Below are 232,999 nucleotides of genomic sequence, written 5' to 3'. Positions count from 1 at the left end.
GTAAAGATATTTTTTTGGGTTTTAATTCTTATGTTTTTAAAATTATATCTTTTTGTCCATAAGATAACGTGGTTAACTTAAAATCTTGTTTTATGTTTTGTGTTACTTTTTTTTTAAGTAGAGAGAAACTAAAATTAAAATTATAAAAATTATTTAGACTAGAAGCAAAAAACAATTTTATGAAAACTGAAATCTAAATTTTTGAGAGATAAAAAAACATATTAACACTTATTTATTTTATTAGATTTTTGAAAACAAGGTAATAAACAAAAATATGTGATATTTATAAGCATCAAATGAACCAATTTGTAACCAAAAAAGTTTGAGTCACTCATTTAAGAAAAACAAAGATTAAAAGCTTGATTAATCTTGGAAGCATGATTTCATAAAATGTTTAACTTGTAGATATTGTGTGAATTATTAAATTGAAACCATGGCATAACAAACTTATAATTTAATTTTTACAAGTTATAGCCATACCTAAAGCAGTGAGGGGCAAACATTGCTGGTAACAAGGTCCGGGGAGCAAACAAGGATGGTTCCATGCATCGCTGTTCCAAATCCCACTTCTTTTTGTCTCTGATTAACTCTTCTTTTTTCTTTTCCTGCACTGAACTTCGTGTGCTCAGTGCACTTGTGCCTACCTTTTCGTTCTCTCCCTCACACACCCACATTTTCTATAATTTAATATCACCTTCTTCTCCATGAAACGTATTTTTCTCAATCACAAATATACATTATCTTAAATATTTTCATAAATCACTCAAAATTTTAATAATATATTTTGTTTTTATTTTTGCTTCTCTTGAAAATATACAACGTGGTAATTTTAATATATGTCCATGAGATATTAAACTTACTGTGATTAATATGTGGCACAGAGAGGCTCGTAATGGTGTTGGGTGCACAAAACTCTATACACAAAATGTCTTCGTGGGTTATAGGAAAGAAATAGTGATTCATGATAGTACTAGCAACACATTTTTATAACATATTTTTATTATTAATTAAAATTTATTTTAAAAAATCATAAAAACTACGTGATTTTTGCTCGTTTCTCTTTATTCTATTTTTTTTTAACAAAATTTACTTAATAATAAATAACGTGTTAAAAAATGTATTGCTAACATTTCTTTAATAATTACTAAATATTTATCTTTTGTTTTCATCGAATTAAATATATATCTCATCTAAGGTCATGCCTCATTTTCGTATTGAACGTTATATTATGAGCTTCTAACGTGTTTTAGAAAACATGTTTGACTTTGTTCATATGAAAAACACTGGTTGGGGAATGGCCAAACATATAAGAGTGTGTATTTAAAAACTCACTAAATTTACATGAAAATATATTTTAATATAAAATTTATAATTTCCAAATAAATTCATATTGAAATAAATTTAACAATTATTATCCAAACAAATCATGAATATGAATGTGGTTGGTATGCCAGTGGTGAAGAAGCAAAGAAACGTCGCTTTCACATGCTTTTCGTGGCCACGTGAGATGAATTATACTGAGTGGCATGAAAAAAATATGCATACAAGACGTATCCCCGTGCATATGCTGTATTTGTAAGGCAAACGGGGAACAATTTAGGCAAAACAAAAAGGCAAATTAGTGAGTGTAGGCAAAATTTTGATTTAAGTAAATTTAGGATTTCTTTAATTTTCACACTTTTATTTTAATTAAATAAATTATAATTTAAATTATTTTCATATTTTTATTATTAATTTTGTAATACAAACTATATTATAAAAATTCTATTGATAATCTCTTAAGTAAGTCTCACTTTTATTGATTGGGTTTTTTAATCCACAAAGTAACGTCAACCTTACAAATAAAATCTAATATAAATATTAGCTAATCAAATCTTTTAAATATGTAAACAGTGATTAACTTTTTATTGTATATATCAAAAAATATTTTTAGGATAAATAAAACTTATTTCGATGACTTTGAAGTAAAAAAGATTCAGCTTTTGATCGAGACATAATAACAGTGTATATTTAAATTAAATTTCTTTATACTGTATCGTCGATTTATTTTTTCACAGTGATAATTAAAATTAAAATTTAATTGTTGTATAAGATCACTACAATGTATCATGTAGATTTACCAAAAGAATTTGTATGTATCATGTGGTTTATATATATATATATATATATATATATATATATATATATATATATATATATATATATATATAATTTAGAGTTTAATATGTCAAGGCTATTTATATACAACACATAAAGCTTCAAGATTGGGAAATGTGTATTGCTCAGGACGAACAAAACACGGTCTAATTCACCTCGAACCAAGACAAAAACAAGGAATAGTTTATTATATAATTTTCAATAATTATTTTATAAATTAAATATTAAGAATTTTACTACATATCTTTGTAACAGTCTTTCTATAATTTAATATGATCAAATTTAAAGAATACACATATTTATTATCATTTAAATATAAAAAATATATTGAATATATTTTCATTTAATAATTTAATAGATTTATAAAATATAAAATAAAAATAGTATTAATAAAAAATATAAATCATTAAATGCAAATTATTATGATCAAATTTCTTTCCAAATTAACGGAGGAAGTATATGCTATTTACAATTAAAAGGTATTTTTAAAACTTAAAAAATTCAAAATTTAATGCAACCTCATAACTCGACAAGGTCCAACCTGAAATTAATTGAGCCAAGTTAAAAAAAAAAACTGTTAACATTAATTTAAGAGCATTGTTATATTGTTTTATAGCTTCATTGTTAATGAATAAAAACAAGGGGGTAAAAAAAAAATATGCATACATTATTTATTTATTTAACATGAAATATTTTAACAATTAGAATAAATTATAGATAAAAATAAAATTATTTGTAGGGTTGTTTACAAAATTTATTAATTATAAAAAATATAAAAAGAGTGTTATTCTTAACGAAAGTAATAATAATGAAATTAATTCACATAAATTAATTGTTAAATTTTTTTAATTTAATTTATAATTTTAATATTTACTATATATAAATTGAACATTGAAAACTAAGAACTAAGGAAAAAAAAGAATGGAGAGGGTATTAAAGTAATTTGGGGGTATTAGGTGGGAAAGTACATTTTTGGCAACTTTGGGTTGGATAGGAAAGTAGAGAATGAGGAAAACACCCCACAGACTTCCTCTCTGAGTCTCTTCTCTTCTTCTTTTTCTTCTTCTACCCTTCCCGCATCTCTCACAAACACTAACACTACATAAGAAGGAAGCAAAGGAAAAGAAAAACGATTCATCAATGGGTGAAACAGGTATCATTCTCCGTTTCCCCTTAGACCCAACAGCGCAAGAGTTCACACCAACAAACCTATGTTACCCCTATCACTATCCCTATGCTCCCCCACCCATTCCTCTTCCTCTTCCTCTACCCCTTCCCTACCCTCCTCCGTTCCCTCCACCGCACCTTTCCACGGCACCAACTCGCTCCCTTCTACTCACTCCTCTCCCCGTCATCACCGAGTTAGCACTCAAAACCCAACTCCAACACTTCGGCGACGTAAGAGCCCTCCAAATGGATTCTCTCCGTCACGGTTTCGTCACCGTTCACTTCTACGACCTCCGCCATGCAGAAACTGCCTTCGCCGCTATCCGCATGCACCACTCCCCTCAATTCCACCCCGCACCGCCGCCCCATGGACTCGTCGCCGGCCGCCCCGTCTGGGCCCACTATGTCCTCTCCGACGCTCAGAACCAAGGCACCCTCGTCGTTTTCAACTTGGACCCCGACGTCTCCGCCGAGAATCTCCGGCGAGTTTTCGAGCCCTTCGGTACTTGTCGTTTCCATCTTTTTGGGTGTCGTTTCACGCAGCGAGATCTAGAACTGGACTAGCTTTATGTTTATTTTGCGAATGTGAATGCTATTTTATTTGTGTTCACACATGTCGGAGGGATAATAATAATAACAACAACGATAATAATAATAATAATAATAAGCTTGAGATGTCTCTATCTGGTCCCTTTTGTGTCTCTCTTTTTTTGATGTTTTTGTTTGGTTAATTTGATAGGTCCCATAAAGGAATTGAGAGACACCCCATGGAAAAGGAATCAAAGATTCGTGGAGTTCTTCGACACAAGAGATGCTTCCAAGGCTTTGAAACATATGAATGGAAAGGAAATTCATGGCAAAACCGTTGTCATTGAGTTCAGTAGACCAGGTGGTCACACTAGAAAGTTCTTCCATTCTTCTTCTCCACCTTCTAATAAAAAGCCTTTCAATTTCAATATTAATATTCCACCTCTTCAATCTCCTTCCCCACGACGTCGTTTTGCTTCCTCTCGCTTCCACTCCTCTCACCCACAACTCTCTCACAAGAAAACCCCCCACAAGGTTCCCAATCATGCCACCATTGATGCTGCCATGCGGTCTATGAATTTGAGCGAGGATGTTGGAAATGAAAACGAAAATGAAAACGGGGTTGAAGAGCACCATTCACATGCCCCTCCGAGGAGGAATTTTAGCAGAAAGCAAGGTTGTGAGACCACAGTTGGTAGCACTAAGCAGCAGCAGCAACAACAACAACAACAACTACCTAGGAGTAGTAGGCATTGGAAAGGAAAACAAGCAAAGAAACACGAAACGCGGTTTCTTATCAAAGAGGATGCCATTGTAGAGTCTAGTTCAAGAGATACTAGAACTACTGTGATGATCAAGAACATTCCCAATAAGTACAGGTTTGTCTTTCATTTTTGTATATTATTAATTTTTTTCTCTCCAATTTCTACTTAGTTACTCCCATGATCAATTGAGCTTATCCTTTATTTTAAGAGAGAGAAGGGCTATAAAAATGTGCAAGGGTATTTAAGTTTTGAAGGAAATAAAGTATAATTATAATGTATATATTTTTATTTAATTCAGAAACTTTTGCTGAATTAAATTATATTATTTTTTGCAGTCAGAAGCTACTATTAAACATGCTGGACAACCACTGTATACACTGCAACGAGCAGATAGGAGACGGCGATGAGCAGCCTCTATCCTCCTACGACTTCGTGTACCTTCCCATTGATTTCAAGTAATTTTCCGTTTCCTTTGTGTCTCCCATGCACTCTACAACCCGTGCAAAACAACGTTATCTTTTGAACTAATTACTCTGTCAATTGCGTGTTGAAACAGCAACAAGTGCAACGTGGGATATGGGTTTGTTAACATGACATCTCCGGAGGCAACTCTGAGGCTGTACAAGGCCTTCCATCTTCAACACTGGGAGGTTTTCAATTCCAGAAAAATTTGTGAAGTCACCTACGCTAGAGTTCAGGTATTTTCCTCTTTCACTCCCATTATTAACATAAAAACAATATATTATAGTTAAAAATTAGTTATACTAACTGATTGATTTGTAATGAATGGAAAATGGAAAAAAGGGATTGGAAGCGTTGAAAGAGCATTTTAAGAACTCAAAGTTCCCATGCGAGATGGAGCATTACCTGCCAGTGGTGTTTGAACCGCCTCGAGATGGGAGGGAACTGACGGAGCCACTTCCATTGGTGGGGAACAAGCAACCACTCATTCCAATTCCGATTGATGAGATGGAGAATGGTGTTTCTGCTTCTGCTTCTGCTTCTGCTTCTGACTATGACGTGCTTAGCAGCAAAAGCGGCGGCGTGGGTGATGATGACACAATTCAAGTGTAGCATTGCTACTGTGAATGCGAATCATCAGCATTTAAAAGTTAGGTCGTTGAGCAACGAGCCACATATGCGTTCTCTCACACCTACGTTCTCCTCTCTGAACCTGTTGCTGCTCAGTGCTCACCTTCCCTCTCCAATTTCTTTATTTTTTTTTTCTTGCTTTTTTCCACTCAGAATATATTTTGTACCCTCTTTTTTACCTTTTTCAATATCTTTTCTTGCCTTTGTAGCTTCTGCCATATGTATTTACTTCGCCTTTCAATTTAAAATCGCAAGAATTTCGATCAAGAATAACGTAGAACTGTGGAAGCTTAACTATTTCTTGAATTACGTTTGTTTATGCTGCACAATGGCTCGGCAAAATATTCAAAATATAATGTAGTAGTTAATCACAATATAATATCGAACGTTATCTTTAAACAGGGATTTAAATGAATTTTATAGTTATCTTTTAGAGATTTTAAGAATTTATATAGGTCAAGTTTTGGTGTATTAAAGCATTTTAAAAATAATATTCTTATGAAGGCTACTCAAAACAATACGCAAATGTACGGTCTAGCAAAAAATAGTGTAAAAAGATAATTGAAAATGGTTGTTTTTAACTGGGTATTAGAACTTTCTATACTCCCTAGGTAGACATATTTGTTAATGAGCTAGAAAATTGTTCGTTTCACTAGTCTTGTGAGTAAAACTAAAAGCTTGAGCTAGAAAAACAACCTAATGTTCAATATGTTTGTACTAATAAAGCAAAATATTTGTTAATAAGTTAAATATGTGAATAAAAGTTAATATGTTTCTATTAAAGTAAAGAATTACCGAGTGTGAATTTGTTAATGGAGAAGTGTTTAAACTTAATTAGGAATTTGGATTTAAAACTGAGACATAAATATATTTAAAAATTTAGAGAGAATATTATTGGGTATAAGGTATATGGATTGGAACCGATGTTCCAGTATGATGTCTAATATGATATACATGTGTCGGTCTTCGTAAAGAAAAAGCAGGGAATTATGTGGCAAAAGTGTCGAGTGAATGCATGTACAGTATCTGAATTCTCAGAGATGCATTCATGGAGACACAAAGTCACAACCCTTACTGCTGATTGCCGGATATGATATTCATTGCTTTTTTAAAATATATATATATATTTTTATTCATATACTTTGATTAAAATTATTATTTTATTTTTACAATTTTATAATAAAAAATTACAGGTAAAGTTAATATAAGTTATTAAAGCAAAATTATAATGTTACAAAAAAGTCTACTTAGATCATTTTTGTAAAAGTTTGATAGAAACAATTCATGAAAGCTATAAAAAATCAATAAAGATGATTTTGGCACGTTTGTAATTGTTATAAAATATAAAATACTTGTGGATGTATTTTTATTTAATTTAGCATAGTGAAAGTAGTCATTAATTTGTGTTTGAATATATATTTGAATTATAGATTTAAGGTGTGTTTAAAAGAGAAGTAAATGGAAGAGAGTTGTCCTTGTTTGGAAGAAGATGGAGCCTATGGCAGCATTGGGGTGTGTGTGAAGGAAGTGTTGTCGTTACTCGCATTGTACCATTGTGAGCTTTTGGGCGTTTGCACCATATAAAGTTATAGCGTTTGGGTATGGCTTTCTTTGCTGTGGACCATATAAAGTTTATGCATTTAATGTTCTGCATTTCGTTCTGTAGCTTTCAGCTCTGAGAACAACACCACCCACCACCACCCCCTTCACATCTCTGTCAGATTTTCACCTGTTCTTTTCTTGATGTTCTGGGGTTTTGACACGTGGACCACCTGATTATTCCCACGTCATCACCCCTCCCAACTCAAACCTCGTATTGTTCATGTCAATACTCTATTTGCTGACTCTTCCTCTCAACTTTGACCATTCTCTTCCAACACCAACAAATAAATTATATTATTTACATCAATTTTTTTTATTATTATGTACGTCTACAAGACTACAACATTTCCACAAACAAAAGTAAAATATTTTTTGTTTTATTTTGAAAATGAAAGAAATATCATAAATCCTTTTTTTTTTTTAATTCCTGCAAAAAGGAAAAAGAGTGAGGACAGAAGAAGGTGATGAGTTCTTCAGTTTTTCTCATTTCTTCAACCGTATACTTACAAAAGTTATCCGTTGACAATAGACTATTTACTCACTTTTAAAAAAAAAACACTCTTAATTAAAAATTATTAAAATTTAAAATATAAAAAATAATAATTTAAGAATAAACAATATGAGACTTGCATATTTTTGTAATTTTTAACTAATAAAAAAATAACATTACTCTTAACCATATTATTAATCTCTTCTAAGTTCTAACTAAAGAACATAATTGCTTTTTTAATAAAAAAAAATCCTCTCACACATGTGTTTAATATTACGTTTTTTTAAATGTGTTTATAAGAAACTGTGTATAATAGTTTTTTATTAAATTTTATACAATATAATTATTTTTAATAAAAAATTCATAAAAATAATGTTAATATCCCATTTTTGTTTGAAATTAAACGTAAGAATTTATCGATCCCCTCGGTAATATTAATTTCTATTCTCGCAAACATTCATATAAGACCTTCAAACACTGACATTTACACGTGTGAAATTGCCAAAAAAATTAAAATACTTAGAAGCTTATAAAATTAAAATTTTTTTAATATAAACTTTTAAGATGGAAGATAAGTAACTTATAATATTAAAATTTTATTAAAATGTTTTTATTATATTTTTATAATTTTAATATAATAATTATATATTTTTTATAATTTTTTATTTTTAAATATTTAAACTTAATTTTAAAAACTGAGATTAATAAATTTTATAAAAAAACATTTTCAAAATATTACAAATTATTTTAAAAAATACTGTAAACTCTTAAAACAGTGTTGTAATAATTTTTATTTAAAAATGAGTTGGCTAAGAATGGTTAAATGTATGATTAAAGATTTGTAGATATATATGACACTTTAGTCTGAAGTTGTACTATTTTCCTAACTCTCTTTTTTAATAGGCATGTTCCTACATTCTTATCCGTTCACTAAACTATTAAAAAGTTATTTTTATTTATTTATTGAAAATTTAACATTCCAGAAATATTCTTATTATGCTTATACATCACTTAATAATTCCAAATAATAAAAAAATATTACTCTATAGTTAACAATTTTTTATAAATAATTTGACTATTAAACTAGTAAAGACACCTGTTTATAGTTTAGTAACTCAAACGTATTTAAAGTGAAAATAAAATGGTATCAATAAAATATATAATTTAATATTTTATAGTATGTTAAATAATAAAATTATTGAAAAATATTAAGTTAAGAACAAAAATTTAAAGAGTATAGAAAGATATTTTATAAGATGAAGACATTATAATAACTACTTAAATAATAGCATGAAGTTTTGTTTGTTTATCTGCAAAATGTATTGAAATAAGAAAATTATTTCAAATTTGGTACTAACTTAAAATAAAAAAACATTTTTTAAAAAAAAATTATATATTTCAAATATTTTTAAAATATATTTTAAAAAATAAAATAAAATGTATGTTAATAAATAGATTTAATTTTATTTTATTTAAAAAAACAGAGAACTAATAATTTCTAACTTTTTTACTACAAAATTTTCATGAATTAAAGCGAATAAGATTGAAATTTAACATCATAAGTTGAGTTAAAATAATTTTCATATTTCAATACACTTTTTACAATGTTAAAAAAAAAAAATTTAGTTAAAAATATAAGGTTATTTATTGTATTTTTAGGGGACATCAGTAACGAGTAAAAATGATATATAATGGGAAGTAGAGAGTATGGAACATGGTCCGTGGAAACTGTGGCAGAGGCATGCGTGGGTTCACTTTTGACGCAATCAAGGCCACACGGTTGGCCACTTGGACCCATCCCTTAAATAATTTACCTTCCGTTTTAGAATCCCATCAAAATGGCAAGTTTATTTAAAGCTTCAACACTGAACCACTTTGGAATTTGGAAACACCATTTGTACGGACACCATCTCTGTTCTGGGCCCTGTTCCATCATCATTAAGTATCCCTATTTTTTTTATAATTTCGATTCAATGCATGTGGAACAAAATTAACCCCCAAAATCACATAAAACACAAATTTGTTTTATGGTTTTACTATACTGTTTTTCCTCTCTGAAACCTTTTTTTTTTTTTATAATGTCTCTGAATACTTTTTAAATGGTACAACGCTATTATTAACTGCTCAGCAATATGGTTTGTTAGTTATTTTGGTTATTTAATTCATAAAAGTACTTTTTATACAAATTAAATAAAATATAGTGTACATTAAACACAAAAGCAACTTTTATATTTATTCATCAAATATGATGGCAGTGAGGACAAACAAGGAATTAGCGGAAGATGGAGAACTTGTATTCTTATTAAAATTTCAGGATAATACAATGAAAGGGTGCGTATAAAACTTAAGAGCCAACACGTCACTGACTAAGATTTGATTAGATTAATCATTAATGTAACATCTAGTTTAGTACTAGTAGTATCAAATTTGTGTAGAATACTATGACTCAATATCTTACCAATCACAATGATCCATTAATCCTAGTTTTCAATAACACTTCGATAGGCTCAATGATAATGATTAGGGGTGATTCGTCCTCTACCTAAACTTTTTCGTCGTTGATTTGTGGACATTATAGGTGTTGGTTGTGATCAAAACTACAAGTAAAACCAAATGAACATAAGCAAGAACAGTGCATTGTTCATACTATAATGTCTCATAATGTGACAAGAATTAAGGATTTCATCATTAGCCAACAAATGCCGGCCAAAGTTAATTTAATGTATATAACTCAATCACAATATATAAAATTGATACACTAAACGAGCAAAACTACCATTATAACAAGGTATTGAGTAACATTAAGAGCATAGATATCCCACTTAATTGTGATGCTGTTGGCATGAGAAACAAAGGTGGATTTTTTCGTTATGCAGATGGCATTGACAAGTTGCTATTGTTTTTTGGGATTTTGGGTTGCGTTGGGGGTGGCCTACAAACTCCTATCACAATGCTTGTTCTTGGAAGTTTGATAGATGATTATGAAGGTGGATCTGAAAATTCCGTGTCTAACCATATTGTAGACAAGGTGATTAATTAGTACCTGAGTATATCAGTAATGTTTCTCATTCAATGCTAACATCAAAATAATCACTGAAGTAATTCTAGTCTGTAGTAAAATGATGTGTAAAATTGCCATGATACCATCCCTTTTCTGTTGTATGATTGTGATTCCTGAAAAAGCTAGAAGTCATGATTTTAGTTAATTTTCTTGCTAGTAGTAGGTATGATGACATTCAATATAGTTTTTATTATATTCCCAAATTTCATTTGTTTAATCTGACAAAGTTCTGTCATCATTCTTTCAGTACGCTCTAAGGCTGCTGGGTGTTGCTATTGGGGTTGCTTTATCTTCTTTTATTGGTAAGTAATTCTGATATTTGCATTTTGCTGGGTCCAAATATATGAGAAAAATCCTGTTCCGAAAAAGCTATTATATTTCCTTTTTATTTTTTGGGTACATTGACAAATTGATATCATGACCTGACTCTATGGACTGACAATTGCCTAAATTCATGTCCCATCTTAAACCAATTGAGTTATGCTTCGTTGACAAAATAAATATTTTCTCATATAGTAAGAACTAACAGATTGGAAAAGAAGACAAAATCCGAGTTGTACAGCAAGTTTGAAGCAACTTTCTATTAAATTGTTGATCTTTTTATCGTACCTGAAGCAACGCTGCTTGAAAACCATGTAACAAATATACCTGGATATATTATTGTGCACCTAAATTGTCATAACTTATAAGCATCAATATTGATTCCAAGAGAATGCACGAAACCTTGCAGAAGGGGTATGTTGGACAAGAACTGCTGAAAGACAAACTTCACGCATGAGAACTGAATATCTTAAATCAGTTCTAAGGCAAGAAGTTGGTTTCTTTGACAAGCAAACTGACTCTTCCACAACCTTCCAAGTTATTGCCACCATAACTTCTGATGCTCAAACAATCCAAGACACAATGGCTGATAAGGTACATTTATAGAACCTTTCTTCTTCTTTTGAATCCTGTGAGGTAAAATAATTTCTTTTTGTTTGTTGCAGTTGCCCAATTGTTTGGTTCACCTCTCAGCATTTTTCTCTAGCTTTATAGTGGCACTCTTCCTCTCTTGGAGACTTGCAGTAGCTGCTTTTCCTTTTTCAATCATCATGATCATGCCAGCAATCATATTTGGGAAGGATATGAAAGAGCTGGGAAAGAAAATGAAGGATGCATATGGAGTTGCTGGCAGCATAGCAGAACAAGCAATCTCATCTATTCGCATTGTTTATTCATATGTAGGTGAGAAGCAAACACTAAGAGAGTTCAGCTCTGCTCTTGAAAAAACCATGCAGCTTGGCATAAAGCAAGGTCAAACAAAGGGAGTGCTTATTGGGAGCTTTGGGTTACTATATGCTACTTGGGCATTCCAATCATGGGTTGGGAGTGTTCTGGTCAGGACAAAAGGAGAAAGTGGTGGTCCTGTGTTTTGTGCTGAAATATGTATCATTTGGGGTGGACTGTGAGTATCTTCAGAATTTTTTCCCTCTTCTTTCCAATTATTTTTCTAAGTGTTAAATATTTGTATGTTTTTAAGGGTGCTGAAATATGTATCATTTGGAGAAAAAAATGTACTTCTCTTCCTTTAAGTGTTAACTTAGATATAAACTATATAGGTCTCTGATGAGTGCACTACCAAATTTCGGCTTCATCTTAGAGGCAACGATAGCTGCTACTCGGATTTTTGAGATGATTGACCGAGTGCCAACCATAAGTTCTCACAAAGAAAAAGGAAAGATCTTAACCCATGCCAGAGGAGAGATCACGTTTAAAGAAGTTGACTTTAGTTACCCATCAAGACCAGATGCACTGATTCTCCAAGGACTCAATTTGAAAGTGCAGGCGGGTAAAAAAGTAGGCCTAGTTGGAGGGAGTGGTTCTGGGAAATCTACTATGATCTCTTTGCTTGAAAGATTTTATGATCCTTTATATGGTGAGATATTGCTTGATGGATATGATATACAGACACTCCACCTTAAGTGGTTAAGGTCCCAGATGGGACTGGTAAATCAAGAGCCAATTCTCTTTGCAACATCCATAAGGGAGAACATTCAATTTGGAAAGGAAGGAGCTTCAATGGAAGCTGTTATAAATGCAGCAAAGGCAGCAAATGCACATGATTTCATTGTTAAACTTCCTAATGGATATGAAACTCAAGTAAGTCATGAGTCCTTCCCCATTTCATATTTCTCTCCCCCTTTTGATTTTGATTAGCAACAAGTTTATATTGCTTAATTTGATTACTTAGAAAATTGTAATTTGTTGTTTAGGTAGGACAGCTTGGAACTCAGTTGTCAGGAGGGCAAAAGCAAAGGATTGCCATTGCAAGGGCTTTAGTACGAGAACCTAAAATTCTACTACTTGATGAAGCCACAAGTGCTTTGGATTCACAATCTGAAAGAATGGTGCAAGATGCACTTGATAAGGCTTCTAGAGGTAGAACAACAATCATCGTAGCACATCGCCTATCCACAATTCGTAAGGCTGATTCAATAGTAGTTCTTCAATCAGGAAGAGTGGTTGAGTGTGGTTCCCATGATGAATTACTCCAACTGAACAATGGACAAGGAGGGATTTACAGCAAAATGCTACAACTGCAACAAGCAACAAGTCAAAATGAAAATGCGTTGCATCAGATAAATAGGAGCCCCTTATCTATGGTAAATCTAACAAGTCCAAATTCAAGCTGGCAAAGAAGCCCAACTCATCAAGCATTTAGCTTAGCACAGCCTTTTAGCCCCATATATTCAATCAGTGTTATAGGGTCTAGCTATGATGACTACAACAATGAAAACTTAGAGAAATCTTCCCATGAAAACTTCCCCCAATGGCGTTTACTAAGAATGAATGCCCCTGAGTGGAAGCATGCTTTGCTTGGGTGTTTAGGGGCCATTGGCTCAGGAATATGTCAGCCAATTTATTCCTATTGCTTGGGAATAGTTGCATCCGTTTACTTTATAAAAGATAACTCTCTTATCAAATCAAAAATCAGGTTATACTCAGCCATCTTTTGCTGCATAGCCATTGTCAACTTCATTTCAGGCCTCCTTCAACATTACAATTTTACCATCATGGGAGAGCGCTTGCTAAAAAGGGTGAGAGAAGTTTTGCTAAAGAAGGTGCTGACCTTTGAGATAGGATGGTTTGACCAAGAAGAGAACAGCAGTGCAGCAATTTGCGCACGTTTGGCAACTGAAGCTAACTTGGTTCGATCCCTTGTAGCAGAAAGAATGTCATTGGTAGTTCAGGTTTTTGTAATGGCTTTCTTGGCTTTTGTACTTAGTTTGATTGTCACATGGAGGGTGGCCAGTGTCATGATCGCAATGCAGCCTTTGATCATTGCATGTTTCTATTCAAAAAGCATTCTCATGAAAAGTATGGCAGCCAAAGCGCGGAAGGCTCAAAGAGAGGGTAGTCAATTAGCAATGGAAGCCACAGTCAACCACAGGACTATTGCTGCATTCTCATCTGAGAAAAAGATACTCAATTTGTTCAAAACTGCTATGGAAGGCCCCAAGAAGGAAAGCATCAGGCAATCATGGATTTCAGGTTCCACATTGTCAGCGTCATATTTTGTAACAACAGCATCTATAACTTTGACCTTTTGGTATGGAGGCCGATTGCTTAATCAAGGGTTACTAGAATCAAAACATCTTTTGCAAGTTTTCCTCATTTTGATGGGCACTGGTAGACAAATTGCTGAGACAGGAAGCACAACTTCTGACATAGCTAAAAGTGGAAGGGCCATTAGTTCAATATTTGCAATACTAGATAGGAAAAGTCAGATTGAACCTGAAGATCCTAGACTTAGAAAGTTCAAAAGCACCAGGAAGGGACATATAAAACTGAAAGATGTCTTTTTCTCATACCCAGCAAGGCCAGATCAAATGATTCTCAAGGGCCTCAATCTTGACATTGAAGCTGGCAAAACAGTTGCATTAGTGGGACAAAGTGGGTCAGGAAAATCCACCATCATTGGCTTAATTGAAAGATTTTATGACCCCATGAAGGGTTCCATATCCATAGACAACTGTGACATTAGAGAATTTAACTTAAGAAGTTTAAGATCATATATTGCCCTGGTGAGTCAAGAGCCCACCCTCTTTGCAGGAACTATACGTGACAACATTGTGTATGGGAAGAAGGATGCATCAGAAGATGAAATAAGAATGGCTGCAGGTCTTGCCAATGCGCATGAATTTGTAAGGTACAGTGTCTATTTTTTTCTTTCTTTATCTTGCTATAGGAACATAGAAAAGTTAGTTGATTTCAGTAACATAATTTGTTTGAAACAGTTCAATGAAAGATGGGTATGATACTTATTGTGGAGAAAGAGGAGTGCAGCTTTCAGGAGGGCAGAAGCAAAGGATAGCAATTGCTAGAGCAATACTTTTGAACCCATTAATCCTTCTCTTAGATGAAGCAACAAGTGCTCTGGATAGTGTGTCAGAAAATCTAGTGCAGAAGGCATTGGATAAAATGGTGGTTGGAAGAACATGTGTAATTATAGCTCATCGTTTGTCAACAATACAAAATGTTGACTCCATAGCTGTGATTGAAAATGGGAAGGTGGTGGAACAAGGATCACACTCAGAGTTATTGAGCTTTGGATCAAATGGGGCTTATTACTCCTTGATTAGGCTACAACGTGGCCACTCAAGTTGGGGTGATATGTACAAATAATGCTCGAGATTTGTAGGATTGCAATTTTCTGTACTATTATATAGCTAAAGTACGCAATTAATATCAAATCGTTGCTTAAGGATGAACCTGTGTTTCGTGTTTCCCCAATGAAAAAACAAAATCAAGCACAATAGTAATAGGAAAAATGTGAAATTGCAATTTTATCTGTCATTAGGAGAGGATGACATTCGTACGCCTCCAAAATTAGTGTACTCAATTAAATAGAGAAAAAATCGATTAAATTAAAAATAAAACTGAATTTGGTTTTGCTCCTGATTAGAAATTTCAATATTATGGCGGATCTAAATGCTTGACACTCTAAAAAATAGGAGACAAATTTGGTGGTAACAGACAAAGCTCAATTCAACTATTGTATCTGTTCCATTCATGGCTGGTACACTACAAACTTCTTCATGGGACGCTTGCACACTTGACAAATCACAGTTCCTTGACTTGGTCTTTCATTTTCTCTTGATGGAACCAAGTAAGAGTGAGTGCAACTCCCTGCTAGAAAAGTAGGATCTAGGAAGTTTCTTTGTGCACCCGACAATTCTCCCCACTCAGAACAGTTCCTTAAGAATTCCATCACTTGCACCCCTTGAAGCCTAAAAACATCATTTGAACTTCCACTTCCAATTACTGCCCAATTTTCTTCTCTATCAGTCATGTCAAGCAAAACTGACAACTCTTCTAGTATTTGATCAGAACTTGGTGTCCTTCCTAATCTCAGTTTAGATCTTCTCATACTCTCCAACCGAAGCCAAAATAATTGTACATTTGTGAAGGAAAGTGGATCACTGAGATTTATTTCACCGCTACCTGCCATTATATTTTTAACAATTTTAACATCTTCACCTAACTGACTGAGACTATTACCAACGTATATTGTTTCCAGCTGCAGACCTGCTAGTTTGAGCTCAGTTATCTTATCATTGAATTGTTGGATCCAAACCATGTTTACACTCCCATAAAGGCAAATATTTTTGCCTTGTTCAACCTGACACACAGTACAATGTAAATTCTAGGCATGTTACATATGATAAAACTGCTAAAATCTGTATCAAAATATGCTATGAATGAGGCTCCTACCCAGTATGCAAGGAGAGGATTGACACCATCCAGCAAAAGTTGCATTGTCAAATTCTGGTCTTGCCAGAGTTCTACCTCTTTTGAAGCCGAAAAGGGATAAGATAAACCTCCCCAAATCTTGATCATATCAAGAGCATTGTAATTTGTGACCTTCCCATTTGAATCCAGAGCTACCATGATGGGTTCATCCTTATAGTTCCATTGTTCCCTTATGTACCGCACCACTGCTGAGCTAAGTTCCCCTGGTCTTCTAACAGCATACCAAGGCAAGAAATCTGACAGAAAATTAAAACTATTCTCTTCAGCATCAGTCCATGTATCAGAAGATGGAAGGGGAACCCACACAATCTTATAACTTTCCCTCAACCTCTCATTTAGAGGATGATCACTTGTTTGCTGAACCATTAAGAATATTTCTTCCATGGTGTGTAGATGTGGCTTTGAAATAAAGAATAGCACTTCCTTATTTTTCAATTCAGACAGACCAAGCTGTAGATTACAGAGAATGAAAATTAGAAGATTCACAAGGCTTGCTTTTTAGAAAGTACGTTAAAATAACAAGTTACACCTTTGGGAACATTTTAACAAATCCAAAATTATATCTTGTTAACAAGTATATTAGAAACCCTTGTGAGTGTGTGTGATTTGTTAAAATACTCCAAAAGATTCCTTCTTAAAAAATTGTTTAATTTGCTAGCATATTCATTCTTAAAAATAAATGAAATAATAAAAAAGAAATATATATTATACACGCACCTATTGATCTAACTCTTCCGAATATAAAGGCAAAATCTTTCTTAGCACAACCACAACATAATACCTTTACTTGTCTTGAGCAATCCTTCAATGGCAAGTAATTCTTGGAGGGAAAAAATAAAGTGAGAACCTTCTGATTATCAATGTGATCCTCGCAATCAAGATTCAACAGCCTGTCATACAAGTTTCTTTCTGAAACATTATTATAAATCACTGATATTAGTGCTTAACTCACAATTGTTTAATAAACCTACCATTATAAGCACTACTATGAAGCCAAAAAGTAACCTATTTCCTCTTGACACAGATCCACCTGTCCTCTCAGAATGCTGCATATGTCACTTAACTTATACGCCAAACTTGAGAGCTCCCAGGCAGCAATTATTGATGAATCTGAATACCTGAAATATTTGAATGCATCAAAACAGCATCCCAAGTCAATTTTTTACATGCATTTTAAGCTGCAAATAATTTTTGAGTCACTATGTCAAATTAATAAAAAGAATTAGGTTTAAAATAAATTTTTTTGGTTCCCATAATTGACCTCTATTTTGATTTTGTTAAATATTTGGTCCATGTAGTTCTATTCTGTTTTGATTTAATTCCATCCAAATATCAGACATTGGTCCAAATGGTTGTACTTCATAGGCTAAATGTTTTAGCATATTGTTGGTAATAACTAACAAGGACCAAAACTATAATTTTTAAGACTAGAACTTTGTATTAGAACCAAAATCAAATTGAAGTAAAATATAGGAATAAAAAATGTATTTAAACCCAAGATTTATATATGTTTGACATTATTGATTTGAGCTTCAAGAGAAGAAACATGCACTTGATCATATTTCTTGGTTGTGAAATCCATGACTTGAGAAAAACATGCCAAACAGCTTCTAGTGATCCAGTATACAGCTTCGTATATTAGAGACTTTGTGACATGGAATATGTCATTCCCCTGCCCAACATGTTGAAAGGGGAGGGATTCAAACTTAATGATACACATTGCCACATCCATCATAGTCTTAACCAACAAGCTCAATGCCTTGATTTGTAGCTGCAGAGGCCTTAAGTTGCAGGGCATCAACTTAACTCTTGAAATTAAAACCGCCAAAGTATTACCAGGATATAGCTCCATAAGTTGCCAAAATTCACCATATTTTGCAGCAAAAGCAGCAAGTACTAAAACTACTTTTGCATCCCAGCTATACTTCCCTATCAAATCAAACAAACTCATGATCTTTGGGTTGGTATCACCTTCTCGACAGCATTTGCAGAGTATCTGCCAATAAAAAAGCCATTTTAATCATATCTGTAAGTGCATGTACATGCACTAACATAGTCAACAAAAGGAATGTGAAGTACCTTGCGTATTTTTGTAATGATGTATCCAATTGGTTCACAAGAACCAAGCGTTTCAATTTCACTTATATCATTCTTCTGAAAGCAAGCAGAATACAAATTAGAAGCCACCTGAAACAAGTCAATTGAAATCATAGATTCATAATCTGAAAACTCCAATGCAGGTAATGTATTAATGTATTTTTGTGCCACCTTCAGTTTAACGAATTCCTAGTATTAATGGCTGTATTTATTTGAGTCCTCCTAGTACTCTAATTAATATGTATTCACAAAAAATTAATGAATTCCTAGTTACTGAGATGAAAAAAAAATGATTAAAATATATATTTAATCTTTATAGTTAACACTTATTTATGAATTAATACTTATAACTCATAGAAGGACTAAAAAAACTCTAAATTCTAAAATAGACTCATTTTCAAAAATTAACTCAAAAAAATACAACTACTTAAGTCTTGTAAAAAATATTTTGACTATATTCTTATCAATGTAAGACATCTCAAAATTTACTATATAAGTATTTTGTTATATTTTAGTTGTTAACATTATTCATAAAAATTAATTTTAATATTTAATATTTCTATTAATGTTATTTTAAAATATAATAAAACACTTATAGAAGTTAAAGTGTATTTCTTTTAAAATATAAAAATTATTGTAGCTAAGGTTAATTATAGAAACTAAATGTATATTCTAATGAAAAAAAAATGGTGAAGAGTATGAAGGGCGTAAAATTTACCACTATTGTGGAAGCATGAAACATAATGTTGCCGACAGCATGGAGCATTGTCTCAGAATCCAGCCTGCGACCATCTGGATCGTGTGTTAGGAGGAGCTGCTTTATAAGAATATCATCTAGCATGTTTGAAATTCAGAACAAGGAAATGGAGTGTTTCTATGGAAATTCAAAGCTGAAAAAACGTGAAATAGCATGACATGCATGCTACAAAAATAAGTATTTACGAGGTTGTACTTCTGTTACTATACTTATAGTATTTTGATCCGCGTAAGCAGACACATAAAGTTACTTGTTTGGTTCTTAAATGGGGACCCTCAATCTGCCAATGAAGTATTCTTAATGCTTATGCTAAATATGGTCTGAAAAAAGGAAATATCTTGTCAACTTTTCTTTTTCTCTTTCTCTTTTTCTTTTCTTTTTATTATTTAATATCTTGGACTTGGGAAGTAATTAGTGTTATCTGGCAAATGAAAGAGTGTTTGAGTCAGATAGATGGCATTGCATGTCGAATTGGGGCCACAGTTTCTTCAATTTGAATGTGAGAATACAAAATTTGGATTATCTAATCAAAAGATACACCATTATCAAATGGCAATAACTACTTTTAAATATGGTTAAACTAGCAAGTATGAATATTTTTAAATTTAAGTAAAATTTATTAAAAAAACTAAATTAAAGATGATTATAACTATTTTTATTGTTAATAATATTTTTTTATCATACTAAATAACCATGAATTAAAGAGTTAAAATTCTTAAACTTAAGTAAGAAAATATGAAAAAAAAGCTATTAAAATCAAGAAACCTCATTTTTATTGATATGATATATCAAATTTTTTAATTTAAAAGTTAAATTCAAATTAAGATTTGTCTTATAATTCAATTTATTAAAAAAGGAAGATATTTTTAATTTAATATAGTGTATTAAGATTTAAAATATAAATATAAATTAATTTAAGAAATGGTATTTGAAAGAAATAAAAATTATAAATAAAAAATAAATTAAATGTTTAGTGTAAGAAAAACCACATGACTTAATAACTATTGAAGTAACTTCTAATTATTATTTTTCTTCCGATTCTCATTACACCTATCTCTCTCTTTGCGTGAAAAAAAAAAGAGAGATTATCCTAAAGTTTTAAAGTATATGTTTATTTGTTTTTCTTAGATTTGCTTATTATAAAATTCCCTAAATTATGTTCCACGCCAGGCAAGACACTGCTGGTTTCTGTCACACAAGTTATCTTATGCTTTTCTCTTATCATAAGGCAAGTAAAAGTGCTTTATCTTCTTTTTTGAAAGATTGATTCTGTAGTATTCATCAAAAGTCGTCGGTGCAGGTAAATGATCTTAGGCCATTAATTACAAAAAATCACTGTTCTTCAGTTGTCAATCACGAACCATTTCCTGATCATGATAATGAATAAAGATTTCTTTAGTACCCTACCCCTTCATGGGATATGAAATCAGTGTGAAGAAAAAAAGTTGAAAAAAAAATTGTAAAATGTGAAAAATGGTATAATAAAAAAAGTGAGCATAAATAAAAAAGTTTAGATATGTATAAATATCAGTATGATCTTTTTGTATACATATATTATAAGGAATAGATATGTTTTAATTCTAATAAAAACTTCTTGGCCAAAATATTCTGATTAAAAGTTTTTTTTACAACACAGTAAATCAGTCTAAAGTTCCATTTATTTTTACTAGGATATATATTTTATTTTTCATGAGAAAGGATTTCACAACAAGTTCATCACATGCTAATTAGGATTGTTATAGTGTCTTAAACTCAACACCTAGTGCTTAGATAATGTTAAGGTTGTTGACTTCCTTGTGGTGTCGACAAGTTTGAACCATTGGCTTGAAGGGTCACACTTGTTATCATTGCTGAGGCAATTGCAAGTATTGGTAACAATGGCATTGTTGGTGTCTACATCAAGGCACACATAAAAACTGTTGTTGACTTTAGTTGAGAGGTGCATCTTAGAATCAGATATCATTTCCCATTTTGCATTTTGAGACAAACATGTGTTTCCAAGTTTTGCTTCCTTTCCTTCTCCCTCTGCTTGTAAACACGAAGATGTACCCTTTATTGATAGAAATTGCTGGTTTGTGTAATCCCATGCCTCAGAATTAGAACAGTGTCCCAACCTCAATGGGTCACTCACTGAATTTCTCAAGATGCAGAGACCTGTCAAGGGATGAAAAATCACTTTGTAAACAGCTTCTGGTAAGCCTGGCCCTGCAATATATCAAGAGGAATTCAATCACATACCATGTAAAGTTCTTTACCATGTAATTTTTTATAATTTATCCTTATCCTAGTGTAATTCAATTTCATATATATATATATATATGAATTTAATTTTGATACATTGTTAAAAATTACCATAAACATAATTTTTAATTTTATAACAATTCATAATTATGTTACAATATAAAAATTCTTTATACTATTAGATTCTACATAGTTGTATGAGACATGAAATAATATATATTATAATTTAGTCCTTGTATAATAATAACTTAAATTGATGAAACTTAAATAAGAATGGGATAAATTAATCATTATTTAAAAATGCTTAAATATATATTTTGGTCAGTGTATTTTTGTAAAAATTTAGCTTTTTTTCTATTCTTGTACTCATAAAAAATGTTATTTGATATTTTTGTTGGTGTGACTCAAAAAAAAAAAAAGCACTCTTAAGTTAGTTGTGTTTCTATTTAACAGTCACTAAAACATATAAAAATATATAATTTGAAACAAAAAAGAAGCTAAAATTAAAAAGTCATAAAAATATAAATATCATAATATATTAAGCCCTTGAGGAATGTGAAATATGAACATTATTATTAGTTATTATTAGTTGTTATACCTTGAAAAGGAAGTTGAATAGAGGAGATCCTTTGCAAGAAACCTGTGTTCCTAACCTGATTCCAATTGGGATTGAGAATACCATAATACTCAATGGTTCCAGCAACCCTGATATAATAACTCCCAACCAAAGTCCACAAGGCCCAATCCAAGTCAAGTTGGGCTGCCAATGCCATGAAGCAGTTAAGGTACCTATTGTCATTAATGTTTTGGGCTCTCATATCGATCCCAAACTCACTCACAAATAGTGGCCATCCTAGGCCCAACAAAAAGCCCGCATTTCTCATGACTTTCCCTGTGACAAGCCCACACACTTGGTTTGAATTCCCTGACATCCATGCTTGACCATCGCTGAAGCCATACCAATGCAACTCAAACACTAGTTTTCCATTGAAGCTAAGAATCACTGATTTGTTTCCAATGAATGATAGGTCTGTGTCAAAATTTAGGCCCGATAGAATGACAAGAACATCTGGATTTGCACCATGCACTGCTTCTGCTCCTTTTGGCATGTACCTTTACTTCCATAACAATCTTTTTACTATTTTATCATTAATTTAATTCATACACTAATCATATAATTTGTTTTTTATATAATATAATTGTAGATTGTTATTAATTAAAATATTCTTATTTTTTAGTATTTTTAAAATTATTTTATTTTTTAGAGTACAAATATTTTTCATTGAAGACAATTATCTACTCTTGTAACTTGATCAACGCGCTCAGTATTTTTTAAAATTATATTTAAGATAATTTTAAATTAATTAATAATGTATTTAATGTAGTAAAATAAAAAAAAAATATGTCCACATAAATAACGTTTGAATTTTCTCTATAATGAAAAGAGATTAAATACAAGAGAACAAACTGTAATTATATTTATTTTTTTATTAACATTTGGATGGTTTAAGATAAGATAAAAAATTAAACTTGATAAGCTTTATTTATTTCAGTTTTCTATTTTTATTTCACTCAAATAATTAAGATATAAAATTGAAATAATTTATTATTAATTAGTTTACTTCTCAAAGGATAAAATAATTTTTTATTCTATTATAAGTAGTAAATAATAATATGATGATTTTATTGCACCTAAAATTCAACATAGCCTAAATGTGACTTTGCTGGAAGAGAAATCATTACTATATCATTAATAGCAAAAATATTAACATTATTTTTAATAAATAAAAATAAAAATAATGTTAACAAGATACTATCTAAAACATTATTTACAACACACTATCAACATTATTAATAGTTGACTAACCTTTATTGAAAATTATAAAAAATATATGAATTTCTTTCTCATTTTTAAATTAATATTTCTTTTTTTATATTTTACAAGTTTTTAACAAATTGCTGACCTTTATCTTAAAATAATATATTTTTATTGACATTTATTAAATAACTTTAAAAAATAATCTTTTTAGATATTTAATCTAAATCATAAGCCAAAGAAAGTACCTGTACCAATCATAGACATTTTGTTTAGGACCTCTTAGCTCATTTCTCAAGCTCATGGCAACCACATTAGTGACCCCCTTGAAAGTGGTGGCCATCTTGGTAAGCCCCTTAATCCAAAGGTCAGGATCGAAAAACTGGTCCCCGAAGAAACCATTGCCGTCCGATTCACCGCAGCACCACCCTGGCTTCGTCACGTGGTTGTCCAAAATGGCCATTACATCGTTGTCTCCTAAGCTTTTAACCACTGCCTGAGCTCAGTATTATTTATTGCCTCAGTTATAACTTATAGAAACCTGTGTTGGCTGCATGGCACTTGGGATTCTGCTTCTTCTAACTACTAAATACAGTATTCAATTTTATGCTTATTGATGCCAACTTGGCCACATAGTTATTAATTTCAGAGCTAATTAGGTGGTCAAATAATCAATCATCATTAATGCAAATGAGATTTTTATCTCTTAATCAAAGTACCACGTATGTATACTTTCATTGTAAAATTTTTTTCATCTACTTAACCAAAATAATTAGCAATTAGGCTTGCTCACATTATATTAATAATATTCTATCATATTAAAAATATAATAGAATTGTTTCCAATAAAAAACACTTGTAGTCTAAATAAAAAAATTAAGTTTTTATTAATAAAAATAAACCTAAATACTAATATATGTTTTTTTTTGTTGATATGTACATTTTTTTCTTAAGTGATGAATTAATAAGTATCCACTGAATTACTCTCAAACTTGGTTTGTATTATATCATATTAAAAAGGATTTTTGTTAATAGAAAATAAATGATTAATAATAATAAGAAATTAATAAAAAATAAATATTTATTATACTTTTATAATTTGTATACAATAAATGAGTATTTTTTTAATAAAAAAAATTAATTATGAATATTTAAACTTAATTTTAAGCACAGAAGTTAACAAAATCCTATTAAAAATAATATTTTATGTTAGTATTTTTCTGGTCTGAAATAATTATTGTTTTAAATTTAAGAAAGTAATTAATATCGTGATTCTTCCAAATTAATTAAAAATTACTAGCACAAAATCATTCAAAACTTTAATTAAAGGATGATATGTGATAATTTCAAATGTTTAGTCTGCATCACATTACATAATCTCATGATCATTAAAGCTAATCAAGTATACTAACAACAATCAATTAGGTGAGACTGAAAGTAAATGATTTTGGTAAAGAATAAATGCACCTGGTAAGCTTTGATAAGGGGAAGATCAATGATGGAGGGGTTATTGGTTTGGAAACCAGGGATGTATTGAAGCAAGCCAAGGTTTTTGAAAGAATTTCTCACAGTAAGAGAAGAAAGAGAGTCATTGGTGAGCAAAAAAATTGGCCATGTGAGTCTAACACAGTTGAATCCCATGGTTTTGATTCTCTTAGAAATCACATTCAAAGGTTGTTGGCTTAAGCCTTCAGCTACCATAGTATCCAAATGGGAAACCCAATTCACACATGCTAACTTCACCCTCTTCCCACCTTCATCCACAATCCACCGATTAGTCGTGTGTAGTGGAGAAGATGTTACAATTTGGAGTGTGACCCCAAATACAAGTGCTATTGTTGTTACCATCAAGAGAGGGATCAATGGTAACGAGATTGAACAACTACCCATGTTGTGTTTCTTAGACATGATCATGTTCATGAGAGAGTTATGAGTATGATCTTCCACACTCATCACACTACCCTTTTCCCTGTGCAAATGTGGACATACAGACTACAGAGGATATAAAGATGTCTCGTGACTCACTTACGTGTTGCGGGCAAATCCATTTATAAACTCTGCTTAATTGCTTATTTTATTGTTTTCCATTGTTATTTATTCCATATAATTTTAAATAGAAAATTTGAAAAAAAGAGTTATATATATTTTTTGGCTTAATTAAATGTTTTGTTTTTTGTAAAAATTATATAATTTAAATTTAATCTCTTTAATTTTTTTTTTATGATGTAGTTTCTATTTTTTCACGTGTTATTAATTTTAGTTTCTCACGTAGATAATTAACGCAATTAAATAATTAAAATAATAATTTGAAAAAAAGTAATAACTACGTGATAAAATGTTTTGTTGTAGGAATCGCGTATTTAATTAAGTTATTTTTACTTATTATTTATTTAAAAACATTACTAGATATATAATGTTATAAAAAATAAGTGAATCTTAATGCAAGAAAATAATTTATCCTTGTCTTAACGAATAACTTCTCTAAGTCAATGATGGAAAAAAATATTAACAATTAAGAAAAAAGTATTTCAATATTAATAACAGCACAAAGTAATATCTACTTGAATTAATTGATAATTTAATTAAATAAATTAAAATTTTCAAATACAAAAGTAATGTAAAAAAACAATTAGCTTAATTGTATTTTTTTGTTTTTCAGTTTTAATGCCCTTCCCTCTATTTTTAAAATTACCTATATTTAATTATTTATTTATTTTCTTTAACTTAAAAATTGTAAAAAGATTTACAAATTTAATTAATTAAACTATCATTTATTCAAAATTAACTAATCAAATTTCACCTAAAAAATCTTTAAATCCTAATTTTAAATCTTATAAAATTATTTAAATTTTATTAATTATTCATTAAATTTGTAACTTAATTTGTTAAATTTATTTAACTTTAGTTAATTAAATTAAGTGAGTCAACACTGTCAAACACAAAGATTAAGTGTTATTTCAGCTTAAATTTAACATTAAGATATAAGTATTATTAAATACCAATAAGTTATCTTTCGTGATATGTTAGATTTTTTTTTAAAAAAAAAAAGAAAAAATGTTTACTAAAAATTAACGTAAAAATAAAAAGTTATAAACATTGATAAAAATTTATAAAAAATATTAACTAATAAATAAATATTTTATTTTTAAAAATAGATTAACACTCAACTTATTATGAATTAAAATCGGAAGGACTATACGGCTGACGGTTACAAATCTTTTGGTCTAAATTAAGGGTTTAGGGTTTAGTACCGTCTTTCCTGACATCTTTATTAAAAGTTAATTTTGATGTATATTAACAATAATAAAAATAAAAATAATAATTTTTCTTAATTTATTTTAATACCTTTTTGTATGATTTTTTGTTATAATAAAATTTATAATTTAATTTATGACAAATTATTATATAAAAATCATTAATAAAACTTAATTAAGTTGACGTTTTCTTATTAATATTTAAATTGAGATTTATTTCGAAGTTGCGCCACGAGCACGCAAACGACGTCGTTAAGTTGCCCTACCCGACGAGACACGCGTCCGTTATTTCCGTCCCGTCGCCGGTGTCGCTCTGTTTACCGGTGACAATTGCGCCATCACTCTAACCGTGTCGTCTTTAAACGCGAAACCTCCAACTCTTGAAGCGTCGTCGTTTCAAGCATCGAACAATGTGAGTTCTTTTTTCTTTTTCCGATTTAGTTATTTCTGATGAACGCGCTTCAATTCAATGGTTTTGATTCGAATATAGAGAGATGGATTTCAATTTACTATGGTATTCGTAGGGGAGCTTTGAAATTGAACCTTCATTGTGGTTCGCAAAGAGTGGATGGCATTGCCGCTGATCCCGAACCTGATTGGAGCTTCGATGCTCTCGTTTCAGAGCTCAACGCTTTGGAGACGAAGCTCGCTTCTACCTCTTCTGTTGAACCTTCACATTTCGCTAAAACGATGTCTCGGTACTTCAACTTCTCTTTCTTTCATTTTTTCGCCGTTGCTGTTAACTTGAATTGTGTTAAAATTTGAGGCTTGTTTAATAGGAATGAAGTTGAGAGAAGTAGAGGTTTCATATTGCGTGCGCATGAGTATGAGATGGAGGACACTGAGAGCGATGATGATGATGACGACGACGATAAAGCTTTAGTGGTAGATAGCTATGGCAAACGGTTTACTTGTGATGAACTTTATCTGAGGTGCTTACTTGTTGAACCCTAGTTTTGTTCACATATTTTGAATAATGAAAATGTCAGTTTGAACCTCTTTAGTTTTTATAAAAACTAATCTTATCTTCATATTGAAGGAGTAATGTTTACACTTTCTTCGGTGTTTCAGTGACAGTGATGATTCTGACATTGTCTCTGGTTTTGAAGTGCAACCCTACTTGATGGATGAGGCAGGAGAATTAGAAGGTGCCTTGTTTGAGTTGACTCAAGAACATCATCTTAGGGTTAAGGTGAGCGATGGTGTTGTTATCATTTATCCGTTACAAATTGAATAACTTGTTAGTTATGCTTGATCTCTGTATAACTTGTAGTAAATTGCAAAACCAACTCATGGTTTGTTTTACTCTCTATAGCAGATTTGTTTCTAATATTCTGGATTGACAGGATGAAATTAGGAATAAGATCTCAGCTTTGGAAACAGCTCTGATGAATGAAAGCCAGAACTCTACTTCTTCCCTTCTTCTAGTTGAGAAATATAAAGAAACAAGGCAGGAATTGGATAAAAAGTTTGACACTCAATATCAGCGTCGAATGTAAGATTACATTGTGTCTCCTCCACTGACTTTTCTTATTAGGCACTGTGATTCTTTCCTTTTCCGACATAAGTGTCTTGTCTGACTTTAATGTAAGCAACAACCATGAATTGAGGCTACTGTACTATAGTATTGTGTTCACATTTTTATCGTGCTTTGTCAGAGCTTTAAACATAAATTATTTGCATGACACTGATTCTTATATTGGATCATTCCATTTTTACAGATCCATTGTATTAACATTATTTTTTTGAGTTTTGGACAAGAGCATAGTATATTTCACATTTCTCTTTAAAAAGTACTGGCAAAAGGATATATAAGATTAATTGGTTTGTCGGAGGAATGTAAACCCTCATGAAGCACATAAATTAAAACTTAAAAGCTTGGGAATCTTATTTTATTTTATGAATTTATTTTTATGGACATTGAATTTGATTGTGCTTTGATATTGGTGCTATTTATTCTTTTAATAACTAAAATTTGACATGGATAGCATGCTTTCTACTTGTTCTATCCCACCACCACTCCCAAATGTTTTTCTCTTGCTTTTTATTCTTCTTTTAGATAATTTCTTGGTTTGAACTATTTGGAATTGAAGAAACTGATGTTTTACATTTTTCTATTTTTTGTAGTGCAGAAGCACTTGATAATCACTTGACAGCTGTTCAACAGGACCGTGAACTCAGATCACAAATAGAAGAGAGGAAAATTAGAAGTGATGCAGCCTATGAAGAAGCCAAGAGAAAGGTTGCTTTTGAAAAACAGCAGCAAGAAAAGGCTAAAGCTGAAGCTGAGGTGCCATACCTTTATATTTTAGTTGATTATATTATTTGTCAAAGCATTCTATGATTTCAAATTTCATTTGAATTTAAAGATGCAAAAAACTTTAGCTTGAAATGCCTATCCATTCATTATTTTCAATTTTGTGGGTGCAGGCCAAACTTAGAGCTGAGGAAGCAAAGCGAGTGGCATTAGAAGCTGAGAGAAAAGCAGAAATGGAAGTCAAAAGAAAAGCAGCAATGGAAGCTGAAAAAAGAGCGGCAGCAGAAGCTGAAAGAAGAGCAGAAAAGGAAGCAGTAGAAAGGGATGTTCCTGAAACTTCCAAAAGGGTTACTGCTGGAGCAACCCAACAAGGAGCTGCTGGGCATCCAACAGATACAGCATCTAGCCTAGCAAATGCCAACACCAAGGAATCTGGTATTGTTTTTTCCCCACCTTTCATTCTTATAATATATCTTTCCAATATCACTGCCTGTCTTGAGTTTACACTTTTCAAATTATTAATTTTTATTTATTTATATATTTAAAATGATGGAGTTTCTCAAACATTGAATGGTCATGAATACTCGATAATTTTGGTTATGTTAAATTAGAATGAACTTAAAATAAAAGGAGTGAAGACTAAAGTGAAGTTTATACATGATCTCATGATAAATATTATATAGGTATACATGCAATTTAATGACTCTACATTCTTTACTTTTTGGGGTAAATCTAAAAATTTTTCATCTAATTATTGTTCATGTTGTTACTGCATCAAAAGTTAGGGGTTGAATAAAATTACTGAAGCTAAATGAGTCAAACAAAATTTTTCATATACTTTTAATTAAATGTGGGATCAATTTGGTGGGTGGGGCGTGGGGAAGAGACTAGGGCTCCAACTTGCCACCCACTTGATCCTTCCCTGTTTGAATATCTACATTTATGTTCTTTTATTTAGTTTCTATGCTTTATCATCTGAGAATTCGACTGTCCTACACAATCTTTAGGTAATGTATATCGAGCAGCAGGAAATGCTTTAAATCTAGAGCATGAAAGACTGCAGAAACTGAAAGAGCTATACGAGAGAAACAAGGCAACAAGATCAAGTTATAATAAGGTATTGTTGAAATTAGATTTTGGAGATGTTTATCTTAAGATTATTAATTTAGTATCCTACATGCAATATCAATATTTTGTTGATTTTTTATCATATTAGTTATCAAATTTTTTAATTGAATATTATTGATTTATTTTATATAATATAATGTATATTTTTCATGATTTTTATGTGCACCTTCATATCTGAGGCATGAAATTTCTGCAGTACTATATCATATCACAAGAAATTTGCTCGTGTCCATCTCACTTTGAAGACTAACTTTTCCATTATACTCTGATTTTGACGATGTGACTTGTTTCGATGTCAACATCTATTCAGGATTATACTCGCCATGAGGGTCATATTTCCCGTAATATAAGGCAAATCAGGGGCATCAGAGACAATGTTAGGTGAAGTGAATATTTTAATTTTGCTAATGCATTATGCTGTTTATCAATTTATCATTACTTCTCGTACTTCTGGATTCTTTTAAGGGACAAAATTTTATGTTATTATGTCTGTTTCTGTTACAACATTGTTTAAAAAATGTTATAACCTGCCCAAAAACTCACAATAATATCTGTATTTAAATGATTCTGTCCAAGGATTTTATTTCAAATAAAGGCAATCCCAATTCTTAAACTGGATATGAGTAATGCATATCTATTTACTCTTTTGAACATTCTGTAGGTCAAAAGCAACTGAACTCATTAAACTTTTGAATGATCCTCATTGTCCTCAATCAATCAGCGTTGAGATATTTGCTAAAAAGGTAATGTGATATTGTTGGTTATTCCGTTGTTGTAGCTTCTTTCTGTTATATTCGACTTGAACAAAGAGCATAATGGAAAGAAAAAACTAATATTAAAACAGGGTTCGGTTATTTGTCGTAGATGTTATCTTTGCATCAGTTAGTAGTATAAGGGCAAAATATACAACTATTAAAATATTACCGGTCTAAGTTATGAATTATGATTAACCTGTATAAAACCTGTGTGTTTTAAATCCTCAGAAATAATTTTATTTTTAAATGCATTTTCTTTTTTATATCATTTTCAGTATTGATCAAAGTTGAGAATGCTTATGGAACATTAAACGAGTTAATGAATATTTATTAAGTGTGAAGTTTGTTGCTGTTGCATTTTCTAAAATTTCAAATTGAGCAAAATGGTATGTTTGCAAATATTTGTGATCAAATAACGTGGCTGAAATCCATGTCTATGGTTGTTAGTAAGTGGTAAAATTTGGTTGCCTGTCTATGGTTGTTAGTAAATGAAGTAGGTTTGCAACTGACACATACTTTACAGGTTGTTTCATACTGTGAAAACCCTGGTAATGCCCCCTTTGCAAGTGCCTATGTCATTGTTCTCGTTACATCTCAGGTACAACTTGTTTAATCTCTAGCCTTCAAGGAAGCATAAAATGAATATAGATATTTTCTTTTTCTTTTTCCAATGGTTATTTATTTGCTTTTTGGGCTCAATTTATCATTTGCAAAGCAGTTCCCGTACGCAATGGATATTTTGCTAGCCGAGCTTCACATGGCCTGCCTATATACTGTTCCAAAGCACTTGGTTTACAAGAAGGTAACTTGATAGAACTTGAAAACATTACTGAGCCATTTATTCTTCTTGTGTAGTTTACTGCCCTGATGTGATAAAGATTGTGGTATAGTTGTGTTTAGCCAGTGAATTTTGTATATTTGAACTGTCTTGAAAATCAATTTGTACGGAAAAATTCCTCTTTTACGTAAAATTCGTTTATAAGTCCTTTATATCTCACATTTTTCCTAAATAACTGGCTTGGGCCCAATTTTTCTATGAGAGAAGTAATATGGTTATGCTTTTCACTGCTACAAATGTTTAACATTAGCTATCCAACTTTTCAGACGTAACAATGACATTTCTATTGAGAATGATTAATTACTGCAGAAAGGATAATTTTGCAATGTTTCATGATAGATGTATTAAAGAAAATTTCCGTACTCTTCACTGTCTCCAATATTTGGACCCAATTTTTTTTAACATGAATCGTAGCGGGAGGATAATTATTTATCCTGATAATATGCTCACACGTGTTCTTCAAATATGATTTTATAAACCTGAGGTTGAATCTGGATTGTTAATTTTGCCCTTGTCAGTCCACCTTTCCATCTAAAGAAGCATACTTCAGAAGTATTGGTTATCGAGAAGATGAAAAGATGGAAAGTACAGAAGATTATTTAAAGCGGTTAGAATCATACATGAAGGTGTATGGTGCACTGGTTCAGGTCTGTCATGAATCTCAAATTTTGAGTAATTTACATTGACCAATTGATTTCCCTGATTAGCAATTTTGCCAACCACTGCTTTCGCCGAACATTTGACTATGCTTGTTTAAACAGACTGAAATTCCAAACGTTCAAAATTTGCATGGCTTGCAAGAAGGTTGGGCATGGCTTGCAAGGTTCTTGAACACGCTCCCAGCTAATCAATATACTGCTGTTTCGCTCAACGCTTTCTTGCAAGTGAGTATTGTGGAATGTTAAGAGTGCATTTTATATATAGATCTGCTAAAGTTAACATATTCTACTTTGTCAGATGGCTGGATTTGGTCTCTTTAAAAGATATAAATCTCAATTCTTAAAGATGTTGAACATCGTCTCTGAGAACTTTTTGGTTGACCTGAAATCACGGAATATACCAGAATTGACAAGGACTGTTACAGAGATACAGACTTACATAGAAGATAAGAAGTACCTTCAAGAGCCAGAAGGAAGGAGCCTGCAGTCTAATTTGTTATCAAGTGTATATGTTAATTATTGAAGGTTGAAAAGATTATTTTTTTGCAGAAGAAAGCTTAGGGAGACATGCGATTGTTTTTATTTTAAGGCCAGGCATTTCACAAGCCTCACCAAAGTGTTACACTCACCAGTTTAGCAAACTTTCATGTATTTTACCAATACAAGAAAATAACATGAAACAAATCCCTTTTCCCCCAAAGGAGTATTGAAATAAAAATTAGGTATATTAGTTTTCTAAATTCGCAGAACACGAGCTCTAAACAATTATACAGAACATGAACTCATAATACGCGGTGAATGCTCCTTATCCAACGAATCTGAAGACAATGATGCACATAAAACTTTGCGATATCCAGGATATAGTTTTTGTAGAGAAAGCTAAGACGTACTCACCCTTAATTTAATTTACAGTATATTATAATTTAACTCGCTAAAAACTATGAGTAAATATAACTTCACTTGCCTACGCTCTTCTAAAGATTGCAATCAAGTATACAGATTCATACTTAAAAGACAAGCTAGAAGCAATCCAAAACATCACTTTTGAACAATGCAAGGAATTTTGATACAAGGCAGTTTATTAAATAACATGATGCCTTAACAGCACACGAATTACGTATATACAATGTGGTAAGGCCAATTATAAACAACTCTACATTACTGGGCATGTAAGTTTCGCCTCAAAATTGCGAACGCGCAGAACTTTATGGACAAGAAACCATCTATGAAATGATCCAGACAAACTCTCACATCCTTTGCACTCCTGCCTACGAATCACGTTAATATATGACATACTGCATCAATAGAACATTCAGTTTCACGTCCTTACGTTATCAAAATTTTATGACTAACCTTATTGTGGCAATGAACGAATTTCCGTTGAAATCAGGTCTGCAGCAATGCTAACTAGTAAAGCCTTATTCGTGTATGGATTGTACTACGGCAAATGGGACAGAATTGGAGGTCGTCTCCACATTCACAACAAGTCTGCCACGAGCAAATGCATGGGAGGGGGGATATTATATTATATCTTTAGCCTTTGCAGACAACCTTAAATTCAAGAATCAAGACTTATAATTAACAGGAAGTAACTTAATTGGTTACCTGATGCCCACAACCAAAGGCCATGTCCTTCCCATTCGTAAGACAAATCGGGCAAACCTGCAGTCAACCATGTCATGTACTCATATGTAAGCCACTATTCAAAGCAACACAAATGGTCACACAATTGTTATGATAACATTAGGCAGAATAGTTAAACTATGCCCTAGTTTAGTTTGCTTGCCATAGCCTTTAGACACTTTTCAATCGTAAAATCTTACTATTAATACCTTTTTTATGATAAGAATGTTAAATGAAAGAGTTTTTGAAGTAAGAATTTTGCTTCATTTTTTACCTGCTTAATTCATTTTATAAGTGTTTGTTGAGAAGTTAATTCAAACTGGCTCCATGTTTCAGTTTAATAAAAAGGATGTTTCTTACATGGGAAAGCATAATCTTAATACCTTATTATCGTGTAACGAACTTGTTGATGATTCCATGTGAACACCACTATCATAGCTAGAATATGTAGGTGGCCTCTGCTGAAAACTGTTTGACCTTGAAGATTTTGTGCTGAGGTTGGAAGATGTCCTATTATAAAGAGGCGGAGGTAGCGGAACCCTGTCTGGTGAATGTCCCTTCCGTGCACTTATATCCATCAAGACATTAGATTTTCAAGTTCAGTTATTGGTTATTACACCAGAAAAACCCTACATAATAGGCTATAAATACCATATTTTAATGTAATGAAATGATATTAAGTTATTACCCCAATAATCCAAGCTCTATGGTTGCCTTATATTGAGAAGGTATCTCCATCAATGCTGCAAGGGCAAATTCTGTCTCTTTTCTGGCTGAATCTATATGCTTCGTCATTATTTCAGTAAAATTCACGAACTAAATCCAGCCAAATAAGAATACCAGATTTCAGCATAACAGGATGATTTAAATATGGCAAGTAAAAAAGGCTAAGTGAATTACACCAAACCTGAAAATTGTCAAATGCCCGAGAAGGGATGTTATCATCAAATTCCCTCATCATGTCCCATGGTCCATCTCCAACTCCAACCAAAACTATTGACAATGGATACTCACTGCAATTTAAAAAGAATATAAGAATGCAGAATGGTACTCCACCCAAGAGAAAACCAAAAAGTAAAAAACTAACCTGGCTTTCACAATAGCATCTATTGTCTTCTGTTCCTGTGGACTTAAGTGGCCATGCTGTGTGTCAATGCTTCTGGTTACCTGTGACAACATGCTATCAGTTTCTGAAGCACTGGGCATAAACCATGAATATTTACCAGCAGATTAATATATCTATCCAAGTATTGACAGAATTGTGCACATTTAGTTTTCTTCTGCAATTGTTAAGATATCAATGTCGGATATTATGAGCTACAGTAGATAATAGCGCATCCAAAGCAAAACAAATGAAGCTATGCTAGCATGTTACAGTTCCTTCATTCAACAGTGTGAAGTATGAAACTATGAATTATAGAATTACCTGTCCATCCGCAATTATTAGCAAGACATGATATTGGCCACCACTTTGCTCAACAATAGTCACAGCCATTTCAATAATAGGGGCAAACGAAGTGGGTCCTGTCACATGAATGCTGTGAGTTATAATGAGCCTGGTTGAAAATTTCTAAGATTATAGGTAAAGGTAACACCTGCGAGTTTGAGGTAAGGAATTATTTCTCTGTATCGTGTCAAAACTTCCTCAAACCCGTTGCAGAACCTTTCTTCAGAATAGAAACTAAATACATCTTGATCATGTGTAGATGCTGATACAGAATGGACAAAAGAGAAACACAAATCATCCTTGCAATCTGGAAACTAGAACAAACTTCATTTCAAAAGCAATTAGTTTCACATCTGGTATTACCATCTCCAAATCCAAAACAAGGAATAATGTTATCTTCATCGAACACAGATAAAGTTTTTCCAATAATAGAGATTGCTTGTTCATAAGGGTTATGACCACTTCCAATGTCATGTAAACTTTTTCGATTGAATGACCTCTTCCCTGATTTTCAAAGTAAGGTATATATTTAGCATCACAACTCATTACAAAAGATTCAAGCATCAAAATGTGAATAAGAAATAACACCTGTCCACTCATTGCTCTTCGTAAAATCAATGCCAACGATGAGATTAGAAGATTCCAGTCCAGCATTAGCAAGAGCAGCAGTAACCTGTGTTCATTAACATGTTGTAGAAAGATTAATTGTTAGTTGAAACAATTACTAAATTATCATTATAAAACCAAAACATGTTTACCACTAACATCCATCAACTTTAAGAGTAGCAATTCCTATATATCTATAATTCTGTATAAGGTTACTTGTACAATCTGTTGTGAATATTACAGAAATATTGAAACATGAAAAACTAAAAAAGCAAAAAGAATTTAAGCAGTTGGCTTCATCCATAATCTCAAGCCAACTTCACTGTACATTGGATCAATTTAGTCACAGGTCACAGCAACATACATAGTTTCTTTTTTCTCTCTCTTCCTTGTTGATGTACACTGACTCTTTTTTTTTTTGACAGCCAAAGCATAGATGTATAACGAGGAAGCGAGAAACAGATGGGGCATTAGTCTCATTGATGACCCACATAAAAGCCTCTCTTAAGCCCCGTCTTTCAGCTGAACTTGTGGTTGGTTGTTGACCAACAGAAAGGATGCATGGGACTAGCGGGCATTGAACCCAACTGAGTGACTTTCAAATCTCTCCGAGAAAGTTTATGTTATTTATATGGCTTGAATCTAAGGCCCATGCCAGGTGGTAGGATTTGCCGAAATAAATGCCCTTTTATCATGGAAAAAGGGAAATCTTAGATATAAGAAAAAGAGAGGCAATTCTCATATGTATTATTATGCTAAACCCTTATTATTATTTACCAAAAATAATTAAATATTTCAATTCTTATCTTAAAAGAGACAGAAAATTGAACTCTAATTTCAGGCAGAGAGATTCAGAACATATCATTTACCCAATTAGTGGATTAAATCGGTTTCTTTTATCTTAATTTCTATTTGCCCTTGTGAGCCAAGACTTAAACTTTATCTAGGCACCATTCACATTAGCCCAGCAAGGAGTAAACTTGTTTAAGTCAATGATAAAAACAACCCCTTTGTCCCCGTTGTAACCCCCAACACACACAGAGTCAATGATAATGACAACATGCAAAATCAAAGAAGATCAAATAATTGCTGATACATAAAAAAATCACAAAAACACTATTAACATGCAATGATCTAATTATAATTACCTCATCCAGTGAACGGTAATTATCAGCTATCCTGGAATACCTCTTATCCAACTTCCTTTTTGGTTGTGCATAATCATAAAATGGAGCTGATGCTGATGCATGCTGATGCTGAGGAGTTTGATATGAAGGGTATGGTGACTGTGGTGGGTATCCACCATAGCTATCCCATGAAGATGAAGCAGCAGCAGATTCATACCTCCTTCCAGAACCTTTTGAACTCTTCCCTCCCATGAGAGAATCCTTCAGAATAAAGCCCAAGAAGCACAGAATAGCAATCAAAACTGTCCAAGTTTCTAACTGCAATTCCAAAACACAAACATCATGTTTATTTAACTTGGTTAAGAAATCAAACTAGAATAACCAAGAGAGACAAAAGCTCACAACTTCGACTAGCCACACAACTGAGCAATTGACAAAAATTCTGAGAAACTATAAAACTTGAGGGGCATGCAAAATTCAACCCAAAATTGGAGAACGAAATTTCGAGGTCAGAAACACCAACGGCAGACCAAAAAAAAACAGTGAGACTTTTTCATATACCTCAAAGTGCATTGCTTCAACAGAAATTGCAAGTGAATTATGACAGAAGAAGGGTTCTATTGGAAGGAATCCAGCAAGGTCAAGTCAACTGTTTCCACCCCTTTCTTCCACTTCAAACTAATTTTTTAAAATTAGTCTACTTTATAATCTATATTCTATATTCCATAATACATATATATAACAAAAAATTATAATTTTCAGCTACAAGAGATGGTAAGTATGATTAATAATATAATAATCATAAATTTAATATACAATTTGGAGTGTAAAAAACAATCACCTTCGGTGTATCTCTAGTTTACATGGGCATTTCACATGTAAATGTTTGCATCACGTTGACAAGTAACTAATGATTGTATTTATTAGTACTTTTCAATCATTTCACAAAGCTGACACGAAATCTTCTTTATTTATTTATTCATTTAAAAATTTGAAAAAATCAATATATATCCATCGATCCTTCCTTGTAAATACAGGTGTAATGTTGTAAACGCCCACTGTTGACAAGTACCACGGACCACAACCCGAAACTCCCAGGAATAAGAGCATGTTTGACAAAAATTGTTCTTGTCTTTTTTTTTTTTTTTTTAAGGAAATAACAAAAGAGAGAGAGAGACATCAATCTTCATGTGTTTTTTAATTATGGTAGAGATGAATTGCATAAGCATGTGCGTATACTCAATGGATAATGATCATATATACATCCATACTCTTTTCTTGTTTCTTTTTCTTTTTTGTCTTCTTCCTACAAGTTAGGTTTCGAATTTGGTAAAGATTGGTGTGGATGTAGTAGTGGTTTAACAAAAAACCATTGAATAACATTAAAAGTAAAACACTGAATTTGCTTACAAGTTTAAAAGGTTACCACTTTTGAGGATAATTATAAATAGTGTATTTATCTTCATGAGCTGTTCATATAATTGAATCACAGTAAATGTTTCTACCTAGTAAAAGAAAAAGAACATACCTGTAAAATCATGTAAAAGGTATTATGATACTGAAGTGATGCTAAATTTAGTGTGCTAATAATTAATTAAACTAAAAGACAATAACTTTGCACTCCTAAACCAATTGGGTTGTTAGGATGTTACTTAGTCAATAGTATCAATAAAAGATAATTGAATCACAACTTATTGCGTTTTGAATTTATGATAACTCTTTATTAAGATTAGGGCTTTTTCTCTCCTAAAACATGGGGTTGTTAGGATGTTACCTAATAAAACTTTTAGTATTTAGACATGTGTTCACCTTTTCCTTATTTTTTTCAATGCTTTTGATCGTTCTTTATCTATTCTAGTCGATCTGGTTTTTTTCATAAAATTCTTAATTAAATCACAAATTTAAAAAAATATTAAAAATAATTAATGATTAATTTTATAATTTTAATCATAATATTCTAAATTTATGTCAAACTTTATTATTAAATTAATTGTTAAGAAGTTAAAAAAAAGTTTAATAATAACATGTAAATATGTGAAAAAATAGTAAATTTTTTTATATTAAAGACTTACAAAAACTTTTAATAAATTATTAGAAAAGTGTTCGAAGGTAATACCTTCTAATTTTATATATTACATGTGAATAATTATTCTTAAATAAAAGTTCTAAAAGTTATTTAAAAAAATTAGTTTAAAGAATTTTTATCTTCTTCGTTACACCATTCGACTTATCCTACTTTGAGCATTTTTAATTTTAATTTTAATCTTTTGTATCATTTGTTTTTAATTTTAAAAAGACTGCATGTTTAATCTATTCCTATTTAATACAAACAACATAAACAAATATTTATTATTAATCATTCAAAGTTGTTTTCCTTTGTTATAGCTTATACAAAAGATCATACCAAAAAAGTGTACAAATATAATTTCTTTTTTTTTTCAATAAATATATTTTCTATTTAAAAAATCAAGGTGGATGCAACATAGGTGTTGTTTGCTCTTATTGGGCCCTTTAACTGCTTTGGAATTGGGCTGCAATTAAAGAACAAAAATGAGGACTAATCAAGAGATATTACTTCTTTCTCTACCGCATTTTTTCTTGTAATAGAATTGTTGGAACGTGTTGTTATATATCTTCATCAACAGAGCATCAATGTGTAATATTATACAGATTGTTCATTGTCTTTAACCTAACTTCCACCTGTTGTTGTTGATTCTATTCTAATTTGCATTAAAGGGAAAAAAACAAAAAATTGGTCACTCTCTTAAAGATCATTTGCAGAAAAAAAAATGTTTTGGTTTTTAGATTTTCTTTTAGTTTTAATTTTGATGTAAAGTTTGCTAAATTGTACATAAAATTGAGCATTCATATTTAGTTATCTTCTGTTTACATTGTATGCATTTTTGTAATTTAGCACCATTCAATTTATAAGTATTGTTAGGTTCTTAATAAATAATCATTTGACAGAAAAAAGAAGAAAGATTGTAATTAGAGGGTGTTTGTAAATACAAGCTTGTGAATTGTTTAAAAAACCATTAATACATCACTTTTAAGAAAATATAAATTTGTTTGACCATATTACTGTCTCGTATTAGATTATTTTTTTTCCATTTCGCTTAATTAAAATACCAAAAGACAATGATAAAATCAGAAAAAATATATATATACTGGTTTATAAAAATAACAACTAATTTGATGCGAACTAAAAGTTTTTAAATGATAATTAATTTTGAAACCAATATGGATTAGAATTAAATATATCATAAATAGAAAGATCCATCGTTATCCTTCCTTTTTCTCTAGGGTTGGAGTCTTTATCATATAGACATATACATATGATCGACAAGCTTCTTTGCAATGCCTTCACCAATGTCTAACAAGGCTTATCCAGAAAGCCTGGTCCAAATGAATCTTCGTAAGGTTCCTCTTTTCACTTGGGCCTATTTTTCATATGCTGCTTTAAATGCCAAATTGTCAACTACCAAATTCTTTTTAAAAAATGAAGAAGAGGAAAATAAATTAATATATTTTTCAATGACACCAAACAAGTTTTATTTGGCTGAGGAAAAAATATAACTCTAAATATTTTTCATTTTAATTTTTAGTTCATTCCCAATACACTATATTTAAATTTCAATATGAAACTTGACGATTAAAAATGTGTGAATGCTCATTCACTTCTAAAACAATTTTCTATTATTGATTGCGAGTAATTTAAAGTTTATACTTATTTATCATTTCTAATATTCAAACAACATCTTATAACAACATTTATCCTCTTAAATGATCTTATATTCAAAATTAATTTTATTTAATTATGCTTAAATTACCCGATGCTTAAAATTAACTTTATGAATGTGGATTATACTTTTTTCTCTCCACTTCTATTTGCATCTAAGCTGAGAAGCGTTTTAAAAAAATTCTTAAATGATCTAAGATCATGTGATTCGGGTCATTCATATCATGCCATGTGTTAAACTTTTATAACTTATAAATAAAATAAAAATACATGAGTGATTAAGAGTATATAATCACTTTTTTTTTTAAATGTGTTTTAAACTTGTGCCTTCATAGAGACTAAATTTGAGAGGGGACAAACCTGGGGTGGTTGGATACTGTAAGGATATAATTAGAGTAATGAGATCATGTAATGACGTGTTTACAATGATAATTCTAAGGCGGCTAGTTTGGACCACCAATTAAGTTAAACAATTGGCTTCTTGTTGCATCGCCACCCTTTTTTGACCCTTTTCTATTTTAATTTCTTTTCATACAGTACTATTTTGTAATATACTTAGAAATTTCCTATTCTGTAATATTATTCTTTCGTTTAACAACCAAAAAAAGGTTCTTAGTCACAACCCACATCTTCCTTTCTTTGACCATAACATACATGACCTTATTGAAGATTAATTATATTAATGTATAATGTGCATGATATTAAGACACAATAAGCTATTTACTTTGAACCAAAAACAACAAAATTACCAACCAAGTACTACTAGTATTAGGTTATGTTTAGTACATTGAATTTTGAGGTGCTTTTAAGTATTTGCATATATTACAATAATGTCACACAACGTGAGTGTAGTAAAGTAGAGGGAATCAAGGTAGAGTTGCAACTTGGTAGAGACTTTTAACTTTCATTTGACTAAAATGGGTAGATGTAGAAACTAGAGAGGCTATAGAGACGGTGGATGGAAGTATAAGGTACTATTTTTTTTTTCTACACTACTTTTTTTTTTTTTTTTGTATTACTAATTCCCTCAGTGCCATGCCATTGTTATTGTGACCCCCCAACAATTATCAAACAACCACACAACTATCCTAGCAACCATGCTATTGCCTCCACCACCCAAAAGCGATTCAAATCTCCGTTGGAAGGAACATCTAATATAATATCTGGTCATGCAGAAAATCTGCAAGAAAATAAGAATCAAAGCTTCAATATATAGATTTAAATTAACTTTGTTATAATCACGTAGATGTCATATAAGGTATCTCTATTATGTTATACGACAAAGGTGATAAGTGAGAAAAATGTCAGGACAAAAAAATAAATGAAAAATGGTTATAAAATTAAAGTAAATTAAAATCAATAAACAAAGTTACTTTTTCCATCTCATTTTATTTGTTCACTTCCATAAATAAAAAGAAAAAAATACATCTTACTATATAATATACGCCGAGGTTAAACAGTGATTAATGGAAGTGAATAGTGAAATATAATCTTAAACGAATTTTATCCAGAGTTAAAGAACTAAATCCAAAAAATTAATTTCATAATCTCAAATCATATGTTAATGGAACGACAACTTTGCCACTGCTGATGCTAATCAAATAGTCAGGACAAATTTTTTTTTAAAAAAAAGTGTTCATCATGACGTGGCACTTTGACTCATTCCCACGTGGTCCAAGTGTAAGACCATGACTATGATAGTGAAGAATTCTTAGGTGGCAAGCTACTTGGTCTGTCACAAAGGTTTCGAGGGGTCCAACGAACAAAACAACAACTATTGAAGCAAATACAAACATGTCATGTCATATCATGTTCTAAAGGACAGGGTTGTGTGGAAGGTGGGATTACATTGGAACATGATCCTAAATCTATTCTTCTTTCGTTGCAACTGCAAGATCGGCCATTTTGTTTCTGTGACCCGCTTGTGCTGTGTTGTCCACTGGCATATTATTCTTTGAATTTTCCTACTACCTTCACTTTATCAATATGCACAATTATGCAGCGAAGAAAGAGTCAGAGAAAGAGACAGGGTCAAGTGGTTTAGGTGGGAATATGGAACACAGGGTAGACAGACTCAAAACTGCAAATATCTCCCCTTTACCACGGTTTTGAATCCCATTCATTGCATTTGTTTTTTCTATTTTTAACCGTAGTTTTATTATTTTCCTTCTGTGCTCAAGAGTGAGTAACAATGCTTTAATGGGTGTGGATCAATTTTGTGTCTTTTTCATCACATAGCATACCCTTTTGGCGACATGTTAGGGGAAGAGGAGAAGGAGAAGGCCACCACAGGTAACGGTGTTGGAAGGAAAACCTATTCTCGTTCAGTTTCATGGAGTGATAGGTCCCCTAATAGCCGTAGTAAACCACCAACAAATAGCAAACCACGATCACTGTTGCCACCCCTTCAACCTCTTTCAATCAACAAGCGTAACGTGGAGGAATGGCCTAGTGCGGGTTCTGATGATCTTGGAGTTTGGCCACTTCCACAAACTCCAAGAGGCTCCATCAGACCCTATGATTCAAGTCAACCCACCAAGGATTTTCTGTTCAAGAGGGACAAATTGGCTTTCTTTGATAAGGAGTGTTCAAGAATTGCCGAGCATATATACTTGGGGAGTGACACAGTGGCCAAGAACCATGAACTCCTTAGGCAAAATGGAATAACACATGTGCTCAACTGTGTTGGGTTCGTTTGTCCTGAGTATTTCAAAAGTGACTTTGTGTACAAGACACTTTGGTTGCAAGATAGCCCCACTGAGGACATCACAAGTATTCTCTATGATGTGTTTGATTACTTTGAAGATGTTCGCGAGCAAGGTGGGCGTGTCCTTGTCCATTGCTGTCAAGGGGTTTCTCGATCAACGGCTTTGGTTATTGCTTATCTCATGTGGAGGGAGGGTCAGAGCTTTGAAGATGCTTTTCAGTTTGTGAAGACTGCAAGAGCAGTGACCAACCCAAATATGGGTTTTGCTTGTCAACTTTTGCAGTGTCAGAAAAGGGTTCATGCTATGCCTGCAAGTCCAAATTCTATTCTCAGGATGTACCGGATGGCTCCTCATTCCCCCTATGACCCTCTTCATTTGGTCCCCAAAATGGTAAACCAGCCTAGTGCACAAGCACTTGATTCTCGTGGGGCGTTCATTATTCATATTCCTTCTGCTATTTATGTTTGGAATGGAAAATATTGTAACTCGGTGATGTCATGCAATGCAAGGAGTGCAGCCTTTCAGGTCATACGTTATGAGGGGGCAAAGGGTCCAATTCTGAGAATCCATGAAGATGAAGAGCCACCTGAGTTTTGGATTGCTTTTTCTAATGAGCTAGACTTATCAGATAATTCTGACAAAGATGGGGTGGTGGAACCGGTTTTGCCTTCTGAAGGCATGGAGAGTGGTCCGAGAAAAGTTGATGGATATGATTTGGACTATGAGATTTTCCACAAGGCACTTGATGGTGGGGTTGTTCCACCTTTTTGTGTGTCTAATGCAGGATCAGAAACTTGCCTTCCTGCTAGAGAACACGGTTGGGCAAGACTGAGGAGGAAGTTTGCTAGTGGTGTCATGAAAGGGTTGCTCACATCCCCAAAATGGAACTGTGATGCTGATAAATGTGAAACCCCATGCAATGATCAATCCATTGTAATTGTGGAAGAAGAAAACCAACATTCTGTTGCTGATCCTTTGTCACCATCATCAAATCATCCTTGTAGTTCACCAGATTCCCTTGAATGTTATCTAAATACCAGCTTAGGCAGGGAAAAGAATAGTCCTGAAGCCATGGAATTGTCTGTTTCCGGTGCTGCTTCATCACTGCCACTGTCTCCTTCCACATCAAATCCTTTTCCTATTTTTCTAAGCAACAGCCCCAAATTCAATTCCAAGTCACCAACACTTTCACCTTCAAGTTCTGATTACGCAAGTTCATTTACTTTTTCACCATCCTCTACCAACTGGTCTGACTTATCATTTGTGTCTTCTCGGCAACCATCGCCGTCTGGCCTTGAATCAGCTGAACCCATTTATGTTAAAGATGCATCTTTCTCAGAAAGTTCCTCTTTACTTCACAAAGAAGTTGACTCTTCACCCTCGGAGGCATTTTCAGCTAAACACAACTTGGGAGAGGGAAACTTCTGTTTTCCATTGAAAGGATTTTCCCTCTCCATTGCAGAGCGCAGAGGGAGTAATCCACCACCTCGGATGTTGCTATCCTCGGCCAATGAATCCTCTCACGTACACAAGAACCTGGTAAGAACACAGTCTTTCTCTTTGCCTGACTTAGATAATAATGTGGTGAAGGATGATAGTTGCAAACAATCTGATCATGAAAGCAAAGGAAAATGGCTAATATCAGATGATGATATCTTTAGTTCAGGTGTTGAATCGCAGAGTGAGATTAATGAAAAAGAGGATCATGGTGAAGTGTTATCTAATATGATGGCTGGCTTGAAGTAGAGGAGAAAGTTAATGAGATGAGTTGAGCCTGAATTGTGTAAATTTTGTGTGTATATTTGCACTCACGTTCAGACTATTCTGTGTGTGCCAAATACATACTACATGACTATTCTGTGTGTGCCAAATACATACTACATGCACGCCGTGCACTAATTGCAACTGAAGTACATAACATCTATTAAACTTGAGAGAATAATAATCTGAAGTATACTTTTCTTTATTTTTATGGTTTCAGCCACTTTTCCCGTTCTTGTTTATTTGGACTAGCGCAGTATGAAGGTCTTGCCCTTTCGGATGAAAAGTGAGGCGAAGGCAAGCCATCAACTCACTAAGAACTAATATCAAAATTGATGTGTACAAGTTACCTTTGCAGGAAATGGCATAGCAGAAATAACTAGTGTTGTAGAATGATATATCTTCCCTCATTAGTTACTGCTTCCATTAATAAGCGAAGTGAAGTTTCAAAACCAATATTTTTGTGGAATGCTGATTTCTTTCAGCCTGCCTGGTATGAGTCATAATCAACTATTACTTTGTCTAAACTAAAATACGCGTTGCAGGGGGGCTTACATACAATAATACGGTTTACCAACAATATAGAATTTAACAACAGTACATTGTGTTAAAGGTGGCGTTTTTATCTATAATCATGATTTTCTTGTGTGGCATTTGGGATGGTAAGCAATCGTGTCCCGTATTTTGTCTAGCAGTTGATTCAATTTCTGCTTGGTTTTCAGGAGGACTGCACCAGATAACATCGGAATTATAAGAATAAACTTTCAAATATTTTGCCCGTTAACATACTGAAATCAGGACACGCACATTGCAGATGGTAAAGTCAGTATTTGTTCACATATACCAAAATACTGCAGAAAGGGGACACCCAAATGATATGGCCCAAATGTACGTTTGTTTCTTAGAGTCCATTATTGGACCTTAAAAGTGCCATTGTCGGACCCAGCGCACTGCATCTCAAGGCTCTGTTGGACCATGACCGTGTGCTCGAGCTCTCCCCTTTACTCCACCCATCCTCCTGCGACAGCTTGGCCTTCTTTGCTTTTAGTGCCTCGTTAATTTCATCCCACACGTTTACTTGCCCATTTTCTGTAGAGAACCCAAACGTATGTTTACATGTTTCTACACACTGTCCACTCCAAGAATCGTAAACTGTACATTACATTACCTTTAGCAGGGATATGACCGCATTCTGACTTGCAACTTTCCGCGGCAGTTTGACCTCCCGCAAGTTTTTTATCAGTGCTACCATTGGTTGCTTTTGCCGCAAAATTTTCACCATTGCTACCGTTAGTTGATTTTGTTGGATTGACCAAAGCATCACTAGAAACAATTTCAGTTTCCAAATCAGAATGGCCACGCTTAACCATTCGAACATCAGCAAGCAATGCATGATCTATCTGGTGAAGGAAAACACTTGGTCATTTTCACGCAAAAAAGCAGCAGCAGCATTTTGGTTTTGTTAGAAAGAAAGGTTTCTTAGACATTCAATTTCAATTAAGGTTTTTACGCTACGTCAGGATAGAGTGTAAGATAAAATCAAATACATATATATGCACGGGCACTAAAAGTTCGTCCCCAGTGAGCGCAAAATCTAGGGAGATTAGTTTCATGTTTTGTTTATAAAATTCAACGATTCATTGGATTAACATAAACCAGGCATAAAACTTTCCTCTTATATAAGCTACAGCACAGAAATAAAATAAACGATGAACAAATTACAATGGAATAACTTTACCTCTAAAGAACCATCTTCCCGATAAGGGAATGGATCAAACTGTCCAGAATATGCATCGTCGTCTTTTTTTTTCCCAAAATCAAATGGATATTCTAGCACTGGTTCCAGCCAAATCCTGTTTGATTTAGCATCATATTGAGATATTTTCCCAACCTACAAGGACAAGAACAAAATACAGTATTAAACTTCTGGTGTAAAGATTTTTGTATAATGTAGTTCAAAAGCAGACTTGTTATGTACTCTGAAGGAGGAAAGCTCAGGAGTCCAAGATGTTGATAACTCAATCAATCGATACGCAATTACATCACCTTCCTGCAGTGTACGAATAAGTTACTAAAAAGCACCAAAAGAGTACCCCGCAACAGAATTTAAAGGCTCAGCACAGAAGACGGATAAAATTTGGAATGGTATAACCAAAAATAGCTGAAAAGACTGCTAACACATTGTCACTGGTTAATTAACTTCTGGAGTACTTGCAAGAATGAGAAATGCCATAAGGAGGCAGTTGGGAGAAGGAAAGTCAAACACCTTAGGCAAGCTGGTATAAGGTTTAAGCTTATCAAAATCTGCTGCATTGAATGCGTGCTCCATTTTAGCATTCTGAACCATAGGACACTCATGACTGGAATGTCCATAGTCATCCTGTTTGCGGGATGACATTTTCTCTTTACCCCATTTCTGGCCCTTTTTCTTGCTGGTAATACCATTCCACTGAAATGTTTCCTGAAACATCCAGATAAAACTTTTACAAATCAATTGAAATATTGTGGCAAAAATAGTAGCATATCTTCTGATGCTCAACCACCAAGAAGATGAATCCTTGCCTTCTGCAAGGTTTTGACCATTTATAAAACAAACATGGAATTGCTATTGCACACCAAACTTCTTGAGTAAGTAATAACATAGTAAGTTATACTACTTTGAACTATTCTTAGCCCTCCAGTGAGAATCAAGATATGGATTACATGAGCTAATCAACTGCTACAAAATTAATATTAAGCAACATTGTTTCCTCTCAAAGTATCTCCCAAGAACAATCCTAAAGAATTTTGTTAGCTCTCTCCCACCTCTCTCCATTACCTATCACACACCTAAGAAAGGAACTTAGAGAGAGGAAAAGGCTGCTCTGGAAATTTTGTACTTTCTAATCACAAGTCACTTCTGACTGGAGCATTCTTTATCCTCCATCAAGCCCTATAGTCTGGAAACCCAAATAAAACATAACAAAAGAATTTTACATGGAAAAATATATATGGTGCGATTTTCTGCAAAATTAACATCAGATATTGAATGTCTACTGTTTATGATGCAAAGTAAAACACATCCAAAATTATGAATCTTATTATTGAGGAAAATCAAACAAACCACTGGAAACTGATTCTGTGGCACCGCCTGATCTGCATCAAATAGACCATGAATATATATCAGATCATGAAAGCAATTAATTCTAAAACCCAAAAACAGAACTGCTACCATATGAATCTTTAGAGCTGAGAAGTGGCATTCAAACCTTTTCTAAGGGGCTCAAACCGAATGTGCCCTGGCCTAATTTCCACAGGAACAGTGTCATCCTCTTCTTCACTTTCTTCATCAGGTTGTTGATGTACATCAGAAACGACACAATTATTATCTTTGATAGGTAATTCTTCTCCATCTTTTTCAGGAACCATACTCTTCATCAGCTGACAATTTGAAGAAAATAACATTTCCTTTCAAAAATAATGATTAAATATATTCTACAAATATTAAGCTTAGAGAAGTAGACTCCAAGAAAACTGATGAATGATTTCAACTCTTGCAATATTAAGACCCATGCATCTTACTAACCAGACAATAAGTTTATAACTCACAATACTGTATACAATAGTCCATGTTAAAGGTAAATAAATCGGGAGTAACATTACAAATCTGGACTACCTTCTCCTTCTCCTTCGCTAATTTTAGTTCCCTCAGCCATCTTCTTTTAGCTTTCTTCCGGCGAGCACTTCTGCTAGGCAACTGACAAAATAAAATAAAACCATAAAATTGAATTGTAAATACTTGAAGCCCGTCTACTGTGAGGAGATGGACTAGTAAAATATTGACTAGATGACCAAGTGATATGGTATCAAGCAAGATGATCCATAAAATTAGAAATTCCTAAATCACTGGGCACCAACTAATCTCCAAGTGCTGCAACTACAGTATACTATCTTGAACTAAATAAGAATGAGATGCTGCTTTTATTATCTCAAGACAGGAGTATTTTATTGACCAAGTACTTAAATTGGTCCTCTATATACATGGGAAAGCTAGTTGGTTCTTCAAAGATTTTTAGAAATCAATTTGGTCCATCATTGTTTAACATGGACATCAATTTAAAATCCCTCAATATGTCTGATGTATATGTTAACATAAATTTAATCCCCAACTCGAAGCTTATTTTACACTATGAAGGACCAAATTAATGTCCAATATTTTTGGAGGACTAACATTAAGTCCTATATATCTTTGGAAGCTCAATTTGAGTATATACTCTATTTTATTTCAGCCCTTTTAATTAGGAAATAGCAATTGAATCTTCCGCTGCATCAAGTCCTAATAAAATTGCTTGATGGAAATTAAACACTTGAAGATATATCCTGTCACAAATTCATTTTACCCTTTTAGGGAAGGAAGTAGGACACAAGAAAACAACAGCTATTCGAATCTACTACTAGCAGTACTTTCTAATTTGACTTGAAGAAATTATATACTTTTTACTCACTAAATTATCATATGTCTGGGTAGATGAGGAAAAGAATCAAGCTTAAACAGGAAACACTATATGTTTACAAATGAGCTTTGGCAATTTTATAATAGAAGTCAAAATGCAGAGGGTCATCATGGCAACATGGAACTTTGTTGTGTTTAGTTCGGTACAAACAAGTACAATTATTTAAAATGGTGCGCATAAAGCATTACCTTTTTAGTTTCACCTTCATCTTGAGGCTGATCAAACCTATACAACATATCAGAAAAAAAAATATAAGGAAAAAGATGCTTTCTATTTCTGATATTCTGAAACCAACATCCTCATCGTTCAGGAGCTTGACATTGGATGAAAAAAAAAGGGAGAGGAGGAATTCAGGAATCAAACATTCTATACATGACAACCAAAGGCATATTGTTTTATACTCCATCAAAGCACACCTCTCAATCAATAAACATAGACAAAAAAACAAAAAATAACCAAGATAAGAGATGATCAAATATGCACACAAAAATTGTCCATGAAATTTTATCAGTGCAATGCACAAATTTGATGAAAATGCACCTTTGTTCATCACTTGTAGCCCCACTTTTGTCATTCTTCTGTTTATTTAAATTAAGGCTGCTCAACTTATTTGGCTGACTAGAATCACTAGATAGATTGTCTGACATAAGAATAAACCGATTATGAATTCGGCCTTGAGAGCTACCATTTCCCTCTTCATGGACCTCAGGAGTGATGCCCAAACTTTTAGGAGTAGACAACTTAATCTTCTTCTGACTGGATGTAAAGAATAACAGAATTAAGTTACAACCCAAACAATGTTTACATATGCCAATAACTGCTTCTGATGTTCCAAACAAGGAAAAGAAAAAAAAAGTTTTTGAACAAAAAAGGGAGACCCCTTTATGCACTCGAAAACAAAACAAAGTTAAAATAAGAGCAGAAAGAGTAATGCATTCCTTGCACTGACAATTTTAAATTTGAGGAAAAGAAAAACAAACCTCGGGCTCTTGAGCTTCTTTGATGCTTTTCTTTTCTTCGAGATTGCTCTCTCATCTGATTTAGATTCCACACAAACTGCATCTTCAGATTGGTCACTGTTACCCTCTTGGGGCACAGTTTCACCTCCTCCATTCTCCTCTTGAATCCCCTCAATTGCCAGAAGTTTCGGAAGCTCTATAGATTGACGGCCACATGTTGCAGGTGGCAGCATTGCAGGTCTATTATCAGCTGATAAGCTTCCTTTTCGTTTCACACTACATATATACACATTCATAACAACACAGTCAGCAGAAACTATAGCGAAAGCAACACAAAATGTGGAAGAGACAATCAACTTAAACTCACCACACAATGTCTTTATCCTTCAAAATGCAAGTGGACTCAAAAGACGGTAAAACAAAACCATCCATCTGCATTAAAATTCAACCAAAAACAAAAAAAACGGAATCACAGCTATCCAAATCCTCAATCGTCAACAAGATACACTAAACAAGTAAACCAATGGAATCATCAAATCATGATTATCGAAATGGATGCATTTCTTTCAATTGAAATAGCTTGAGTCAGAGGTAAAAGAGGAAAAGAACATGCATACCGATAGGATGATGCCATGAGGACAAGTGCGGTGAAGATGGAAAGTGTTTTGGAGCTGAGAAGTTACATCGGAAATGGTGTTGTGTTGGGGTTTTAGCAGAAACCAGCAACGCTTCAGTCCTTCCTTCTTCTTTGACTTGCTCAACATGCGACGATCTTCGAACACGAGCCGAAGTCTGACTGTCTCCGCCATCGTCGTCGATGCAGCGTTCACCGTCACGGCTTTTCCGGCAACCGCTGTTCTCTCTTAAACCCTTGTAAAACGGGGAGTCAGAGTCACTAGTGTGTTGTACTTAAGGGGCCAGCTTTGAAATGACAAATTTAACCCGCGAATTTTATTTTATTTTTTAATTGAGTGAAATCCAAATTTTGTCATTGAGAAATGAGAAGGGAATGTGCGCTCTATAAAATCTAATATTAAATTAAAAATAAGAAAGAATAAAATTACGTAATTTTTTATTATATTGTAAATTAATAAATATCTTTAGTATATTTTTTTAATGAAAACACAAGTAGAACTATCATCAGTAAAAATACTGCATATATAATTACTATTATAAATATTGTGTTTTTATTATTAAAGTATTTAGAAATAACAAAGCATTGTCTTTTTTTTAATTTCAAATAGTAAGAAAAAACAGGAGAGTAAAAGATTGGGCAAATTTATTATAATATTGTAAATTAAAAAATAATTTATTATTTTATAACAAATCTGAAACAAATTCTTAATCTGGAGTTTTTTTGTCACGTGGATCAATTTTTCGCCCTAGTGGCTGGCAAAAGTAATTAATTTTTGAATATCTATTTCGCCACAAAAAGTACGAAATATGACTTCTTAGAGCGGTTACTTTAAAACCGCTCTCATAACTCTATTTTAGAGAGCGGTTTCTTATGAATCGCTCTCAGTAGTAATTTTAGAAAGTGTTTCTTATGAACTGCTCTGAAATTTTAATATTAGAGAGCGGTTCCATTTAAACTGTTCTCAAAAATTATGTTAGTGAACGGTTCCATATGAACCACTCTCAAAAGTATATATTAGAGAGCGATCCTGCCAGAACCGTTCTCTTAGATTTAGAATTTAAAATGTCACATTCTCCAATTTTATTTTTTAAAATTTGTTTTTACAAATCTTGAAATAAACGCCACCTAATAACTTTGTTAAGATAAACTAATGAAATGGTTCAAATTTAATTGAGAATTACGAGTCATCATTGATCACCTTCTCGGACACTTCAACTAGTCACAGTCAAGCATAGCCCCACCTACAATTGTCCATGATCCCCACACTTAGGATTTAAACTTTGAGACAATTTTAGAGTTAATGTGTTGCTAACCCATTAATTTATATCTTAACATTGTCTTTCAAGTCTAACATATTCAACTTCAAGACAAATTTAGAGTTTATGTGTTGTTCTTAACCCATTAACTCATAGCTTAACATGCTCTTTAAGTCCGACGAGTTTGTTGAATTGGAGTAAAGTAGTATAATCCTAATAGAAATTGCTCATCGTTATTTTCAAGGTTGTTTACCACTACATTACTTGTGTTTGCCTTTGTATCCCTAATGATTGCATGGGATGTCAACGAATCATTTTCCATGTTGCATTGACCTATCGAAAACAATTCCTTCATCCATTAATCTCCAAAAAACCCCTCAGTAAATCCTATTGAAGCTTGAAAGGAAAAAACATGAATGGAATACCCTAAGACCTATAATTCTTTGTAACGTCTAAAGAACAGTCATGAAACTCTTGAGATAAAACTCCATGGTACTTTAAAAAGTCAAACCATGTAAAAGATAAAGAATAATGTGTGAAACCATAATCTTTAAATTAAAACTTTTTATTGGCAAAAAATGCAATAAGATACTTACTCGAGTTCGTGTACAACAAATTATGAAATAATTAAAAATTAATTTGGTGTAATTAACTATTTCACTTTTATCTTTTGATGAGTTATGTTTGTTTTAATTGAAATAGAAAAAAAAATCGTCTTTGAATTGGATATATTAAAATAGATATTTTTAGTTAAATTAGACCGAATCCATCCAATAAAGTATAAGATTTGAATTCTAAGTTTTAAACTCAAATTATATTTAAATTCTTTTAGTTTAATTTAAATAAGTTAGATGTGAGTTAAGTTTGCAATAATTACAAAAAATAAATTAAATCTTATCAAATTTAAGCAATATATTATTAGTCTAAATTAAAATTAATTTTATTTTCAAGAATAAAATTCATAATCTACAATGGTCGAACTCAAATAAACCAAATAGACTAATTATAATTTAAATAAATAAAATATGCAAAATAAAAAATATCATATAAAAATTACATTAAAATAAATAATTATAAACTTAAAATAGGCGTGAAACATAGGAGGAAGGTCAGAGTTATATATAATTTAAATTAAAAAATTTTAATTTTTTAATTAATATAAATACCATTTATTTATTCATTCACTCTTTTATTTCTTTAAATAAGTGAAAATATATTTTTTATTAACAGTGCATTAATTTTACTTTATTTAGAAATGTGTTCGGACATGTAAACTATTCCATCTCAATTTTTCAGTTAAATAAATAAATAAATTTAAATTTAATAATTATTTAAATATATTAGATTTGAAATCCATAAATTTTGCCTAGTTTTAATTTTTAAAATTATATATTAAATAAATAACCATTAACTTTCATAAAAAATTAATCTCTTAAAACTGTTACTTAATTTGAATAAATTTATCAAAGTAAAAAAAAAGGGTAATATAAAAAAATTCTTAAATAAATTATAATCAATTTATACTTTATTATTTTTTAAAAATTATTTTTATTTAATTTATCTAAAATTTATTAAAATAAATAATTTTAATTTATATTATTTTTCTTATATTACGACAAGAGTTTGTAACTTGGAAACTCAAAACCAAATACATCATAAGTTGTTTGAAAGACACTTTTCTTACGGCTTAATTATAAAAGATAATCCAATGTCTTATAAGATTTGCAATAATCAATTAATTAAATTATAAACGGAGGTTTCATCCACCAGCAGTGCAGGTGCAGGGAAGAGGAAAGAGTGAGTGTGTGAATGACGATGATGCCCTTGAACATAAACGGAATTACTACGTTACAAAAGAGAGGACGTAATAACATAATTACGATTTGATAGAAGGATACAGAACGGTTGCTCCTTGTGGAAATGAATATAAAGAACAGCGAAAACAAGTGGATCTGAATTCACATGGGACTCACCACAACCAGAAAACGTTGCTTTCTTCTGTGGTAAGCATAACAGTTGTTGATACTGCTGCATAGTCAAGTCATAGAGAGAGAAATACATTTAGAGAGAGAGAGAGAGAGAGAGAGAGAGGGAGAGAGCAAATCGGAGCATGGCGGAGCTCCGTCACTCCTCCTCACTCGGCAGCCGAGCGTCGTCTTCTCCGATGAAGAGAGACGGCGTCGGCGATTCCTCGCCTCTCATTTCTGACAATCACCACGCCGACGACGAGCACGATCGCCACTCTTCTAAGGAACGCGACCGTCATCTATGCTCCTTCTTCACCGACGACCCTAGGGCTTCTCCTCACAACTCCAGGATCTCTCTCGTTTTCACCTTGCTTCTTCTCCTCGTTGGTTTATTTTCCGTATTCACAATCCTCCATAAACTCGTGAGTGCTCTCTGCATCTTAAGATTTCATTCTTTGCCTTTCGCTGTGCAGCTTTGTTTATCTGAAATTGAATGGTCGGGGAACATGTATGTGCAATAAATTGTTTGCTATTTTGATTCGGTAACATTCTGCATTTCCTGGCTTTAGTAATGAGTAGCTGCACAGGTAATGCGTGGATTTTTTGTCGCGCAGAAAGAAACAATTCAGCTGATGCAGTTAAATGTCTTACTCCTTTCTTTAAATAAGTTATAGTAGTTGATTTCGTCTTCAATTTATTGTAGAATGCGCCTTACTTGTGTAAAAAAGACGGGATTGTTCTTCATTGCCCACACGTAAGTTATCAAAGCCATTTCCTCCTCCTATATTGTTCAACGGTGTTCTTTTCCCACTGACAAGGCCTGTGCGGTGTTATTTTTAGGTTAAAGAATCACCATCTCTTTGGGAAAATCCTTTCTCATCCACGACATCTTGGAAGCCCTGTGCTGAGCGCCGGGATGGTGTAATATCAGGTTTCCTTGGGGTTTTCTGTCCCTTAATATAATATATTTGTCATCTCATCAGCATTGCGAGCCATGCCGAAATGGGCTATTGTCAATTAACAAATAAGCTAATAAAGTCATCTTCATCCGGAAGTTATGACAGTTTAACAAATTTTGCATTTGTATGTAGCATCAACAAACTATAGTTATAATTATCTTAAGATGTAATCATTTCTAGTTATTGCTGCAATGTAATTCTCGTTAATGGAGTGAATGGACCCTTCAACCTTTTTATCACTTTCTCCATTTTTTATATAACCTGTGCAAAATCCTTAAGTTTGAAACAAGGAAGTTCCGTGTTACTAATCTATAAAGTGATATTTCATTTTTAATTTTTTTTTTCACGTAATGTAATTAGCCTATTCATCTCTTATATGTTACTATGAATTATGTTAATATTAGTGCTGTGCATGCTGTTTATAATGCTGTTGCTATTACTGATAGTACTTTCATACCTCATGTAGAACTTCCTCCTGAAAATGAAACAAATGGCTATATATTCATCCATGCTGAAGGTGGTCTAAATCAGCAAAGAATTGCGGTATGAGTATGTTCTTTCAGTTGTGATATTTCTAGTTTAGACTTAATTTATTTTCTGAAGTTCACCTTGAATTTTGCACTTACTATTTGCTTGTTTTCTTTTGCACTGCCATCATTCTCTTGGTACACTGCATACAATTTAGTTGGAGAACTTTTATTCCTATTGTCATATATGTGACAGTATTTATTTACATATTTATTCAATTTGATTGTGTGCAAAGACCCTCCGCTGAAGTGATGTTACTATTTTCAATTTGATGCGCTAGTGATACCCCTAGAATTACAATTTAAAATTGGTTTTGATGCTAGCTCAATGTTGCAAATACTAATTTCCTGTCTTGTGTTGTGCATTGTAATGATCTTAAGATTTGACACCGCAGAAAGTTTTATAGAATTGTATGTAATATTTATCTGTCATTGATTTACTTTGGCCCATTTTGCTAAATGCAGATATGCAATGCAGTGGCTGTGGCAAAAATAATGAATGCCACTCTTATTTTGCCTGTATTGAAGCAGGATCAGATTTGGAAAGATCAAACGTGAGATCTCGTCCAAAAATTTTCTCATATTGTTCTTATAAGTTTGATTATTACCACCATCTTGCTAAGCACATATATGACAGTAACATATCACATTGCCAATATCATATTGTTTTGCCCAATAAAGTCAATAATTTTTAATTTCTAATCACGCAGGTCAATTCTTTTATTACTCTGATACCTATAGTTTCCTCTTTTCTCCAGTCAGTTTTTGTCTTATCTGGTAGATTTCAATGGCAATCCTCCTTGCTGACCATGATGATGCATTTCATGATTGCAGGAAATTTGAAGATATTTTTGATGTGGATCACTTCATTGACTACCTGAAGTATGATGTTCGTATTGTGCGTGATATCCCAGAATGGTTTACTGATAAAACAGAGCTATTTTCTAGTATAAGGTTTGATAGATTGATGTGATCTATTTATTTTTCTGTTGAAAACTTAAATCTCAAGTTGCCATAAGAGATTGATAAATATGTCCTTTTTTCCCCTTACATTTTAGAGATGAATTCATATGTCCTGATCCAATATATTTTTTTATTTTCTGTTTTATCCATGGATTGATTGACATGAGGTTTGGTTGAAGTGCTGCAGTTTGTGGACCAAATAGCATGATAAATATGAATTTAAAATTTGATTCCTGTGCTTCTGATTTGAGTCTTTTGCATACTTGGAGCCAGTTTTATATTGGTTTTCTTTTTCATATATGGATTTATTAAGGTTTTGGTTGAAGTTCTAGGTCTTTTGACCAAATATCATAATAATTAATTATGTTTTCTTATTTAAATTACTAGTTCACTAAACATGTCCAATGTGGTGATGATTTTTTGGTTGGTAAGGGGGGACTGTGTATGGACTGAAAAGACACAAACTGAAGGTCCTGTCTACATTTCTATCTTTCAAATTTTATCTATTTTACATGTTTCTCTTAGCTTTAGGATATTGTTACCAACTGTGTCTACCAGGATATTTCTGATAATTAGTGTTTGATAAATGCCTTCCTGGTTGGTTACAATTGGCTTGACTAACAAAGATAAATATATTGTCTTTCAGACGGACTGTAAAAAACATTCCAAAATATGCACCTGCACAATTTTACATCGACAACGTTCTGCCCAGAATCAAGGAGAAGAAAATTATGGCTCTGAAACCTTTTGTTGATAGGCTGGGGTAGGCCAAGCGTAATATATATGCTAGATGCCACTTTTTTATATGCAATTAATGTTGTCATGATGTCTTTGATCTTCTTTCAGATATGATAATGTTCCTCCGGAAATCAACAAATTGAGGTGTAGAGTTAATTATCATGCTCTGAAATTTCTTCCTGATATAGAGCAGATGGCTGATCTGCTAGCTTCAAGGATGAGAAACCGAACAGGCAGTTCAAATCCTTATATGTATGTGATATTTTTTATCAAGATCTTGCTGCTGTAGCTGAGTTTTGATGCATTTTCCAGTGTCATTATGATTTAAAATTTTCATTGTAAGCAGGGCTCTGCATCTTAGATTCGAGAAAGGAATGGTGGGCCTATCATTCTGTGATTTTGTGGGGACTAGAGATGAGAAAGCTAAAATGGCAGAGTACAGAAAAAAGGAATGGCCTCGACGGTACAAGGTGCCATACTACTATCTTTTATTTGAAATCAACATTACCAGTTGGAACTTTTTAATGGATCATTTGATCCATTATCTTTGTTGAAAATGCAGAATGGCTCCCACCTGTGGCAGTTGGCTCTGCAGAAGCGTAAGGAAGGACGATGTCCTCTGGAACCTGGAGAAGTGGCAGTAATTCTTCGGGCTATGGGCTATCCAAAGGAAACACAAATTTATGTAGCTTCTGGACAAGTGTATGGTGGACAGAACAGGATGGCTCCACTGAGAAATATGTTCCCTAATCTGGTAAGACTTCTCAACTACTACGTGACTTATAAAAAATGAGCATGGTGCTGCTACCTTGATGTTCTGAAAAGATTTTGAAGCTTCTGTTTTTCTGTTTTCTTTTTATGAAAGTCACCCATTCATTATGTAAGGAATTTAGTGATCTCATGACTCGGGATTCTAATGTCAGTTGAGGCTATGAAGCTATGTTTATTTATCCATACAAATATTCCCTTGATTCTTTTACTTTTGCTATATGATTAATCTTTCCCTTTTTGGTAACAGGTTACGAAGGAGGAGTTGGCAACTAAAGAGGAGTTAGATGGTTTCAGAAAGCATGTGACGAGCCTAGCAGCTCTTGATTTCTTGGTGTGCTTGAAGTCAGATGTATTCGTGATGACCCATGGAGGCAACTTTGCTAAGCTAATCATTGGGGCCCGTAGATACATGGGTCACCGTCTAAAATCAATTAAACCTGACAAAGGACTGATGTCCAAGTCTTTTGGTGACCCATACATGGGTTGGGCTACTTTTGTAGAAGATGTTGTTGTCACTCACCAGACACGGACGGGATTGCCAGAAGAGACTTTCCCTAACTACGATCTCTGGGAGAACCCTCTTACTCCTTGTATGTGTAGAGCCTGATTAGATTACAGCAATTTCATTGGTGACAATGCGACATTACTCAAGATACATTTCCAAGAAACATGAATTCTATCTATCCCAGGGTGGAAAAATCTTGGTCTGCGGTTGAGGTATGAGGACGGTAAATAGAAATTTGGAATAGAGATAATGGCTTGCAGGAAGTGATACTCGTCTGTTGATTATCATTTTAATGAACAGATTTCCTATTTTGAGTATTCTCTTTGCCGAGACACCAGGTGGAAGTTTTGTTTTTCATCTAACATGTAGGGATTCCTCGCTCACTTTTCTTCCTCCTGGAAAGAAATTGATATTTTTTGTACTGAGATAAATGTGCAAATCATTAATGGATTACGTGTTAACTTTGTTCTTTCGTTTGGAACTTCTGTTGATAGTGAATTTTTTAAGCTCTGTGAAAACTCCGTTGTGAACTTGTGATGTCTTGGAAATCCCACAAAGTCGGTTTCAAATCTGTACACAAACAGGTGTTGCTGGGTTTCATTGTGACATTTATGATGAATAATGAGCGAACGAGCCCTTGGCTGCGAAAGATTAGTTCGATTAGCTTTTTTTCTGTCGGGTCATGTTTGACTAGGCTTTCAAGATCTGGAGAAGTGTTTTGTTACAAGTGTAAATGGTTAATCATATCCGATTCTGAAGAAAAAATCTGTGCTGTTTTAACAAGGGCCCAAAAACTATATGGGCAAGCCTGATGATATTTTAATGAGAGGCCCATGGGAGTGCGACGTCTGTAGCTATATTCCTCTGTTATTAAATTAAATCTAAGGAATATGATTCTTGTGTTGGTATTGAATTAATATTTAAGGTATTAGATCAAAAACGAAGAAAAGAAAAGGACAATATGTATATATAAAAAGTTCACGAGAAAGGAAATTGCATACCTAACGCTGGAATAAACAAACGGATGAGATAAATAAACCAATCATTGCTTCAATTAAGGAACATATTTAATTACTTCAAAAGAATTACGTACATTTTGTTGATGGACTTGATTAGTCAAAGCCGAGCCGAGCCAAAATGAAATGGGAGTTTCTGTACGTTGGGAGATAAATCTGCGGGCACGCGCCTGCCCCTTCATTTCTCTTCACGTTTACCTACGAAGATGTCGAGCTCCTTAAACGAGGTTGCGGATGAAACAAAACCACACGTGTGAAACCGACCTCATTCAACCCTTGCAGAGTATAATTGTCACTGTGTAAGTAATCAAAATCATCCTTTAAGTAGGCTGCAACTTAAGAATTGCAGGTAACTATTAAATTAATGAATACGCTTGACCACCTATGTCATTTTTTTTAATTTAAACATTAACTACAGAATAATTAACCTTTAATGAATGACATTTTTAGATAAAAAATTTAATATAATATTTATAGTATATTTTAATTAAAATCAATTTCTATTTTGCTACTTCTCTCTGAATTCTTTCATTCTTTATTGATTATTTTAAAAAATTTACATATTTTTACTTACTATATCCAGTTCTTTTTATTAAATTAAATACTTCCTATTTTTTAAGAGTATGTTAAACCCACTTGATAACATTATCCCTGTTAATAAATTAAAATAATGAATATTTATTAGTATATATAATTGCTTGAACTCGGCGATAGAACAGCGGCACCAGCAAAAGCAATAATGAAGTGTTTCTCCTTATCCTTGCTCTCTCTTTGTGTTCTCCTTTGTCTCTGTTTTAAGAGGTATGTTGGCGTTGCCTCTTTTTTTTCTTTTTCTCTTGCCATCATTTAGTTAATTGCGTGTTTTACTTGCATGTTTCCTTAACATACACTCTCCACATTGGAAGATAAATTCGATCAGTAATTGGATGGCTTAGATCATAGTTTCTGGTTAATTGCACAATTTAATCCAAAACGCATTAAGTTTTATGCTGTTTTTTAAAAGGTTGATCTTATGAGTTGCTTTAAAGTTCAAATATAGTATTTGATCACTGCATGGCAAAACCTCCTCCGAATGCGGTTTATGGCTATCGTACCTATGATAACTTTTAAAATCAGTATCTAAATTTCATTTTGGCTATAAGACACTTTTCTGGCATGAAGTCAACTCCAGGATTCTGATTGACTTTGATTTATTTGATGGGTTTTGAGGTAGAAACTCACTATTCAGTACAGATTCCAGCATTTATGTTGATTGTCACAAATATTTTTTTGGATTGTTATAAACAAGCTTCAATTCGGAACTGGGTGTGTGTGAAATAAATTTGAAATCTCATAAGCAAGCTTCAATTTTGTCCTAACTAATTGAATCCTTATTTGTTTGTTCAACCATATCCTAATGCAGCCTAAGGGTGTCTTAATCTTTGAGGCCTTGTTCTGTCATTACTTGTGAGATATTAGAGAAATAAGTAGAGATAACTCTAAAATATATCTGATTGTGTCATTTCAGTGTGTCATCTAAAAATGTATCTGAGAGTGACCTACAGCAAGCTAGCATCCCACCAAGAGGTTGGAACTCTTATGATTCCTTTTCCTGGATAATTTCTGAAGAAGAATTCCTACAGAATGCTGAAATAGTTTCTCAGCGTCTCCATGATCATGGATATGAGGTATAGGTTGTCCAAGAACCCATAGCTTATGGATGAGTTTGAATATGTTAGTAGTACTTCTGTTAGATATAGACATGATATTTTTCCTTTAAACCTTTGTAGTTTGTTGTGGTGGATTACCTCTGGTATAGAAGGAAAGTTGAGGGTGCTTATCATGATTCTCTTGGATTTGATGTGATTGATGAATGGGGGAGGATGCTTCCTGATCCAGGAAGGTGGCCTTCTTCAAAAAATGGGAAAGGGTTTACCGAAGTAGCTAATCAAGTACATAGCATGGGTTTAAAGTTTGGGATTCATGTTATGAGAGGCATAAGCACACAGGCTGTCATTGCAAACACCCCTATCCTAGATACAACAACGGTATTGCTTTGTATTTCTGCTATAACTTGATTATGCTAATTTCTTTCTTGCTTTTTTTTAGGACAAAAGATATGTTGTAATGGATGCTCCATTTAATACATTTTATCCAAAATATAACATTATAGGCAAGATATGTGGATGTTGTTTTACCTTAATCCAAAGTTTCTCATTGACCATTGATTTCCTTCTCTTTCGATTTGTTAGGGAGGTGCTTATCAAGAATCTGGTCAGGTGTGGCATGCAAAAGACATAGCAATCCCAGAAAGGGCCTGTGCATGGATGCCTCATGGTTTTATGAGTGTAAATACAAAGTTGGGAGCTGGGAAGGCTTTTTTGAGGTCCCTTTATGAGCAGTATGCTGCATGGGGTGTTGACTTGGGTACTTGGAGTCTTGGACTACTATTTATATTCTGTTTATAATGCTCTATCACAATATATTCATGTCATTGATGGAAACCATTATGATTTCAAACAATTTGCATCAGCTTCACTAAGTTTGGATTGGTGAAGCATTTATACTTAATTTTGATACATTAATGGTCTCATAAGCCCAAGCCTGCTTAAGGAAAGTCAAAAGGGAAGCAGATCGGTTTCGAGTGAATGACTATTCTGAGATAGAACAAGAAAAATTAAATTTAATTAATTTACTTCAATTAGTGGTATCAAGTCATATCACTGGAGATTCTATTTCCGGTGAACATAAAATCCACATAGCCCACTTCTACGGGCCACACTCATATATTTAGTCAACTGCTAATATATTTTCATCCATTCTAGCCGTCTAGAAATGAGTAAATATCAAAGTATTGATTGATTATTTGTTCTGCTTTAATTTAGACACTGAATTAAAAATGCAATAGACAGTACTCAATGAACTTTAAACTGTAGTAAGCAGTTCTACCTTTCTTTGGCAGTTATTTTTAACAGCTTTTCTACTTTCCTTCCAGTGAAACATGATTGTGTATTTGGAGATGACTTGGATTTAAATGAGATAAGCTATGTGTCAGAGGTATTCTGCACTTCTCCCTCCCTCTCATTCTTATACGGACACTGAGATTGGTAATATTAAGGAAGATCCATATGAAACTTACCATATCACATGGCATTCCAGGTTCTCAAGGAGCTTGACCGCTCCATTGTATATTCTTTGTCTCCTGGAACCAGTGTGACACCAGCCATGGCCAAGGATGTCAGTGGACTGGTCAATATGTATCGTATAACAGGCGATGACTGGGATTCATGGTGGGATGTTAAAGCTCATTTTGATGTAACCAGGTGGTTAAATTGTTGTGTTTTAGTTCAAAAATGTGTATCAGTCTTCAGCATACCTTACAATTATGTTGCTTCTCAATCTGTGATATAAAATTCGATCACCATATTATATAAATTTAGTTCATTCAATTCTGAATCAGGGATTTTTCAACTGCTAATATGATAGGAGCAGAAGGTTTAAACGGGAACTCCTGGCCTGATTTGGACATGTTACCATTTGGATGGCTAACTGATGCTGGTAATAAGGCTGGGCTGCCACGTTTTCTCTTCCCTGTATGAATGTCATGAACCTCGTCTATTTAATTAGTTAGTGATCAGCAACGTACTTATAGACTCGATTACTTCACTTTTTCATTATTTCTTTCTCCTCTTTCCTCTATGTCTGTCCATTTTTATTATTTTATATAATTTTTTTCATTTGAAACCAGAATCTTCTGGCATTCTGAAGCTTTGTCTGCAGATATACTCATTCTATTAGCATGAGGACTTTTCTGGTGCACTGAAACTTTTTGATTAGAAAGGCTCAATTTACAATCTCATACCATAAAAAATTGCTATAAGCTATTTGAATTTATTCTCAAAAAAGAATATGGATCATGACACTGCATTTCACCTCTTGTTTTTTCCAAGGTTCAAATGAAGGGCCACATAGGTATAGTCATCTCAATCTAGACGAGAAGAAGACACAGGTAAATATTTATAAGAGCACAAGAAGTTGCTTTCCCATATATTCATGTGTTAATTTTAGTGTGCATTCTACTGTACATGCATTATTATCAATATACACTCAGTGAAAGTATTATTATCCCACAGATGACTCTCTGGTCTATGGCAAAGTCTCCCCTTATGTATGGGGGAGATGTTCGGAAGCTTGATTCTACCATATATGATATTATCACAAATCCTACCCTTCTGGAGATTAACTCTTTTAGCTCAAATAATATGGAGGCATGTGAGCCATCTAACTGTTTTTTTATTTTATTTTTGGGGGTGGGTGGGTGGAGGGGATACTGTGTTTGTTGAATTAATATATTTTTTTTGCTGAATTGGCAGTTTCCTTATATCACAAGTCTGAATAGCAAAGATCAGGATCTTGAAGGACAAATGAGAAGAAGCAGCAAGGAAATGAAACCAATGTATACAAATTCGTTAGGCCTCACTAGCTGCTCTGAGTCAAAGGCAAGTGGTTGGACTAGTAAAACTCCCAATCAAGATCTTGAAAGAATATGTTGGAAAAGGAGTTTAGGAAAGAAGTATCTTGCCCCTTTCTGTGTTCACAAGAGAGAACTTCACTTCACATTGTAATCATGCTTTGTCTTTCTATGTTCCATTTTCCTAATTTTGAGTTGAATATTAATGTTGTTAACAACAGAAATTGTTATTTTGATGCCGATACAGAGATGAAGAGAATATGTATCAAGAGTATCATCAGGAGAAGTATCATTTAGTAGCAACCAACAGAATTAAATTTTGCCTGGATGCTTCTCCGAAACGCAGGCTTACATCTAAAGAGTTCAAGAGGGGTACATTTTCTCCTTGCAGGTGGGACTCAAATCAGGTATGTTGTAGTCCATGTTTAAGCTGTGCAAGAGTGACATGTACCCAGCATGTAATTTTTGCAGTTCCTCTCTGGGGTGGATGAAAATTCCAGGATAATCTTGTTTTTACATCATATGCCTTGGCCAAATATTTTACTTGAAATAACCATAGGATTTGCATTTATTTTTATTTTCATGTATTCTATTGGAAGTTGATCTTTGGGGACTTTAACAGATGTGGCAGCTGCATCCTAATTGGACGCTGGTGAACAGTTATTCTGGCTTGTGTGCAACAATAGAGTCTATCAAAGGTGAAATTTTGTAAATATATACCACTTTCTAGAATGATAGTGATTCATGCAATTTGTTGAGTTTTTTTTCTTTAATTTATATTCATAATGCAAGTGGTTCATTTATGCAGATGCCAGCAGTTCTGGTGGTTTTCGGTCTTGGATTGCAACGGGAAGAAAAGGTTTGTTACCAACAAAAATTAGAGATGAATGAATCTTGAGTTTTCCAAACATCAAAACAGAAAATTGACTGATCAGAGGCTAGGCAATTAAGTACTTGGATAAAAAAAAAACAGTATATGTCCAATCTTTCAGAAAACACAAATAGAGGACATATCCTTCCTAATAACCCAACTTGCATGATTGCATGCTGCGTTTGTGTATATTTGCAGGACATTGATGGCGAACTAGCAAGCCACAACAAATAATTATTTGTAGTTATTCTCTTCTAACTCGTAGAGTTGTATCTCTATGCAGGAGAAGTCTATGTTGCTTTCTTCAATCTAAGCGAACAGAAGACGGTGATATCTGCGCAGATGTCAGACCTGGCTAAGGTTCTTCCAGGCAGAGACTTCAGTTCTTGTGAGGGCAGTGAATTATGGAGTGAAGATGACACTGAAATAATACAAGGAACATTGTCAGCGTCAGTGGAAATGCATGGAAGTGCACTATTTGTTCTGAATTGCAACTAGCCCTCCCTACAAACCAAAGAATAAGAAAGAAGAAAAAAAAAGTAAAGCAAATAGCATCTCACAGTCACAGGCTAGTGAGCCTTAATTTTTGTTCTATTCTATCCATCTTCCTATGTTTAAGGTGGGCAAAATTTGCATGTAAAATGAGTTTCCACATATAACTATTGGACCACATCTTGTGAGACAAATTAAGTAGGTCATGATAGTTGTTCTAGTGGCTAATGGCTGCTTGATAGAGATGGCCTCATGGTGGTTGTGAAAAGATCACATTCTCTTTGTCAAATTAAAATAAGTGACCTAATAGACAAGCACTAAGTGGTCACTCGCAGTACCAATTAGCTTTTTACACAACTGTAAATTTGATTGCACTAGCAGGTTATGTTGCAACCTTTGATGCATCATAGTGATTCAGTTCAAAACAATGCATGATGACTTAAAAGGGCAAGAGGTACACTAGTATGAGTATCTAATCTGCCCACAAGCATGAAGGTTGGGACGGAAAACTTAAGCTTGTGTTTTCTATGAAGAATCAACATTTAAACAATAATATTAGTTCAGCGACGTGAAGCTTACCATTTAGTACTCATTTGGATTATTATTAACAAACTTAATCCTTTTTTTATAATAAAAATATATACTTCAATAAGAAAAAATATAATGATTGAGATCAATTTTAACATATTTCTTAATTACATTCACTAGTTTAAAATTAATTTTAAAATAAATGAGTCCTCAATCTTTAGAAAACAAAAACAAAAGATAAATTAATGATTATCTAATGTTAAAGGTGCCAAAGTATTGAACTTAACCCTCGTTAGATTGGGCTGGTTTAGGCTTTCATTGAGTAGCGGTAAAAAGTTTGTTTTTTTATTCAAGCTTTAAATGTGCGTTTATATATATACACTGTATTCTTGTGTAAAAATTGTTCAGCATATTTTTTTTTTGTTATCAATAAAATAATTTTGAAATTTCTTACATTTATATTTATTCAATTTTTTCATGTATTTACATGTATATGTGCAATATATGAGATAATTATGTAATTTTTAGTATTTTAAAAATAAAATATTAATTTGATTCTTAAAATTAATTTATTGGTAAATTTTGTTCATAACATTATGAGGAAGGAAGTTTAATTCATGGTTTTAGCAATTGTCAGCCAACATTACTCTGTTTTGGTCAAATTGGTCTACCCTTTTTTCATTGTTAAGTACTAAATTGATTAATGGTTGATAATAAAAAATGATTTATATTTTGTAAGGTATTTATAATTTATAATATAATCTTTTAAAGAAATTACCCAACATAATAAAAGTCTATTTTTTCCAAAAAAAAATGTATTTTCGTGAAAAAAAAAATGAAACAAGTAGGCTCTGATAAATTAACGTACATTTATCAAAACTAGGAACAAAAATTAATTTTCATTTAGTGGAGCCATTTTTTCCAAATTGTGATACACTGTGACACTGGGTTTAGGTAGGACAAAATGGACTTTTCACCTTTATAAGAGCATAAGCGTTAGGGTTGCTACGCACATAAACTGAAGCAAACGAATCGTCCAAAATCAAAATTTCGAAAGGGTTTTCGGTTTGAGCAGAGAGAAAACGATGGGAGTGTTCACATTCGTGCTACGCAAATCCGGCGCCGAATGGACGGCGAAGCAACATTCCTGCGACATCGAGGAGTCATCGGAGTCCACTTTCGACATCCAAAGAAAGCTCGTCAATGCCGCTCGCGCCGTTGATTCCTCCGGCGCTGTTCAGTCCTCTTTCTCTTTCGTTTCACCTTCCTCCGCCGTTTTCCAGGTACTACTCATCATTTATATCTATGCTTCTACGTTTTCCATTACCGTTTTCTTCCTTCTGGATTTGTCTATCTATTTATTTGGATTCCATTGCTTGTAGTTATTTAGATTCTATAGCATTCTTTTGCAATGCGGTTTTAGAATTTTTACTTACTTAGGTTTTGTTCCATTTGTGTTTCTGTCTGTCGTTCAGATGATTGGAGGTTTGCTTCGGTTTTGAGAATTTGTGTGATGAGGAGAGAAAATGAGAGCGGAATTGGAATTTTTATTCCCCTGTTCTGTTTGGTGTGGATTTGATTCGCTTTAATAGGATTTATCTGTTCCTGTGTTTGTTATGTTAGAATTGGATTTAAAAAGTAGGATGGAAAATTAACCACAAGTTTCCTCATGTACGATGAAATGCTTATATTCCTACAATTTAATGAATGTCGATTTTCTTAGGGATGCATGCTTGAGTTTTCTATAACTTAAGCATTCTTGATACTTTGATGTATAATGAATGCAGTGGTAGATATATTTATTACTAAAATTTACGAATACTAATTAACCTTCCTTTTCTCATCTTGAAGTAGGAGCTGAGTTATTTTGCCACCATGGGGAGTCAGACCCTGTTTCTGGTGTGTCAAAACAGGGGTATTGTGTAATTGTGTTGGTTTTGAATGCTTGGATTTAACTATTTGAGGGTTTTGCTGAATAACTATATTGAAGCTTGGTGTTACTGTATGTTGTCTGTGCATGGTATGGAGATCTGAAGGAAGGAGACACTTGTATTTGAGATAGGATAGTGGGGTAAGAACTTGGTGGCTATAGCTTATAGGCACTTTTGTGTGCATGATAAGCATGACGCTACACATGCTTGTCGAATACTTATGTTAGGATGTTAATCTTCTTCAACCGCATGATTGATCAATGATCAGCTAATATTGGCCTTGGTTAATTGTTTGCTCAGGTGATTGTGGGTGGTGCAGTATTTGTTGGTGGTGGTGTAACTGCAGCTGCTGCTCCTGCAGGAGGTGCTGCCCCCGCTGGTGATGCTGCCCCGGCTGCAGAGAAGAAAGAAGAAAAAGTTGAGGAAGAGGAGGAGGATGATGATTTGGGATTGTCACTCTTTGATTAGAGTTTTCTAGTTTCTTTATTTTTTTTTCTGGTAACTTCTTTAGTTTTATGGGTAGAAATTATGTATTGGTTTTTTGCACCAGATTAATAGTACTTTTGGTTCCCAATAATATTTAATGTCTTTTTCACCATTTCATTTTTTGATATGTGCCTCATCTCCCAAAATGTTTAAATTAATATTTTTTGATATTTAGTTTTCTAAAATGAAATATTAATAAAAATACATTATTAAAGAGAATTAGCACGTAAAGATACAATTGCACAAGTTGCAATCATTTATTATTAGAATTATTTCAGTAACTATTATTTTAGTTTTATTATATCCTTGTTATATGTGTTTAGATTTGTATTATAAAATTAATAAATGTAGATTCAATTCAGAAGTTACAACTAATAAGAATGTTAGTAACATACTCTTAATACATCTTTTATTACGAACTAAAATTTATTAAAAAAATTTAAAAAAAGTATAAAAGAAAAATAATTTAAAAATAAAAAAATAAAATTTATGTATTTTTAAATTTTAATTAATAATAAAAGGTATATTTCTAATCTTACGCGATAATAATATTAGAATGAATTGAAATCATGAACAGTAAACGTAAAACCAACATACAATTAGAGTAGTTGAAGACTAGTAGATGAGTAGCCTGAGGATTTAATTAAGCAGTAAAATTTATCTTTCTAAAAACCAATATCACGCTGTAAGTGGGGCTGTGGCTAACTTTCTAAAAGGACCACAATTTGGAGAAGTGGTACTTATAAAGATGGCGTTAGCAGCAAATAATTTTTGCAGGTGATAGCATTTTGTTCATAGTGCCCCATCATCTACATCTACACGATAATTTAAAATAATTGTATAAATTTGAAACTTGAAAGTGATGTTACAATATAACAACTCTTCAATAATAAATATCCAAACACGCTTCCTCCAAAACATAATGAAAGTTTTAGATTCAAAACTATAGTAATTGATCTCCTCTTTTACTTTACAGGTGGTAGCTCACTTCTTAATGATCATTTAAAACTCGAATCAATAAAACTTAAAATTAGGGTTTGAATATTTATCTAGTTATCAAGTTTTAATTAAATAGGAAACATGCTACTAGACAGTGTAACATGATAAACCACAAAATTAATCTTTATAAAAGAATATCGTAAGTTGAATATTACAGTAAAAATACTAGTTAAGTTAAATTAATAATGTATAATTTTTTATTAATTATTTATAATACTAACATCCTTCTTAAGAACAGTACTCTCGTTTAATAAAAAAAAAGTGACAAACAAATAAGTCTTAATTATTTATGTTCTTATTTTTATTCATTTTAAAAATATAAGTAACATTAATTTTGATATACATAAACAATTTTAAATAATTTTATATTAATATAAATTTTTATAAATATAATTTATATAATCAAATGATTAATTTAAAATAAAATATATTAATAAAAAATATAAAATAATAAAATTATTAGTATAATTTACAGTAAAATGATTTGATTCATCTTTTTATATAAGTTGGCTGGTCAAGGTTTGGCTAATCTAAACGAATTTGAATCTTTTAAGTTGGAACTATACTTTACCGCAAAAAGCAACCGTGAATTGAAAATTAATAGCTGAATTTATAAATAAATATGTTGAAGTCCTACATCATGATTAAATAAATTTTATTAAAATTAAAATTATTTTAATTTTATGAATTAAATTTTAACATGAAATTAGGTCGAAATCAAACTTTAAAATAATATTAGAGCTTATTATAAATTTGTTATAGAATCACGTTTGATTACAAATATTTTAAAAAAAATTACAAACTGACTTTTGAAGCTAGATTAAGTTAAATTTCAAATTTATAAAAATATATATTATACAATGAATATATCATTATTTTTTGTTTATTAACTATTCAAAATTCGTGTCGATGCATGAAGACAATAATTTACTGACAAAAATAATATCTTCCTAATATTTATTTTTAATTAGAAATCTTAAATGCTTTTAGGATTTTCGAAGATTAAAATTTTTATTTTCTACTTGTAAATTTGGGAGAGTACCTTGCAATACTTCATCCATTTCAAAAATAATAATTTCATCACTTTTACTTTTATTTTTAAAAAGTAAGAAGCAATTATTTCTTTTAATTCTACCATTTTACATTAAAACATTTACTAATAAATGGAATGAGAAAATATACTAATGGAGTGAAGTGGAAATTTAATTAAATGTAATTATATTTTCTCTAAAATTAAGGAGATGTAATGACTTTCTCAACTAATCTGTGTATAAAAATTTAAAATGACATACTTTTCAATATAATAATTACTAGTTAACTATTTAAAACAATTACATTTTCTAATCATAAATTCGTATTAAACGAAATTTTATCCAAATCAGAAAATGATTATATATTTAACACAATTTATGTTAATGAAAATTAAATTTATAACAGCTGATTCACGTGACCAATAATATTAAAAATAATTATAATTTAAAGATTTTAAAAAATAATTATAGAAATGATATTTGTATAATTTAATTAGTGCTAACATTGGAGGGGCTATGGCGGCGGCCATGTCGATAGAAAACAGTGAAATCTCCATTTTATATGTTTCATCTTTGAATCCATTCCTCTCTCTCTCTCTCTAATCTCCAATAAAAATCGTTTTATTCAAATTAAAAATCAACAATGGCGTCTTCAACTGCAATGGCGTGTGCAACCTTGTTCACCCCTTCCATGGCAAAACCCAGCAACGTTAAAACTGCGAAACTCACCATTTCAAACACCACAACCAAACTCCGATCAAAATCAACCGTGACCGACAAGCTGAACGGTCTCGCTTCCGAATTCACCTCTCTCTCGCACCCCATTGATCGGGTCAAGAGACTTCTTCACTACGCCTCTCTCTTGCCCCCTCTCCACGACTCCGACCGGGTACCGGCGAACCGTGTCGCCGGCTGCACGACGCAGGTGTGGCTGGTGGCAGAGATGGACGAGAGTGGAAGGATGAGGTTCAGAGCGGACAGCGACTCCGAGATTTCGAAAGGGTTCTGTTGGTGTTTGGTTTGGATGTTCGATGGCGCGGAACCCGAGGAGGTTCTCATGGTTCAGAAGGACCACTTGGCCGGAGTCAACGTTGGCCTCCATGTCAAGGCCCAATCAAGAGTCAACACGTGGCACAACGTCCTCTTTCGCATGCAGAAAGCTACTCAGGATTTGCTCTTTCTCTCCCCACAAAATGCAATTGCAACACCCAATCCAACCCCTCTTCCCAAGATGTAACCACACTTCTTCTCCCCATTTGATTTTGTTTATCAATTGAATTTTCTTTTTGCTATTAACAACTTTTAGGGTAAATTTTAAACATTTAAAAAAATCAATTTTTATAATATACATCTAGAGACATGTGCTAAAATGTTAAAACAAACATTAATTATTTTATTATTATTATTATTATAAAATATTATTTTTTATATTTTTTAAATATATTTTTATAATTATAAAATATATAGTTTTGTATTAGTTTTTTATTTGGGATAGAACCTAGTGAACAAAAACTCACCTCTAATTAACAAATGCAAATTCCATTGTATTGGTACCGAGCTAAAGGCATATTCCCTGTTTGCCTTACTTTTAGAATCTCGTTTTTAGTTTATCTTTGTTTTTTATTATAATGCTAATGATCAATGTGGAGTTAATTAATTAATTATGTTCCCTTAAATGGAAGGGTGCGGTCCAGTGATTTTGTAAGTGTTCAATGTAATAATAAGGACACCAAATAATAATAATAATAATAAAAAGACCAAATCTTCTATTTTTCTGATTTTGCCTTACCCATGTGTGGTTTTATGATTAAGACTTCGTCAATCACAATTTTTTTTTATGTAAATGCTCATGTGATAACAAAAATTATAAAGTTTCAAATATCATTAACGGTGATTAGAAAATATAAAAATAATTAAAATAGTTTTTAATTAAAAATTAGCACTGTTAATTATTTTAAAATTAACATATTTTTATAAATTTTCTCAAAATATCATATCTTAATAAATTTTTTATTTTTTTCTCATATAAAAAAAAAAATCCAAGTTCTAACCCATATTATTGCAACTTAGATATGTCCAGAGACTCTACTCTATTAACAAACTTTTGTGTGTCTCCAATGTTTTTTTTTTTTAATTTGCCTCAAGACAAAATTTAAGTGTAAAATTATGATTAAAGTTGTTATTATTTTCTAATCAAGTTGGAGTTTTATCTTGATTAGGTACATTGTTTTTAACGTTAGAATGTTGACTTTAACTTTTAATGCCGATTTATTATATAAATTATTAAAACAAAGCTCCAAATTTAATTAGATAATAGTAGTAATAATATTTATGATATTATATTTGTTTTTCATTTGCCTTAAAATTAATAAATGATAATTATTTGTTAATAATCATAGTAAATTTCCATTCTTTTAAAGGCAACAATTAGTTAATTTCTACAAATGAAAATGCGTTGAGCAGGTTATCGGATTAAACTGTAAGAGATAACCAACAGACCAGAGTTCATTATCTGTGAGATTATAATATACTTTTCTTTTTACATTAAGTATAAATTTAATAAAAATATCACAACCCCCTCAAAAAATAAACTAATTATTTAGTACTTAAAATATTCATTTGGTAGAAATTTAATAATAAAAAACAAAATTTCCCTAAAAAACATTATTATATATGTGGTAATGAACCTTGAGTTGTTGAATGGCCAAACTTTTGCTATAGAAGTGAAAGATGACTTTTGGCAACTCCCAAATTAGCTTTTACTTCAATTTTGTTTCTTAATCGATAAATGCTCTGAAAGGTTATTGTTTCATCTTTAAACATTTTAAATTTGGTAGATCATAAGACTATTTATTGGCTAATTCCTTGAAGAAGGACCCCCAAAACGACTCCACTGGGGATCGAACCCAGAATCTCTGGTTCCGTAGACCAGCGCCTTATCCATTGGGCCATGGAGTCAACATGACATTTTGAGTATGCATTAAAATACTAATTGCTTCCATAAAATAAAATAGTTTTCATTTCATTGTTTAAGATACATACAAAGTGATAATTAATTGATAAATGTAAAGGGCTATAATTTCTTCAACAAAATTATCATAAGTAATGTAATCTTTTATTAATGATCTTATTTAGTTATCTGGATTAGTAAGTTACATAATTACAGTTGAATAATATTATTTACGAATTATGAAATAAAAGTTATTGATTTTGTACTGTTTTTAAATGATCAAATTAATGATATTTTGAAGGATTGAGGGGTTAGAACAATACATGTTTTTTCTTAATACTCAATGCCTAATGTTACTTTTCAAATTCATGATTGGAAAAGTAGATTAGTGTAAAAAAAAAGAAGACAAGACTAATGACACATAATAAGTCATATATGATGTGTAATGACCCAGAGAAAGGTATGAAATTGAATAGCAAGCAAGACTTGTCATGGGTCTTGAGGCTGCGAAGACCGATTAGGTCAACTGCATTGGACATTTCATTGGGAAATTTCTTAGATTATTGTTAATTCATTTGGCTAATTAGATTGATTTATGATGCATCGCACACTCTCTTAGACTTGTCAATATCTAAGTCACCCAATAGATTGAATTATTCTCCTTCAATTTTTGGGGCTATTAATTGTTGTTATTGGGTTTTTTTTTTTTCAAAATTTTCATAAATTAAAAAACTTAATAACACTTACCATCAAAGAATATTAAATATAAATACAATAAATACACAATACAAAATTAAGACACAACAAGACGTTTAATCCTTGGACTCTCATTGGGCCTTTTTCTTCCGTGCAAAATAGGCAAGTGATTAGACAAATAAACGAAAAACAGTGAATGTTACTCTTTTTAAAAACAAAAGTCAAGAAAAAGGTTTATGAAGAAAAGAGAAATAATTTATTTACAATGAATGTATCTTTTTATTTTTAGTATAAATATATTATTTTAAAAGGTCTGAATTTAAAATAAAATAATATATTTAATTTACTATTTTAATATATATTAACAGTAAAAAAAGGTTATATTAAAAGCTAATATAATTTTAAAATATTGGTCATAAAAGAAGAAAATGCAACAAGTAATTAAAATTGCAGCCTCATCTCTGATTTGTTACAAAAGGAATTCGCGATTCGCGTCACGAAGAGTCACAGTTTCTTTGAAACTGATAAGTCTTCAATTTAACAAAATCCCCACCCCACCCATCATGTATTTTATTATTTCTTCAATATACTTAAATATTAATATTATAAATTTTAATAAAAAATTATTAACATTAGATGAAAATAAGAAATTAATAATAATAAAATTTGATTATTTATCATACTTAAACTCGACTTTAAGAAGGGTTGTTAACAAAATCTTATACTAATTTCTTATCATATATTTTTATACACAGATTAAAAGAATGATTATTTTAATGATACCACCCCATCTTATCTTTTATGCGAAGAACCTCTGAAAAGCACTACTATCTGTTATCATGAATCCTAATGGCATTTGAATTCAAGTGTTTTAATCACTAATCACTGTGTTTATATTAATTCTCATTAAGAAAAGGCAGAGGAAGAAGGGAACTCAAAAACCAAAAAAAGGTCCAAATAAGAACAGAAACCTCTACAAGAAAGGACCATGAACCTGGTTTAATTCGACTCCTAAGGTCTTGTTTGGTAGTGCTATAAACCCAACCAGAGAGGGAACAATATTCCATTGCTCATTTATTTCTTCATACGTGTCTGTTACCGGAAAATTCATCCTTTTTTCGCTCATAACTTCCACGTTTGTCTTCGATCACTATCATCTAACTCATCCTCCCAACTGGGTTGTTGCTTTTCACCAAAAAAGCTTCCATTTTTGCTCAGATCTTCATCTTCCTACCTTGTTTCTGGTACGTTTTTTAGTTTCCATTGTTAATTGTCTCTGCAGTTTCAGAATCCATAAACCAAAGTGGGAACTTCAAATACTAGGATTGAATTCCCCCAAAACATTGCAATTCTTCACTGTAGCTCAACCCCATCTAAAGTTTTTTTCTTTTTTCTCTCTATTTTTTTTTCTGGAAGTAAGAAAAAAAACAGGGTGAAAATTTATGGTCATTGGTCACAGCGTAATATAGAGCTTCAGGCTAAGATAAAGGTGCTGCAAGATGATTTATGAATTCGGTTTGTGTTAAGAGATACAATCATTGCGTCTTCCCCACGCTGGAAATTGTGCCTATTGGATTTGGCTTATTTTGCTTGAAAAAAAAAGAAAAAAAGAGCTTATCATAAATTTCCTCAAGAAAGAGATTTTGATTGTGGAGCTTTTTCTTAATAATAATAATAAAATAATTCAGATATGGTAAGTTTCATATACTCTCTTTCCTTTTATTTGAAGCTTTTGATGGTGGTTCCTATATTTGCAAATGGTTTGGCAATTGTGGAGCTACTAAGTTGGGGTTCATTATCCTATTTGTTGCTTTTTGTAATCGGTGACATCTTTTGTCAAAGAGATCACAAGAGTTGCCTAACCTGTCTGAGTTATTTTCGGAGGTTATTGAGGAAACAGCACATGCTTTTCTTGCTTATGATTCCTTTCATTTCAAGTCTTTCATCAAGGCTTGTTAGCCAAAATTGGTTCCTTTCTATCGCTTCTTGGCAACTTCTCGTGCACTCACCAACCATGTCTTCTTGAGGTGCTCTTACTTCCATAATTGTCATTTGATATGTTCGAAAAGTTCAACGGAGTGGCACAATGATAAATTGCCATGCCACATGGGTTATGGAACACCTTCATAAATTGAAGTAAATTAATCTAACTTGTGTGTGTTACTGTTATATTGAGGATTTGAGGTGATATTAGGGCATATTGTATAATTTGTGTTTCAAACAATATAATCTTTTCTCTCATAAAGCAATTACCCCTTTATGTTTATTTAGATTAGAATCATTATCTGGTTCTGTTTATTAATGTTTCTTGTTCTCTCTCCTTTGTTCATTTGGCAGGGTTTTTATTAGTTTAAAGCATATCTCTTTCTTGTACAAAGGATACTTGCCAATTGATAAATACTGAAGAACAGCTTGTGTATATAGTTTTATGAACGTACAGTTACAGGAATTCCAGCGTAAATGGGGATCATTACTCGCAGGTATAATAATTGGTTATAGCTTTGTTTTATTATGAGAAATTTTATATTTGTTAGTTAACGTCATCAACTCCCTTCAAGTGACACTGGACATATTTTCATTTCATTTGCTGCAGTTCTACAAGTAGAAAACCAAGTGAAATCATGAGACTTATAGTGACAACTTTTGTTGGAGTAGTTTTTGGCTTTTTTATAGGAGTGTCATTTCCAACATTGTCAATAACAAAGGTGCAGACCGGGTATCTTTGTACCTTGTGCAGAAGTAAACTTTTGTCAATGGTTTCTTGATAATGGTATGCTAATAGTGCTCAACAATTTGCAGTTGAATCTCCCATCCGGCCTGCTTCCCTCCATTGATCTCTCATACATTGAAGACAAATATACAGCTCGCAGTGCTTGGTCTTTTATGAAGAACAGTAACAAAAGTTCATCAATACACCAATTATCAAATGATACATCAAAGGTACACACTGTAACCTGTCATCATAATTAAGGCATTTTAAGTCACTGTTACAGGGATTCAAGGTAGTCAATGATTCCTTTCCTTTTATGAGTGTGAGGGAAAAAGATGGTAGGGCTTCTGTTACTATAAGTTCCCATTATAGTGACATATTTATATATGCTTGTTCATTAATACACTATTGATTAAGGGCTCCCAAGAATGATTTTGTTTTATATAATGTTGGGATTTGGGAAAATGGTTTCTTATTGTTTTTATATTGATCAATCCCTTGCTCCTTATTTTCTCATTTCTCTTCAGATTTGGGTTCCATCAAATCCAAGAGGCGCAGAAAGATTACCTCCCGGCATTGTTGAAGCCGAGACAGACTTTTATTTGCGTAGATTGTGGGGTAAGCCCAGTGAGGTGTGTATTCTAAAAGTTTATAGGCTCATTCCTGCCATAACAACCTCCAACACAATAGAACACCTTTTTGTTTTTCTTCCATTTTTTTTTAGGTGGGGAGGGAAAGTGGAGCATAGAGAGCTTGACCTTTTGCATGCATAGAAATAATGTAGCTAAATACAGGTTAAGGCCCTATTAAGTGTTACATGATAGTAAATAAGACTTACAAAATAAGTTTTTCATATATTTGGCTAGATTATTTGCTTGCTTATATGAAGGAAATGCAAATTCTAGTGAACAGAGTATTTAATTTAATTTAATTAAGTTGACATTTGCAGGATTTAACGTCCAAGCCGAAGTACCTTGTAACCTTCACTGTTGGCTATGATCAGAAAAATAATATTGATGCTGCTGTGAAAAAGGTCTTGCTTTGTCTGTCCTCTCTCAGTTTGCATATGTTTGTTTGTCTCTTTTAACTAAAAATTTGCTTGAGCAGTTTTCGGGGAACTTCACAATCCTCCTTTTTCATTATGATGGTCGAACAACTGAATGGGATGAGTTTGAATGGTCCAAGCGGGCTATTCATGTGAGTGCTCGCAAACAAACCAAATGGTAGGGAGCTAAGTTGTTCATTATCATTGTGGTGTTTGCAATACTTACCTTATACCAATTTTGTTATCATATTGACCATTTCATTTCTTCCTCTTAAGGTGGTATGCCAAGCGTTTTCTGCATCCTGACATTGTGGCACCATATGACTATATATTCATATGGGATGAAGACCTGGGTGTTGAGCATTTTAATGCAGAAGAGTGAGTATTTGATATGAGAGGGATATTTATTAAAAGGTTTGCATTTTTTTTTTTTATCAAAGTTTCACATGCCCTTCTTATTTCAAGCGCAGGTACATAAAACTGGTGAGGAAGCATGGCTTGGAGATTTCACAACCAGGCTTGGAACCTAATAAAGGCTTAACATGGCAAATGACAAAAAGAAGAGGCGATCGCGAGGTTCACAAGTAAGAATGATTGAATTCTTGCTCCAGTTTTCTGGTGGTTCATATTATTTTAAAGAATGTACATTAACTCTTTATTTTCTTGTATTTCTATTAGAGTGACAGAGGAGAAACCAGGATGGTGTTCTGACCCTCATTTACCACCTTGTGCAGCGTAAGAAACTGCCAATGTATTATTATACATTATCAACTCTACCAAACTGTATCTAATCGTGTTATTACTGTTACATGAATGCAGATTCGTTGAGATTATGGCGCCAGTGTTCTCGCGAGATGCATGGCGCTGTGTGTGGCATATGATTCAGGTTGAATGGTTAATCCTAATTCTTAAATTGTTTTAAATGATGCTCATTGATTAGTTGTTTAACGTTTCTTTAATCACTTAGTTAAATTATAATTGTGCTGCTCTTGATATTGCAGAATGACTTAGTCCATGGGTGGGGTCTTGATTTTGCTCTTAGAAAATGTGTTGAGGTGAGTCCATTCTTACATTTCCTCAAATCATCTAAACCTTTTGACCATTTAATGTAATGGTGTAGTCTTAGCAGAGGCACAAGAGAGAAAAAGAAAAAATAAAAACATACAATCATGTATACATGCCATGGAGACCTAAACTATTTTCTCTTTTCTGACATAGCCTGCCCATGAGAAGATTGGAGTTGTAGATTCTCAGTGGATTGTTCACCAAGGTGTTCCCTCACTAGGGAATCAGGTATTTTGTTTTCCATTTACTATGATTATTTTTAGACTTAATAATTTTACATGTTTATTAATTGTTATGTTCTTTTCAGGGTGAATCACAAACAGGGAAAGCACCATGGCAAGGGGTATGTTTTGCATGCTCAGTATCCTTCAGCTTTATTAAATTGTATACTATTTGTTTGATTACTTTTCTCATAACTTCATGAAATGAACTTTAGCTTCTTTTTCTCACATTAAAAGTATATTGAAAAAGGGGTGTTAATTTTGACAATGAAATTTGTTGATGTTCACATTGTGGTGGCAGGTAAGGGAGAGGTGTAGAAAGGAGTGGACCATGTTCCAGAGTCGGTTAGCAAATGCAGAAAACGCGTATTACAAGTCCATGACAATTAATTTGTCTAATTCCACTGCTAATTGAAGGGTCGACGACCAAAGTTGACTTGTACACAGCTACAGTTACCCCATTATGTGATTTTCCTTTTTTCTCATAAAATGAAATCTTATGTAACATTAGGTACATGCAATCACTGTCTAGAGTCCTAGCTAGGGGCCAAACACCACTTCAATGTAGAATTGATGTGCTGAAAGTGAGTAAAACAAATGAAGAAAGGTAATATTGCGGTGTAATTGAGTTTGAAACATGATACCAATGCTTGTAGGAAATGAAAACAAAGAAGCTCGTTAGGGTATATTTATTCCAATGAGTAATCCTATTTTCACGTAACATTTTTCCAACACATTTTACAATAATGAAATGGAAGAGAAGTTCGAGATACAGTAAGTAATGTAACCGAGATAAAGAGAGAAAATAGATGAAGAGTGTCATGTGAAAATAACGTATGCAATCTTCTTTACATGTAACTAAATTACTTTGGACAACTTTCAATTATCTTTACATAAATTTTTTGAAATTGAAAAAATAATGAGATATATAAATATTATAATAATAAAATTATAATTTTTATTGTGATATGATACTTCTCATCATAATAATGAATTTATCGTAAGATATTTAAATTATATATTTTTATATTTATTTCATCTAATCTTACTTTATCTTTTATAAAATATCTTATCTTATATTAGTCATTTCAGCCATTGTGTAAAGACGAGTCATTTTCAAAATCGGGTGTGGGGCGTAAATCGGATATGGGGGGTTCCAAGATTTCTATGTGAAGTATCGTTGTGTTGAAGTTATCAAATGTTTGAACTTTCTAGATTAGTATCCGAATGGTTGCTGTGGACACCGTTTTTTTGGTGATTACCAACGTTTTAATAAAATCAAATTGTTGAATGTCAAATCAAACACTTGAACAACTCTGTGTACGATGATGACAACTCAACTAGATTCTTCAAAATCCCAACGCCAAGTGTATGTTTTCAGAAAGAAGAAAACACCCAAAAACTTTTAGAATTGGTTTCGTGTTGTGGGTCACCAGGGAAACTGGGTTAGGCCACTGGAATTTATCTTATCACTTTCCATAATTATAATTGCACTAATAAATGTAGTTCAATTCAGTCTTTAGAGTTAGGCATGTTTCATCTTTTGCAGATGACTACACCAATATATAGTTGTATCTAACTAAGTGTGGTGAACCATAATTTATATTAATTATCATAAAAAATAGTTAATTCTATAGTTATTCGATCAAAAATTTTCAACTCCGTTAATATTCTGTGGTCACAATTTTTTTTTTCCTTTTAATATTATAACCATTCAATTTGTGTTTTATCTATAAATTTTTTTAATTTTTTTAGCATTTTATAATATTGATCTCACATGTTTAAACTCTAAAACTTGAACTATAACATTGTCAAATTTTATTTCTAAATTATTTCTATTTTTTATTAAAATTCTAATACACACACACACACATATATTTTCTCTTAATTCCTCAGTTAAAATTGTATTATCTATGAATAACATGTATTTAAAAATTATCTTTTGTATGTTACTAATAAAGTATTAAAAATAAATTTAGTAAGTATATACTTAAACCATAAAATAAACCAATTCTCATAAAATAGTCCACGGTCTTGCCTCCAAAGAATTTGCAAAACAGAACCAAATTGCAACACCAAACCAAACCAAACCAAACCAGCACTATATTAATAATTCATGTCATCAGTTACCTCCCAACGGATGGGTTGTTTGGTCTTGAATGGGGAAATGGTGACATGTTTATAGAACGTGAACGTGGCCTCCACTTGTGTTTAATTGTATAATTTTATTATAGTTTAGAAAAATAAGAAGAAAAAAGAGTGAAAAGAAGAGTAATATGATGAAAAGAAATAAAATAAATTGTTGTATAAAAAGTTATTGTGAAAATTTTATTACCCATTTGTATACGTTTGTTTCCCATTGTAACTGTATAATGTTGTTTGATTTAAGAAATTATTATTTTTTATTCTTTGATTGTATTGTAGTAAAGGAAAATATCTTCTACCCAATTAAAGCAGAATTACAGTAACCTGTAAAATAAACAAGCTGTTATATACATCACAGACACATTTCTCTTTGATTTTTACTTTCTTTCTTTTTTGATTGGTTCTTTATTATGATGGTGTTCTCATATTCATCGCAAACATTTTAGTTAAAAACAAATGCTATTTATAGGTCCTGTTAAAGATTTCTCTAATTAGAGACCAACCAAATAAAGAACATTTGATATATTTTATCAAATATTTAAAAAACAAATTAACATGAAATAATCATTATGTTTTTAATAAGAAAATGCTTTTAAATTTAATATTTTATTTATATATTGTTAACTAATATTTTAAAGATAATTAATTAGCACTAACAAAAATTGATCTGAATAAAAAATAGTGTAGTATTGCTTAAATAAAGTCTTAGTCACTCTCACTACATTTAATTTCACGACCGAGTTATATCTAAATTAAACCAGATAAAAAAAAACAATCAATTAACATTTCTCTTTGTCTATTAACTTGGATGTTACGGTAAGAGAACGTTAAACTTCTTTTAATATTTTTTTATCTCACGGCTCCAAAAATGTTCTCTGCAACATGTTTTAAACAATGTTTAGTCACTTTTTTACTAAAAATTATATAAAATCTATGTGTTGCTACAGCGTTCCTATGCAAATGATTGATTGGGGCATTAAGTTACCGAGTGAAGATCTTAAGCGGAAGTCTAGAAACCTCGGAGGGGTGGCAGCTGAAAGGCATGCCACCAGTCACAACCCTTGTGGCCACCGCGGACACGTGGCATCCTTAAACTTACCCTTTTTGTGATGGTGAAGGCGCCATTTTTGGCTTCTGGGCTAAAACTATGTACTTACAAAGTCCTACACGTGTCGCCACGTGTAAATCCTGGTTACCCAATACAACCATGGTTAGTGTTTTGGTAGTTAGGATATGTGAAAATGAATGTGGCAATTGACCATAAATATGACTATAAAGTCTCTTATGTATTTATCCATCAACCTGTCCAAGTGGGTTCATGTTTTCTGATGCATTTTAAATTGTCCTGTGTTGGCTCAGCCTCTTCTTCTCCTCTTTATTGTTGATTGAGTCACTTTGAGGACCAACACATTATGGGTCTCTCAAATTTTCCAAGCGCATCTGAAGGGGTGCTACCAGTGCTTGTGATGAACACAGTTCTCTCAGTGGCTTTGTTAAAGAACATATTTAGATCCTTGCTTCAAGTAGTTGTTGGTAGTGGCAATAATACTCCAAGCACTTCCTCTTACTCTTCAAGTATTGGACAAGAGTCCTATGAAGATGATGAGGGTTCAAGGGAAAGAAGGGTGTCAATAACTCAATACAAGTCATTGTGCCACAACAAGTCCAACATAGGCACAAGTATTGCTATGGCGGAGTGCTGCGTTTGTTTGTGTGGTTTTGAGGCCAATCATGAGGTGAGCCAATTGCCTTGCAAGCATTTCTTCCACAGAGGCTGCTTAGACAAATGGTTTGATAACAAACACACCACATGTCCTTTATGTCGTTCCATCGACTAAACTAAACATAGATTTTTAGTTTTAGTTAGAGCTAGTTAGTTTCTTGGTGTTGGTTACAGTGTCAAAGGAATCAATGTCTCTTTTTGTTTGTCACTTACTTGGTCAACCCCTTTCAACCCACTCTATTTATCTATGTTTAGTTTTATGGAACAAAATCATAGATGAATTTGCCTTTTGGTTTTATTTTGGTGTGCATGTATTTCAGAAGCCCTTTCAAGCACTGCATGATTCTGCTTCATTTCAATTTGACGTCTATAAGGAACGGATTATAGATATGCATATGCAAATTTTTTTTTATATCTCATTTTTCTAAGCTGTTGTTGTTTATCTTTTTTAATTGAATGGAGGAAATAGAGGAGGAGGTAGTATCCTCTTGGACCCATTATTTATTTATTTTAAAAAGTGGGAATCTTAATTTTACATGTCTTTTTTGTAATGGAGATTATAATAAATGAATAGTAACAGTGTTTTAAATTTAATTAGTTTAGTAAAAAATTATATAAATTATATTTGGATAAGCATATTTTCAATCTAAATCAATTTTTTTCAGAAGGTAAAATTATGCTTTTCATTTTAATTATTCTTTATTTTTTTTTTTAAATTCAGTCAATCGACTTATCTCTTAGTTACCCCATTTCTCTTACTAGCAAATTGGTAACTGTGTCGTGACATGGAAGTCTTTGTCTGCACTCACTTAAAATCCGTAAAAAGGAGAGTGAGAATCGGATTTTTATTTTATTTTTCCATAAAAGGAAAAGGAATATTTAACTATATGGGAGGGACTCATCGATTACTTTAAGATGTCAATGAGGAGAAGATTATGGACATTATTAAATTAAAAAACAAACTATAAGCTTCACAAGTGGACTATTTTTTCATAAACGCAATTGAGTCCCATATTTTCATATTCTAAAATTTCATATTTCAGTGTATAATATTTTCAAATCTCACATATTTTACAATTTTATGTCAGTATTGCTAGCCGACAGATCCTTCTCTGTTTTATTTGCATAATTTTGTCTCCTTATTTTCCCAAGAAAAATAATTTAGAGTTTTTTTTCTCAAAATTTGAGTTTGATTTTATTCTTTTTCCTATTTGAGGAAACGAGCGTTAATATACATGTTTGTGATCCTTTTTTCTTTTCTAACTATGTTTGTGATCCTTCTAAACTAGGATAAGAATTGTGATGCATGTCAACTAATAAAACTCAATTCCAAAATTAAGTGTTGGTGCAATTAGTTTTAAAAGTTATGAATTTGCGTTATTAATTATAACTTTTGCCTGATTTTAAATCATATATTAATATTAAACGCAGTTCTAATCTTTAGTTTAACCTCTTTTCTCCTACCTTAACCGAGCGAATTCAATACTGATCCAGCTAGAAATGGAGTCATACAGCACCCAACTATTATTTATTCATTTAAAATAATATGCATCATCATTGATAAAGCATGTTTTCCCTGCGATCAATAACACACAGTGTGTTTGATTTTGAACGTAAATTTAATTTAACACTACAAATTAAACTTTAAAAATTTGGTTTAAGGCACACAGGAGATTGAGGTTTCTGTCTCACTCTGTGTTCTCTGCGAGTTTTCCGAATCATAATAATAATAATACCATAGCTTTTGGGAACTTTGCATGTTATACACGTAATATAAAGCACCAATTTCCCCGGCACCATGCTTATGCAAAATTCCGCATTGAAACAGGACACTGCAATTGTGTGCAAATTGCAAAACTTACGGCAACGATGGATTATTATATACACCCAAAGGAAAGGAAAGGAGGAACCAAATACCATGAAAACTAAGAGTTAAATTATAAATAAAAAGTACACTACTGGCACACATGAAATAAGAAAATTCTTACACTAAAATAACAGAAATTATTAAAAGCATACCATATATATATATATATATATGAGTGAGGGCTCAATGCATTTATTTAGGTAAAAATGAAATACATGCTCCAAAGAGTAGATCAATAATTCCACATACAGTACCCAAGGTTGAGATTATTGTACATTGGTATGTATATATGATAACCCTTCACATGTTATAGGTTAGCTATATTTATGAGGGTCTCAACTCTCAACTCTCAACTATCAAGTCTCAAGCAGCCCCTAAAGACTTGAGCCTGGCAAGTTCAATCCTCCTATGCTGTTGCTTAATAAACGTGTCAGCTTTTTGGTCCACACTCTCATAAGCATTTGCATGGTTTGTAGTAGGGGTCTCGGTCTCAGTCTTAGCCGCAGGCTCAGGTTCAGGAGAAGGAATTGTTTCTACTACGTTTATGGCTTCCTCTATGTTGTATTTGAATGCAACGTGACCCTTCTTATGCCGTGAAGTAGGACGATCAAAGCGCTTGCGTAGTGCAGGTTCCATTACTTCGTGGACTTGGTAATCGTTGGAGGGACACCACCCACGATACCTCTGGTTTTGATTTGCCATTTCCTCTCGATGCTGTCCCGTTGAAGCTTGTGTGTTACAGACTTATAGCTACAATTTCATCAATTATTTATTCATTTTTCTTGGATAGTGACCTAAAAGCCCCCACTGATAAATTAGTAACAGATTAGAAGGTATATATATATATAAGCAAGAGGGTTATAAGCATAAGTCCAAAACACTGAGGTTAGCGAATATGTAGTCTTTTTCATTTTATTGGTGGATACATCATATCATATATGCTATATGCTGTTGTTTTTACTTATTCTATGATGATAAGGCTGAATCTAATGCTCCTCCTTTTCAGCAGAAACTTTAACCAAAAAGAAGAAAATTATATCTTCAGAACCTAAATCTTAAAACAAGTTGGAAAGGGATCGAAAATGATTGGCAGTTGCATTGCCACTATACCATTCAATTTGATTCGTTTTACATTTACGACTGCAGGTTGGCGATGGTCCAAGGAAATCAATTCTGCTTTCATTGTAACTTCCGGGGATTATAAAATCGTGCCATATTGTGAGAGATATTTTGACTGAAAGTACTTTGAGAAACCATTCCCGGAAACTTATACAAGATTGTAGGCTTATAATTATATTTGTGCATTACTACACCTAAGAGATACATTGGTTTGAATACTTAAAGCTTTCACGAGAAGATACATTGGTTTCACTGTCGTGTAGCATCCTTAAATAAATTAAGCATATTGAGCTACAAATTAAAAATTGGACAAAGCAAACAATCTTAGTCATCATTATCAAAGACAATTATATTATAACTTCAATGCATAAGTAAATATTACATGTAACATTAAGCGTTACAAAGGTCCAAATCCAATCGGGGGAATCTTATTCCAACAAGAAAACACCAAAAAGCACACCTTTTATTACTGTTGTATTAATAGCAACAAGCAAGTGCAGAAGAAGTAGGTGGCACAAGTTGGACCTATATTAGACACCCTTCATTGTCCACTCAACTTTGTGGCCGCCATAAGGTTTCCTAAGCCTGTTCCTGTCATGACTCAAAAAGTAACCATCTCCACCCCAATTTTGACGCTCGTATCTCATTTCATCAACATGCTCCTCAACAGAAGCCTCAATCTCATAGTCGGTTTCCTTCAAGAAAAACTCATTGTGGCCACCTGAATTGAACTTGGCACCACCGTTTGCAAACTGATGAGATGTGTTAGTTCCACCAAAAGGGTACTTTTTGTTACCCCCATGAGCATAACCAAAGCCATATCGGCCACCATGCATGCCTTCCTCAAACATGGCGTTGTAGCCTCCTCCTAACTTGCCATGCGGTTTTGAAATTGAGAGCTCGGACTCCATGACCATAGCAAAAGCACCAGGCTTTTTCATGGGCATGTTTGGGAATTGCTTGTGGTAGTTGTTATCAGAGCTCCAAGATTCTTGGTGGAGGAAGGCATAGCCCTCTTCCTGAGACTCAGTCTCCTTCCACATGCCATCATCAGCATAGCATTGCTTCTCAAACCCAAAGCTTCTAGCCATGCTGTGTTTTTTTGGAAACTAGACGACTTTAATTTTCTGCTTAAGAGATTAATTGGGGTGTTGGGTTTTTAGTACCTTGTTGGAGACCCTTATATAGCCAGATAATAACAATATTATATATTATATACATGCCTAGAAACGGTATAAGATAAGATAAAAATGCATCTGTGTCCGAATTTAATTTTGCCAATTTCAATGGAGTACATGGTTGGACTTGATAGTGCGGTAGTAAATCATTATTAGTATAACATTATTCTAAAAGCTGAGTTTTCTTCCCATGCATTTTTATTTTGTTCCCCCTGATATATTTCATACTTGTCTGTTTTTATGCATACCATTTATTCCCTTTTGGCTATAAATAATTGCATTCCTGGTGTTATGTAGAAACAATGTACTAGTGAATTTCAGGATAGGACATTTACAATCAAGTTAGAAATTCGCCTTAACCCTTTTAGCCATAGTGTAAATAGGGGCAGTTATCTGGGACCAATTGTAACATGGAAGAGCCCATAAGTAAAAAGTTAGCTGAGGCAATGGAACTAAGGTTCAATAGGAAAATCCCATCCATTTGTCAGAAAACATGGTTGTAGTAATGCCCCTGATTTCATATGGATAGAGGTAACTCCTCCTTTGTTGATTAATGAAATTCTCAAATTCCACATAATAATAATAAACCAATGCTTGGGGAGAAGGAATAACACAGATTCTTAATTTGTGTTGTGGACAGAAAAGCATCACATTCGTTATGATTGGTCAACCACGAGGGATTCACATGGGACCGTATTCTCCACTGCAAATAATTTTGGTTCCATCTATTTTACATAAGTCTGTATCCGAATATATGCAATGTCATCAAACAGGTACGTCGGTTTAAAGATAATGATTTTTAAACAAGTAACAATTGGATGTAAAATTCTGCAAGAGAAGAGTAGAAAAGGAGAGAAAATATGATTTGAAAAAATGTGAGAACATAATAATCTTTTATTTAAAATTTTTGAGTAAAACATCAATACGATTCTTGAATTTTATGATATGGGTGCATTTGAAAATTGATATTTTGAAAATTACAAATTTAATTCTTGAAATTAATCGATCAATTCAATTTTTAAGTAATTTTAAAAATAAATCTTATTATTGTTTTAGCAATTATCAGATAATTGGAACGCCAATGTTGAAATGTGTTAGTCAAATTAATTTCTAATATTAGTGATAATTGTCAAAATTAACAATTAAATTTAAAATTTCATATTATTAAGGATTAAATTGTCTAAATGAGAAATTAAAAGACTAAAATTGTTTAAAATTCATTTAAATTAGAGAATATATATATTTCATTTCATAATATGAAGAACTAAATTGATTGTTAGTGATGATTTTACAAATAAATTAATGTTTTACATTTGGGAATTGAATTATTTTTAACAAAAAAGAGATGAAGTTAGAACAAAAGAGTTCTAATATTTATCATTCACAAAGAAATTCACATTATTTTCAGACTTTTGGGGGGGAAAGAAAAGTAAATAGACAGTCCCTTGCACAACTTATTTCTCATATTAAACAAAGTCCTTTGATATTTATTTTCCTTGGTTCATTATTATTCGTGTACAGGTCCACAAGTCCACTCTAAAATCCCTCTCCCTATCAACGAAAATTGATTTGGAAGACGGCATCCTTGTGGAAACACCCACTTTTTTTTGTTTATCCATACTCAATTTCATTTATATACTTAAGAATTTATATCACAATATCATTTAAATTTCTTAAATTATCACATGACAGCGTTTTAATCCTTTCAAGATATCTAAATTAATTGACTCGTAACTTGAGAGATTAATATAATTTAATATATCACTCTACCATGAGTCAGCATCCTTAACATATAAAGAACGAAATGAGGGGAGACGTAGCATGAACGAAGAATATAAAGAAGAAAAGAAGAGAAATTTCATCTGCAAAACAAAAATTCCCACAAGGGAAAAAGGCTGGGAACTTTAAACTACTCTTAATGTATCTGGGGGATCAGCAACACTAATCCAAAATAAACACAACAAGCATTTACTCTAAAGCTCACCAGAATAGAATAGATACTGTTCCCTTTGAATAAAGTCCTCAAGTCTAAATTATGTACAGAATTCCCCCCAGGATCAAAGAATTTCTTCTAACACAATGAAATTCTGAAAGAATATCTCACTGGACATTGAAACACCAGTACAAGTCACAACAGTCATCAATCAAAACCCCTGTTAAAATCTCCATGAGGAATAGCTCAAGCTGCACAATAAAACTGTATCATAATTCATAAATGACTTTTCTAGGATCATCTGGTCTCTCTCAAGCAATTTCCAGGCAATAGAAATTTATATTTGTGTGCATTTTCCAGTAGATAAGCAGGAAGGTGAACTGCAGAATAGGAATGGGGTATTGGTCCCATTTTACCAATGATTTCCTTGAAGGTGTATTCCTCTGGTAGCATATCAAATAAATCAGCCCCTTTGCAGATAACATCTTGAATTCTCTTGGGATTTAAATAATGAGAGAATCTAACTCTGTCATTATGGCTGTAGGCTTTCATCTTAAAGACAAAATCACTGATATGGCGAAAGCAAAAGCTACAATGCCAACCAGCATCTGCCAACAACTCATCAGACTGGCGGTAATGCGCATACCTTGTCTTACCACTCTGATACCTGTGAATGGAAGCTCTCCAGCTGTTATCATCCACGAGAAACTCGAAAGAATAAAGATAGTTCTTCAGCTGAAGATGAAGGATCGAAGGTATGTCATCACACCACCTCAATAGGTTAATTGTGTGAGCACTTGGAATCTCATCAACATCAGACATAATCAACAAGTCATCATCTGTAATACCAGCTATCTTCAGGAGTTGGTCCAATGCCACTCTTTGATACGCCTCTTCAATAAATGGGTTTTCTCCTTTCTTAAATCTCCCACCAATGGTTCCATATGTTAACCGGGACTCCACAAATCTGAACTGCTCCCGGTTGCCCTTGAAAACCAGAGGTTTAGGCCTACCAGTGAATGTGGAATTTGACTCGAGGAGCACAAACTGTGTTATGTAGGGATACAATTCTCTCCAGCGCAAGTTAAGTATTTCCAATTCATTACTGAACAGCACAGCATCATATACACGTCTCGGGTATTCACGGATTCCCCAGCCATGAAGTCTGCAGATATTCTCCATCGAAACATTTTCGTTATAGTAATGTGGGATGACATGGAACGGCTTGGGTGGTTTTTCCCATAGCGGCCGGAGGAAGTAGGAGATTTTCTGTCCATGTAAGTAGATTCCAAAGATGCACATTGGGACAACAGCAAAGAGAAATATACAAGTTTTTACATCCAACCCACGTAACATGCAGCGTACTCTTGACATGCCCGATGCTTGACTCGACTCCTGCATCAGTAAAGAACAAAGACCTAAGTAAACATTCATCCAGAAAGAAAAAACAATATTAACTTGACAATGCAACTTCATTCAATCCTGCAAATAAATTAAACCATCACCAAAATGCCAGTTTTTTCATCTCCATTGATGGTTTTCTTTTTAACAGTAATCATTGAACATATATCAGAAATTTCTCAATCACCATGCAAGGTAGCACACCAAGGGGCAATTCTAATCAATAATCACAGCCTAAAGCTACATCATGAACAGATCAGAGACATGCAAAAAATCCCAAAATACAATTTGTTAATCGAGCAGCCGTTCCAATCCCATTATGGCAGCATTCAAACCCTTCTCCCCTTCAAAACAAAAAGAAAAGGAACAAGAAGGAAATGGTGGGGGGGGAACAGGTGTCTTTGCCTGTGCCACAAATCATAGTACGAAATAGTCCAGCTTAGCTGCTAAAAAAAGCTTTGAAAAAAAACCTTTCTCTGATGCCCAAATTTAGATCACGAAAATCACGCACACAGAAAAACAGTCAACTCTCGTACAGAATGGCCGTGACAAACAACTCTGAGACATTACACTACTTCATTTGCAACTAAATCAAAATCAAACCCTCGAAACGCACAAATGCCATGCTTATTTTTCCCCCAAGACCAAAAACACCCAGAATGACCAAAGCAAAATTAATCGAAGCCACAACCAAAAAATCAAACTTTGATTAGGAAAACACACAAAATTGAAGCAGCATTAGAAAAAAATGCAATATTTATCATAGAATATAAAAAATACCTGGCCACAAACATCACCGCACAAATCATCGGTCTTCTTAGGACAGTAATGGCCACCGGAATCACCCATCATACACCACATTTTTTCCGTTGGCACAGATCGATGGCTACTCCGATCCAAATCCTCTTGAGGTGATGTTCTTAGTGGAGAAGTAAAAAGGGCTCGTGTTGTTTCGCAGAAATGAAAAAGGAAAAGGCGTAGGGTTTTGTGGTAATGGGTGGCAGACAGAACACTGGAAGCCAAACGAGGAAGTTCCGTTGAAGGATTCCTCTTTGGCAGTTTCTATTCTATTGTGTTGATGTTGTTGTTCTCAACGCCACTTTTTGCTCTCTTGTTTCAATCACTACCTCTTCCTTCCAAATTTATTTATATAACCCAAAACTCATAAAACGCCTCTTCTACGGAAACGCCACGCGCATTCTATTCGTCCTTCGGTTTGATTTGAAGATATCATATATGCTTACTTAGTCACCGATCATTTCTACTACTTTTCTAAGTCCTACTATTACATGTAATCCTCTCTATTTAATTTTATCTTCTTAATATCTTTCTAATTAAACCCTTTGTCTGGTATTTAATTTTTATGATTAATTTTACTTTTTAATTTTTTTAGTTATTCTTTATTTTTTAAAATTATTTTTTTCAAGAGTCAGTCAAGAATTATAACGTGTTAATTAATGTGATACAAATGAATTAGCAGTAAACCAAGTCGTGGGTAAATTAAATAGGCAACATCGTTGTTGAGTTGTTCTCTTTTTTGGGATTTTTCCAAAAAATTGGAAGGGGAACCTTGACACGTGGCGGCCATGCTTTATGATTGGGGGAAACGTAGAACCCAAGACGACGTCGTTGATTCCTATGCGACAAGGGTGAGTTTGGGAATTTCGGGTTGAATTGGAGTAACGCTGGCACGATGTTGAGATTTGGTGGGGAAGGGTTAGCATCGACGACACGCGCAACACAACACTCTGCATCGAATTGGGCGTGGGGCCCAAACCAACTGGGCTTTTGTTTTGTGGGCCCCTACCACGAGGTTCTACCCTCCTTCTTCTTCGTTTGATTCCTGTGCCAATTAAAAATAATAATAACTATTATTATTAATTATTATCTTTAAGATAACCACGAGGTTCTATTCTTCGGATTTTTTTTAAACTTAATTTTTTTGTTTAATTGATGCGCTTGATTACAAATTTATTGTTTATCAATTTTTTTATAACAATATATTATCATTAAAAATAAAAATAAAAATATTTAAAATAGAAGACTACAATTAAATTATCATAAAACTATAAAAATAACAATATAATAATAACGTGGGACAAGCCCTAGTTCTGCTGCGGGCTCGATGGGTAGGCTCTATTAGTTACCGTTTGACGTTTCCCAAACGGCCCTAAAAGCTGATTCGTGTTATTGTATAATAATTTTCATAAATTTTAAAATAAATTTTTACTGGCTTAATCTTTGCATTAATAAAATAAATTAATGGAAATAATAACGCCTTTAATGCTAGTTTCGTTCATAACGTTGGTAGATAAATTATTCCTATAATATCAAGGTTACAGATTTTTCAGATATTCTATATATTTTGAGATTTATATTTTAATTCACTTTATAACTAATGTTGCGTTTGGTAAATATAAAAATAAAAAAATTATAATTCTTATAGTTATTAATATTTTTATTGTTTATTTTTATTTAAGACAATGTCTAGTTAAAAGAAATAAAACTTTATGTAAGTACGTTAATTTTTTATTTCACTTTTACAATAATTATGTTCATTTTTTTATCTGTTTCACTGTCTTTTTTTATCATTCTTTTTAATCCAAATGTATTTTATATTAAATATATATATAGTTTATAATATTTCATGTTTAAATATATATAAAAATTTATTTTTAAAATAATTATTTAACTAATTTATTATAAATAAATAAAATAAATATTTTGTTTTTAATATTATGTTAATATGATATTATGAGTTATTTTAATTTATTTAATATAAATTAATTAGTTTACTAAATAATTTTAATTCTAATTAAATTATCTATACAAATATAAGCTTTCAATTACGAATTCACAGCTCCTTCAGCCAGCTTCTTCACACTTATAAATTACAAACTCGTAATTTTTAATTTATTTTATCAAACATAACCTTAATTATAAATTACATTCATCCGTCAATTATTAGTCATAATAAAAGTAAACTGAAATTTCAAACTATCTCATTCATACACAGTGATAAGAGTTTAAATTTTGTAATTGAAAATCTCACTTAATCATTCTTTTCGGAAAAAAAAATGACTAAACCAACAAAATACCAAAATAAAAAAGAAAAAAATATCTATCATTTTCTATGCAAGACTAAGAAAATTTAGTTGTGAAAGCTATGTAATTGTGTTTTATGAATATAAATTATAAAAAGGAAATTGTATCTGCAATTCTATTAGATAGGTACTACTGGTGGCATATTGGAGAAAACTAGCATAAACTTAACGCAAAGGACTATTACGTTGACTTAAATTATAAGTAGTTTTATCAATTATAATTACTCAACGAGTGAATTTTTTTATATTTATTTTTTCCCTCGATTGCTATCAAAATATAAAAAATAATAATTTTCAACTGTAATTAAATAAATACTAACTCGCATTGACTAAAATATTGAGCTAGATAAAGTATGTAATTAGTGATGCGGTAGCACTAAAAACATGTTTAGCAACACAGCAATTTAATGTATTGTGTTAATTATTATCATTATTTTCAACTTATGAGAAGAAAAAAAGTGTAGAGATTCCATCTTGCAAGTGAAGGGTCATCATAACTGGCACAACTTAGTCAAAACCCATCCAACTATAATTTGAATGATTGGGGGTGTCACAAAAAAATGCTATACTATGCTACATAATCAAGTAATGGGAAAGTTGTTAACGTTATGGTGCAGGTAGCTACTATTGTAATTGTGGGGTTACTTGAAATTCTACATAGAAGAGACGAGGAAACATCGTATATAGGGAGGAGACTGAGTCTGCTACAAATGGACATCCATGTCAAACGCGAACACCACGGAATTGAGTTTACTCGTTTTTTTGTTTGTGTTTTTAGGTCAACACTCGTATTTGTTCTTTTCTTTTGGGTCATTACTCATTCTTGTTCATAAATAGGTACAATTACTATGAAATTTCAAAAGTGGGCTTTCATAGTGGTCCACACCACTCTTGTCTATTTTATTTTATTTTTTAGCATGACTTTTTTTTTTTTACAATCCTTATATCTCTTACATAATTTCTTATGAAATATTATATACACATATGATGCAGCTTATTCTTGTTAGGAAAACACAAATATTTTGATCTCTTTCTAAGTAGGATGATGTCCTTTCGTATATTACTGACATGTGAGTAAGATGACATCTTTTAGTACATTGTTGATATGGAGAAGGTACCTACAAAAGACACTCAGATGTTGAAGTTAGATTTCAGTTCTCAGCAACAAATATTATTTTAATAATTAAAAGTCAACTATATTTCTTACTTTTTTTTTATAAATATTGTTATGGGCTTGTTAAATCAGTCTTAGTTTTAACCTTTTAGTTAAAGTAAATAATATTTTAATTATTATCCTCAATTGAGTTAATTACTTCATAATCTGATAAGGGATGTTTGGTTATATTAGGTCGAAAGTTATTCGGTTACCTTTTTTTACGAGTAAAACTGAGTAAGGTCTTGTCCAGTATACAGCTAATTTACTAGTTGTTATTTTTCTTTTATTTATAAAAAATATGAATCATTCTATTAAAATATTTTAGTTTTAATATTTAATTTACATATATATACCCAACTTTCTGTTCACGTGTTCACACGACGAAGAAACTGTTATTGCATGAAATTATATATTAAACGTTTGGGTTTTCTGATCAACTTATGCGTTGCTACTTGTTGCCCAATCAGAGATAGCACAATGCCTTGAATATCCGTCATTTTGAGCTTATATATGATTGGGCTTTATTTGGGCTAGGTTTACTTCAACAAATATGGGCCTCCTACTGTTTTAGTTCTGGCCCGCTAATTACAGGCCCTATCGAGGCTCTTCGTATATGTTGAATGATAATCAAAACTACAAACCAGGTCTGTTTTGTTTCCCTGATAAATTTAGTTCATTTTTATGATGTCTTTGAAGACTAAGAGGTTATTTTTTATATACATAAAATATTATATTCATTAATTTTATATTAAATATATATAATTAACAGTGAGTTGGTAGTCTATTTTAAAAAAGAAATAGATATTATTTAATTTTTAAAATATTAAAATAATTATAACTATTAATTTAAGAAAAGTATAATGTTTTTTTTTAAGTTTATGGGTATAATAACAGATACTAATATTTTATTCGTTTACTCTGTTTTATTTTTCATCTCGAGAATCTAAATATATGAAAGAATACGTTTAAGAAAGCTAGAGATAAAATGAAGCCAAAGTCTGCTCAAATATTCAAATAGTTTCAACACTCGGATCACCAAAAATTAAATACCAATAATTTTACAATAAAAAATATTTTCTCAAAACAAATAACTCCTTATTTTTCAACTCTTTTAAAATTAAGGAAAAATAATTTTTCATCTATTTTCTTATTCCAAGTAATAAAAGATGCATAAAGTTTTTTTTTTTTTACTTTTTGGACAATTTCCATTGTAATAAACAAATTATAAAATATTTTTCTCAATACTACTCAATAAGATACTATACACAGTGCCTTATTGAATAATTTAATAAGTGAACCAACATTTTAATCAAAGTAGTTGTTAAACAACTACTATTTATTAAATACATACAAAAAGTCAAAAACCCTACCTTAAGCTTACTCTTCGACAAAACAACTAGCATTTTCATTTTCTATACTTCTAACGTGTAATGGTGTTTTACAGAGTTTTCATTAAAGTCTTTTATATATACTCTTTAACATATGATTTATTATTGGCTAAAATAATGTGAATCTTACTATTTATTATTCTTAAATTAATAATAAAACATATATCAGAAAGTGTATATAAAAAGTATAATGTTAACGTTACTATTATTAGCCGACTCCATGGCATTCAAAACAAATAACTCCTTAAAATTGAGTTTTAACAATTAAATTATGGTGCTAATTTATTCTAGCAATGCCACCAAAATAACATTTATAAATAGAATCATCCACAAATGGTGGTTGATGCAACGTGAAAGAGTCTTAAATGGAACGATGTGCTTTCACATTTAGTGAAGCTTTAAAGTTATCTTGTCGTGTAGTTCTTACATTTTCACTTTTATTTATAAATATAATTTCATTATTACATACCAGACAGTAAAGAACCTGTCTAATTTCAACACTCAAATTTTATCATTTATTTTCCCCCTTTTCCACCAAACTTAGAATAGGTCAAACTAAAAGCAATGTTACAAATGAGTAAAAAGAAACCAATCTCATTTCCTACAAATATTAACAATTATCATCATATGCACGAGTAGCAATTTGACCATGTAATATACCCATACAGTAAAAAAGCATGTCAAACCGCATCATCATTTGCCTTTGTTTCTGGGCACAAAGCTTGGAACAGGTCAAACCAGATTCAATCTCATTATGGTCAAAAGTAAAAACAGGCTATTTCAATTTTCCTATCATCATCTACAGTACCATATAATGCTACGAGATCAAGTCTATTAAAAATCAAAATTTTAAAATTATCATTAATTGCAACTTATTCTAAAATTTTCTTTCCTCTCCCTCTACCTTTTTAGGGGAACTAATTTAAATTACAACATCCCAACCAAAAAAAAAAAAGTTTCAAAAAATTTTATTTACAAATCATCACTTTCAAACCAGAACCTTGTAGAACGAAACTGGACCAAATCAACAGAACTAAGAACCGCAACAGCAAAACGATCTGACACGTGTCTTGTGACCTTTCTTCTGTAAAGTTTCCCTTCTTCCATGTTCTCAACCTTCTCCTTCAATTCTCTCACTGAATCCCACATTCTCATTTTCTCTGCAACCTCAACCATCACCTTCATCATCGCAATCTTCTCCTTACACCCTTCCAATCTCTTCATCGCGTAAACCAATTCCACAACTTCCCCAAAACAGAGGCACCCCAATCTCTCCCTGAACTCGTTCACTCTCACACACACCTCACTCAACGCCGCAACCCCATCTTCTTCCACCAAACCCACAATCTCACCCACCAATTTGTTCTCCTCAACGGAACCAGATTCGGGTATTTCCCCAACTCCTTCAATCAACACCAACAACGCTTCCGTCTCTCTCAATAAATCACCGTTGGTAAGACCCGAAGCTCTCTCTTCTCGCGTTTCCGGAGCATCGTTTGTTTCTCCGCTGAGGAAAAATCCGAGGATTCTGCTCGTGCAGAGAAGCTGTTCCACGTGTTTAGCGTAACATCGTACCCAGGAAGAGAGTTCCCACGAGATTGGAGTGCTTTTGTCGCGGAAATTGGAGAGGTTAAGGTAGTTTCTGCCACCACTGGAGGGGAACACGGAAAGTTGGTCCTTTAGGATGAAGGTACCATGCTTTATGATGTGGTGGACGGCGATGAGACACTTGAGGGCCACGGCAGAATTCTGGGTGGTCTGAAGCCGGTTCATGAGAAGCTCCACGGCGGCGGAAGCAGTGGCGCGTGAACCGTCACCAAAGGAAAGGAGCGTGGAGATGTGTTTATGGGTTGGAGGGGTGAAAGAGTCGTGGCTGGTGGCACGAAGGAGATAGAGTGTTATTCGTTTAGAAAGAATCGCAGCTTTGCCTTGTGAAGCTTTGTCCTTCATTATCCCTATTAGCTCTTTCAGTTTCGTCATAGACTCTCTCTCCCTCTTTGATACACTTCCAAGCTAAGAGATAAAGCTAACGAGTAAAAGCTACATTATGTTGGAGATATTTATATAAATTTATCATTTTTGTACTGTATTATCGTTGAAATTTTAAGTCATGTTATAATTAAGTATTGTATTTTGATTGAGGAGAAAACTAAACATTTGAACTGGCACTTTCATTTGAACTGTCACCGATTAATGTTATCTATTTAGACTCGGTTCTTTGTCCTTGTTCATGTGCCCATTAACCAAAAGAGAAAGCTAGCATGACTGGGGTCAACTCTGACAAAAATTTCTAACATGTAATATGTTATGCATAAAATATCAGTCACTAGTCATAATCTAGTGAAGAGAACTACGTAATCACTCACGATTGCAGAATGAAAGCAAGGACTAGCTAGGTTTACAAGCGAGTAGTTTTAAATATATAAAAATTATTAATATCAAGTAATGATAAAATTGACTCTTTAACAATCATATACTCTAAAATCATTAAATTAGTTTAATGTCTTTTGGTTTTTCTTAAAATTTTAGCTTTTCAAGTACTTTTAACCTAACCTATACCAAAATTAAAAAACAAGTGAAGGTGCATATAACATGTTTAATTTGTATGAATACAATTGTTTTGAAATCAATAAAAATAAATAAAAATAACTTTAGAATATTGTCTTACATTGGTATACACGTGGTACGAATCTCTGTTGTGAACGTGGCAGTATTTTATTGAGCAGAACTGTCATCATGTACAAACTTTTTCTTTAAAAAAAAGTACAAGCTCTTCGGTACTGATATTTATGAAATAAAAGCCAATATTTTGAAATTTTTTGTGAATTTACGTTTTAAGGAAATATATCTCACCAAATGGTTCCTATTTATTTATAAACACATTATATAATTGGTTCTCTGCTTTATTTATTTATTAAACATGTTTTAAATGAACTATATATATTGTTAAAATCATTAAAATTTATCAATGTTTTTTTATTTTTATGCTAAACATGATTCAATAATGGTTTCATTTTCTTCTTCAATCAAGAAGAATAAGTAAAAAAAGTGAATAGGATTTAATAAAAAAGGAGAAAAACATTAATACATTTTAACATATTTAGTAAAATATAAATTATTTAAAATATGTTTGAAAGCCAAAGGATTAAAGCTAAATTTTTAAAAATTAATTAATATAAATACAAAAATTAAAAGTATATATATATTTTTATAACATGATTTAGGTTAAAAAAAATAATATCATAGATGTTAACTATAGGCGTATCTGGGAGAAAGCTAACGAGTCATTTATAGATTCTAAGCTATTTTTAATTTATATTGATAACTTTTACTATTAAATTTAAATATAATTTTTTTAAAAATATTAGATAAATATTTAAATAAATAATTATCTAAATACACTGTAAGTTAATAACAATTTAATGACAAAATAATAAAAAAGACTAACAACAACAAAGTACAGCAAGTATAAAGATGATGAGTGTTATTTGTATAATAGATTTTACTATAGAATGTATTGAAATAATTTTAAAAAAAATATTTTAATAAATTACATTAAGAAACTTAATAAAATAATAAAATTATAAACAATTAGTTAGTAAAATTGAATGAAGATTTATAGTTAGTTTAACTATAATTATTTGATACAATTAATTATATAAAAAGATGTGAGAGAAACATTTGTGTGAGGTTTATAATTATTATAATAGTGCAAATTATTTAAATTTAAATTTTGAAAGGTAAAGAGTTATTTGGGAAAGGGAGTTTTAAAGGAGAGGATAAAATGTATATTTTAAATAAATATATTTAAAATTAATATCTTTTAAAAATAAAATATATAAATTAATATATTAACAAAAACTTAATGTATTAATAATATATTTTTCATTATAAATAATATATATTTGTTTTTAATTTAAAATTAAAAATAATATCCGCCTTTCTTTCTCTTTTGAAAATTTCTTTCCAAAATACCTAAATGTTTTAAAAAGATAAATTATTTTTATTTATTATATAATATTTATTTTGTTAATTAAGTTAATAAATTATAAAATTTACCATAAATTTATAATTTTTTATGTACTCTTTTAAATATTTTGTAAAATTAAAATTTTTTAAGTTATATATATATATATATATATATATTATTCTGGATTTATATCTCATTTCGTTTATTTTATTTTATTTAAAAAATAATTAAGTGTAAAAAATAATATTATAAGAGATTATAATTTTTTTAAACAGTGGAATATTATATAAGATAAGAAGTTATATATGATAAAATTTGATAAAATATATTATTTAATATTATTAATATATTGAATTTTATAAATTTAATAAAAAATTTATATATATAAATTTTTTATTGTGTACGATGAAAATTATAATTTTGGTTAGATAAATGTTAAATTAAAAAAAATAATTGACGGAGATCATCTGCAACATTTCTAAACTAGAAAACATCTCATTTATTTATCTTATAATGTGACTTTGCACCATCTTTCAACTTTCTCTCTTCCCTTCTTGATTATAATTTAATGCATATCACCGCTTTCACTTTTTAACATAAATCTTCAAGAAAAGAGAGCGCATCATCACACAATTACTCTGTTAAACCCATTGATGACGAACAAGTAAGAATACATACAACATAAAAGCGAAATTACTTTTAATTTTTACAGAAAAATTCTCCAGATACTGGGAATTAAATGGTGGCACATTTCAATTGCGCAGAGAGAAGAGACAAAATGAACAATCAAACGGGAGGAATATTCCGAGTTCCCTGGGCCCTGTTAAACGACATTCTAAGTGGAGTCCAGCAAGTCCTTAAACCTGAATCGACAACACCATTAGAAACCAACGGCGGAGTCATCGACATCGACAACGACCACCGCTCCTCGTGACTCTTCGAACACCACACGCCTTCAAAAACCACCCTCTCACTCCCCGCAAGCTGCTTCCTCACGTGTTCCGGCAACCTCAGAGAGTACCTGTCCACGTCCTCCTCAGGCCCCACAAAAGAATGACCCGTTGAATGCGACCTCGGCAACAACATTCTCGATTCAGGTGACGGAATAACAACCCTCTGTGCCACAACCATTTCCGTTTCATTTTCTGTTTCAACGGTAACGGCCGTGCTGCTGCTCTGTCTCAATTCTTGTTGCGGTGGGATGACAGGGATGGCAACGTCGTCGACACTATCATGGGTGAGCTTAGCGCGACAAACAGGACAATTCATGTGAGAGAGTAACCATCCATCGATGCAATCAAGGTGGAAAACATGATGACACTTTGGCAGTAACCGTATCTTGTCGCACTCTTCAAACTCGCTTAAACACACTGCGCATTCCAACGCTCCTTTCCCCATTTTCAGCTCCTTCACCGTCGAGTACACCAAAATGGGGCACCTGTTGATCACTTCCCGGTTGAATCCGCGGCGGCAGATGTCGACGGCAGCGGTGATGGGGTTGCTTCTGCCACCAAAACTGCGGGAGCAATGGCGGAGGTAGAGCGAGAAGAAGCCAGTGAAAATGAACGCGGATAAGAACGCCAACAGCATGACGCTCATGGTTGCCTTGAAGTTCTCGCGTAAGGTCATTCCCAAGGGAGGGTTTGTTATAGTGCCTGTCTGTGCAACCGCGCGTGAATGGAAGAGAGACAGTACTAGGACCACGACGAACATGTCGTGGGCCCCTTCCATTTGTCAACCGTCCTAACAGAAATCGAATCCTCAAAACTCTAGAAAATAGACTGCGGCACTGAACATGTGATGTGAGTGAGTGAGCGAGTGAGTATATATGATAAGGCTTAAAAAAAATGAAATGATAGCAATGTAAATTGTAAACTATAATCATGTATTTGTAATTGAAGTTTCAAGCGTTAGTGGTTACTTATGCTTATGCGAGAACCAAGCCAAGTAAATGAGAAGAAAGAGGAAGAGGGTTAGGTCACTTAGGTGTTGGGTTGAGTAGGTTCTTGTGGTGGCAGTGTAATGAGACGACACGAGGCAAAGGAGCTATATGTGGCGGCTCAATTTGCTCCTACAAACACGTTAAATTGCGTTTTAGGTGTGCTTTGTTGGTATATGGAAGGTTTGGCTCTGCTTTTTTTCCTGCATTGGTGAAAGTGGCATCTATTTATGATCTTTGCATGCAAACAAACAAGCTCTCCCACTCCCGTAGACTAAGAAAAACTAATTTACTGAACGCTTTTTTAAAGACCAAAATATCTAAACTTAGTTAACAATGCTGCTTTCGATTCTGAACTGCAAAATTAGTGTGTTTTTTATTTTTTGTTACTTATGGCTTTGGACAAGTTATAAAAACTGAAATTTAAATTAAAGTAAATCTTTTTACACATAATAATAATTTTTTATGTATTGATATTATTAAATACTATAATTTCGGTGTCATTAAAAAAAGAGAGAACACAAACATTTTTTAATAAATTAGTAATCCATAAACTTTATTCAATTTTCGTTAAGCCATGGAGGTTTTGCATTTGTCACCTTATAACAATGTTTTTTGTACTAGACAATGAATCTTTGTTGGTATGTATTTTCAAAGATGTGTGATCATCTTGTACGTTAATTCAATGTACACATTAAATATTACTCAAAAATGTTAATACGTTAAACCGGACGGTAAACATCTTCACCGAATAAAACATGGCGACAAAGTAGCACAAATTTGGGCTTATTGAGAAACAGTAGCGGAAATTTGGACCCATGATTTTATTGAAATTGGTTAAAAATCCAAAACGCCTTCTTAATTAAGGGTCTAGAAATTAGTGTATGCTCAAATATTAAAATTTTGTTAACTTGTGTACTTAGAATATTGATTAAAAATTTAATAAATAATATATATTTTTTAATTTCAAGTGATTTTTTATTTTTTATAATGTTACAGTTCTAATTCTTGCACTTCTATTTTTTTCATTTAAATTCTGAATGTTTAATTTAAATACTAATTTTAGAGTTAAAATCGTGTTAGTGATGTGTTGACTTATATTTTAATAATTATTTTTGAATGATTAACATGAATATCTCAATATTACTTGGGCGAAAAATAAGTAATTATTGTGAATTGACATTTGAATTCAATTAAAGAAGAGGCCACTTGTAAATGATGTAACTGAATAGTCCAAATTGAAAAGAAGAGGGTGAAGTCAGCAAACTCAAGACCAGAGTTGTAGTGAAGGTCAAAGGGGAATGTATGGCGGCGTCACACGGAATCTCCGCCGCTTCATTCTTCATTCTTCATTCTCATTAATGTACTTGGATTCCAGCATTTTTATTATTTTTTAAAAACTATTTTGTAAATAAAATTTTTTATCCCATAATATAGTGTTTTGTTAGAAAAACATTGATAAAACACAGGTAAATTTGTTTTGACTAAATGAATAAAATTAGCCTCAACAAGTATATTCATCATTCTAAATATATAATAATAATTTTATTTATTTTCTTAATGAACCAAATAAAATATTTCTATCTTCTACTGATTTTTCCCTCCACTCCTTTAAACCAATGGAAACATTGTAAGATTAACAATGCATGATATGTAAGAAATATAAAAGATTTTATTTTGGCATTACAACAAAATTCCATTCAAGCATTTATTTAATATTCTTTTAAATTAATAACATAATCATAAATTGGGCTAAGAAGGCACGAATTGGGCTATGGGCCCAGATAAGACCAGGCCTGCATCTGGTTTATGTGGGTTGATGTCTTGATGAATCATCACATAATGGTTTACAAACCAATCCACATAGTTTCTTCACAATCAATTTGGAAGAATACAATAAATTATAGATTGACAACTCAATAATACTAATAAAACTGAAATATTGTGTGGATATTGAGTACAGCTCGCAATCACAAAAGGATTAGGAAAACACCAAAGAAGATCAAAGTAACACACTGGGCACTAACACCTCTTTGAGACACTTCTTATCATTCACACTTTTGTCTGATCTTCTAGTCTGTGCTGCCTCATGTCGTTTATGATTAAGACTTTATGCGTTACTGTAATTGTCCTCATAGAATTGAGAAAGTGGACATAAAGGAAAATAATTTTATGGTGAAATATATGTCACATTTTTATCTCCTAAGTTTCCAATTAGAAAGAACACAAGCGCACCATGAACGGCAGCATAGACACTAGAGAAACAACCAATGAATCGGCACACTTTGTTTTGTCTCGTACACGTGCTAAATAAACTATAAAAAGTTCAAATTTCAAGTCATGAAGTTGGTAATTTGCATAAAGTGCCAAATTTTGGTGTCTATAGCTACATACTACGCAAGCAAAAGCGTGGAACATGTAAGGTCCACACAAATTTATGATAATTGCAAAAGGATAGCAATTTGAACTCTTTCTCTCTCTCGTTCACACACACGTAAAATCATTTAAAATAAATCATCACTAAAGTGAACAAATAAGATTTTGTTTGGTTATGAGCAAACACCTTTTGGTGTTTCAAAGAATTCGAATTAAACGACATCCTTTAATGATGTTTGGTTAAATTTTTTACTTTACAAAATTAAATATGCAGCAAGTAAAATTGATCTTGAGAGAAGTGAAGTGTTCATTTTTTTTTTATTGACAAAAATTGTTTCACAAAATATAAATACATTTATATTTCAAAAACAACTCTACTTTATCATTCAAAGAATATTAATTCTCTTAAACTCACGTTTAATACTATATCCTAATGATCATACATGTTATGCATATAATTGAAACAATAAGTATTAACATTATAAAAACTATTTAATACTTTCTCCTTTAAATTAGTAAATATCACTTTGATTCCATAATACTTGCAAAATCTTTATTGAAACTATATAGTTCTATTTAATAAAAAAATAATTAAAAATGGCATTTGACAACTTAAATAAGAGAATGTTCAATTTGTTTTGTACAACAGGTAATAAATATATACTAAAAAACTTATCCCATGTTAAATATCTGAGCACTAAATAAACTATAAATTAAATGAATATCTTCAAACTATATATAACTTTTAATTTTGCAGTCAGAGAGATGAAGAATTTAATTGGGGAACATATACAAATACAATGGGACCTTTGCTTCTAAAATAAGGGAAAAAAGAATGAAAGGACAATTTATTCTTAGTGTCATTTTTAAGTAACGGGGACACATGAGAAGGAAAAGGGGGACAAGAGTGGAGTAAACAGGCTAAAAAGCTAAAACAAATAAAATTCATTTTGGCTTTCACATACCACGCTTGGCCCCCAAAGTTCCTCCCACATGGTATTATGAAAACAGGACAGAGATATAAGATATAGTGCTGGTTTGTGGTGGGTCTATACTAATTTCTATCCCACATAAAAAAATTTCTCTTTTTGGACAAGTAGGCCCTTATAATTGATAAAAAGCTATACATATACCGCTATGTGTTTATTGTGCAAGATGTGTATTAAGGAGTCATTGAACAGTTGTATCTTTGAAGTTTTCTAGTCCAAAATCCAATAGACCAATGATTAGATGATGGCAGATATTGTGGTATGGTACGGAAAACTTCATCCTAATTTTTCTTCTCAATCACAAAAACAAGTTTATCTATCCACCATAAATAAAAAAAGCACACTCCAATTATTCTCATGTGTATGATCTTCAATCTTCAGCAATAGTTGCCTCATCGTGCTTCAGTAGTTATTAAGTACTGAAGGCCACGAAGATATAATAGAAAGGATTAAAGCAAAAGGGAAAGGAAAATAGAAAAGAAATCCACATAATCAAAGAAAGTAGGGCAAAAGGAGACATTATTGCATTGGTTGTGTCAGAATCCACATAAATGGGTTTCATTATATTAAACATTTTAGTTGGTGACCGAAAAAACACTGCATCACTGCAAACTAATCAACGTTAGATTCCTGTAGAACAAGTGTGTGGATGAGGACCATAAGGTCAACCATAGAATATATAAAAGAAAAAGAAAAATATTAGAATTATCATCTAGACACATGACATGTATATTACACTATATATATATATATTAGCCCGGAACCATACACATGAGGTACAAGTTCAACCCAGAAAGAAACCACTTAATACTAATTAGGCACCAAAAATATGTCGTACATAGCCACTGTTGGTGGCAGAAGCATGAGTAGTGGCGTCACCACAGTGGATTGCCAAAAACAAGTTAGATCATGGAGATTGCTACGTTCTCTCATGGAATTACTAATCCCAAGTTGCAATTGCACCTTCTTAGAAGAAGACCAAGATGATACCAAATCAGAAAAGTTTCTCCAAAAGTATCCACCATCACTCATGACTTCTACCACCATCACTGGCACTATATTTGGATACCGTAGGGGCAAGGTAAGTTTTTGCATCCAAGCTAACGCAAACTCAAGCAACCCAATTCTTCTCCTAGAGTTAGCAGTACCCACAAGCGTTTTAGCCAAGGAAATGAGAGGGGGAACACTGAGAATCGTGCTAGAGAGTGTCACCACAGGATCATGCAGCACTAACTTGTTTTCCACGCCTTTGTGGACTATGTATTGTAATGGGAGGAAAGTGGGATATGCTGTTAAGCGTAGACCTTCAAGTGGTGATTTTGAAGCTCTAAGTTTGATGCGTTGTGTTGACGTGGGTACTGGTGTTATAAATGGAAAGGAGTTGCATCAAGAAGATGAGCTTATGTACCTAAGAGCCAACTTTCAAAGGGTTCGCGGCTCTTCCAATTGTGAATCTTTCCATTTGATTGATCCAGAAGGAAGCATTGGTCAAGAGCTTAGTATCTTCTTTTTTCGGTCAAGGTGACCTTTGTTTATATTTAAAGCAGTTTCAGCTTTCAAATTACCCTTTTTTTGAGCTGTGCCTATTATGTGGTCAACCAGAGCTACCTTAACATGCATGGCATAGCTTTATCCATCCTAAGCTCTATAAGTTTATTGTTTTTACCAAAAATTGTACTTTATTTTTGGGGGTGTTAGACTGGACAATTTGGAAGGGAGAATGTTAAGCCTATTAGGTCATAGCCTTTTTTTCCCCTCTCTTTTAACACAAAGTAATAACTGTCTTCTACTTAGTAATACTTTTTATTTTTCTGTTTGGCAGTGTTTGGTCTGAATTTTACCTTTTGGCAATACTAATATAAATATCGTCACCAATTAACAAACTTCCTCGAGCTCTAGTTTTCTCACATATTCCCAAAATAAATCCATTGTAATTCGTCTTGGTTCTCCCTTTTATAGATATTGATTATCTGAGAAAGTATGTGGTTAAGCTAATGATGTGTATGAAAGAACTTATAAATGAGTATGCTTTTTTAACTTATTTTAATTAAAAAAATTATATATGATTTATTCAAATAATTTTTATAAACATTATGATATAAACTCGTTCTGCAATAAGAAAAAACATTTGATAAAACGATTTCCTAAATATTCCTTTTAAAAAAGTTACCCTTTTCATTGTCTATATACGTAAGTTATCACATTATTTGAATTATTAAAAATAATTTTGTATATAATTAGTTCATTTCTTACATATTTTTTTTAATCTTTTTTATTTACACTCATCTTAAAATATATCACAAAACACACAAAAAGACTCCTTCTAGTGTCCCTCTTTAGTATACAGAAAAACATTTCCCCATTCTCTTATGATACATTGGAAAGTTATTACTGCCTTTTTCATTATTAAGATATGATTAAGGTCTAAAGTCAGATTTGCCTTTTAACGTCCGCAAGTGTTTAACAGATAAGTTAAATAAAAAAATATAAAAACTAGAATATTAATGAAAAATTGATAAGCTAAATGATTGAGTTGAGATTTTAATAAAATTAACTACTAAATTAACTGACAAACATAAATTGACATAGAAGAAATTATAAGAGAGAATAAAAAAAGTTAAGAACTTATAAGCTAAAAGATCACATAAAATAATACTTCAAAAAACATTATATGTCACTAAAATAAATTATTTATTGAATAAATCTAATTTAATTAAATAATTTAAAACTAGTTAAATAAGTTAAAATCTAACCTAAAATTCTTGCCAAATACTCTCCATGGCTGCTGGTAACTTAGCTTAAAAGCTCTATAATTAACATAAAAGTTATAGCTGGCAGGGCATTTTATGATGAAGAAATCAACACAACAAATACCATATCATAAATATAATTAGCGAGGACCTAACAACATGTTAATAATTTTTGCACATAATTGACAGCTCATAATATTCTCCTTGTTAGTTATTACGATTAAGCAAACTTGGAGAAATTGCACTCAAGCATACAGCTTTAGAAATTCATATTTAAATCAGATGCCAAAAGTAATCGAGTAGAGAATCAAATTTTAGAGCACAATGATTAATTTATATAATTCTCCATCCTCATTAATATTTGAAAGATGTTGATTTTATTTGGAAGGTGATATTAATAGCCAATGGTGAGTGGAAGATATTTTTTAAAGAAGCCGCAGTGGGGCATTCTTCAAATGAGAATCTAATTGCATGCATGAGTTGTTTCAGATTCCTCATGTCGTTTGCTTATATTAGACAACATGGAACAATATCTATAAGGCAAGTGGAACAGGGCCATTTTATGGGCCACTTTGGGCTATCTTTTCCGGCACAGCCCGGCTATGGGCCAACGACAGAACACATACACCATATGGAACGGATGGGCCAGCCCATCCTGTTTGACAATACAACCTCTGTAATTATTTGCATGAAATGCTGTTACAAAAATTATGGAATAGGCATCATGCAGAAATCTTGTATATTCCATATTATTGCATTTTTCAATTTGCAACAAATTGAACAGGATGGCAAAAGAAAAGGGGGCAAAAACAAAGAAGAAACTTTTGCATAAAATATGCTTTCAGTCCTGGTAAAAGCTGTGTCACAAAAATGGAAGCAAAAACCAGGTGCATGCCAATCCTAACAATTCTAGAATGTTAAAGTTCCATTTGCTGGGTGATTTACCTGCAAAAAATACATGGGTGCATTAAAATTTTACAAATATCACAAGTGTACATAACAATAGTGGCAGAGCCACCAAATTTACCTAATAGAAGATAGTTGTTCCTAATGTTCCATTCAAAATCCCAGTGCTCCCTATCATTTTTCAGAGTCCAATAAGACCATCCAAAGGAAGCTGCATTATAGACATCTAACTGTGCTCTTCCAAAGTCCTGATAATCTTTTTGGGATCCACTTGTCACATTCCACTCATTCACCCACTCTCCTGAAATCACCTTAAAGAAGATAAAAACGAGAGTTGCAGCAAAAAGAGAGTTTTTCAAATTCAGACAAAGTTTGTTTATGCATTCAAGGATTTCAAAGTTGAGGTTTGTTATTGTGAAACATTTAATGCACTGTCATACAAACAGTCAGAAGAGCTGTGAGTCTTACCAATAAAAACAAGTGGGCCATTTGAATTGTTCAAGGCCTGCAGTTGACCTTCGCGGCTTTTGTATATGTATTGAATGTTATCACCGACGCTCATATTAACAAAAAATGTGTCAAAGAGATTGTAGAAATGCAAATCCAAAACTAAGTTGTGAGATCCTATGTTGGCTTGATAAAGTTCCAAAGGATCTGCCATGCCAATTCTCTGGCAGATTATCACATAAGCTGACGACGAGTATTTTCGAACAATTTGGTAGCCCTGCTTGTAATATGGAATTAAAACATCTAATGGAACTGTGGAAGCTGATGGTTCATTCAAAAGCTCAATTCCCAGCAAGGCAGAAGATCTTGCATATCTGCAAATGACAATGTTTGTTTAGTAAGGTAAAACACAGACTCACAAAACATTTGTTTTAACCATAAAGATGGAATCCCATAAAAAATAGCATTGCCTCTTCCTAAAAGAGATTGTATGTTTTTTATAATGAATTTCATAACAGTACTAAAAAGAGATTAATTCAATATATTTATTTATCCCAACGAAGAAATTTTATCATCCAAACCAATATTCAATGGTATGTAAGTTGGTTATTCAATAACATGAGCAATATGTCAGAATATATTTGCACACTGAAAACATACCTAGAAACTAAAAATTCAATAACATTTAATGACTCTGAAATGTAATCTGGAGAAGTCGACCAGCCCGTAAATCCATCTCTGCTTGAACTATGTTCCATCCCATTTTGAGAACCAGGAGCAGCATGAAGGTCAATTATGCATTTTATATCATAGTCTCTGCAACATGATAATTAGGCATAATGTCAGAAGGAAAAGCAAAGTTCCAATTGTGCTAAAAAACTTAATGATAACACAGCAAAATCAAAACCTACTGTGCCCAAGTAAATGCATTATCTAGAGCTTCAAGACTTCCTCCAATAAATGGACTCGGAGGATCAGGATCAAAAGCAATCCACCACCCAACTGGTATCCTCACAGTATTTATTCCATGTTTATATAGAAATTTGAAATCCTCTATGGTGATAAAGCTATTTCTATGCCTCTGCAGTTACAGAAAGCTGAACAATCAAAGAGGGAAGACAATTTGCTATTTTATTTTTGTAAGTATTACGTATGTGATGGCTTTCACTGATAGAAAGAATTTGTGTAAATAAAATAAAGATAAGTTGGATGAAGCGAAGATACAGAAAAAAAAAAGTGAAAGCTTATTCTGATCCCTCAGTGCAACAACAAAAGAATAACCCCCCTCTCCTCAAAAGAAAAAAAAAAACTACTGTGATTGCTAGAATGTACAACACATTTGGTCCTTGCAAATTTACACACGTCATAAAATATATTCTGTGAAAAAAATTCATGTTCAAGCAAATCATCATTGTGCCACTATACAAAAAATATTTGTAACATGATTTTACCCTAAAAACGTCTTTTGCCTGACTATGCCCATATCCATTTGCTAGCTGGTAATCTCCATGCAAGTTATTTGATACAATCGTCATTTCAAATGTGCCAGAATTATCGTCCCATCCTGGTGCACCTGGGTAGTCTGCTGTAAGCTGACCATCTGTTGTAGCCTACGTAATATAGTGGAATATTCAATCATGTGAATCTGTTAAAAGTTTGATGTTAATGTGACCGTAAAGAGTAAAATAATTCTATATGCCATCTTATAGATGCTTAAATATAGTATTGGTTTTTGAAGCAGAACCCATTATAAAATGTTGAAATTGATTTATACAAGGCATGACATGGTGAAGTTATGGATAAAACATATTACATTCTGTTCAATATGCAGTTATTATATGTTTTTTTGGTTTTATTCTTTGCTCAACATGATGACAAAAGTGTCTTGCGAAAACAGAATTATATTTTACATGCAACCAAAATGACTTGTTTTAGTAGAAAGAAGGATGAAAACCTGAAGGTACACCCCATCCTTTATCTTGATGTGAATCCTATTTTTCTCATTCCGCTCAATTTCATAGGTCTCTGATGTTGAAGCTGATTTTGCTGTTGCAGAGACAGAGCTGCCTTCACCATCACAAGTAAGAAATTGGCCTTGGGAGGTACGGAATTGAAATTCTGATGCAGATACTCTCCATAGCTACAATAGAAATAAGGGGAAATCATTTAATAAAACTTCCAGTTTTCCATACATCACTCTTAACAATTTCTAATCTTACAATTCCATCATTATGTTTAAAGTCCTCCTAAACTACTAGTGGCTACCATATTTGTTTAATTATACATAAAAAAGAAGTAACCTCACCCTTCAAGATATAATAGCATGTGGGAAGTAAGAGAAGAAGAGATGCCAACCAAGAATATCGGCCACTAGCATACAGATGTACTGTATTAGAACTTATCAAGACTAAAGAACCTGAAACAAACTCTTCAGTCAATCTAGAATAAAGTATGTAATTCCAATTTCTTCCAAAGTAACTATCATCATAGAGAGCCTGGGAACATTTCTTTTACCAGCATTGCATTCTAAAAGTAACTAAAAACTAAAGTCAGACTGGAATTTCATCCTTGTGGACTACTCTGATGCACTCAAACTATAAACCATTAGTAGGCATGAATTAGGTAAGAAAAGATAATACAGTATTTCAAATGATCGAGTCAACTTTATCCTCTACAACAAGGATTTTTTAGTTGTTTTGAATCAGATTGTTTGGTTACTCATTATGGTAATGAGCAATATTTATGATGCATTGTTCCCAAGAATTTCACTGGCACATAGCTCACTGCTGATCATATGAAAAATGAAGCTCTATTTTCACTTTCTATCTTCTGAACTTTTTTCCCTTTGTGGATATTATCCACTGTCCAGCTTAACACAAGCATAACTTATTCAACTAACATCAACTTGGATGGTTCCAAAATTGTTAGTATGCCACAAAATACTTCCAATTTGAAAGATACTCAAGTCCACATACTAAAAAAAAAAAAGATGTATTATAAAATCGAAAAGCTACAGATGGATAAATAAACTTAGATAAGAAATGGATAAATTCAGTAACTGGATTAGGATTAACCATTTGACATATTATTATCATGCCACAAAAAGAGATGCATATCAATAATATATATAACACTGAATAGAAAATTAAAACAAGAAAACACACACTTGCCATCTTACCCTGAAGGTTTCCCATGAAGATGAGACATCCCTGTTAACTGTCACATTCATTCCTCCGCCATTCTCTGCTGATACATACTTCTGCAATGTCACGGACTTAAACTGCACCTCTGTCCCATCCTACATTTTCAATATCAACACACATATCAACCAGATAATCTACTAAAACGCCAAAACAATCATGCATTCCAAAGTAAAATGAGTATACAAAACATGAAGTAGCTCACAAGCATGTCTCCATTGTCAATGCCATCAAACAGTGCAGGCTTGATCCAACCTTCAATAACGAGCCACCCTCCTAAGTTCAATCCTCTCACTTTAGAATCTCCATGTAACCCCTCCACTTGAACGAGGCAAGGCCATTCAACACAAATAGACAAGTAAGATACTAGGTTCCATACATTGCCTTGGAAGGATATACAATGGATAAGGCATGAAACTTCTCAGGTAACAGAATTTACCTTACCTGAATATACCCCAGAAGTGTTTAGACAACAAAATAAGAAGAATGCACATGCCCATTTGGTAAAAACAAGTCCCATCAAGAATGCGGGCATCAAAAGCACCCAGAAAGCAAAAATGCAGAATCCATCATGGGAAAAAGCTTAGCCTCAATTATGTACAAGAAAAAATCAAAGCCAAAGCACCTTGAAGTGCAACTTGGAGGGTGAATCTATGCAAAATAAATCCCTTCCTTATCACTCAGTTAATACCAAATTCAACTTTGTGAACAAACATAAGAAGGTGATTTGGGTTTTGGGATTGCTTCTTTCAATTTCTTGGTTAATGCATGAAAGGGAAAATAATAAATAAAAAACTATCCAATTATATTGAAAACCGAAGCCAATGGAATAATAAGGATAAGAGAAAAGAAAGGAACAACCTTGTAGAGTGGGAAAGGGAAAGCAAAAAGCGTTCACATACAGATTGTAAACTGAAAAGGGAAACTTTGCTTGTGGGGTTCTTCCACTGTTCATTTTAATTAAATAATTAACTGAATAATTAGTATCTCGGCTTTGATTATCTTAGGTTGGAGTAGAAGGAGTGCTGAAAAGGACAGGTTTGTTTCCTTTGCTTTATTTACTAAATCTTCAATGGAGGATTCACTGAGACCTTGAAACAGTTAATGCTAACGCACGAAGCTGAAGAAGATAAAAAAGTTATGTTCTTTTGAAGTCTCTTCTCTTGCTCTTCCGAGCCGAATGATATAGGCTTCAACTTTGTGCAGAAAATTTCAGTTCATCTTTTTGGGTTGTGTTGTGTTGTCTGAAATTAGATTCTCATTCAATAAAAAAGTTGAGCTTTATGGTAACGTTTGTCGTCATGTTATGTTTAGAGGATGATCATCGCGTTTTACTTTTTATTTTTTAATGGGTCATTTTCTGATCTATTTTTAAATAAATATTTGTTATCTTTATTATTATTCATATTCTTAAAATTACACAACGATAAATATAAAAAATAGTACAGAAAACGAGGTTAAACAATTATTTCCTTATCAGGCTTGTTCAATTCCAATAAATTAACATAAACCAAAATCACCACCCCTAACATTTTCTCAAGTTGCGCCGCTGATGAAGATCAAATTGGCAGCAAAGTTACATTCGAATTCGAAATCACAGGCTAACTAATGTTTGTCAATTAATTTATGTGTTGGGTAATAAATTAAAGTTATTTTAATTCAAACTAAAGATAAGTGCATCAATAATATCTTATTTTGTATTTTCTTTTTACCTTAAAGAATTAGATCATAAACATAAATAATTTAAATAGGATACGGTAAATTTTGCCACAGTTCTACTTATTCAAAAAAGTCTTGTTTATTTCCAAAATCACCTGAAAAGCTCAAATGAAAGGTCGTAATATAAGAGAGAAAATAATAAGAACGGATTATTCGGTCACGGGTTACGCGTTCAACTTTGCTTTTTGGTCAAGTTGATCAATTGGTGAATATGCCCATTGCTCCTGCACAAACGTTACTCACACAATTTTTTAATGCATTTTTTTATAATATTTTTAATTAAAAATTATGAGTATCATTCTTTTTAATGTAGTATTTCTTTTATTTTTAATAATTTTTAATTAAAAAAGTATATCAATGAGTACTCTTCGTGCATGTAGAGAAAAATACCAGTACCATGGGTGAGTCACTTGTAGCCAATAATATAGAATTACCATATTGAAATAATGTTGAAAGTTTTTTTTAATACTATTAGCCTATGGTGATCATGTTTACAAGTATTTGCATGATCGAACCATTGGATGCATCACAGAATAACTGGTGGAGAATTGAAAACATTAAGCATATTTTGTTTCTGGTCATTAAACATATTGAAACACAAGCATTTGTAAAGGAAAAAGGGGAAGACAAATATAGAGCACAAGTTTGTAAAAATAATTATTTATCTACCTTGAAATTTGCTTCCTTGACTTTGCCAGAAATAGTTTACAGGGGAAGAGTTGAACTATGGCTTCTGCTATGTCTGGAAAATATGAATTTTCTGTTATGTGAAAAAGATCTTCTCAGCGAAAAATGCTTCTCATTGTTTGTTGAACTCTCACTGCCATGCTTACTTGAAATTGAAACATTCTTTTTAACCAAGTTGATGTCTGAGTCTGAACTTTCTATATCAGAATTTAAATCCAAGGCATCACAAAATACTATTGAAGCAGAAGATGAATCCATCGAGACAGAACTAAATTCATGTGCAGTAACAGCAGAAGCAGAATCAATTGGAACTGAAGAGTGGCAACTAATCTTGCTACAATGATCTTCACTGGGATCTTCAGCTGCAACAGCAACCCTCACTCCACTTTCTTCTATATATTCATTCAGATCAGAAAAACTTGGATCAGGCTCTATGGTTCTCACTAGTTCAATGCCACTAGCTTCATGAACAATAGGGGCACGGCACAAGGGACAATTTTTATGTGATCTCAACCATGTATCAATGCAAGGTACATGAAAAGCGTGGCTGCACTTTGGCAAAAGTTTGAGACTTTCTTCTTGTTGAAACTCACTGAGGCAAACAAGGCACTCAGTTCCTTCTATCAATCCTTCATCTTTTCTGTATTTGCAAACTGTGATGGAGTCTATGATGGATTCTTGGAGACCCTCTGTGGAGATGAACCATATGGGGTGTGCAATGGCTCGTTCCTCATCATTAGAAAAGGAAAAATCTCCACGAATGTCAAATAGTATTGGTGGGTTTCTTCTGCTAACATAGTATCTCCTTGATTTATAGTACCTTAGGATTTTGGACATGGTGACGAGTAACATGACTACACCACCAGTGCTAGCTATGACAACCATAATGATAAGTACATAGTTTTGAGTCATGTGGTCTTCATCATGGATGGGAGGGAACCACGGAAATGACAGTGAGACTGGTGAGTGAAGAGGTGAAGGTGTTGGGCTATGGTTGGTTCTCCATGCTGTGATAGTATCACTTGAACCAAGGTACGGATGGAACAGCGTTCTAGGATGTAAACTCATCTTGGAAACATAGCAAGAAAGAGAAAAGATGTTCGAAGTTTTTAGTACTTGGGAATGGAAAATTTAGAACATTTAGACAAGAGGAAAAGGCACACAATGATAGAGAGAACATGGAAGATTTTAGGTCCTCCTTAGAGTTTACCAGCGATGAGATTGTTTAGGTAGAATTTTTGGCATTTTTGTAGCCATGTTTTGATGCTTTGATGGGGCAATTTCACTTTCCTTGGTAGACCTACGCAATTACTCAGTGACTGACTGATTTTTCTTTGTTTCGATCTAAGTCAATGGACTTTTGTTGGGTCGTTTCCACGTTATCTTCCGTGGAGGGATGTTAAGGGAAGATAAAATCTTTGTCAATATGCAATCGTGTCTCTGTGTTCACATGTGTCCTGTTGCCAAGCTATAAATACTTTCAAATAGATAGTATTAAGCTAAAGGTTTTGAGCATTCAAACACGCTGAACTTGTGCTTTAAAAACTAAACTAGATGTAAGCTTACATATACTTTCTAGTTTTCACATTAGGGTGTTAATTACTCAAAAGGGTGTTCAGTTGGGAACATGAGAAGAGAAATGAGAGGATCAGATGGAGGATTTTGGGAGTACAAACCATTCAGCACTTAAAATAGCTATTTCATATTTTTTTTTTATAATTCTTGGAATATAATAACATAAATCTTGTGAACATAGTTCAATGCTTTCAACAATTTTTTTTCTTTTAAATGTTTCTAAAAAAAATTTGAGGGAGAACCAAGATGTCATATTTGGTACCACACGAGCAAATTTTATTAGATATTAAACACCTTCGAAAGTAGCATCCCACACTTAGTGCAAATATTCTTGCAGCCTTTTTTTTTTTGTCTTTGATTCTTTCAAACCTGTTTACCTTTGATTGATTTTATCTTCACAAATCTTAATTTGTAATGTAAATTATTATTTAATATTTTGATTTTCTGCTAATTTTTAATATAAATCTATCTTAAATTTATTAGAAAACTAGCAAGGACAAAATTTATATGAATATCTTGACTTCCCTTCCCCTTCCCTTCAGGAAAAATATAACCTTTATTTTTCTCTCTCTTCAAACTTTGTCTTTATCATTTTTTTCTAGCACTATTAATAAATATATCAGGAAATGTATAATTAATCTAAATTAGTGCATTTAAAATTTATATAAATATATTCGAAATAAATGGTCAAGAGTTTTTTTTTAGAATATTCGTTACTTGTGCTATGATCCAGAAAGTCTTTTTTTATGACAGGATACTTAAGTAGTTTAGACATTGCACTATGTAATTATATATATTTAGCTACTAATTAATTCATTACAATTCATTATAACGACGGCGTAGTTTAGACTTTAGAAGATGTAATATATGTATTCAACCACTAATTAGTATATATCAATTATTTATGACGGCTGGGTCGCATTGTGTGCGGCAGCATCAATGAAACTTCAAGATAACTTTTTCGAGTTCATTTTGCTGACATATTTCCTTCGAAAGTATGCTGATTTAAATCTCGCAATGCATTTTCTTCTCTTGTCTCTTCTCCAAAATCCATCTTAATATTGAATCAACACTTTCTTAAAAAATATAATATACACTTAAATATTATTAATCTTTTAAATAGTTTACTTTTTCCTCAGTCAGACAAGAAAAGCAGAACGTTTCCTAGGTTTGGACTTTGAGGAAGCCATGCTGCTTGTCCTGTTCTCAAATTGAGTTCATTAATTCTTCAACCTTCATCAGCATAATTATACAAGATTTTATTAAAAGTTAAAAATAAACAACTAATAATAATAAAAATTTATTAAAAAATATTTATTATATTTTATTATAATCGTATACTTTTCCATAAAAAAAAATTAGATTCTTAAAGGATTTAGATTAACGATACTCAGTTATATATTAGTAGTAAAAGCAGGAGAATCAAAACAAAATGGGTTCCTCACAGAAGGTGGGTTGGTCAGTTGACATATTTTGGTTATATTTTCTAACCTTTAAAATTGAATACCATATTTGGACAAAAAGATTCATAATTTTTATGGATTTAAAAGGGAGGATTGGAGGAAAGAAAGGAAATAATGTGTGGTAGTGGCAATAGTTTAATTAGATGGGAATCAAAATCTTGCTGAATGGTGGTGTGGCAAGTGGTAATTTAATCTAATTGGACGAAACGCCCAAGCAACGAATTTCCTAAGCCATCACATCAGAGGCAAACTTACACAACAATCAAATTCCTAATCACGAAAATTACTGCCTTTATCATAACGCTTTTTTTCCCTTAAATTCAATGCTCTCACTCCACCACCAACTTCACAAACCAACCACCTTTGCCTTCCACGCCTCAAACTGCATCATACTTCAAATTCTCCAGTTTAGAAATTAACCTATAAATCTACCTTCAAGTACCAACTTGTAATCACAAAAAGATTGGAATTTTAATGGGAGGCCAACAAAAGAAGGTTACTCAAAGATCAAGAAATGAGATTATGGGTTTCACAGTTTCTCATAAGCCTGCAGGGTTTGACCTCATGCAGAACTGTGATCTTCCTCCACCTTCCAAGGTTTTCATGGGTTCAGATAAGAGTGTCATATTCTCCATGAATAGGGTCTATGACATTGCAGGTAAAGATGAAGAGCTAGACAGCAAACACTCTGGTGCTTACAGAATTGAAAATGGTGATGATGAAAGGGATAAAATGGAACTTCTTAAGGCGCTGCAAGCATCTCAGACACGTGCCAGAGAGGCAGAAAAGAAGGCTGCAACTCTGAGAAAAGAAAGTGATGATCTTTCTATGGTTTTGTTGGAGGAGGCGATGCACTTGTTTGGGTATCGCCAACAGGTGAGATTGCTTGAGCTTCAAGTTTTGCACTTGCAACAATCCCTGTGGCTGCAGCAACAAAGCGGTGCTGGAGGATCATCCAATGGAGATGGCCATGAAGAAGAATCGTCAAGTGTCACCTGGGTTCTGGCTTTGGTTCTTTCCTTAGGAATTGGAGTCACCACTGCCCTTGCTTGCAGATACTATCTGTAAATAGCCCTATGCTGCCTTTGGAACCGTGTTGATACATGGAAGATGATCTTCATAAACAGTTTTTTGCTTTATTTATACAAAAATATAACTTCGTAACCAACTGATTATATTATTTTGTGCTAATCTGAGTATTAATCAATTCTTCTCTCTTTCCTCTCATTTAATAGATTAATATGATAGTTATTGTTTGCAAAGGTAAAAAGCCACTTTCCCAGCCGTATTGAACGTGTCTTGGAAGACAAATGATGTTAGATATGCATAGCAGAAGAGCACAACTCACACCCAATATACATGATGCAACTTATATGCTATAACCTCCTTGCATTGGAAGGAAGATGCAATAACTTATCTATTTACATTTAAGCTGTACATTTTCCTACTTCTATGTATAGGGTATATACCACTACGCTAAATTTACATATCTAAACAAAAAAGTACGCAAATGACACTTTATATGATGGCCATGTGTATATTTCTCAAATGGTTATAACATTCATCACTACTACTAAAGAACTCCAAGCAAACCCAGCAGACATGCTTTCCACACTTGCACTCAACGTGGTTGCACCCATCAACCTTCTCAATTACATATCCACAGGCCGAGCAGCTCTTAACTTGTTCTTTCCCTTTGCACCACTCCTTCAGAGATGAGTCCGGATCTTGCTTAAATTCTCGATATCTCTCACAAGAAATGTATGGATGACACTCTAAGTGGCACCTGGTACATGTCTCTGAAAAACATGCCCCACAAACAAATGGTTCGCCAGCTGTCCCAGGATCTGCAACCCGATAAATTGAGGGGCAGTCAGGAGAAGGACAAAACCTGTAAGTTCCCCCACTGGATGCCACAAAAGCTCCCAAAGAAGCCCTGAAAAGTTCCTCCACCTTATCACTTGATAAGAGAGATCTCAAATCTGTAAGTAGAATATGTTCTCCACAGCCCCCGTGAGTGCAACATATTGGGAAACTACCTTGGTTTTTTATAGCAGATTCACATTGTTCCACTAGACACAACCGGCAGAACACATGACCACAGCCTTCAAGCCGGTATCCATCATCAACCTCACACAAGCAAATAGGACAATTAGGTCCTGTGTCAAAATTCTCAACCAAATGATGGCTTGAACTTGCAATCTCAAAAATTATTTCCTCTACTCTTGGTTTCAACTCCTTGTTACCGTGAAGAAAGATTATCTGGCGGCGTGTGCTGAGCGTAAGATTTGTCCCTGGTACCTTCTCTTTTAGTCCATGGAGATCTGGCCCAAAATTCGTAATCACTTGCTTCATTAAGTCAGGACGTAGATCCTTCCCTTTCAGATGGATTTCTGACTGCTTTCCTTCATGGAGAGAGAGTAGGGATTGAATCACCTTCTGCTGAGCCAAAGCAATCTTGTCCGGAGAACCAAACACCCGTAAATTCAGGTTTTGCCTGTCAAAAAGAATATAAGTTCCAGTCTCTTGCTGCAATGACCTTTTAAGATTAAAGCCATCCCTGGACAACATGAGCTGTAGAACTGCAGGGGTGAGGCTGTCATGTTCAATTGTTTTTCCCCTCGATAGTTCTTCAAGAGGTCTTCTAAATTCTGCCACTGTCTTCGTGGCATTGGCTGTAATCTTCACTCGGTGGGAACCATTAAGTGTCCTCTCTAGGCTCCACTCAAGACCTTAATCAAGAATAAAAATTATTGTCAGCTGTCAAACTTTAATAAGAAAAAATTTTAAATCAAGCAACCTCAATATAAACAAGCTTCCAGTAAACCATGGATCGCCCATTTATGAATATTAATCAACTTTAGAAATTAAATGAAACTCAGCAACAGTATCTATGAAATATTATGATGCAGCCAAGTAGATTTGAAAGTAATTATCATTAAAAAGTGCATCAAAAGATGAATAACAACTTCCAAGCCTCCACAAAAGAAAAGGAAAAAAATGGTACCTTTACAATTGTTGAAGCCTGCAAGTACTTTATCCAGTTGTTCTTTAATCACACAATACACTGGAACAGGAAATGTCAAGGAACTATGAAACAATTGCTGGCATTTTATCTTTTGCCATGAAAGACATCCAGGCAAAACCTTCCCTTCAATTTGCTCCAAAGCTTTTGCTGCCTCCAAATGTAATCTTCCGTCAAAAGTGATTAAAGCTCTTATGAAAGCATCCTTTGGCTCAGGTGGAAACACCTGAACTCGGCATGAACCAATTTGAGGATTTCTTTTGGACATAAAGGGGTAAATTTCCTTTAGGAGCACCTCTTCACAAGCACTACATGGCGGATTTCCAACAGCATCTCCTCTCACCAAGAAAAAATCCAGAATCCTTCTACTTGTAGCAGTTCTCAGTGCATCCAGTATTTCAGCTTCTGAGAGCTCTTTGTCCAGCCCACTTACCACAATACTGTCCATAGACTTTTTGCCAATTTCACATCGAACATACCTTCCTCCGACAGCAAGGTTATAGAAATCTCTCAGAATAAAATTGACATCCTTTATATCACATTTAACTATGGCAAATCCCTTGCTAGGCCTCCGAGGCCAACAAATTTTTGCTTTAACAGCAGGAAATGAAAATATTTTATCTCCTCCCAGTTGTGCAGGAATAATTTTCAAGGGGGAGCCACAAAACTCTTCACCATCTAGCTCAGCAGCTCTTCTGGCAGCTTCAGGGGACAGAAATGTTATCCTGCCCCACTTTTCTCCATCCTCATCCTTAATCATGCCTGTGAATTTGTGCACAGAGCAGATACAACCAGAGGTATTTTTGCCAAAAAACATTAAGAGCTTCTTGTCATCAATTGCACTTCTCTTCGGGTGACACACATCAACACTCAAGGAACGTTTCTCAAGTTCCAAATGCTTTATCTCAGCACCAGACCCAAACAAAGCTACAGGTGGAGAGAAACCAGAACCATGATACAAAAATTTTTCCATGCATTCAGCACTTAACATTTTTTTCTCATACTCTAAAACATCATTAACCAGCCCAAGGGCCATATTCATATCATTAGAAGTGGCATAGAGCTGGATTTCATTCTGGTCAACATTCACTTCAATGAAGATGCGCTCATCCATACAAGTTTTCCTTATACGTGAAACAAGGGCAAGTAAATTACTGTTTGCTTTCCCACAAAATCTCTTGAGAAGAATACAGCCAAAACCAGTCAGCGTCCTCATTCGCAACTGTCGCTCTGCCAGTTTGGAAACATCAAACAAAGGAGCAGGGCAGAGACTGTGTAATGATTGAAAGTCAAAAGCACTTACACAGACCAAATATTGACTAGAAGCTGAAAGAAGCTCACTGAAAACAACCCAACTCGGTTTCTGAGCAAACACAAGCAATGAACAAGATGGGTGTAGTTGGACATGTTTTCCAGTTTGTGCCACCTCATAACCAAGGTGATTTGAGCCAGAGAAAATGGCTACATTCTCAGCAAGCGAGGACAGTATAACCTTTTTCAAATTCTTATCATGATCAGAGGGAATATAAGGGTGCCAACGCCAGTATGATGGTGTAATAAGGTCAAGTTCACGCTCAAGACATGCTTCTAACTCCAAAATTGTGTCTTGGCACCTCCTCAAAGATTTGGCATTGATGCTGTTTTCCCAGCACCACTTGTTCTTCTTTTCTGGTGGCAAAGTTTCCCATTCCTTGTACACAGAGAGAAGAGTAAAGAGGTCACCGTCACAATGGCAAAACTGCACTTTAAGACAGTCAGATCTTTTTTTGTCATCTTCAGTACCAACTCTGCAAAAAATGCTACTAGCATTGGCCATCACAGCAGCAAGGACAATACCTTCTCTGCCCAAACATTGTTTGAAACAGCCAAGAATAAGTTTACCAAGCCTGGGTTCAATTCCCATTCCTACCAAGCACCTCCCCTCAGAAGTTAATTCGTGAACATTATTGGTCACTTCAATGACTCCTAATTGAATTAGATTCCTAATTGCCATCTGAATAGAGGTAGGACTTGGAGCATCCACAAAATCAAAATCCTGCACATTCTTCACACCTAAAGCAAGGATCCTCAAAACTGCTACACCAAGATGAACTCTTCGAATCTCAGGCTCTTGATTTAGTTCCATAGAATGATAATCAGCTTCCGAATACAGCCTATAGCACGTACCAGGTTCAGTCCTCCCAGCACGACCAGCACGTTGATCAGCAGAACTCCGGCTGATCCAGCAAACTTTTAGTACACTCATACCACTGCCAGGATCAAATCTACTGTCTTTAACCAACCCAGAATCTATCACATACTTAACACCAGGAATTGTAAGTGATGTCTCTGCAAGATTTGTTGAAAATATGACCTTTCTTTTTCCAGGGTAATTCTGAAAAACATGAAATTGCTCTTCAGATGAAAGTTTTCCATGCAAGGGCAAAGCAACTGCAGAAGGAACTCCAAACTTTTCACATGCCCATTCTACTTCTATCTGTGATGTCAAAAAGGCTAGAATAGTTCCCTCCTTTTCTGTTTTGTGAATCTCAGTTGCCATTCTCACCACATCAGAAACATACGAAGCAACAACAGCAGAACCAGAATGTCCTGCATGGTCAGAAGGAACATATCTGATATCTACGGGAAAGCATCTCCCCAGCACATGAAAAATTCCACAACCATAGAAGTAATCCGATAGCTGCATTGCATTGGCTGTAGCAGACATAATGATAAGCCGCATTTCAGCCCTCCTACAAAGTAAACTCTTTAACAATGCCAACAGTAGATCAGTGTTTAAGCTCCTTTCATGCGCCTCATCAATTATGATGCACGAGACCCCAGACAAATTTTTATCACTCATGTAGTGCTGCAGTAAACAGTGATCGGTCATGAATGTTATCCTGGAATCAAACTTGTGCATGGATGAAAATGTAGAACGACATTTGATTGAATAGTCTTCATAACATCCATTGCTTTCTTCCTGGACTCTTTGAGCCAATGATTTGGCAGCAATCTTGCGAGGCTGGGTGCATACAATGGATTCATCAGCGCCAATGCCTGAATCGGCAAGGAACTGTACCAACTGTGTACTCTTGCCAGAACCGGTCTCCCCAATTAACACCATTATCTGTATAAAATCACCAGAACAGACAAAAATTATCTACATAAAAAAATGAAGTATAGCTTTTCTAATGAGTGTCCAATTAAATAAGTTTTTATAGGAAATTATAATACGGGTGAAGGTATGACAACACTTATATCTATGTATGCATAATGAATATTTTATGATAACCTTGATAAAGTCTTAGCTAATTAAATAAGACTTCTACAAAAGAAAAATCCCTAAAATACGGAAATATTCCAATAAATTCTATAAAATGAAAAATATATTCCTAATAAATAAATAGTAGAAGATACGCCTAGGACACAGATGCAAGCATATTGTACATGTGTCCGTATCTGACATGAATACGACACGCATAAGCTAACCTTTCTAGCATACCAGTGCATCAGAGTTATAAACGCATCAGATTATGGGACATCCTGTAATTTCCAATAAAAATTTATATACATAAATTCATATTATGTTGCCTTGAACACACATTAGAAAAACCGTTTATAATATCCCCTGCCAATAAAACTCAAATTCTGCGCACAAACCACAATACTAAAGTTCCAGAACAACTTTTGATTTTCAATCTTCATACCTGTTGACGGTGGATTTCGCGAATAATATCCCTCCGATAAGCATAAATTGGCAATCCATCATCAAGTCTCTGACACTCCCTGGTGATCATGCAGTGAATCCGCTTCCAATCAAAACTTCCATTAAAGCTAAACACGGAAAGAACATCAACAACCTCATCCTCCTCCAGATACTTCAACACGCACTCCATTGCACACTCAAACTCCTTTATTCTCCTTTCAACCAAATTCTTCTCAGTAACAAGTCCTTTCTTCTTCATCATCATCTGCAGGTTGACACCAATTGGCAATCGCGTACCCAGCAAACTCCTAACACTCGCAATCTCTTTCGATAACCGTTCCCTTTCAGCTACCCAACGCTTCATCTCCTTGCCTTCCATCAACCCCTTCACGTGCTTCGCGAACACGCTTCGGAGGCGACCTTCCAAGTCCACCCTGTCGACAACGTTCGAGGCCACCACCGGCGAGAAATCGTGAACCTCGGTGAGGCGCGATTCCCAGAACCAAACGACGGCGTCGCGCGCGTCCTCCCACCGCCGGTAATTGAGCGCGGCGGCGACCGAGTCGCCGGGGTAGAACGAGAAGTACTCCGGCTTGGACACGCATTTGTCAATCAAGGCCTCGACGTGGTCGCGGCGGAGGGCGCGGCGACCAAGGCGGAGCTCGACGACGAAATTTCGCTCCGGTGGACGGTCGAATCGGGCGTTGGGGGGGAATCGGGACTTCCAGTGATGGTAGGAACGGTTGACGGGGAGGGGATTGGAACCGGCTTGGGGTGGTTGACGAGGGAAGTCGCGGCGGCGCATGGTGGCGTAGGGGTTGGGGTGAGGGGTTTTCTTCATGGCGAAGCAATTGCGTTGAACGATGAAAGATGAAACCCTAACCGAGCAAACTATGAAGTGTAGTGAACACACAAGGTGTGTGTGCGTTTCAGTGTTAAGGAAAGAGTTAGAGACAGAGAGAGATCAAGGCTTGGATTTTTGTGGTGCCTGTGTTGTGCTTTGCGTCGGTCGTCTTCTTGGTCTTTGGTCGTGTCACTCACTCTTCTCACTCTTCCCTCTTTTTTCTCCTTTCTTATTTTCCTTCTTTTTTACTTTTTTATTGACCCAATTTAATCTATGCTTTGTGTAAAAGTAGATTTGTTTTGGTAGTGCGCCTTTAAGCCTTTAAATTTTATTTAATTATGTTAACATTCCTTTTTTATTAAAAATAAAAATTCAAATATTTTATATTTTCGCTACATTTACGTCAATTTAATTTAGGGATTCGGTAATTGAAAATTTGTCACACGAAAACCCTTTTTAACATTTTTTATTTCAATTCCGTTTCGGAAATATTTAGTAGGCTTGCAGAAGAGGAAAAGGCATGTTTATTTCTATATTTTACTTCTTCCACGGTGTATTAGTTTCATTTGATCATTTTTTATTTAATCAAAATTATTATTTTAAAACAACAAAACGTATTTATTATTTATTTTAATAAGACTTTTATCTAATTGAAAATTTATAACTAACGAATTGAAAAATTAATTATCATTTATAATTATAATAATTCGAATGCTTTTAATAATAATATTTGAGTACTATAATTATTTATTATCATAATACACGTGTATTATATTAAATGAACGGCGTGAGTAATAAATAAAGGTTGGAAGTTGGGGTGTGGCGTGGAATAGATTACTGGTGTGTTTGTTGTACGTTCTCTCTCTCTCGTGTGTAGTGTACATTTGTCACTTTGCTCGATGAAACTTAAGGGGGTCACATTCTCGTGACTCCCCCCACTATTAATGTAAAAGATGAAAAATATTAAAGAAATTAAAAGAAGATATTATGTTAAAATTTATTAAATGTTATGATAAAAGTGTATTAATAGTATTTTTTAAAACATTATGATAACAAATTTTACAAAAAAAATCAATACTGTTTTTTTACTTTTTTATTTAGTGAATTCTTTAATTTATAAAATTTATTAAATTTCAAAATAGTGATGTTATATGGTAAATTATTTTTTTTTAAGTAATGATGGTAAATGGATTTTACGCACTGCAATACTTTTAATTTAACAAAAGCGTGGACCATACGTGATTCAATGGGTCCAAGCCCATCCACCATTGGTAGCCCCCAAAAAATTAATGCCTGACCAGGCAAACCCAACACTTGTCATGAATCCAGTAGCATCATAGGTCAAAACTGTTTTACTGGGCCAATCAGGACCAAGCCCATTGGGCCAAGCTACACCTAGCTAGAAATGCCTATCACCAACGGTGGCGAAATGAATATTGGGATCCTCAGCCCAAATAGATTTGATAGAACGTTTTGTATCCTTGTTAAGTTTGAGAAAGACAATAATATAGCAAAGATAAAAAAGAAAATAATAAAAATAAATAATTTTTTTATGTGTTTAGTATGAGGAAAATATGAAAGAAGGTGAAGAGAAAGAAACGGTAAAATTATTACTTGTTTTACTTGTGGAATAGAATGTTAAAAAATGACTCTTTATTAAATAATATTTTTATGCATCTGATAATAAAAATAAGATCTTATTTAACTGATAAATAACCGATACATATTAACAAATAAGCTTTGTAAGTCATAAACACATTAAGAAAAATAGTAATTTAAAAGAAATACAACATTTCTAAAATAAAAAATCAAAATATTAACTAAAAAAAAATTCAACCGATGAAACCAAACATGCAAAATCAAAGCTGAATAATATTTGACATGTGAGTATTGTATTTATAAACGACACTGAAAAAAGTACTTATGATTCATAAATAAGGTAACTAAAACGAATTTAAATCACAGTGAAATTTTTATAATGAAATCACGATGTGGCACAAGTTTTTTCACAATCCAGTAGTTTTTTTAAGATCACAGTCAAATAACAGTTAAATCAGCATCAGATAACATTTTTTTTTTATCACAGGCATTATTATAATACACGTTGTTTTCAATAGTAATACTGATGATAAGCCATAAGAAGATGAAAAAAATTCCAAAAACGGGAGACAAATTGTTTACTTTTGTAGAAAAGATGATGAAAAATTGAAGTGCTCAGTCAAGATTCTGTTTCCCCATAACTTTTTCAGGGAGTCTTTGGAGAGCACTCACAAATCAGAAAAAGAAAACAAAAAAGAAAGCTGCCTACCACTAAGGGTCATGCGCTGTCAGACAAAGTTTGACTCATTATCAAATCTTTTCTTCATATGTTACTTTCATATTTGTTTTTCTCCCAATTTTTTCTTCGTTGTACATTCTTGATGGATTCTATACACAGAAACTGGCAGGCCCACGAAACTAGCAAAACAAAAAGGTACATCTCTTTCCTACTTTCTAAAGCATTGAACCTAATGAAATCACTCAAACCCATGTGATCGTTTAATTCATCATTCTGAGGTTTGGTGAGATTCATGAGGTTTTTGCTAATCTAGTGTTAACTTTGGTTTCCACCAATCTTCAGATTCATGAAATTGCTAACTGAAGTAGCTTTTTCCTTTCAATTCCTATTACTGGATTAGCATATCAAGGGCTCCAAAAAAGATTTAATCGTGCATGGAGTTTCGGGTATGTTAAACTCATGTACCATTATCCAACCTTCAAGGTATAATCATAACATTTTTTTCTTAATTCCTACAATTTAATAACGATTCATTCAATTCAATTGACAATTTCTCAAATTAAATAATTCTTACATCGCTGGGAATTATCAATTCCTACCACTTGGAGGATAGAATTGACCTATCCTTGTAGAACCGGTTGTCTTGTGTGTTCCAACTGATGTGGTTCGTCTTTGGAGGCATTGGCAGTCGCTCGAGTTTTACGGGATAGTGTTGGCATCGTTGTGGGTCCTGCCTTAGGTGGCTGTCCTATGTGAAAAACAATTAAAGAAAACAATTATATTTTTGAGGTACATTTGCTATATATTATATTGAATTGAAGAATATTTTTCAATAACATAATTGTTTATCTGACTCTAGACACTGGCAATGATGTAATTGGCAGCGTTAAATGACGTAGACGATAAGTCTTTTCTCAATAAATTAAACTGGCTTTTATATCTTTAGATAAACCAATCTTTAACACTAATTTGAGATAATCTTTTTTTAATATATATTTATTTATACGCAATAATATATCACATACATAATCAAAGTTGAATGTTTCACTGTCGAAACTGATAAATTAACAATTAGCCACTCTTTGGGACTTTCTTGCTTTTGGCATTAATTTCTTCTCTACAACCGGAAAACGTTTCTTCCGCCATATTAAAAATTCGTAAATTTCTGTTCTCTTTTTTCTGGTTTTCATGACATATGCTCAAAGTTCAAATACTGTCTTGATTAATGTCGATCGAGATGACCGGATTCATCTGATGCATCTTTCGTTCTCATTATTTCATTTTGTGTTAGTCATCGATTCAATCATTAGCATATTGAAGTAAAACTCCATCTGTATCTTTATCTTCTAATTATTATAGTTTGAGATTCTTTTTCAGCTTTTGCGAGGGAATGATTAATAATCAAACATACATCAACAATTTAACTTGCTTTAGAAGTTAGATTCTTCGGATATCCATTTAGAAATTATTAGTGTAAGGAAAAACGAACAGTGTTATTCAGAAACTTTTGTGAAAGTCAGCGACACCAATGAATATGTCCCATGCCCCAGTGACCATGCAGAGTTGCAGCATTGTTGAAAGCTTCTATACATATCCACAATCCATTATCCGTTCTTGGATAGGGTTCACATTTATAATAACGAATATATATATGTTAGAAGAGGGTTCGTGACATGTGAAAGAAGTGAAGTATATTTATAATAATGTTGCTAAGATAGCAAAGCATAAAGAAAAGCTGTGTGTTATAGGGTTCTTTTATCATAAGTTGATGTAGGTCCACATAAACACATTGCGTGGCTCTTCCCTCTCGCTGCATACAACTGCATGCACATGTTCTTACACAACTCATCAGAACGTAACAGTGCCTTTTCATTGAGTTAATTTCTGTACTGCATTATGAGCCCACCTCACACGTGTTGTTGTCATTTAACAAAACTGATCCCAATTCTCATAAAGCTGGCCACTTTGTTTTTTGAATTTTTCTAACATGCACATGAAAAGGAAATATAAAAAAGTTAATAAATAATAGTAAATTTTTTATTAAAAATTATAGTATTTAATTTGATTGATTAATATATAGAAACTTGTTTGGATAAACACAAGTTATTTAAGTGTTTATTGTTTTTTACTGATAACACTTGGGAGCAAAACTCTCACTCTAAATATACAAGAATGATAAGTTAATAAGTTATGAATGATAAATTCTTTGAAATAGACGCAAATTTTTATTGTATGCTTTTAATACACACGTTAAAAATGTCTCTTTGTTATTTCTATTTGGTGTTTTTGTGGATGGCAGTGGGCTCCAGTGAGTGCTGACGAGTGATGGCCATACTTTTATGATGAAACTGTGTTTCCCTACCATTCATGCCTGGCTGGCACTGTTGGGCACGTAACTGCTTTAAGAAGAGAGATTGAATTGCGTAGGATAGGAGACATTGGAATGGAACACATTATATAGTACACCTTAGATATGACCAATGTGAAAGCTGGAATACACGGAATTTACTTGTACCTATGTCATGTGTGTCACGAGTTTAGGGAACGTTAACGTGGGTCTGACTCTGATTCACTTTGCTATGACAATTTGGTGGGTTTCCTTTTGCCATGTAAAGACAACAAATTTCTGGTTCAGGAGGATACAAAAGTGCCTGCCTAATGCCATTTCAAAAGTTTTTTCTTCCCTGTTTAAGGAGTCCAGCACGAGCAAATGAAATTAAGTGTGTTTAGAGGTTGTTTGCAACGATAATTTTGAATAAACTTTATTTTTTAGAAGTATTTTTATTTAAAAATTAGTTTGAAGTAATGTAATTTATGTTTCTAAAAACTTTTTGCTTAAAAAAGTTTACACTAATACTCAATATAAATTTTTCAACTAAATACACGTTATAATTTATCACATTAATTTAAATATAAGTTTAGAAACAGAATTAATTATATCATATAATTGTTAAACCATACTTTACTTCTTCAAACTTCAGTTTATAGGCTTTTCACACTCATCCAAACAAGCACTAAACCCATACATGAATTCAAATAATATGCCTATTCCGATTTATCAACCCAATTACTCACAGGCTTGAGCAATTTTCGTACATGTTTGAAATTGAATTGCTATATGGTGGCTGAAATTGTATGACATTCGTTAATAAAAGAAAAAAAAAGTCGTCTAAATTGTATGGGTGTCATATACAGCTTTCTCCAATAGATTGTAAGTGTGTAACGAGCTAAAATGTGAACGAGGATCTAAAACTATTTAAATAACGAAACAAACGTGTATGGGAGTAAAGTATAAGTTTGGCATCATTATGCACTATTTATGTTGATTACCATAGCTTAATGAGAAATTAGTATATTTATCTATTTTTTTAATGAAACATTGTTTAGAAAATTTGTCAAGGGCTTGAGTAAAAGTAACAAACTATGGTTCCATTTAAGCAGGAAAAAAAATGGTTCTAAAAGAAAAAGTAAGATTATTGTTGAGAAGGTCTATTAGATTGTTAATTATATAGCAGTATCACCTATAGGTGTTCCTATTAGCATGATTCAATCAACTCAAAATGTCAAACCAAAATAATTAAGCTGTTCACTTTGGTTTATATGTTTTTGTTCAACTTGAATCAAGCCGATTAGACTCAGTTATCATTGGTCTGAGTATTAATTTCATAATTTAAAATCTAATAATTCGTTTATTTGAGTGAATCAACCTAATTTCCTGTCATGATATGTATTTTTTTTTACGTAATTGCATAATAAAACATCATTTTGGTTTATATAGATAATTACTTTTTTGTAATGGAAAAAAATCAATTACATAACAAGAAAAGGATTATTTGAATTAATTAGTTCAATTTTTTCTTTAATTTTATTTCATTTTGACTTATAATATGCATAACATGATCGATACTGCTTTCCGTTAAAGATGATTATCCAAATTAATTAATTCGATTCCACTCTCAATTTCTTTTTTCAAAGAAATATCTTTTGAATGTGAAATCAAACCAAATGAATTATGTCAACGTATGGAAACCCTTATAATTACCCAAACCAAAAACTACATATTACTCCATCCTAACTTAGCCAGAGATTCATAGTTCTTATAAAATATTCATCATACATAGTTGCATAAAATAATGCTTTATTTAGATAAATTTCAAGATATTATAGGTTTAGTTTAAAATGTCTTTTAAGAAAATTTTAAAGAAAAAAACAAAGTATCCTATTTTAAAGTTAAAAAAAAAAAAGAAACTTTAAACTCAAGAAACTCTTAAAAAGAAAATATTCATTGACCACAATTTAAAAAGGTGATTGTAAATTCGAACCTGCGGCCCATTAGAGATAAAACCTCATCTTAATTCTCGGATTAATTTAAAATAAGTGAATATTACTCTAAAGATAATATAAATTTTCTGCTATCTGAGAGCGTGATATGCTGACGAAAACCAAATCCTGAGTCAGCTTAAACTGACGGAGCGGAGCCGTAGAAAGCCGAGCCGTTACGAAGTAGCACAATTAATTAAGAATTATTTAATTAATATATCGGGCTCTAACCCGAAGAAATATCACCGTCATTAAACAAACGGTCGAAAAACTGGAAGAGCAACGGGCTACAACCGGCATGCAAAAAGTTGCATTTGGATTGAATTTGGGTTCATTTGGAAGCTAACCGCAGTAGCAGTCCACCTAACCCCAGTCAAATTCTAACCCCGGTTGGGTTTATATAAAGTGAGTGCAATTCAGTACTCAACTGGGATGTGAGACTGCTTCACCACTCCAAACCCACCATTTCTCATTCTCAAACCTTTCAAGTGTTGGTAGATAAACACTCCTAAACTATGTTACTTTTTGTACCATAGTTTAACCGTGTAAAATGATGTTGTCTTGGATAAATTAGAATAAGTGTGAGGAGAGAAGAAGCTTGAAGCTTAGTAGCTTCATTGTGTTGCGTGTTAAAGTTTTTATTTTATTTATTTGTGTTTGGATAAATTAGTTTGTTTGTGTGGATTTGTTCTGCGTTTATGAATTGTTTGATGGGTAAAGAGGGAGAAGAAGTGGTGAGAAAGCAGGAACAAAGGGGTGTTAATGGGGATAAGTGGTACTTGTATAGCTGCTTACAAGACTCTAAATATTGGTGCTGTTTAATAATACATCATAATTCCTTTTCCATGGCTCCTTTTGAGTGAAAAAACCTTCTCCTCTTAGCTTTTTCTTGAGATCTTAAGACATTGACTAACAATAAAAGGGGATCAAAACACTTACTTCATCTAATAAGATCCCATCTTTTCTACTCATGAAGAGACTTGGCAGCTCAGATTCTTCGGGTCCTCTCATCACAATTTGTCCATCAACAGGTTAATATTTAACACTTGTTTATCGATGTTGCTTTTTTTTCAAGATCCAAGTGCGCTTGTGTTTTCTCATGCCTCAATAATTTTTTGTGATCAAGTTCAATTTTGGGTCATCATAACCAAGTTCAATTTTGTACTATGTTACAACTTATCAAGAACAAGTTTTTTTTCTTTTTTGGTTCCTATTTCGAGGTGTATTGTGTTTTATGTTTGTTATGACTTACGAGGAAACAACCCCTAATTGTTGTGTCGGATTTGCATTGGTTTAGATGAACACAGTCCGAGGAATAACCATATGTATGGTGGGGAGTTCCAATCGATGATAGATGGACTCGACGAAGAAGGGTGTGTTGAAGAAGTGGGGCATCACTCCGAGAAGAAGCGTAGACTTAGTGTGGATCAAGTGAAGGCTCTAGAGAAAAACTTCGAGGTAGAAAACAAGCTTGAACCTGAGAGAAAGGTGAAGCTTGCCCAAGAACTCGGGTTGCAACCTAGACAAGTAGCTGTTTGGTTCCAAAACCGTCGAGCTAGGTGGAAAACCAAGCAATTGGAGAGGGATTACGGCGTTCTCAAAGCCAATTATGAAGCTCTTAAGCTCAACTTTGACACCCTCAATCATGACAACGAAGCCTTACAACAAGAGGTAGAATAAAAAAGATAAAATTTACATGTTATTATTTGTGTGATAAATTTAGTATTATTTATTTGTTCATTAAAATTAAGTTTAGTTATTGTAGATAAAATAGTACTAAGAAAGTCTAAATAATTCAAAAGAGGTACTATTTTTTAATCAAAATTAGAATTTTACATTGTTGATATGTACCATCAAGCTTTAATGTTGATTTACAGATTTTTATTGTGGATAGTAAAAACAGTTTCACCTCAATTTTGTCCTACCTCAAACTACGTTTTGTTCAATAAATAAACCGTTTTTTGGAATTCAAAAGTGTATATTACTATTACAATAGCATGCTTGTTGAAACTTAAAAGTGAATGATTAGAAATTGTCTTGTGTTTGCAGATTAAGGAATTGAAATCAAGGCTGCAAGAGGAAAACATAGAAAGCGGTGTTTCGGTGAAGGAAGAGATAACGGTTCGTGACATAGAAGACAAAAAGATGGAAGGGATAAGTAAGAGTGACCCATCTTCTGAAACCTCCATTCCTTGTTGTGACTTGAAGGACCACTCCAATTATACCACTGATTGTGTTGGAGTGTCAAATTCACTCTTACGAGTAGACTTCAAAGATGGTTCTTCTGATAGCGACTCAAGCGCAATCTTAAACGAAGACAACAGTCCCAAAGCTGCACTTTCTTCATTTCAAAGCCACCACCTTTTGGTTTCTCCTGAGTCTTCTCCAATGAATTGTTTCCAGTTCCAGAAACCGTACCATGTGAAGATGGAGGAGCACAATTTCTTAAGCGCGGATGAAGCTTGCAATTTCTTCTCTGATGATCAAGCACCCACCCTTCACTGGTACTGTTCAGACCAATGGAACTGAATTGCGAAAACAAAAGCACCAAATGAAACCCCTTTTACAAAGCTCTAGTGTTACTCTGCAAGATTCAAGACGAAGTTGTAAAAATGGTTGCGTGGTTAATTATGTAGCACAAGGAGAAGACTCTGCAATACCTTAATCATCATGATTAAGGTTAATTATGGGGCAACGGGTAATAATTAATATGAATAATTATTCAGTCGAAATCGAACCATGCTGTAAGAAAAATTAAATTCAAGCATACAAAATCGGTGTTTGAATCCATGATTGCTCTCTCGGTCTCTCCTTCAAATTTTAGAGTTATAACTGTGATATTAACTTTAACAGGTTTGAAGGTGGTGGTGGATTTACTCCGACAAAAGGAACATACGGGGGAAAGAATTTTTAAATTTTGGAGGATTTTATTATTTAATTAAAGATAAAAGGTTTTGAAAAATAATCTAATGTTTTTTTTGTTAATTTTTAAATTTAGTGCTTTTTATATTGTTTTTTCATTTAAATAAAGAGTAAAGTTTTATAGAAGAAAATTTATTTGAATGTATTAATATATTTATTTATTTATTTTTAATGTAAACAAAATAATTTTAATTTTATGATTTGTTTATACTGATTTCTTTTATAAGAATTTCTTTAAAATTTAATTAAAATTAAACATAAATATACTTTTCCTGAATAGTCTTCGTAAATACATGATAAATGATACTAAATATAATTGTACGTTCTTAAAGAGTTAAGCATTGAATAATTTTATAATTTTAATTAAAAAAATTACTTTTAATCTAACAATACTTGTGATTGTATCTATAGATGCAAATAATAAAAAACTATTCTAAGATTAAATTTAATTGTTACAATTTCAATTTCTTTTTTATTTTCTTTATTTGACATCTTAGTGTTTTTATTATGTTAATTTATAAAATTAATATATTTTTTCAATCAACATTTATTAAGTAATGTGTGCTTAATTGAAGATTAAAATTTAATATAATATAATAAATACAAGATTTATTAAAAAAACTGAGTATTGTCTTTTTGTAAAAATTATAATATTAATTATTTTCTTAATTCCTATGAAAATCCTTTAACCTTAAAAGAAAAAAATAAGAAGGAAATTACATTTATTTTACTCTCTTCACTGTTTTTTTTAAGTCTTTGTTAACCGATTCGTATAAATTAAGGAAATTATTTAAAATTAAATTCAGTGTTACTTAACCCATTGTAGAGTTATAATTTTGTGTCATTTTACTCCCCATAAAAATTTACTGAAAAAATACAAGATAAATAAAAACTTATAAAAGAGTGAAGTATAATTTATCTATTTTTTATTTTCTTTGATTTTTTTTCTTATTTATATCAGATCATCGTTTACAATTCTTTTTCTTTTATTTCACTTTCCATCTAAAATAGCACAATTTATAAAAGTAAATATACTTTAAAAGAAAAGTCGATAATTGTATCCGAATTTGTTGTTATAAAAAACAAGGGGAAACAATGAAAAGATTTAAAATTGTAATCATTATATTTTTGTGATCTTTCTTCGTAAAAACACTTAAACTAAATCACACGTATTAAAAAATGATTAAAAGTAATTAATGGATGAATATTTGAAAATGAATGGATGGATCTGAAGGGAGCATGAATTTGGGGTGTGTTAACGTATTGATATGATATGATATGATATGATACATAAACACATTTGTCCAATGCTTTAAACAAATCCAAAAGGACAAAGGATGATTAAAAGAGAACGTCCCTTAAAAGAAGTGCCGCATGATTGGATCCCGAATAACGTGATTCTTGGGAGCCTCAGCTTTTTTGTGTTCTTTGTTTTCACAAGACTTTTAAAAATTTGAATATAAAGTTTTAAATATTATATACCACAATATAAGATTTTTGTTACTTTTGAATTTTAACAAATTAAATAGTTTTATATTTTTATAATTTTAAAAATCTTATATTTTAATATATATTACTTTAAAATATCATATAAAAATAAAAAATAATTGGTACAAAAATATTTAATCACATTTACAAAATTAAATTTGTTAACTTTTAATAGATAAATTTAAATTTAAGTATTTTAAAATAAATATTATAAATAAAATGTATACTAACTATATTAAAATCCAAGTATATTAATATTATTATTTTACTTAGGTTATTTATTATTTAAGGTATAATATTTATATTATTAAAGTCTTTATAAAATACTAATATGTCACAATTTTTTCTTCAAAAGCCTAGATCCGTTAGTAAGCACCTTGAAAAAGTAATTATTTTTTAAATTTCAAATGAAAAGCTTGAAAAGTTTGCTCAAATCTTCTTTTGAGAAAACTTTCACCTTTGTCTCTTAATATATATCCTATTTAATTTGTATTGCATAACCTTGCTATAATTTGAGTTAAATATTATATTTTATTTGTTTATAACGCTTAAAATAAAATGTCATTATTAAAATAAAAAAACTCATAAATAAATATCTATAATAATTTTATTTTAATATAAAAAAGGAAGTTTAGCAACATTTTTTTAATGGTTTCTTTATTATTTCATGAAATTTATTGAAACACAAATTCATACTAGTCTCGCTGGTTATTTATTATAAAAAATCATTAATAAAAAAAATGTGCGAAATGTTTTATAGCAAGTCCATAAGATTAGGGATGACAATAGATAAAATACCAGATGGGCACCTGCAAAATTTACCTACAATGGGTAGGGTATTTATACAGGTACGGGTATGGGTGTGGGTAAAAACCCACAAAATTTAATGGGGATGGGTGCAGGTATGGGTATCTAAGTACCCATCCCCCCCATACCCGCATATATATATATATATATATATGCTTGAACTTTATTCTACAATTATGCATTGAATTTTTGTATTATTATATTATTTATGTGAAGTTATATAAGATTAATATAAAAATATATTTAATAATAAAGTAAACCAAAAAATTTATTTTGGTTTATATTTTTAATAGAAAAATTTATTTACTATTTTATATCATTTAATTAAGCTAACACAATTTAATTATTACATAGTTAATATAAGATTGACTTTTTTTAAAATATTATTTATATATGACACACATAAAATATTTTTTACACAAATATTTTTGTTAATAATTGATGTTTAAATCATAAAGTGAATGATAAATAATAAATATATTATAAATATTTTATAAATTTTACAATCACCTACTATTTCTGTAAACTTATTATTTATTAATAATATTTAAATTTTATTTTTATATTTTAATTTAAAATAATATTTTTCTATGTAACATATGTATTACAAGCACAACTATAATCTATTGAATCTAAATAATATTATTCTTACTATTTATTCACATTCAAAGAAGTTTTTGAAAAGATATAAATATAAAAAATTATTATTAATTTTTATTTGTTAATTTTTTTAAGATAAAAAAATATAATTTTTTTAATATACACGTATATTTCTTTATTATAAAATTTTATTGTAACTATTTATCTTTTATTCAAATTCTTTTTCTTTAAATTTATATACATTATAAATATTTAATTCACTAAAATAATTTTTCAAAAATTTATATTTTTGATAAAATATTTTTGTATAGTATATGAGTTAAAAAATACTAGTATTAATATATATATATATATATTAATTATATTATATTATTTTAATTAAATCTATTATTTTTCTTACAATTTCAAATTTAAAAGTTAAAAAAAATATTTTATGTATCAACTTTCTGTTGTTAGTATTGAACTTCTCTACTCTAACTCTATTCTCATTCTCAATGTCTGTCTCGCTAAAACTTAATAAAACTATAAAATGTTATTCATTAGAGTTAGTTGTTAATGTCGTCACAAGAGGTTACTAAGTGATCCCACACGAAGGGACAACCATTGTACAAATCTATTTCGTTGTCGTTCTGACATTACCAACAATCAAATCTCACACAAGATAGGATTATTACTGACAAATAACTTGTGTGTTTAGTTTTGCTTATTGTTTCTAATAATTTTAGTTTATAAAATTATTATATTAAGATACATTTAACATTTATGATCTTTGAATATTTGTTTTTTATCTATATTTGTACATTGTTCAACAATTACATATTGAATTTTTGTATTATTATACTACTTATGTGAAGTTATATAAACATATTTTTCTTTATAAATATTTTTTCTTAAACAAGTGCGGGTAATGGGTACAAGACGGGTATGCGAGTACCCAGAAAATACAAGTACGTGGATTAATGTTTATACTCATGTGGGTATGAAGTCGGGTACGAGTATTTTTTTAAAATATGAGTATGAGAATGGGTACTGTAGTACCCTACCCATTAACATTCCTACATAAAATAAGGGATTAAAAAGAAAGAAATGTTTTAAAATATTTAGAATGATTGTGATTGAGAAGTGACAGAGAAGTATTAAAGTGTGAGCTGAGAGGGTCCAACTTGGAAGGTTGGGGGCTCAGCGTCCGTCAGATTACGTTAAATTTTGTAGTTATGATTATGATTATGATAATGATGTAATGTAATACGGAAGTAGCGATGTTTATTAGAAAAGAAAACATGGGACAATGAACAGATTCCGAGCCTATGCATTTTCAATTGCTTCTGCACTCTGCTACTTGCCAGAGTAGCTTCGGTACCTCCCACGCAAAACATCATCAAAACACACATCTATGTGGGTCCTACTCCCTCTGTGGTACACCCATGTGATGTGGACCCCACCCACCCCCTCTTGGGTGCATGCAACATGTCATATTCATTTGGGTCACCCTCACGTAGAAATTAGAGATAATATTATATATTCTTTTTTTTTCTGTTTAACTTTATTGGCTTCGTTTTTCATTAATAAGTAAAAACCATTCAAGATATAGGTGTGCATGCATGTATATACAGGCAATGCTGGAGAATGTCAATATTTTCTGTGTAGTACTTTTGAACTTGTTGAATTCATCGACTATATATGATCACACTCACACACGATGAATGTTTCATGGTTGACGATGGTATTATTGAAATAGTCAATTATGGGGTTTGAGGTTTGGAAAATGATTGCCAAACCACTTGACGGTGAGTCATAAACGAGGAGAAAAGTGCGTCGCCCAGTTTATAGCACTGTTCTATTGAGTAGGAAAATTTTAACGTAAATAATACTATCTATATTTTTATTTAAACTGTAAAGAGAGATAAACTTGCATTAATTAAAATTTTGTAGTCTTGTCCTATTCAAATAATATTAATATTTTGTGAAAGTATTGAGAAGATTAATTAAAATCTACAGTAGAAAGACCTAATATTATTATAAATAAATATTTTTATTAGAAAATTTTAAGGATTTAAAAAAAAATGCCTTGTGCAACGAGTATGACTACTGCTTCCCTATAAAATATCATTTTCTTTCTTGCCCTGGCAGTGGTTGTGATGTACACTAATGCTCGTAATATGTGTTGGTTATAGATTAATTGGTTTGCACTGGTCGTAATCTTGCTACAACAGCCATGAATATACAAGTCATGACAATGATTATTAGTTCTTAAATATAGGAAATTACCAAACTAACATATACGTATATGAACCCTGTCTTATCTTGTCGATTGTTTTATTTTGATGATATGAAAATAAATTATAAATGGCAGATCTCTCCATGACCAGAAAGAAAAATCGAAAACAAAGCACAAGCAGAGAAGAGAAGAGAAGATTGTATGAAGTTAAAAAAAACCAGCCTATGTTTTAGGCTTATTTAATGAATGCATAATTTCAAATATTGAAAATTTATCATACTCTGTTTAGAATGAAATTTAAATTTGAGAATTTGTTAATAATTAGATATTTGATATCATTGATGGAAACGGAATTAAAAATAAAAAACGAAACAAGGATGAACGAATATAAAGGAAGAATAATGCTAGCAATATATTCTTTAACATATTATTTATTATTTAACAATATTATTACAAATTAAGGAATATGAAAAAAGCGTTAATATAAGAGTGAGATTTATGTAATTTTTGATAAATTTTCATTAATAATAAATAATAGATTGTAAAATAATGTGTTGAAAAGAGGTGTTGTTATTTTTACGAATTTGGGGGGTGGAGGGGAGTGAATGAAGGGACGGCGTTCAAAGGAAGTGGCTTGGAAGGAGGCGCGACGTGAGATAACGACAATATCCAAGAATCAAAGACGGAAGCAGACGGCACGCTTCATTACAAACTACGAAAGTGACGGACACACTTCTCCGTCAGTGTTCAATTGCTCATTCGGCTCCTCTTTTGCCGCCTTGTTTGGACCAATTCAACTTCGTTTTCTCATGAGTAATGCGCCATCTCAAAAGGTAATTAATCAAAATTTTTATGTTTTTTTATTATTTTAAATATATAATAATAATTTTATTTATTTATTCATTCTTGCTCTCCTTTAATACATTAAACAAAGTATCCTTTTATGTGAATTGTATTATTTTTTTACTCGAATTATTTGTTTATTTTAAATTTTCATAAATTTTAATTAATAATTAAAAATATGATATAAAAGTGTGTCTCTAGCTATTATCGTATTATAAAACTAAGAAAAGCAAAATTCCAATCATCCTTTTTCATTGCGAGTGATTTTTATGAGTGTCTTCAGATCTGTTTAAAACTTTTTAGTTTTGAATTTAAACATACTTGATTTTGAAAAAATGTTGCATTTAATCATTATTAGGTCTTCATGTGGGTGAACAATTGCTAAATTGTCTGGATTTTAGCTGAAGTGTCCGAATTTAGTTACTCGTAACTGTTTAAATTAGTGTAAAATTTTAGTAATAAATAAAATTTATTAATTATCATCTAATCTAAGACAAGCAATAAATAAAATTTTTATTTTGAGCATATAATAATATGGAGTTTCATTTTAGCTTTTTAAAATCTATCATCTTAATTTAAAATATTTGTTTTTATCGAAAGCGAAAAAAGAAAACATGACGGCGACTCCCATTTCCTTTTGTAATTTTGAAATATATATATAATGGGGTTTGGTATGTGTCTTTTATCGAGAGTGGGGACAGAATGTTGAAAAGCATGTCCCAATTACTATTTTTATGATTATATGGTAATCAAGATTTATTAAAACATAATTAATTTATTAAACAAGTTTAAAATGTTACTGACGTCTCCATCACTAGCTCCTGCCACTGCTGCCCACTGTCAAATGTCATGTGAGCCGTGCATGCTAACTAGACTCGGCTAATTAACCGGCTTCACAACTTCTTACTTATATTTAAAATGCTCATCTCATTAACATTAAATTTTATGATTGATTTTAAATAACATTTTTTTAATAATATATTAGACCAAAAAGATATCTTTAATATAATATATTTTATACAAATTTAAGTAAACAGTATTTATAACTCAGTTTAAACCTCTTTAAAATAAATAAACACGTAAAATTAACAAATTTATTCATGATTAATTTGAAATTAATAATATATAAAATTTATTTTAATTATTTTATAAATTTTTAAATATGAAATAATTTAAAATCATTTTTTTAAAATTTTTTGAAAACCTTTATAAAAATTCACTCTTATATTTAAAATTATTAAACAATCATTACTATTAAATAAAATTTTCTCTTTTCTCTTTCTTCTTCCTAAAATTTTCATATATTGATACATTGTTTATTTATTTTTTATAAATAGGACAAGAATAATATTAAATTATTAATACATACATTTTATATAATATATTAACAATATATCATATCTATTGATAAATAATTTTGTTAACACAAAAATTAATATATATCATTAATGCATCAGATATTAATATTTTTATTAATTAATATACGCTCATAATTAATGTGTTAATAATTTATTTTAACACATTAATATTAATGTGTTAATAATTAATGCATCAAATATATTATTGAAAACAATCTTAACTGCTTAATATTTTTTATGCATTAATATATATTTTTCTTGCATAGCGTTTTATTAGTGGTGAGATAATAACAACACCTATGCATGTATGAATAAACACAATAAAGTGCGGAGGAAAATATTTAAACAAACATAAAAGATATCTTACAGGTTTTCCGTACGAAAGCAGCAATACAAGTGAATATTACCCTAAACAAACCGAATACATAACGAGCCAAGTTATGACATTTACAAAAAGTTCTTCAAACAATTTTCATATTTTTTGCAAGTCACCCAATACTAATGAACACCTAAAATTTTGCTGAAACTTTTGATCTAGTTTATTGAGTGTAAACACTTCCATGATGATGCCCATCAATTGAGAGGGGCACAAGGATGTTCAAGATATGTCAATTTGTTTTAATTAAGAAAATAATATAAAATTTATAAAAATAGACAATAAATTTTGTTAATATTTTTTATTTTAAAATATTTAATTAAACAAATTTGTTAAATAAGTTATCCTTATTTTCTTTCTTGGTTTTTGGTCAAGTTATTATTTGTTTCGGGGTCAATTTGGTCAAGTTTCTTTAGCTTTCTAAGTTAACCCAAAAAGAGATTAGTATCCAGGCCGAAGACTCAGCTACGACAAAAAAGTCACCTTTAAAGTGGAGCCCATAAAGAAAACAGCAGTCGGCTGGTAGGGCCCGTTGGGTGGGCCCAATGTCATCAAGGCAGAAAAAAGCCCGTTGAAAAACACCATTAACTTGCCAAAATCGTCCATGCGAGTGAGAGATGTGATGACGCCCAAAAAAATACAATGCCTTTAAACACGTTTCGTCTTTTTTCCTTTTTTTTTTTTAACAGTTTTCATATATAAATTTGTAAAAAAAACATCAATATATCGTACTACCATCGATTGCTTGAACCAACTGATAATATATAATTTAAATTTAACCTGATTCGAATAGAATTATTTATAATAAAACACCATTAGTATAAACTAAATCATTAAAACGACTTTATGAGATTATAGTCAATTGGATACATGTTTCAATCACTTTTAAAACTTGTAGTAAATGTACAGTACAAGTATGAAGCGCAAAGCGCTATCAATATGAGTTAAGAAGCGGGATGCTCCATAGTTCACTTTAGAGATGAAGTTAGAAATATTCAGTTGACATTACAAAATGTTAAAAAACTTATAAATATATAATAAGGTAAAAGTTGATATAAACGTACCATGATTATATATAAATATAACCAAACACGATCAAGCTTATGCGTCAATAGAAACAATGAACGACGCAGATTGGAAGTATTTAAGAGAAAGTTGATTGAAAGTTGCAAGTTGTGAGGCACTGTTCATATCTCATATGGACATGGTGGGTGGCAAGTAGACCCACGCGAAAGGGTTGGAGGCAGAGAGCATCTAAGGTCACATCCAAACATAACTTGAGAGAGAAGTGAATGTAAAACGCAAGAAAAACAACTAAAGTTGAATTAGCTTTTCAAATCTGAACCAATCCATAGTTTCCAAAATCTCCTCGGGACTCGTAAACTGCTTTTATTTATTTTTAATCTTAACATTCTTCGTCCCGTTCGTTTCTTATTCTTCAATTCAATTTTTTTGTTTTTTGGAGTGAGGTATATATATATATACAATGTGGTACGTGGTGTTAATTTTGAGTAATTCAAATAATGAAATTCTTTATCTATTAACATATTTGCATGTTGATTAATTATAAATATATATATATATATATATATATATATATATATACATATATTCATGCATTTATTAAGTTAATAAGTACAATAAAAAATATTGCAAGTGAAAAAAAAGGAGTCAAAATATTAAAATAAAGTGAATTTTATCAGTGTAAGGTTTCTGCAAGCTTGTTTCCCTCTCTCTGACCCAAGTTTTTTTTGTTTTGATTTATAATTTCGTATTGGGCTAACGGGCTCAACAATCAACTTCAGTTCCTAGGCGCTGTGTGTGGCCCATTGGACCGGAATTATGGCAACCACTTACACGTCATCTCAAGCCCGTATATCGCATGGATGATGATTAATTATTAAAATTTTAATTATTATTATCTGTATCTTCCTATTCACTATTTTTTATAACCAATGTATTTAAAAAATTAATTAAAAATAAAAAATAACAGTAAACTTACATTTCAAAATATGATAAAATATATTGGAAATATTTTGCCACTTTTATTCTCTAAAATATTTTCCTTAATTCTTTAATATCGTTCATAACTTTTGTTTCTCTTTTAAAATTTTAGAAGAGTAAAATTGATAATATATATGCCAAAAAAGGTTCTTAAATTAAAAGTAAAATTCATATGACTTTTATAACTTTTAATAAATTATAGCTAATAATTATAAATATGTTGAAAATGCATTCTGGTGGTCAATATGTATGGACACATTAAAGATTGTGGGAGGCATGAAAGTCGATGGACTGGTTAGACTTTTGGATCAAGTGAAGACGTGTTAAACTGTCAGCAAAAAGGGTTGTCTATAACATTCACACTGTACAAATTTATCTAAGCTTTGAAATATAGAAATTTAATATAATATTTACTAGGCAACTTATTAAATTTTGTTATCAATCAAATTATGTTATTATAATAATTATAGATGTTTTTTATTTATATAAATACAAACGAAATATATTTATATTTTTTTAATTTTTTTAATTGTGTATATAAGGTATAGAGGAAGTTAACTCGAATGATTTTAATTTTATTCAAAAGATAAGTCGAATAATGGAAAGTTTGAAAAGAAAAATAAAAGTGCAATTAAGTAGGCATAATAGAGTCCCAATAGTCTCACTTATCTACTTCATATAGAAAGAATTAAATAAATAAAAAAACACATTTAATAATATTCGTAGAAACATAAAAAATTATTTAATATTTCTGTATTAAAAAAGTAAAAAAGATTAATAAAAAATTACTGTAACTATAGAAGTTTTATTTTTTTTTAACAAAATAGGAGACAACATCCCCACGTGCATGCTCATAACTATAGACTTGAAGAGCTTTGAAGGCTGAAGGTAGGCAAACGTTGATTTTCATTTTCCATCACTTTTTGTAATTTTGTGCTGTGAGAATGAGGAGTGAGGAATGCGATCACTGATCTCATTATCATATGATATATTATTTTCTTGCATGTTGGTTTGACCCACTCCCCATCTTTCCCACACCGACTGAATATTATTTTCTTGTTTTGTCAGTATTTACAAATTTTATTTTATTATATTATTTTTTCATTTTAAAAATAATCAATTTGGTGTACAAAATATAATGGAAAAATGTGTTTTGAATTTGTCGGAAGAACCTATATATTCACATTTAAACACGATTGAAAATTATATCTGATAAAATTTGGGGAGGTAAGTGTGAGTTTTGGTTCCTTTATTAAAACAAAGGTACATAGCTGTGAATATGGCTGTTCATTCACCTTTTATCTTTCACATATTTACTGAATTAGTTACCGTAATTTTTTTACTATTTAAAGCAGCCTAAAGGATAAAAAAAATATTAACGGGTGACTATGACATATTAGTTAAGAAAATAAAAAATATATTGAAAAGTATTAATATTATATTTTAAATATATTTTAACATAATATTTAATAAAAACATTTAGTTTTAAAAAGTAGCTCATGACATTGGTTAATAAAATCCTTATTTGGTATATTATATCTTTGGATGATATACTAATGTAATCACTTGGTGAATCGTTTTCAAAAAAAATATTTTGTACGTAATCTTCTGCACACATTCTATTACCAATGAATAATTAATTTCAGCAGCAACAGAACTGTAAATAGATTTAATTAAAATATTGATTGAGTACTGGGCGGAGTAAGTGATATATACGTCATAAGTACTATGGTAAGTTTGAATTGTGACTTGGTCAATCCTTGAAACGAGTTGTATGAATTTTTGTTTGAATATAATCCCTTAATATTTGGTATAGTGGACTTACTAATGACTAGAACAAAAAAGTAAATTAATCAATTACCATCATCAACAACAACAACAACAACCACCAAGGGTACATAATTTGATTTCATCAAAATAATAATACAATACAGAATTTGATCAAAGTAAATAAAATTTACTTGCAGTGTAATTAATTGTTCAGAGGAAGATGGAAAGTTAACCTCGAGATTATGTATTTGAGGATACAAACAAGAAAAAGGTAAAACACTACTGATAAATTTTAGTAGAGAGGATTTGTTTGCACGTCACTTTCAACCAGAAATTAGAACATAAAAAACAACATCCAGAAGATGGATTACATTGAACGCAGTCATGACACAAGAATCTCGTTCTTTTATATGACAATTAATAATAACAATAATAATTGTTAATATTTTCCTAATAAGAATAATATCATTTTAGAGCAGCAATTGGAGAACGCAGGAACCTTCGTGTAATGCGTTCGTACACGTTGCATCTTTGACCAATGAATCTATCTATAAATAATAATACGCACGAGGAAGTAGGTATCCAATTGCCAGCAAAAATGATGAAACGGTACGAATTTGGAGGAGCATGCAAGGAGCACCCAAATGATAAACAATCACCAGGTGTTTGTTCCTCTTGCTTAAGAGAGAGACTTTCACAGCTTTACAAGAGCCCAATTGAGCCTCTTTGTTATTCTCCTTCTCCTACTTCACCAGCTTCTCCTCAACCTTTCTCTTCTGCCAATATTTCATTATCGAACCATGTGTCTTCAGCTCAGCGTAGACGTTTCCGGAGGAATGCTTCACTTGCGACGGATTCTGCTTCGTGTATGATAAGCTTTAATTATGGATTGAACTTGAAGAAGAGCAAGTCGCTTGCTTTAGCTTCAAGAAACAGACCCAGAGAGAGGGATGTCAATGGAGGGCGGGGAAGGAAGAAAGATGGGTTTTGGTCCAAGGTTCTCAAATTGAAAAGAAAGGACACAGAGGAATCGATCGTGAATTCCAGGACCTAAAGGGACGGACCATGTAAATTTCCATTTTCTTAAGGTGATCATGCAATGGATAGCTGTATTATAATTTGAAGCTAGTAACAGGAATTTCAGAATTTTTTCTTTGTTTCAGTTACAATACATCGATATTCTCTCAATATAAAATCGGAAAAATCTAGCACTCTTTACTCCTTCCCACGTGTGCCATTTTGCACATAACATAAAGTAGAAAATATCACTGCATCAAGTCATTTCGCTTTTAACGTTTCACATCATCACCACGTTCTGAATCTACTTTCTGTCTGTGACAAAAGAAAAAGACTATTTTTGTGTTTTATATATCAAGGAAGAAGAAAGAACATGAACTATATTCGCTACCAAAATGTTAAAAGACATGTTACAAAACTAGTACAATTGGATACAAATAATCAGTGGAATGAAATTATGAATTGAAACCAGCAAAACATTAAAACATCGGTGACACAGTCCACTGGTGCAATTTGAAGTATTCGTTCTAAGAATCAGCAAGCTTTTGTGTGAGATTGATTTGTACGTATAGGAGTTTGTGTTGCTCAATATTTTCCCCCGTTGGGCTGCATGGGAGAATTAAGTATATTGTTATTTTCTAACTACAACATTCAAAATTTGCCCATTACTGTACATTATAATATGGACCTGCATTCCCAATCCTAGAAAGTGCTAACCAAACGATGGATATCATTCCAGGAGTATTAACCTCCATCTTAGTGCTCGTCATTGTAATTAGTTTGGTCTAGAGATGGTCGTTTGAGTCTTAGAAATATCTCATCAAGGGATTCAGAGGAGGAATCGTGAGAGATATTATTTTCCTGTATTTGCCTTAGGGGTAAAAACTTTTTGGCCCCTATGTTGACCTTGAAATTCTGAAAGCCTGTCTTCATTGTTTGCCACGTCGAAACCAAACCTGAAGATGACACTCTAGCTGAATCAGTAGAACTAGTATTGCCTTCATCAAGCACGGAATCAGCAGATTTCTTCTCTTCTGCCTTTAACTTAGATGCTGGCCCACCCTGCTCTCTAATGGCAGCATACTTGTTGCTGATAGCTTCCCTGCTCGAGCCATATCTGCTTGTATCTTCCCTCGATGTTTTGGACAGACTTCTATGTGTTTCTTCTGTAATTAAATTGGAAGTGGTCTTCATTTCAGTATCGTTCCTCTCCTGAATAAATAAAAGGTATACGATGAGTAAACAGTATTACCAAAAGAAAGGAGTAGTAGCCACAAACGTCGTAAACTGCAGCAATTGAAACAATGAGGTTAAATTGGATAAGTTACACGACAGATTAAACAAGTTGGACAAGTTTGCTTCCACTTTTTTGGAGGTATGTCAACATACCATCAAATTGTTGCCTGATTCAATGTCAATACTATTGAAATTCCTCGCAAGTGGAACAACATGCTCCCCAACTTTGCGTCCTTCTTCAAGCCAAGACCGTTCTATAAATCATACAAAATCAATCATCAAGTATGAGTATCATAAAGTTGATATTCACTTGTTCAGATATGACTTAATGGTTTTAACAACGGAAGAGTTTATTTCATACCCTTTTGCAAAATAATTACTCCTGATGGATCAAAACCATCCATATCTTCAGCTTCAGTTTTGAAAATATATCTCTTCCAGCTCCCCAGAAAATCAAATACTTTATCAAAGAAGTTGCTTGCGACCAAAAGAGTGTATATAACCATAATAAGTGGATAGATTTTGTTAAATTTATCTCCAAAGAAGGGGACAGCTTTGTCAATGTTCCCCATTCGCTGCAATCATAGCCACATCCACACCAAATTAAAATATGAAAAAAGAAGTACTAAGGAAAGTGAGCACTAATGTAATTATCATAATAAAAAACATAAAAGGGGTGTAAAACTAAATACAAGACAACAAAACCATAGACAGTTATGAAAATATCTAAGCAAAGAAAGGAAATAAAAAGAATGAAGAAAATAAACTTGAGTTAATAAAGTTAATGAATAAAACAGCAGAATGCAATGTCTTTTTCTTTAAAGTTACAATAAGTCATGCACCCAACCACTATAGCCATGAAAGGAAATATGTAGGATTACTAAGAAGTGATTTGATACATATGCCAAAAAGGCAAGAAAAAGAAGTATTACTGTAGACAACATACGGAACACTGTCCACTGCTGATGATTATGTGGGATAAGGCAAGAAAAATGACAATTTAAAGAGAATTGAAAGTGAATGGATTCATAAGATTAGAAGAATACCTGCTCAAATATGGTTGTTTTATCACCAAGGCGAATGAGATTGAGAAAGTTGTATGAGACAGGAGGAGCATAACGAGCAACCATCCTGGGAGCAAGTAGGGATACAATGTGATGGCCATTTATTCAACAAAAACAATCATAACAAAAATAAACAGTTTTTGTGCTAAATAAATAGAAGCTTACGAGCATATCATAAGCAAGTTAACTGAGCTGGTCTGACTGGGTGTCAGTGAGTAAAACATCAACATTCCAATTTTGAACAAGGAATAGTATGTGCAGATGCACATGTACATGAGAGGAACAAAAGCAAACACCTGGGCCAGAAATTGAAGGTTAGTGATTTCACATAACCTTTTAAAGATCAGAGAGTATGCAAAAAACATAATATCATGATTCACATTGTTATAAATATATCAATGTTGTTTGACAATATCGGAACACTAAACTCTAAATTAACATGAATGATGTAGCATAGTTTGTGATGCTGGAACAGATCAATATAACATTGTGATTAAAAAAGGAGCTTGTCTTCATTTCAAATAATATAGCAGCAAAGTAGAATCAAACGCATTTTATCCAAGCAAAGCCACATCAAGTGATATTCTACAAGCAATTGTTTGCATTATGTACTGTACAGATCCCACTAGGTGAGTAGGTGCAAGCCTCGTGCACTGGGTTGCCTTTATGTATAGCCTTAAACCAGAAGGGATTAATTTTTTTATTAGAAAAAAAAAAAGAAAGAACCAACCATATCAAAAGAAAACCATATATGCTGTCCACCAATATACAAACAAAAGCCTATCTTACACAATCACCAAAAAGTTCATTTGAGATAAGATATTATGACTTCCAAAATTCCACAATTGAATCTTCGTCCAAAACTTTATTTTGAAAAGGTGAAAAAAAATACTTTAATTATATGTACAGCTTCACAATGTCCACTATATTATGAAAAAATCTCAACAAATTTGGTCTACCTGCACAAGGAACTCCTGTGTTCCAACAGATTTTACAAGAATGGAAAAAAGTGACAGATCAACGCTAGGCAAAAGAGTTGCCTCTGCTAAAAGAATTGCAACAGACATGATACCGAGTACAACAGCCAAGGCTTTCTCAACTTGTTTCCTTAAAATGCATTTCCAGAAAAATTCTGCAAGGAAGCATCATTTAATCAGAACATCAATCTCTAACCAAAATAATCCATGATAATAAAAGGAAGAAGAATATAGAGTCATCCAAGCATGATCATATAAATGCAACATAAGATGTAGCAAGAAACCTAATCAAGTAAGGTAGGAATCAGGAAACTTATAAGCCAAAAACAATATAGGTAATTAGGTACGTATGGGCAAATTAGATTGACTTCCTACCAGGTTCATCCATACTATATTCAAATTCTCTAATGTCAAAACCAAGGGAGGTCAATTTATTTTGCTTTACATGTACATACAATAATTTAGCACAAAATAATAATATTTTAAATAAAATTAATACAGAGGTTTCATTTACACAGATGCAACAAGGAAATACTAAGCAAAGTTTGGAACAAATAGATTCAATTCAATAATAATTTTCAGAAGTACCTAAAGTATCAAACAGGGAGCCCAACTTGCCAGTCCGAACAGGTCTAATGCTAGAATGATATTCCCTGAAATTAAAGCATAAAAGCTTGTGAAAGGTAAAAATATGTAATTTATTGTAGGATATTGAAGAGGAGTAAACCAATAGAAAAGAAATCAAAATTAGAAGCAAACCATCCAGTTGAGTTCCGGCGTTCATAATTCTTTATTGTATCTTCCAATTCAAGGGCCTCCAATACATAAGTCATATACTCACTGCAGAAGCAACAATATTACAAGAAGTTGGCTCTCATAGAGGGAAAATTCAAAGAAACCTTAATTGAAAGGATTACAACTAAATCATCAAAACTGCCATGTATATGTTGTCACCATATACTAATCATTCAAAAGGGGCAAAACAGCTATACTGCAATTGAATAACGTCTGAAAGCCAAATTTTACATGGTCTTTCATTTCAATACAAGCTACGAAGCAAAGAATGAACTCTTCCCAGTACAAGTACACCCAAACGATTGAAACTAATAAGCAGAATTAATAACCAGACCAATTGGATATAATTTAAAAGAAAAAAGACCTAAAAAACCTAAAAATTAAACATGTGTGAGGCATGTAAAGAAACAATGATTTGATTTTCGCTAATCTAATGAATAACAGTTGACATTACATGAAGACAGAAGAATATATTGGTTTAAAAGGTGTTTTTTCATTGTCGTAAGAATATAACAATTGAATTTACCACAACTGTTGTAAAGGATTCAAAAACACTTTCAAGTGAATAACACCACTTCAAGACCAAATTGATTATGTGCTTACCTTTTATATCTGTAATACTCCTCACGAGCTCCCCGAAGATGACGCCTTAGGGTTGCCATTGACTTTTCATCTGTATCATAATCCATATCGTTTTCCCCTAATCGACCACCCTGTGGTTTGAAGGAAGGATCTTCCCTAAACTGAAAATTAGAAGGTTACAACAAAAAAGAAAACAACCCAGGCTTCGTAATCAAAATCCTTGATCAAATGATGTAAACTCAATACCATTTGGTTTAGCATATCATCAATGACATTCATATAAGGTCTCAAAGGATCACGCTTGGACATCTGCTTGGATGTTGCTTGAGCTACCTATAGAAATAAATAATCATTAAGCTCATAGATTTATTTTTTCGGTAGAAGATTTCAGAGGGGTGAGGGGTATTTTAAAAACAGAGTTACTCAAAATCAAGACATTCTTATATTTTATCTTACCCCTACATGTTGACATGAGATCTTCCGTGTAAAAAAAAAAACGGATCAAATCAAATATTATATAGTTTTCATGGTCAGCAACACCGATACAACAACACATAGATGGTTAAAATTAAATATTACTTAAAGGTCACGTTAGCACTTAAAAAGTCATATGACTTTTATATTTTAATCTTGGTCATTTACGTAAAATCAAATAGTCAATATTTGTTCTACTCACTATAACAACAACAATCAAGCCCTTTCCAAATGAGATGGGGTAGGCTGAATGACTTAAACAATGCCACATTTATTCCCTTTACTCCCAACACCTAACACAAACAGGAAAAGTTGGTTCTATCTTTGCTACCAAGTAAAAGATTAACAAAATTTCCAGACTAGTAAGCACGAGGAAACAGCAACAATCAAGCCTTATTCCTTTAAGTGGGTTCTGCTACATGGGCCAAATGACTACATCGAGCTTTATCCAAAAACAAAAAATTTCAATAAATCAATTTACATTAATGTCTTTCTTAAACTTAAATTTATAAAACAAATTTCACTGAAAACTTGAATGAACCACTTACAACAATGGCATTTGAAAGTTCTTGATGAGCATCATCCAGTTTGACAGCCATTTGAGCAATTTTGTGGGAAAGAACTTTCTGGCGGGTGGTCCAATCAGCATTTCTCCAAATGCTTCTAGGAATTTCACTTAAACCAAAGCCAAGAAGAAATGCACCAGTAACAAGTCCAAAAGTATTTGAGCAAGCCATGGCAAATCCCAAAAGACCTCCATCCCTGTTAGATAAGGTAAAGTTGTTACAGAAGCCCCTTAAAAAGTGGTTTACAGAATATTTCATTATCCACATAAAAATACACAGAGAGAGATATCTATATAGACTCAAATCCCACAAATACATCAGTCACTCGCAATGAAACATGGGGCCAAACAGTACTAACACAGCATGTCCATACATGACACAGTAAATAATCAAGAAGAAATTAGTTGTAGTGCAATTGTCTTGAGGAAATCATAAAAAATTTGAAAGTGAAACTGTGAAACAATAATATAAGTAAAACCAGAAAAAAAAAATCTAGGCAGCAATTACTTTGAGCAAAACATCACGCTACAAATAAACTATAATCAACAGTGATAATAAGATGAGGAGAATGAAAACCAACCATGTTTTGTGCATCATAATGAGAAGGATAAGTCCAAAAAGGCCAATGGATCCCACAATTAGATAGAATATCAAGTTTACATGTACACTTGTCTTCAATCTTTCTGATACGGTAAAATCCCCTGCATCTTCAAAACCCTGAATAAGGGGCACCACAGCCCTGCTTAGAATAAATAATTTAAACGTATGAGGAAATTCGCATCTTGCAATTATACATAACTATATTTTCCTTTCAAAACAACATAACTTGTTTGAAGCACATCAAAGGATGTAAATGTTATGTAAACATATACATAAAATTAAGTGCACGAGGCATACCATGTAAGCAAAAACGTACTCCAATACGACCAGCTCCAGAAGAAAGAAATACCTCCGTTCTCATGGTTAGAAGACATAGTCTGTACGTGCATAGAAACACCGTTATGAGTAGAATCACTAATAGGCAAAACATTCCTAAAATCTCCGTTACGCAACCCTACGACACTGAACTAAACACAGAAACCTCGATTATTCTGCTACTAGTTATACAAAACAATTGATCAAAAACTAAACCAAGTCCGTTAATATGTATTAATCAATAACTAAATTCAAGCTAGAAACCGTGGAATGCATGAATCGGAAAGGAGCAATGGAACGTTACCGCCCAAATGTCAGCGGGGACGAGGATGATGATGGAGAGAGAACAGAACCATGTATATCCAACGGTGAAAAGCACATATCGTGGAACCTCAGGGCCAGCGAAGTATCTAAGCGTGAGAAGCACCATGCCAGTTGTTAGAGGCAACGAGATCAGGTAAAACACCCACATCTCTCTCTTTATCTGGAATCAGAACACTGATCGAAGAGATAGATCGGTTCAGAATTTGGAATCGCAGAGCAGCAGGGACTTTTTCAGGTAGAGTACAACTCCGCCGCGCGTGCCGTTCAATAGTTTCGTCTGTGCCCTAGTTTCAAGGAGTCTCGCACGCTCGAGCTCCACACGGGCTATGGGATTAAGTTAAAACCGTTAGCACCGCATTATTTCCTCTCCGGCGAGAACCTGAGCACTTCGATTCCCTTCTGTTGTTAAAAGTGATTTTCCCGGTGTGCTCTTTCTTTTGCCTTCGCTGTCCCTGAAACGTGAATAATTCACTAATCTAACTAAACGAGACTCCTTTATTTTATTTTATTTTTTTATAATGTTTTCCGCTTACCTCTATTTGTTTCAGCTGCACGTAAGAATAAAGACAGGTCTTAAATAATTTTTCAATAGGCATTAAAACTTGTAGACATTTAAATTTAAATAACATTTTTCTCTTGAAAATTAATACACATCGTATATGTGTGATATTTTAATTCATTAAATATAAACAAGTGTCGTTGAGTCACTTTTTATTTTATTTTATCAAGTCACATTTATCTTTTAGCAAGTGTCGTTGATTTAAAATGTGTATATATATTTTTTTAAATTCTACAAAAAAAATTATATTAAATTTGAAATAAGAAAAAAAATTCTAATCAATGTCAAAAGATAAGAGAGGGAAAGGAGTGAATTTCAATTATACGATGTGATTTTCAAGTGAGACTTAAATACTCTCTAGTGAGGTTTAGGCATATATAGAGCATTTATAATATTATTTAAATATATATATATATATATATATATATATTATTTATCTTAAAATGCGGAGAGAATGCAAATTTTTATCAAGTGAGGTCATTGTAGATATACTGTATTTGTCTAAGAGCCAAGCTTTGCAAACTTACACAAGTACATGTCCATAGCATAAGGATAAAGGACAGTATCAGTCGAATGTCATTCAGAAAAGTTGACTAGGGAGGGAACATCTCAATTCATCTACCATCTTGAAGCACGCCATGAACCTTTAGGTTAGTATCACAATGTTGATCAAAGGAATTCGCTGACTTTAGGCTCTTTCGGAATCCAATTATCATGTAAAAAATAATGTTCTCCTCTAACGACTGTGATAAACCCATCTTTAAGCTCGTCCAACACCTTATGCATAAATCCCCCGTACACACACACATTAGATGTATTAGCATGAAATTTGTTTTGTTCCCTATGTACTTAGAGGATGAAATATAGACCCTGACTTGTCAGGTGTAGAGACAAGACCACGTTACTCTTTTACATTTATTTATAAAACTTTTAATGAAAACTCGCTAGCTCCGATTCTTAAATTTGAGTTTAAATACATAAAAATAGCTAATTTTTTATTGAGAAAAATTCAATGCATTCAAATTATAAAATATATATGATATAATTTTATTATTACTGGTTTTTAAATTTCAACCCTAAAAATTGAGGTTGATAATTTTCTTTCAGTTACTATTTTTTTTAAAATATTTATGAATAATATTAAAAGTTTTTTAAAAATCTAATATTATCTTCATAATTTCTCATCGTTATTAAATGTATTTTTCTTATGAAATTAAATTAAAACGCAATATATTTCATCTGTCAACTAGTATTATTTGTTAGAGACCTTTTAAACATTTATTTGTAAAGGAATAGGAGAATAAGAGAATATGCTCTCTTTCAAAATGAGTTAGAAAAAAAGTTGGTCACATGTCATCACATCCATTCATCAAAGGATTTTGCTTGTGACAACATTGCAGAGTGTGTTTTAGTTGTGTATAACTAGCCAACGCTTCCTAGCAATATTTTCTACCCACCGGATTTGTTTTTTTCGATTAATAGATGATTTATAAAATGGATAATATTTTCTTTACATATTAATAATTAATAAGATTTTATTGATAGTAATTTCAAAGTTAATGTTATGTACATTCGTAAAGAATACAATCAATGTATTTTAATGGATTTAAATCTTCTAATTAACCTTTTTTTATAATTATATTCTATTATGCTATCCAGCTAAATATATAATCACTTTTAATTCACAACCTAAACAAAAATATTTAATTCATATAATTGTTTAAAGTTATGATTGGAGATGGTTTTTGAAAAGTAAAATAAATCTTTTTAAAAAAATAAAATTAAGAAAAATACATATCATTAAGTTTTTCTCTCCCTTTTCTTCTGAAATAATCCTCTTCTCAAAAAACTTATAAAAATTCATTAAATTAGTTTTAATTCCTAAGAGTAGGAAAAGGGTGTCAATATTGATTTAGTTTTTTTTTCATCTCTTAAAATATAAAGTTATTGTATTTTAATTTTGTCCCATTAAGGACATAATTTAGAGTTTTGAACTCCTATATTTGCATTATGAAGTGTTTATTTAATTTATATATAGAGAGAGACTGTGTGTATATTCTATCTATACTGAAAAAAAATGTATCTTTAAAATTTTAACTCATTTGCATTCATTTATATTCGAATTAACATCACAAGTTAAGTTAAAATATAATTGATCACTTATTTGACGATGTCTTAAATTTCGTGCTTCTTCTTAGCTAGATATCTATATATATTTTAAAAATTTTATGTTAAATGGATAATTTTCAGGCTAACTGCAATAAAAAATCATCTGTCAAAACTCTCCCATGTTTCATTTTGAAGCCGCAACGTGCTTATCAGGATTCATAAATATAAGAGTGCTTTTCCAAAACATACTTTGTCCTTTGAATTAAATCCTAATTCATCAGGTATTGTTCATAGTCATAGCACTCAAGTAGCCTATGACGAGCTTGAAATGGTTTTTAGTTTACCAAATAACAATTTTCTTATTATATATATATAATAGAGACAAGATCTTCTTATATTTAATTTAAATTTTTTATTTAATTTATGTTTTATAACCCATTAAATATAAATTAAATAAAAAATTTAAATTAAATATAAAATTTTTTATACTGTATAAGAAGATGGTTCCTTCTATATATATATATATATATATATATATATTTTATTTTTATTTTTTTTGTTATCGACCCTCGAAGAACACTAGGACCTCTGAATTGTTAAATTTGATGGGCTGAGGCCCAACAAGGCCGAGTTTTCCTTAATGAATAATCTCATCTTCATACTAGTTAGTTGGCGCAACCAATCGGAAGCGAGCAATTAGATTTCGCGATCCGTGTTTTAAGTCCCAAATATAATCGCAGCCGCTTATTCAAATTAAGAAAACACAACACGACACCTAAATAGCCGTTCGATTTGTAACGGCCAAAAACACACGGATAGTGATTTGTGTCCGTCCGATCAATCACCAACGACTTCAGCAGCACGCTATATATAGCCCCCCTGTTCCTAACAATTAGAAACTTTACATTCTTTTCTTCGAGATCCAGCGTGAGAGTTTCAGAAGAAGAGAAAAGAGTCCTCTGAGGTTAGTGTTATTTTCGGGGTTACGGTAATTAGTGGTTGTGTTTCGTTTCCACAACTTTCGAACGTGTGTCTTATGTTTCCTTTTGTATTGCATTGAGCGAGGTACCGCGGTTGAGTTGGTTTTCCATTCGTGAACCCTCTGGCACTGTTGGGTTGTTGATTTACTGTAGTTTTTTGATTCAAATTATGTAGCCATCGATTGATTTATTTAAATTTGGGGTTTAATATAGGTATATAGCTCCCATGTTTTGATCTTGGAGTCAAAAGTGGTGTATGTGGTGCGGTTGTCAATTGAATTAGATTCTGGTTCAGGATGATTATATGTATTAGTTTTGTATCTTGAAACCGAATTTAACACTTTGTTTCGTAATGATTATTGTTGAAGTTAGTCGTTTTCTGAAGTTATTGTCGTGCGTTGACACAGATGGCCCGTACCAAGCAAACCGCCCGTAAGTCAACTGGTGGAAAAGCTCCCAGGAAGCAGCTTGCAACCAAGGTCTTTTCTCTAATCACGATAATCGTTCATCACTCATATAATTTGTTTTGGGTTTTTGAATCTTTGTTTAATAGTTTGGCGTTTTATCTTCTCTTCAAGGCTGCACGTAAGTCTGCACCAACCACTGGTGGAGTGAAGAAACCACATCGCTATCGTCCTGGAACTGTTGCTCTTCGGTAATATTTCAACTAAAACAACTGGGAGCCATTTCGTTTTATATTTATTTGTTTGCTTACCTTTGTATTATTCCAATTTGATTTGATTGGTTCTGATTTCTAACAATAATGTGAATTGTGAAACAGTGAGATTAGGAAGTACCAGAAGAGTACCGAGCTTCTGATCAGGAAGCTTCCTTTCCAGAGGTTGGTTCGTGAAATTGCTCAAGACTTCAAGGTATTGTGTTGTTTTTGTAGTTATTACCGAATCTTTGTGTTTTTGGCTCCAACTAACTAAGAAGTGTTTTGTTGCAGACTGACCTGCGTTTCCAGAGCCATGCTGTGCTTGCGTTGCAAGAAGCTGCAGAGGCATACCTTGTTGGTCTCTTTGAGGACACCAACTTGTGTGCCATCCACGCTAAGCGTGTAACAATTATGCCAAAGGATATCCAGCTTGCAAGAAGGATTCGTGGCGAGCGCGCTTGAGGTGGTAGATTTGTGGTTGTGATGATGGGTGGCTGCGGTTGGTGTTTTGTTACTCAGATTTCTTTTAATTTGAAAAGATAGGTTGTTAGGGAGTAGGTGTTTACTGGTAGTCACATTAATTGTGATAGGCAAATACTACTAAGGGTTTGTGAAGGACTTTTTTTAGAAGTTGGGCATGTAATTGATTTTTTTGAGTTTTGGATCCGTCAAATTGTTTCTCGTTTTCCCTATGGATGTGCAGCCACTTGGGAACTGTATTGGACAACTTTTTGTTGCCATCTAATCTAAAGTCTAGCTAGCTTATTGTTTGCGTTAATTTTTCTTATTCTTTCGTTTTTATAGTTTCAGTTATTTTTTCTTGTTTCCGGTTCAGCAGTGCTGCCTGCGCGGAACGAATAATCTTTTATCTCAGACGAAATATATACAAAGTGTGGTGTTTTTATAATGTCAAGAGTACCGTTAAAGTGTGGCCTTTACATTACTTCTGACATCGTATAAATTGCCATTGGCGAGGTTTTAGAATTAAGAACGAAAAAATTATTTGATTGGGCAGGGAAATGGCCATCGGCGATTTTTGAATTTTACATGATGAAGCCAAATGTTAATAAATATATGTTATTTTGAAGTAAAGATTTCAAAAATAATGTAAAGAAGAATTACATGCAGTTGTCCAAATTTGAATCAATATTTTGGACACCTTAATTAAATTATTTTAATTTTCTTGAGTGTTGTATGACTTCTATTTATGAATCCCTGTTAGTTACGCAAGTTACTCTACTTTCTGAGGAAGAGCTTGTGATTTGTAAAATTAATTATGTTGGTTATGAGTTATTATTGACATATTAAATGCATATATGCATGGAATAATGCTATTAAACTTAGTTGCGGCCGTATTTTAATGGGAAAAGGTAGGAATTTTGTTAAAACAGATTAGACGAATTTTGAAAATACTACTGGGGTTGGTATTTAACACCACTCTTTTGTTGAGTCAACAAACCCTGGAGCGCGGATAGACGAGTTCAATTTATTTTGTTCAAAGTTAATATCTAATGATGTTTTATCTTGTCAAGAATTTTTCATAATTTAAAGTGTTGATCATGTAATCAGGTGTTTCAATAATGTAGACTTTGTAGGTTTATTGAATTATATTATCCATTATGGGCTAAAGATTCGATTGAAATAAAATCCACATCAATGTTATTTCTTGGCGGGGGCAATAGACGATGGGCATTTGGCCCAAAAAGAAGTGAGCGGGGAAAAGAAAGTTCCGTAATGCGTAATCTCATCTAGCTTTGAGGTAGATTAAACAATTAATGAAACTTTATCAATATTAAAAAATAAACATGGATTGGGCTAACCAATAGGAATGCGACAATTAGACTTCACGATCCGTATCTGGTGTCAGAAATCGCATCGCAGCCGTTTGTTAAATTTCAGAAAACACAGCTAAACGCTTAATTAACCGTCCGATTGGAAACAGAAAAACACACGGATAGTGAATCGTACCCGTTCGATCACTGACAAACGCATCCGCTACCACGCTATATATATTTCTTCACCTCCCTCTCTTTCAGAATTTTAGATTCTTTTACTCAAGATTCAGCCGACGAGATTTTGAGAAGAACAAAGGCTTCGCGGTAAGTCTTCTTCTGGTTCCGGCGATTCCACCTCAATATTAGTCGATAATTCATTTGGCTAACATGCTTTAATTCATAAACTGCAAATTAAACGAAGATGACGAATAGTTATGTTTGTCAATTATTATATATTGAAGATTATGTTAGGCGGCGGTTACAAAGGCTAGAAAAGGCCTCGTTTGCATTTTTGTGTTTTCCTGAAATTGTTGTTTGCGCGGTCGCAGATGGCCCGTACAAAGCAAACTGCTCGTAAATCAACAGGTGGAAAGGCTCCTAGGAAGCAGCTTGCGACTAAGGTCTGTTAGAAAATCATAATCATTGTTCTTATAATTCGTTTCAGATGCTTGAAATTGTATCTTAAGAGTTATGATTTTTTCTTTCATTTAGGCTGCACGTAAGTCTGCACCAACCACTGGTGGTGTGAAGAAGCCACATCGTTATCGTCCTGGTACTGTTGCTCTTCGGTGAGTGTCCTTGATTTGTTGTGTTATTTTTGTTTGGTTCGGTTTTGTCTCTAACAATGTTTGCGGCCATTGAAACAGTGAAATCAGGAAATACCAGAAGAGTACCGAGCTTCTGATCAGGAAACTTCCTTTCCAGAGGTTGGTTCGTGAAATTGCTCAAGACTTCAAGGTATTGTGGTGGTGGTGTTTTGTTATCATTCTTGTTGTATCTCGTGTTTTTTTTTTTTTTTTTTTTTGAATCTCAACTAAGAACGTGGAATTGGGGTGTGGTTGCAGACTGATCTGCGTTTCCAGAGCCATGCTGTGCTTGCATTGCAAGAAGCTGCTGAGGCATACCTTGTTGGGCTTTTTGAGGACACCAACTTGTGTGCTATCCACGCTAAGCGTGTGACTATTATGCCTAAGGATATTCAGCTGGCAAGGAGGATTCGTGGTGAGCGTGCTTGAAGTGGTATTTGTGAAGATGGGTGGCTGCGGATAGTGTTTTGTTATTCAGATTTCTTTTTTATTGAAAGGAAGGATAGGTTGGTAGGGAATAGGTGTTTACTTGTAGTCGCATTAATTGTGATATAGACAAATACTGCTAAGGGTCTGTGAATGTCGTTCTTTAAGAAATTGGCATGTAATTGATTTTTGGAGTCTGTCAAATGGTCTCAGACGTTTTGGATGTGCAGCCACTTTGGAAATTGTATTGGACAACTTTGTGTTGCCATCTAGTCTGGTTTAAGCTATAAGCTTATTGTGCTTTGTTTGTATTCGGGATTTCGATCCCAGATGTTTCTGTTTCTTCTTTCTTGTTCACCTTGCATCCGACTCCGACTCAACCAATCATCTGGAACCTATAGCATATATTCATGAATGTTTCCAAAGTATTGTGTCAGTGAAAGCTATTTACCCAGCATGAGATTTTGGTAGGAAATTAGGTTCCTGGGGATTGTAGTGCTGCTGGTAAGTGAAACGCGTAGTTTATCTGGCTTGAGAACGAGATTGTTGTGATTTCTATTTCTAAATCATCTTTCTCGGTGGTATATGTTTCAAGTGAAATTCAGCTTTAACCTTGATATTTATCAGTGGGGTTACGCTTTAGTGTATTCGGGTTGTAAACCAGTGTGTTAATTGTTATCGTTCGAAACAAATTATAGAACACTTAATTGAACGAATTGTATATAAGTTTTGTTCTTAAGATAATCTGTTTGTATGTGTTATATTTGTCATAAACTTACTTACAGAACATGATTAATGGGAGAGGAAAAACGATAACAAAAATGTATTTTCACCTGGAATCCTTTTTTACCAATACGGTTGCACTGCGAGTTAGATTCAGGCACTTTTTAGTTAGTGGGCTAGTAAAGAGCTATCAAAGTCTTTTTTCCTTTTGGAAGATATAGGATCGGAGCAATTATTGTAAGACTGAAAAGATTCATGAGGTAAAACGAAGTGATGATAGATAGTGCGAGTGTTAATTCTTGCAAGGGGCTTTACTTTTTAATTGAGCTGTCACTCATAATTGAATGTTCTCTCATATTGCTCTAAATGTTCAACACATTTGGCATGTTGGTTAAGATATCGCATTATGGTACCGTGTTTATAGTGATCTATGTCGAATGAGTAAGAGTTTTTTGTTTTTTTTGTTTTCCTCTTTCTACTCTATCAGCAATTCAGCATGTTTGCTCCTTTGGAAGGAAAGAAAATGAGAGAAAATAGACGGAGGTCAAAATTTGAATATTTGTTTTTAAAATTTAACACTATTTTTTCTATTTTTTTTAATGAAACAAAAGAAAATATTGTTATCTGCATTTTTTTTCTTTCCTCTAATTTGAACAAAGCAAGCGTGTTCCAACTTTTACTAAGTGTGTACTATTTGCAGGTTATGCCTGAAATGGGGAGGAGAAAAAATCATTTGGCTTTCAAATAAAAAATAAAGGCATAAGTGCTTAGTTGATAGAAAAAGGCACTAGATTGACTTGTCTTCACAGTTTTCATTGCCTGTTTCGGTTTTGTATCTCGTGAAGAAGGAAAACAGGCACAGGTCTTGTATTCGAGCATCACTTCGATTGGAATTTATCTGCAATGTATGTATTGCCTTCTTACTATGTAGTACGTACATCCAATGTGGCGGAATTGTTGATTATGAATTAGCTTTTTCACAAAGTTTCCATCCATAGGTCGTTGAATAGAAAAATATAATTGCTGCGTTTGTATATCATTGGTGTCTATGACGTTGTCTGCTATTAATGAAAGGAATGTTGATGGTTCGATTAATCATGGTGTCTCAATTCTTGTGGCCTATCGTGTTCATTTAAATGTGAAATTGGAGAAACTGGTAACAAAATAGTTTCACATATAGATTTTCTTTTATTTATAATCACATATAGATTTTCGCTTCAAGAAAACATTTGTGTTTAAATTTCTAACTTTTCCAAAAAATTTAAATATTTGTATATGAAAAAACATTTCAAAAATCTTTTTCTTATACTAAATAGGCTCATTTTCCGGTGCTTATGTTACATTATCTTACATATTCCGCTGCTGCACAATGAAGCATGCCAACGGAGTAAGGCTTCTGATAAATGATTAAGGATTTACTGATTATAGTTTGAAGCTGATTTGAATCCAAATCCATTGTTTCGTTGTAGGAGATGCATGTCATCCATGCTTTGGGGATATTCACGGTGCGTCAAGGAGAATTACTTTATATATGATGAAATATAAACAAATATAATAATGTATAAATATTTTAAAAAATTTTCAATAATAGAATTCAAAAAATTATTAATGCCATATATATGAATTATGGTTTGTCAACTTATTCCTCTTCTACACGTGAAATTTGAACGTTTCCATGCAGATGAACCATTCCATGAATTTTATTTTTATGGAGATTTTGTTTCCTTTTTATTTATTTTTTCTTGGATTTTGAGTATATCACTTCTTTAGTAATCAATAAGCTTGGTTACATGCAATGCCATTATTCTAATACTTAAGACTATGTCAGCCGTTGGAGGGCTGCAATTCATAGATCATTAAATATATTGTCCGAAGAAGAACGTTGATTGGTTCGACGTATATTCCGTCCTGTGTCTGCCACCGACTTCATCCAATTCCAAAGCTTCCTCTCGTCTTCATTCAGCGTTTATCACAACACATTATTATTTATCCAACGTTGACCTTCAAACCTTCGGTTCCAAGAAAACCCGTCAACCTCGGAATTTTCTAACTAAACCCCTTTTCCTTGCTATTATTTTCCGTCTTTCCCGTGTTGTTTTTCCCACAATCTAATATTAGAAGCTTCCTAAACACAGTTATCTACGATAAAACATTCACCTGCTATGTCTTACATGTCGTTTCCATTGACTCCGTATTCTCGCACTTCTCTTTATGGATATTTTGTGTCCCTCATCTTCTTCTTAAATCATTTTGTGCACCTGACCTTGTTGCTTGCAAACATTGTTTCATGAACTCAATTCAATTTGGAACAAATCCATCACAAAGACCCCGTGAGTCCCCGAGTTTTTGTCAATTACAAGTTTCTTCTTTTTTTTTTTACGATTGTTTGTGATTATAGTCATGGAAATTTCACCTTTTCCTATATTTTTTATTTTGACTGTGCTAATATGGTGTTGAATTTTAAAAGGGATAGCTTGTGATCAATAAATTGGCAAGGTTGCGAAGATGCAACAACAGCATCGTATGGAGGAATATGATGAGGAGCTGAATCAAGGGAAGGAGCAAATGAGCAAAATTGAGGAAGAGAAAGGTCGAGCCTTTAACGAGCTAAGAGAAAAGAAAAAGGTTGCTGAGGAGACTAATGTCATGTTTGATGAAGTAGTAGCCACAAAGAGGAACTCAGACCCACATACAAGAGAACATCAAATGGGTGTTGAAGATAACAACAGCATTGAATCATCATCAGAACATGAAAGCAAAAACGGGTTGGAACTCCAATTGTCAGAGAAAGATGCTTTGTTGGACAACATGAGGAACGAGATGGATAGTCTTAGATCATCAGAGGATGATGCAATGGTCTTGTTGTCTGATTACAAAAGAAAAGTTCAAGAACTGGAAGCTGAACTGGACAAGAGAAAAGAATCAGAGGCAAATTTGTTTGACACATTGGTGATGCAAACAAAACAACTAGAGCATAATAAGGTCTTGCTTGAAGAGTCAAAGCTTGAGATATCTTCTCTTGAGGGAAAAATAAAGGAATTTCAAGTAAGTGCCACCCAAACAATGAAAATTCCTGGTGAGTCTCAACTTGACAGTGAAAGTAGTCTTTCCACAAAAGAAAGTATAGAGGGTATGAAGACTGAAACAGAACTAGAAGAAGAGAAGTTGAATTTGAATGGCACTCAAGATGGAGAGGGACTATCTACCAACGCCAAAACTCTTCTTCAAGAATTGGACTTGCTTAAAAATGAGTTGAAGTCAGCAACTGTGGCAGAAGAGAATAGCAAGAAGGCCATGGATGATTTGGCATTTGCGCTGAAAGAAGTGGCAACAGAAGCAAATCAGGCGAAGGCAAAACTGACCATAAGCGAAGTGGAACTAGAGCACACTAAAGGGGATGCAGAGCGTTGGAGAACAATGTTAGAAAGCACTGAAGAGAAGTACAAGGAGCTTCTAGAAGCAACAAAGAAAGAAGCTGATAGATACAAAAACACAGCTGAGAGATTAAGATTGGAAGCTGAAGAAACCCTTTTGGCATGGAATGGAAAGGAAACGGAGCTTGTGAATTGCATTAGAAGGGCTGAAGAGGAAAGATTGCATGCAACAAAAGAAACTACTGGACTACTTGAATTGCTCAAGGAAGCAGAAAATAAGACCAAGGTTTCAAAGGAAGAAAATCAAAAGTTACGTGATATACTTAAACAAGCCTTGAATGAAGCCAATGTTGCAAAAGAAGCAGCAGAAATTGCAAAGGCTGAAAATGCTAGACTACAAGATAGCCTTAACCTACTTGTCCACGAGAATGAAATGTTAAAGATACACGAAGCTGCATCATTTGAGAATATTAAAGAGTTGAAGCGCATGCTCTCAGAATCATCAATGAAGGACTTCAAAATTGAAGATATAGAGAAATCAACATCAAAAGAAGGTAGCAAGGAGGATAAGGAATCAGGGAGAAAAGCAAAGGCACAAAACACACATAACTCAGCAGATAAGGATCATAAGGAATCTAAGAGTCTAAACAAAACTTTTAGTCTTAATCTGAAGGACATGATACCACCCCGTAAGGAACAGCACAAGGTGGGGAACGAAGAGGCCAACAAAGAAATAGATGATGATACTTTAAGGGGTTCAATATTTGATGAAGTGGATTCATCAGATTCAGAATCTCGGCATGACGGAGAAATGGGAATCCCAGATGATTTTGATCATTTGGATGAGTCTCACTTTGATGATTCAGAAGGTGATAGAAACTCTAGAAAAAGAAGAGCCTTGCTGAGAAGATTTGGAGATCTTATTCGTAGAAGAAGTTTTCATTACCACAGAAAGGACCCATCCAACGAGGAACATTTACAAACGTAACGCAAATTCCCTTTAAGGATTCATGCGATAATTAGACTGTTGTGTTTATATTGTTTTGCTTTGTTTAGATAATTTGTACATTTCTTTCGTGTTTTTGTTTCTACTACGTTAGTTTCTATGTCAGAAATTCAAGTAACATATGATTTGGACAAATCAAGCGTACACGACAGTGTTTAAATGAAAGCAAACGCAATGTTAATCCATATATTTATGCCTCCTGTCGCTTACATGATCCAGCACCCGTAACATTGATTACTGACTTGGTATAACGTACGGGAAAATTTAGGTTAGAACTTCTGTTTTATCCTTTAAATCCTCTGAAATTTCGGGGTGATTTGAAAAGTAAACGGCATGATTTTTTTTTTTTTCAATTAGTTCAATAAAAAAATAAAATAAAAATATTGATTACCATGTGCTTTTCTTTATCACGATTATTATCTAATAGTTGATCTATGTATCCTATACGCAAACACCACTTCTTCGCAATTTCATTGCACTTTACCAGTTTATTAAGGTCTTCACTGCGTGGTGTGTTGAGGTGAACAAAGAAAACTACATGGATATTAACAACTACGAAAAAGCAAATAGAGGGACCACTGCTACTATTTATCTCAAAATATTCAATTTGATTCGCACCTTTGTTGTATTTTTCAGGTTTATAACGAGCTGAATTATATTAACTACATTAATTATTAATACCTTTTGCTTAGGTCGGTAAGCAACTCAAGTTTCTTTTAATAAGGTTTTGCATATAGGTAAAAAATAATTGTAGGATCACATGACTTAGTACGAGACAAAATTTGAAAAGTTTTAACCATATTAAGTAGCTTTTTATCATGGTTTGTTATCTTTACACCTTAATTAAACATAAGTTAGATATTAACCACGATCAAAGTTCAATTTCTACCAGAAATTGAAAGGACATAGAATTAAATATAGCATGGGTCCATTGAAAAAACGAAATATATAACTCATTACCTTCCGTTGGTTTCTTAACAATTGAGTTTTAGTTTACAAAAATTAACGTTGGACACGGACACGGTTTCTGTACTTCCTGCCGCACAGCCATATTTAGGGGAAAAATATCTTATCCAGAAAAGCATGTGATTCGCATGTTCTTCTGGTTAAGGTTACGTGGCCAGCGGGCGCATCGTCTCTCCATACACCGCCATTGCATAGAACCATTGCTCGACACGTTGGCTAAAGAATATATAATATATATAATTGTAACCGAGCAACCGATTTTAAATAGGATTGTGTTGGGTACTCTTCGATTGTGCTTTGTCTAATATTGTTCCTTTAGTTTGTTCCCAATTGATAGTTGCCAACAACACTTCACTCCATTTCATACTCAAGAGAAAGCAATGGCATCTTCGGTGATTGAGGGTAAACACGAGCCCTCGGATTTGATCACAGAAAACGTGAATCTGACGGTTGCAAATCTCTCACTTTCCAGTGAGACATTTTTGAGAGGCGCAATTTCTCTCAAGGATAAGGCATGTGTTTAAGATTGTTCATGTTTTTTGTTGCATTTATGTTATGCACATAGATCTATAAGGTGTTAGTGAAATTATGAGTACGTGCAGGTGGTGGAGGAGACTTGGAAACGGAGAGAAGTGGTTGACCCAACGGTGTACACCGGTCTGTTGGGCACCGCCTTCACTTGCTTGCGGTCTTACCAGGTAACCGGTTGCCGGAAGGACTTGCTATTATGCAGTGAGATCATTGACACGTGTGCCACTGTTGCCCGTGCCTCCCTCAGGTTCTTTTCTTTACTTTCGGTTTCAGAATTTTTAGTGAGTTGGGATTATGTTTGATCAAATATGGATTTATGATTATTCTGATACTGTGTTTTGTTATTTTTATTTTGTTTGAATTTACCTTTAAATGATTAATAATTAGTATTTTTTAAAACACTGTTAATTTTAACTCTACTTTATTATGTATTATTAGATCATATGTATGTGTATCTAAATTCATACTAATTATAGCTTCAGCTTTTGCATGATTTAAAAACATGGTAAAACGCGATTTCGTCAAGTTGTATCTTTGGGTAAGTTGTAGAAGACAGAGTTGTGATACGCGGTTTCTAAAACTGTTTTCTTTTCTTTAAATTTTCTATAAAAAAAGTACGATGACTATTTTTTAAAAGAATTATCTAATTATCTTAATTTTTAATAAAAATTTGTTACTAAAAATATTTTAAAATATAAAAATGAATGGGCCTGTTATATTTGAGTATTTTATTACGTGGTTTCGGCACGTTACCTTTATGGTGAATGATTGTAATACAACTTTATAAAATTAAATAATGCGTGGAATCATCGCTAGCTAATTTAATACCTGTTGTTTCATTTGATATTTTGATTTTATTTGAATTTAAGATTTGAGAGATTATTATGCCAAATGTGGCGTTAGTTTCAGGCAACTTTGCAAGATTCCTGTGGTGTAATGGATTCGATAAGATATGAGAGTATGATAATGGGACGAACTGTTGTTGTCTGTTTGGTACAACTGCCAGTCACTTCGGGGTGACGAATTATAGCTTCATTTTTAAATATGTTTATTATTATATAAATTTTATTAAGTAAAAAGTGAGCCTATTAATTCTAAGTTATTCGACGAGTCTCATATACAATTTATTAAAATATATTAAAAATATGTTACCATCATTTTTAGTTCAATAAATATGATCAAACTTGACTTGAATATTAACATACAAAATATTTGATCAATTCATTAATCAATTATTTCATAAACGCTTTTGATTGAGATAATTTAGTATTAAGAACTCATGAGTTAGGTAGCATATACGTTAACTTAATTTTCTTTACTTATTTATGAGAACAAAAAGATTATGTGGTAGCAAGAATGCATGTATGGAGTTAATTTATTTAAATATTTGTTCATACTTTTAAATATAGTGATTGCACGCGATTTAGTAAAATTAAGGCAAAAGCTCGTGCTATACAGTTTTTACGTATTATTTCTTCATAAAATACGTATCAACTATTCTCCAAGTCACACCACACCAGTGAGTTTTTGATTTGTTGACATTTTTTGTAATTTTAAACATTTACCAAAAAATAATACATGTTGTAGGCACGTGACATTTTTGTGCGGTAGAGGAGGCGTTTATGCTCTTGGAGCTGTCGTTGCTAATTATATGGGGGACCTTCGAAAGCGTCATATATTTCTGGATCTATTCATTGAGGTAAAATTGAGTATGCGATATTTTTGCTCTGCTTTTTAATGAACCATCTTGCCTCTGTCACATTCTTAATCAGCAAGTGATTTTGCAAATTGAAGAATTTTCTTTGCTTCATGAAAATATCTATTACTCATTCATGATATTTTCTTACCTAAAAAACAAAAAAAACCATTCATGATTATTTAATCCCTCCCCCACCCCATAGCTAAATGCTTTTATTATTGAAATCTCTTTTTCGTGAAGCAATTATGAACTTATGATGTGTTTATTCTCACTTCTAAGCCTTTACTGTCACAATTATTTAGTAGTTTTTGTTTAAACTATTCTCGATCTTTTTTTCTTAATCAAATTAATAATGGAAAGTAGTTTACATAGCATTTTCCAAAACTTTTCAACTATTGAAATTAATACTTTTCAAAACTTAAAAATCTTGGTTTTTTAATTTTAAAAAATGTTTTAAAGAAAAAGTGAAAATATTTTTTTTTTTAAAAGAAAAAACTATTTTTTTTAAAAATAGAAAACTTATGTTTCCATGTAGGGTTCTACGTACCCTTCATGGGGCCTATTTTTAATTATTCGTGAGACTAAAAAAAGTCATATGCGAAAGAAGAGGGCTTTCATATTTGTTGGAATATTTAGATCCATCTTACTAGCTTCAGTCCAAAATTTAGTTTTCAACATGGTCCAAAAATGTGTATTCTCAAATCTCAAAACTTAGTTTTCATTTACGTGGCATAATTCCACATAAATCTTAGCATTCACACTATGTCAGTATCCAGTGACGTTAGATTCATTATAGTATTAATCATGGGTTCGAATCAATGCATAGGTGGCAAAAGAAAGAGCTCTACCTGTAGGACCAGAAGAAGGTGGTTTTGGAATGTCATATGATCTTCTATATGGGCGTGCTGGATTCTTATGGGGTGCATTATTCGTAAACAAGTACTTGGGAGAAGATGCAGTGCCTAAAGAAATTCTGATGCCTATTATTGATGCTGTGTTGGCTGGGGGTAGAGCGGGAGCATCTGATATTAAAGAATGTCCATTGATGTATAGATGGCATGGAACAAGGTACTTGGGTGCTGCAAATGGCCTTGCTGGTATCCTACATGTGTTGCTCCATTTTGATCTTCCTATTGAGGATGCTGAAGATGTTAAGGGAACTTTGAGATACTTGATGAGTAAACGCTTCCCTCACAGTGGAAACTACCCTTCTAGCGAAGGGAATCCAAGGGATAAGTTAGTGCAGTGGAGTCATGGTGCAACTAGCATGGCCATCACATTGTCCAAAGCTGCACAGGTAAACTGCTTTTCAAAACAAATTATTCTTCACTTGGCAATGCAAGTTGCTAAGAAGGTTAAAAGAATAGAGAATAAAATGCAATGAAATTAAATTTTTTTAAGTAGAGAGTGAATTGTAAATGAGGATCAATTGTGAACTTATATCTTTTAAAGGTATAAGTATTAACATTTCTTGAAAACAAGAGTATGCAAAATATGCTTCTTATATATATATATATGTATGAGATGGGGCACAAGAAGATTCTTCTCTTATATATATATTTTTTTTTTCATTTTATTTTATTTTAAAATATTACTTTTGTTTACTTAATTCTAATAACTTGTTTAGTAGAATTAATGTAAAGATGAACGGTAATTATATATATATTTTAACTGTTAACTAAAATTTATTAGAAAGTAAGAAGAAAGTATAAGTGAAAAATATTAAACTAAGTGATTTACATGTTTTTTTTTTTATAATTTTTAGTGAATTTTAGTCCATGTTACTGACATTGTTAACGTGTGTTGACAGGTTTTTCCAGGTGACAGGGAGCTACGAGATGCGGCAATAGAAGCAGGGGAAGTTGTGTGGAAGAGTGGATTGGTGAAGAAGGTGGGACTTGCTGATGGGGTATCTGGTAACGCCTACGCCTTCCTCTCCCTCTATCGACTAACCAAGGAGAGCATATACGAACAGCGAGCAAAATGGTTCTCTTGCTTCTTATATGATAATGCAATTTCTCTGCCTTCTTCCAATGCCTATTCTCTTTTCCAAGGACTTGCTGGAACTGCATGCCTCTGGTTTGACCTTCTTGCACCTGACAACTCTCGTTTTCCAGGCTATGAACTATAGATTATTCCAATTAATATGAAGGGTAATTCTGTGAAGGATTATGTATTATTCACACACTCAACCATAATATAATCTTCATCGCCAAGGATTTATAATTTATTCAATTTTACTATACTTATAGTATATTGAGTTCTTTTTAACTGAAGTTATTTATTTGCTTATGATTTTAACTGAAGTTATTATTTGCTTATGATTAAAATTTTATTACTGTACTTAAGTATAGATAATACATAATTCAAATTAAAAGATTTAAAATTTAATAGTTGTAATAGCTTTAGCCTACTTCATGGATGGATGTTCATGTCACTTTTAAAATATATATTGGAAAAATCAATCCACTTATCTTATTTTTTAGCAGATTGGCAAAATACCTGTCAAAAGCATAAAATTAATAAGCTAGGCAGATTATTGTTATAAAAAATGTTAACTTAAGTTTAAGTAATTAATAACAATAATTTTATCCTCAAATATTTGTTTGTGAAATAATTTTTATTTAACTAATACAAACAAAATCTTGAATTGTTTTTTATTTTTTATTTTTTCTATGTTTATTTTTAGTTTTACTCTTTTAAGTATTTAAATAAATTTGCTTTATGAAATGTAGAATTGAGACTTGTACTGTTTTTTTAGCAAAATTAGTGCCAACATATTTTTCCATTTTATATAATGATAATGCGCTTAATTATATTCAGGCGCCTGTATTCAAGAAGTATCTCAAAGTACTTACCATTACTATTTGAAACAATAAACAAATCTAATACCATAACATTAAACATCAAGCTCTAGATAAGTTTAAAATCATTAACAGAGAAAAAAAAATCCAAAAGGATTAAATAAAAACCTTGTTGCATCGAATTATCACTGTAGTTCAAAGTTTATCAGAGTTTTCATCCTCGTTTTCTTCAATCAATATCAATAATTAGCGATAAGTTTGTTGATGAAGATGCACCATGCAACTGTTGGTAATAAAAATAAAAAGGTGACGCACTTAACGAGGAGTTACTTATGGACAAAAAGGGAAAACAAATGAAACAACCGAAGGGGCAATTCTCTATAGCTTATTTGAGGCTCAAAACTTTGTCTCATATTCATTGAAGCTTTAAGTTCTATAACTACGGTGGATTCCAACTTCTCTATTTTCTTTTTCATTGTCTGCGTTTCTTCAGCTTGTCCAAACTTTCTTGTAGTCTTTCTTGCTCCCAACCAGATAACAATTTTGACGTAGCAAATACATATCACGTTAGTGTTAATTAAAAAAAAAATAACTTACAAAATAAAGTCGATAAAACAATTATAATTATACAAAGGTTAATAAGTTCTTTTTACAAGTTTGTAATCATAATTTTGTGATGACTAATCTGTAGCTATACGCGTGTTAAAATAAAAAATTTATTACTATAATACAAAATAAACTATTGTAGTTGTCTCTTTAAGATCATCAAACAATTTATCAAAATTAAAGTTTAGTCAGAAGTTTAAAAAATAAAATTTATGATGTATTCGTATACATTATTTATTTAAATACTTATTTGATAAATTATATTTAAAAAAAATTTAATCATAAATTTTATTCAATAAATTAAAAATATCTTACCTAATAAAATATATTAATAAAAAAATTATAAGCTATTCATAAACATTTTCAAATAAACAAGTTAACAAAATTCTGTTGTTATTCACGTTAACTTACTTAAAATTGAATTAAAAAATAATTATAAAATTTCAAAGATAATTTATTTTTTGTACAACAAATATAACTTGAAATAGACTGATTTGTAATTATCAGTGTTTCATTTTTGTATTTGGTCAGAAGTTACAGATAACAGTTCGAGAGTGCAAGGCCCAAAGCCCAGCCTATTTTACCGCTAATTGACGCGGAACGAATCGGTTACCACTTAGGAGGAGTGTAGTGCTGCAATTGCACTTTGCACTCTGATGGAGGAAAGAAAAGGAGGGAACAATCGAACTCAAAGGAAGCATTTCCAGCAGAAGAGAGAGAACGTGTGGAAGTGGAAGCGTCCTAAATCAGATCTTTCCTCCGCAAATTCTACTCAAACTCCATTTGATACTCAAAACTTTGCTTTCGATAATTATTACAAGGCAAGTCAACGAACGCATCTCTTATCCAAACTAACTACTCTTTCTTTCGTTCGCTCATTTCTTTTACTTTTTTCTTTTCCAGGAGCAGCGAATCGTATCCTCACAAGAATGGCTTGCTTTCATGCAAGTTCTCAGAACTCCATTGCCTGCAACATTCAGAATCAATTCCAGGTGTTTCATCTTTTTTCAATTGCTTTTGGATTTTCAACTGCTCAACTGTTTACTGACTAACTTCAACAGAAGCTAAAATACAAAATAATTGAACGTCGTAATTTATATAATAATATTCAAATCCATTTTAATCTGGGTTCGTTCATCCAATTTACGCTGATGCATTGTTGAGTTTCGTGTTTCTTTTTGTTTATTGGTTTCAGTAGCCGGTTTTGTGCCGATATTGGGTCACAACTTGAGAATGATTTCGTGCATTCTCTTCAGGCCGAGGTAAGTCATCAACATCCATTCAATCATAATTGTGATGCTACTGTTGATTTCTGTGTTTAAAATATCTGTCTTTGAATTTTGGTTCTGATTTTTTAATATAGATTGCGGAAGGGGATGATACGGAGGCTATTATACCTTTGCTGTGGTATCCTAAGAATCTTGCCTGGCATTCTAATTTTTCACGTATGCAGCTCAGGAAGAATCAAATACTTGGGAGGTAAATAAATTTTTATATATGAGTGTGTCTGAGAGTGTGGCATGAATTGAAGTAATGGAGCTTGGCATTAGATATGTAGTTACTAACAGAGTAACAGTACAAAGTTTACATTGATGCACTATGACTTAACATTTGGATGGCCATGCTTTATGATTCTTGCAGCCTGTTTGATCTTATTTAGTTATGGTCTTGCCTTTTTTTATATCAGAATATGTGATTCTGTCAAGCAATTGATTCAATTAATTATGCATATTAGTTACTTCTTATAAGTTATAACTAATTCGTCAATCCCTGCTTCTTACTATGCTAATCTCAGGTTTCATGAATTCTTAAAGCTAGAAAATGAAATTGGAAATATTACAAGACAGGAAGCTGTCAGCATGGTGGGCCAGTTTACTACATACTGTCTGTCATTCTTCATAATCATACAAAATGATTAGCTTTTGTTTTGGAAAGCTGGATGGTTTAGTGCATGTAGTTTACTACTTTACTTTAGCACTTACCTTTCTAGAATTTAACTAGTGCACGCAAATGTTTGTTTCCTGTACAGGTGCCTCCCCTATTGTTGGATGTACAATCAAATCATTTTGTACTTGACAGTAAGCAACTTATGCTCTGTGGAAGTACATTTTGTCATTTTTACTAGCTCTTGTGTATTTTGTTTATCTGCAATGGTAATTCCAGTGCTTCTAACTAATTTACTTTTTCATTGCCTTTGTTCAGTGTGTGCAGCACCAGGTTCAAAAACATTCCAATTGCTTGAGATTTTACACCGGTCAGCTAAAGCAGGATCACTGCCTGATGGAATGGTTTGTATCTGTACATAATGTTTTGCTATATTTTATTGGTGAAACCTTATTTGATTTTCCAGACTAAATAGTTTTGTAATATGACCTGTTCTCAACAGGCTTCATGTGCAAACTTTATTGATTAGTCTGTTTAATAATTAGGTTATAGCAAATGATTTAGACATCCAAAGATGTAATCTTCTCATTCACCAAATGAAACGAATGTGCACAGCCAACCTAGTTGTCACCAATCACGAAGCTCAGCACTTCCCAGGATGTCTTTTAAATGGGAATGATAATAATATGGAGCCAGATCAGCATGCCCAGCTATTATTTGATCGTGTTCTGTGTGATGTCCCATGCAGTGGTGATGGCACCCTACGTAAGGCACCTGATCTCTGGAGGAAGTGGTAATTTTTATTCCCTACGTCTCCATATTCTTCTCTTTTCTTCTTTTCCTTCAACCACCACATTCTTTTTATTGATAAGACTGATATTGCTTCTATACAGGAACACGGGGACAGGAAATGGGCTTCATAACCTACAAGTTCTAATTGCTATGAGAGGTACCATTTTGATTGTTTTCCACCTGTTCCAAGGATCTGGCTCTTTTAGGCTTGTTCTTATTTTTTTCTTTTAAGATGTGATTGATGTAAGGGCAATAAGGTTGATAAATCACAATCATGTTTTAGTTTATTGGGTAGGAGACTTGTATATGGTGATAAGAAGTCCATCTATGGGTAAAACGAAGGTACGCTCATAGTTGATTAGGTAGAGAAGTTGAATTGAAAATGAAAAGCTTTTTTTTTTTTTTCTTATTTTCTTTATGCAACCTTATCATTTTGTATTTTTTAGTTTCAAACGATTTTAAAGATAATACGGGGATCTAACTGCCGCTACTTATCATCATAGCTAAATGTATATGAACTAGGGTTCATGAGACCTAGCTTGTAAGATGATTTTGGCAAATTTAGCCACAATTTTGATTTTCTCAGGTGTATCTTTACTTAAAGTTGGTGGAAAAATGGTTTATTCTACCTGCTCAATGAATCCTATAGAGAATGAAGCTGTTGTTGCAGAGGTAATCAGCCTTGAAGGCACTGTAAATATTTCTTGCTTTTATATATGAATTTGGTTCTAAATACTAAACTTCTGAATGTCAGGGGTCAATTGATTTGCTTTCTTAGATATCTTGTCAGTAACATGTTTTAATGAACACAGGTTTTGCCTTTTGGTTGTGCTTAATTCATTTCACATGTACTTTTCTAACCAATTGCAGGTTTTGCGGAGGTGTGGAGGGTCCATTGAACTTGTTGATGTCTCTAGTGAGCTTCCCCAACTTATTCGTCGGCCAGGTCTTATGAGATGGAAGGTTTGTGTTTTCTGTGACTTGTTGCCTTTTGTTGTAGAGTTTTGAACATAAAACATGTAGTGTCTAGAAATGGATATATTGATTGGCTTCCACACGGCAAAGTCAAGCATGTCTCATCTTTCTGGAGTTTAGGAGGAGATATGCGTTAATTACTTAAGATTATGAATTGAACTATTTCAATTTTCTTATGTGTCGTCTGGAAGGGTTTTGAAGGAAAGTTCTGTGAGTGGGGCGGTCTATTTTTTTCTGTTCTCCCCCCTCTGGTGATAATCAGTGTTTGAATACAGTATGCTTTCCACACTGTAGCTGTGAGCAGAAAACCAAATTCAGTTTGAAAGTTATATCTCTCTAACAACTCTTGTCACTGCTGAATTGTATGCTTCATCAGTAAAACAATGAGTTTCAAACTGTTTGAAAGACTGAAACTTGAACATACATTTTGAAGATGTTGCATTATTATGCAATTAATTCAAAGGTAGAGACACCTAGGAAGGTTGAGGTTGTTATGCACCTGTAACTGTAAGCATTTAAATGCATCTAAAGGTGTGAGTTTGGTTGTGCAGGTATGTGACAAGGGCAAGTGGATGGTCTCTTGCAAAGATGTTCCCAAGTTTCGTAGAAGTGTAGTTTTTCCCAGCATGTTTCCGAATGGTGGAAGCTATCAGGATGTTGTTGACAGTAATTGCAATATTAAAATTGGGGATGATATTAATGTGGATGATGTTAATGGAAATTCTGAAGATGGTGTTCAAGCAGTGGAGAATACTGTCATGCATGAGTTTAGTGGGGAAGTTTCTGATCTCCCACTAGAGCGGTGCATGAGGTTAGTGCCTCATGATCAGAATACTGGAGCCTTCTTTATTGCTGTTTTGCAGAAGGTTTCTCCTCTGCCCGGTAATTTCTTATATGATTTCAAATGTTTCTCTCTCTCAAATTCTGATAAATATTGTCAAGTTCTTGTAGTCGTTTTTCACTTTTTACCTTGTTTATGGGAATTCTAACACCTGATGCATGACAGTATAGGTTTTTTATTGTTTCCTTTTTTGTAGCAATTCAGGTAAAACCGAGAAAAGAAGTCGATAAATGTGTTGAAAAAGCAAACCAGGGCACTGAGGATGCACAAGTATTGCCGATTAATCTATCAGAAAGTACACATGAAGAAATTTTGGAAGAAGTTTCAGAGGCGAATAATGACAATGAACCTAATGTAGCAGAGTTGAAGGTTAGTTCCGTTACATGTGAAGAAGGGAATTTCAAGGAAGCCCACGAACCCTGCAGTGTAGAAAACATAAGAAAGATTACTCCAGGCAAAAGAAAACTGCAGATTCAAGGCAAATGGAGAGGTGTTGACCCTGTTGTCTTCTTCAAAGATGAATTAATTATTAATAGCATAAAGGCATTTTATGGTATCAATGAGCGGTTTCCATTCAATGGTCACCTTGTAACAAGAAACAATGACACAAGCCACGTGAAAAGAATTTACTATGTTTCCAAGTCGGTGAAGGATGTTCTCGAGTTGAACTTCTCAGTTGGGCAGCAACTTAAAATAACTTCTGTTGGCCTGAAGATTTTTGTAAGTATATTTTGTTCTCAATTAAAAAGTGTTTTTGTTATTATCATAATCTTTATAGTTGTTTTATTTATTGCATAAGCTCCTTAGTTTAAATAAGATCTGACTCAAACTAAAAAAGTGGGCCAAGTTTTTGAGGTACTTTAATTCAAATAAAGGGTAAATACACCTTGATTTTCTCACTTTAAAGAAGCAAAATCCTTTCAAATATATCCAATGCAACAGAGAGAATGATAACCTTTAAGGGCTGATCATGTAGAGACTTGCATGGTAAAGGTGCTATATCAGCAAAAGTATCGTGTATAAAAACACTACAATATTGAAGTAGTACCCATGACTTTCAGTACCTTGTTAAATTATTTCTATTTCTGGTTTTCTTGACTCAATTTGGAAATGGAATACATATTGAATTTTATCATATACGAATCACAGTCAACTACTGTACTGTGTGATAACATATTGATGTGTTAATTGATGTAGGATTATTGTAATATAAAACCTAATAGTTCGTTAGATTAAAAAGAAAAAACCAAATACTTTACAATGATAAATAATTATTGGTCAGTCCCTTGACAGTCTTACCCTCGTCATATAGGAAAGACAAACGTCATGTGAAGGTAGGTCGGCACCATGTGCTTTCAGGATCTCTTCTGAAGGATTGCCCCTTATTCTCCCTCACGTCACCAAACAGATTCTACGTGCAGCCGCTATAGACTTCAAGCATCTTCTGCAGTATAGATCTGTAAAATTTGCAGATTTTGTTGATGCCGAGTTTGGTGAAAGAGCGGCGAACCTAATGCCCGGCTGTTGTGTGGTAGTTCTGAGTGATGGTATGTACCACCATGATGCAAAGAGCAAATTCCCATTAACATGACTCTCTATGTGACCTTCTCCTTTTCTGCAGGGAGTAAAGCTGCTACAGAGACCTCCCGAGTGGACGAGTCAGCAATAGCCATTGGATGCTGGAAGGGTAGAGCAAGTTTGACTGTGATGGTCAGTGTAATGGAATGCCAAGAACTGCTCGAAAGGCTTTCAATGCGTCTAGACACAGTAACAGAAAAGGACTCTTCCATGCATGAGGACAAACCGTCTAATAACGTGGGAGATGAAACACAGGAATCAATCGGTAAAAATGAAGCTGTGGAAGCTACTGGGTGTTAAAAGCGAATAACTAACGGATATTTATCAACCTTTCATAAAAAAACAGATATTTATCACTCATTACCACAAGTAGTCTATCTAGGTTTTTACTTTTTTATTAATGGTTCCTATCTTTCTTACCTTAGTCATGGGCCCATGGAACCCATGATAGTTGCTTATGAGTATTATTTCTTTGTTCGTCCTGTTCTTTGTAACAAAGATAACGGGCTGAACTCAAAATTTTAAAATTGCATCATGTGTTATCCATAGGATTTAGAAAGTTCACCAATACTGCTTAAAACACGAGAATGCATCCCATTCTACTGAAACCAGCATGCCATTTTTAGATATTAGAAACTTGTTCCTTTTTTCTTTCAACAAATATTAGAAACCAGTTCAAGTTGCATCTAGGTGATCCACGATATTCGTGGATTCGACATTACTAAACGCAGCCAAAGATTTGTTTAAAGGACAGCATCGGTAGTTTATATCAGCGCAACGCTACAGCAATCTTGTTTTTGCCTTTTAACGAAATAAGTTTCACAATAACGTTGATTGACTTAAATCTGGTACTTTAAAGAATATCTGCAAAGTTAAGACTAGTAACAGGACCATTGAATTGGAGGAATCAAACTGTGTCAGGCAACAAAGAACCATTTTATAATCGATAATGTTCAAGTCCAACCAGGTCATCCGGAAGGGCAAAACTGAATTGTAATATCTTAAATATTTTTTTGAGCTATTTTTTTTTACTAAAATTAAAATTTACGTGCAATGGATGTCGAACATAAAAAATTGATAGTTGACTAGTGGTTATCTAAGTAAAACTCTAATCATTTTTAATTTAAAAATAACCAAGCAAATTGAGTGGTACCAAGCAAGTTGGAATACTGGATTTAAGTTTTATACCCAATGAAATTCATTCAGGATATACCAAGCAAATTGAGTGGTACCAAGCAAGTTGTAGTTAGTAGTTACCTCCATTTGGTGGTCTTAATCAGCAACTCAAGCAAAATAAATTTTGAATGATGTAAAAATATACAAAGGAAATGCACCAAACCATTAAAAATTGGTGATAGGAACACAGAATCATGAAATCTAGTAAATTTAAATAATGTAAACAAAGTCAGGATATTACTGACAACACATGCTCCTCTTAGCGGGGATTTCTTGTGCAGGACCAGGAACAATAATCTTCTTGCCAGACAGAGATGCTGAGTTTCCATTTCCCTGATTTTCATCAGCAGTTAGATTCTTCTTGTTGACAATGTTGAAGATTTCTGTCAAAACAGTCATGAAGGCTGTTTCAACGTTAGTTGCTTCGAGTGCTGAGGTCTCCAGGAAAAACAGGCCTTCTTTCTCTGCAAATTCTTTTGCATCCTCTGTGGGTACCGCACGCTGGTTCTCAAGATCACTTTTGTTACCTATAAGAATGATGACTATATTCTTATCAGCATGGTTACGCAATTCTTCTAACCAACGAGGTATGTGATCAAAGCTCTGACGTTTTGTGATGTCATAAACCAACATTGCCCCAACAGCACCTCTGTAGTATGCACTTGTGACTGCTCTATATCTGTAGAATAAACAATTTATAAATTAGGGTAAACTGCAATCAGTATTGGCACACTGGTACATGAATACCTATATGAAGGAAATAATAGAGTGATAATTTATTATTTAAAACTTGTCGCAATAGCCACACCCCACTTCAAGTGCAAACCTTTCGCATATATTGATGATCATATTCATACAACTTCCGTAGATGGTCAGTCACATAGATACTTCTGTCATTGTTGAAATCTCAACGTGAGTTTTAAACTAAGGATTCTGTTAAACTATCATACTGAGAAAATATTTAATTTAAAAGTTCAATCCAAAGGAAATTTCACAATGATGTTATCTAATTAATAATGGAAAAAAAGATTCAACATCTTCCTAACTGCTTTATAAATTTTCATTTCTCTTCCCCGTGCATAGCATGAAATCAGATCATACGAATAAATAACTTAATGAATGCAATTATGCATCCATAACCATCATCGGCAATTACTTCACACTGCCAGAAATTACAAAAACAATTTTTAACGAGGATAAATGCTTGTGTAATACTAATAGACGTATCTACCGACAGTGCAGCAGCACAAATTTAAATAATAAATGAATTAGATTTGTCAATAGCCATGAGTGCTACGTACTTTCAAACATATATAATGGTGACATTGTTTACTTTCTCAAAAAGAAACCTTCTATCCAGGAATACTTTCTCAAAAAGGATGACAACACAATCCAGTCGAGTGGCCATCCATGTCATAAATGCAAAATATACAGTTGATGAGACACAAATATGACAATTGTATCTCATTTGGAATCTAGCATAACTTTTCCCATTATTTTAGTCCAGAGTAAGAAATGTGAAACTTGTCAATGCATGTCACCTGTTTAAAGTGGTATGCATATGAAATGGAACTCGTATAAATGATGCAGGGCTAAGAGTGGTCAACTATAACGATGTTTGATTTGAAACTCAATCATTCGGTCGGAAATTTTACAGAAATCATTTTTTGGGATTTTATTAGGTATTATATACCGTTGAAGGTGATTATGATCCTATAAAAGTTCTATAGCATACTATATGGAGTACGAAAATGCTAAAAGATTGTTTACCAGCAAGTGAAATACTAATTCAAAGTCCTGTAAAAGGGTTAGCAAACTGTAAGAGGGCGAAACATAAATTTTTACTTGTGAACAATATTTTATAGATTTTCTTTATTCCCAGTTAATTTGCATAAATCTGCTAAGTAATATGCTAGGTTTATTAATATCCTAGCAATCATCTCTCATTCCATTTCATGCTTTAATTCTGCCGCTTCTACGTTAATCACACTGCACATGCACACTCAAATCATCGCAGAAAAAAAACCTACACAGAACCAAAGACAGCTTGCTAAAAAGGTTTTCCAAGTTGGTACGCGAACGAAATTAGGTCTTAATTCTTCTGACCTCTGTGGTCATCATCATTCAAACTATTTCAACGATGCGTCAACACGCAATTAGGTGATAGCAACACAGAAAAGTTTCACAAGGAAAAACTAAACTCCAAAGTTCAAGATCCTTCTAACACGCAACTTCATTTGATGTTGAACTTGGTTTGACCATTCACTACTACAACATAAGTTGACAGAAAACACGAAACCGATTCACTACTATAAACATCGAACCGAGATTTCTTCCGCAATTAGAAGAGTAGATCAACTCAGCAAACAAATCTATCATTAAGAAACAAAGTCAAACTCCGCAATCCTTCGCCTCGATCAGAACATAGAGAAAGGAAGCTAACTCATTAACTACCATAAAAAACAAAAACGAAACGAAGGCGAATTCAAAGACATATTAAGCAACAACAACGCATGCAAATACAATACGTAGCAAGGACTGAAGAAAAAAAGACTTACAAATATCCACAACAACAAATCTATGTTTCGTTTGAAGAAATAAATAAAAAGGAGAAGCGCAGTGAAAGTGTATATAAAGCTGAAGAGATGCAGAAGAACAATAAGAAGAGAGAGAGAGAGAGAGAGAACCGTTCTTGGCCAGCAGTGTCCCAGATCTGAGCCTTGACGCTCTTGTGTTGAATGACCAAAGTTCGAGTCTGAAACTCGACGCCGATGGTGGCTTTAGAGTCCAAGCTGAACTCGTTTCTGGCAAAACGAGCAAGTATCTGCGACTTCCCCACGGCGGAGTCACCTATTAGCACCACCTTGAACACGTAATCTATCTTCTGGTTCGGATCTCCACTAGCCATTATTCTCCACTCCCAAATTTGTCACTGTAAGTGTTTCTTTTCTTTCTTCTCGCTTTCAATTTCTCAAATCTACCTTTGCTTCCGATTAATTAATCAACGGATTTTATTTGAAACGCTGTTAAGTGGAAAAACGACTAGCGCTTCTGTGACACGTGGAGAAAATGTATTGGTTGGTTCTCCCGATAAGCTTGATTGTGTTTGGAATTATAATAATTAAATAATAATAAAATAATGAAAGGAAAAGAAGGATGGTTGGGAACAGCTTTATCACAGTGATGGCGGTGTCAAAAAGTGTCGCGTGCGAATGTCTTGGCATTGGGTGGAGTTGTCTGATTTTGATCACGTTGACGGCAATTCTCTTATTTCTCAACTTTAAAATTACTTTTTTAACGCTGCCCAATTAGAAATGGTAACTGGACTAGTGCGAAATGGTAGAAAATATTTATAATGGATGAAAATTTATCTATTCATGTATTCTATTATTTGCTTATATTGACTTGGGTTGTCACTTTGCAAAAAGTGCATAAGTGAGAAATTGTAGTTCAACTTTATATTTCATGGAGTGTTAAAACATAAATTAATTTTTAATTGACACATAAGCTAGCTTTTGTAGCTTCGTCTCGAAATTGAGTATGTCTCCTCAATCGCGTTTTTAAGAGAATTACTAAACAAGACTAAATTACATTGTAGCAGACACTACGAGTGTTTAATGATTCTTTCCATAAAACTAAACATTTATGCACATTTTCTTCTTCCATGGAAGTTTAGAAGTTTCCTTTTAAGGTATGAAAAACATTTAATGTTTTATATAAAATTAAAATGCCAACTTTTACTCGTCCTACTTTATATGCAAAATAATCCAGAAATTTAATGATCTCAATTTGAATCTTTCTCATAAAAAATGAAAATTCTCTTCGTTGGCACAGGAACATTCACAAATGGTTGGTAACAATATACAAAAATTTTCAATCAAAACGAATCCAACAATAAACAAGTATTGTTTTTGGTCAGCCAATAATAAATTAACATAAATGTAAATTTTTGTTCCATGATATAAATGCATTTTATTTTTTATTTTCATAGGGAAAGAAGATTAAGAGAAGAGAAAGGGAAAACGCTTTGAACTCTAGTAATAACTTGCTAATCTCACCACTTGCGAACATATGAAAGTATGAAAGGTGATTATGTGGAAGCACAACTATCGGGCCACGATGACAAGTATGGGCCCAACCCAAAAGAATATTCCCTACCAAACGAACTTAAACTCTTGTCATTCATAAACAGAACATGAAGGTGGCTCATGCATAATACATGTGTTAAGAGGCAAGCCCAATTTAAGAGCTGGTCGGTTGAAAGCAGCGCAGACTGTAAGAGAGTTGAGAAGAGAATGGAAGAGGAGGAAGAGCATGAGGTGTACGGTGGTGAGATCCCCGACGTTGGAGAAATGGAAGGAGACTTCGATCCTCACCATGACTCTGCCGACGTTGACATGTCCGTTGCCGACGACGACGCCGTCAAGGTCTCTCTCTCTCTCTTGTTAGTTAGCTTCCATTTGCCACTGATCAACACAAGTAGATGAGTAAATTGTGTTGATGCAGGAACTGGACGAGACGAAGAAGCGGTTAACGGAAATTGAAGAGGAAGCCGCGGCTCTTCGCGAAATGCAAGCCAAGGTCGAGAAGGAGATGGGCGCTGTTCAAGGTTGCGTTTCTCTTTTTATTGTGATGTTATGCTTATAACAAATTATGATGTTTGATTTGTCATGATGTATGAATTCAAACAATTAGTTTCTTATTTTTGTTTTAAGAAAATTGATTTTATTATTTGTTGCGTTTTAGGATAATTCGTGCCGATCTTATCTTATTTGGTTGTTTAGGTCTTTTGACTTGATGTCTGTGACTGGTTAGTGCTTAGTTATATTTCCTGGTCTCTGATGCAGCGATTTAGAGTGTTTACTGTGCCAAAACACGCTAATCAGATGATGGCTTCATCTTAGATGTTTACTAGATGCTGATATTATTTAATTATTGTGAGATTGTACGTACCTACTAAGATATGATGGATTTGTCTTAACAACCTCTCGCTGCTACTAGTGTTTAGCAATTGGCACCCTTCATCTTTTTGTAGCTTTGAAAATCCACGTACAAGAATTGTTTAAATTTTTTGCTTGTTCCCCTGGCACAGAGTGACATTTTTAGCCTAGATCCACTGAATAAAGCTTATTTTTAATGATCATTCCTAAAACTTTAACTCATAAGATCTTGAATAACAATCTTACTTTGATTTTTTGTTGCCATTAAAGTCAGTGTGTTAAGACTTTATAAAACCACAGGGCAAGCGTGATGTTTATAATGAGATAGTTATTTTGATTTATGAAATATTCTCTACCCCTATAACATAGCGGATTACCGTTGCTGAATCTATCAATGTTCCAAATAGTCTGATTGATATTAATTTCAATATAGAAACCTTTCCTGCATGTTTATTTTATTTACTTTCATTTGTATTTATTTTTCGAGTTGATTTATCTCTTTTGCAGACCCTGCCAATGCAGCTGCTTCTCAGGCCAGCAGGGAGGAGACAGATTCTCGATCTGTTTTTGTTGGCAATGTATGAGTCTTCCGATTCACTTAATTGACAGTTTTCCATTTGAAATATGGTTCTCTTCCCCTCGTCCAAAACATTGTATATAGAAAATCAGGTTCTGAAGTTGGAGGTTGAGTTGTCATTCAAGGAGACTGATAAACCTTTGAACTTTTACGCACGGTGTTCATATGAAAGTTGTGATCCAACTACAATGTAAATCAGCCTGTTGAGTTGAGGGTTGGCTTTCATCAAGAATATTACTGCATACTATGTATATATGCCTTAACACAATCTGTTTTTCTCTTGTAGGGTTGTGAGTGGGTGTGTCTGAACATTCTTTTTAAGTTTTGGGGATGTCAAATGTTAACTTTTATGAAACTTTCCCTTTTATCATTATGTACTGACCTTTTTATGAATATTATAAGCCTTAAATTTGAAACTTTTTTCACTTGTTTATCACCAAGAACAGACCCCTTGTCAGGGAGCCATCTGGTCATTGGATGTTTCCATTATCTACAGCATTAGGTCTCAAGCTAAGTTCTGGCGCATTTGAGTTGGATTCTTTTATAATATATGTTTGAAATTTTACATGTTTTCTTTTGGTATGAATACTGTTCATCCTCAGAGATAGTGTTTTACTTTATGTCTCACTATGATCGCAGGGTTTTCTTATTGCACAAGTTCTGTAATTAGCGCTGGATGCTTACATTGTATTATGTGGTTGAGCCTATGTAATTGGTGTTTTTTAGGCTTGTCTAGAGAGGAAAGATAATTCATTTTGTGCTTTTGAAATTTAATAATACCTCAAAAGAGGGGACAAAAAGTCAAGAGAGATTGAGGGGTTCCCAGCTTGGAAGTTTCTGAAAAGAGAAGAGAGAAAATGAGAAAACATTTTTACCCAAAAAATGGTATCATGTTGAGAAAAAAGAGAGAAAGAAATGAAATATGAAAAAGAAAGAGTAAAGGATATGTTGAGGGAATTGTGAACATCTATCTCATGGTGATGGCTAGAACTGGTACAGATGGAGGTAGAATGTGTGAAAGATGCTTCAACTACCCGAGGAGACAGCTTGTGGTTCTTTGGAAGAAGTAAGAACACTCTGTAAGTGTTAGGCATGCAAGCTTACACATAAGGCCCTATTGCTGACTGCAATGAGGTCTGTGGTGCCACTGTTGGGTTATTTATCAGATGTGGCAGATACCCATGGGTAGGCAGCTGCTGCTTCCCTATGGTCTTTATCTCATAATAACTGTTTTCACCTGCATGAATTAGACTACCTGACATATTTTGGCCGAGGCTTTTTCTTCCTCATTTCAAGTCCTTTTTGTTGAATATTGGGCTCTTTTTAAGCTTTTTCTACGATGGTTTGCATTTTGCTGGTCTTCTATCATATCTTAACAAGTTCTCAGCCTGCAGCCTTTACAAAAAGAGTCACAATTGAGCGATTTATCAAAGCTCCTCTTAATCTTTTTTCCCCTTTTTAAATTGATGATCCACTGCTTTTTAAAAAAATGCATACAACATATGTATCTGTCTTGCTCATTTTGGGGTGGGTAATTTGTAGACCAGAAAGGGTGGCTTTTATAAATTTGCTTTGAGGAGGAAAATATATATTAGAAGGCATGAAAAAGTTTCTATGGAGATTGAGAAGAGCCCATATGACAAGCATAAACATTAGAAAGTTGTATTAAACAATTATTTTGATGGGCTGCATGGTTTGGTTTAGTTATGGATTTGGAATATCATGCACTGATCGTTGGTGGTTTACAGAATCATAACTGGTGGATATCTTAAGAGTTAAAAGATATTTCCGAAGGAGCTGGGAAAATGTGGACTTCTGTTGAGTTTGTGGAAGGCTGTAACTGCTGTTCTCTGATTGGACGAGCTTGGAGGGGAAACAAGTTATGTTTTAATACATTCAGAGGCCTGCCTATGATTCTTTTAATTCTTTTTAGGGACAAAATAACAATTTTTAAAAAATTTGGAATTTTATATAAACCATCCCAAGTCATTTACACGATCCCTCATTAAATACAGCACAAGTGCATAAATAATTATTACTAAAATTATTGGGTTAATATGATAAACAATATTTTCTAGAATGAGAGTCTTGATAATATATTTAATATTGACCATGTGCTTTTGGAGTACAGTTTCTTTTTGTGATAACTTATTCAAATATGAACACTTTCCAAACTAATATGTTATGTTGTTGGTATCCAATCCATTGGAATTTATTCGTGTTCTGCAGGTTGATTATGCGTGCACACCAGAAGAAGTGCAGCAACACTTTCAATCTTGTGGTACAGTGAACAGGGTTACTATCCCGACAGACAAGTTTCGCCAGCCTAAAGGTTTTGCTTATGTGGAATTCCTTGAAACTGAAGGTGTTCGGGAGGCTCTCCTATTGAATGAATCTGAATTACATGGCCGTCAATTGAAGGCATGCTGTTTTAATTTCTATCATGTGTAAAGTGCATGCAAACGTTAGGTTTGAATTAGCCATGAGATCATTCTACTAAATCAATAGTTTAATTATTTAAATTTATTTATTTCTAGGTTATGCCGAAGAGGACCAACGTTCCTGGGATGAAACAATTTCGTCCTAGGCGCTTTAATCCTTATATGGGATATCGCTTCAGGAGGCCATATCCTCCTCCTTACTTTTACTCCCCCTATGGAAATGGGTATAGTACTTACATGCATCATTTACATTTTCGTATATGAAGCCAACTTATTTTTATTGATGTTTTCTCGCTTCCTTGTTTGTCGAACATACTGCAGAAAGGTTCCCAGGTTTAGAAGGCCAGGTCGGTACATGCCATACTACTAGATCCTATGATATTGTATGTATCAGGATAGACGTGTCCTGCAGCTTTGCCTTGATTTAATCTAGGTAGCAGTCAGTGACACTATCTTTATAAGCGTTGTCTTCTATGTGATTGAGAAGAGTATCTATTGCCCCTTGTAGGTTTCGCCTCCGGTTCTTGGAATATAGTTTTGACTTTAGGGTACTACTACCTTCGAATGTATCATGTTTCACTGTCTAGTACATGCAAAATAGCATTATTAGTGACTCTCTATGTACAATTATGTCTTAAAAAATAGATCGGAGGCATGAAGGTTCGCAACTGTGTGTCATCCAACTGCTGCAATTAGTCTGCTGCTTCAGGTCCAAAGACAACTGCAGTAAGGTCGCGCATCATCACTATCTATTCAATGACACCGAACTCTAAATAAATCTTTGGCGGCGGAGTTTATATCATCGTGTCAAAATTGAAATATGAAGTTTAGTAGTGTTTTGTTTGTGTGGGTCATGACTTGTGACATATTAGTCGTATGGTACCTTTGGTCAGGCCCTTGATTCATTGAAAGAAGTGGACTTGAATATTCGTTGGGAGCTTGCCTTGTGTGGATTCGAAGCATTAATTGGCCAATTCTTACAACGTATGAAATTTGATATCGGGTCTATATTAGTGGCATTTCTCACATTTAATAGAAATATATTACATCTCTAACTTAGATTTACTTTTTCTAGTTCTCTTTTACTTATCTTTTTAGACTTACTAAGTCATTTTTTGTATTGTGGAGGTGAGGGCTTAATGATTTTTTTAATAATTATTTACTAAAATAAAATTAAAAACAAACATATTCTCTATCTAGGGTAAATTTTTGTCACGTCAAACTATGTTTCGTATTTAAGAGAGATAAAATTATTTTTTAAAATTTTTAATTTGTCCATTTCATCTAAAATAAGGACGAAATTAAGCAGAATGTGACATGTGTCACGTGTTTCGTATACAATAGAGACAAAAAGGTAAAATATAAATTTAAATTTAAAAATATAATTTTGCAGATATACTTAATAGATAAGGAAGAGAAAAATAAATAAAGTGTGTTAGTGGGAAGTGAGAGAAAAATAAATGAATTGTATTGTGTAAATAGTGTAAAGTTACAAAAAAATATTAAATAAAATTAGTTGTGAAGAAAGAGAAAAATAAATGAACCGTGTTAGTGAAAAGAGAAAAAAAAATAAGTGATGAATTGTGCTGTGTGAATGGTGTAAAGTTACAAGAAAATATTAAATGAGATTGGTTGTGAAGAAAGAAAAAAATAAATGAAAAAGAATGAAACGTGTTAGTAGGAAGAGAGAGAAAAATAAGTGATTTTTCTCTCCTTTCTCTTTCCTTTCCTAATTGGTCTAAGTATGTTTGTAAAAATGTATTTTTAAATATAAATTTGTATTTTACCTTTTCGTCTCTATTGTATACTAAACACATGACATATGTCACGTTCTGGTTAATTTCGTTCCTATTTTAGACAAAATAGATAGATTAAAAAAAAAATTGTCTCTTTTAAATATGAAACAAATGACAAAAATTTGCCCCGTACAAAAAATATGTTTGTTTTTAATTTTATTTTAGTAAATAATTATTAAAAATCATTAAGCCTGAATGTGAGGGTGCTTGTCATCACTCCACAAATAAGTCAGCTTTGACTGAAGTGTAAACATATGTTTATTTAATTCTATTTAATATATTTTTTTTCTTACTTAATTCAATTTTTACATATTTTAAAATGCTATGTTTCAATTGGAATTGGTTGCGAGATTTTAGATTTTAAAAAAATTACAAAATAAGACAAAGAAAAGAAAAAAAAAAAAGACACAAAACTCGTCAATACTAAATCCCTTCTAAATATTATGGATTGTTTCAATATTTTTCATAGTTAGAGATAAAATTAGAATGTTTTAGAAATTTTCAATATATACCTGAGTTAAAAAGATGCCTGTCACGTGCTTCTCAATCCTATGCCTAATTCTCAATCATACTACCTCGCTGAACCTTCAACGAAAACGAAATTCTATGAATAAAAGGAAAGAAGTAAGAAAAAAAGTAAAAATTTAAAAGTCATCGCGTGAAAATAAAACAAAAACTAAGAGTATTACTTAAAAAAATTACCAAATTAAAATTAGAGAAAATAAAATTACATGTTTCTGCACGTCGTAGAAAATAAAAATTGGTAGTAGACCTAAGTTTTGTCCTTTCAAAAAACTATAACTGATTAGGTGATTAAAACAGAAGCTAATTGGCGGCAAACGGTGGTGGTGATCGAGGGTGCAAAGCCATGGAAGAGTTACGAAAACTTGGGAAAGTGCAGAGGATGGTGGAATTCATGGAATCACGGGGCGTTTCAAACTCGGATAATTACTCTAACCGCTTCCTCGCGAATCTCATCCTCTTTTTGATTGAACCCTGCGGTGACCTTGCCATGAACGACAAGTGCTGCTTACTTTCCCAGCTTATGTCCACAGTTAATTCCACTTCCCTCATTTCATCTGCATTTGCATTTGCATGATACAGAGTGCAATTGTTTCCTTTCCCTTTTGCATTGCAGCTCTCATCAGCATTTCTCGAGGATGCGTATCAACACCACCTTGACACCACCAAACAAGAAAATACATGTACTTTATTTCTATTCTATCGTATTCACTTCTTTTTTTATGTTTAATACAACTTTTATATTTACTGAATACTATGTGTCGAATCTCATGTTTGTTTGGTTCCTGGGTAAAAGATGCAATGGAATAACAACTTAGAGTATAACTGTAAGTGAATAATATTTGGAATCGCGTGTTTGGATACTTAGAGGGAAGCAGAGGGGAGAAATTATATTAAAAATTGAAGGAAGTGGACGGATAACTAATTATTTTATTCCATTTGTTTGTTTATAGTCCTCTTAAATTGGGAGATCTTTAGAATGTCTATAAAAATGTCCTCGCCCCCTTCTACCGTCCCAACGTACCATTGGATCAAATAGATATAAGTATTGGTGTAGCATTATCCAGATCAGTTTTGCTGAGAGATAGGATTATTAGTCTTTCTTGTCTTGTGTGAAATTGGTATTATACTAAAAATTTCTATCTATCTATCTGTGATGGGGAGCTGGCACTAAATAACTTCCTTTCCTGCATTGCCATAGTATGTGACCCGTTTCGTGTTTTCCCTTCATAAGTTTTGTTTCATGTTTTAATTCTAAATTCTATGATGCTTTGAAAGATTTCTTGAATTCTTGCTTTCCCTTAGGCTTTCAACAAAATTTCGTTGGAAATGCTTTGCTTAGTAGCCATCAGACGAAAGAATATAGTTTGTTACGAAGTTATAATGAAGATATGGCCTTGGTTGCCCTGGATTCCATGCAAAAGGCAAATTCTACCCTTGAGGATTTTGTAAGTATATACTCAGAAAATCACCTTTTTGCTGTGATATTCTATTATATTTCTTGATGGTTAATTTGGAAAATGCACAAGTAGTTGCATATCACTTGGGAGTGTGACAATCTTGGAACATGAAATAAATTTTATGTTATCTGAATTATACCTGGTTGCCGTGATTTACCATATTATTAATAGATGAATAAGATCCATATATCTTGTTTGTATTGCAGCTTTTGACAGACAAATTACGACAAGAGTAGTTTGGTAGAGGGCTTGATACTATTTAACAAATGAGCCTAGTTATCTGAAGCTTGCTTTGTGATTCCGATATTAATGTGAACTTCTTTTTTTTTCAGTGCAGATCTTATTTTATGTTTCATGAATTGGATGTAAGCAAGCCACAATCAATCTTCAAATACTTACCTATTCTTTCATTTACAGAGAGTTATATTTATCAGGTATATGCTAGATTGATGTTATGGCTTTTATTTAAATTCAGTTATTGTTTTAAATTCAATTATTATTTTAAATTCCACTGATGCTAGATTGATGTTATTAAATTCACCTAGGCAGTGAGATTCTTGATTCAATAATGTATGCAGCTTATACACAAGCATGAAGTGGGGCTTATTGGGCAATTTTTCCCACTAAAAAGCATATGTTTTGACAAAAAAATTGTTTATAGTTGTTCGTCCTGCTACTTGAAAATTAGTGAAATATATTCCAAAAGTATCTGTAGCTGTTGTAATGCAGCTTGATAAAAAGAATGAAGAATTGCTGCAAACCCCAAACAATGGAAAGTCTGTATTCGGAGGAAAGGATGAGGTGATTTACTGCATTTGGGAATTATGCAACAGTGGCTATTTGAATCTTCATGTTTTAAGTAATAACTTTCAATTTTCTTTTACAATTTAACTTTTCATGTAGAAAGAAACTCAGGTATTGGTTTCTTCCTTTTCAAATGACCCATTTAGACCACTTGTGACTATCCTTGAACATGAAGGCCTTTTGACAGAAAGGTGTGTATCCTGCATTCTATACCTTACTTTTCTAGGGGAATAGTTAAGCTTAAGCTTAACTTGGTTCTATGTTCTTTTTGCTTGATGAGCTAAGGATAAGAGAAGAACTTAGACATGGAGAAGAGTACTGGGCTCTTGAAAGAAAGCTCTGTTTTGCATTACTAAACAAAGAGGAGGTATGCACAAATCATTACCTTTTTCTTTCTCTTTAGAAAATGGGTATACATTGAGCCAAATCCTTCTTAAAGTTCCTTGTTTATAATCTAATAAATAATTTTGGTATTCAGATTCTTGTTGAAGATGTGATGAAGGCTATTCATTTAAAGTCTTTTGATTATCGAGTGCTGAATCTTCTTCTCTATCAACTGCAAGGAGCTAAGGTACAACTGATAAGCAAGCAATATTTTGGGGATGCTGCATTATTCATCTAATTCTACGCACACATGCAGTTTGAGTTAGGCACTGATTTTGTTCTAAATATTGCTGGCAACATAAATTTCTGCATTAGGTGACAGATATTATTAGCTAAATATGTGCATTTAGTATGATGTATTCTACTGAATCTGTTTTGAAGGTTGATGAGTTACATATGGAGTTTCTTTCAATTTCAGAGTTCCTAGTGGAAATTTCTGATGATCTGTAAGTAATATCCTATGTTTCTTTCAATTTCAGAGTTCCTAGCTTGTTTTAAGTTATAATTTTACTCAACATAATTGTTCTGTCTTGACAATGATTATGCAGGTATGACTATGAAGTGAGTTCGATAATCCCAATTTTGTAACCACCAACTGTTATAATGTGTTTTCCGAATCTTAATTTGATTAAATGACCTCATGCAGGATGATGTTTTAGAGAACAATTTCAACATTTTGCGTATGTTTATCAGAATATATGGAGCTTCAACTGCCCCTGCTATGCTGGTGATTATGCTAAACTTTTTACAAATGTTGTTAATTTATGTCTGCTTTTAGAATGTCAATATGTTATCTTGAAATTTTGTTGGCTAGCTGATATTTTTCTGGTAACAATTTCAAATGTATTTATTGAACTACATTAATTTTGTATACAGTGGTGAAATCAATATCCATCTATTATTAAAATCAAAGAAATATTAGTAATACACTCTTTTTAACATACTTTATTGCTAGTTGAAATCTCATGCATGTCCTAGTCCTTAAATCTCGTTGACAAGACATTTGCAGATTGAATTGTGGAATGATATTATTCTTGTTAGGGCCTTGGAGCAAGGTCTCTGGCATTTCTCACCGTGTATCTTGAGAAAGAAGAGAACTTTTATGGATCTAATGTTTGATAACATCATCTTTTACACAATGAGTATTGTTTTCTTGCCTGTATGGATTAGTGTTTTCTTCCTCTCTGTTAATTAAAATTAGTGTAATTATCGTAGTTATAAAACATGTTTGTTTAGTATCTTTAAGATGTTATGTCAAATTCTGAATTCCAGGCGAAGTGCATTAGTGAGGCTGAAGACAAATATGAAAGTTTACTGGAATCATTGGATCCGCAGCTGTCTCTGAGCTATCATAAAAGGTGTGCAGAAGCCACTAAAGAAGGTAATTTGCTGGAAACTGGAGTTAGTCAAGTTTTTCTAGTTCTAGTAGTATAATTGACCATAACTGTACACTACCATTTATTGGCAACCGATTTTTTTAGGTGGGAAGTTATCAGGGAACCCTCTTGGCACGTGGAGTATTCCAACCGTTATTCAAGACGAGGAACTGTATAGATCAAAGTTGAAATCAGATACTCCGTGAATATAAACCTAAACTGTGTCACCATGAGGTAATTGTGCCAATTCTAATGTTTTCACCCATGTGTCCTCGTCGTGCCGATGAAAAGAAGATCCTGCATGACATGATGAGGTTTGGCTAGCTAATAGCCACAAGGACAAAGCCCTTCTTGGCATGTCACATTTTTTCTACATCTGTTCTTACCTGTATTGTGTTACAAAATTAAGTTTATACCATTAGTCTATCTGTGATGCAAGTATTCAATTTACTGCCTATAATCACCATTGAATTCGGAATTGCTTGTGATGTGAATGTGAACATTTGGATTGTGCAATGGGGTCCAAGTACCCCTTTTTTTTTAATTGCTCACACATATTTACCAACATTTTTGTATAAACATAAATTTTATCAAGTAATTACGATAATTTGTTGTTTAATTTATACTCACTTAATTCCGATTGCATCACATTCCCCAAAATTGGCATAATGTTTAAAAATGCACAATTAACATGTTTCCTTAAACTTAAGATCCAGAAGGTACAGAATAGAAGGGCAGCATGATTGTCCTTGTTTTGTGCTCATGTTTTTGGTCTGCTAACGATCAATAATTGAATCCCTGATTTGAAAACAGAAAAATTCTGTTGACCAAGAAAAGAAAACAGAAAAATTCTAGGGAACAAAATATTATTTTACCTGTTTTGATGATCGTCAGCACTCTTGCGGTGACCGTAAGAAATAAAGAGACATTATCCTGTACAAAAATGGAAACATCTCGCATATTTAGCATATACATCTTTTTAATCCTTCAGTGAAAAAGGGTCCGTAAACGTCTGGTCACCGACTGTCACAATCCATCTGAGTTTCTCAGTGCGATGTCAATAATCCAATGGCTGTTTTGGCTAATTGCAAGCTGAGGAATCACAGTAAGGAATCTCGAAACCTTGAAAAGGAAACTGGTAAATAAAATAGTTCTACATATCATTAAGCTTATTTTGTTTAAATCTTCATGACACTATTGTTTATCTATTCTTTTGTAATAAATTTGAGTAAATTATACTGTAGTCTTTAAATTATAAATATGATAACTTTTTTTTCTATTTTATATATTTTTAAAACTTTTAACTTTGTAAAACATCATTTACTTTGATATCTTTTTAGCATTTTTCACACATATTAAAGACTAAAATTCAATTACAAGTTAAGAATTAAAGTGAAAATTTTACAAATTAAAATATTCAATGCTTCTTTTAAGGAAAAAAATTTTTAAAAAAAACTAAGTTATATAAGTTGATTTTAATTTATGAAAAAAATAATTTATTTTATTTTTTCTTAAAAATATATTTTTTAAAAGTTTATCAAATCTTACTCATTCTCATTTATATTTCTAAGAAAATATTTATAACTTTAATATATTAAAAAGATAATTTAGATTAAATTTTATATTTTGTTCGCTACGAAAATATTCTAGTAAAGAGTGAATGTCGACATTGTTCTTAAAAAAGATCAACATATTTTAATAGGGACTATTTAATGATAGAAAAAAGGTTCACATATCAACATTTGATAACAAAAATATAAGAAATTTAATCTAAGTTTTATTTTACTATTCTTTTTATGAAAAATCTGTTATATTACAGAATATGCATTAAGTATCCAATATATATATTTCCATAACTTTCATGAGAAGAGCTAAATATCAGTGTGTATTCAAAACATGTTAAAAATTTGTAAATATAAATTTAACGTATAAATTATAATTAATAATATTAAAATAAACTTAAATCCATGGCAGCTATTAATATATGACATTAGACTCTTCGACCTGTACGAGTTTCATTTATGGGGGGCAAACTAATAAATAATTGTCAGCTTGTAGCTAGTCATTATTAATTTCTTCGTTTTTCATACAACTTTGTTGATGCAGAGTTGAGCTCTACTAGTCTTTGGGTCAAGAATTAGATTCATCCTCTACAATCTACCGAGGTTGGTACTCTCTTTTATTTCATTTTCCAGACAGGACCCGTTTGCTTGCATCAGTATCCATAATCAGGTGCCAATTCCTAATTGTAAAATGTAAATAATTAAGTCAAAAGCAGTCAAACCCATGACTCTCCGAGAACTGAAACCAAAATTGGATAGCATAATAAATGCCAATTTTAACTACCACCATTCATTGAGTGTGGTATTTTTATTTATTAATTTTCTCACTCTCAGACACAAAAATCATTTCGCTTTCTACCCTGCTACTTACAAGCAGTATCAAACTACTAATAGAACACTGGCCAAGGGGTCCTTGATACTGATGAGGATTCTCCCATTTTGTTTACCTCTATTGAATCGTTCCTTTCACTTTTCTGCCACACTCTGCACCCTCTCTCAGTGTCCACTATCCCTCTCTATACTTGCACCCTCCTCTTTCTTCTCACTGTAGACCATAAGAAGAAAAAGCATTCATCATTCATCACCCAACACTAGAAATAAGTTCTTAAGCCAGTTAGCATTTAATTTTGCTACTCAGTGTGTCTTGGTTTAGATGGGGAATGACATCAAGAAATGACATCATAGGCATTCATGGCTTCACTCAATTCAATTCCGAATTCCACCACCACCACCATTTTGTTTATTATAATTCTACTGCACCTTCTGCTGTGTTCAGTTTCTTGCTTCAGACAACTACAACCTGCAACTCCTCCACAGGTAGGCTTTAATTATAGCCATGATTTTCCCTCTATACTTCTTGCTTCTGCTTCTATATATATGTGTGTGTAGCTGGTTTGTAAAGGACTCAGTTGGGTATGTTATATGGTGCAGGAACTGTTATTTGATGAGAAAAACAGACTAGGTTCGATTCCTCCTACTTGCCACAACAAGTGCAACCAGTGTCATCCATGCATGGCAGTGCAATTTCCAACATTGCCTAGCAATAAGCCAGGTCTCACCCCAGCAACTGCAAAGAAAAGTTTTTTCTCTCTCCAAGGTAACAGGTACTCCAATTACAAGCCACTGAGTTGGAAATGCCATTGTGGTGACTACTTTTTCAACCCTTAGAAATTGTAACATTTTCTTATGGAGATTATCTTCATCCTGAGTTGCAAAATGGAAATCGTCCCTCTTCTTTTCATTTTGGGTTTAAATTATTATTTCTGATATTGTGCCTTGAAGGGTCATTGATTGTGTACATTAGAGTTTGATACAATTGTACAGAGTTTGTTACGTACCTGAAATCTGACTTTAATGGCCGTGTCTAAATTTTGAGCAAGTTTCCTTTTTCCTTTTGGTGTTATTGTTTGCAAAACAGTGTCTCTAGTATTTTCAAGTATCATTCTACGGTTAAAATTAGAGTTTTATCTCAATTTTTTTGCCATACAGATTGCTATTAAAGGAGGGTATATATTACCAATGTAAAACTTCAATTTCAACTAAAAAATAACATCAAAATACTTATAATTCTGCAATTAAGTTATGTGAGTTATTGTTGATACTTCAATACTGGTAGTCCTTCTAGTCAAAAAAGACTAACGGCCAGGTTGATTGAATAAATTTAAGCAGGTACCGGAGTACAAATATATTGTTAATTAATTATTTTAATATACTTTGTCTCCGAAAATTACCTTAATACTGCATATTAAGTTGTGCGAAGAACACGAGCATTGCCTACATAGTTTTTTTACTTATTGCAACAGGTCATAGTCGTTCTTTGGAAATGTTTCCATTATTCCATTTTAGTTTAGTGATGACCTATTAAAGATAACCATTAGTCTTGTTTTGTTTTGTTTTTTAATAAATTATCCTTTAGTTCATAGTCTTCTTGGATGTTTTCTTGGGTCGTAAGAGTTTTAGAGGCCCACCAGTACTTATAGCTGCCAAAAACTTTCACTAAACAATAATTGCTTTTCAATTATGACTGAAAGAGGACTGGGCCATTAAGCCCATCTTTAGAAAAGCTTTTTTTTTCCAACAACATTTCTTAAGTTTTTCATAAAATAGGAATAGAAGTTCATTTAAAAGCAAAAAATAAAAAATAAAAGAATATATCCTTTTTGGTCTAAAGACTTTGATAAACCAACATTGCATATTGCATAGTGTTAACAAAGCTTTTCAGTACAAATAAGTGATGAAATAAAGTGAAACTGTTTTATCGGTTGAATAATAATTTAAAGTATTAAAAGAAAGATAAATATGAACAAAAATCAAGTCACGTCTTGTTATTACAGTTCTGGTCAGATTCGTTTCGTCCTAAATGGTATTTTAAATCACTTTAAAGTAATTTCTACTTCTTAATCCTAAGACAAATTGCAAAATTTATTTGCGTCAAAATTCAAAAAGCTCGAAGAGACTTGAGTTTCATCCTGGAAAATAAATTTTAATCTTACATATCTTTTTACATTTTTTTCACTCATCTTAAAAAAAAATGGAATCAAATATGCGTTTATCTTGTTTTATATTCTTTAAAAAATGATGTAACAATAATAATAGAAAAAAGGTGACGTGCAAATATTGCTGTTTAAGATTTATCTGCATCAGAACTCGCATTAATTTAACAACTTGACGCCATTTGGCTTCTGTTCTTCCGCCAGGCGTCCAAAAAAAAGTCTCCATCCTCAACTCTTGATGTCATTGCTTATTCTAACCTATCCACAATATATATATATATATATATATGAAACGCACTAACCCGCAGAGTGTAATCAGAACTCGAGAAGAAAAATGAGGTCTTCACATACAAAACAACAACCCCACATAGTGTGTGTTCCATTCCCAGCACAAGGCCACATAAACCCTTTTATGCAATTGGCAAAGATCCTTCACTACCATGGTTTCCACATAACTTTTGTCAACACTGAATCCAATCAAAGACGCTTAGTTCGGTCTCTGGGACCCACCTTTGTCAAGAGCCAACAAGGTTTTCAGTTTGAGACCATCCCAGATGTTTTGTCATCATGGGATATTGATGCAAATCCTGATGTTTCTGCCCTGTGTGATTCAACAAGGAAGAACTGTTTTGCACCGTTCAAGGAGCTCCTGATAAAGCTAAACACATCTTTAGGGGCACCTCCTGTTAGTTTCATAATCTCTGATGGTGTCATGAGTTTTGCAATAAAAGCTGCTAAGGAATTGAGCATACCTGAAGCTCAGTTTTGGACTGCCTCTGCTTGTGGATTCATGGGATACTTGCAATTCAGTGAACTAGTCAATAGAGGAATTATTCCATTCAAAGGTTGACTCTTGAGTAAACTCTCACTTGATATTGCAAGTATACATTACTTTAGTCCTTCATTTACAAACCTGTGATTAATATAAAAAATAATTCAATTTTGTTATATTTTACTTTATGTTTTATTGACATTTAAGAGGAGCGACTAATGCTTAAAATATATTTTATTTCAAGTAGGGAGTTACAATACGCGGTATCCTTTTGGTATTGATTGTGGGTTTAGTATCGTAGCAGTATTTTGGAATAAAGGTGCGTTAAGATAAGCTCATTTTACATTAAATTTTATCTTAAAATTTATTAAAATAAACTGAATGAAACTTATTTTGACAAGTTAGACAAAAATTTTATGAAAATTAGTTGAAAAATTCATAAGTTTTCTGTTAAGTTCCTTCAACTCACCTTAAATATAAATGTTTTTATCTTGTTCCAGATAATGAATCAATTACTGACAGTGCATTGGACATGCCCGTAGATTGGATTCCCGGGATGAAAAACATTCGACTCAAAGACTTGCCAAGCTTTATCAGAACCACAAATCTTGATGAGACCATGTTTGATTTTATGGGGTCAGAAGTAAGGAATTGTTTGACATCATCCAATATCATTTTTAACACGTTTCAAGACTTTGAACTACAAGTCCTTGATGCAATTAAGGCCAAGTTTCCTAGCATATACAACACTGGTCCACTTTCCTTACTAGGTAGACATGTACCTGAGGATCAGTTTTTGTCCTTTGGGTCAAGCCTATGGATTGAAGACTCTAAGTGCCTCAAATGGCTTGATAAATGGCAACCCAATTCAGTTGTGTATGTGAATTATGGAAGTTGGACTGTGATAACAGAACATCACCTAAAAGAACTTGCATGGGGTCTTGCAAATAGCAAGTACCCATTTTTGTGGATAATTAGGGCTGATGTTTTGATGGGTGAATCAGCAATCTTACCAAAGGAGTTTTCTGATGAGATTGAGGAGAGGGGATACATCACAAGTTGGTGCCCTCAAGATAGAGTGCTTTCAGATCCATCAATTGGGCTTTTCTTAACACATTGTGGATGGAATTCACTCACAGAAGCTATATGTGGAGGTGTGCCTGTTATCTGTTGGCCGTTCTTTGCAGAACAACAAATGAATTGTAGATATGTATGTACAACTTGGAGCATTGGGATGGAAGTAAACCATGATGTAAAGCGCGGTGAGATTGCTGAGCTTGTTAAGGAAATGATCGAGGGAGAAAAGGGAAAGGAAATGAAGCAAAATGTTTTAGAATGGAGGGAAAAAGCACTACAAGCCACTGATATTGGTGGATCATCCTATAATGATTTCAATAGGTTAATAGAAGAGGCTCTTCATTTTGAAGAGTAATTCAAAATTTAGCAGTGTTATGGTCGTGCATAAGTAAACATAGGATGATATGATAGTTCAAAATTAGCAGTGTCATGGATATGCTAATGTAACTTATTACCAATGGCACTGTTGTAATAATGTGCAATATATTTTAGGATTTATTTGTTTAAAAATTGAAAATAATTATGATACAATGGTGTATAACGAGCTTGGAAAAACGAGTATAGCAACGATTGAGAAAGCAAAAGGGTAACAATTGTCAAACATGGGGTGGTGGCGCAGTTGGCTAGCGCGTAGGTCTCATAGCTTCCGAGTAATCCTGAGGTCGAGAGTTCGAGCCTCTCTCACCCCAATATGTTATGTTTTGCATTTTTTTTTAAAAAATTCCAAATCATTTTCCCTTGTGTAAAGGTATGTGCTTACGAATGTCCCTGCAATTTCTAAACAGAAATTATTAATGTTACGGAAAAAAAAAAGTTTTATATTCCTAAATTTCATAGCATCTTTTAGCAAATAGTAACTTTGCTTTGTTTTTAGATATAGTTGTTCTAAAATGAACAAATGTGTAACAATAGGAAAGTAAACTTATGGCCATGATTTAAACATCCATTTTTATAGAAAACGTGGGTTATGACAATAAATCTAGATACCCATCTTGACTTAAGTGAATCAATTCCCTCTAATTTTTTGCCATTCGTCATAGTAAAAATATTCCCATATTTTTCTTGCTTCTGTGGTATACCATTGTACGAGAAAAATAAAATTCAAGATTTTCCATCAATCAGTTATGAACTGCAATAATCCTACCCAGATCAGTAACAATAGGCCTAAAACGGTAAACCCGTGACTACAACACTGCTACTACTACAACAGCAACTGACACTGGCAAAAATTAGTTGTTCCGAACAAAAAATGTGAGCATTAAAGTTGTTTTCTCGCTTTATAAATAACATTAAATAAATTAATATATATTTTCATTTTGTCTAAACGCAACAATAAAAAAAAATGGTATTGCACCTGAAGATATAATCCTTCAACTCCACCTCCCCCCACCCCCAACCCAAAATAAATTACAAAAAGGCATATAAGTTCCAACAAGAAAAGAAAGGAGAAAAGGAGATCTAGTTTCTTTTGCTCTTCATATCCTCCTGTCTATAAGGACTAGTAACCTACATCCACGAACAAATGCTCAACCCTCCCTCAGTTCTAAAATCAATAGTTGACCCGAGTTGAGTTTCAAGGTTCCCACAAGAATGAAGCATCCATATAAGGAAAAAAATATTTATGGGGCTGGAAATGCGTAGGCTACAAGTTCCCACTAAATATAATCATCTCCTACTGGTGGCAGCAGTCTTGCCTTTGCTTAAATCAGCAAGTTCCTCAATAAGTTTTCGCTCATCTTTGCTCAGTTTTTTAGGTATTTCAACTTGCACTCGAACCAATTGATCACCTCTCATGTTCTTTTTATTCAGCACAGGAACACCCTTCTTAGCCATAACAAGTGTTGAGCCTGGTTGAGTCCCAGCTGGGACTTTTAAATCCACCATGCCATCAACAGTAGGAACCTTAACTGTAGTCCCCAAGATTGCATCAATATAAGACACCTTACTGGTGTATAAAATGTTATTGTCATCCCGTTTAAGCACGGGATCTGGGATAACTTCAAGAACAACAAAGAGGTCACCAGGAGCACCCCCTCGCCTTCCAGCATTGCCTTCATTTCGGACCCTTAAACGGCTACCAGAATCCACACCAGCTGGAACCTTAAGACTTATACGCTTTGTCTTCCTCACTCGACCTTCCCCTGAACATGTATTGCAAGGTGTTGAAGTTTCTCCAGTCCCATTGCAAGACGAGCAAGTCATAGACTGCTGGAAGATGCCCAATGGAGTCCTTGTAGACGAGACAACCCGACCCTGGCCACCACATGTGCTACACCTGGATGATTTAGTTCCAGGTTTAGCCCCTGAACCATTGCATGTTCCACAGCTCTCTAATCGCCGAACCTCTATCTCCTTTTCCACTCCAAAAACGGCTTCTTTAAAGTTCAAAACAAGACTATAATACTCATCTTCACCATCAACTGCTCCATTCCAAGAACCTCTGCTGCCCATGCCACCCATGCCGCTCATGCCCTCAAACAGTGACTCAAATAGGTCAAAAGGATTGCTGAAATCCTGAAATCATAAAGATTATCCATCTTTGAGAAACAGGAATATATGATAACAAAATAATATTCCCCGTCATCTTCAGAGGACACTTACCCCCATGCCCATTCCTGAACCTTTAAGTCCAGCCTCTCCATATCTGTCATATATAGTTCGTTTCTCATCATCTGATAAGACCTGTGAAAGAATTTGATTTACAGAAGTTCGATTATGTGTAGACATACATAAGGACCAGCTGTGTTCAATAAGCTGTAGTTTTACCTCATATGCATTACTAATTTCCTTAAATTTCTGTTCTGCATCAGGTTCTCTGCAGCATAAAGTGAATATACATAATAGTTCAAGCAACATTGAACAAATGACTGACGACAAGAGAAAATTAAGCAACAAGAAAAATTGACAGGTGAGAAGGTGTGTGGCTAAAAGAATTTACCTAATAAGCAGTTCAGAAAGTATATAAAAACCTAAATTTTAAAAAGGACGAGCTACAGGCATTATAATTCAAAGACATCCAAGCCACTTTATCCACAGCAATAGTAAAAAATAAATAAAAATTAGGAAAGAAACAATGTGGGGAACAAGGTAAAGGAAGGGTATTAGAAAGTAGATGATGTTCAAATGAGAGAAAAAAAAAAAACTCACTTGTTCACATCAGGATGATAATTTCGGGCAAGCTTCCGATAAGCTGAAATGTCCAAAGTTAGAGGAAAAATTGATATTGCAATGCTAAAACAAACTATTTAGCCACAAAAAGAGTGCATAACCAAGAAAATCATATGCAGGATCTGGTTGATGGCAACTTTTTAATCACAACCATCTCTCATTATCCCTAATCACCCATGCTTGTCATCCACTAATTTTAAACATTTTCACTAATATATCCTACATTACAAAGAAATGGAAGCGAATGTATGGAGTCTTGGTTAGAAATTTCCTAGAGGACCTTATACCAGAAATATAGTTAACTTTTGTTCTATTAGTCTGTAGCATACAAAAGCCATATCATACCATACCATACCATATGATACAATAGAGCAATCAAAGGTTAAAGGAAGTAGCAAGAGTTATATGAAAGGGGGTAATCATTTATTAGATAACATACTGAGCCTGCACAGATAATTGACTTCCTTTAAATGGACATTCATGAAGTCAACAACTAATGAGCAAGTATACCAGAACTTATTTGAATGTATCAATAGATCGTTATGGAGGCAAAATCATGTTAGACAGGAAAGGAGGGGGCCACCGGCCACAGAAAAAATACCGCTCTTAATTTCAGATTTCGTAGAATTTCTTGACACCCCAAGAACAGAATAGAAATCCTGCACAGTGGCACATATTAGATATCAAGTCAATATATTGAACGTTCTTGAGAGTTAAATAATTTAAGAAGGAATACTTTCATAAGGCACAATTGTGTAGAGAAGGAAGTTATTGTTGCTCAGAAATGCACAAGTAATTGAAACTTACTGTATCTGCTCTAACTATCAACCTTGATCCCCTGCGACGATGCAAAGTTTGAGATGAACCTATATCAAACAGTGCACGCAAGGAATCTCGAGCAAAAAAGCTTGAACTTGGTGCAGACGTAACGCTTATCCTGCTTGCAACACTGCAAGGAAATGATTTAATTTAATTACACTCTCCAGTGCAACAAAATACACTGAAAAAATATGTGTATATATTGAGTAAGCCACTGCCGAAGCTTAACATTTAATGACAGGTAAGATAGGAAACAGCCCTAGTTTCTGAGAATCTAAGCCTATATGCAAACAATAAAACTACTTTGGCAGACAATTATCATAAAAGATCACATTTTATACCTAGCTCATGGTTATATCTTGTGGATAATATAGATAAAAATATATTAAAAGTAATTTAGCTCCTTTCCATATGTAAGAGCAACAAGCCAACAACATTAGTTAAGAAATATTTAATCATAGGACTAACCTGTGGTTGAAGGATGCAATCTTCCCTGTCGTAGTCGATCTTGCGAAAAGCTGAGGACGAATTCCCCATTGAGTAGCTGATGTACTACCAAAAGGTACAATGGCCATCCAATATACTTTGAGCAAGACAATATGCCAAAAAATATAAAGTTTGTAGATGAAATTCTGCTACTGCAAAAAGAAAAAAACAAATTAAAATGCTAAGTGAACCTCGTGAGAAGAAATGAATAACAAGCTAGTTAAATTCCATATACAAGAAACGAAATGAACAAGGAAAAACGTATAGTGTAAATTCAGTACACAAATAATCAACATAAAAAAATGAAGCAGCAGTTACTGGCTTATATATAAGTTCGTGTGTCGATAACCAATTAAAACAAGGGACAAAAACGACAATACTGCAATCTAGAATGAACGAAGGAATAAAACTATGTTGGTGTCATAATTCTGAGAGACGATAACATTGGAACAGAAAGAGAAACGTGTTGGTGCTAAACCTTAGCCGCTGCTGCTACGGCATGTGTGGATAGTGTTGTAGTGTGTGAGGATACAGTGTTGCGTTGGAAATGAAGCTTTGCTTATAGGATGACAAAGAAGCTGGTGGTTGAGTTTTCTTTTACCTTTTTGTTTTGTTTAACGCCAACGATGCCCGGTTTACTTCGCTTCTTCCAGAACCCTAACGCCTTTTCTTTTGGGTGGGATTTCAAATGCTAAATTACATTTTTGTCAATGCAATTTTTATGCTAAAATCAAAATTATTTAATTCACTTTTATATTATTATACTTTTAAAGATTTAATTTATTAAAAACGAATTAATTTATCTATATTTTTCATAAGAATAATATTTTCCTCGTTTTATAATATATGTTTGATGAATTTTTATTTTATATCTAATTTAAGATTTTTTAAATTATTTTAATCAATTTGTAAATTTTTTAATTATTTCCTCTACTTTAAATGTGTTTTTATTTATGAAAAAAATACAATAACTGTTACATAACCTTTTTCTTTTATAATCACATTTTTCTTGTTTTGTAACACGTGCTTTATTTTTTTAATATTAAAATTTAATTTAACAAGATTTTTAGTTTTATTTTAAGACTAAACCTAACCATTTCTTATCTTTCAAGAAAATTTGTCTTACAATTATACTTCTAAAACATTGCAAGAATAGTCGAAGAGAAATAAAATATATCTATAGTTTAGTATATTTAATTATTTTTTGTCAATATGATAGAAATAGTAGACTGGGATTTTTTTTAACTATAAATTTTTCATAAAAAATATATCCGATATTTTCACAGTTAGACTTAAAAATTACAAATTTTAAGAGTACTTAACAATTTGTTTGTTGTGACAAGAAGAACTTATGTCTCCAAAATTACTGATCTTGTGGAAAGAAACGGAATTTTAATAACAACACTTACTGTGTAGGTCTAAAGTGTACATATAATTTCTTGTGGAAGAACTTCTTGAATCACTGTAACCCTAGTCAATAAAAAAGGCAAGAAAATGATTTTCAAATCTGCAACAAATAACAAATTATAAACTCGCAATAATCCTAAAAAGAGGAGACACCAATAATACTTGAGTGGAGGATACTTCTAAATTTATTGTAGACAAATTTTTTGGTACTTTAATTATTTAAAATGTATGAACATGATTTTCACAATTAAAAGATACAAGAAAAAATTTGTGGCAAGAAAGAAAAAAAAAAGTGAGTAGAAAATTTCATTGATCAATATTTCTATTAATATTTGTATATTAAAAAGCTTAAATCAGTGACCAGCAACCGACCTTAGCTCAGTTGGTAGAGCGGAGGACTGTAGTGGGGTTTCCCTAGCTGGTATCCTTAGGTCGCTGGTTCGAATCCGGCAGGTCGGATTTTTATGTAGTTTTTAACATAATGTTTTATCATGCTTTAGTGTTTATTGTTAACAGCTATGATATCGAAAACTCTCTTTTATCACGACTGTACAAGTAAAATGGTATATTTCATCTTGGAGGTACTCATTTTATGAGTGTATATTTGATAGATAAACCATTGATAGTTAAGTTTCATTTTATGAATTGGCAAATATGAAGGTTCTCTTCCCAGCATAGAATCGATTTTACAAACACAAGCTTCCCGAAAAACAACCCAACAAAAGCAGCATCAGTCGTAGCTGTCAGATAAAATAATAACATACATATCCACAATGATGAACAGTTTTTCCATTCTGAGGGTCAACCTTTCTGGTCCATCTTGTGATCATTGCTGTGACTTTCTTGCTTAGATGGAGTTAAGGGATCAATGAGGAAGGATTTTAAATTCTTGTAAAGTTCTTTGGGCTTCTCTGCGTTGATTGCATGCCCCGCATTCTTAATGACCACAAGTTGTGCCTTCTCTCCAACATGCCTTACACAGCAGCAAAAATAACAAAATCCAAACTTTAGAACAATCAGGTAAGTGTAGAACACAATTATAAACCAAATGTATAAAGGTAGGTGTCTGGAAGATGAAATCAATATTGAACTTAAATGTCACAAAATTCACCGTTTTAGTCTTTGAGCTAACTCCAGTGGGAATACCTGGTCCTGTTCTCCCCAGATAATCTGCAAAGGCTACATCATTGAAAAATTATGCTTTTAGAAGTTACAGAGCAAAATTGCAAGTGTGGTCAAATTAACTCAAAATATAAAGTCAGAAACAAAATAAAAATTACCTGGGTTATCTTGGGAAGATTGGATACTTTTCTGTCTTTATGCAATGCTTGGATTAGTTCTTTCCTCTCCTGGCGATACTCCGTACACATCACCTGCATGTCGGGTTCAGAGAGTTTTGGTAGAAGGAGTAACCCCTTGTTTTTTACATTCACGTCAAGGTAAACCACACAATAATACAATAACCAAGCACTCAACAGTTATTTTCAGTTAGGAAGAAAACTAGAAAAGAGATTATTTTTAACCGATCCAATTGTTACAGATCAAAGCATTCCTCAAGTACTAACAAGTATATTAACGTTGCAATTGCAAATGTGCATGATTTAAGTGCTTTAGCCATGATGGTAGTGAAATCTAAGACACGGAAAATATATAGATATCATCAACTATACATATATATCATAACATGTTTGAGTAGTTGAGTAAAACAGACCTTTCCCTTCTTCTGAAATTATGAATTATGATCCACACGAATGCTGCGGAGGGACATATGTGCTAGATTTAAGTGCTTAAGCCAAGATGCCCATTATTTATTTATTCTCTCTGGGCGCAAATTCATGGTCAAGGATAAAAGAATGTAAATAAAATTCAAAATCGAACTTGTCCAATAAAACAAGGGGTCTTACTACTATAGTACCAATAATTACTTTTCTTCAAAACTATTATCCACATTATGAATTTCTACGGTCGCAAGTTATGTCTTACAACAGTCCATTATTCCTAAATTGGACCAATTTCAGAGACCAAATATAAAATTATATATAATTAGTTAATAACTATCTTCAGCTAAAAAATAACTTACATCAATGAAATCATTGAGAAAACAAGTTGGCAAGAATTTGATAGGCTTGGCGAAGGTAAGCTGCACCAGTTCCCTAACCATTTGAGGTGTCTGTGGAAGTAAAATACTCACAGCCTCGTCAACATTTTTGACCTTAAACATGCCTTCATCCATGTCCTTATCTTCCAAGCACACACCAGCACAACACACAACCAACTTCTCCACACTCTTTGGAAACAACACCGCCATGCTGTAAGCCACAAAGCCGCCATAGCTCAACCCAACCACGGTCATCGTATGGACCCCGTGAGCCTGGAGAAGAGCCATGACACACTTGGCTTGGAACCATTCGGACCTCTCGGGTCGGGTCGTGTAGGAGTGACCGAAGAAAAGCAAGTCGGGGACGTAGACGTTGAAGTGGCGCGTGAGGGAGGAGATGAAGTAGTTCCACTGCCACATGGCATTGGCTCCGATGCCATGGATGAGAAGAAGAGAACGGTTGGAATGGTTATGGGCTTTGGGAGCCCAACAGTGCATGATGGTACCGTCGCCCAGATCGGTTGTTGTTGATTTCAGGCCCGCGTTGGAGAAGGAGTACCGGAAGCACCGGTCACGCCAAGTGATGAAGCTCATACACCTTCCCATTTACAAGCTTTTTTCAATTTGAAATTCGTAAGTGTTGTTGGAGTGTGAGTGGAGCAAACAGTTCGTGGAAATTAAGGAAGGGATTGGAGAGTGATTCCCAGAAAACGGAAATAATGATGGGTCTCTGTTGAAGGGAAGAGAAACAGAGTTTTGTGATGTGTTGTAGAGCAGAAGATTGAGATGGCATGGATGGAGTTCGCTGTCCAACGACACTCACAAAGCGACAAACAAGATATGGATTTCTGGTATTTAAATTTCTCAAAGTTCCATTGCTTTTTATAATATATACACATTATAAAAATATATCCAAATATTTTAAAAACATTCACTTTTAACGATACATAAATATTTTTTAAAATGATGCAACATTTATTAAAATATACCAAGTGTATTTTTTATTTACACCGCGTATACTTTTACTAAATGTTTGAATTATCAATTAATCTACGTGTTTTATAATAACTTTTTTAGCGTATAAATATAAAATAGTGATTTATTATGCTTAAAATTTATAATTAAATAATAGTGTAAAATTTATATTATTAATATATTTAAATTCAATTTTATAAAATGTTATGACTCAAATGTTGTTATTTTAAATTGAGCATTTATATTTTTTTCTTCTTTTATATAATAATTTTTACAGAAAAAGAGAGTCATGGAGAATGAAAAGAGAAAATGTATGATAAACAACGTATTAAAAAAACTCAGTTGTATCAAATATTGTAAAAATTATGCACACAAATAATGTTACTTGTAATTTTTCATACATGAATATGCATTAAAGTTGTGTATAAATGTTTATCAACTTATCACATTATTATAAGCACTTTTGTGCATTTGCCCTGACTAATTATTTGAAATGATTTTTTGGAATTTATCATGCAACTTTTTATATAAAACAAAAGATTAATAACATTATACTAAATTCTATTTTTTTATATTATTTTATAACTTAGTACCGGTTAGTGATATAAGATCTACCCAAAATTTCAAGAAATTTTATTATTTTTATATATTTATCCGTCGTTATCAAATCATTCTAACAATTTAGCAATTAATATAATAATAAATTGAACTGTAATTAAAAATATAATATAATAAATAAATGCTCAAAAACAATATATTAATTGTTTCAAATAATTTTTTAACATGTATAATTTAATTAAAATATTATTATACAAAAGTATAATGAATATTAATTGCAGCATCGAAATTTATAAATTAATTTAAATAATGAGTAAAAAAAAATTAAAGGGGCCACGGTCCCACAGGTTAGGGATAATGGGACAGTTGTTTATCTTTTGACTTTTGACTTTTGAGCAGGAAAAGTCCTGATTAGTTACAGTAATAAAGTTCTCTTGAAAAAATGAGAAAAGGACAAATTGTTGACACACCTAATCCAAGGCGAAAGCCCCAAGGCCCAAACACAGTGCCACTAGATCTGACTTTACATTAAAAAACAAAAAAACAAAATAAAAAATGATATTTTTAATGAAAGTTCGATTTAAATATTTAAAAATAATAAATCTTACTAATTATTTTAATAAAACCTTAAATATTAAAGTCAACATTTTATTTTAAATAAATGTGAGGTTAAAAAAGTGCTCGTAAATACAAAACTTGCTAGTTATAATTGTTATAAATTTTAAACTAAGGCGTAGTTAACTAAAAATAATTAAATTTCAAGGACACCGATGGCAATCAACGAGAAGTGAAAGCGTGAGTGTGTAAGATGGGACAAATTATTTAAGAGGAATGTAACTTTTAATATATATTTTTTATAACTTGTCAGTTTTTAACAAATTTAAAAATAATTAATTTATAAGATAGTGTTTTAATTTTAAAAAAAGTTAATCACATAAAATATATTAAAAATAAATTTAAAATTTATTATTTTCTAATTTATTATTTTACTCACTGTTAAATATAAATTAAATAAAAAATTTAATTTAAATATAATATATATATATATATATATATATATTATACTTTCTTTTATTTTCTCTTTATCGTAACTACCCCACTCTCTATTATTAAAAGCAAAGCTGTACTTTCCATAGTGACTAGGCTGCCTGGGTTGGGCCTAATTAGCGTGTCCTTTTAACTTTATATTAAAAACGTGCCATGTCATAAAAAAATATATCATTTTTTATTTTTATTGATTTAAATTAAAGTAAAGATACCACGATTGAAGATTAAATTATGGTTAATAAGCTTAACTTCGTAACTAAAATAAAAGATAAAAAAACAAATGATATTTTTTACTTTAATCTGGAATTCAATGCGATTTACCGATGAAATCAAGATAAAGGAAAGAAAATCAAGAGAATATAAAACTACAAAAAAGACATTATAATTTCGTTTTTCAAAAGGTATCGCTACCATGGTTCCATTGTATGTTTTCGCAACTTCATTCTTTGTCTCGATACATGTACAAAGATTCTCGAGTTTTTGTAGAGAGACCAAATTGTGTGGGATTAATGGATTCCTCGTTGGTCGAAGAATCTCTATCAATGTGGCACTTGCCCACGGTTTTAGCTTCTTTCTTCCTTTGACTAAAAAATAAAACAAAAATGAAAGCTTATTATGGGAAACTTGATGCGATAGTCATGCAAGACAGGGTTGTAGTGAGAATTTACATCTAATACTCCGTGGACTGGGATATCTCGTTGTTTTGAGGATGACCACAAATAAACAGATTAAGGAATTATTAAAATGAAAATTTTACCCGTACTTTGAAAAATATATTTTCATGAACAATTCAGTATTTCTTCGTTAATTTAAATAAATACATTTCTACACCTTTTAAACCAGTAAACATTTTCTTCGTAAAAATATCATTAATTTATGAACAATAATATAAATAATAAAAGGAAAGTAGTAATAGCACCCTAAAGGCATTGTTTAAAGAATTTAAATTATCATTTTTAATTAAAAACATCGTTTGTGTTGTAACCTTGTTAACAACTGCAGCCTAGAAGGGATGTAGCTAGCGAAGACTGATAATTACACAACTCCAACTCTGCCAAATTTCTCACTTTCTGTCTGCCAATCATTGTCTGAGGAAAGGAATTCTTCCATACTCCTCCAATTTAAGACTATTATCCCCTGTTAATAATAATAATAACCTTGCTAAGCGTTAAGAAGATAAATATGCATCTCAAACATTTCAACATGAAATCAAATACACTGAAAATATATATATTTCTTTGTAAAACAAATTAAAAAAAAAGTGCTTTGCTTTGACAATTTGAAAAGGGAATATATATTTCTTATGTTATTCTTTACAGGTGTTGTAATGGTAGACAAAAGATTCTAAAAATCATCCTATTGGAATAAAAATTATAAAAGAATTCTAAAAATTCTTTCTTGTTTTTTTAGTTAAGATTATTATAATATATGAATTCAAGTCCTCGTGTTAATTTATATAACTTATTCATTTTAACATAGCGAGTTAGAGACTTATAACTTACTGGTCAACCTTGTAGAGTCTCCCTAACTCACAATAAACAAGTGTTAATGTGGTCAGTTCGACTCATTGAGTTGACTTTTAAAATTTTATATCTAAACATACAAAAAAGAAGAAGTTAAAATGATATTTCTAAATCTCTTAATTTTTACGCACAAATTTAGTTGACAAAAACATTCATATTTTAATATTAATTAAATTCATAATTTATTCAGATGTTAATTTTTTTTTTATGTTATATGTGTTTCTATTTTTAAATTTCTTAAGATAATTAATTTCCCAGGCCATTCCAAAACAAAGTAAACTGAACTCAACTGGTTCTCAATGAATAGAAAGAGTAATATTTTTTGGCACCCCTATTTGTAGGCTTGTCTCACCCTTCCTTTTGGATACACACATACAGTTTTGGGGGTTGAGGGTGGATATGATTGACGCCATAGTCAAATAAAGAGGCCAACTTAAATTTGGGATGGGATTTGGAACTTTCCCTCAACATTTTGATAGCTTGCCCATGCTTGCTTGCTGGTGATGCCATGGTCACCATGGTGTCGGTAACATCTGCATCTTGGTGAGGACAAGACCAGCTTACTCACTTCGTGGACCAATTTTTGGGTAATCTAAAATTATGTGGTTTCACATTTAAAAAAAAAAAAAATTATGAAATTTTAACACCTAACTTGCTATAAATGGTAGGATCACACAGTTCTAGACCATTCAATATTTTTTATATTATAATACATTTATTAAAATTTTTAATAAGTATAATACAATATAATTTAAAATTTATTAAAAATTTAAAATACATAATATTTTTATAAATTTTAGAATATAGATAGAATTTTCAGTGATTAAAATAGAAGTAAAAAATTATTTCTAGAAACTAACAATATTCTTAAACCATTATAATAATCTATGAATCTAGTAACAAAATCAAAATTAAAATATAATACATTTAATGTTTCTAATTTATTACTAGCACGTCAATTAATGTTATATTATTCTTTTTTAATTAAAAAATCAAAATATAAGATTTAAAAAAAAATCACAGAAATATAAAATGTTTCAAACAATTGTCAGCTGAAAAATTATTATTAATGATTTTTGGTAGTTTAAATTTTATGTTTATACTTTTTATTTTTTAAATTTTTTTATTATTTTTAAAAAATTATTATTGACGATTTTTGGTATTTTTTAATTTTTAGTTATTTTATTTCTAAATTTTTGTACTTTTACCAAAATTTTTTAATATCTTATTTTTGTAATTTAAATAAAATTATATTTTAATATATTTTATTTTTAAATATCATATCAAAATTAAAAACCGCTATAGTTTGCTATATTGTTATTGTATTATCATTTAGTTATTATTCAATAAAGCATAAAAAATATTTAATACGATGTACATAATAAATTATATTGACCAAATAATCAATTTTCGCAAGGACCACATGAGACGAGACAGAAGCTTCCGTTTCAGTTCAAATTTGCTGTATATAATGTTCGGCCTTTCGAACATTTGTGACTTGTCTCCCTGTGTGTCTCTCAGCAGCTCAACTCAGCTCAACTCAACTGGTGTCTGGTATCTCTTCTCTTCAGCTCTACCCAGCTTCTTTTTTGTTCATTTGTTTATTTATTTTCCCAAAATCAAGTAAAAGAAACTGACTTTAACCGTTCAATTAATCTTTCATTTTTTGGTTTCTTGCACGATTCCATTACCGTTCTGTTTGGTTTTTTGGTTCTCATTTTTGTTGCTTGAACCCTATTTTAGTTTTTCCGACCGATGGTTGATTATTGAACGCTTCTCGTATCACAGTAAAGTCCTTTTCGTCGTTCTGGCAATTTGCTTCATTTTTTATAATATTTATATGATGTTTACCGTTTTTTTTTTCATTGATTGCAGCTTAGTGGGTTGTTTATTCTGCCCTACATAGATGAAGATTTGTGGTAGGGTACTTGGATTTCGTGCATACTGTGTCACTGGTTGATGTCGGTGGAAAAATGGATTTGGTATCTGTTCTTTTGCTAATGTCTAGCATATGCTCTTTTGCGCTGCCTGAGCTTGATTTAGAAGGTTCAACGATCAGCCTTTTGTTCTGTTCATCTTGGGAATTTGATTCATTCTTATTTTGCCCCCTTTCTCTGTCTTTTTGCAAAATTAGTTTTTTTTTTTTATTTCTTTTAATGTGCTCCATATGGATGATCGTTCTTTCATCCATAGAATAAATTTAGTAGTAGTACATGGAAATTAATTGAACCAAGCATGTGCTTGCATGTTCTTTGTCTTGTCTCAAGTAGAAATTACAAGCCAAGAGCAGGAAGTGTAGCTGAGAGCCAACTTGACATACTCTTTAGTTTTTCATTTAGATATGCTTCTCGAAGTTTAATTTCCAATTAATTTATATGAAATATTTAGATAAAAATGTCTGTATTTTATGGATTTGAAAAGTATTTTGCTTTCTAGTTTTGTCAAAGTTGCAAGCGGCATTGGACTCTGGGTCTTAACTCTAATAGATGTATATCATTCATGTTCATTTCAGAAGATGCACTGTATGCATTGAAGTTATCATTGAATGCTTCACCCAACCAGCTTACAAACTGGAACAGAAACCAAGTAACCCCTTGTACTTGGGCCAATGTTGAATGTGACCAGAATAACAATGTTGTTCGAGTGTAAGATATTCTTATTTGGAAGAAGATTTTGGCAGTCTTATCCTTCATTGGTACTGAAATATTTTGTGCATGATGTATAATTATATGAATTGCTTCATTGCAGTTCACTAGCATTTATGGGATTCACAGGATCCTTAACGCCGAGAATAGGGGCTCTAAAGAGTCTTAAAACTCTGTAAGTATTTATAATATGAAATATCTGCAAAAGCCAGGTCAAATTTAGCAGAAGTTTTGCTGCTCCTTGCCCCCCTCCCCTGGTTTAAGTTCTTAGTCTCTTCATTCTTGGTATGTTTCAATGTACTGTTATGATGTGAATTCATGAAATCATATGGATACATTTCTATGTTGTTTTTGTAAGGTTATTTGGGGTTTAAACTTTTTACAGTTGAACTTACTATCTTCTATTAATCTGATGAACTGTAGTTGACTACACATTATGGTTCCTACTTGTTTATTTAAGAAAGCAAGCATGGGAACATGTATATCATCTGCAGTGTGTGTACTTGTCTGGAAATATGTATAAGTTGTTTTTTTTTAAGCCATTTGATCTATTTGGTGAATTTTGTGATTTAAGTCATACTTTCATGGGTCCATTGGTTCATATTTTTCACCTTTTTTCTTTGGTGGTGTATGTTATACATTTTTCATGCAGTTCTTTGCAAGGGAATAGCATCACCGGTGACATACCAAAAGAAATTGGAAATCTTACAAGCTTGGTTAGATTGGATTTGGAAAACAACAGATTGATGGGTGAAATACCATATTCCCTTGGTAATCTTAAAAAGCTTCAATTCTTGTAAGTATGATAGTTACTAGTTTCCTAGGTTTTACTGATGTATAACGAGCCTCAGCATCTATTTCCTTGTGGACTGTTTGTAAGTGTCTAATTTTTGCCCTTAAACTAGGACATTGAGTCAAAACAATCTCACTGGAACTATTCCAAATTCACTTGCCAGTCTCCCAAGTTTGAGCAATATGTATGTAAACTATTCTTTAATACTTTTCATTTTTTATTTCTAATTATATTTCATTATCATTTTATATCTGATGAATTGTTCAAACTTTTCTTTTGTAGTCTACTAGATTCAAATAATCTTAGTGGGCAGATTCCGGAGCAGCTATTCAGCATTCCGGAGTACAAGTACGTATGGTAGTAAATTAGTGTTGGATTGAATTTTCAAAGCACCTTTTAAAGATGATTTTGTATCCCTGAGCCAAGGGCTATGTGTAATACACTCCGAAAGTGGATGCATATGTCCTAAAGAACCTAATTATATAACTGCATTCAACAAATATAATTTACCAACATAATCACATAGTAGTCTATGATGCATATGTCCTAAAGAACCTAATTATATAACTGCATTCAACAAATATAATTTACCAACATAATCACATAGTAGTCTATGATTTTAGTGGTCTTCACTGGTTTCCCTTTTCTTCCTTCATTTGAAAGATTTGTGATTTGGTTTCCCATAGCCTAACTTCTTTGCATATGCCTGTTATATGATATTGAATGGAAAATGTTTAGAAAAGTGGTAGCTTTTATATCACTTATGAGAAATATGATTTTTCATTGGCAAGTGCTAATCAATGTCCCAACGGCATTTGTTAAGAAAACAAAAATTGAAAAGTAAAAGCATTCAACATACCCACCATGTAAATCCTGCAAGCTTGAAGAATTAACAAAGCATTTTCCACCCAACACTTTCTGCTTTAAGTTGATTTAATAGGAGAAGAAGATGGCAAGGATAAAACTCAACCAGAAATGGTTTTCTTTACATCTCTAATAGGAAGGGTTTTCTCAGTAACAAAGTTTCTACTGGTGACAAGTTTCAGGCAACAGATAGGAGCTAACGATAAACAAAATGCATACTTATATGGATGATATGTAATAGTAGAAGTTTAAGGCATAAAACTGTTTTTTTCCCCATCTTTTACTTGGTATAAGCCATGTACCACTGCAATTTTGTTTATGGAATCTTTGGATAGAAATGGAACCTCTGAATTTAGGATTCATGTGGTGTTGTTCCTTGTTTATTTAATGTTCCGCTTTGTTTCACTATGTTCCTGATTGCAGTTTCACTGGAAATAATTTGAATTGTGGCGTGAACTATCATCGTCTTTGCACATCTGAGAATGCTGATCAAGGTTACCTTCATTGATCCTGTTTTTTGTTTTGTGAGGTGTTTTCCAAATTTCACTGCTAGCTGAAAACTTGTTTTCCTTCACTTGGCAGGTTCATCACATAAACCAAAAATAGGCCTCATAGTTGGAATAGTTATAGGTTTAGTTGTTATTCTTTTTATTGGTGGCCTGCTGTTCTTCTGGTGCAAGGGGTCCAAGCATGAAGCTTTTGTGGATGTTCCAGGTTTGAGTTCTTTTATGTTTTGTGTAGATTGTCTGTAGTTCAACGTAAGAAACTATTGATTTGGTGTCACTACCATCACGTTATGTTCCAAGCTGATTCAATACTGTAAATTCATGATTTAATATGATATAAGCCATTGTTGTTCTCATTTGAGATTGACTTTAATGAATGTGTATTGCTAAGCTCATTATGCACAATCTATTGGAATTGCTTTTTTCTTCTTGAAAAAATCCTGATATTCACGATGATGGTCAATAGCATTGGGCTGCAGTAATATTCTTTTTCCAGTATCTTACACATTAAGATTGCCAATATGTATTGGTTATGTTTTCCCTTCATTTGATATTCTGAGAACTTGTGGCCCACTGGATGTGAAGGTGCAATATGATAATATTATTAAATCATTATGACATGAATGAAGAATTTAGTAGTTGAACTATCATGCAATGCTTCTAAGTTTTAATTGTGATAACTGGTTGAAATAATGTATAACATTCATTTTATAAAAGAAGTGTTATGAAATAGAAGAGAAGTACACCAGCACACACTAGGATATTAACAGCTAGAAAAATTAAAACAAGGAAACAAGTTAAAAATTCAGGAAACGGACAATCTTCACTGTTTAATAAAAGTTTTAAAATTAAGATTGATGTGAACTATCTATTCTAATCCTTTTTCTTTTACCATGTATCTTCAGGTGAAGTTGATCAGCGAATTACATTTGGTCAACTAAAAAGATTTGCCTGGAAAGAACTACAAATTGCTACAGACAACTTCAGTGAGAAAAATGTTTTAGGACAGGGAGGCTTTGGAAAAGTTTATAAAGGTATTTTAGTTGATGGCACAAAAGTTGCTGTCAAAAGGTTAACTGATTATGAAAGTCCTGGAGGTGAAAAAGCTTTCCATTGTGAAGTTGAGATGATAAGCGTAGCTGTCCATAGGAACCTGTTACGACTAATTGGTTTTTGTACTACTCCAACTGAACGCCTCTTAGTTTATCCCTTCATGCAGAACTTAAGTGTTGCCTATCGGCTACGAGGTATTTGTTACAACACGGGTATTATTAGTCTGCTAAGTATTAAACTTGATTTATTGTAAAAGAGACTATAATCCAAATTACTTTATTTTGTAACTGGGATTGAAGAGGTCATTTGCATAGTTGAATACTTACTGGCCTTAATAACTTTTTTTGTTTCAGTCATATAAACCATTTTAATATTTCCTGGATTCAATTAGGTGCATTAAGTTATTAAAGGTTTAATCTAACATTCAGGAAATCTACTGATATTTTCAAGATTTATCTGAAACTTTTTTTTTTTTTAATTTTTATCTAGGTAGTCATTCTCTTCATGAAAAACTTTCGGGAATAGAACAAGAATGTGGGAGATGAATATGATTACATGTGTCTTATCAGTAGAACTCTCACCATGCGGGCCTTCCCAATTTTAAATATTCATCTTTGTGCTGTTTTAAAATCCTGAAAGCCTGATGGGACATGGAATCTAACCATTTTTGCATTATGAATCTTGTATCCTTATCTGGCTGAATTTTACTTTATAATGTAGCTCGGATCGCTGTATTTTCTTTAGTTTTTTTGTATATAATTTCGCATCTTTTACAGTGATATTAGTCTGGTTGAATACTGGTGCAGAACTCAAACCTGGGGAACCTGTTTTAGATTGGCCTACTAGAAAACGAGTGGCTCTAGGAACAGCCCGTGGCCTAGAATATCTTCATGAGCAATGCAATCCTAAGATTATTCATAGGGATGTGAAGGCAGCTAATATATTACTAGATGGAGATTTTGAAGCTGTTGTTGGGGACTTTGGTTTGGCAAAATTAGTTGATGTGCGAAATACTAATGTGACAACTCAAGTTCGTGGGACAATGGGCCATATAGCTCCGGAATACTTGTCCACTGGAAAATCTTCAGAAAGGACGGATGTTTTTGGCTATGGGATTATGCTTTTGGAGCTTGTTACAGGTCAACGAGCAATTGACTTTTCACGCTTGGAAGAGGAAGATGATGTGCTATTGCTTGACCATGTGAGAGAATCTGATTTTAGTATTTCCTGTTTGTTTACATGCTTGGAACTTGTGCATGCCTCTTCCTGCTTTGATGCTGCCTACTTCAGCTTTTTATTAATATAGACAGGAAGTAAAGTTTGTGATGAGCTAATAGAAGTTTGTGTATTATAATTGGACTTTTGCATGCTTATCAAACTGGGAATAAGTTGAGGTGAATTCGTGGTTTTACAATTTGAAAAAGACATACTTTGCTTCTAAATATCCTTACCTAAATAACGTTGATGAGCAAAAGGTGAACGAACTATTTTTTGTAAAGAGATATGCTCCTGCTTTCATAGTGTTTGTGCTTGTTATCTTCATGAATAATTCAGTTTATACTTTATTGGTTTTACTATATTTTGCTTCATGTAGGTTAAGAAACTACAACGGGAGAAAAGACTAGATACTATTGTTGACTGCAACCTTAATAAAAATTACAGCATAGAAGAGGTTGAAATGATTGTACAAATTGCATTACTCTGCACACAAGCATCGCCCGAGGATCGTCCGGCAATGTCAGAAGTTGTAAGAATGCTGGAGGGCGAAGGGCTGGCTGAAAGATGGGAGGAATGGCAACATATGGAGGTCGCTACAAGGCAAGATTATGAGAGACTACAAAGAAGATTGGAATGGGGAGAAGATTCAGTTCATAACCAAGATGCCATTGAGTTGTCGGGTGGAAGATGAGAAGTCACAAATTTAGGCCATTACTTTTGATGTTCTATGGCACTATTCCTTTTTAAGAGGTTAATTTGATTTGAAAAAAAAAACAAAAAAAAAAAAAACGTAGGTGCTATTGTATTCAAGTGTAAAAATGGGCAGTAACCTCCGTATTCCGATGATTATGATTGTTAAAGCTATTTTTTTAAAAAATTATTTAGACATTGATTTTAACCTTTTTTCCAAACACCGTAAATTTATTATGCATTACTCAATTTCATTAAGTGGGATAGGATTTGTTGTTTTTGTTTATTCTAGGAATTTGTTGGAAAAAGAATTTTGTTGAAGTTTTGTACCGGCACCATGTGAAGTAACTCTAGTAATGGGTAGGGAGGGAAACAACTCGTAAGTGATGCAAGCGAACACCCCGTGAATTATTAGCTTCAGTACAGTCATCCCAGTCAACTTGTATGAGTGTAGTTTATCATTAGAATGTAGATGTACACAAAATGAAGTGAAGTATAATTGCATTACAATATCCGATGATTACATATCTTCTCTTTTTGGTTTTCCTTAGTCATTAAAGAAAAACACCTCCAAACTCCCAAAAGGAAAAGAGTGTTAAAAGTGAGAGAGATTGTCTAACATGTCGTTGCAAGTTATAACTTTCATATATAGCATTAATTCGCGTGGATTGTTCATACAACGAGCTAGCTAAATGCATATATTTTGCACTTTACATTTGTGACATTTTCTTGCTTGTAACTGGAAGCAACTGCTTTTGCCCATTCTCGGATCTTTGCTTTCATACACACTGCATCCACGTTAACTAATTCATTGCGCTCAGCCAGAAGGTACAAAGGAGGTTGCTCTGTGTAGCGTGTATCCCACTGTTCCAAACGGATGGCACATTCTTTGTAATCCATACCAGCCATTGCCATAGCTTCAACAGACATGTTTCCTAGGATCAATAGAGATGAGGACAGTGATGCTGCTAACTGTGAGTTGTATTTTGAGGTAGCAGCCGCAGGAGCATTTATATACCGTAACAAACAAGGTTGTCCCTGCTTTGCGTTTGGGTAACTAAAAAAAACCAATAATTCACGGATGTTGCATGGGCACAGTTCTTTTCCTTTAGACTACATGTGACTCTCTCTCTCTCTCTCTTGTCATGTAATGAGATGGTGATATGAATAAAGAGTGAGTATTGGTTCACTTAGATCAGCAACTACGCCAAACTCACACTTTGGTATATGACGCCTACATCCTTAACTCAATGTGTGAAATGGCATGCAAGAAATGTGTTTTAAAAAACTCGTGATCGTCATCAAATACCATGAGTCTGCATTTGGATCCTAATTTTAAATGTGACCAATTTTGAATGACACGGGAATGGCATGCTCCCAATTTTGAAATAAAATACGTATTAACCTATGTTTTTCTAGCCTCGTTTGGAAAGGAAATGGTCAAATGGAGTTTGGTATGAGCATTGATTAATCATTATCCAAATGGACTATTACTTATATTTAGATTGCCATTGTTTTGGGCTTATGATAGCAGAAATTCCTTTTTGTTGTGTGAACAAAAAGAGGCCCAGGCCCAATAATAATTAATTAAATCAAGATAACAAATACCCACTAAACAGCCAAAAACGGCTTAACATAATTCCACTTATAGAAGATAAAAAAATAAGCAGCCCAGGCTCTTGCAGACATCTCATGTTAGCCGAAATATAAGCACAAGTAAACCTTGAATGCTCTGGATCAATATCCTACTATTTATGGGTCATGACTAAAAATTTTGGGAAAGCTACTAAGTTTTAATTAAATTCAGATTAGTCATATAATTTTCTGAAAGTTTCAAAATATTACAATGTAAAGTAACAATGAGGAAATTATATAATCTAAAACAAAATGAAGGTTTCTACTTTTAGAATTTCATGAGAAAATTGATGAATGTACTGATACATGAAGTGTCTTCTCAGTATTAGAAGTGGATGAGCTTTGTAATCATATAATGAAACGAGCTTTTACTAATGGCTGTTGATTAGTTTTTTAACCTTTTTTTTATTTAATTGTAATTTTTTTGTCGTATGTAATTGTAATCTATAGAATGAGGATTACAAAGTCAAGAGGCCCAAAGAGAATGAGACCCATCTCATATAAGTAATACTTTATTAAGTAATACATTGTTTTGTCAATAAATACGTATAACCCAAAAAATAATCGCATATGAGCTTTTTTAAATTGTGACACATATATATATTCACACATCAAAATAGGTTATCCTACCGAATAATTTTTTTTTATTAGGATATGAAATTTCTTCGTCGTGTATACTGTTATGAAGTAGTTATAGTTTTTTAATTTTGTCGTTTTTACATAACTCTTAGGAGATATTTGACTCAACAAAGCTTCTCTTTTTCCTAATATGGGTTTTATTTAATAAAGTTGTGAATAAGTTCTTATAATAAATATTATCTCTTTAAATTTTAGAGAAATAAAATAAAAGTAATTATATATATATATATATATAAATTTTAACTTATCAAATATAATTAAAGAAATATTATTTATTTATTTATTTTTCTCTTAAAGGACTTATTCACAGGCTCATTTAAACAGGACTATAATGTTATCTTGAGTAAAATTATCTTTAAAAAAAAAGCATGTAAAAAAAAAGAAAAACAATACTCGTGTGGTAATTAATACCGTTCATTCTAACTTCATTTCTTTGAAAAAATAAATGATCTTCATTCCATCATCTTCTTTTCTGTTGCATTGTTTTTCATTAGTTTAGTTGAAGAAACTGTAGATAATCACAAGGTAAAAAAAGGTAGAATACAATTAATATAATAATAATAATAATAGAATACAAAGGTAGAATACAATTACAAAAGAACAAATAGAATAAAAGAAAAGGTGTTTAGTTTCATTTTCCTCGCATCAAATGAGTATCCATTATACGAACTATCTCTGAAACTCTAAGATTAGCTTTGGTTTCATTGTTTGAAGCAACAGCTATAGCCCATTCCCGCATCTTCATTTTCACCCACTCCATAGCCATGCCATTGTCTTTGTCCAACCTAAAACTAGTGCTGTGACTTTTATCAACTTTATGACTCAAATTTCGATCATCTTCAGCGTTAGCCCGGGGTGATTGCAACGGTTTAAAGCTCTGCTCCAATGCACAAACATTGATCGTACACTCCATGTAGTCCCCACCAGCCATTGCAAATGCTTCAACTGACATTTCTATATACCCTCAGAAATTAAAGTACCTAATAAGATTGTTGATTGCCTTGTTTCCTTAATTAGACTTAAGAGAAAAAATGACTAATGATTTATTAGGACAATACAAGGAGGGTATGCATATATATATATATATACACACACACATTGTATATAAATATCACAATGTTAATGCCAGGTTCGTTTTTGGCTGCTAAAAGGTAAAGGGTGCACGGGTTTTTCATGTAATTAAAAAGTTAAAACACTCTTCGCCCTTATTTCAGCTTCAAATCTCTGACCGCACGGGCGTTTCAAGAAGAGAATAAGGATTGTCCATATATCGATTACGCCAAGACAAAAATAAGTATCAGTGTGAATGGTGTAATTGCCTTACATAAACAGTTAAATGTATCTCATTGACCACAAACGGGACAGATGGCAGCATCTTAAAGAAAATATGCATGTCATATTGATGTAAGAATATTCATCCGTACTGTAGCGAAAGGATTATTATAGTGAGAAAACAGAAAATTCAAATGATGATGTAATGAAGATATATATATATGTGTGTGAGTGATAAATTATAGTATTATATATTAAACTTTTATTTTTTACAGCATTTTATAAACAATTAGTTTTGTTTTTCAAAACTAAACCTATAGATCAATTTTTTAGTACAATCTTAATAGAATTATATTTGACCAGAAATATCAACTCGGCTTGAATCTTTGACCAACGATTTCAGAAACAAAAAGTTAGCTGTCCGAACAATATAATTAGCATGCATAATTATGAAACATGCATCGTATATTATTACATGAGTAATATAAGCTTGTCAAACTATTGACTAGAGGGATTGACGAGTAGTACGGTTTTACCATCACTTAGCATATAGATGATGATTTAGTGCTGGATTGGTATTCTTCACCTCATGCATAGACTTGACTTTGCTGACCAGTATTTGCAAGTGTCTCACGTGCATCCCCTAGAAACAGACCCATAGCCATAATTCATCTATATCAAATTTTTAAAAAATTATGATAATTTTGAAGAAACAAATACACATTATCTTTTGATTTTAGGCATTTATTATAGTAATTAATATGAGAGAATTATAATAGTAAGTGGTTTTTGCAGCTTAGTAATTATATAATTGGTTTGTTGGTTCATCCGTCAGTTGAATCTGAATTTCGCAATATTACTATACGTCGATTATGTAGCGTTGCATAAGAAAATTCTCTTTATTAATTTACGAAAAATAGTCTTGCTCAAACTTAATTACTTTTACAACATTTATTAATAAACTCTAGCGACATGCATTCAAGGAGTCAGTGAAAGGTACATAAAAATAAGCAAAATGTGTGGAATGAATTGTAATGATTTAATATAAAAAATATATTCTTTAAAGAAGGAAATTGAAAATGCAAATGGCATATTGATACGGTAATAATCCGTACTATACGGAACAATTGTTGATCAGTGATCTTGACTAGAGATGAGGAATTTGATAAATCTATGGTAACATGTTACTGAAGATGATGTAGGCAATTACGACAGAACCCATTTTGTGGAATGATTCTTAAGTAGAAAATTAGGAGAAGTAAATGAAATGTCCTGTGCAAGGTGGCACTTCGTGCTGGTATTGGTATTCGAATTGGAACCGTGTGGCAATCTGAATGGTTGGAATTGGAATTGAAAAACAAAAGATATTTACTGATTATCATTTTCAAATAATTATAGAAATAATAAATATAATTATTATTTTTTAAATATCTACTCCTTACATTTTTTTTTATTATTTTAAATTATAGCATATATTTACAAAGAAACATAGTTATTGTGTGTATTATTAGTCTTTTTAAATTTCTTATTATGTCTTTTAGACATGTTATCATATCATTTGATAAATTAATATATTATTATATATTTATTAGCCTAGTCGAATTCGTTACATAACATTATATAACATAAATGTCATTTTAAGATAATTTTATTCCAAAAAATGTACCTTTTTAATGTATCAACATCAAACTAAAAAAAATACACCCATGTTTTCCAATTTGATAACTACTTTCGCTCTCAGCTTTGTTTCAAGTTCATCCTGCCAAGTAATTTTCACGTGAAGAGGCTCCAAACCAGTTTGAAACATTTAAAACAAAACATGAAACCACACTCCCTTTTATAACATTCTAAATTTGATAATTTTATCTTATTTTTACTCAAAAAATTAAATTTAAAAAACCATACAAATTGACATATCATTAAATATGTATCATGGGAAGATTGGGAAAAAAATTCATCTAAAACCTCAATCTCTTGTCCTTACAAGTACACAATATCATGATTAATCTTGCAAGTGCTCTTGCTATTATTTTTATAGACCTCGTGCATTCTGACCATATCGTTTCCATAGTCACATCCAACTTTTCTTGATGATTGGTGAAGGTAACGACACTATTTTCTTCAGTGTCATATTCCCTTACGCTGTGATTGTTCCCTTCTTCTTCGGCTAGTAAATGGGGTGGTGGACTCTTCTCCAAATCTTTGCGTTCCCATTCTTCAATATCAATGTCACATTCCTCGTCACTTGCGCCTGCCATTGCCAAGGCTTCTAAAGAAACCAACATCGACACCTCTTTTCACATAAAATCAAAATCGTTGCTTATTAGAATGGTGTGCGTCTCAATTCTCAAATAGAAGATGTTCCAAATGTTTCGATTGCACGGTTTTGTTCCAATATTTATACTAGTACTATCGGAGAACGGTCTTAGATTAATTGTGCTAATGAATCACGTGACATGTGAGATGTGTGAAAGCCAAGAAAAGTGGTCATGAGGGAGATTGAGGTAGTGATGCAATTGCAAACATAATGGTTTCTATCGTCAAATTTCCCTACGAAGAATATTATGAATTGGAGGTAGCCGCCACCCGCCATGAATATCTCCAGTATTGCAAAGTTAGTAAATTTTTTGGTTCACCAAAGTTATTAACTAACCATGAAGAAAATAGGAATATTGAGCGTACCAAACAGGCCCAATTTTTAGTTTGTGGAACTACCAACGGGCTAGCCCATCAGTGCAGGCCCATTTTAAGTAATTTCACTTAAACAATAAAACACTTAACTGAATGAGCATGCCTCAGCCATACACTATTTATGTCAAAAAGAAAATAAGATTGTAAATTTGTACCTTATAAATAGAAAAAGTCCTACTAAAAATTTAATCTCACTGTTTTATAAATATTTTCGATTAGATCAAGATTGCTACTTCTAAAAGATACTTATACTTTTTTTAAAAAAAAGAAAGAAAAAAAGAAAAACAAATTGTGTTCATCGTGGTCGTGGGCGACTTGCCGGCAATCCGTATTTAGTATTACCTGTAACATTGATAACAGTACACCATTTCTTCGGTCAATTACGTATCGTTATATTAGTGTTTTAATTACCGAATTCATTAAAAAAAATAATGTATCATTATAGCAATCTTCTAAAAATTGTCATTGAATTAATATTTTTAAATATTTAAATATTATATTTATTATTATAAAAACATAAACAATGACAATAAAAGACACATTTAATAGCTATTCAAAAGTTTCATAAAATTAATATAAAAAATTTAAAAGATAAATTTAATGACAAAACCTTTAAAAATTAATGTAATGACTCTTAGTTTACATAAGAACAAGTTAAGGTTTAATTGTAATAAGAATACATGGGTCGTCCAATTCTAAGAATAATTGCAAATGATAAGTTGAAAAAAAAACTATTTTTAAGTAGAAATTAATGAAAACAATCAACCTCCACATCGTCCAATATATAGTAACCCAAAATCCCATTTTGTATGCATACCAATTCCAAGACAAATGGCGTGGTGTGCTTTTTTCTAAGATTTTGATTCAAAGAGGATCAAAATGTTATCATTGGCCTGCCAAGAGGGCTGGGACCATGATATGATAGCCTATGCGATAGTGCTTCAAAAAGAGCTTGCAAAAGGATGCCATGAAGGATAAAAAATAAATTAAAAAAGCAGAACAGTTCCATATGTGAAAACTCCAGCCTCCAATATTGAAATCCTGATTCCACCATGTATCAACACCATCCAATTCCAATGCATAAGAGTCCAATCCACCACCAGTTTCTGTACATCCCACCAATACCAGCATTCGTTTCCCTTCCCATCATTGGCAATGAATCATTGCCACTCCTCGCCAGAGACACAAAATGATTATGATTAAAAATTCTACTTTCTAAAAGTTGTGGCACTAAAATTCTAACTTCTCACATGCGACAACACCTTTAATCCGCCATGCTCCCACACTACAAGGAATCTTTACCTCACACACAGCCAATAAAAGTATAAAAGTGGTAGCAAATCAGAAACCTTATTAGAATAATTACAGAAAAAAAAAAAAAATACGCGCTCTCAACAACAGAAAGCCCCAACACTTTCCTTCTTTCGTATGAACAATGAATATAAAGACATAAATACAAATCTACCCATAGAATATGAATATCCCTAAATACGCATACGTGTAATGTCTGATTCTGATGTGAGAGTAAGATAACATCGAAACCCGAACTCAAAGCAATAAATAGCCCAACAAGAAGTCACGTCAAATTACTAGGAAACCCTAACACTTCCCGTAAACAGTAGTTATCAATGGACCCAAAATCATCGAAGAACCCTTCAGGCAACTCTTCATCGAGAAAAGAATTACCCAATTCACTCTCAGTCATCAACATTGGATCCACATCTTCCTCCACCACTTGCTTCCCTTTCTCCTCTTCATCGAACGCAAGTGCAGGCATATGACCCTCGAATAACGCAATGTGCCCAAACAACTTGTCCTTGCGTGAAAACGTGGTTCCGCAAGAGCACTTCCACCGCGACTCTCCGCAGTGCTTCATGTGACTCTTCAAATCCGAGAGCACCGAGAAGTTCTTCTTGTTGCACCGATTGCACGAGTACATCTTCGGACAGTGACTCCTCTTGAAGTGATTCTTCACGCAAACCACCGACTTCAACGGCCTGAATTTCCGGTGCTGCTTGTTCCGGTTGCATCCTTCGAACGGACACGAGAACCGCGTCGTGCGCCGCCGCGCGCCGCCAGATCCCTCCTCCGACGGCTTCGCCAACGCCTCCGGCGTCTTGAACTGGTTACCGTGCGCGCGCATGTGCATACGGAGATTCGCGTCGCGCCGGAAACCTTTCCCACAGATCTCGCAGAAGTGGATGTGCTCCGCGAGCAATTCCACGGCGTCCAGCTCCACGATTTCGCAGTCGTCGTCGGAGTCTTCGATGGCATCGTCCTCTTCAAGAGGCTCGAGTTTCGAATCGAGCACTTGCTTGGCCTTCTCGATGGCGGAGGGCTTCTTCGGGTGCGACGGCGCATCTAGCGGATCCGGTGACAATACGGCGGCTCCGGCGGCGGTGAAATTTTGGGAGTAGGAGACGAGGGCGGCGCCGTTGACGATTGTTTGGTGGATGGCGGAGACGATCTGGTTGGAGACGGTGGCGATTTGGTCAGTGGTAAGAGGAGCGTTGGTTTTGATAGATTGCGATAAGAAGCGTTGCACAGAATCTATTCTGGTCCGAACCTGAGAGAGGTTCCGAAGCGGAACCTGCGGGTCGGCGGAGTTATCCGGATCCCGCGGGTGAGGTTTTCGGTTCGGATTGGGGTTGGACTTGATCATAGTTAGGATAAGGATGGTCGACGGCACAGGGAAGAAAAAAAGTGTGGTGAGGGGTTTGGTGGTGTCGTGTTCGTTGCTGTGAGCTCACACATTCAGTAAATGAATGAAATGTGAAATATATGTTTTATAGAAATTGAAATGCGTTACTGTTGTGTATTTGACTCTTTATAATTAAATACTGTATGGTCATGAGGTTCCTCCCACGTGAACCTCAGAAATATGGATCAGCCAGGTGTACGCGTGGCAATTCACTTTCTGGAGATCCAAGCCTCTATTTTAAATTGTTTTTATTAACTTCTAAATTTTAAAAATATTTATTTGTTATTAAAAATGTCAAAATTCAATTATTAACTAAACTTTAAAATATGATGCTAATACTTTTAAATTTTATATGCTCGTATATTTTTTCTTTTACTTGTTTTTGAAGTCTAACTAAATATGTAATCTCAATAGTTTATCGTTTTAAATAAATCATTTTTAACTCCAATATTTAATTTGATAATTTTTTATATTAATGTACCAAATCACTTGTTTCATAAGGAAAATTATTTATATTAATATTTAGCATGACAGAATGATCCAAACTTACATTAAATAAAATCTTAAGGACCCAAATTAAGATAAACTACTATTATAAAGACTAAAAATTAAATATAAAAAATATACATATTAATTTTTTAAATAAATTATAGAAATTAAAAATAAGTTTAAAATATTTTTATTTTTTTTTCTTAAAACATAAGGATAGTTGAAGTATCTTGTGTTTTATGTACTAATATTTATAGTCAACAATTCCCTGTCTTGTTTGCAAGCTATGTGTAAATAATACTACTATCGACAAATGAAAAAATAGTATTTCATTCCAAAAATAATATATTTGATTTTGATTTTAAAATTAATTTTATACTTTTAAAAATAAAAGATAGTACAAGTTGTATTTATTTTTTTTAAATAAAAAACTGATTTTAAAATAGAGATCAAACGTGCTAAAAAAATTGTAAAAATAAAAACAATACATAATAATCTCTTAATCACTTATGTTAACATTAATAATTATATATTAAAATATTGTAGTCATTTCTTACTCACAGCATAGCATTTGTGGTACAAGATGAATTAATCTAAAAAGTTCAAACATTGTTGTAATTTTGGTATCTTGAGCAATTTATAAAAAATATTGTAATTTTTGTAAAATTTTGAAGTATTTAAATAAACTGTTTAATATAGTTTATTAAACATGTATTTTAATTTATTTTCAAAAAATGTTTACAATCAAATTTATGTAATTAGAATTTTTTAAACAAATAATTAATTAAGTTGTTTATTGAGACACGCCCTAAATAGTCAACTGTTTTATTGTTTATTAGTATACAAATGTTAATTATTTATATAATTTAAACATTATTGATCAAACATTTTTTTGGGTCCATATCAAATATTAAATTTAACACCCTGGTTTGTTATAATTAAGATAATATATGATGAGATGGACCCCTTGGACGTTGACTAATACAAATAATGGATGCCCATTACGTCGCCTTGGTTGTAAAATGCAAGTCGCTTTATTGATCTGAAATAGTTAAAGGAATGGCACACATTTTCTTTATTTCTTTATCTTCAAATTAGGACGTAGCATTTCCTTTAAAGTATAAATTTTAAGATTTGAATTCCCATTATTTTAGGCTTTTTTTTCTTTCTAAAATTATAATATCTTCTCGATTATAACTTATCACTGTTAAACTTACATATGCTTTAAAGTAAGTATTGTATAATTGAAAATAAAAAATTTAATGGTAGAAAGGAGAAAAGAATAAACAGACAAGAAGAAAAATAACAATATATTTTACTATTATATTCTTATACTAGATAAATAAAGTTATTAAACTCGAACATTCAAGTTATGAATAACTTAATTCTCACAAATAAGTTTTTTTAAATACTATGTTTTTTCTTAAAATCTCTCATATTAGATAGAATATAAGATAAAAAAAAAACATATCCGTTCCTCCCTTTTAAATAA

The 232,999-nt window shown here is 32.7% G+C and overlaps 40 protein-coding genes and 2 non-coding genes across 68 annotated transcripts; 24 read left to right on the top strand and 18 right to left on the bottom strand.

Annotated features, from left to right (window-relative positions):
- Positions 1-3,297: 3,297 nt before the first annotated feature.
- On the top strand, positions 3,298-5,690 carry LOC113851312 (protein terminal ear1-like). The gene is made up of 6 exons (XM_027481776.1): positions 3,298-3,826; positions 4,064-4,410; positions 4,537-4,730; positions 4,952-5,071; positions 5,173-5,314; positions 5,421-5,690. Exons 1-6 carry the CDS (start codon positions 3,298-3,300, stop codon positions 5,688-5,690), a joined length of 1,602 nt encoding a protein of 533 aa, XP_027337577.1.
- Positions 5,691-10,642: 4,952 nt separating this feature from the next.
- On the top strand, positions 10,643-15,526 carry LOC113851311 (putative multidrug resistance protein). The gene is made up of 7 exons (XM_027481774.1): positions 10,643-10,828; positions 11,109-11,163; positions 11,571-11,776; positions 11,848-12,305; positions 12,460-13,000; positions 13,114-15,050; positions 15,139-15,526. The coding sequence occupies exons 1-7, from the start codon at positions 10,643-10,645 to the stop codon at positions 15,524-15,526; spliced, it is 3,771 nt and encodes a 1,256-aa protein (XP_027337575.1).
- A 385-nt stretch (positions 15,527-15,911) lies between these two features.
- Positions 15,912-19,592, bottom strand: LOC113850481 (protein SIEVE ELEMENT OCCLUSION C). Its single transcript, XM_027481043.1, has 7 exons — positions 19,470-19,592; positions 18,734-18,841; positions 18,205-18,650; positions 17,660-17,772; positions 17,436-17,563; positions 16,616-17,104; positions 15,912-16,523 (listed from the first exon to the last, which is right to left on the bottom strand). The coding sequence occupies exons 1-7, from the start codon at positions 19,590-19,592 to the stop codon at positions 15,912-15,914; spliced, it is 2,019 nt and encodes a 672-aa protein (XP_027336844.1).
- A 1,675-nt stretch (positions 19,593-21,267) lies between these two features.
- On the bottom strand, positions 21,268-25,517 carry LOC113851310 (glycosyl hydrolase 5 family protein-like). The gene is made up of 4 exons (XM_027481773.1): positions 25,032-25,517; positions 23,814-24,061; positions 22,348-22,862; positions 21,268-21,713 (listed from the first exon to the last, which is right to left on the bottom strand). The coding sequence occupies exons 1-4, from the start codon at positions 25,515-25,517 to the stop codon at positions 21,268-21,270; spliced, it is 1,695 nt and encodes a 564-aa protein (XP_027337574.1).
- A 1,579-nt stretch (positions 25,518-27,096) lies between these two features.
- On the top strand, positions 27,097-33,150 carry LOC113850331 (protein GLE1). Of its 4 annotated transcripts, none has more exons than XR_003502188.1 (15): positions 27,097-27,230; positions 27,343-27,516; positions 27,598-27,750; positions 27,890-28,010; positions 28,165-28,313; positions 28,946-29,108; positions 29,249-29,510; positions 30,083-30,192; positions 30,514-30,584; positions 30,865-30,946; positions 31,482-31,556; positions 31,677-31,760; positions 32,315-32,443; positions 32,601-32,680; positions 32,754-32,893. XR_003502188.1 is itself a non-coding variant. In XM_027480834.1 (15 exons), coding segments are annotated over exons 1-15 (1,917 nt in total). In that variant the 5' UTR covers positions 27,097-27,228; the 3' UTR covers positions 32,979-33,150. The 4 variants fall into 4 exon arrangements, 3 of the variants coding, with proteins under 3 accessions (XP_027336635.1, XP_027336634.1, XP_027336636.1); XM_027480834.1 differs by having other exon boundaries at positions 27,343-27,510; positions 32,558-32,680; positions 32,754-33,150; XM_027480833.1 differs by having other exon boundaries at positions 32,558-32,680; positions 32,754-33,150.
- A 314-nt stretch (positions 33,151-33,464) lies between these two features.
- LOC113850111 (E3 ubiquitin-protein ligase RGLG5) lies at positions 33,465-37,954 on the bottom strand. Of its 3 annotated transcripts, none has more exons than XM_027480480.1 (13): positions 37,820-37,954; positions 37,280-37,576; positions 36,114-36,198; positions 35,889-36,029; positions 35,674-35,787; positions 35,505-35,602; positions 35,166-35,245; positions 34,986-35,091; positions 34,767-34,894; positions 34,462-34,645; positions 34,061-34,117; positions 33,809-33,943; positions 33,465-33,723 (listed from the first exon to the last, which is right to left on the bottom strand). In XM_027480480.1, exons 1-12 carry the CDS (start codon positions 37,829-37,831, stop codon positions 33,863-33,865), a joined length of 1,383 nt encoding a protein of 460 aa, XP_027336281.1. In that variant the 5' UTR covers positions 37,832-37,954; the 3' UTR covers positions 33,465-33,723; positions 33,809-33,862. The 3 variants fall into 3 exon arrangements, with proteins under 3 accessions (XP_027336281.1, XP_027336280.1, XP_027336282.1); XM_027480479.1 differs by having other exon boundaries at positions 33,584-33,719; XM_027480481.1 differs by lacking the exon at positions 37,820-37,954 and adding an exon at positions 37,661-37,738 and having other exon boundaries at positions 33,584-33,719.
- Positions 37,955-42,020: 4,066 nt separating this feature from the next.
- On the top strand, positions 42,021-47,196 carry LOC113849156 (protein-tyrosine-phosphatase MKP1-like). Of its 4 annotated transcripts, none has more exons than XM_027478845.1 (2): positions 42,021-45,244; positions 46,189-47,196. In XM_027478845.1, the coding sequence occupies exons 1-2, from the start codon at positions 43,253-43,255 to the stop codon at positions 46,204-46,206; spliced, it is 2,010 nt and encodes a 669-aa protein (XP_027334646.1). In that variant the 5' UTR covers positions 42,021-43,252; the 3' UTR covers positions 46,207-47,196. The 4 variants fall into 4 exon arrangements, with proteins under 4 accessions (XP_027334646.1, XP_027334647.1, XP_027334644.1 ...); XM_027478846.1 differs by lacking the exon at positions 46,189-47,196 and adding an exon at positions 45,367-45,836; XM_027478843.1 differs by lacking the exon at positions 46,189-47,196 and adding an exon at positions 45,372-45,469.
- LOC113849157 (coilin) lies at positions 45,943-51,798 on the bottom strand. The gene is made up of 13 exons (XM_027478847.1): positions 51,536-51,798; positions 51,286-51,350; positions 50,940-51,194; positions 50,500-50,715; positions 50,148-50,184; positions 49,122-49,202; positions 48,715-48,886; positions 48,570-48,601; positions 47,733-47,927; positions 47,445-47,516; positions 47,205-47,357; positions 46,635-46,866; positions 45,943-46,555 (listed from the first exon to the last, which is right to left on the bottom strand). Exons 1-13 carry the CDS (start codon positions 51,725-51,727, stop codon positions 46,368-46,370), a joined length of 1,890 nt encoding a protein of 629 aa, XP_027334648.1. The 5' UTR covers positions 51,728-51,798; the 3' UTR covers positions 45,943-46,367.
- Positions 51,799-54,689: 2,891 nt separating this feature from the next.
- Positions 54,690-60,146, top strand: LOC113849274 (protein PECTIC ARABINOGALACTAN SYNTHESIS-RELATED). Of its 2 annotated transcripts, none has more exons than XM_027479050.1 (11): positions 54,690-55,200; positions 55,482-55,532; positions 55,619-55,709; positions 56,204-56,280; positions 56,730-56,818; positions 57,099-57,218; positions 57,874-57,990; positions 58,074-58,217; positions 58,312-58,435; positions 58,528-58,719; positions 58,984-60,146. In XM_027479050.1, the coding sequence occupies exons 1-11, from the start codon at positions 54,922-54,924 to the stop codon at positions 59,341-59,343; spliced, it is 1,644 nt and encodes a 547-aa protein (XP_027334851.1). In that variant the 5' UTR covers positions 54,690-54,921; the 3' UTR covers positions 59,344-60,146. The 2 variants fall into 2 exon arrangements, with proteins under 2 accessions (XP_027334851.1, XP_027334852.1); XM_027479051.1 differs by having other exon boundaries at positions 54,746-55,200; positions 58,327-58,435; positions 58,984-59,790.
- An 835-nt stretch (positions 60,147-60,981) lies between these two features.
- LOC113849411 lies at positions 60,982-66,490 on the top strand. Its single transcript, XM_027479310.1, has 14 exons — positions 60,982-61,058; positions 61,765-61,924; positions 62,027-62,284; positions 62,489-62,663; positions 63,232-63,293; positions 63,396-63,559; positions 63,697-63,794; positions 64,187-64,245; positions 64,370-64,504; positions 64,610-64,857; positions 64,955-65,114; positions 65,330-65,405; positions 65,516-65,566; positions 65,862-66,490. The coding sequence occupies exons 1-14, from the start codon at positions 60,997-60,999 to the stop codon at positions 66,074-66,076; spliced, it is 1,923 nt and encodes a 640-aa protein (XP_027335111.1). The 5' UTR covers positions 60,982-60,996; the 3' UTR covers positions 66,077-66,490.
- Positions 66,491-67,620: 1,130 nt separating this feature from the next.
- On the top strand, positions 67,621-68,997 carry LOC113851432 (60S acidic ribosomal protein P3-like). Its single transcript, XM_027481914.1, has 2 exons — positions 67,621-67,881; positions 68,830-68,997. The coding sequence occupies exons 1-2, from the start codon at positions 67,684-67,686 to the stop codon at positions 68,995-68,997; spliced, it is 366 nt and encodes a 121-aa protein (XP_027337715.1). The 5' UTR covers positions 67,621-67,683.
- A 2,661-nt stretch (positions 68,998-71,658) lies between these two features.
- Positions 71,659-72,282, top strand: LOC113851309 (sufE-like protein 2, chloroplastic). The gene has a single exon (XM_027481772.1). It carries the CDS (start codon positions 71,689-71,691, stop codon positions 72,280-72,282), a length of 594 nt encoding a protein of 197 aa, XP_027337573.1. The 5' UTR covers positions 71,659-71,688.
- Positions 72,283-73,930: 1,648 nt separating this feature from the next.
- Positions 73,931-74,003, bottom strand: TRNAR-ACG. The gene has a single exon. It is a non-coding gene; the product is annotated as a tRNA-Arg (tRNA).
- A 1,544-nt stretch (positions 74,004-75,547) lies between these two features.
- LOC113849072 lies at positions 75,548-80,447 on the top strand. Of its 4 annotated transcripts, none has more exons than XM_027478667.1 (16): positions 75,548-75,935; positions 76,108-76,384; positions 77,029-77,171; positions 77,285-77,396; positions 77,491-77,631; positions 77,929-78,033; positions 78,351-78,434; positions 78,509-78,624; positions 78,723-78,824; positions 78,917-79,030; positions 79,125-79,181; positions 79,266-79,332; positions 79,448-79,501; positions 79,665-79,739; positions 79,819-79,854; positions 80,034-80,447. In XM_027478667.1, exons 3-16 carry the CDS (start codon positions 77,152-77,154, stop codon positions 80,145-80,147), a joined length of 1,197 nt encoding a protein of 398 aa, XP_027334468.1. In that variant the 5' UTR covers positions 75,548-75,935; positions 76,108-76,384; positions 77,029-77,151; the 3' UTR covers positions 80,148-80,447. The 4 variants fall into 4 exon arrangements, with proteins under 4 accessions (XP_027334468.1, XP_027334469.1, XP_027334467.1 ...); XM_027478668.1 differs by lacking the exon at positions 76,108-76,384 and adding an exon at positions 76,421-76,718 and having other exon boundaries at positions 80,034-80,415; XM_027478666.1 differs by lacking the exon at positions 76,108-76,384 and having other exon boundaries at positions 80,034-80,421.
- A 2,756-nt stretch (positions 80,448-83,203) lies between these two features.
- LOC113851368 (probable E3 ubiquitin-protein ligase XERICO) lies at positions 83,204-83,830 on the top strand. Its single transcript, XM_027481832.1, has one exon. The coding sequence runs from the start codon at positions 83,290-83,292 to the stop codon at positions 83,713-83,715; it is 426 nt and encodes a 141-aa protein (XP_027337633.1). The 5' UTR covers positions 83,204-83,289; the 3' UTR covers positions 83,716-83,830.
- Positions 83,831-85,564: 1,734 nt separating this feature from the next.
- On the bottom strand, positions 85,565-86,240 carry LOC113851336. Its single transcript, XM_027481799.1, has one exon. The coding sequence runs from the start codon at positions 86,167-86,169 to the stop codon at positions 85,831-85,833; it is 339 nt and encodes a 112-aa protein (XP_027337600.1). The 5' UTR covers positions 86,170-86,240; the 3' UTR covers positions 85,565-85,830.
- Positions 86,241-86,839: 599 nt separating this feature from the next.
- On the bottom strand, positions 86,840-87,761 carry LOC113850524. The gene has a single exon (XM_027481088.1). It carries the CDS (start codon positions 87,675-87,677, stop codon positions 87,117-87,119), a length of 561 nt encoding a protein of 186 aa, XP_027336889.1. The 5' UTR covers positions 87,678-87,761; the 3' UTR covers positions 86,840-87,116.
- Positions 87,762-89,420: 1,659 nt separating this feature from the next.
- Positions 89,421-92,340, bottom strand: LOC113849717. Its single transcript, XM_027479818.1, has 2 exons — positions 91,879-92,340; positions 89,421-91,092 (listed from the first exon to the last, which is right to left on the bottom strand). The coding sequence occupies exons 1-2, from the start codon at positions 91,957-91,959 to the stop codon at positions 89,995-89,997; spliced, it is 1,179 nt and encodes a 392-aa protein (XP_027335619.1). The 5' UTR covers positions 91,960-92,340; the 3' UTR covers positions 89,421-89,994.
- A 5,138-nt stretch (positions 92,341-97,478) lies between these two features.
- Positions 97,479-98,923, bottom strand: LOC113851344 (putative clathrin assembly protein At4g40080). The gene has a single exon (XM_027481806.1). It carries the CDS (start codon positions 98,724-98,726, stop codon positions 97,719-97,721), a length of 1,008 nt encoding a protein of 335 aa, XP_027337607.1. The 5' UTR covers positions 98,727-98,923; the 3' UTR covers positions 97,479-97,718.
- Positions 98,924-101,502: 2,579 nt separating this feature from the next.
- LOC113851307 (E3 ubiquitin-protein ligase ATL6-like) lies at positions 101,503-102,345 on the bottom strand. The gene has a single exon (XM_027481771.1). It carries the CDS (start codon positions 102,343-102,345, stop codon positions 101,503-101,505), a length of 843 nt encoding a protein of 280 aa, XP_027337572.1.
- Positions 102,346-106,797: 4,452 nt separating this feature from the next.
- LOC113851453 (protein MIZU-KUSSEI 1-like) lies at positions 106,798-107,833 on the top strand. The gene has a single exon (XM_027481940.1). It carries the CDS (start codon positions 106,850-106,852, stop codon positions 107,543-107,545), a length of 696 nt encoding a protein of 231 aa, XP_027337741.1. The 5' UTR covers positions 106,798-106,849; the 3' UTR covers positions 107,546-107,833.
- A 1,665-nt stretch (positions 107,834-109,498) lies between these two features.
- On the bottom strand, positions 109,499-114,001 carry LOC113850546 (probable glucan 1,3-beta-glucosidase A). The gene is made up of 10 exons (XM_027481116.1): positions 113,768-114,001; positions 113,529-113,644; positions 113,302-113,421; positions 112,078-112,263; positions 111,575-111,733; positions 111,035-111,204; positions 110,784-110,939; positions 110,145-110,497; positions 109,798-109,977; positions 109,499-109,715 (listed from the first exon to the last, which is right to left on the bottom strand). The coding sequence occupies exons 1-10, from the start codon at positions 113,856-113,858 to the stop codon at positions 109,633-109,635; spliced, it is 1,614 nt and encodes a 537-aa protein (XP_027336917.1). The 5' UTR covers positions 113,859-114,001; the 3' UTR covers positions 109,499-109,632.
- A 1,746-nt stretch (positions 114,002-115,747) lies between these two features.
- LOC113851306 (RING-H2 finger protein ATL54-like) lies at positions 115,748-116,797 on the bottom strand. The gene has a single exon (XM_027481770.1). It carries the CDS (start codon positions 116,795-116,797, stop codon positions 115,748-115,750), a length of 1,050 nt encoding a protein of 349 aa, XP_027337571.1.
- Positions 116,798-118,689: 1,892 nt separating this feature from the next.
- Positions 118,690-121,137, top strand: LOC113849407. Its single transcript, XM_027479306.1, has one exon. The coding sequence runs from the start codon at positions 119,242-119,244 to the stop codon at positions 119,833-119,835; it is 594 nt and encodes a 197-aa protein (XP_027335107.1). The 5' UTR covers positions 118,690-119,241; the 3' UTR covers positions 119,836-121,137.
- LOC113849406 (ATP-dependent RNA helicase DEAH12, chloroplastic-like) lies at positions 120,059-126,520 on the bottom strand. Its single transcript, XM_027479305.1, has 3 exons — positions 125,482-126,520; positions 121,775-124,901; positions 120,059-121,499 (listed from the first exon to the last, which is right to left on the bottom strand). The coding sequence occupies exons 1-3, from the start codon at positions 126,319-126,321 to the stop codon at positions 120,286-120,288; spliced, it is 5,181 nt and encodes a 1,726-aa protein (XP_027335106.1). The 5' UTR covers positions 126,322-126,520; the 3' UTR covers positions 120,059-120,285.
- Positions 126,521-133,351: 6,831 nt separating this feature from the next.
- Positions 133,352-135,710, top strand: LOC113849986 (homeobox-leucine zipper protein ATHB-6-like). The gene is made up of 3 exons (XM_027480273.1): positions 133,352-133,953; positions 134,220-134,593; positions 134,972-135,710. The coding sequence occupies exons 1-3, from the start codon at positions 133,893-133,895 to the stop codon at positions 135,449-135,451; spliced, it is 915 nt and encodes a 304-aa protein (XP_027336074.1). The 5' UTR covers positions 133,352-133,892; the 3' UTR covers positions 135,452-135,710.
- Positions 135,711-148,644: 12,934 nt separating this feature from the next.
- LOC113848902 (LMBR1 domain-containing protein 2 homolog A) lies at positions 148,645-155,747 on the bottom strand. 4 transcript variants are annotated; one of them, XM_027478312.1, is made up of 15 exons: positions 155,239-155,729; positions 154,917-154,996; positions 154,600-154,758; positions 154,002-154,215; positions 153,226-153,312; positions 153,001-153,140; positions 152,362-152,442; positions 152,191-152,255; positions 151,585-151,757; positions 150,791-150,921; positions 150,608-150,692; positions 149,923-150,136; positions 149,715-149,815; positions 149,578-149,612; positions 148,696-149,491 (listed from the first exon to the last, which is right to left on the bottom strand). In XM_027478312.1, coding segments are annotated over exons 1-15 (1,734 nt in total). In that variant the 5' UTR covers positions 155,407-155,729; the 3' UTR covers positions 148,696-149,490. The 4 variants fall into 4 exon arrangements, with proteins under 4 accessions (XP_027334109.1, XP_027334110.1, XP_027334112.1 ...); XM_027478308.1 differs by lacking the exon at positions 149,578-149,612 and having other exon boundaries at positions 148,645-149,537; positions 155,239-155,747; XM_027478309.1 differs by lacking the exon at positions 149,578-149,612 and having other exon boundaries at positions 148,646-149,537; positions 154,600-154,736.
- Positions 155,748-158,820: 3,073 nt separating this feature from the next.
- LOC113850011 (histone H3.3) lies at positions 158,821-160,342 on the top strand. 2 transcript variants are annotated; one of them, XM_027480309.1, is made up of 5 exons: positions 158,821-158,890; positions 159,314-159,385; positions 159,485-159,561; positions 159,688-159,778; positions 159,856-160,342. In XM_027480309.1, exons 2-5 carry the CDS (start codon positions 159,314-159,316, stop codon positions 160,024-160,026), a joined length of 411 nt encoding a protein of 136 aa, XP_027336110.1. In that variant the 5' UTR covers positions 158,821-158,890; the 3' UTR covers positions 160,027-160,342. The 2 variants fall into 2 exon arrangements, with proteins under 2 accessions (XP_027336110.1, XP_027336109.1); XM_027480308.1 differs by lacking the exon at positions 158,821-158,890 and having other exon boundaries at positions 159,314-159,561; positions 159,856-160,309.
- A 1,242-nt stretch (positions 160,343-161,584) lies between these two features.
- On the top strand, positions 161,585-167,857 carry LOC113850012 (histone H3.3). Of its 2 annotated transcripts, XR_003502161.1 has the most exons (7): positions 161,585-161,663; positions 161,888-161,959; positions 162,051-162,127; positions 162,206-162,296; positions 162,404-163,075; positions 163,995-164,199; positions 165,762-167,857. XR_003502161.1 is itself a non-coding variant. In XM_027480311.1 (5 exons), the coding sequence occupies exons 2-5, from the start codon at positions 161,888-161,890 to the stop codon at positions 162,572-162,574; spliced, it is 411 nt and encodes a 136-aa protein (XP_027336112.1). In that variant the 5' UTR covers positions 161,585-161,663; the 3' UTR covers positions 162,575-163,339. The 2 variants fall into 2 exon arrangements, 1 of the variants encoding a protein (XP_027336112.1); XM_027480311.1 differs by lacking the exons at positions 163,995-164,199; positions 165,762-167,857 and having other exon boundaries at positions 162,404-163,339.
- Positions 165,021-167,825, top strand: LOC113850010 (putative WEB family protein At1g65010, chloroplastic). Its single transcript, XM_027480307.1, has one exon. It carries the CDS (start codon positions 165,800-165,802, stop codon positions 167,654-167,656), a length of 1,857 nt encoding a protein of 618 aa, XP_027336108.1. The 5' UTR covers positions 165,021-165,799; the 3' UTR covers positions 167,657-167,825.
- A 900-nt stretch (positions 167,858-168,757) lies between the features above and the next one.
- On the top strand, positions 168,758-173,138 carry LOC113849930 (lanC-like protein GCL1). Its single transcript, XM_027480182.1, has 5 exons — positions 168,758-169,152; positions 169,243-169,418; positions 170,759-170,870; positions 171,697-172,167; positions 172,681-173,138. The coding sequence occupies exons 1-5, from the start codon at positions 169,021-169,023 to the stop codon at positions 172,999-173,001; spliced, it is 1,212 nt and encodes a 403-aa protein (XP_027335983.1). The 5' UTR covers positions 168,758-169,020; the 3' UTR covers positions 173,002-173,138.
- A 1,693-nt stretch (positions 173,139-174,831) lies between these two features.
- LOC113849527 (tRNA (cytosine(34)-C(5))-methyltransferase-like) lies at positions 174,832-180,954 on the top strand. Of its 2 annotated transcripts, XM_027479487.1 has the most exons (15): positions 174,832-175,101; positions 175,184-175,272; positions 175,476-175,542; positions 175,644-175,759; positions 176,076-176,142; positions 176,310-176,358; positions 176,483-176,568; positions 176,710-176,957; positions 177,058-177,113; positions 177,543-177,628; positions 177,827-177,919; positions 178,483-178,813; positions 178,969-179,492; positions 180,085-180,319; positions 180,394-180,954. In XM_027479487.1, exons 1-15 carry the CDS (start codon positions 174,937-174,939, stop codon positions 180,648-180,650), a joined length of 2,469 nt encoding a protein of 822 aa, XP_027335288.1. In that variant the 5' UTR covers positions 174,832-174,936; the 3' UTR covers positions 180,651-180,954. The 2 variants fall into 2 exon arrangements, with proteins under 2 accessions (XP_027335288.1, XP_027335289.1); XM_027479488.1 differs by lacking the exons at positions 174,832-175,101; positions 175,184-175,272; positions 175,476-175,542 and having other exon boundaries at positions 175,724-175,759; positions 176,095-176,142; positions 180,394-180,925.
- A 670-nt stretch (positions 180,955-181,624) lies between these two features.
- Positions 181,625-191,306, bottom strand: LOC113849529 (ras-related protein Rab11A-like). Of its 2 annotated transcripts, XM_027479492.1 has the most exons (3): positions 191,293-191,306; positions 184,214-184,426; positions 181,625-182,205 (listed from the first exon to the last, which is right to left on the bottom strand). In XM_027479492.1, exons 1-3 carry the CDS (start codon positions 191,304-191,306, stop codon positions 181,764-181,766), a joined length of 669 nt encoding a protein of 222 aa, XP_027335293.1. In that variant the 3' UTR covers positions 181,625-181,763. The 2 variants fall into 2 exon arrangements, with proteins under 2 accessions (XP_027335293.1, XP_027335292.1); XM_027479491.1 differs by lacking the exon at positions 191,293-191,306 and having other exon boundaries at positions 184,214-184,740.
- Positions 185,745-190,548, top strand: LOC113849528 (polyadenylate-binding protein 2-like). The gene is made up of 6 exons (XM_027479490.1): positions 185,745-185,953; positions 186,033-186,135; positions 186,974-187,044; positions 189,273-189,464; positions 189,581-189,708; positions 189,806-190,548. Exons 1-6 carry the CDS (start codon positions 185,822-185,824, stop codon positions 189,852-189,854), a joined length of 675 nt encoding a protein of 224 aa, XP_027335291.1. The 5' UTR covers positions 185,745-185,821; the 3' UTR covers positions 189,855-190,548.
- Positions 191,307-192,124: 818 nt separating the features above from the next.
- Positions 192,125-196,134, top strand: LOC113850314. The gene is made up of 13 exons (XM_027480802.1): positions 192,125-192,334; positions 192,419-192,485; positions 193,108-193,250; positions 193,595-193,696; positions 193,992-194,063; positions 194,166-194,257; positions 194,352-194,433; positions 194,545-194,637; positions 194,832-194,896; positions 194,999-195,011; positions 195,097-195,177; positions 195,723-195,831; positions 195,932-196,134. The coding sequence occupies exons 1-13, from the start codon at positions 192,149-192,151 to the stop codon at positions 196,030-196,032; spliced, it is 1,206 nt and encodes a 401-aa protein (XP_027336603.1). The 5' UTR covers positions 192,125-192,148; the 3' UTR covers positions 196,033-196,134.
- Positions 196,135-198,579: 2,445 nt separating this feature from the next.
- On the top strand, positions 198,580-199,056 carry LOC113851594 (EPIDERMAL PATTERNING FACTOR-like protein 1). Its single transcript, XM_027482111.1, has 2 exons — positions 198,580-198,705; positions 198,820-199,056. Exons 1-2 carry the CDS (start codon positions 198,580-198,582, stop codon positions 199,054-199,056), a joined length of 363 nt encoding a protein of 120 aa, XP_027337912.1.
- A 1,645-nt stretch (positions 199,057-200,701) lies between these two features.
- LOC113851480 (linamarin synthase 2-like) lies at positions 200,702-202,773 on the top strand. The gene is made up of 2 exons (XM_027481977.1): positions 200,702-201,226; positions 201,654-202,773. The coding sequence occupies exons 1-2, from the start codon at positions 200,716-200,718 to the stop codon at positions 202,583-202,585; spliced, it is 1,443 nt and encodes a 480-aa protein (XP_027337778.1). The 5' UTR covers positions 200,702-200,715; the 3' UTR covers positions 202,586-202,773.
- A 695-nt stretch (positions 202,774-203,468) lies between these two features.
- Positions 203,469-207,345, bottom strand: LOC113849351 (chaperone protein dnaJ A6, chloroplastic-like). Of its 2 annotated transcripts, none has more exons than XM_027479210.1 (8): positions 207,182-207,342; positions 206,686-206,855; positions 206,206-206,347; positions 206,000-206,057; positions 205,378-205,420; positions 204,997-205,045; positions 204,832-204,912; positions 203,469-204,744 (listed from the first exon to the last, which is right to left on the bottom strand). In XM_027479210.1, exons 2-8 carry the CDS (start codon positions 206,790-206,792, stop codon positions 203,896-203,898), a joined length of 1,329 nt encoding a protein of 442 aa, XP_027335011.1. In that variant the 5' UTR covers positions 206,793-206,855; positions 207,182-207,342; the 3' UTR covers positions 203,469-203,895. The 2 variants fall into 2 exon arrangements, with proteins under 2 accessions (XP_027335011.1, XP_027335012.1); XM_027479211.1 differs by having other exon boundaries at positions 203,491-204,744; positions 207,305-207,345.
- Positions 207,346-208,477: 1,132 nt separating this feature from the next.
- TRNAY-GUA lies at positions 208,478-208,569 on the top strand. Its single transcript is given in 2 exon segments — positions 208,478-208,514; positions 208,534-208,569. It is a non-coding gene; the product is annotated as a tRNA-Tyr (tRNA).
- Positions 208,570-208,818: 249 nt separating this feature from the next.
- On the bottom strand, positions 208,819-211,008 carry LOC113851600 (monoacylglycerol lipase ABHD6-like). 3 transcript variants are annotated; one of them, XM_027482121.1, is made up of 4 exons: positions 210,191-211,008; positions 209,391-209,483; positions 209,222-209,289; positions 208,819-209,083 (listed from the first exon to the last, which is right to left on the bottom strand). In XM_027482121.1, exons 1-4 carry the CDS (start codon positions 210,812-210,814, stop codon positions 208,912-208,914), a joined length of 957 nt encoding a protein of 318 aa, XP_027337922.1. In that variant the 5' UTR covers positions 210,815-211,008; the 3' UTR covers positions 208,819-208,911. The 3 variants fall into 3 exon arrangements, with proteins under 3 accessions (XP_027337922.1, XP_027337923.1, XP_027337924.1); XM_027482122.1 differs by having other exon boundaries at positions 209,418-209,483; XM_027482123.1 differs by having other exon boundaries at positions 210,323-211,008.
- Positions 211,009-215,781: 4,773 nt separating this feature from the next.
- On the top strand, positions 215,782-222,325 carry LOC113851599 (probable LRR receptor-like serine/threonine-protein kinase At5g10290). 5 transcript variants are annotated; one of them, XM_027482119.1, is made up of 13 exons: positions 215,812-215,865; positions 216,055-216,098; positions 216,187-216,357; positions 216,824-216,956; positions 217,060-217,131; positions 217,609-217,752; positions 217,862-217,933; positions 218,032-218,097; positions 219,037-219,107; positions 219,196-219,327; positions 220,025-220,366; positions 220,979-221,373; positions 221,767-222,284. In XM_027482119.1, exons 3-13 carry the CDS (start codon positions 216,285-216,287, stop codon positions 222,079-222,081), a joined length of 1,815 nt encoding a protein of 604 aa, XP_027337920.1. In that variant the 5' UTR covers positions 215,812-215,865; positions 216,055-216,098; positions 216,187-216,284; the 3' UTR covers positions 222,082-222,284. The 5 variants fall into 5 exon arrangements, with proteins under 5 accessions (XP_027337919.1, XP_027337917.1, XP_027337921.1 ...); XM_027482117.1 differs by having other exon boundaries at positions 220,949-221,373; XM_027482118.1 differs by lacking the exon at positions 216,055-216,098 and having other exon boundaries at positions 215,782-215,865; positions 221,767-222,325.
- Positions 222,326-229,064: 6,739 nt separating this feature from the next.
- Positions 229,065-231,088, bottom strand: LOC113849920 (zinc finger protein STOP1 homolog). The gene is made up of 2 exons (XM_027480170.1): positions 230,677-231,088; positions 229,065-230,595 (listed from the first exon to the last, which is right to left on the bottom strand). Exons 1-2 carry the CDS (start codon positions 230,977-230,979, stop codon positions 229,894-229,896), a joined length of 1,005 nt encoding a protein of 334 aa, XP_027335971.1. The 5' UTR covers positions 230,980-231,088; the 3' UTR covers positions 229,065-229,893.
- Positions 231,089-232,999: the final 1,911 nt, after the last annotated feature.

This window comes from Abrus precatorius, unplaced genomic scaffold (assembly GCF_003935025.1).
Source record: "Abrus precatorius isolate BTA unplaced genomic scaffold, Abrus_2018 Scaffold9, whole genome shotgun sequence".
NCBI lineage: Eukaryota > Viridiplantae > Streptophyta > Magnoliopsida > Fabales > Fabaceae > Abrus > Abrus precatorius.
The sequence above is the reverse complement of the archived record's forward strand: the minus strand, read 5'-3'. Positions and strand labels throughout refer to the sequence as shown.

What these genes read in the sequence shown, in the direction of transcription:
- LOC113850111 (XM_027480480.1), bottom strand. An exon ending in TTGTTTTGGATTTGGAGATG is followed by an intron (nt 35,788 to 35,888) that starts GTAATACCAGAT and finishes ATTCTGTATCAG; the next exon opens with CATCTACACATGATCAAGAT. An exon ending in TCCTTACCTCAAACTCGCAG is followed by an intron (nt 35,603 to 35,673) that starts GTGTTACCTTTA and finishes TTCATGTGACAG; the next exon opens with GACCCACTTCGTTTGCCCCT.
- LOC113850012 (XM_027480311.1), top strand. Translation starts at nt 161,888, where the DNA reads ATGGCCCGTACAAAGCAAACTGCTCGTAAATCAACAGGTGGAAAGGCT. An exon ending in GGAAGCAGCTTGCGACTAAG is followed by an intron (nt 161,960 to 162,050) that starts GTCTGTTAGAAA and finishes TCTTTCATTTAG; the next exon opens with GCTGCACGTAAGTCTGCACC. An exon ending in AAATTGCTCAAGACTTCAAG is followed by an intron (nt 162,297 to 162,403) that starts GTATTGTGGTGG and finishes GTGTGGTTGCAG; the next exon opens with ACTGATCTGCGTTTCCAGAG.
- LOC113849156 (XM_027478842.1), top strand. Translation starts at nt 43,253, where the DNA reads ATGTTAGGGGAAGAGGAGAAGGAGAAGGCCACCACAGGTAACGGTGTT.
- LOC113851312 (XM_027481776.1), top strand. Translation starts at nt 3,298, where the DNA reads ATGGGTGAAACAGGTATCATTCTCCGTTTCCCCTTAGACCCAACAGCG. An exon ending in GCGAGTTTTCGAGCCCTTCG is followed by an intron (nt 3,827 to 4,063) that starts GTACTTGTCGTT and finishes TTAATTTGATAG; the next exon opens with GTCCCATAAAGGAATTGAGA. An exon ending in AACATTCCCAATAAGTACAG is followed by an intron (nt 4,731 to 4,951) that starts GTTTGTCTTTCA and finishes TATTTTTTGCAG; the next exon opens with TCAGAAGCTACTATTAAACA.
- LOC113851594 (XM_027482111.1), top strand. Translation starts at nt 198,580, where the DNA reads ATGGCTTCACTCAATTCAATTCCGAATTCCACCACCACCACCATTTTG. An exon ending in AACCTGCAACTCCTCCACAG is followed by an intron (nt 198,706 to 198,819) that starts GTAGGCTTTAAT and finishes TATATGGTGCAG; the next exon opens with GAACTGTTATTTGATGAGAA.
- LOC113849072 (XM_027478667.1), top strand. Translation starts at nt 77,152, where the DNA reads ATGGGGATCATTACTCGCAG. An exon ending in TTGATGCTGCTGTGAAAAAG is followed by an intron (nt 78,435 to 78,508) that starts GTCTTGCTTTGT and finishes TTGCTTGAGCAG; the next exon opens with TTTTCGGGGAACTTCACAAT. An exon ending in TTCCCTCACTAGGGAATCAG is followed by an intron (nt 79,740 to 79,818) that starts GTATTTTGTTTT and finishes TGTTCTTTTCAG; the next exon opens with GGTGAATCACAAACAGGGAA.
- LOC113850331 (XM_027480833.1), top strand. An exon ending in TGTATGGTGCACTGGTTCAG is followed by an intron (nt 32,444 to 32,557) that starts GTCTGTCATGAA and finishes TTGTTTAAACAG; the next exon opens with ACTGAAATTCCAAACGTTCA. An exon ending in CGCTCAACGCTTTCTTGCAA is followed by an intron (nt 32,681 to 32,753) that starts GTGAGTATTGTG and finishes CTACTTTGTCAG; the next exon opens with ATGGCTGGATTTGGTCTCTT.
- LOC113851310 (XM_027481773.1), bottom strand. Translation starts at nt 25,517, where the DNA reads ATGAGTGTGGAAGATCATACTCATAACTCTCTCATGAACATGATCATG. An exon ending in CCCTTATCAAAGCTTACCAG is followed by an intron (nt 24,062 to 25,031) that starts GTGCATTTATTC and finishes TACTGAGCTCAG; the next exon opens with GCAGTGGTTAAAAGCTTAGG. An exon ending in AATGTCTATGATTGGTACAG is followed by an intron (nt 22,863 to 23,813) that starts GTACTTTCTTTG and finishes ATGGAAGTAAAG; the next exon opens with GTACATGCCAAAAGGAGCAG.
- LOC113851306 (XM_027481770.1), bottom strand. Translation starts at nt 116,797, where the DNA reads ATGAGTTTACATCCTAGAACGCTGTTCCATCCGTACCTTGGTTCAAGT.
- LOC113849406 (XM_027479305.1), bottom strand. Translation starts at nt 126,321, where the DNA reads ATGAAGAAAACCCCTCACCCCAACCCCTACGCCACCATGCGCCGCCGC. An exon ending in GCGAAATCCACCGTCAACAG is followed by an intron (nt 124,902 to 125,481) that starts GTATGAAGATTG and finishes GATTTTATACAG; the next exon opens with ATAATGGTGTTAATTGGGGA. An exon ending in AGGCTTCAACAATTGTAAAG is followed by an intron (nt 121,500 to 121,774) that starts GTACCATTTTTT and finishes TTCTTGATTAAG; the next exon opens with GTCTTGAGTGGAGCCTAGAG.
- LOC113851344 (XM_027481806.1), bottom strand. Translation starts at nt 98,726, where the DNA reads ATGACGAAACTGAAAGAGCTAATAGGGATAATGAAGGACAAAGCTTCA.
- LOC113849986 (XM_027480273.1), top strand. Translation starts at nt 133,893, where the DNA reads ATGAAGAGACTTGGCAGCTCAGATTCTTCGGGTCCTCTCATCACAATT. An exon ending in CACAATTTGTCCATCAACAG is followed by an intron (nt 133,954 to 134,219) that starts GTTAATATTTAA and finishes GCATTGGTTTAG; the next exon opens with ATGAACACAGTCCGAGGAAT. An exon ending in ACGAAGCCTTACAACAAGAG is followed by an intron (nt 134,594 to 134,971) that starts GTAGAATAAAAA and finishes TTGTGTTTGCAG; the next exon opens with ATTAAGGAATTGAAATCAAG.
- LOC113849351 (XM_027479211.1), bottom strand. Translation starts at nt 206,792, where the DNA reads ATGGCCATTGTACCTTTTGGTAGTACATCAGCTACTCAATGGGGAATT. An exon ending in TGATAGTTAGAGCAGATACA is followed by an intron (nt 206,058 to 206,205) that starts GTAAGTTTCAAT and finishes GCCACTGTGCAG; the next exon opens with GATTTCTATTCTGTTCTTGG. An exon ending in AAATTAGTAATGCATATGAG is followed by an intron (nt 204,913 to 204,996) that starts GTAAAACTACAG and finishes ATTCTTTCACAG; the next exon opens with GTCTTATCAGATGATGAGAA.
- LOC113849717 (XM_027479818.1), bottom strand. Translation starts at nt 91,959, where the DNA reads ATGTGGTGTATGATGGGTGATTCCGGTGGCCATTACTGTCCTAAGAAG. An exon ending in GCGGTGATGTTTGTGGCCAG is followed by an intron (nt 91,093 to 91,878) that starts GTATTTTTTATA and finishes TTACTGATGCAG; the next exon opens with GAGTCGAGTCAAGCATCGGG.
- LOC113849411 (XM_027479310.1), top strand. Translation starts at nt 60,997, where the DNA reads ATGAAGTGTTTCTCCTTATCCTTGCTCTCTCTTTGTGTTCTCCTTTGT. An exon ending in GCTCATTTTGATGTAACCAG is followed by an intron (nt 63,560 to 63,696) that starts GTGGTTAAATTG and finishes ATTCTGAATCAG; the next exon opens with GGATTTTTCAACTGCTAATA. An exon ending in TTAGCTCAAATAATATGGAG is followed by an intron (nt 64,505 to 64,609) that starts GCATGTGAGCCA and finishes CTGAATTGGCAG; the next exon opens with TTTCCTTATATCACAAGTCT.
- LOC113850010 (XM_027480307.1), top strand. Translation starts at nt 165,800, where the DNA reads ATGCAACAACAGCATCGTATGGAGGAATATGATGAGGAGCTGAATCAA.
- LOC113849274 (XM_027479050.1), top strand. Translation starts at nt 54,922, where the DNA reads ATGGCGGAGCTCCGTCACTCCTCCTCACTCGGCAGCCGAGCGTCGTCT. An exon ending in GGCAGTTCAAATCCTTATAT is followed by an intron (nt 58,218 to 58,311) that starts GTATGTGATATT and finishes CATTGTAAGCAG; the next exon opens with GGCTCTGCATCTTAGATTCG. An exon ending in GAAATATGTTCCCTAATCTG is followed by an intron (nt 58,720 to 58,983) that starts GTAAGACTTCTC and finishes TTTTGGTAACAG; the next exon opens with GTTACGAAGGAGGAGTTGGC.
- LOC113850546 (XM_027481116.1), bottom strand. Translation starts at nt 113,858, where the DNA reads ATGCCCGCATTCTTGATGGGACTTGTTTTTACCAAATGGGCATGTGCA. An exon ending in AATGCATTTACTTGGGCACA is followed by an intron (nt 110,940 to 111,034) that starts GTAGGTTTTGAT and finishes ATCATGTTGCAG; the next exon opens with AGACTATGATATAAAATGCA. An exon ending in TGGCCCACTTGTTTTTATTG is followed by an intron (nt 109,978 to 110,144) that starts GTAAGACTCACA and finishes AGGTGATTTCAG; the next exon opens with GAGAGTGGGTGAATGAGTGG.
- LOC113851336 (XM_027481799.1), bottom strand. Translation starts at nt 86,169, where the DNA reads ATGGCAAATCAAAACCAGAGGTATCGTGGGTGGTGTCCCTCCAACGAT.
- LOC113850314 (XM_027480802.1), top strand. Translation starts at nt 192,149, where the DNA reads ATGGAAGAGTTACGAAAACTTGGGAAAGTGCAGAGGATGGTGGAATTC. An exon ending in CACCAAACAAGAAAATACAT is followed by an intron (nt 192,486 to 193,107) that starts GTACTTTATTTC and finishes GCTTTCCCTTAG; the next exon opens with GCTTTCAACAAAATTTCGTT. An exon ending in ATTCTACCCTTGAGGATTTT is followed by an intron (nt 193,251 to 193,594) that starts GTAAGTATATAC and finishes TTTTTTTTTCAG; the next exon opens with TGCAGATCTTATTTTATGTT.
- LOC113851311 (XM_027481774.1), top strand. Translation starts at nt 10,643, where the DNA reads ATGAGAAACAAAGGTGGATTTTTTCGTTATGCAGATGGCATTGACAAG. An exon ending in AAGACACAATGGCTGATAAG is followed by an intron (nt 11,777 to 11,847) that starts GTACATTTATAG and finishes TGTTTGTTGCAG; the next exon opens with TTGCCCAATTGTTTGGTTCA. An exon ending in AATGCGCATGAATTTGTAAG is followed by an intron (nt 15,051 to 15,138) that starts GTACAGTGTCTA and finishes TGTTTGAAACAG; the next exon opens with TTCAATGAAAGATGGGTATG.
- LOC113849527 (XM_027479487.1), top strand. Translation starts at nt 174,937, where the DNA reads ATGGAGGAAAGAAAAGGAGGGAACAATCGAACTCAAAGGAAGCATTTC. An exon ending in ATGAAGCTGTTGTTGCAGAG is followed by an intron (nt 177,629 to 177,826) that starts GTAATCAGCCTT and finishes AACCAATTGCAG; the next exon opens with GTTTTGCGGAGGTGTGGAGG. An exon ending in CTGTTGGCCTGAAGATTTTT is followed by an intron (nt 179,493 to 180,084) that starts GTAAGTATATTT and finishes CTCGTCATATAG; the next exon opens with GAAAGACAAACGTCATGTGA.
- LOC113850481 (XM_027481043.1), bottom strand. Translation starts at nt 19,592, where the DNA reads ATGCTAGATGATATTCTTATAAAGCAGCTCCTCCTAACACACGATCCA. An exon ending in TCATTACAAAAATACGCAAG is followed by an intron (nt 18,651 to 18,733) that starts GTACTTCACATT and finishes TTTTATTGGCAG; the next exon opens with ATACTCTGCAAATGCTGTCG. An exon ending in ATTGCTCAAGACAAGTAAAG is followed by an intron (nt 17,105 to 17,435) that starts GTATTATGTTGT and finishes TGTAATCTACAG; the next exon opens with CTTGGTCTGTCTGAATTGAA.
- LOC113849529 (XM_027479492.1), bottom strand. An exon ending in GACACTGCTGGCCAAGAACG is followed by an intron (nt 182,206 to 184,213) that starts GTTCTCTCTCTC and finishes TTTATTCTACAG; the next exon opens with ATATAGAGCAGTCACAAGTG.
- LOC113850524 (XM_027481088.1), bottom strand. Translation starts at nt 87,677, where the DNA reads ATGGCTAGAAGCTTTGGGTTTGAGAAGCAATGCTATGCTGATGATGGC.
- LOC113851368 (XM_027481832.1), top strand. Translation starts at nt 83,290, where the DNA reads ATGGGTCTCTCAAATTTTCCAAGCGCATCTGAAGGGGTGCTACCAGTG.
- LOC113851453 (XM_027481940.1), top strand. Translation starts at nt 106,850, where the DNA reads ATGTCGTACATAGCCACTGTTGGTGGCAGAAGCATGAGTAGTGGCGTC.
- LOC113851432 (XM_027481914.1), top strand. Translation starts at nt 67,684, where the DNA reads ATGGGAGTGTTCACATTCGTGCTACGCAAATCCGGCGCCGAATGGACG. An exon ending in CTTCCTCCGCCGTTTTCCAG is followed by an intron (nt 67,882 to 68,829) that starts GTACTACTCATC and finishes TTGTTTGCTCAG; the next exon opens with GTGATTGTGGGTGGTGCAGT.
- LOC113849157 (XM_027478847.1), bottom strand. Translation starts at nt 51,727, where the DNA reads ATGGCGGAGACAGTCAGACTTCGGCTCGTGTTCGAAGATCGTCGCATG. An exon ending in GCTACAAGTGATGAACAAAG is followed by an intron (nt 50,185 to 50,499) that starts GTGCATTTTCAT and finishes TATGTTGTATAG; the next exon opens with GTTTGATCAGCCTCAAGATG. An exon ending in CACAGAATCAGTTTCCAGTG is followed by an intron (nt 47,928 to 48,569) that starts GTTTGTTTGATT and finishes TGGATGTTTCAG; the next exon opens with GAAACATTTCAGTGGAATGG.
- LOC113849920 (XM_027480170.1), bottom strand. Translation starts at nt 230,979, where the DNA reads ATGATCAAGTCCAACCCCAATCCGAACCGAAAACCTCACCCGCGGGAT. An exon ending in TGTCACCGGATCCGCTAGAT is followed by an intron (nt 230,596 to 230,676) that starts GCGCCGTCGCAC and finishes CCTCTTGAAGAG; the next exon opens with GACGATGCCATCGAAGACTC.
- LOC113851599 (XM_027482117.1), top strand. Translation starts at nt 216,285, where the DNA reads ATGGATTTGGTATCTGTTCTTTTGCTAATGTCTAGCATATGCTCTTTT. An exon ending in CTCCCAAGTTTGAGCAATAT is followed by an intron (nt 217,934 to 218,031) that starts GTATGTAAACTA and finishes TTTCTTTTGTAG; the next exon opens with TCTACTAGATTCAAATAATC. An exon ending in TTCAGCATTCCGGAGTACAA is followed by an intron (nt 218,098 to 219,036) that starts GTACGTATGGTA and finishes TCCTGATTGCAG; the next exon opens with TTTCACTGGAAATAATTTGA.
- LOC113851309 (XM_027481772.1), top strand. Translation starts at nt 71,689, where the DNA reads ATGGCGTCTTCAACTGCAATGGCGTGTGCAACCTTGTTCACCCCTTCC.
- LOC113850011 (XM_027480308.1), top strand. Translation starts at nt 159,314, where the DNA reads ATGGCCCGTACCAAGCAAACCGCCCGTAAGTCAACTGGTGGAAAAGCT. An exon ending in CCTGGAACTGTTGCTCTTCG is followed by an intron (nt 159,562 to 159,687) that starts GTAATATTTCAA and finishes ATTGTGAAACAG; the next exon opens with TGAGATTAGGAAGTACCAGA. An exon ending in AAATTGCTCAAGACTTCAAG is followed by an intron (nt 159,779 to 159,855) that starts GTATTGTGTTGT and finishes GTTTTGTTGCAG; the next exon opens with ACTGACCTGCGTTTCCAGAG.
- LOC113849407 (XM_027479306.1), top strand. Translation starts at nt 119,242, where the DNA reads ATGGGAGGCCAACAAAAGAAGGTTACTCAAAGATCAAGAAATGAGATT.
- LOC113851480 (XM_027481977.1), top strand. Translation starts at nt 200,716, where the DNA reads ATGAGGTCTTCACATACAAAACAACAACCCCACATAGTGTGTGTTCCA. An exon ending in AGGAATTATTCCATTCAAAG is followed by an intron (nt 201,227 to 201,653) that starts GTTGACTCTTGA and finishes ATCTTGTTCCAG; the next exon opens with ATAATGAATCAATTACTGAC.
- LOC113851600 (XM_027482121.1), bottom strand. Translation starts at nt 210,814, where the DNA reads ATGGGAAGGTGTATGAGCTTCATCACTTGGCGTGACCGGTGCTTCCGG. An exon ending in ATCTTCCCAAGATAACCCAG is followed by an intron (nt 209,290 to 209,390) that starts GTAATTTTTATT and finishes TCAATGATGTAG; the next exon opens with CCTTTGCAGATTATCTGGGG. An exon ending in TTAGCTCAAAGACTAAAACG is followed by an intron (nt 209,084 to 209,221) that starts GTGAATTTTGTG and finishes CTGCTGTGTAAG; the next exon opens with GCATGTTGGAGAGAAGGCAC.
- LOC113849930 (XM_027480182.1), top strand. Translation starts at nt 169,021, where the DNA reads ATGGCATCTTCGGTGATTGAGGGTAAACACGAGCCCTCGGATTTGATC. An exon ending in GTTGCCCGTGCCTCCCTCAG is followed by an intron (nt 169,419 to 170,758) that starts GTTCTTTTCTTT and finishes TACATGTTGTAG; the next exon opens with GCACGTGACATTTTTGTGCG. An exon ending in CATTGTCCAAAGCTGCACAG is followed by an intron (nt 172,168 to 172,680) that starts GTAAACTGCTTT and finishes GTGTGTTGACAG; the next exon opens with GTTTTTCCAGGTGACAGGGA.
- LOC113851307 (XM_027481771.1), bottom strand. Translation starts at nt 102,345, where the DNA reads ATGACCTTACGCGAGAACTTCAAGGCAACCATGAGCGTCATGCTGTTG.
- LOC113849528 (XM_027479490.1), top strand. Translation starts at nt 185,822, where the DNA reads ATGGAAGAGGAGGAAGAGCATGAGGTGTACGGTGGTGAGATCCCCGAC. An exon ending in CCGACGACGACGCCGTCAAG is followed by an intron (nt 185,954 to 186,032) that starts GTCTCTCTCTCT and finishes GTGTTGATGCAG; the next exon opens with GAACTGGACGAGACGAAGAA. An exon ending in GATCTGTTTTTGTTGGCAAT is followed by an intron (nt 187,045 to 189,272) that starts GTATGAGTCTTC and finishes CGTGTTCTGCAG; the next exon opens with GTTGATTATGCGTGCACACC.
- LOC113848902 (XM_027478308.1), bottom strand. Translation starts at nt 155,406, where the DNA reads ATGTGGGTGTTTTACCTGATCTCGTTGCCTCTAACAACTGGCATGGTG. An exon ending in AAACAACCATATTTGAGCAG is followed by an intron (nt 150,137 to 150,607) that starts GTATTCTTCTAA and finishes CTATGATTGCAG; the next exon opens with CGAATGGGGAACATTGACAA. An exon ending in AATCAGGCAACAATTTGATG is followed by an intron (nt 149,538 to 149,714) that starts GTATGTTGACAT and finishes TTATTTATTCAG; the next exon opens with GAGAGGAACGATACTGAAAT.